The sequence below is a fragment of the Clarias gariepinus genome, chromosome 27 (genome assembly GCF_024256425.1).
Source record: "Clarias gariepinus isolate MV-2021 ecotype Netherlands chromosome 27, CGAR_prim_01v2, whole genome shotgun sequence".
Lineage (NCBI taxonomy): Eukaryota > Metazoa > Chordata > Actinopteri > Siluriformes > Clariidae > Clarias > Clarias gariepinus.
Genome location: NC_071126.1, coordinates 10879179 through 11167536, shown reverse-complemented (window position 1 = coordinate 11167536; position 288358 = coordinate 10879179). Strand labels below are relative to the sequence as shown.

Here is a 288358-nt window from a genome sequence, read left to right as displayed (position 1 = left end):
ACACACACACACACACACACACACACTCATTCACACACTACAGGCAATTTGGGAACTCAAGTTAGCTCAATCTGCATGTTTTTGGACTGTGGAAGGAAACCGGAGTACCTAAAAGAAACCGACGAAGCACGAGGGAACGTGCAAACTCTGAGGCGGGAATTCATTCTGGCCAGGCATCGAACCCGGACCCTGAAGGTGCAAGGCGTCAGTGCTAACCACTACAGGATGCCTCATATTTAAAACATTTTACTGCTAATTTAATTATATTGTACAGTCCTTTATTCTATCATTTAGCATATTTTAATACAGTATTAGTCTCAACTTTTGTTGTTGTTTGTTTAAAGATGTGGCCAAGAAATGAATAATTTTAAGCCTGAGACACAAACATTGCTTGATCTCCTACTGTACACTGCATAAAGTTATACACCCTGACTTTTAATCAAGCTGGTACATCGACCTACAAGAGTAGCTGCGTAACATATTACATGCTCCTTGTATACAAAAGCATATGAGGCAGAAATCAGGATCTAGAAGTTATGGAACAACTGTTCTTTTTGTTTGTTTGTTTTTTTACTAAAAGACAAAAACAAGGAAGACATTCTCAAGTGATGCAACACACCCTCAACACAGACTTCACAAATTCCACACTGTAAAATTCTATTTGATTTTATGGCTTTATTAATGACAAAAAAAATGAAACAAGTTATTCATGTCATAAATATAACGGTTTGATTATTCTCTGAGTGGAACAGATTACCTGTGATTTTTTTTTTTTTTTTTTTTTTGTAATGTCAGTTTTGGTTTTAACACAATTCTCTTGTTAAAGTTAGACATTTCCTTAAATATTTCTGCTGTAAATTAATTCCGTAACTTCCCAAATGGTTTGCCTTTGCTGTGGGGATAGATCTGCCTCAGGCTTATTCTGTAATGGCAGTGTGTGCTAGTGGTGTGTATATTATGCCTCGGTGTGAAAATGAAAACTACACCACAGAGCAATGCTATTGCTTTTCCACTGCAGTTCGGATTTGGAGTGTCTCATATCCTCTCATTCCGCTCATGTTTATACTATCCAAGTCTAACACCACAGTGTGCTGCGAAAAAAATATGAGGTTTCACTACACTTCGAATGCAGAAAGAATGAAGTGGCATAAGAAACTGAAAGGCACTGAAAGTTCCAGGTACATTGTCCATACACTGGAGGCTGACATAGTTCTGTAAAGGGAAGAGGAGGAAAAAAACAATCTTAATTTGGTTACTAATTTATTCTGAGATGCCTCTTTTTACTTCAATTGAACTTTAACAAATAAAAAAGTCTATCTGGTAAGCAAAAATAGCTAGCTGATGTAGTATTTAGAGAAAATGGCTTGCTCTCTAAGCTATCAAGCAAACTTAGCTAATGATCATTTGGTAACTTTGGTACATTGAGCTGCTAATTTACGTTAGATATTATTGGAAACAAGTGCCTGTGGTGTTTAAAGAGAGAGGTTGGGAGGGATGGAGGGAGGGAGGAGAGGGGTACACTTGGATCTGCGAAAAAGGAGGAAATTGAGAAAAATCAAGCTGGAGGAAAAAGGCTGGGGTCTGATTCGTCATGGTAAGAGCATGCGGTGCCACAAGCTGGCAGGCAAGCGAATAATGAGATTTTGATTTAAGAACTGCTCTCAGATCAGCCGTGCTTACCGCAGGTCCAGGCTTTGGTGTGGTTGCTCTAGCAGACATGTTAATGATGCCTGCAGATGATTCTGCCATACACTTTCAGTAATGCTGCAGTGTGCACACTGCTTGGCCCACTAATAACCTCAGAATGGCTCTGAATTGAGCTTGTGCCCCTGCAGATGACTGCGAATGCCACGTAAATCAGTCTTTGAGCGTTACATGGGAATAAATATAATTCATCACAGCATCATCACGCGAAGCATTCAGTCTAGATGGAGCTATGCAGCTTAGTAGAGCGAATCTTATTTTGCAGGTCTGGTCAGTTCTTCTTCTGCATTTGACTTCGGCACAGGTCAGGAGCGAGAGTTAAACAGTGGCGCTGAATGTTTCACTAGTGATATTAGAGTTCCACGGACTTCCTCTCACGCTCTTCATAGAGAGAACACAGGTCATCTAGCACTTCATCAGAGTGAGAGAAATCTTCAGAAGAGAAAAACACACAGAGAGGGGAAAATGAGCCGAGGTTAGACAGGGCCAAACGCCTGCTTCCTGCGTCCCCCAACGTTCTCGGGCTGCAGGATCGGCTTGCTGAAGCCTGACCTCCCGAGAGAGATGCTGGGGTCAACAGGGTTATCCTGGCCATCACAGCCAGGCCTTCACAAACGGTCCAGTGTGAGCACTGTGACCCAGGGGAACTGATTTTCTAAACATACCCTGCAATAGCACAAACAGCTCTGTGTGACACAACCGCTGAAATTATTTCCAGCCATTCCATGCGGACCTCGTTCACCAATTAATGTGATTAATGTGGTGGGCTGAGGTTTGTTGTGATCCAGCTAAGCATAGCACTGGCAGTCAGGACTGCTGCTGATGAACACATTCACACATTCCGACTGTACTGTATGAGAAAGCACTCGGCTCTCGCAGTACATTTGCTCATAATATCATCAACGCACCGTGCAAACCATTTCCTCTGAATGTATTAGTATGGAGGGGTTTAAGACCTACAGACTGTTTGGATGTTTTTATGAGAGTTTTATAGTCTCTGATTTATAACTATGCATGGCTGTTAACTTGATTATTTATCGTATACTTTGAGTCTTGCTTGCTGATGTAACACTCCCTGGGTTCTGCTGTCAAATTTAGCTCAGTGTTTTATATTTTAATGCTCCTGGCAACATTCTTGGCTCAGTTTAAATCTCACAGCGTTTTTACATAACTGACTTTTGAGTGTTGTTAATGAAGTATTCCAAACATGAGCATGGCAGCTTGGTAAATCTTCACAGGCATTTATTTTTTTATTTATTTTAAATATCCAAGCATGTCGTTTTCAACCAATATAACCCTTCGACGCAGAATAATAAATTGTTCAGTAAGTTTTTATAACAACCAGGGAACTACTTAAAATGGCCCAGAAATGGCTAAACAGCCTTCTCCACCATCTATGAATATTAATGGTTTGTAAATTAGAAAACTTCATACATTATGATGCACCATAAATACAAGTACATGCTGTGCATAAAAGTGCAGAGCTAGTTGGATCTGATATGAGCTCATGCAAACGTATAAATGAGTAGGATTCCAGGATCTCGATTTGCATTTTCATGATATTCTCAGTAATTTATTTAACAGTTGCCAAAATGTTCGAAATATATTACAACCATGAGGATCTTCATCATTAGGCTTAGTTACATAGCCAGCTAGTTGAAAATTCTATATCGCAATGTTGCAGTGCAATGAAAGTGAAAGTGCAGTGTAATAAAAGCAGCACAGGATAACATTTTTACTCATAACATATATAAAATTTAAAAAATCCCATCTTACATGATGTCACAATAGGGGAAAAGCTAAATGGCTTGTTTATGTTTTTAATTAAACACAAACAGGAGGGGTTTATGTCTTTTGTTTGTTTGTTTGTTTGTTTGTTTGTTTGTTTGTTTGTTTGTTTGTTTGTTTTTACAGGCACACTGGCGACCCATCTTTCTCGTGTCTAAAAATGGCTAAAAAGTAAATTTTGCATAAAATGTCACCTTTAAAGTTAACTTCAATATTTTTCTTGTTGCAGCACTGGTGACACATATCAATGTTGAAAAATGTCTAAAAACCAAGTAAATAAAAAAGGTCACAATAAGTTATGCTGTTTTAGAAAATCAAGAACAAAGTGGTGTAATGTGCTTTACCACCCGGATCCACATGTCACAAAGTATTTTACTCCGCTTACACCACATCATACATTTTAATCATTTATAGTTACAGTTAACGTTATGGAATGTCCTGTTTCGGTTGTAGTTTTAGTTATGTGTAGCCTGGGATGTGATTTTAGTGAAAACGCCAGACACAGGATAAATAATTTAGATGGGATCTTTTATTCCAGACTGCACTTTAAATAGAGCAGCGTTAATTGTGCAAATTCGGGGAATCAGAAAGAAACTTAAAACTCATGTACAGTTGTTGACATTAGTAAAGTTTGTCCCTCAAAACAAAATGATAATTTATCTCTAAATAAATGCATTACATAGACAACGGTAGCAGCCTCTCATTCTATAAGCAAACACAAAAATAAATATAACCTTGTCAGCACAAACATGACATATAACATCATCCATAGACATACTGTCTCATTTCAAATAAAACAAAATAACTGATTCAAACTTACTGCTTATCACCACTCTAGTACATCACAAATTAACACTGCATATGAGGAGCTTGTGTTTCTTCTCTGCATATAATAGAGGTTCACATTAACATTGGGAACACACAACATAAAGAAATCCTCTATCTTCCTGTACTCTATAACAAAACACACGTGTATCACGATAACTCACTTTTGGAACAGTAACACGAAATAACACTCACTCTGATGCTTCACACTCACACCGGAAGCACACGGATGGCCTATGGAGCAGTTTTCTCCCCTCTTGAATAAATAAAATAACTATATTTTAATCATGCTGTTTCACATAGAGATACACACAACATACTCAGTATATAAAGTGGATTATGTCCAAGCACTTACGCTTTACGCGACGGCGTTGATTTGGTTCACCCACACTAATGTGTCCCGGTTAAATCCCCTGAAATCAACGCGACACACGGCCACACTGACCAGCAAAACACTAAGGAGCTCTTATTTACCTTTATCATGCATGCACAGCTCATGCTAGTTTACTTTTCACTAAACTTTGGCGTAAATTTTGCTCCAATGCACCAACGAACACCGTGGTATGAGATCGCACTGCTTGCAGGTAATTGCAACGACACTTTCAGGTAATTGCACGCTTGTGTTTCTTAAAGGGCCAGCGTTACATTTTCTTACTAAATGAAAACCCCACTAATAGACACAATATGTGCAATGCAAACAGACAGGGGCACAACTAACCACTCCTGTGATTAACAGGTCAGCTTTTTTAACCTGGTTACACTCTCCCCTGCTGATAGTCATCGTCCTCGGTGACTACAACCTCTAATCAGCTTGTCCTCTTTGAAGCTGCCCTGTGGTATAGAGGACCATACCAGCTAGCACTTGGGAAAGGATATCAGGACTGAAGGACACTGCATTGCACGCAGACTGGGGTAATCGGTGAGGGTTAGTATGTACACCTGCAGTAGTCCTCTGCGTTCTACGCACTGAGGGACAGGGCACCTCTAGCTTAGCACACTCTTCCCTTTTCTTTCTAGGAGTCGGCATGGGTCTCATGACTAGATGCTCGGCAGGTAAGTGGACACTTCCTATTTCTTGCTCAACCGATACTGGAGTCTCTTCCAGGGTATTCTCAGGTAGTTCACAGCTCTCTGGTTCTGACCGGTTACCAGTCGTTTCAGATTGTTCTGCTTGATAATAGGAACAGTCTCCAAGCTCAGGAACTTGTGGTTCTGAATCTTTAGAGGCTGAAGCTACTCCCATTTCCTCCCTAGGACATAGCACTTCCTCCACCAGAACACACTCTGCCCCTTGTGAGGGCATTACTGCCTCCAGAGCTGATGTAGGTATATCTTTTGCAGGGGGTTTCTGACGTCTTGGCATGGGCACTGGAACTGAGCTATTGCAGGGCCTAAGGTTGGATCTGTGTACTCTTTTTACCGCTCCTCCCCCGACAGGATCCACAGTGTATGTGGTCCCCTGAACATCTACTACTTTGTACACGGTGGAAGACCATGCGTCTTGAATTTTGTTTCGGCCAGGTGGTCTGTGTCGCAGGTACACATGTTGTCCAATCTCTACAGCTGGGCAATATACCTCCTCTGCATGCTGCCTTGCTCTTTCCGCAGCCTTCCTTTCTGCATATTCCTTTGCTCGAATATGAGCATCTCTGAGACGCTCCTGGTGTACTTTTAGCCAGTCAGGTTTGTCATCTGTTTCGGGCTCCTGGCCCAGCAATGCATCAACGGGCAGATGTGGCTGGACCCCAAACAACATATAGTATGGCGAGTACCCTGTGGATGAGTGTGGTGTCACATTGTAAGCATAGACTAGCTCAGACAAATATTCCGGCCACCTACGTTTTTTTTCAGGCGGGAGGGACTTCAAGAGGTCGTGAAGGGTTCTATTAAACCTCTCACATTGAGGATTGCCCTGGGGGTGATGCGGTGTTGTGCGCGTTTTCTTGACCCCGTACAACTTACAGAGCTCTGCAATCAAAACGCTTTCAAAATTTCTGCCCTGATCAGAGTGCAAGCGTTGTGGCACTCCATATTTCAAGAACCATTCTTTGAGAAGAATCTTCGCAGTGGTCTCAGCCTTCTGGTCACGGGTGGGAAATGCTTGACTGAACTTAGTAAACACATCTGTGACTACTAGTACATTCTCATGCCCACTCGTGGCTGGTTCAAGAGTCGTGAAGTCAACTGCTACAACCTCCAGTGGCCGCGAGGCTAGAAATGAGGTCCAAGGTGCCTTAATCTTGGGCTGAGGCATCTTTGCTAACACACAGCGCTGACATTGCTTCACCCACCGTTCTACATCCTCATACATTCCTCCCCAGAAACATCTCTGTTTCAACAGGGCTAAGGTCCTCTCAATACCCTGATGACCCATCTGGTCATGAACAGTCTTCAGGACTGGCTCTGTTAGGCAGGAGGGCAATAACAACTGGTGACATTCTCCAATGTGGGCATCATTGATTAGACGATATAAGAGACCATCTTTTTCTCTGATCTTCGACCACTGCTTCAACAGGGAGCACACGGATCTGGACAAACTCGACCTCTCCTGCTTTGTAGGTTTTCTTTTCTGGCTCCAGAACTTCTTAAACACACCAATGGTTGGGTCAGACTCCTGAAACTGATGGAGTTCCACTTTTGAATACCCTGGCAACGTGGGAGTATTATTTTGCTCATCATCATCTTCTGCCAGGGATGCTTGTAACTGCCTGACCCGGCTGTACTCAACTCCTGCTGCCAACAGGTCTGGTTCCAAGGCGGTTCCTCTCCTGAGCAAGTTACAGATCGCTATACAGCCATCATACTCTATGTCCTCACTTTCAAGATCTGATTTATCGGAGCCTGGTCTCCTGGAAAGGGCATCAGCAGCAGTGTTGCATCGTCCAGGGCGGTACTTAACTTCAAAATCAAAGATTGCGAGCTGAGCAGCCCAACGCTGTTCGATGGCCCCTAATTTAGCAGTTGTGAGATGACAGAGGGGGTTATTGTCCGTTATTATTGTGAATTTGGACCCCAGCAGATAACTTCTGAACTTTTCAGTGACCGCCCACTTAAGTGCTAACAGTTCCAGCTTCATGCTGCTGTAGTTTTGATCATTTCTTTCAGCCCCTCTCAACCTCCTACTGGCATAAGCGATCACCATCTTCTTACCCTCTTGATGCTGGTATAAGACTGCCCCCAAACCAAGGTTGCTCGCATCAGTCTCAAGCACAAAGGGGAGTGTGAAATCAGCATATCCCAGCGTTGGGGCACTGGTAAGTCTGTCTTTGAGACATTCGAAGGCTGTTTGACATTGAGAAGTCCAAGAGCTCTTATACAGCTGAGCTGCCTTAATAGAACTTGTCGCTCTAATGCACATATTCACTACATCATGTAACGGCCCGGCTATCTGGGAGAAGCGTTCTATGAATCTCCTGTAATAGCTGCAGAACCCTAGGAATGATCTAAGTTCCTTGAGAGTGCTGGGAACTGGCCACTGCTGTACAGCACTTATCTTGTCAGGGTCTGTACTCACGCCTTGGGATGAGACTTGATGGCCAAGGAATCTCACTTCTGGCTTCAGAAAATGACACTTTTCTATTTTAATCTTTAGCCCAGTTTCCCTCAGCCTTTTAAACACTGTTTCAAGTCTCACCAGATGTTCGTGGAAGGTGGCTGAGTACACCAACACGTCATCCAAATAGATGAGCACAATTTGGAACACTAAGTCACACATGATGGCTTGCATGAGCCGCTGAAACGTTGCAGGTGCATTGCACAATCCGAACGGCATCCTTCGGTATTCATAGAGGCCAAATGGGGTGGTGAAGGCAGTCTTATGTCTGTCCTTTTCATGGACTGCAACTTGATGGTAACCGCTCGCCAGGTCGATTACTGAGAAGACTTGCGCTCCACCTAATGCATCCAAGCTTTCATCGATGCGAGGCAAGGGGAATGCATCACGTTTAGTCTTTGCGTTCAACCTCCTATAATCCACACACAGCCTTAGACTTGAATCAGCCTTGCGCACCAAAACGATGGGTGAAGCGTAGGAACTCGAGCTGTTCTGTATGACACCCTTCCGGAGTAACCCTGAGATATGCTCTTTGACCTCTTCAAACTGAGTCGGTGGTATCCTGCGATATGGTTGAGAAACGGGAGTATCATCTGTCAAGTTGATCTCATGTTTCACCCGCTCTGTGTATCCCAAGTCTTCATCACAGACTGCAAATACATCTGCATACTTTGTGAGTAGTACACAGAGCCTTGCTTGTTCTTCTGGGGTACCTCCTATCTGCAATCTACTTAACAGACTACTTAGGTCATTATCCGGCTCAGGTTTATCCCTCTGATTCACGCTCACTTCTTCGTGGTCAGCCGAGATGCGCTGGAATCTGACTTCACAAGCAGCACCCTCAATGCACTGGCAGGGGGTAAGTATCCCAAGGCGAACTTTAGGGGGTAGCCAAACATCACTTTGGGAAAGGTTGACCACTTGGACAGGAAACAGTTGACTTCGGGGTGACACTAAGGTGGGCATGGGGATCAATCCACCTGGCAATGGTATGCTCCCGGGTTCTAGCAGTAGCCAACCACTGGTGTCAGGGACCCTCTTGCTTACTCTGGCATAAACTGTAGCTACAGAGGATGCTGGTACATGGGTTTTGCCCTTGCCACTAACTCTGGCCGCCGACATCATTTTCACTAGTTCAACTTCCTGCACACGAGTGAAAGCTTCCCGCCACCCAGAGTCCAGCTTCCCTCCCAAAGTGGTGTGGAACTCAGTCAATGCAAACTGTCTGCATCTCTGGATAATATTCATGCCTATAATACCCGGGGGAGCTGAATCTGAATCTGCAGAATCCCCGTCTCGAACTATCAGAAACCCACACTCGGGTATAGTTAGCTTCATCACTTGAATGTCCAATTCAACATACCCCAAGTATGGCAGGGGTAGCTTGTTGGCTGCGGTGATTCTTAGCCATTTGGAGGTGCAGTGAAGGTCCTTATCTTCTCCGTGGAGGTTTTCTTTAAAGAAACTTTCGGTTAGGGTACTCACATTACTTCCTGTGTCTAGCAGACATCTAACTGGGACCCCACCAATGTGAACATAAACTTCAGGGCACTGGCCAACTGCGCGCTCCAAGAAACGCTCTTTTGTTAGTGTACTACATCCGGAGCCTTCTGGTGTTCCTCGCATTGCTCGGCTCACAGCAATGGAGGGACTCCGTTTCCCTGCACCACAGAACTTGTAGTGGCAGTGGACTGGCTTTTGGAACTACGTGATAAGGGACACTGTCTAGCTATATGTCCCACCCCTTCACACTTTAGGCAGATGGGCTGGCCGTCATCAGTATATTTGGGCTTAACTCTGGGTTTTCCACCCTGATTACCACTTGACGCACCTTTTTGTACAGTCAGTTCACGGACTGCACTAGTGAGTTCCCCAATAGCTTTACCCTGCTGAGTGATTATTTTTACTACCTCCTGCAAGGCCACAGCTATGTCACTTTGTGCTTCACTGACTGAAGATGAACGTTCTGACATCTCCCCAGAACATGCACTCACAATAGGTCTACTCCTGGCCACATTAGTACTACGGGGTCTGTCCTCCACAACCCACATCATGGCTTCTTCGCGAACCTCGAAGAGGGTAGACTGAGGCTTTTCCCTGACCAGTCTGCGCAGCTCTCTACGGAGGGATGGTTCTCTTACCCCTTCAATGAATTGATCTCTTAAAGTGAGCTGGGGATCAGAGACAGCGTTAGGGGACTGTTGGAGGGCAGAATTAAGTAGCTGAGAGAGAGCATGGGAAAAGTCACGAAAGTCTTCTCCCTCTAACTGTCTGCGCGCATAAAAAGCATGCAATAACTGCGGCGTAGTACGTTTCTCTCTAAAGGCCCCCCGCAGATACGAAAACAAATCACTTGGTTGCCTAGCCTCATTCCCCATACGCAGCTTGACTTCATCTAAGGCTGAGCCTCTTAAATGGGACAATATGAAGTCAACTTGGTCATCAGCGTTTAAACCCCTGACCCGAATTATACGCTCAACCTCATCAATGAACTCATCTACAGACTGACCATCTTTAACATAATCACCACTAAAGGGCACAATTTGACGCTCTCTTGGAATATAAACATATGATCTGGTGCTAACGTTACTCATATTAGCGAGAGCTGACATTACTTGATCATGTCTTCGACCCAGCTCCAGAATTTGTGACTGCAGCTGTGCCACTGGATTACCTTCCTCAGCATGACCAGCTGTCCCAGCATCATCCACATTCTGGGTGGGCCCAGCCTGAGGAGCCATCACATTGCCATCCTGGTCCATGTTTCTATGTACTATACCTCGAATGGCAAACCGTCACAGAACAGTCACAGTCACTGCAGTCCAATCTGAAGGGTGACTCCGTGCAGTCTCCTTTGCCAAGGGTCTCAGTGCTGAAGTAAATACCCTCCTGCGTTGTCCCAAGCTTGTCCCTTGCTTCTCAGCGAGCTCTCCAGAACTGTCACACCTGCCGTAGTTAACCTCCTTGGCACTGGTACCGCAGTCCTTCTCACCACTACCGTTGTCTATGTTTCTCCTACTCTACCACTGTCACCCCGATATTAAGCACTGGAAGCCCCACTCCTGGTACCAAGAATCTCTGTAGCCTGGGATGTGATTTTAGTGAAAACGCCAGACACAGGATAAATAATTTAGATGGGATCTTTTATTCCAGACTGCACTTTAAATAGAGCAGCGTTAATTGTGCAAATTCGGGGAATCAGAAAGAAACTTAAAACTCATGTACAGTTGTTGACATTAGTAAAGTTTGTCCCTCAAAACAAAATGATAATTTATCTCTAAATAAATGCATTACATAGACAACGGTAGCAGCCTCTCATTCTATAAGCAAACACAAAAATAAATATAACCTTGTCAGCACAAACATGACATATAACATCATCCATAGACATACTGTCTCATTTCAAATAAAACAAAATAACTGATTCAAACTTACTGCTTATCACCACTCTAGTACATCACAAATTAACACTGCATATGAGGAGCTTGTGTTTCTTCTCTGCATATAATAGAGGTTCACATTAACATTGGGAACACACAACATAAAGAAATCCTCTATCTTCCTGTACTCTATAACAAAACACACGTGTATCACGATAACTCACTTTTGGAACAGTAACACGAAATAACACTCACTCTGATGCTTCACACTCACACCGGAAGCACACGGATGGCCTATGGAGCAGTTTTCTCCCCTCTTGAATAAATAAAATAACTATATTTTAATCATGCTGTTTCACATAGAGATACACACAACATACTCAGTATATAAAGTGGATTATGTCCAAGCACTTACGCTTTACGCGACGGCGTTGATTTGGTTCACCCACACTAATGTGTCCCGGTTAAATCCCCTGAAATCAACGCGACACACGGCCACACTGACCAGCAAAACACTAAGGAGCTCTTATTTACCTTTATCATGCATGCACAGCTCATGCTAGTTTACTTTTCACTAAACTTTGGCGTAAATTTTGCTCCAATGCACCAACGAACACCGTGGTATGAGATCGCACTGCTTGCAGGTAATTGCAACGACACTTTCAGGTAATTGCACGCTTGTGTTTCTTAAAGGGCCAGCGTTACATTTTCTTACTAAATGAAAACCCCACTAATAGACACAATATGTGCAATGCAAACAGACAGGGGCACAACTAACCACTCCTGTGATTAACAGGTCAGCTTTTTTAACCTGGTTACATATGTGTATTGAATGAAATCTATAGTTTCTTAATTTGGAGCTTTGTCCTTTCGTGCTTACTGTGGTCATCATGTAAACAAAAATCTATTAGAAGATCTATAGAAGTATATTTATAAAATCTATAGAAGTAATGTGAACTAAAATCTTTTTACAGAAGGAGGGTCCTGCCTAGTGAATGCAAATAACTATTCAGAATCTTTTTGAGTCCATTTGTTTTTTGAAACTGGACCGCATCTGTTAAGCAGTGGTCTTTGTGCAAATGCTTTCGGTGGGTGGAACTGCCCACCAAGAGAGTTAAAACCCTCCTGTTTGTGACTAAGAGGGCAGTCATTTGCACCTCCAGCCATAGCTTCCACTGCTGACTAATGTTTTTATCCCCTGCTAGAGAAGTCACTACTCTGCTGTATGAGCAGGGCAACGTGGAGTACCTCAAAGCAAATGTTACACATAACTTTGCCTGGCAGAGCCTGGGCTTAGAGAATGCTACAGCCAGCGCTCCACCCCGTTCTTACTTCATCCAAGAGCGGCTAATGAAAGGGTATGAAAGAGCTCTGTCAGCCTTACTCTGCCCACACAGGCTGTAGGCTACCAGCTGACAAATGCTTGTGTTTACTGTCTCTGAGATTCTGTCGCTCATTTCCTGAGCTACAGAACGTCTTGTAATTGTCAGTGGTTAAAGACAGCCTTCTATTGCCTAGAAGCTCTGCTGCTTTCAGAAAATGACTTGACGTCAACACGGCCAATGTTGATGATTGTTGCAAGGTTTTCGCAATGCGATTTCACTGTAATTAGATTCACATCATTACCAGCGAGGACTGTAGGTTACATTATAGCATACGTGCAGCACAGCATGCTTTGAAGTATTAAAAAAAGTACAGTTAAGGGGAAAACATAGGAGGGGTGTTCAAATCAAACCGGGACTTTTGGTTGTGGAGAATAACAGAACACAGTTATGAGAGTAAAGGACTCTTAGATAGATAGATAGATAGATAGATAGATAGATAGATAGATAGATAGATAGATCCATAGTATCGATAGATAGTATAGTATAGTATCGATGATAGTAATATAGAGTTTAACAAAGTGATGGTTGTGGGAAAGAAGCTGGACCTGATTCTGCTATATACTTTCTTGGATAGAAGGAAGGCAAAAAGTTTGTGACTCGGGCCGGGGGTTGGGGGCGGATTCTCTGATGATGCTGTGTGCTCTGCGAATACATCAGCAGTGGTGAAGGTATTTAATGGCTGGTAGTTTGGTGCCAATAATGTGCTGGACGGTTTTCACCTGTAGAGTTGACATACCAGATGGTGAGAGAGTTGGTCAGGATGCTTTCAGTTGTGAAACAATAAAAGCTTTCTAGTATCTGGGGAGATAGATGAACCTTCAGCAGTAAAGTAAAGATGCTGTTGTGCTTTTCTAACTAGAAACTTTTATGGTGCCTAGACAGATCCTCAGAGATGGGAAGCCAGGGGGCATGGGCCACTCCAGTTTTACTGATGTTGATCAAAGACTGTCTATTGATTTTTGATTTTCAGGAAGCCACAAAGGCTGTTTGGTTCTCTTAGCATCAAGGTTGAAGTTGGAGGAACACTATGCTGAAATGCTGCAAATCATCTTCCTACATGCTGACTCATCATTGTTGGTGATGTAACCTACCACCATGGTATCATCTGCATACTTGATGATAATGTTGGAGTTATGCAGAGGTAAACAGTCATGCGTAAACGGGGAAATAAAGCAACACACAGACCTGTGGAATGCCCGTGTTCAGTATAAGTGTAGAGGGCCTGTGATTGCCCAAACTTAAGAGACTGATGTCTGTCAGTTAGAACATCCAGAATCCAGCTGTAAATGAAAGGGCTGACACACATGCCACAGAGCTTGGAATTTAAGCTATTTCATTCCCTATGTAATCCCCTGCTACACTAATGCACTTATTCCAGCATTTACCTAGTGATTGGGTACCATCAAGATAGAAGGTTTTCTCAGTATGCCGGAGCCATGATCAGACTTCCTGCTTCATTTTTTAAATGCTGGCCTACGAGAAACTCCCTTAATGACTCCAACATGTGGAAATTGCTTGAAGATAGGTCAGGACTGTATGGGTGATGCTATGAGTCTTATCACCATACTGAGCTTGAAGTCTACGGGAAATAGCAATCGGTTTTATGACTTCATGCACAACAATTTTCATCACAAGTCTCGGTCTGTCTTCATATTAAATGAAATTTAAAGTAATGCTACACATAGCACTCCAATTAACTGAGAATCACTGCTGCTGCTGGATAAATTATGCTTATTTATTCTGCTCATTTTGCCACTTAGTATACCTTTTTGTCAATAAAACAGATGATTAAAAAGCACTGTTATATTTTTAAGCTGTAAATAATGGTTGCAATAAATGTGCTGTATTCATGTGAGAGGCACAAGTGAAATGTAAAAGCATTTATTTGTACAATCAACTAGGAGAGCCAGAATAGCTCATGTATTTTCAACTGCAGGGCTGATTACATTATACAGTGGCTTTTATTTTTGTTGGCTTTTCTTACCGCCTCTGCCTCTCCGAGATGTCTTTCTGTCCCAAGAGGTGCAAAATGAAGATATGAAATGAAAATGGATATTACAAATATATCCCAGGTTCTGCTCCTTCTACTCCCAAAGGTCCACACTACATGATTTCCCAAGCTGACCTATACCTTCTATATGTGATGTACATAACTACACTACCCTGATGTGAATTTTACAGATGGTACTTTTACAAATGCTGTACTTGCTATTTGAATGCATCTTCAAATAGCAGGAGAGTTTTTAAAACAAAAGGCAATGCTATTTGCAACTAAAATAGGTGCCAAATAGGTGCTCTTGCCATATAGGATGATATCTTTAAATCTAGCAAAAAATTTATAAGTCTGTTTTGCTACAAAAACTTTAAAAAAGCCACACAATCTCAAGAAAAAGTAATTGACATGTATCAGTCATAGATCATCATATGAAGAGTTAAACATGGTGGTGGTAGTGTGATGGTCTGGGGCTGCTTTACAACTTGGTCGACTTGCCATAATTGATGGAACCATGAATTCTGCACTCTACCAGAAAAATCTGAAGGAGATTTCAGCTCAGTTTGTGACCTTACGCACCTTACGCATTTGAGTTATGCAGCAGGACAATGATTCAAAACACACCAGCAAGTCCATCTCTGAATGGTTTAAAAAAGAAATTTAAGGTTTTGGAGTTATGCTGTGGCATAACCTTAAACACACAGTTCATGCTTAAAAATCCTCAAATGTGGCTAAATTAAAACAGTTTCTCTGCAAAGAAGAGTAGGTCAAAATTCCATAGCGATGTGAAAGACTTGTACATAAAGCGTGGCACAACCAGTTATTAGGTTTAGGGGCAATTACTTTTTCACACAGGGCCAGGCAGGTTTTGGCAGTTTTTTTCCTTAAATAAAGGAAATAATCAACTGGCCACCCAGCCACTGCATGCAGTGCCTGTCCCAGGTCCGATTAAAATGGTAGGGTTGCGTCAGGCAGGGCATCCGTGCCAAGTTTTACGCTGATCGGATGGTCCGCTCTGGTAAACCCTTTACGTTACTGCATTTTGTATTTACCCAGGTTATATTTGTCTAATATAAAAATTTCTTTGATGATCTGAATCATTTAGATGTGACAAATATGCTAAAAAATAAATAAATAAAAAACAGGAAGGGCAAATACATTTAATGGCTTCTTGACGTACAGTATGTCTTTGTATTAAAACATATTACCTGTCTACCGTTATGGTTTATGTCCAGCAATGCAGCTTGTGCAGTTTGATACTTCCTAGATATCATAGAAAAATATGTGTACATTAAATAAATGATTCCTTTTGCCTAAAAGGGGCCACCATTAAAAAGCCTTTTATTCAAAGTTGATTTCATTCTGAGTAGGAAAAATCAATTCTTAATCCATCTTCCCTTAGTTTAAATGCTATAGCTGCAGCCATAGTGCAAACTAAAACATGAGATTTTTTTATTATCTTTTAGCATTTTAAGCAGACTTTTAAATTGATATCATTGTATCACATGCCATAGTATAAGAAGATGACTGGATAATGTAAAGATTTTAAAACAAACAAGTCCCTTGGGTGTTTTATAAAAGCTATTTCAAAGACATTGCTTTTATCAATACAAAAGTAAGACAAACATTAGCTTGCTGGGCATGTGCAGTTTTTCCAACTTTAAAGGTCACGTGAGTGCTCAAGAAATGTGGGAAAAGTGCCTGTTGTCATTAAGACAGCATTACTCACTTTGTTGCGCATCCCAAAATTCCATCCTGCCATCATGTCATGTGTTACCAATGCCAAACCACACCGATTAAAGCTAAATCATCACCGGAGTGCAGACTGGCAGGAGAAGAGAGTATCTAGTACTTCATCAAGCCTTTCTGGCATAAAACGTCATACCTCCATCAACACCAACCCCCCACCCCCCAAACCAACTCAAATTCTGGCCCCCCAGGAACTCCTTTAATGGGACAAATTTGGAAATCATTTGGAGTAAGGTCAGGGCTGTACGGGGATTGTGCAGTAACTCCCAGCAGAATTCCTGAAATGAGTTGGTGACAAGTTATACATCGATTTCCAAGGGCGTTCCATTCATACACTCTATTCATGCGTTCCATTCGCCGAACGTACACAGGAATTACTGCAGCGGGCTAGAAGCCACGTTGGACAGGATTCTCATTCACAAGCATTCATTTAAGATGCTCATATATATATATACAGTATATACAATAGATAGATAGATAGATAGATAGATAGATAGATAGATAGATAGATAGATAGATAGATAGATAGATATGCGCATCTTAAATGAATGCTTGTGAATGAAGATCCTGACAAATGTAACACTCCTCATGACTTAAAATATATGTGGTGGACAAAAACCAAAATAAAAAAAAATTAAATAAAAAAAGTCTCGCATGAGTATGTAAATGAAAATTAGAACCACTGCAGGCAAAAATATTAAATTACTCAAATGAATGCCACTAAATAATCACAACTATCTTGGAAAAAATAATCTACAGTACTCATTGTTAGGTCTAGTTGACCTATATTTGAGCAAATCTAAATCTAAAGCTTTGTTCCGCATGTCCCATGCAAAGACTGTTCGTGTACTTTATCTTTGATTATATCCTTAGTGTGACACAGTCTTAACACAGATCTAGCCAATTATTTTTTTCCTGAATGTATTTTATTCCTTACTACCGCTGAGCAGATAGATAGTGCAATTTGTTGGTGGACTTGCTGTGGACATGAATAATGTATTTGCTTGGCTGGATCAGACCATGTTTCAGCTCCATTCTGTGTGATAATGAAAGAGACCCTTTGGGATCACCAGCCTCTGCCAGTCAGTGACTCATACAACAGCCGGCGGAAAGATAACCCGCTGAGCAGAGGTAGCTTTTTGATTTTTTTTTTTTTTACAGTTTTATATTTTCTGGGCTCCATTAAATATTAATCAGAAGCAGTAACATTGTTGGTTGTGGTCTTTGTTTAGGCGCTGTTTCTGTGAGGTCAGGAAAAAGGTTGCATTTGTGACTTGTCGTGGCATTAATTTATATTTTTCTCAACATTTGGCCACAAGGTACACATTCAGCTTTTATTTTATTTTTTTTTTCTCCATTTTTATCCAGTGCTGCCTGTAGCCAGTAAGGTGTCTCATGTCGGTGCACCCGCTAATTCCCCTTCTCATGCCCTGGAGCACTTCAATCACCAACACAGTAAAGCTGTACTCAGGAGATATGCTTCTGACAGCTTCTTTCTCTCACTCTGTCTCTCTCTGTAGCTCTCTACCACAGGCTGTAAAGTGCATGGACATCCAGAGAAACTCCACATCTCATCATTCCAGAAGATTTTCCCTTCCAGGCTGACCTGCACCACTGAATTTCTGCCAGTCGCACACACAGAAATGGATTGCCAAAGGACTTTATTTCACAAGTGAGCAGTTTATATTTGTTTCCTAATTCAAAACTACTTCAGTACCCTAGTTCTGCAGACAGGATGTTTTAGCCTGTCATCCCACAGAGAATATATTAGTTCCTCCAAGGGCTTTATTTATTGTACTTCTGGTACAGTCTTATCATAGAGCTGATGCTCAGAGATTAAAGGCAGAGTATTGTTTTTAAATGCCTCCAGGTATGTGTGTCTCTTTGTGGTTTACCAGGTCCCTCCACTGTTCCTATATGACACCTTTACAGTAGACTACTCTTTGGTAATTAAACCGTCGGGGCAGCAAGATCTGGGCTAAGGCTCAAATCTGTAGGTTGTCTACACCAGTGACCTATTCCAACCCAAGCCTGTGTACTCCTGAAATGAAAAGGTGGTGAAAGGACTCAGACAAATGACCATAGAGGGCACATTTTCTGTTTCTTGCATTTAAAAAAAAAAAATAAATAAATCACCAGTGTTGTTAACATATTTAGTAATCTATATACGGTAAATAAAAGAAAGGTTTTGTCTGTACATTGGTCGGAGCTTGCTCTTTCAAAAATATCTTTACGTTTTATACATTAGAGGACCCAAAACCAGTCAAAGAAAATTTTCTGTTTAACCTTTTCAGAATTTACTGAAGTTTAACCTGCACCATAAGTGAAATTAAAATAAGCTACTAATAAGATATAGCTTAATGTAAACAAACACCTGTACCTATAGATATTGATTTAAAAAAGCTAACATTTTGTCTTGGATTAGTTAATATTTTTATCGCAGAAATAATAGCGCTGACATTGTATAAATGAATTTATTGGTGTAAGTACAGTTTTAAGACAAATCTTAATCTTTAGCTAATTTACTTTTTTCGATTACTTATCTATGATTTCCTTTTCGATCACCGAACAGAGAGTGTGTTTGGCTGACGACAAATGAAGAACAACTTGGCGTGAGCAAAGTATAAGGTACTCAACCTTACAAAAAATTTTTTCTTTGTATTAATAGTGCAGGTAGAGAGTTCTACTGTACAGAAATAGAGTCAGACATGTACGTGGGCTTCAATCTAAAACAATTGTATCATTGATTAAATCAAAGCTGATCAGCTTAATTTTAGCTTTAACCTTGGAACTATTTCGGGTACTAACACTAGTGCCAAATATTTTTAATTGATAGAATACTTTCGCTCAATACTTTGAGCACAAAATCATTCAAACTACGAAACATGCACAAAAATATGAACCAAAATATTAATCACAGAAATGGTGTACAATAGTACATGGGAAGCATCTGAAGGATGTGTGACGCAGCAATTATTGTTAAGCAAAATTAACATCTTTAACAACACTTTATCAATAGTAAGTGTTAGCCAGTTAGCTCGCTCTGTTCATGCATAGCTGTCCCGATCAAAGACACTGCAGTGTAGCTGTTCTCATCCTGAGAGATCAGAGCACAGCAGTCAGACTGAGCTAGACAGCTATTGTCTGTTGTATGGGACAGAGTTTCTCTGCTTACAGCCACAGGGTGAATAATCTTCACTGAATATAACTGCTCTCCGTAATTCCCCTGTAAGGCACTAAGACTGTTGGTAGCAAGGTAGCCTACCAGCTAATCTTAGCTAGCTAGCATTTATCTACATATTCTTGAAGTAAGATTGCAACTAACCAAATGTGCAATTATGATACTTATTACTAATCAAAATCTATTTCGATTTCAAACAAAAATGTCTTGTTCTATTGACATAATTTTAGTAGTTTTAGAAATTTATTCCTTTAAAAGAAGCAAATTTCTCTGCAAATAGAACAAGGAATTTTCACTTATGCTTTTAATTACATTTGACTAGAAATAAGTTTAATAAACTTAGTTTTGTTTGTTGTAAACTTATTTTAACAAATTGGGTAGATTCAGGAATATTTCACTCGCTACGATATCTTTTTTTTTTTCAGTGATATTAGGTCTGTTGTCTTCTTGTATTTTCTCTGCAAAGCTTGATTCAGTTTGCATTCTCCAGCCTGGGTTACTAGCTAATTGTGTGAAGCTGGACTTTCAAAGTTTAGAGCATGATTATCTGGAAAAAAAATTTGACATATGCACAGAAAAATCTAATTGGCTTAGACAGATCTAACTGTAAGGTTTCGCTAAAGGCCTTCAGGAGTGATTCACAGCAGCTTTTGTTTCCTCCCCTTAACTCAATAATCATTTTCTATTTAATTTCATTCACTTTTCATTATTTTATTTTTAACAAAGTGTTAAAAGTGTCCACAGTGCTGCTTCAGGCCAATAATAGACTGTTGACAAAACTTAAAATATGCCGTACCATGCTTGCTATTTGTGATGACTGAACAGGGCTAGAGGAAATGTATTGTTCACTCCTCAGGAACACTGAAGTAACCACAGTTTAATAAGAACAATGTATGTATTTAGATTCGTTTCCCTTCACTGTTAAACAGAAAGGCAGCCTCAGAGGAAATGGAAGAGGCATAAATCCCACTAATACACCATCATTTCACTTAAGGGTTCAGGATTGTGTGAGGTACAGTAATGGAGATCAGATGTTTCCACTCTTCCACCCAATCATCTAAATTTAATATTCACCTTGAACAGACTATTTTCACCCTTTGGCTATTTCTGGGTCACTTTTTAAGATGAAGACAGATGGTTTTGGCCATTAAAGTCAAATTTAATATGGAGAGGAAAATGAGGGAAAAGAAGTTCCAATGGGAGTGTGTCTTTTGAAGGTTTCCCTGTAAGCCCCCCAACTAACTTTGAAAGGATCGTAATGGCCAATCTGTAAATGTTAACCCCCGCTATATTAGAGGGCAGAAGATTCAAGCAATTGAGATCCCATTGCAAACTTTATGTTTTGCGTACCTTTAAAATGGTCGCAAAACATCTCGTTTCAAGCATTGCTGCTCCTATTTCCTGTCCGGCTGTGGTTGTAATAGGAACATTATTTGTGATGTGACTGCACAGGATCTAGAATGTAATTTACAAAACTGAAAAACGATGTGCTGAATAATAACCGACTAACGAACTAGAGGCAAATTATCTCCTTTTAGGAATGAATCATGTGACAGTGTTATCAGATGCAGGTTCATCAAATCACTCTTGATATTTTAAGATTTGTTTCTTGTGAATCTGACCCTCCTGTACTCTTTGCTACCTTCCAGGTGCTTCAAACCATTCTTCCTCTGGCCTAAACAGTTTGAACAGTTATTTTTATTTTTATTTTTAAATCAGGCCTTGCCACCAGCTTGAACTCTTCACAGCATTTCATTGAGTTGGCTTGAAGCCCAAGTACATCTCATGCCAACACCACTTCCTATTGCCGAATTTGCCTCACAGCTCCCCTTTCCACAAGGATAAGGAAATCGCACAGAAGTGATGAAAGATGCAATTTGATCCCTAACCAAATTAAAATTTTAAACGAAACACCCTTCTAACCCTGTATATTTTATTCAGGATTTAGAGTAGCTCTCACGAATAAAAATATTCATATGGGTCTTGAAGGGTCTCATCAGATCCATTTTCACTTGATAATATCCACTAGCTTTTGGATATTCTAAAGTTATTGCAATATTGATAGTGAAATGTTTCCATTTCTTACCTGTTGTCTTGTTACTTATTATAAGCAAATGTGTCACATTACTTTCCTATACTATAGAATATATTCAATTTGTTTATCATTTCAATTTTATTTTCTAATAAAATTTTAATAAAATAGGTATCGTTACCAAAAAAAAAAGGAGCCAATTCTCCCAGTCTTATTCTGTCATGGTCCCTCCAGCACTATAAATAAAATAGTGGCTTAATATTGTATTTTTATATAATCTTTTGTCAGATATGTAAAATTACATGTCTATATGCATACCACCTTAGGCCAAGTGGTTTAAGATCATTGACTTGCTAATGAGGGCAGCAGGCAGGGCAACTTGGAGGCCCAGGCTCAGTGCAGCAGATGGGAGGCAGCAGCAGGAGGAGCCCTGCTGAGTTTCAGAGATTTAGGCTTTTTTATGTAGAAGGAGGAGAGTCTCATGCTTGAGAATGACCCCAGGGCCAGGGGCCCTGCAGGGCAGGTGCTGCTCAGAAGTCTAAAGGTTAAGGCTTTGAGGAGACACAGCCTCAAACAGGAGATGAATGTAATATTGAGTTTTTTGGATCAATAGGGGCCATGTTGAGGAAAGAAAGTCTACTTCATGGCTTGTGCCATCGCCTCCAGGCTGTGGGATTTAAAAGTGTTGGAGGTTTATTGTGTAGTTAAAGATACAAGGATTGTGGACCTTATCACAGTATAACTGTCAAAGGAATGAGAATTAAAAATCCAGGGTTTGTTTTTTTTTCCACTAAATTGGGAAAAATATTTTGAATGGTTTATAGTGCAGTATATTTAAATATACATTAAACTGAAAGAAGAATTTGTTTAATTATCTAAAGTGGACTGGTTTGCACATGCTGAAACCTGAAATGCTGCATAATTTAAGTTAGCCAACAAGCCACTTGGTTCTCCAAAGTCATGCCAACATCTCCCACATGTTCAGTTTACGCCTCAATTTGAAAAAAGGTTATTGCTTCCAATAAATGTGCTTTTACAGCATTTTGTTTTGCACATGTTCACTCACCTCTGCATTTTGTTCCCCCATTTGAAATTATTGCATTTTTATTGCACTTTCACGCCCTTGTAGATAACAATTATTGAACTCTGCCAAACAGAAAAAAGCCGTTAAAATAAACATAAGCAATTACATTGTCCAAAAGCAGCAGTTCAGATTGATCGGCATAATCTAAGTACATCTAAGTAGGCATTCTTTTTAAGTGACCTATTGCAGTCATCGTGTTTCAATGAGCGGACCGAAGGAAACAAATATCACTGTAAATTCCGTACACAGCCAATTACTGACAGGACAGCAAAACATAAAAGTCAATTCTGGATCACATGCATAGATGAACTGCTGGCATTGCCCAGAGCGCCACAACTTCAGGGGTTTTCAGACAGTCAAATTATGCATGGAGAAGCAGGGGTGAGAGGTTAGACTAGAGATGAATGTTCAAGCTTTTTGTGGGGAGGATTCAAGACCTTCATCATCATCCTGTACATCCTCACCGGCTTTAGTACTCCCTTCTGGATCCAATGGAGACCCTCCTCACCCTCCTCTGATCCCTTGATCCCAGATGTAAGCTGACCCCATGCTACCTATCTGGGGTCTGACATATACAGAGTGATACATAGAGCGATGGTAAATAAATACATTCATGAGCTACGTATGTAACCCTGTAGGCTGTTTCTCACCCTGCTTGGCCACTTCAGCCCTAATGCTTTTAAAGAATACCAAAAAACAAGTATCTCATTCTTTTCTTCTTTGTTGTTTGTTAAAAAAAAATCTGTAGTATTCCTTATTTTTCAATTTTCCATCCAATAAGACTAGAGTGATGGAAGAAGAAAAAAATACATTTTGTTTAATTGGCTGAGCCATCCTTTATTAGGTTAGAGCAAAGTAAGTGCTTTCCTGATATATTGGAAAGGGGCTTTGAGCAGGGTTGCCACTGCATGTGGCCTCATAAGTCACATGAGAATCACTGCTGCCATTAAAAGAACAGAGGACACAGGAGGAGTGAAATCTTGCAAAATGAGTGTCATTTTTCTCCAAACAACTCCTGTTTTCGGGTGCTGCTTTGTCAATAACCTTGTGACAGCTATTAAAATTTGTTGACCCTATGAATCAGCATGTCAGCTGTAATTTATTTGCACTACACCGCTGTCAACCACCACGACTGTGCTCATGTTTGATCTGTCTGCTTCACTGTAAAGGATGAGCCACTCGCAAACAAGGTTGTCCTCATTCCAGTGGGCCATGAGCAGAAAAAAAAAATGAAGAGGAACCAAGGCCTCAGAAATTGAGCAAAGAGCTATAAATTTTCAACAGGACAGGGCTTTGTTTGAATGAGCTCGGCATTGATTAATTGAACCCTCCTGAGGCTGCTCCATAACTCAGGCAAGCAGTTGTTGCTGAGAGAGGATCATGTAGGAAGATGGACCATACAGCCCTGTGACCCACTCTAGCTCTCGGCCCTAAATTAATTCCTGACAACTACTGCAGGATTTGATCCTGGATTTGTATTTATCTTCAAACAGGATTTGTATTTGTCTTTCAACACAATGACAGCTAGCTCTGAGGAATAAAGCTCCCAACCAGCCTCAAAGTTCCCAATTGGAATATAAATGTAATCTCAAAAATAAAAAAAAAACATGGAGTGATTTGTGATTCTCATTAGAAGACGTAAATAGAATAGAGGCTCACAGGGACAACAGTGACCTTTCTGTGTTCGCATTTATTTAAATAATCTACACAACTCAAAAGCTATAGAATGATAGAAGAAAGATTTTAGACACTTTAGACATAGATTTCATTAAAAAACAAACAAGCCTTTAATTAATTCTTTACAGCATAAGGCTAGCTATCACATCAAGACAAAGTTGCACTCCTAGGCAAAATTATTTCTCAAATGATCTTTGTATAGTTAAAGGATTTTGGCATGCTGAAATGGTTCTACTTATAACTCTCTCTGAACCGAACTCTTTAACAAATTGAAGTGTCCCTTAAGGCTTTATATGGATATTTAAATAAAATCACACTAACATTGATTGGTTCTTGTGTGTCTCAGCACTTCTTTGGTTGATCTCATGATGGTACAATACTGGGAGATGAAATGATGTCATTTTGTTGAAGCTGCTTCCACTCAGGCACATATAGGCAGGGATGACCTAATGTCATCTCCCAATATTATACCTTCATGGTTGAGCTAATTAAATTTCACTAACTGAATTTCATTGGTGTCACTGCCCTTGGATTCTCTTGCCAGTGAAAATGGAATAGCAGTATAGTAAGACTGAATTCAAGACCTTCCCTGTCAAGTTCAAAACAGGTCCAAGACCACACAGCAAAGATCAAGTCCAGAACAAGTATTAAGAGGGTCAAGGCTAAATAAAAAAACAAGACCAAATGACCAAGTGCCACAATACTTTTTTGGCCAAGACTTTGCTTTAAAGGGATAATTTTTTTTTTTTAACTTGTCTTAAATCAAAATTATGGTGCATATAAGCGCATAACCATGGGTTTTGGTCATTATAAATTTTCCTGCAATTATGAAGTTTGTCACCCAGAATGCAAGTACCGTGTAAGCAATCAGGGCCAAATTTCACAACCCTCATTCCATGCAAAAATACATTCCAAAGTTCAGCTGAGACTCTGAACTAAAGTGAGTTGGCTTCTTTCAAAGTTACAGTGTATTTTGTATGAATGTGACTCTCCTCTTTTCCTGGAACCAGCCATATGGCTAACTGGAATTAACTACCAGAAACTATTTTATGACAATTTATGATGACCAAGACCTATGATTACTTATATGCACCTCAATTTTGATTTATGACAGACTTTAAAAAAAACCAAACTATCCCTTTCACTAATCCTTGACCAGACAATGTTTTCCGTAAGATGAAAATAACTTACTAGTGGTGCACAAATTGAGAGCAGACTCAAACTCAAGGTTTAGGCAAAATGTAAGTTGATCAGCATTAAAACATTAAACTGTGAGGGAAAAAATATACAAAGCTGAAGCACAAGCTACAACAGATAATTAATTATTAGGTACATAACAAAAGGCATAAATAGGGCAAAAATCACCTAAGGTTTAAGCTGTTTTATTTTTGTTTAAAAGAAGAACCAAAAGAAAGATTTAACTGAAAAATATACTTGTAAGCAACAATGATCGGGCGCAAGCACCTGTGCCATCGGCACCTGGGCACACCAGAAAGACAGTGGGAACTGTGGACACATGCATTTAAAGAGGACATGCCAATAGTATTATAACATCATTTAAGCATAGGGGGGATTTTATGTTAAGAGCTCCAAAAAGCCCCGGATGCTGGAAAAAAGCATCATACAATGATGTCACTCAACATGATGTCACGCAGGAAGTTATTAGCCACTTTTCGGCATAAGTCCAAGACATAGTCATGCTGAACCACTTGAGTTATGAAAAATCCCTATGCTTCCTCAATGTCTTGAGACTACATTGGCCTGGTTTGTAAAAAATAATAATAATAATCCGTAGAAAACCATAGTGCTTGGGCTTTAACAAGTTACCTCTGTCAGGAATATTTTGTAGAGTCAGCAGGTAGTATTTAGATTTCTAGACTTCTAGGGTGTCTAGGGTTCCTTGTATAGATGTCAGATTTTTGACACGTATATTGCATTAATAAATATAAGTTAATGACTGAGATAGGCATGATTATTTTAGACTGATTGTACTGTGTGGCATTATTTAGGACATGATGGAGGCTCTCTTTTTGTCGCTTTAAAAAACAATATATGTTTGCTAATTTACCCTTTTTTAATTTCTGCAAAAGCTGAGTAATTCATGATGCAGATATAAATGTTCTCTCTAGGAGTAGTTCCTGATTACCGTCAGACCTATTAATGTGTATGCTATAACAATCTTACCAACACATCTTTAAGCCAGCACATGATCTAATGCAAGTCTGATGCAATCTCCAGCTAGTTTCACAACAAGTTGATAAAACGTGGCAGTTGAAGAGAAACATCCATTTTCATTGGTCTGATGTCCGTTTGGCTGCTGAAGAAGGCGTCCTGTGTTCAATTAGATGGTCATCCCATCCCAGTCCCCTTCTGTCTGTCTGTCGGTTAGGGCAGAGGTCAGTACCTATAATTATGCTCCAGACGTCAAAGGTCAAAGTGGAGCAAGGTCAAGACTAAATTCACCGCTACCCCCCTCAACCCCCCCCACAAGTGCTTAACATTAAGCTGACACACTGAATGTCTTTCCAAATGGAACCATGTGTGAGTGACTGTCTGTTGGTTTAAGTCTCACCAGGATGCCAAGTGAAAATCAAGATGAATTGTCTCATCGTTTGGGATTACTTTTCACCGGCTTCTAAAGGCCAAAGCATAAATGAAATTAACTACACAAATAGGCACGGGGGTTTAGTATACAACTTCAGTCAGTTCGAAATTAAAGCATATTTCTGAGACTGGGTTAATCAAATTAAACTGACAGCCGTTTTCATGATATTTCAGAACAACATGATGGAATCATGGTTAAAAGGTAAGCAGATTGTACTGATTTGCTCCATGTGTCTTGTATCAGCTCTAGCACAACGCAAATCGGGACCGTGAAGAAGATATCCTGTTGCTGTTCCAGCAAACAGCTTTCTCAGGTTGTTCTTTGTTTGCTCAGCTGTGTCTTAACTGCAAGCTCACAATGATTATCATCATTAGCATCACTTACCTTCAGGTTTCTTTCCTGACCCGAAACCATGTGCCTCTCTAGAACACTGTGTTCTCCTTCGCTTCGCCTCGACCAGGCGATGTTGACTCAAGCGGCCTTTGGATCATCCTTTGCTCACTGCTTTATTTTCTCTGATATGCATGCAATCGTCAAGATCATGGTGTTATTGCCAATTTTTGTGGCTCAATCAACTTTCTCCATCTGCTTTGGAGTTGAAGCATGACACAGAAACAAGGTTCATGCAGGTCTGTTGGTCTTACTGATATTCTCCTCACATCACTTAGAGAATATATTAGATTTACCAAGACATGCAACATTTATAGAGTGTAAAGGTTCAGCCCAGGGAGCTCCACTATCTGCACTTCAGTCAGCATGTGCATTTTAATGCATTAATATGTTAGCATGTCCACATTCGTGTAGTCGCTCTTTATGTCAGAGTGTCTAGGGTGCTAGAGGAATACGAATCCATCCGACCCTCTCCTTTGACTCCCTTCCATCGGTTTCTCTACAGCATCATTTTTATTACCTTGTCAATCCAAAGTTAATCTGGGTCTTCATTTCTTGTGGAAGGAACATGTCCAATTGCTACCTTACTGCCTTAAATGAAAGCTGACACAGCTGATTACAGTGCTCCTGTTTTCCTCTGAGTACCACTGTCAGGATGAGAGATGTGAAGGAGCCACAATGACAGCACAGTAGGTGACTGTATGCCATCACCCCTTTCAAAAGAAAGAGTGAGCAGCCATTATGTCTGATACATCCCATGTTTTCAAAGTAATCAAGGAAATAGAGCATTTATCCTCCACCATCCCCCCCCCACCCTCAATCAGACCACGTAGTTCTCCCATCAAGCATTCAATTTTGCCTTCTCAAGTGAAAACTTTTTTTTTCTCCAGAGTGCTGCTTTTCAATCACCATTTAACACCATGAAGGACTGCATCTAAGGTATAGGCCTTAGTTGTATTCTATACCTGCTGCCTGTTTACAGAGCTGCCTTCCGGGTGGAATGAATTGACATGTCATACATGCAAACTTAAGCAATGTAGATTGAAGAAAGAACTTCACGCAGAATGACTTGCATATAATTTTTTATAATTAAAAAATAAAATTGTTATTTTATTCTGTAATTAAATTCACAGTTATGGCTGTAGGTCGAGATGTTGGACTGTTTTCACCTTGGTTAACACTTACCCAATGCCATCTTACCTGCTAATAGGGTAGCTATAGTGCTAGAGTTATTCCTTATTCCTATACACAGAACAAACCCCAGCCTCCAACACAGAACAATGCAACATCCAAATTGCCCACTTCTCTGACATAAACACACCTGACATCAGAACAATATGGTGACACACACACACACAATGGTAAAAGATTTCCCTTTGTATCATCAATATACTCTAAATGACCCCTCCTCTGTGAGGTCAGATGAGTAGACGTTTGCTAGCATATAAAAGGGAGGAGAGACAGTCATCTTGACCCAGTATCACAAAACAATATCACACCTAAATTCCAATATAAATGTATGTATTTTGAATTATATTGTGTAGGTTTGTATACAGAAGCAGAGAGCGAGATGATTGAGACATCACTGAGAATGGTTAGAGTAGGCTTTGCTGGCCCGAGAGCTTGCCAGTGGTAATTATCCTCATTATTATGCTCGTTAAGTAAAAAGAAGCAGTCGAGGGTGATAACCCGGCTAATAATATATTATTTTTTTTAATGCTACAGTTCAAGAAACTTTAGTCGCTGTGAACATTCAATCTTGGGTTTTCTGGGTGTTTTAAAAATGTTTGACATTTCTAAATGTTTCAACTGTATTTCTGCAACAATTTAATAATTGTTTCCTTAATGGTGTTTTCTTTCTCTCTAATTGGGCCACTTTGTGAGCACTTTCTCTAAGCCATAATTGAAACATAAATAACCTCCTTGAGTTTGCTCATTAGGAATAAATTGATAAAGTGATAAATTACCATTTTTTTTATTTCTATATAAATTCATGAATTTATTTATTATTTCTGTAAAGTTGCCTTGTGACAATGTTTAAAAGCGTATATTAAAGTGTATATTTAAAATCGTTATACAAGTGACATTGTATTAGCACCGTCAGGGATGAGGGTTCGAGCCTTGGGTCTGTGTGCTTGGAGTTTGTATGTTCTCCCTATGTTTGGTGGATTTTTTTGTTTCTAGTTTTTCTCCCACAATCCGAATTAAGCTAACTAGTGTTTCCAAATTGCCTTTAGTTTGTGAGTGAGTGTGTGTGTAGATGTGTGCCTTCAATGGATTGGCACCACATCCAGGTTGTACCCCGCCACATACAGTCCCCAAAAAAAGGATCCAGGCCTCCCATGACCCTGTACAGGATAAGCGATTTAAACAATGTGTGAGTGAATTGTCACATATAGTGCACTATACGATCAAAAGGATGCAGACACCTGACATCACACCCATATGTGGGTTGTCCAGCATATCCAATTGTCTAATATGTTTTTTCTATGCTATAGCATCAACATTTACCCTACACACAATTATTGTGTTGATGTTAATTCCAGAGGCAGGTTGTAACTTTGCACTCAGTGATGCAACAGATAATATGATTTTTATTACAGTACATTTCAGCACTCGGTGGTCTTGTTCTGTGAATTTACATAGTGTACTACTGAGCTGTTCCAATACACAATAATAACATAGCTGTGGTGGCCAAAAGTATTAAGACAACATATGGCATGTATTATAGTTCTCTCTGTGCACTGAACAGAGATTTCACTAATTACTTTGAGATTTGTTTAAAGAGTTGTTTAAACCTTGTGAAAAACTGGCTATGTGACAATGCTATTCAGCATCTGCATCATGGCCCAGGTCGTGACCCAAACCCAATAGAAAAATGTTGGACAAGGGTAAAAAAGAAATCAAGAAATTGTCTTCTGTACATGATATTCAAGACTCAATCAAGCAGGTATGGATTGAGCAAGTGACACCACAGGACTGTAGACATCTTTCTGACTCTATCTCGACTAAGATCCAGGAGGTTTGGTGACTGTTGTATTGCAATTTTATTGCAAAACATAACAAAATATTCTTATTCTCTTGATTGTCATTATTAAAAAATTTGAATGTCATTCAAACATTGAATTTACATTTGTCTCAATACTTTTGGCCGCTGTATATCTGATCGAGGAAAGCAGAAATTTCACAAACCCATTGAAAACTGATTCAATCTGCGTCATGGTAATTTGTTGGTCAAGACTTAAAAGTTATTGCTTTCATTCCTTGCATGACCCTTTTTGCCTTCTATACCACTCCCATACACACACAGTACCTCCTAAGTGTCATTCTCTAAATGCTTAATATCTTCATAAATATTAATCACTCATCTTTCGGGATTGTTTTGGCTATAGCAGAGGACGAAGATGTATTCATTTTCAGTCACAGCAAAGTCATTTTAACTTAACTTAATGTTAGTATGGTTTAACATGATGCTTACTTTCATAGCTTTAATCAGGGAGTCGCCTGAGTCTTGCACTCTCTCAGAATACACTGGAATATGTTCATGTGGTCATTGTTGGGAACATGAGTAATATGTATGAGTTTTCAATTTACCGCATGGTCTTCTCACTGATCTTTAAATGACGTATATGTACAATGATGTTTCATATTAAACATGTGCAATCCTTCATACAGTAACTCTTTTACATGTGCTTTTAGTGTCTAAACATTGTTCTGTGGCCTTAAATGGACAAAATGTATTTGTAGTTAAATTTACACTATGTTTAATTATTGTGCAGTTAACATAATCTTTAAACATAATAAAAATTACTACACAAAAAAAAAGTACAACACTAATTACAGTTTTATATACAATACTTTGTAAAACTTTAGGTAGGCAAGTTAGTCTTTATATGTTTTTCCTTTTAGGTTTACTTTGCCCTTGCTTTAAGTGTATTTTCCAGTAAAATAATTGTATTAGGGGGGAAATTATGCAATTTTTTTAATGGTTCAGCAGCTTCTTTTGTGGGAACCCTTAAATGCACATGGATGGATGGATGGATGGATGGATGAATTGATGGATGGATGGATGGATGGATGGATGGATGGATGGATGAATTGATGGATGGATGGATGTATTTTGGGGCAGTGGTGGCCCAGAGGCCTAAGGCACTGAATTACCGATCGGAAGATCAGCGGTTCGATCCCCAGCTCCACCAGGTTGCCACTGTTGGGCCTTTGAGCAAGGCCCTTATCCCTATCTGCTCCAGGGGCGCTGTATCATGGCTGACCCCAGCTACGGATATGGGATATGTGAAGAAGGAATTTCACTGTGCTGTGATGTATATGTGACAAATAAAGACTTAACTTTAACTTTACAGCAGTCAGTTCATGGATTATACAACCAGATACAAGAAACCAAGCTGCAGAAGAATATTAATAAAAATAAACATCACTCTGAGTAAAGAGAGTAAAATCTAAGAAAAAAAATACAAATAACTAAATAAAACCTATGATACAACAGGGTAGGACTGGACTTTCTCTCTTTCTCTCTCTCTTATTCTAACTGACATGATTCAATATAGCACTCCTTTAGAAAGCTAAAACCTTTTTCAACTAAAGGACAACATTTTAGGTGACAGTGTTTCAGATAAAAACATAAGGGAAGGCTGTCTGGGACTTATAGAGACAAAAGCAAGTGAGACAGAAAGTCCGGTCCTTCCATCTCATTTCCTCATAGAGCTGCATCACAGGACACCTAAGAGCAGTGCTGCAGTTTGAAATGCAAATTGACGAAACTGAATTAGTTTGATGCTATTTACTGCTCCCTCTGTTGTTATTTTTAGAAGAATTTTCACTTTAAAGACTTTCTTTACAGGTACCTTAGACATTCTGACTGTAATGATTTTACTAAAAAACTGAGTAGAATGAAAAAAAAAGAGTGCTTAAATAAAATATATTTAGCGTGACGTGGGTGTAAGTGAACCCATTTAAAAACAGTCACATACTCATTCTGAATGAAATTGGTTTTCTGCGCAGGGCTGTGATAAAACCATGACATTTCCACCGTAATTATCTCCATATTGCTACCGAATGTTTGCTAAAAGGATTATTTTCCTCCCTTAAGCCTCTCTGAGCTGCAGCTCCGACTCTCTCCTTTTCTTGGCATGTCATTTCCAGTGTGTCGATGCTAAATTTGACATTGTTATGTGCGGTGTGCTTGCTTTGCATGCAAATGCATCCTGCTGCCCATCTTCCAATCACTACAAAGACCTTTGAACCCCATGCAGGTCATTTAAAATGTTAATGCTTCATTTCCTGCCAGTGAAGATCAGTCTTTGCTCTGCATGTAATTGAGGACCAAGGGATTGCTCTATTTAGATGCCTGACTCCAACCTTTAGCTTCCTCTTCCAAGCCTTAATTAGAATAGAAGTTATGGGGTCTTAGAATCCACTGAACATCTTTGTCAGTAATTCATTACAATGTATAATAGCAATAAGACTTTGTAAATGGTTTGTTCTGCTGCTAGACAAAAACAAGATTATTTTTTCCTGATCCTGCATAACCTCTCCGAGCGCTGTTGTTTCCACTTACTCAGTAGGTAGAACACCTGCACGCTTATTATCACTCATTAGCGCCGGAGCGCCTCCTGTGAGCACAATCCTCAAAGCTAAATACACACCTGCACTGCTTACTTCCTACAGTCTAAATAGCATGCTACGAGTCGTTGAGCTAATGGTAATAACGCACAAATAGCAAGATAGCAAGTCGATGGGCCAATTCAGTTTGTGCGATTCTTGTAATATGGGATCCATAGAGTAGACAGAGGCCAAGAGATCATTTCTTCTGCCAGTGCACTTACGTATTGCTTTCCATTTCCATAAGCTATGTGAGGACATGAGAGAGCAGAGGAGAAAAGAAAAGTCTTGCAGCGCAGCTGTACTGACATGTTTCTCATTTGTCTCTTTGAGGTCATTTGAGATGCTCAGATCAGAGAAGGATTTTGCACTGACATGAGTTTTACCAAGCAGGGGCTTTCCTCTGCAGCTGTGATTAAGAACAGATATAGAGTCTGCTCTGAGCATGCTGCGGGCCTCAGGAATCCAGCTCGAAAGGGCCTCTGCCAACATCAACAGGCAGATCTAGTGCGTTAGCTGCAAGTAAGTAAGTAGCTGTGCGAGTAAGACTCCACTTATCCCCCATGATCCCAAATGAAGCTGAGCAGGTTCTTGATTAGCCCACCGCCTCTCATCCAGCCGACCTGATTGCAACCTTCATTCGAGAGCATACGGCTTGAAGTTTAAGCTCACTCATCTAAGCTGCTGGAACGATACAACTTTCAATCAGAGCAGCAAATGCCATTTTAGTGGTCACCCAGCAAATTGTGAAGCGTTGCACATGCAGCAGTTGGAATGGAGAGAAGCAAAAGCAGGAAGCAGGGTAATGCATATCACATGTTCTTTAGATTTAGATTGTACAACTAGGAATGTTCCAATAATTATGGGAATTATCTATGTTTATTGCATTTACCTGTTTCATTTTTGTATTAAACAACGAAATGTACAATAATTCCAGAGAATTTAGTTTGTGTGTGAAAATTGGCATTACAGATGTTTTGCCACATTCATTATGGAACATTGAATGGAACATTTGGATCAGAATTAAAAATTGATAAAGTCACTGTGTCATAAAAGATTAAACCCAATTTCGTTCTAATATACACATTTATGTAATCCGTATGAACCTGTTTTGAATTTATTGATGACACTAAATGCTCTGAGCATGTGTGTTTAATATGAGGTCATCATGGGGAAAAATCTAATTTCCTTGTTTGCCCTGGAAAAAAAGACAAAAAGCGGCAATGACTACCCCCCCAACCCCATTTATTTTTGATTATACACGCACACTATAGACCCATCTGGATGTCTAAAATGAATTCTGTCCAAAAAGTGAATTTTGCATACTAGGTCCCGTTTAAAGTTCTGGGATCCTGATTGGAAGGTTAAGCATTCAAATGGCACGTCCCTACTGCTTCTGTTGAGCCCTAAATCCTTATTTGCTCAATTTGATTGTAAGTCATATAAATGCATTCACCGAATGAAAAAAAATAACGTCATTGGAAGAAATTATGCTAGGTTTTATGCTCGGTAAATATATGATAATAACATTTCTGTTGGAAATTTGAATCCCTTGGATTGAGGTATGCATGATAATGTATATGGGCTTTAGACCTTCTCAAACCTATCACAAGCTATTCAAACACAAGCAGAGGAAGTACTGTATAATCCATTGTGGAACTCACATCTGTACATAATCCTTCCTTTTTTATTGCTTCTTATAATAGCACGGCATGGCTGGGCTGTTTCAGAACTTGGCTTGATCGCTGTCTCTCCTACTGGTTTGTGGTAGAAAAATAGCATCTTGGGCTTTCTTGCTTTCAGCGGTGTGATGTGATATTTCTCTCATCATGTCTTTCTTCCTTTAAGGTCTCTTGCCTTGCCAAGATGTGGCAACAATAGGCCAAGCTTCCTTATTTCTGCTAATGGTGTAGGATTTGGAGAGAGTACAGAGAGAGTTTGCTTTAGATGCAGCAGCAGTTTAGTGGTTAAAGGAAAAAAGCAATCTTTATAATTAACATCTTTAATGGCCAAACATCTAAGGTTTAGTTTGTAATGAAATTCCGAATTGACTGTTTTTTTTTTTTGTTTTTTTTTTAACTCCTTTTATGGACATGTTGGACTATATTTGCTTTGGATAATGGTTTCCTATATCATACTGCTTATGGTGATATCAGTGCTATTTAGCGCTTGCTTCATCTCTGCCTAAAGAGACACATCTGTACAGTCTATCTTAAACAGATTAGGTTCCAAAGCTTCAGCTTAAGGTAATACAGTCATGAGAGCAACTGAGTTTGTATTCTTGTAGACCAACAAGGAGCAAAGGAGTTTCTTTGCTGTAGCATAGCACAACCACTGTATACCTGCATTCCGTTTGCAAATTTTGGGTCCAACGTTTAGAGTAATCATTTACATATACTATACATTCCTCAGTTTATATGATTTCATGTCAACAGAGCCACTACAAATTAAGTCATTTAAGTAAGTCTACTAAATGCTTGCCCCAGGCCTAGGAAAAAGGAAAAATAAATATCTTATCAATAGACAGTTAAGGCAGATGAGCTGTGTACTAAGCGATGCATCAACATCATCATCTGAGTCAGTATGAATAATCATCTATAATTTTTTTTCTTTTATAAACCAGACTAAGCAATTTGGTTGACTAAAGCGTCAGATCACCCCATAGTGGGCTGAGATAACATCACCACTCTGGGTGGTCACTGTGTTCCACCTAAAAGGGTTGATTTCAGCCCTGACGTGTGTCTGTGTGTCATGATGACACATGTATGTTCCTGCATGCTTTTACAGCACCCAATGTGGCTCATTGTCACAATGACATCATGATGACAGGTTCCCATCTCTTCATCAGATCTCTCACATTGTACCGCACATGTTCCTTCTGTCCAGGTTGCTTTACATTCCTAAACAAATCAAGCTACTGAATGTAGTCTTTATGAAAGGATATACTTACAAGATGAATTTAGTCAGTCAAACAGGAGATTTTATGTTCTTCAGGACAGATGGCACAGTTTGAGTCTTTTCAACCCACATCTCTGTTAAGACACATTCACGTTGCACACAATGTTTTCTTTTCCTATGCGTGTTTATACAGTAGACTCCATTTAGAACAGTACAGAGGAAGAATCATCAAGTGTTGCTTCCAGTAATGCTGCATAATCTTTAATAACATAACAATTTAAAAGTGCAATTTATATATTTGCTCCCTGGACTGATCTCTCTTTCCCCACCCACTAACCAACTGTCCCCTATCACACAACAGATCCAAACAGGAACAGTGAAGGCTAATACGTGTTTCCTTCTGAAGCCAGCCAACAGCTGCTCATGCTGTGTCACAGAGCAGAGTTAAACACTTGGAGGAAGGTTCCATCGGCCCTCTTCTACATAAATAAGCTCAAAGAGGACAAAGATTGGATAGCGTCACTGTGCTAGACACAGGCAAAAGGGTTTAAATGACTATTATTAGAATATCTCGTAGAACTTTGAAAAATTGCCTTGAAATGGATGTTTTTATTGTTTCAGGCTTCTATTGTTATTTTTTCTGTAAATTTGCTGAGAATGTCCATGGAGGAAGCAGAGCCTCTCAACCTTGAGCCTTCTTTTAGTAATGCTTATAGTTTAAACTAGCAGTGTAACACAATGCCTATATCTGTGTCCCAATAAGTCTCCAAATATTCTATCTGTTTGTATCTGCATTTGGATCTAAATCCAAGTGTGCATGACATAAACTGAACGTTTTTTTTTTATTCTTTTTTAATTCTTTGTTCAGCTGTTAATTAAATTGGACACTATGGTTATGCCACAGAAACAATGGGAAAACTGGGGAAACCCCAAAGATAAAAATACCAGTACTGTCACCATGCTCTAGCTTTGAAAGATTCTTATCCTCATACTGCATTCTCATATGCACCAGACTATCATTCTGCTCAAGCATTATAAAAAAATGCTACTTGGTTTTATTTCCCAAGATATAAAAAAACTATAAAAGTCTAATTTAAATAATTAAATAACCTGGCACTTTGTGCACTACTAGTCTTAACCGGATTTCCATGTATTTGTATTTGTATCCATTTTGAATAGTGTATTCATCGTTTGTGTCACTGCTGCTTTGCATTGACCACAGTAGTCATTTGATTGTTGACAAAAGATTGATTCACAATTAAGTACATTGTATGCCTTGTTTATTATTAATTAGTTAATAGTGCTATTTATTTATTTATCTCTCACTCATCGTCTATATGAATGGAGCCTATCTCAGGAGACTTAGGGTTCGACACAGGGGACACCCTGGATGGCATGCAAATCCACTGCATCACACACATATATACACACACACACACACTCATGCTTGATCACACACACACTACGGGCAATTTGAAAACACCAATTAGCCTAATCTGTCTGTCTTTGGACTTTGGGAGGAAACCCGAGTACCCAGAGGAAACCGACCAAGCGCAGGGAGGACATGCAAACTCTATGCACACAGGCCTAAGGCAGGAATTGAACCCAGAACCTGGAGGTGCAGGACAACAGTGCTAACCACCAAGCCACCTTATTTATTTATTAATGTATGTATTTTAAGTTTGTCCACTAATAGTTATTTTAGCGAAACTCTCTTGCCAAGCGAATATCTTACTGAACGAACATAGAGCAGTTCACCTAAAACAAACCCACATGAGTTTTAGTTCATTTAGCCTTTAGACTCTGTAATTATGTCATGTAGAAGCTGCGCTTAGGGGGATGGTGAACACAGTGTGCACTGACTCTTTAAACACAGCGTTTAGAGTTTCTGTGTATTAGTGAGCCTAAGAACAATGTCAGTCTGATAAGTGAGTGTAAGTGTAACAGAGATTGGGCTGGACAAGACCTCAGTGAAGGTGCAGCTGATTCATGGCCTGCAGTCTCAGAGTAACAGATGTGATTTTCTGCCCAGGTGCACTAGATTTGTCTCAGCCAAAGGACCTCACTTTGCCCGCTCATTTATTATTCAGGCTTACAACAGTGATACATTGCTTGTTAACATTAGTTAGCACTCTGATTAATTAATTATAATGGGGAGTATATGATGGAGATGGGGATGGAGATATCTGTACTTTCCTAGGTATGTATCTACTTCCTGTCTCTATCTATCTGTCTGTCTGTCTATCTATCTATCTATCTATCTACCTATCTATCTATCTATCTATCTATCTATCTATCTATCTATTTTTATTTTGCATTCCCTGATGATTCAAGATGAAGTAGTTACATGACACTTGGCCACAGTGGGTCAGACGCTGTAATGATGACCAGACCACACTGTGCTTTCCTAAGATGTAATGACCATCTGTTCACATAGAAAGCATCATTACAATTTGTAGCCGAACACCCAGTTTTTTTTATTGATTTGCACTAAAATGCATATCTTGGATAGTTCTCTATTTCCGACTAAAAATAATTTTGCATCACTGGTGTCCGTTGGCTCTTGTGGGCTCTCATCGGAGCTGATTGAGCATGTTGATTCAGTGACCTCCTGATCACAGCAGGGGAAGAGAAACAGAAGTGTCCGAGGCATGTTAGAAACGCTTTAAAAATGCACACGCAGACAAAAAAAGAACTAAAATTGAATCTAAAACACTGGAGTTTGTCACTCCAGGGAAACATTTCCAGGGTTCTAACAGGGTTTTTACAAGATTAACGAGTAGAATCATTTCTCATCCTCACAGATCAGCTGTACTTCTTTATATCTTTGCCAAGCAGAATAAATCTTGTTCGACTGAGTCAAAGTGATGAGAAAATCGTAAACATGATAGGCTGTTTGGCAATGTCCCACGCCGTATCCTGCTGAAATAAACAGGATACTGCAAAATACTACATCACAGATGATACTGATAATGGTAGCTGACACACTATTTGTTACCAATATACAGAACACTGCCACCTTCTGACATGGAGAATTATTTCATTTTACAGTACATGGCATCAAAACTACAACTTGGTTTGTTACAATAATACAAACCCTCCCTTTACAGAAACAAGGAAAATGTGTGGTGGCCTAGAAGAACACTTCATATGTTCTACTATGTATTGTCACATCTTCTACTATTTATAATCTCAAAGCATTTCCACTGCAACATTTTGAGTGTCAGGATCTGATTTGAAACCGAATTGATTAAGCTTATGTCTGTTTTTCTATGGAAGGTAGCTATACAATAACTTAATCAAAAGCTGACATTTGAGGATGCGAGGAAATCACATTTTGCGAGGTTTTAGATAGCTTTATGCATCGTATTTATTAATATGTTTTTTTTCCTAACATGATTTTTGCAGGAAACAAGCATAGACAAGGCTATAAAGTAAATTAACCACAAATGCCACAAATGCATTAGACACCAAATATCTCTCCCCGTACATGATACAGGATCATATACAGCTGCAGCAGCCCAAAACACAGAACATGTTTTTTATCAGCATTAGTAATAAGTAAGTGGTAAATGCCTGGGGCTTCTGATCAGAGGTTGTATGTTCAAGCCATGGTACTACCAAGGTGAGGAGTGGCATCCTGGCTACACTCTTTTTTTGTTGTTGTTGTTGTTGTTGTTGTTTTAATTGTGTTTATGGCACTGAAAAGCTGTCTTTCGTACATATTCAGAACAGTTAAACAGAACCTAAGGGGGTAATGTAAATAAAAAAAGCTACATCAGCATAAAATAAATGTGTATACCATCCAACTATACAGGAAATAAGCTCAGATGAGGTTTTTAACAGCCTAGAACAGAGAGATCCTAGCCGCTGGCAGTTAGTCCACTGCTTTAATATGCTTCTGTCAGTCTTACCTCTTATCTGAGGAAGATAGCCCTTTCCTAAACATGGCCCTATGGGTGAATGCACCCATATCTGCCTGCCTCAAGGAGCCTGGGTAGGGATGATACACACACACACACAACATATGCAAACGCACATGTGGCTACAAGCACACATGCACATGTACACAATCCTTCCAGCCTACTAGCCTGAAGTAGTGATCGCTAGCTGAGAAATTAAGTCTTTGATCTCAATGTGTAAATTTGTGGTAGGGAAATAGGCTTGGCCATAACCAACATAAAATGTGTCTCATGGAGTTCTCCCTCTACCTCTCCCTCTTTATATATATTTCTCTCTGTGTGTTTTCATCCAGCCTTAATGTGAAATAGCCTTCAGACATTATTAAATGCACCAAAGACCCTTTATAGGTTTCTGAAGGTTTTGATTTCACACAGGCCTATCATCTCCCCCCCATATCCCATACTATACTTATAGGAACCATAAGAGCTATGTTATCAGGTAGCATTTATATCCTCCCCAGTAGGCATTGTCAAAATTATATGGTGGTGTACTGTGTTTTTTTTTTCCATCTATCTTCACAATACTGCAGAATATAGTTGTCTCTCTACAGTTGGACACCTGTTGTCAGCTGGCTGTTTAACCGTCTCCTAATGTCTCTTGGCTCTCATGGGCAGGTTTACAATGCCATCCCAGTGGAATAAAGCATGGATAACAGACTTCACCTGACTCTCAACAGTAAAGAGTCAGAGTCTCTGAAACCGAGTCTGTTCTATTAACATACTGCTAAAGCCTGAGCAGAGGGTGAACATGGCATCAGGTTACAGAGCCATCTGTGAGTGTGGCAGGATTACATCAGCTGTGGGCACAGAGCTATCGCAAAAAGGACAGGCAGTTCATCGTTGAGCTTGGCATTTGCCTTGTGCTTGTGGTTGAAATGTGACTGTTGGAGAGTGTACTGGGTTTTCACCCAGCAGTACTTTTCCAAGATTCTGCAAGCAAGTATTCAGCCAACTTGGAGGAGGAAGAAACTTGCTTGAGGCCAAAGGAAATTTCTGATTTGTTCTTATTGATTTGGTTATTTTTTGCTGAAAATAGAACAAAACGGTCGTTGTAGAAAAAGGACACTACAGAAAAAAAAACCTCCTTGCTGTGTATTACAATCAGTGGACTGGGCAACTAAGATCTGATAAGAGAAACTGGTTGCTCTTGGATTGTAAGTGTCCCTCTCATCAAGCTCTCTTTTAGAGTTCAGAGAGTGGGGTTCCCTCCTGAGACTGCAGGGGAACAGATTGTGGAATTACTATTCGGCTACAGGAGTACCGGACCTCCAGGCTTCTGGCAAGCGAAGAGTCGCTTGAGCATATGTCACCAGCATGATTCATTCATTTAAATTTATGGTGTGGAAATGGGCCAGGTAGCATGCCGTGGTAGCTGTCAACAACACCTCCTCCCTCACATACATCACACACACTCCCAGCAGTACCATGCCAAAACAGAACAGCAACTGATGGGCATGAAGAAGTGAGTTGGTTCTGTCATCTAAGGCACACATACAGTACACACAGATGGGAATCTGGGTGTGGAAATTAATTAGGCGAGTGTGAACACCTACTAGCTTTCACACACTGCTGAAGCCACATGCTGACATGGGTCAGCTTAAATGAACTCCATCATTCAATGAGCCCAAGATTCATGAACAGTGCATATAAAAACTTCTAAACAGGTCATTGGAGCATATAGTTTCAGTCATGGAAATATCAATTATTCACTTCAATTGTCTTTTTGACTCGAGTCAGTATGGTGTAAAGAACTAATAATGAGTCTCAGTGAACAAGAACAAAAAGAAAAAGGATTTAAAGTGTTCCGTATGCAGACCGAAACAATGCATTATAAAATAGGTAAACGACAAGACAAACAAATGACCTTGTAGTCTTAAATCAAGTCAGGCCTGATCAAGGCTTCTGCTGCAGCGCTTTTGATCAGTATGCCAGTGCTCTTTTCCTCTGCCAAGCTGATGCATGATGGTGTTTATAGAATGAATGTGTGGGATTAGTGGGAGAGTGTTATTGGTCCCCTGCAGCTCCCTATGTGAAGAGTTCACAGACCATTCTCATGTGAATCACCTCCCACCTCCAAGCTCCTTCAAAGTCGCCCCAGGCAAATCATTGGACTCGGAGTCAGACGAGCAAGGCTAAAAGCAGTCTTTAATTACAATGCATTGCCATTTACATGAGAGCACTTTATATGACCACTCACAGTTTTAACTTTACATAGCATGCTTTTATAGAAAAGGATGGTTCAAAAGTTTAAGAGTTTTATTGCACCGAGATCAGATTATACTGTAGGTTAATGTTAGTCAGAGGTATAGAAATGTGCAGTCTAGGTCATAAATGCTTACAGACATCAGAAAGAATGTCTGTGTTTGATTACTACCCAGCAAATAGAAAACATTTTTAGAACAATCAGTAAAATAGTTGGAAAGTGCTAAAAAGTGAACTGAAATATTCTAAAACATTATAGCAATTTGCTACTTAAAATGTTTATACATCAAAAAACTAACATTAAGGAAAAAATTGTGTTTTTATTAAAGTATAAAGTATATATATATAATGTGGAAAATGTGACAGATTGATTATACAAGGAACTAACTTTATTAGAACGATGACATTTAAGAAAGGTTCATCCCCCCCCCCCTCTCTCTCTCTCTTTCTATTCTCAGTCCACTTATAATTTAATGTCACTTTTAGTACAAACATAACATAACAGGTTTTTTTTGTCATGGCTTGAACTGAAGTTGCTTGATACAGTTTTAGGAATAAAGTTGCCAGGAACTGTTTTGTACGCGAGCCTCCATCAGTGAAAGTGGACTTTATATTATCTAAAATTCTTCTCCTGTTATATAACCAAACCTTCAACCTAATGGCACACAGATATAGCAGGGATTTATTTATGGTCGTACTAACCATTATCACCCACATGAGGTTGGGTTTCCTTCTGAGTCTGTTTCTTCTCAAGGTTTCTTCCTCTTGTCATCCCAGGGAGTTTTTCCTTGCTACCATCACCTCTGGCTTGCTCATTAGGGACAAACTGATAGTTATAATTTAGACTTTTTCATTACAATTTCCTAATTTATATTAATAATTTTGATTTCTTTTAATCTCCTTTTGCGACAATATCTCTTGTTAAAAGCACTATACCGATAAAACTGAATCAAATTGAACCAGACTATGGTTAGCAGTTAGCCGGCTAACTGTAAGTTACCTGTAAGGACTTATATGTTGAGCAAACATACTGCACACCGTTTAACCTTAACATTAAATTCCAAAAGATTGAGCCCAATATTTTGTAGGTTCTCCTCCTTGTGGCACTGGGGTAGCTCTGTCCCCTTGGGACATGACTCCACAAGACCTCTGGGTGTGTCCTGTGGTGTCTGGCACCAGGACGTTAGCAGTGGATCCTTTGAATACTGTTGATTGCGGGGTAGGGCCTCCATGGAACAGAGGCGCATTCCATGAGTGCTCAATCGGGCTGGAATTTGAAAGCTTGATCAACCACGCTAAACTCTTTATCTTTTATAAGGTTATATCCAATGTTCATTTATTCATTTTTTATACCACTTATCCTGTAGAGGGTCATGTTAGCCTGAGTTCTGGAGCCCAGACACTTTGGCCACGAGGTGGGGTACACCCTGGACAGGGTGAAAATCTATTGCATGGCACACACACTCTACGGGAAAGTTGGAAATGCCAGTTAACCTAATCTGCATGTTTTTGGACTGTGGGAGGAAACAAAAGAACCCAGAGGAAACCTACCAAGCACAGGAAGAACATGCAAACTCTATGCAGACCAGTGTTGGGGACATTACTTATTAAAGTAACTAATTACATTGCAAAATTACTGTCTTCAAAAAGTAATCAGTTACATTACAGCATTACTTTCTGATAAAAGTAACTAGTTCGAGTACTTTTCCATTGCAGAAAATGAAAACTCCTTTGTGATTCCTCATGCATGTTGTTTTAGTCAAGACCTTTATAATTATTCTACCATCATGACTCCACAAAGTTCGGGCCATAATCTGTTAAGTACTAACACTTACGCTGTTTTGCGCGGTGTTTGAAGTACGGTTCATCATGATTTGTCTGTGATTACGTTTCCATTTTTCCGTGTGGGGGTCCTCGCGGAAGTTCATAGACCTTGCAGAACTTTGCGGAACGTTAGATGGTCACTTGCGATGGCTCACAGTGCCTACCACCGCTTCTCACCACGGGTCAAACCACATAGGAGAGATAGGGGTATAACAGCAAGAATAATTGGGGGGCCGGTATCTGGGACGGGGCTTAAAGGCCGCTTTCACACACACACTAACGGAATCACTGCCATCTGGCTCATGGATTACATACTCTAAATTGTCGAACTAAATAAGTAAATAACTGAGTACTTAAATGGCGGACCTAACACGTTAGATTACTCGTTACATCAAAAAGTACTCTTACGCGTTACTTTGTAACACATTACACCCAACACTGATGGAGACAGACTCAAGGCAGGAATCAAACCCTCGATGCTGGAGATGCGAGGCCATCCTTATATAACAGTTATATATAAGAAAGGCCTGCAGGCAGCAAGGACAGTGTTGGGACAGTTTTAACATCTACAATAATAATCGATGATAACATTAACATTAACAGTAACTACATTACTATTTAAATAACAAAACTTTTGCAGCAAATTTAGAAGCTTTTAGAAAATCTGACAGATTGTATATATAGTATTTCATATTCAGTTCATTAACCTTATGAGAACCCTACTGTATGTCCTCATACGAGGACACATCCTTGTAAGATGCTCTTATGAGGACTAACACCTCAATCTGTAAGGGTTACACATTATTTAGATAAAGCCCTAGCTAGCTGCTCATATGAAAAATAATTGAGATTTGGATTGTGACATGTTTTTGTTTTTGTTTTTTTGTCATGTTGAAATATCTCTTAGCTCTCGCAACAATACAGGGTTTTATTTGGCTAACACAGGGAATGTGCTAGAATTTGATTTCATCAAGTTGTGACTCAGATACGTTCTGGTCCACTTGTGTTTTCTTGGGCATGTTTCCAAATATAAGTCATGTGAGAGCACTGTTTTATACTGCAATCCCTCGACTAGAACTTACACCTGGGAGCAGGCATTCAGAACAAGCCCGGTCTTCCTTTGAGGACTTAATGGAGCTAAACGTGACTATGCTGCAATGCAATACTGCACATTAACTTTAGTGGCTGTTGTGATGGGTTTAATTCATTTATTTTTTAATAGTATATTCATTTTGAGTAAACTGGACAGCATGTATTTTGCAGAGTGCTGCTTTCATCGTGACAACTTCAAGTCAGAAGCTACAGTATTTATATCCCGACAAAACAATATTTCAATACAATTTAGCCTCTGCAAGGGACAGGCCTTTTTCCCCTGGTGTTCTGTCATGTCATTATCCACCATTACACTCCAACATCATGTTGAGAAACACTGCTGCTATACAGTTCAGTGAGCAGGCTGAGACAGGAGGACTCCCACTGATCTCTAATCAGTCTCAGTGAGTCAGGTCTGCCAGGCGCCCTCTGAGGATTACATCACCCCCAGTACAGCCTGACCCAGCAACAGTTCTCTTGCCCAGCAGGGCTATATCGCATATGCTGAGAGTGAAAGAGGAATGTTTCGCTTAGCATTATGAGTGCATGTGTGTGCAAGGGGAGAGTTTGTTACATACATCTATTTTATTGTACTGTATATTGGCCAAACATGAAAACAAGAACACATATGAAAAAATAAGAAGTAAATTCTTTTCCCCCAGGTATTAATAATAACAAGGCATACACTTTAACACATTAACCATTTTCAGTGTTAAAAAATTTATTATTATCTTTATTACTTGGAAAAAATAAACAGCAATGATGTAGTAAATATTTGCATTAACCAAAATGTATTCGTTTCATAAGTAAAATAGATCTAAGACAGACAACTTGTAATTTATTAATTTACAGTCACTGACCACATTACTTGTAATACCTTACTTATACTGGTTATGAGATGTTTTTGCCTATAGCATAGATTTCACAAATGAATTGAAACCGTCCTTGGAGATACTGGTCTATGCTGACATCATGATTGCTTAATGCATAGCTAATGTAGCTTTGACAGCTGCAGTCATGCTGTGTACCTCATGTTGTATCACATCCTAAAAGTGCTATTTTTAATATTGTATTATATATATAATTAATATTGAATGCCTTTGAAGTACAGTACACTCAACTCATTGCCATGTTTATGAAACTATTTTGAGATGATTTGCACTTGATAGTGGCACGGTGGTTAGCACTATCATCTTGCGCCTCGAGGGTCCGGGTTCGATTCCCGGCCTGCTTTGATTCCAGCCTCTGGGTGCGTGGAGTTTGCATGTTCTCCCTGTACTTGGTGGGTTTTCTCCGGGTACTCCAGTTTCCTCCCACAGTCCAAAGACATGTGGATAAGACTAATTTGCATTCCCAACATAGTTGCCCATAGTTGCTTGTAGTGTGTCAATGAGCGTGTCAATGTGTAAGTATGTGTGTGTGCCCTGCGATGGATTGGCACCTTGTCCACTGTGTACCCCACCTCGTGCCATAAGACTCCTGGATTAGGCTCCAGGTCCCTGCGACACTGAATACAGAATAAAGCGGTATAGATGATGACTGACAATTGCACTTTTATGACATCATGGGTTAATCATAGCTAAACAGCAATGTACATAGTCAGAAAAAAATGAGATGGCTACCCTATTCAAATGGTGCTCGGTTGGTGGTAACCAACAAGCATTCTCCATTAAATAAAAAACATTCTCCACAATACTACCAGCAGCAGCTGTGTGAACTGCTGACATAAAGCAGGTTGGCTTCATGGATTCATGCTGTACTTGCAATTCTTTTGAAAATCTTTGGCACATGTTTATAAGTGATGCAAATTTCTTGCCTCCACAGGAAATATTTTCAATCAGTTGCACAAATTGGGTGTGAATCTCTGTGGAAACTTATGCTTAAGTATAAAAGACCGTTACACATTGTTTCAACATGGATGCTTCACTGATTTCATGACATCATGGTTTGACCTAGATGCAGATGGCAGCATTTACTGGATCCATTAAAGGAACATTTCTCTTTTTTTTCAGCATTGCTTAGCAGCACTTTTGCTATTCCAGACACATATACTTAAGTAAAAACAGCCCACTTTTGACAACAACTTGACATCATGGTAATCATTTGCTCAAGGTGATGTACAGCTGATAAATCTGACTGAAACCACAATCATCACCAGTTACTTGGTGTTGACACTCTGGTTTCACCGTGTCCAAGATATGCAGGTCTTTCTATGAAGGCATCAGCTGAGCTCATTAGGAGCAGTCGGAGTGAAGACGGGAGGGAGCGAGGGTGATCTGTCCTCAGCCATGCTGCACAGACAGTTCTGAAGCGATGAATTATCATAAAATGAACTCCAATCAGCCTGCGCTGAAGTCTAATCTCTTACTCTGTGAGACAGTGTGATAGCAGTCAGGGTCAGCTGAACACATCATACCGGCTCATACCGCTCACTTCCACAGTCACCAAAGTGCAAGTGCTGACATAAGGTCTGTAAGTGGAGCACTAGTCATGAGCCAGGCCACAGTCATCCTGCAAGGACGTGATTTATATTCCACTGAAGAGAAAAAAAAGCTGCACATAACATTGCCCTCAACCCTCTGACTTTTTCCTGGTTCAGTTTAAAAGCAGCGCTGCAGAACAGCTCTTGGTTTTGCTCCATGAAATGCTTTATAATCAGCTGACGACTTGAAACAGAGAAAAAGAAGGCACAAAGAGATCTTCAGTTCACAAAAGTCCAACAAGGACGCAGTCATGTCATTGCAAATCTGGGATAGATTTAGTGAAACTGGTTAAATTCGCATGTCAGATATGTGCCCATAAATCAATTCGGTTTCTCCACCATATGCTGCAGTGTGCCATATGCCAAATGACTTTAGCAGGCAGCTCCACCACAGGCATTAGTTGGCTGATGATGATGATGATTGTGACAGCTAAATCTCTCTGCCAGTGCTCTGTCCATTGGTTATTAGTCACTAGGCATGCACCAATAATCAGGTTTAATGATCATGTTATTAGATTATGTACCTCGATATTCAAAAAGCATCATATTTTTAGCAGTCACACTCCAACATATTATCACGATACATGTGCAATCATTTGTACATTGCAGAGATAAAAGCAGGTTTTCATTTAAAATTTAAAGAAACCCAATGGATCTTTCTTGGCAAAAGCCATCCACAAGGTCTGTTCACCAAATGGGAATCCCACAAAAGCTTAAGAATTGTAGGTTATATTTAGACAGGCATCTTAAATAGATATTTCTCCTCTAGTTTCAAGCTGAGTAGCAAAATATGTCATAGAAATCTTATTCTAAATACTTTTTCATGTCACTTTCACAACCACATTTCATGTGGTTTCAAATGCAAATCGGTCTGACAGAGGAACATGTGATTCTATTTAATCATTATTTAGTGAAGCCTGCTTTTGAGAAGAAAAAGAAAAAAGAAAACAAACCAGGAAAGTTCAGAACCAAGACCGAAAAGTGATTTAAAAAAAATCTTTCTGCTTGTGTTTTTTAACACTTTATTTAATATGTATTTATTAATATTTCCACCCCGTGTTTCAATTTCCCATGCGTTCATCTGTTCTCTGTTTAACATTCATGTTAACCAGCCACACACACACATTTATGACACATTATGAATATGATAACCTTTAAAAAGGTGCATAATTAAAATTGACAGTCTTCATGATAACTGAGTATTTTTCCATTGGTAACCATGTGAATCAGGTATATAATAAAGACAAATGAACTACTGTTGTCTAAGTCTGCGTTTATAAAATGGTAGCAGCTCCTGACATCAAATGATATTTTATAATATTCACTTTTAAATAGCTACTTAAATAGCTTGAAATCCTCTATACATTGAAAAATAATGTAGATACCATCCTGAAATTATGCAAAGTATTCATTGGGAGTGGACTTTCCAGAAACCCCAAACAGATATCATGTGGACAGCAAACTAGAAATTATGGTGCACACAATGACAATAACGGGTGTTTGGAATATGAGGTTCCTTTAAGTATTTAAGTAAATATATATAGTGTAAAGTATATCCAATACAGTGACAGTTAGTCACTAACACCCCGCCAGGTGACTTGAATAACATTGCTTATCAATTATTTACCAGTAAACTGCCAACAGGATCATGAGCACCCAAGACTCACTTATGCCTGTGGGGACCAGAGGACATCCAGCCTGTCTGTTCCTACAAAAAAAAGCAAATGAAGCACAAATAGAAAAGAATGAGTCCGGTGCCAAAAAGGGAACTCAATGTATTTTCGTAGTGATTTGCAGATGATGACATGTTTAATGTGTTCAGCTTTCTAGTATCTAAAAATTGAGAGGCTGTGAGAGGCTTTTGTTTATTGTTTAAGTTTGTTGGTGCTGTGTGTATCAAAACACAAAGTGCCCCATAGCCCAGAGTTCAAGTTTGCAGATCTGGGCCTGCAAAATCCCCAGATCTCAATATGACCAAGCATCCATAAAATGCGCAGGACAAAAAAATTCTGATCCATGGAGGTGCTACCCCACCACCACAGCACCCAAAAGATTCACCGCTAAGGTCCCTGTTCCAGACACCACAGCACACCCCCAGAGGTCTTGTGGAGTCATGCACGAGAGCCCAGAATGAGTCCGGTGCCAAAAAGGGAACTCAATGTATTTTCGTAGTGATTTGCAGATGATGACATGTTTAATGTGTTCAGCTTTCTAGTATCTAAAAATTGAGAGGCTGTGAGAGGCTTTTGTTTATTGTTTAAGTTTGTTGGTGCTGTGTGTATGAACATCCTATAGCTTGAAAGTTGCGGAGTCTGTAAAACTGTGACCCTTCAGGCATTTAGTGTATGTATGATTTATTCAAGTCCTACTAATGAGGATTTCTCTATTACTTCCCCTGCTTGTGTGTACGTGCATGCCTTCAAACCACCACTGAAAAGTGATCAAACCAAGGCCGACTTGAAAACCCCAGAATTACATAATTGTGAACAAATGTGGTTTGAGCCAGTGAGTATGAGATTGGAGAATGATTAAATATTTAAGCTTCATCAGTGCAGTTCAGAGCATCTATCAGAGCCCACAGGGCAAGAATCGTTCTCTAGTGCTGCAACGTTTAGGTTTTTTGTTTTTTGAAGCTCTTTCTTCAGTAATTCTTGTGTAGATGTGGATCGCTTTGTTATTTATTTATTTATTTATTTATTTATTTATTTATTTATTCATGTGCTAACATGTTATCTGCGTTAAAGGGGAATTCATTGAAATGGAAAAGGAAAATAAAATGTGTTTTTTGCATCTTCTCTTAAAATGCTTCTGGCCTGGTTACTGCTGTCAGCTGTGGGGAAATGGGGAAAGGACTGATTTCACATTTTTCCTGAAGTCATTGGGTTTAAAAAAAAAAAAAAATACCCTAATATACATGTAGAAATGATTGCCTGTTTTGAACTTTCTGTCTGTGATGTTCATATCTGCTATGATATCACTGCACAAGTTGTTCAGTTATTTAATTCCTACATAGTCACTGAATGAGTCTAGTATCAGGATCTAGATACAGTACAAATATATTACAGTGGAACATTTATGTAATATGCAAAATAGAATTGCAAATGGCCAAACCGTGTCTCAAATTAGAACAATTAACTCTATAAAGGTATCTCCAGTGGAAATGGTGGGAGTAGGCTAAAGCTGACTGTTTTAAAAGTGAAAAGTTGACTGTTTTAAAGCTAAAATAAAGCCTTGGATTTATAATAGAATTTCCAGAAATGATAGTCTGGACTGTGGGCTAATGTTTTATTGTCCTGCGTTGGAATCTAAAGGAAATTTTACAAATATAACAAAAATATATGTAAATATGATTGACCCTGCATTTAAAAATACCAACTATCGTTCCCTATCGTCCCTAACTATCGTTTTTTTCACTGAAATATCAGTGAAAGGAGCCATTAAGCAACTTGTCCTGCACCATCTGTTCCCTGACCTTCGCTATGTCACTAAACCGTCATTGAATGATTAGATTAAATAATCAAGTCGAGTCATGATCATTTATTGGCAGATGTACATGTATTTATAGCATCTCAGTAAAGAAGGGGAAGAAATCGAGCCCAAAATAACTAATTTTATTTGTTGTGACTAAATTTCAGGTGGTGATGTGATAGCGACAGTGGCTCAGCATGCCCATCCAGCTGTAAAATCAGAAGCACACATCCTCTAGGGTGCCAGATGTGACTACTAACCTGCTCATTCCCTAGACAAGGCTAAGTAATGTACATGTTAGGGAGTATACACAGACAGCAGAACCCCAATCACTTAGGGCACACAAAGGCAATGTGGGACATCATGGTTATGGAGTTTATTGCATAAGGCATGGCCACAGGTTGGTTATCATCCTCTGGGGGAAGTGGAGCAAATGCAAATGGGAAATGGTGCTGTTCCTGTTGTGGGAATAAAAGTGTTTCTAATGCACATACAGTATTATTATGACTGTCCTGTCGTAACCGGTTGCTACTGAAATAGTATATCGATGCTTGTGGTTATGACATTTTGTTGATTTGCTGTAGGATGTTGTCGAGGCTAGATCAGGTCAGCTGTATGTGGTCCTTTCTATTGCCACCTCATTTACACTGTATATTAAATAATCTACTTTAAACCTGACTATGGTCCCTCTGTCCTTGTATGACAGGGCTGTGTCCATCTGGGTAATTTGATAAGAGCCATTTAGTCCTCACACACAGCCTGTAATGGAACACCTAGGAGACTTGCTGAGGATCCATAGTTATAAGTGGGTCAGACAGAATGAGAGAGAGGGAGACAAGAAGAGTCTGCCTGCCCCTGTCTGAAGCAGTTCCTGCCCTTTTCCTCCTAGTTTTCCCAAACAGGATGCCCATATTTATTATTCCCACTCACTGCAAAAAAAAGCATGTTGGCGTGGGTAAGCGTCAAGGGAGCATCGTGGATATGTGTTTCCCTTCATTCCCTAGAGTCGGTAAAGTGTGGATTTTTTAAAAACTACACACTATTTTCTCTTTTTTTCTCTTGTTGCTTTTTAAATGCCTTTACAGATAAACCTTCCCTTTCATGGACATGCCTTAGTGTTTGATCACAGCATGCGGGGCTAACCCAGCTAACCTCCACTCTCAGATCATCAGACTGCAGTGCAGCATATACGTACTCATCAAAGACCTGGATTGATCCTAGTTTACCTCAGGAGAGTGTGACTAGTTCATTTATGCTGACCCATGTCTGGAAAAATGAAAGAGTTCCAGCACTCTAAGTGATTAGCAATGACTAATCAAGTCAAGCTTAATGACAGAATGTTAATTACAATGCGGTGGAAGTATCTCTCTGCTCCTATCTGTAATCACAGGCAGTTTGCATATTTGCAGTGTACCTGAAACAACCCAGCAGCAGCTCTCCTTATCTCAGACTACGCGGGATATGAAAGCACCACCAAGTAGGAGATATATGTATCTGCGCATGTGTGTATCGAAAGGCATAAGACTTTTAACTCATGCATACATACATATATTATGTATTATATATGTATTCTGACATCTTTATCTGATATAGGTTTTTAATTTTGTGTAGCATTACTGTACACTTTTTATTATTATATATATATATATATATATATATATATATATATATATATTACTTAAAAACAAAACCAAGTTTGGTTTACGGATAACATGCCTGAGGGCTCTGCATCTTCAGCTAAGCAATACTAGCTAAACAGGACTAACTATGATTAACATAAAAATGATGTGAGTATGGAAATAATTACATGGCTTTCGTGTTCTTTGATCAGTGATCTAATCAGATCATTTTCCAACAGAGAACTATAAGAACCATATTATGTGGAAAAATGATGTGATAACATCAGAGAATTCCTCAGGCTTTGCTGATTGTGGGCATATTTTTAGCTATGCAAAGAACCCAACAGAACATTCATCTGCTCCACAAGATACTCCGTAAAGTGGCATTTTTTACTTTTGCAGTTCGGTTGTTGATTTATTAACTATGCCTTGTACCTGGCTACACTACATCTTCTCCACAGTAGATGTCTATGTAATGCATGCAACTTCAGCAAGCACTCCTCCCATTTCTGTCACAAACTGTTCCACCTTCCACAAGAATATACTGAAACATTCCCAACAGAACCAAGCCCAGGCTCTGGGCCACCTACTTCCCCACAACCATTACCCTTTTGAAATCTGCACTATGCCATTACGCCACTGATGTTTTTTACTGATGCCAGTAATCATCCAGCAGTTCTATTCTATACCGTATATTCTGTATTATTTCTATATAACTGCACAGCCAGAGCAAATACCCATTTGGATTTCAATAAGCAAATGCTTAAGAGCCTTTGATTGGATAATTACTGTTGTGATTAATGTGTTTTAGCTGGCAAGAATTCTTTTAACCCTAATACAGTGATAATAGCTTCTCATCTCTAACACAACCATGATGGAAGATGCATTCTCTTATCAGGGTAAAGATGTTACTGTGTTTCAAAGGGGTCAAATTATTGGCCTGCATCAAGCACAGAAAACAATTAAGTAGACTGCATTATTAAAATCTGTTAAGATAATGGCGAGCAGTGAACTTTGAGGAAGAAGTTTCCCCACTCAGAAAAAAATCATCAATGCCTGTGGTGGGAGATCACTTAGACACTGCATTGTAAAAATTCAACAGTGGAAATCACAGCTATGTTTATTAGTGAGCATTTTCACAGACACAAAATGCAATGAGGACTCATGGGACAGAGACAGCTGGGCACTGTGTAAGGAAACCACTTGTCAGGCAAATCAGGAAAAAGGCTTCAGTTTGCTATGGACCATGAAGAATGAACTGTGGAGCAATGGAAAAAGGTCATATGGTCTGATGAGTACAGACTCATCCTATTCCAGCGCAATGGGCGAATCAGGGTAAGAAGGTGCATGAAGCGATGAACCCATCATGCATAGTGGCCACTGTACAAGCCTCTGGAAGAAGTGTTATGATCTGGGGTTGCTTTAGTCCGGTCAGGTCTAGGTTCAGCAACATTATGTGACAAGTCAGCTGATGACCTGAATGTATTGAATGGCCAGGTTATCACGTCAATGGATGGGCTTACCCGATGGCACAGGTCTATTTCAGGACAACAATGCCAAGATTGATCAGGCTTAAATTGTAAAAGAGTGGCTCTGAGACCATAAGTAATCATTTACAAATTGGTGGCCAGTGAGTATTGACCATAACCCCATTCCATTAAAAGTCTTTGAATTGTGCTTTAGATTGTTTTGAGAAGACTTATCTCTCTTTTAAGTAGGCTTACAGAGTGGTTTATAAGAATAAGGCTACTTTGGGAAGAGATAAATGTTGTGACTTTGCATAAGCTTAATGGAACAATACCAAGACAAAAGCATACCAGAATCATAGCTTAAAGCATCATTTTTTTTACTGCCCTATACATTGGATTTTTTTTTCTATGGTTGATCTGGGTACCACTGTACTGTTTATACCTTATATACATGACTTAAATATATTTATGACTAATACTTAAATCTATTTTTATACATATTAAAGTTTTATATTATAACACAGTTTAATTTACTATTCCTATTGGAATTATTTACACAATAGCTACTGCATAGTCTCATTGCCTGTAGCCTCGCTATTTTTATATGCTGTTTAAATACTCTGCACTTAATTGGCACAATGCTACCATTTGCACTTAGATGTTAAACAGCATTTTATGGCTGAGTACCTGTGGTGTGCACTGACAGTAAAGTTGTTCCTATGTTTCTGTCTATATATCTACAGACTTGTTTAAAAGTGTTTTTGTGTTAAAACAGAATAAAAATCATCTGATCATAGTGGGTCTTAGTCAAATACATCCTCAGTTGAACAACAACATATAACTTTTTTTCAGTGTTCCATTATTTATTTAACAAAGATGAAACCAAAAAGGAAAAAATATACAGGCAATACTATTGTCTTCCCTTACTGCTTCCACAGGATTTAAGTGGGTATGTTGCAGGCAGATGCTGCTAATCATCACCCCTGATCATTTAATGATCATCTGCAGATCTCATAAAGCAGAAGTTTTGGCAGTTTGCTGGTCTGGAGCATTCAGGTGTGTGTTAACACAATTCCAAGAGGAAAAGACATGAGCTATGGTTATTAAAAAGCAATTGTTGCTGCACAGCAATGTGGAAAGGGTTATAAAACTATTTCCAAACAATTTTAAGTTTATTGTTTTACAGTGAGAAAGATTATTCAAACTTTAAAGCATTGAAGACAGTTGCTAATCTTCACAGGGGTGGATGTCCCAGCACATTTGTCCTAAGGTCAGACTGTGCAATGCTCATAAAAATACAAAAAAAAAAAATCTAAGAGCTACATCTCATACCCTGAAGGCCTCACTGAACATGTTAAATGTTAAAGTCCAGACAGTACAATTAGAAGTAGACTGAACAAGTACAGTTTGTTTGAAAGGGTCCCAGGACAAAGCCTGTTCTGTCTAAAAAAAACATGCATTTGAGTAAAGCACAAGGATTCTGAAAAAATATCCTACGAACGGTTGAGACCAAAGTGGAGTTGTTTGGCCTCCATACCCAGTGCCATGTTTGGGGAAAACCTACTGTAACAGCATTTCAGTAGAAACACCTCATACCCAAGCACTGTGGTGGAGGGGTGATTTGGACTTGTTTTGCAGCCACAGGACCTGAGTACCTTGTAGTCATTGAGTTGACCAGGAACTCCTTTTCATACCAGAGTATTCTAGAGGCAAATGTGAGGCAATCTGTCCGAAAGCGAAAGCTTGGGTGAAATTGTCATGCAGCAAGAAAATGATCTAAAGTACACCAGTCCATCTACCTCAGAAAGGCTGAAAAATAAAAGAATCACGGTCATGAATAGTCCAGACCTCAACCCAACTAAAATGATGTGGTGGGACCTCAAGAGAGCTGTGTACAGTATATGCAAATTCCGTCAATGAACTGAAGCAATGTTGTAAAGAAGAATGGGCCAAAATTCACAACAATTACACAAAATTCCTCCACAATGATGAGAGAGACTGGTAAAGTCATACTGAAAATGATTACTTCACGTTATTCCTGCTAAAGGTGGATCTACCATCTATTGAATCATGGGAATACTTAGTATTGACACATGTTTTGTTTTGTTTTTTTGGAGGGGGGTTTTTTTATGGTATTAAATGTTAAATAAATATTGGCACCATGTTACTGTTCATCTTAGGTTGTATTTGCCTAATACTAAGAAGATTTTAATTAAAAAGAGGATAATTAAAATAATTAAAAGAGGAGGTACTAACTTTTACACATGATCCTATCTATCTATCTATCTATCTATCTATCTATCTATCTATCTATCTATCTATCTATCTATCTATCAACACCAGAGGATAACTTTTAACCAGCTATTATCTGTGTAGTGTACCAGTATGACCACAATGGATAAAGGATGTGTGCTTAACTAACTGACATCCCAGTGTCGACAACAGTAGATAATTTTGTAAATGACGTGTTTTTATATCATAGGTTTAAATTTTCAGTGTATGCACCATAGAATGTTATAAACTCAAAAGTGCAGTAACTGTACAGTTTATAACTTTTAAATCTGAGTGATCCAGTCTAGTTTTAACTGTCTCATCCTTTTTTTATTCTTGCAAATCTTTAGAAAGAAGGAGGGCTGGGAAAAAGAGAAGGGCAGGTTATATATGCATGTATGTCTGCATTCACAGCATGATCAAAGCTGAGGTTAGACTTACCACTGAGGAGCAGTTTCAATAAGATTAGCAGATTAACGAGAAAACTAAGGGGTCATGATCCAGAATGAGCTGATCAGCAGCATTGATCCTGTCCTAATCAATGGTGCTTAACTGAATGCGTCCAACAGGCAAAGCTCAAACTGGACTGTTGTTCATGTTGTCCTCATCTGGTCTGAGAGGGTACATCATGTTTCCTCCTCAAGAGAGTTGTCTACCAGCATGTGGGTGAGACATGCAGAGTATGGAGGGTTAATCATTAATCACTGCAAGAACCTAAGGAGCAAACTTGTTTTAGTGAATTGTTGTATCACTGTTCTTTTGTGTAGCAATTAATGTATCACCACATTAATGTTTTTTTTAAAGAATAATAATTTATATGTTTGCATGGTGGTAAAATGTTGCTGTTCCTCTGTAATCCTACAGGTGGTGTGCTCTACACTGTTTACACACCAGCAGGCAGCACAGGAGAGAATAACTTGCTAAGTTTGTTCAGAATTGCAACAAAATCTGAAAAAAAATAAATAATGATATTTATAAAATTGTAATTTTACAGAATCATAAATACAAACTGAATCTGCCCCTACGTATCGGGATGGTCTCTGATGATTCCAAAAAAAACTTAGGGCCTCAGAAAAAAATAAGAGCAACTGTTATGCAAGGCGTGTACGAGAGGATCTCAAATTAGTAATTTTTCAGTTCCTTGTATAACAGCAAGCCTGAACTGACCCAAAAAAAAAAAAAAACAAGAATTCTTAACCTCTTTGCAGTTAGGGATCCCTGTAGAACATAAAAATGCCTGACACTCTGCAAAAGATTTGATTTTATGAACTACTCATTATTCAAATGTGACCAGTGCTTCTTTCTTCCACAGATAGAACGCCTTAGGTCCATGTTGACACTATTTTTCTCAGGTTTGTATTAAACCCATTTTAAAGTAAGCAGTCAAACAGGCTATTAACGATAAGAATTTAATTATACAGTACAACTTCAGGTATGATTGTGTTTTCCACCCCTGAGGGTCCCCGGACTTCACATTAAGGACCAATTCAAGGAACATCTATCTAATAATATTTCCCTGGTAGGTTTATCAGTATTATGACTGGTGCTTGATGTATTTCATGACTCTGATAATGCTATGATGTAAAAGCTAGTTCTGACTTGCCAGACAGCTTTTGAGAATCGTGATTCACCTGTTCTTGAGTACAGACGCAGTGATAGTGTGTAAGATTGTTATTATTTTTTTAGAACTGACAGACTGATAGGGCATGAATCATTGGCCGTCTGCTAGCGAACGAGCCGATTATATCAGTGTGTTCATGCAAAGTGCCCCGCGAGCACATAGCACTTTCACACCATCCGTCATGTCCCCGTGGCAACACGATAACTGCATAACGTTACATAAACAATGTTGGAGCCAGGCGCTGGTGTGGGAGGCCAGCAGCTATAAAAAGCTTCAGCGAGTGATCCACCTTTTAGCGCTTGTGTTTCTGGAGACTGGTTATTAGGCGTGGGAATATGTGGGAATTGTGAAATCATGTAATGCCTACCTTCCTGTTTTATGGTTATCGCTTTGATCATAAAAATAGCTCTTGTTATAGTCACTGATAGTTATTCTTATAGTCTAGTTGTTGCTCACTAGTGATAGATACACCTGTGCTTAAGAGACTGAGGTGTCTGAGTTGTGTGGTGTTGAAAATTGAGAGATTTGAGAACTGAAAAGGGTCTAGTTGCCTAGGTCTCCTGACAGAACGATGATGCTGGTTCATGTTCTAAATGCTGAAACATAAACCTCTTGGCTCACGGTATCCTGAAGAGCATCATACCTATATGCTGAAGAACTGGATTTCATTACTGCCCCCTGCTGGCTGTAGGAGCCCACTATACAATGATGTAATTACGTCTTCAAACCATGATTTCTGGTTCATAATCTTAGGCAGACCAATAAAGCTCACAGAAAAGAAAATGAAAGGTTTGTTTTAAAAAAAAGTGTCGGAAAACTGTATGTGTATATTTAATCAATATGCAAAACAAGAGCTTTAGATGAAAGTAGCACGACCTGATACTGCAGGATATTTCTTGCTTGCTTTATCATAATGTGACAGAAGTTATAACCCCAGGATGTGAGGATACACTAATCCTACAGCTGCCTGTCTCATTCTATCATCATACAGACATGCTTATTTTCTTTTCAAAATAAATTCTATGACCATGCCTACATGCCACCCTTTTATACCTCCTACCCTCATTCCATTATAAAATCATCCTAAGGGTTGGCATCCCACATTCGGATGTGCATAGAAAAAGCTATTTCTAACCACACACACACACACACACTGTACTAAGTACACGCTCAGTGTTCTTCCTGCATGTATGAGGTGCCACTTTCTATCTCAACTTAACTCTAAGGGTGTATGCATATAGAATGAGGGTAGGAAAAATATGATTATCTCCTTCTTGCAGAGCCCCATCATGCAGCACTCATTTTGTCTAAGCCTCTGGAGGTTCCCTCAATTGTCACACCCCTAATCCAAACAGCACCTCCTGTTATCTGGGGCCCATGTGTTGCCTGGCACCAGAGGACCCTGGAGGGCACCACACCTTCTTCATCCAGCTCCCCAGCGTACAGGCATCCTCACTGGCCTTATCTCTTCATTATTGAGGTCTATGGCTTTCCACCACACCCCAATATACGAATATTATTGTATACAGTATATAGGCTCCTATAAGCATGTAATATGTTTGATGGATGCGATTTGAAAAAGAATCTAAAGCTAGTTTTTTAAGCAAAAGCATTGCTCTCTATCCCAGAACTGTTCAGAAGTTTCATCCCGTGCTGAAAGGGTTAATAAAGCCTGCAGCCAGAAATAGGTTCAGGCGAGTTGATAAGGAAATGACCTCATCCAAGCTGTGCAGAAGCGCTTCCTGGGCTTCTCCCGCATCACCGCTATGCCAAAATGACTGCATGTCACTCCCTACCTAAATAGGTGGTATTTTTATTCATTCTTGCCATCACTGAGGCCTCATGGAACAGATGTTATTCCAGATATAAAAAAATTGCTGGATTTGTTTTTCCACTTACCATTCTGGGATGATTAAAAAGCACTTGATCCTCATCTGTGCAGCTTGCACACAAACCATGCATCAGCATTATGAGAGTTCAAATAGCAGCATGCTAATGGTTTGGTCCCAGCTGCAGACACCTATAAAATGCTCTTGCATAATGGATATGAGCCCATAATCGAGCTGTCATTAGTCCAGTGCTCCTTAAGAAACACACTCCACACACATGCACAAAGAGAGAGAGAGAGCGAAGCAGACATTAATGCAGCCAGAAAGGGAGAGACCATGAACCTTTACCCTTTCACATTTGACTAGACAGATGTCCCGAAACATTAGGGCACAATCCTATGACATTCTAGCCGCTGTTTTTGTACGGCCTTACTGTGTAAAAATCATTTAATCTGGCTCATGCTCTTTTTTTTATATTGAATACATTTATATTGAAAGGTCAGGCCAAAATGAATTGAAAAATGAAATCCATGATAGAGTGAATGAGGAAGAAAGAAATTGTTCCCTTCATGTCTTATTTGTATATGCAGGCCATAGTAATGTACAGGCATGTGTAAAAGTCAGTACTCTTTTAATTGTGTTTTTGTATGTGTGTGTGTAAAAATCATCCCATCATTATTATTTAGTTTCATCTGGTCTCAGTATTCGACAAACACAACCTCAGACAAACAACAACATATAACTTTTTTCATTATGCCATTATTTACTTTACAAAAAAACAAAGCCAAAAAAAAAACATGTTGGTAATACTAAGTACACCCAATGCTTCAATAGCTTGTAGATCCATCTTTAGCAGAAATAACTTAAAGTAATTGTTTGCTGTATAACTTTATTAACTTTATTAGTCTATCATATTGATGTGGAGGAATTTCGGTTCATTCTCTGAGGTTTTGGGGCATGCACAAAACTTTTATTTGTTTATTTTTCTGCCCTTCTGGTGTAAATATGCTGGTGTGCTTCTGATCATTGTCCTGTTCCATGACTCAACTTTGACCAACTCAAAAGTAGCTGTCGGACAGATGACTTCACATTTGCCTCTAGAATACTCTGACATAAAAAGGAATTCATGGTTGACTCAATGACTGCAAGGTGCCCAAGTCCTGTGGATGCAAAATAAGCCCAAATCACCCTCTCTCCACACCACTGTGCTCAATAGTGGATATGAGATGTTTTTTGCTGAAATGCTGGTTGGTTTTCCCCAAACATTAAAATCAAACAGCTTCACATTGGTCTCGTCTGTCCATAGGATATTGGTCCAGAAGCCTTGTGCTTTGTTCAAATGCATGTTTGTGAATCCCATTCGTGCTTTCATGTTCTTTATATAAAGAATAGGTTTTGTAATATTGTCCAAAAGTAATACTATATGTAGTAGAGAAGGGGGAAAATCAAGTCAATTATTGTACAGTATATATCTCAATTCTTTTGTGTTGAAATTCATGTTTTGCATGTATTGTATTTTTAAAACAATTATTTTAGTTTGCATTTGAGGTGGTAAAAATGTTGCAAAGTTTGTAAACAATTCTAAACAATTATATTGTATACAATATACTGCCTGGACAAAAAAAGTCATAACTTCAGAATTCTCAAATTACTGGGCTGCATCAAGCTATAAAAACAACTGGGGAAATTAGAAATTACTTGAACTGGGTTAAGAACCCTTGAACACATTATCAAAAACCTAAAGGATAGTCCTGAACCATCGACTTTGTGATTTGTGAATGTGATTGGAAAAAAGTGGACATCACTTAAACATTGGTGAAGTTACATGTACTCAATGTATTGAAAAACCAGGGAATCACATGTGGAGTTTTTCTTCCCTCATGGCACAGACTTATTCCACGACTGAAATTGGAAAAGTGTGGTTCTAGGAGCATAAGAGATCATTTTCATATATGAACTGTGTAATCAATCAGGTGACTGAATGAAATTTTTGACTAAGTGACCTTCTTTTTGGTCAGCCAGTGTATCTTCAGTCTAGCCTTGAAATGTCAATTGAACTGAACACTTGAACTGTTCCAGCATTTTCTGGTTGGATATGTAAGAAATCTCAGCATCTACTCTAATTAATTGTTGAATATGCAAAATGTGTAAAATAATATGTTGAATAAAACATATTTTCTGGGGGGAAAAAATGCTACAAATTATAAATCGAAGCATCTCTCAACCTTTACTTTTATTTTTAAAAAATTGCAATAGCTAGCACACATACTTACACACTGACATTTGTCACAGTTAGACACAAGTAAAAGTACAAGTACAAAACTAAATTTATATTGGAAATTTGTAATATTTTAAATTTTCAGTAAATTATTCTACAGTGCAAATGATGTTGTTTGTATTTAATGGTAGCATTAGGATTGGTGGTTCAGTGGTAGAACACTCATCCGCTTTGTAGTAGGCTCTGGCTCGGTGCCCATCAGCCCATATAGCCCCGACCCCACCCCCCACCCCCCTAAAGCTGTAGGCTATAGATGTCAATTAAAAAAATATTCTGAAAAAGCCTTGAGTGTTAAGTTAACCATATAGAAACATCAGAGAAAAAAATTTAATTGGCTAAATTTCACCTCGCTCACCTGGGTACTGAGGGCACAGACTTTGCATGGGAACATTTTTTCATCAATAAGAATGTATAAGAATGTTTATAAGCCATAAAATTAAATAGTAATAAGAATATTTATCATTGGCGACAAAGAAAGCCTTCCGGTGTCACCACTGCCTAATAATTTACATATTAGACATAGTAGATTCAAATCTACTGAAACTATTTTAATGTGCTCATAAATTATGCTTTCTAATTATGCATTTTTATAGAAGTGATGGGAAGGTCTTTATTTTAAATCTAGGAATGTGATCCCGATATGTATAATGTGTATCATCCAAAGAGAACTTTAACTCATTAAACATCACTAAAAATAGATCTTAATATATCACACATACAGATTGTAGAGTTTTGCATATTGAATATACTGTACACAAAATATTTCAGGTACATTGCATCATTATGTAGACTAAATTTACTCTGTGAAAGCTGCTGCTACTGCAACATCGGTGACCTGTGTAATGGTAAACTAATTATTTGAGTGTTTGTGCATGTGTGGCTCTTACCTGAAAGGGAATATTCCCAGTCGTATGTAACATGTATGTCAGCATGTTATTTGGCCTCTCCTCATTAAGGCTGTGCTGAAGAAATAAGCAGCACTAAGATTAATGTGACTACTCTCATTACCGCCTTTAAGCACCACACTCCCCAGCTAGCCGCGTACCTCAGATTTCTGAGGCAAATTGTTTCAAATTGTCTCCATGCCATTAAGCATGCCAGTCCTGAAAAAAAATGGACGCTTGCTTCCTGGAGGGTGAAAAGGCCGTAGAAAAGCACTAAGATGCCCATCAGCTGCAGCCCTCCCACTGTGAGATTATTAAAGTGAGGCTGGAGCTATTTATCTCCCACATTCAAGACCTGCAGGTAAGAAAGCAGACCAGAACATGCATCAAATCTGTACAGTTCAAGAGAGGGACCTATTGAAATATGCCAGGAGTCAACAGACAAACTTATTGCTCAAATATCTTTACACAGTATATGTCCTGCATTATGCATAAGGGAGAATGCTTCCCTAAGATTTCAGAGCCATCAGCAGTATTTTACCATGTTTTTGCTATTCTACAGTGGATCCTTGATTATTTTAGTAAAATAGAGAAAAGTCACAAAGCCAAAATATGTAAGAAAATGAATATATTCCTCAAAAGTATTTGCAAAATAAATGTTTTCATGTTTTAAGTTACTACAGCACAAGCAACTCATTCTGCATTCCACTGCCTGGGTATCTGTACTATGTGGTAGATTAATTAACATGAACAGACATCAGGCTATCTTTTTAGGAACATGTAAGTGAATAAATAAAATAAAATAACGCAAACAGCCTCGTCCAATGACTTTCCTAATTAGCTAACTTTCCATACATTGGATAATGATGCATTAGCTACCACCTTTTAACCTAGTTAATTATGTTTATGCAACCAAAACAAGGGCCATCAAATAAAAGGATGTACTTTGCCCAGGAGGTTACCTAATGAACATTTGTCCACCATTACACTGGTAAATCATAAATAAGCTTGTGGCATTTAATAAAGTCACAGTGAAACCTTCTGTAGAAAGTTGCTGTATGGCATTTCTAATAATAGTGTTAGAACTCATCTCAGTGTGTCTACCACTTTATTCTGTATAAAGGGTCACAAAGGACCTGGAGCCCAACCCAGGAGACTTGGGGCACAAGGCGGGGTACACGCTGGAAGGGGCTCATTCAGTCTTTGGACTGTTGGAGGAAACCCACCAAGCACAGGGAGAACATGCAGACCCGAGGCTTGAATCGAACCTGGACCCTGAAGGCGCAAGGCTAAATATTAAACCACCATGCCGCCATAATGATGAAACATACTGTATAACATATTTGACAAATTGTCCCAAATGCCCATTCTAGCATAGATTTATTCCTATTGTAAGTATACCCTCATAACCTAAACCCTTTGGCCCTTAGGAAAAAGTGACAATCCTTTTTTTAATTAATAGCATCAAATTATTATGCAAAGTTTCTTTTTATTGTCTTACATTACAAAATTACTGTCTTTAAAAAGTAATCAGTTACATTTCAGTGTTACTTTCTGATAGAAGTAACTAGTTTGAGTACTTTTCTATTGCAGAAAATGAAAACATGCATGTTGTTTAAATCAAGATCTTTATAATTATTCTACCATCATCACTCAGCGAAGTTTGGCCCATAATCTGTTAACTACTAATACCTCTATCTCACCTACGTAGTTTCGCGCGGTGACCGACAGTACGGTTCATCATGATTCACAGCGAGTTTTTTGGCTCAGTGATTAGGTTTCCATCTTCTGCGTGTCAGTCCTCGTATGGTCAAACCGCATAGGTAAGATAGGGGTATAACAGCAGGAATAACAGAGAGGGGGCGGATTATCGGGTGCAGGGCTTGTAGAACGACTTTCACACACACACACACACACTAACGGATTGGGAATGCCTGCTGTCTGGCTCATGGATTACATAAATTGTTACATTGTTGTCACAATTTATAATTACATTTTTGAAAAAAAAAAAACTAATTAACTGAAAACTTAAATGGTGGACCTAACGTGTTAGATTACTCGTTACATCAAAAAAGTAATCCAAGTACTCTAACACCTTACTTTGTAATGCATGTAATGTTAGGTTCACAATGCACAATAATTTGCAATTATCTAAGCCTGAAGATGTATTTATGGGACGTAATCTTCAATCCAATCTCAAAAGTATGGCAAAGTCTGGCCCTTTAGTTTGACCCTAACAGTAAACTCACGTGACTCTGTGGCAAAGCGCCCCCCGCCACTTGATGATACCTCATGTGCTCAAAGTGCCTTTCAGCCTGTAACTGTATTCTATTGCGCAGAAACTTTTCATGTTTTGGTCAGCATTGCCGTCTGGGATAAAGCTGTCAGCGTTCTCTTATTTCCCTGATCAATAGGTAAGCAGTCAGTTCCCCGAAGCGAGGCCACAACTTCCCAACTAGCAACCAAACAGAAGCAGCTACAGACAGATGCACTTCTATTTCTGGAGAGATGATGTTGTCCTGTCTAAGTTTCCATTTATGTCTGGCTCATTAAGGCCCAGGGAAAATTCATTTCTCCCAATTCTTCATTTTGAGCACAATCAAGCTTTAAATATGGAAACAGTAACAAAATCTTGCTAATGGAACATGTGGACACAGCATTAAAGACTTGAATTGGGTTGTGTGATGTCAATTTGGTCAATCCCTATTAGCATAGTGTCTCCACTGCACTAATCAGACTTTTGCTCCTTCCAGTCTACAGTTATTGCATGTAAAAGGGAAAACAGGTGACCCTGGCTAGATATGTGACCCTGCCAGTCTAAACCCTAGGTTTCAGCCTATGGCAAAACAAACACCACAGTGTACTGAGCATTATATTTTTGTCAAACACCCTGAGATAAGCCAGGCTTCAAACTCACAACACACACCATCCTATTTTATGACAGCAGCCTTTCAGGCCAATGACTTCACCATGTCGAGCAGAATTACTGAGTTAGACATGGTGTGTCTGCAGTCCCAGCAGGGAGCTGAGGCATGGAGTGCAGTAGTCCTCAATGCCAGCCAGAACAGCACTTCAGGAATCTGGGAAAATACAAGCAGAAAGGAAATAAATATGTATATATATATTTTTTTTTTTTTCAAGTGCCATGACTATGCATCCATCTCTGTAATCAAATACGCAGCAGAAAAAGTATGAATGTAAAGCTGCTTACAATTGCAAGGCATTATTTCATACACAGTGTGGATAATTCATACTGTGTTAGGATTTCAAATTTCAGTCTCTCTCTCTCCTCTGGTGTTAGGGTGCTAAGTGTACATATACACGGATAAACACCACTTTCCCTATGCTGCCTCACAAATGTCTAATTATCATTTAAATATATGTAATTCAGCTAATAATCATCTGATAAACTTTATTATTACTGACTCATTTATCGTCTAGACTGCCTAATCCTGTATTCAGGGCCGCAGGGGGCCTGAAGCCTATTACAGGAAATCCAGTGCATGAGGCAGGGTACACCCTGGACAGGGGGCCAATCCATTGCAGGGCACATACACATACACACTCATGCACTCATTTACACACCACAGGGAAATTTGAGGACACCAATTAGTCTAAGTTGCATGTCTTTGGACTGTGGGATGAAACCAGAGTACCCTGAGGAAACCCACCAAGCACGGGGAGAAGATGCAAACACCATACACACACAAAGGTGGGAATCAAACCTGGCCGGTAATCGAACCCAGACCCTGGAGGTGCAAGGCAACAGTGCTAACCACTAAGCCTGCCTAAACAGTCATTATTATTATTATCATTATTATTATTATTATTATTATTATTATTATGTACCTGCATCCCATTCAGGCTGCTTTGTATCTACTGTTCCTGGGATAAGATCCAGGTCCACTGCAATCCTGACCATGATCAGTTCCTGGTTATTTTTACTGAAGGCTTAGTCATCTGTTTATTCATTCATTTCCATTTTTTTTTTTTCCAAATTGCACAAGACACAATTAGATACCATGTCAAGTAAAAAATTAATCAAAATCAATCTGAGGGCATCTTAACTGACGACTAAGACACATAGACTAAGCTAAATGGCAGACCTCTTCTTCTTCTTCTTGATTTCTGCCACACTCTTGGATCATGTTGCTGTCTTTAATGGACTGACCTCCAGAGTGACTAGACATTGCATGGAAATAGAGACAGAAAGAGGAAGACAGGGAGAGTAGGGTTGAGATGAACGGTGTGTCTCTCTTTTCCTTTGAACACTGGCCCTGCAATCTCGGAAACAGTATCCATTGCGACCCTGCCCAGGCTTTGAAGAGACGCCCCTGCTAGTTCTGGCCAGGGGCGCTGCATTAATAATTGAATAGAAAAGTACTTTGACAATGCCACACTTCCGCTTCTCGGGAACATGCCGGGACTTCTCAGTTACTGTTTATGAGTGGTGAAAATGGAGATGCATAGCTGCCTGAAGTTGAGGTAACAAAGACATGGAGTTAGCCTGGGGTTCAGCTCATACAGATATTAGCAGGGTTGTGGTCTGGGCCATGGCTCATGCCTGCAGCAGGCCAGTGGCTATGGTATTGTCTAGTGCTGCTGTCATCGATCAGGAGTCTGAGTTTCAGAATTCCACACTATCCTTGTCATTACCTGACTCATCCATTTTGTTTGACTTTTGACCATGAGCCAAATCAGAGACCGCCCCCTCCAACACACAGACACACACATGGAGTAATAGCCTATTATGTGTCTAGTGACCTTGAAAAAGCATGACAATGGTAGAGTCTCAAGGCTCTGAATAATGAAAATGGTTTCCATGGCCTCCAATAGGTCATTTTATCAGGGAAAACGCTTTCATTTTTCATTTCATCATATTTTATGTTTTTATATTCAACCTTAAATGTCAAAGCTGCTGTGATAAGCTGTGCAAATGCACACACTAAACTGATTGAATTGTCATAATCTTCCTTGACATAAGACATGAGTGACATAAGAGACGTCAGACATGGTGAGAAGTAACTGCAAGACAGTTTTTGAATTAAATGTGATAGCTCTTAGCTCAACACGGCTGGGTCTAGCCCTGAGGTCTTGTGCTTGGTTTGGCTCTGATTTGATGTTGAACTACATGCAAAGTGATGAATGTGTGCGATGACTGACAGCCTCTTTTCAAGTCTCTGTATTCTCATGCCACTGCTATTGTACAGGAAACAAAAGGGGCATTAACTAACTTAATGTTAAAGTGATTGAAATGAATAAGAGAATAATAAATTGGATTAGATATAATTAAAGCCAATAATCCTATATGGGTGTATATGGGCTGTATTTGGACAAATATGAGGTAGAGTGCTTGGAAAGGTAGCATGCAAAAGGAAATTTTGTGAAACGACCAGTGAAACGATCTATGAAAGTTTTTAGGAATCCTCACAGCTAGCAGTGAGAGGTGATGGCTGTAAGGTGTAAAGGCCTTTTGTATGTTAATGACTAGCAAAAAGTGGTGCTGTCCTTATTATCATAGACGGGTGGGGGATTAGCCATGGTGTGCCTTTGTCTCTTCAGATTGAGGGTTTAAAGGAGAAGCAAGCTGCACACACTGCTCTTCTCTAAGAGGCTATCCAGCGTCTTGATGCACTTGAGCACAAGTTTAATGAGCGAAGACTGCAGGAAGAGTCAAGCCATGTGCAAAAAACAGCTAAGAGGGCGCATAACGTGGGCATTGCGGAAAGTTGACCTTTATGTTAGCTGACAATATAGTAGTAAATTATACCTTGCCAAGGTAACCTAAGCACTTGGCTACACAACTACCTTTTGTTACTTGCATTGTTGTAGGTGTCCAGCTAAATTAATAGTTGGTCACATCTGAATTATACAATGTTTAAAAATTTATGTATTAAAGCGTTTTTAATTTAACCTTACAGGAAGCTGGAAGGGACCTCCATAATTCAGAAAACAACCCACATAAATACGATCCACAAACTGGGTAGGAATGTTGTTTCTTTCCATTTTATGTATGGCCTTTTACATAATTATTTTAAATGTAATAATGGCACTACTCTTTTTCAAAACAAAATAAGTTTACTTTATAATGATGACATATCTGCTGGAGGAATTAAATATGACTTTTGCGGATGCAGATCCTGAGTGTATAAAGGGTATCAGAAATTTCTACTGTATTTATTTTCATGTCCCTTTATTTTTGTCCCCCTAATAATTTAAATTTAAAGGTGTAGGGTTGTTTTAACAGACGCAGAGAGAGAACTGTGGCAGACTGCGAAGCTGGAGCTGATGTCAGATGTGGGTGATGTATAGTACTGTGGGGGTGGGGAATAGGTTTTATCTACATACCTGCCCAATAACCAATCAAGTCACGTCACCAATCAAGTTATAAGGGCTTGGGTTGGGCTAAATAAAAAGTAATGGCTGGGTAATGTACCAAAAGATGTCAGTGTTTTGCAAGTTTTGCAACCAATCAATGTTAAGATTAAAAAAAAAAAACAATGGGGAAGAACAGAGTTGTGCAAAGGTGTCAACTGCAAATGGAGCTTCAGGTGTGAATGTCTCCTGACAAAATCCTTGAGTGGATTATTTGCCATGGCAACAAATAGCTGTACCATAGAAGGATTCCTCAGCAAGATACATCCGAATTGGTCTCAATCCGGAAGTATCCTAGCTTGGTGGAATTTAATGTATACGCTCAGTGGTACTTGTAGACACTTTCAAAAATCAGTTGTGTACATGGGAGTTTCCTAGTACAGATACACCTCTTTTCATGCAGTGTTGGGAGTTGTATTGGATTGAGTAACAATGACTATTAAAAGAGGAGATCTTAAGATGACCCAAGCAGTCCTTCTCATTCCATCTCTAAAGTGGGCAGCCAGGCTGCGGTGCGAAGCCAAAGTCATGCTGCTATCAGTCCACATTTGCATTAGGAGTCTATAGTGCATGACAGGAGTTTGCCTGCAGTTTCAGTTTCACAAATCTCTACAGTGAAAAAGAGTCGTCTGTGCTGCTCAGCGTCACGCTGCTGCCTCTCTGTCAAAGCCTTGTTAACAGGGAACCCTGCCAGTCTCTTTCAGCTTTCTGTCTCTCAGCCATTAAGTGCACACATACACACACAGTTCACATACACTGAGAGAAAGAGAGAGTACATTTAAATAAAGCACAAGAAATGCTACATTTTGATGATCAGGACCACCGGTGTATGTTCAGGATGAGGACTTCTTAGGAGTGTTTCACAGGTGCTACAAATGGTTGAGCAACAATTATTTAATGAGGCAGGAGAACACACTAAATAGGATGTCAGTCCATCACAGGACAAAGTGAATTTCAGTAATAATGTACAATCCATTTAATCAGATGTTTGCTTATTTTTTTTCATTTTTATCTGTAGTAAATAATGAACGAGTTCTGTTGGACATACAGTGCACTACTTAGGGTGTACAACATCATTATGAAAAATAAAGTGTAATACAGAAAATCATATAGAAAATAGATGTTCATTTTAGAATAAAAATGGCAGTTAAACTTCATAGTTACATCTTTTTTTCTTTTTCTTTTTTTTAAATCCAAGCCTTAAAGGAAGTCAGGGTCAGAGCAGACCCCAAAGACACTGGTGGGATCTGAGCTTTCAACATTCTAATCAGTGAAAAGCCACCACTAAAAAAGCATACAGATATTATAGCTTCTCATAGAAGAGGTTGTGGGGCTCAACCTTTGTCCAGCCATTGTCTAATAACCAATAAACATGTCTCCTGCTGTCCCACTTCTTAAATTACAGTGTTGCTCTGCTCTTATGACCCAGTCCCTTCATTGTGTTTGCCTTACACAGTCAGGTCCTGCCTCTCCATTGTAAACTGAGCCACAATATAGCTGGCCTTAATAAGGACATGAGCCTTTAGGCGCCCACATATGTCCCTGAAACAGTTCCACGGCTTCCACTTTTCCAGCTGCTAATAAAGCCATTTCCAGCTCTGGTGATGGACACAGTCTGACCTCTGTCCTGAGCGTGGGGTTCAGCAGCAGCTGGCTTGGGAAAAGTGAGGTTCTTTCAGCAAAGAACAAATCCTCACACACAGCCTCTCATTCCCTCCCCAGGAGTCTGTCACTGGCCATGAAACAGTCCACTTCATCAGGCAAATAACTACACTGAAAAACACAGGGTGCCTCTGCTGCTGCCATTGCTGCTGCTGAAGTCATTAATTACCCCAGGCCAGAGTTGGATGTTCAGAGTACAGACTGTGTGCCACTGAAAGACCCTTTAAGCTAAATGAGGTCATGGCAAGGAGCCGGTCAATATCCAATGACACTCATGATGAGGTAATGGCACTCCCAACCTAATCAAGGTGTGCAAGAGCTAGGAACTGGGAACTCCAACATGAACACAACACTATGCATGGATGAGTAGATGGAGGCTCCAGGTGACGGGTGATGTAGAAAGGGCGATGGAAGGGTCCTCTGGACATTGTCTGGCTGTCAGTCATGGCCTCATTGTAACTTTTGACCTCAAGGGTTCATTAGTCTGTGCTAAGAGAAACATCTAGGGGGTGGGGACTCATGGTGGTCCACTGTCAGGTTCTCTGTAATGGATAGCAGTGCAAAGCGGTCTGGTGCTCTATTGCTGAGGGTCTGTAATCAGACTTCCTCAGAAAAGAGAGGAGGTTCAGGCCCTATTGGTCTGGTGTCAAAGCTCAGTACACCCTCAGGCTTAAAATAATTGAAAAAGTAGTCCATAGTTTACCACTATGGACAAGTCAAGCATTGTAAGAGATTGTAGTTAGCTGCCAGCATTTCTTTCTCCATGCCACAGTGAGGTCATAAAGCCCTTCTGTCTTTCATATAATTCAATTAAGGGACTTAGTGGGCATAGTGTCAAACCAACTTGAGTGTTTTTCAGGCCTTTACCATCCAGGTCCAGAGGTTAAAAAAGAGGCACAGAGGACACCTGGGTGGATAGGCATCTCCTGTCAACTCAACCATGAAAATTCAATCTGGATTTAAAAAGATGTATTGATTGAAAGTAATGAAATTGGAATGGGAATGACGCGGGTGCAGTCGGTGCAAAGTCTTAGCAGGTATGACATGTGGACAGCCTGCTGGGACCCTGAATTTTAGCACCTCTTGCATTTCTGGATGAGCCTCTGAACAGACAAGCTTGACAGACCTTCTTGGTGCCAGTAGACATAAACAGATCTTTTAAACATCTGTGAACTGTATACCATGCGGACTGAAGTAGGCTTGAATTTGCTTTAAAAAGTTGATGACCTTCAGGTTGCATGCCATGATATATAGATGTGTTGACAGATTAAATATTGCTTTAAGGACTTTGGTCTACCATCAATAAAAGTTTTTTTTTTTTTTTATTCTTAAAGGCTGACTTTTTTTTTCTCATTAACCAAAATTTTAGTGGGTTGGTTTTATTGCCCCTGTGAATATAAACTTGACCTATAAAACTGTCAGGTATTGGTGAAGATGGCAGTTGCCAGTGCAACTTTATTTAAGTGTAGCAGAAAGAAACAGTACTAGATGTGAAAACAAAAGCTTTTAATATATACTATGAACATGCAGGCTGTGAGCTAAAATGTGAAGCATATAGTACACACACCATGGGCTTTATAGACAGAAGCTAAATAAAGCATCATTGAAAACTGGAATAAGTTTTTTTCATTTACATGAGTAAGTGAAAAAGCTCATGCAAATTGTAATCCAGCACATCTTTGGTGATGGTCAAATCTCCATACAGCATGAATGTATATTTTTAGGTGATACTCTGTTAATTGTTTTATCTAATATTGTTTTGCTGTTATTTACTATTCATTTTAATAATTTATTGCTTATTGAGTTTTGGTCGGTGACCTTGGGTGACAAGATGTGTGTAGTGTATATAAATAAAATGTATCATCATCATCATCATTATAATTATTATGACAAAAAATATTTTGGGGGGAAAAACTAAACAATGAATAGAACATTGCCTAGGTTTGACCAACAATACTATTGAGCAATGGAAATCAATTTGACAACTAGGCAATTTAAAAATGCTCCATCTCTCTCTCTCTCTCTCTCTCTCTCTCTCTCTCTTATAAAAATAGCCCCTACCACCTTATTGCCAAGAGTTCTGAGAACATGGAGAACATGGACATATGCCTTTTATTATAATATATTGAAATTATATTCACCACTAATATCCCTCATTCTGGAGGGCTTTAATTACATTACCTCCTCTTTAATGAGACGTTAGTTTTAGCAGATGGACTCCTTGCTACTGTAGGGATTGTGTTAGAACTAGAGCTGGCATTTATTATTTTTTGTAATGCACATGGTGTAAGCAGGATGTAAAACCAAGTGCAATTCCCAGTCAAGTAGGAAATACATATGGCTTAAACTGATCCACTTAAAATGATGGATGTAATGTGATGGTCTCTTACTTATTAGATCTTGATGTATAAATTTCTTTTATGTCACTTTCAGTACTGTACCCTGTATGCAACACAGCTGATATGCAGATGTTTAAATCAAATTTATATGATTTATTGGTTCATTTAGAGCAGATTTGTTTTGTGGCTCTTTTGTATGTCATGTTGCACCTTGATTATTTCTATGGTGCTAATTAGGAGGAGTCATACTGTAGATCTCTTCCCCCAGGGCCACTAGTGACACATAAATGACAAGTCCAAACTGTAAGACAATATCTTACTTTCTACCCTTTTCTGAATTTATAACCTATCCAAAATCTTCAGTCTGTCCAGCTTCCACAAACCTCGCCCAAGCGGGATTGTTCCTGAGCAGCAGCACTCATGGGGCCTCCCAGAAAGCCTGTTTGTGCAGGGGGGGTTGGGCAATAGACAGGGGGTAATGTGATATTGGACATGCAGGGATTTATGAAGGAGGAGGAAAAGAGCAAAAGAGGACGAAGTTAAGAGCTGATGTGTAAGATTAGTCTGGCAGATGTGTGTACATTTCAAAATAGATTAATATTTACTTTCTTGTTTTCCAATCCCAATATAATTTTCCTAAACCAGTTATAACAAAATGAAAATGTGGTTAGGCATGTAGGTTTAATATACATACTAATACAATCAGTAAGTATGGAAAGCTATTAGTCACAGCAACCTGTTCACACACAAGATTTCACATTTTTATTTTTTGTGCCCCAACAAATGTGTACAATAAATCCAATAATTGATTATTATTATTATTATTATTATTATTATTATTATTATTATTATTATTATTATTATTAATGACATGAGTGAAACCAAATGATCTTTTTTCCTGTCATGTTCCTCAGTTATTAGATGTGGTGCCTATTATATCTGAAGAGCAAACCAAGGCAACATATATACATATATGTATTTATTTAATGTCTTTATTTATTTAATGAAGTTTAATGATCTAATGATTTCATTAGTCCACAGATCAGTCCAACCCACTGTGCTATAATGCAATGCTCATACTACACATTTACTGGTCATTTCTATGACAGAAATGCTATAAATGAACATGTCATAACATGCCTCAACATGTCCAGTAGCATGTCTGTTCCTGGCTAAATAAAGAAGGGCAAGATCTTGTTTTTAAGAGAAGCATGAATAGGGCATTTCATGAATCCTGGCCATGGCAAGCACAAAACGCACATTACATGGGTTATACTGACATCTGGTGGAGATCACATCTCAATTAATGTAAGGTGTTGTTTTTCCCCTTTTTTTTTAAATAAGTTGGACTCTGAATGTCTGGCCCCTTATCATACCTATTTTATTTATTTAAAGCTTTATATTTATATTTATATAGCCTCTTACCCTTAAAATGGTCAATCTGAAATTAAGCATGAATACCACAAGATTTAGACTGATCATTTTGGCCTTTTTTGAGAGGGGCTTTCATGAAATCTGTAATTTTTATTTATTTCTTTTTTTAAATAGTGAGAAAATCATTTACTTAATAATAATATAAATTATAATTATTATAGGGTTTAAATAGTCATTAGCCTGATTGAGTACATTCCAAGCTAAAGTGGTTCCAGTCTACACATTTCTTTAGAAACCTCTTATGGGTTCTCTTTTGAGTTGGGTACCTTCTCAGTTTTCTTCTCTACGTCATTCTGAGGTATTTTCTTGCCTTTGACACCTTCAGCACTCAAATATCTACAAATATCTACATCTACAAAGCTGCTTTGTGACGAAGTCTGGTGCTTAAAGTACGATTTAGGTCAAATTCAATTAAATTGTTTATCAGGTATGTTTTTGAACTTTGGCTAATAAATACTAATAAATTCATTTTACACGCAAATGAGGATAAGATACGCGTGAAAAGGCCACGGCGTATTTGCAATTGTTGTCCAGTAGATGTCGCTAAAACGCATCATCTTTAAGTACGTATTTTGTGAAGGCTGGTGTGTGCTGAGGTTTATTCTGATGACGCTGCTCTTTAGAGTCACACCACTCAGTATTACAGTAATTTCCGTCACTCGGAGAGCTTAAGCAAACTAATTGTTCTCCGATTATAATCACTACTTCTTTAGCGTCTTCTTATAATCAGAACTGTAATGTGACAGGATATTGAGGAGACACGCGAAGAGGAGATCATACTGATCCTGACGGCATCTTCAGCTGGAGGTAAGCAGGACGAACCGCACGTCACTCTTTTCCCTGGGAACCGTGAGATAAAAGCGGAGTTGCTGAAACTTGTTCCATGTTTGTTTTAAGTCATTTAACACCCAGGTTAATGTATTTAAAGTAACATTTTTATATATTTAATGGGTAAATGAATACAGTATATTAGATACATGCCACAAGACTGATCATTAAAACTAGGATTCATTTCACATCTGTCTGTTGCACATTTTGTGTGTTAAATATTTTTCCCAAAGATTTACATTTCATTGTAGGCAATTATGATTTTGCATACGTATTCTAATAACATTCTAAATAAATTCTATTTAAATAAATTATAATAAAAAATGTTTTGCTTTTACTCATGAGAAACAATGTTACAAAAAAGTGAGTGTTCAAAAACCATTTCAGTGTTGTTTACTAAGCCACCAATCACATTATTTGGTTATTTTTCAATGTACAATAATGTTACATTACATTAAATATAGTATCAGCAGTAGCATCTAGATATTTTCTCAAACTAAAAAAATAAAATAATTGATTTTAAGGGGGAACTGGTGTAAATACATAATTTTTTTGCCTGTTTACACTCAAGTTTGTGTGGTAGAAAAAGTAGAGAGTAGAAGGAAATGTTAAAATGCTTACATGGGGAGTCACTGATCAGGGAAATAAGCATTCAATGTTTTTTTGAGGAAGGCTGAACTGAAAAGTCACCTTTAAAGGACCAGGAAGTTAAGAGACTGTGAGATCTATAGGTGACGATGATGCAAACTACAAAATTTTAGCCAAGGCACCGAACAGTGGTAGGAGGGAACATGTAAAAAAAAATAAAGTATGTGAAAATACCAGATAAAAGCAGACGAAAGGTTTTGAGACACAAATTAAGACAAGACAAGATCAGGAAAGGTAACATTTTATGTTTTTAAGGATGGCTGGACTGGAAAATAGGTTTTAAGAGGCTGGGAAAATGAGGGAGAATGAGACTTACAGTTGTCGGTAATGCAACCTAATGAAAATTATGCAGCAAGTCTTTAAGTAAGTTTTTTTAAAAAAAGATTGTGTAGCACAAATTGCTGAAGAACGGTGTCAACATTGCAGCTTGCTATGTATGGAGTCGCATAGGAACAGGCCCAGCAGACTGCCCATGCCGATCCATGTCCACCCCCGAAAGCTATAAGGGGTATATGAGTATCAGAACTGAACCATGGAGCGCTGGGAGAAGGTGGCCTGGACTGAAGACTCATGCTTTCATTTATATCATTTAGATGGCCAGGATCACTTAGGCAACTATGGGAAGAAAGCAATCTAGAAGAGGCAGTGTTCTGTTTTCTCTTGTAATCCAAATTCATTCAGATTGAGCATCTGTGGGATGTGCTGGGTAAATAAGTTCAATCCATAGAGGTCCCACCTCACGACTTATAGGACTTACAGGATCTGCTGCTAACATCTTGGTGCAAGATACCACGGCACAGCTTTAGAGTTCTGGTGGAGCTATGCCTCTATGGATAAGAGAGAAAACCTACACAATAGTAGCTGGTTTAAATGCTATTACTTATTAATGTACCTCTTAACACACAACAACCCTAAATATGTATTATATTTTGTTGATAAATGGTGCCAGTCTCCTCAAGACTGTGTTAAATGTTCTTATTTACATGCAAATACAAAAGTTTTACATTAGTCCCCTCTTATTGCCTAATCAGGGTCCGCAGTTATTATAGACATTGATTATTGATGGTATTGGTTTCTATTTACCATACTTGCTTCAGGTTTGTTGACATTGAACAGGTGTAGAACAAAAAACAATGCATCAGCAATGAATCAGTTGGCCATAAGACATTGAGGCAGTTTTTGGCAGTTGTATAATGTAATTTCAAGTTGTGTGCTACATTTTGCATAACTGTCCGTCTGGGTTATACTCATTATGTTATATACACTGCCTGCCCAAAAAAGTCACATACTCTTTTATTTTCACATTGTGGCCAATCCATGAGTGAAATTGATTCATCATCCTCTTTCACAGTTTAAGTTCTAAAATATGCCCGTGCAATCAGGTAAGGAAAATCTATAGATGTGATAATCTGGTCAATTAGTACATTCAGGTTGTCATCTGACTTATTTATTTATTATTTATATTTATTATTTATTGCCACATAATATTGCTGATTCTAGACCTGACCAACTGAAGCAATGCCATTCTCATGCTTTTCTTCTTACTCTGATGTGCCCATAGTTCTGGAATAGGGTTAGTCTAAACTCATCAAACCAATCTTTATGTTCAAGTCCAACCCTTATGTTCCCCAGCAAATTAAGGCCTGTAATCCAGTACTAAGTGTTAAGTTAAGTATTGCAGTTTAAGTAACAATCACAATATGTGTCAAAATAATTGCAATGTGATTTTTCCAACTCATATAGCCATAATATTAATCATAGCTGTGATTTTTCCTGTCGTTTTTTTTTTTAACAATGACAAAAACTTCACCAAACCCTTAAGTAATCTCTGATGCTGATTATCATCACCTTTCTTCCACAAAGTTGACAGTTGAATAGTATCCTTTCCAGGTTTTAATTTTTCAGGCTTAACTTTTTGATAACATCCAGTCTGTGAGTCAGTAATCCTTTAAGCCACACAGCATTAGAGTTTAAGAATGCTTTTAATGTTAGAGTTGGATCCTCTTCAATGTGTCTTTTATTACAGGTACTGGGACTGCTTGCATCCAGACCCTGTGTTCTCGCTAACAATAAAGTTTTTTTTAGATTTTTAGAATGAATAAATAAAATCATGATGTTGAGTTAAAACATCTTTATTTAGGATAGATTGCAGTTGGTCATTAAAAGGAGACTGACTCGTGTCCACTGACAAGTCAATAACACATTTTAACCATTTTAATCTGTAAAAATTTGACTATAGAAATTCAAGAAATGCGTGTTGAAATGTGTTTTGCATGTGACCATTCATTTTAACAAATATGAATTGGGCAAAGTGTTTCATCAGTGAAACAAACAACCTAACTTAATTTCCCTTTTGCGATTTAGTACCCTCTTTGCTTTATTTCATTTGCTTGTGAATAATAACTGCAAATCATCGAATAATGGCCATTTTTATCATTTTAAGCCATGGCCAAATTATCATTTAAAGTATTTAAGTTCATAATCACTCACTATCTATAATGCTATTTGTTAAATAGTGTGTATTAAGTAATAATTCAGGATTTATGGCTTGATCACCATAGAAAACAGTGCATTAGCTGTAATGGCCTATCTTGTGCCTCCACTGTGGAGTCAGCGTAGCTCTCAATGTGGTACACAGGAAAAATGCTACACAATGTCTGGTCCTCACCAGGAAGTCAATCTATTTCCTTAGGCAGAGCTTACTTCCTGTGTAGGCAGACATGCTGCTATTAGGCTGAAAATGTGGAAACCTGTTAATAATGGATTATTTTTGTCGTTGCTGGTTTATTATTAAAACAAGTATGTGTGTGAATGTATTATTCCTTTTAAAAGGTTTAACAGTTATGTTCCTGACATGCTGTGACAACATAGGAATAACAGGTCACAGTCAGTGCTGTGTCAGAAGTGTCTGGAATTGGCAGGAAATTTTGACACAAACATTACACACCAGCTGAGGAACTCCATGACAAAAGTCCGGTTATATACTATAGTGGCAGACACAAGCTGAGGCCAGTCAGAGTAGAGCGAGAGAGCAAGAAATCAAATGAAAGTAAAATGGATTCAAGAATGACGGCATTCTGAGTGAACAGGATAAAGAGGTATGATGTTTATTTAAGGGTTTATTAAGGGAAAGCTAGTGAATATAAGTTATATGATTTATCTTTGTTGAGAAATTTGTATGTTAAAGTTGTTTTAGAACAGAAAGGAGTAGAAGACTAGTTGCATTCTGTGTATTTCAAACTGATTTGAAATAGTATTGATTGATGTATTTCATTAACTTCTGATACAAGATCTGATTTTTTTTTTACGCTAGCTTAGTAACTTCATGCTATACCACAACTAAGGTCCCTATGCTCCAAAGCCATTTGTAAATTACAGCAGAGCAACTTTAAACGACTATTACAGTATGTTAGTTACTGCAGAACGAGCAGTTTTTAAAAAATCTAACACACAGTAACTGTGACAGTCTCATTGATTTTCATTCATCTTCAGTATCAGCTTTATTCTGAGCCACAGTGGATTTGGAGCCAGTCCCAGTAACACTAAGTGCAGCGTTAGAGTTCACCTTGATGGAACATCAGTACATCACAGAGCAACATTTACACCTAAGGGAAATTCAGTGCAGCCAGTCTGCCGATTTGCATGTTTTTAAACACTGGAAGGGTCCCAAAGGAAACCCACAAGAACATAGCGAATGTGTTCATGGGAAATCCACTCAGACAGTAACACAAGCTCAGGATTGAACCAAGGACCCTGGAGTTTTGGAAGTGGCACAAGGCTACGTACCAGCTGTACCAGTGTGTCACCCCGAGGTTAATGTGCACAGTCAAATCTCATAAAACTTCTAGGTCTATTTATTTTCTGTATTCTTAGAGTACTTGGATTTTGTCAAACTCCGTGTACTACTGTATTAAAATTAATTTTACCGTAATAATGTTGATATTATTATATCTTTGGATTATATGTTTTTGCTGCTTTCTAAAATTATTGTCTTAATATGTATCGATGAGGCACAAGCAGTCATGAGATTATAATCTCTCTCTCTCTCTCTCTCTCTCGCTCTCTCTCTCTCTCTCTCTCTCGCTCTCTCGCTCTCTCTCTCTCTCCCTCACTGGCACACAGTTTTTTATGTTGTTTATCCTGATCCAAGCTTATAGGCCAGATGGACTTGCTGGCACCTAGTGAAGGGCAGGTGATGTAATGGATGCATGATGTGCTGCCAGAAAAACACTTATGTGAAACAAGAAAGTTTGGTTAAATGCCATATGGTATAATAAGTATAGTAAGTATTTTTAGGATTAGGACAATTACAAATCAAAACACCAATTGACATGTGATTTTATATCTGATTCTATTTGGGGAATTATGAATCATAATTATCAAATAATAATGTTTTCATATAATCATTTGAATTAAATTAAGCTGATTATATTAAACACCACATTTCTAGGGGTAAAGACTCCTGCAAATGATTTACAAACAAATTTATTCATTTATCTGATGATTTACTTTTAATTTATTTAACGTCTAAAATCAACAGGAAAGTGATGGGCTGAACATTGGGATCTAAGACACTGGATCTGTGGTTTTAATCATATGAAATAAACCTAAACATAAATAGACTCTTTTTTTTTTTTTTTTTTTTTGCGTTTGGCCCAGTGTGCCCAGTCATCCTCAATCTTTCATTACATGATTACTTAATGTAATAGAATTAATCATTATGAATGAATTATTGTGTAAGTATTGAATTCAATATGTTATTCACTCATCTGTTATATTTAGTTTTCAATGTCATCATCAGCTAAGACCCTCACTACTTTAGGCCAGTCTCTTTAATCAGCATGGATATAAATGAGTTTGTATACATGCATAGCTTTATTTAAACATAATTCAATTATCCAATATACTTCCAGTTAATGCACCAATTGTGAAATCCTGGTCCGATATCAATGTTTAAAATAATATTTTGGCCTACAGCCAATGCCAACACCGATATTGTTTGTTTTTGTTGTTATTTTCTACTCCATTTGTGCCAAGGAAACAAAGATATCTTCATAATAATTAACAACGTAAGTCGTTTAAAGTTTTAAAGCCATTCATCACACAATCTTTGTTACACAAATGTAATCCTTCGAAGTTGTGAAAAAAACCTTAAAATATATTCTTTCACAAGACAGGTTGTGTGCCCACTGTTTCAAAATTCTTTTCAGCCTCATGTACTGTACAGCTATCAACTCAATAAGAAATATTTTCCAGAACCTACATACCAAAAAAAAAGATTAGATTTATTTATTTTTTTGCAGAGTTTGTATTTCCTCTTGAGATGTCACTGGAACATGTCTTACAAACTGCTGTACAAATCAACTGATCTTTTTCTGAGACACTGAAATACTTGCACAGCCAACATTTTCCGAAATGTGCAGACATTGTCTCTGTTAGGGTAGAAATTATGGCACTGCCATTTTGATCTTTTCTGAAACAACAGTGGGATAGACGGTTGCTGTCCAAGTCAGACTGTAGTTAACTACCTAACATCGGCCACTGGCATCGGTGACTGTTATCTTATTTGCCGATAGGATACTGCCTGTCATCAAGGCGAATCAGTGCATCACTACGTCCACTTTACATTCACATACATAATGTATTTTGACTTTGTAGATAATCATGTAAGTATGTATATTACCAAGGAAATGTTTTTTTTATATCATGTCATGTTACCTGATGTGGAATTTCAGCCTCATTAAAAAACGCACATGTTCTTCTCTGTCACTCAGTCTATAAAACTTTGTGTAATGCAAGACATCAGCAGTATTATTTTTTCAAAATGCTAAATATTGCACCACTTTGGTTTGCATCACACTTCCCACAGTATCTCTGTATAAACCATTAGACAGACAGTAAGTGATTTGTAGGTGATTGAAGAACACAGTCTCACTGCTTGCATAATGTGAGTGTTCAGTCTGTGTACTCTGCTCCCTCTGCGCCATCTGTGTCCATCTCCACTCGACCCTGTGGATCAGCCAGACCAACAGGACACCATTTTTTTAGTTTGATGAACAAATATGGAGAGACATAAGTACTTTTGACCGCATTTGACTTTCTGAAATGTGAGTGTGTAAAGATTAATAGCCCAACTGACTACATTTTTATTATTTATTTGCTGATTTTCAGATGCTGAAAGTTTGTGGCTCAGAGCTCTCAGTGATAGAGACATGGATAGAGTGCTATTTTATAACATTTCATGCATTCATAAGGATTTTAACTTTTTGTGAGTCAGCTCAGAGATATGATGATGCAAGTTTTACAGGCTTCTTCCTTTTTGTTGTAGCAATAACCGCTTGCCTTGACATGGATACTTTAGAAAATCTATAATTCAATACAATGCTGTAGCCTGTTAGTTTTCTTGTTTCAGGCAGTTTTTCATTTTTCTGTCTCTGAAAGTACCTCTGCCACCAGCTAAAGCAAAGATGCTTATGGCTTCCACTTAAAATTGTGTTTCTTTTGCACCAATCAGAAGCTTCTGTTTTAGACACAGAATCATTTATATATATATATATATGGGTAATTGGCCAATCACCAGTCATGGCCAATCAAACATCTGGTATCAAATCAAATTCTGGGCACTGGTCAATCAACCGGTTTTTCTCTTTTACAAATGTAAAAAATCGATTTTGGAGTCAGTGTGGTGTTACAACCTCTACTTAGGAGTGTAATGGGCATAACATAATAAGGCCTCTCACCACCTTCCCACTCCCAAGTAAAGGTAGCCACCAGGTTTAACAAAGTAAATGTAGCCTTTATTTAGACTCATAGTTGAGCAATGCCCAAAACAACAGACAAAAATACTGTACCGCACCCTAGGCTTGCCTAGTCAAAAATCAAATACAAAATAAAATACAAACTTGAATAACCTAACTTCCTAGACAAGAAAAAGGAGAAAAATACAAAGGTAAAAATAAAAAGGGGCTTCTCACTCCTACAGAGGCTACAAAGTGCTCAATATATATAGTGATTCATTTTCCACTAGTTAACCACACAACTAAAGTTTCCAAAATTGTTACTCAATTCTGGTCACTGCTCAGACTGCACTTTTTAACTTCACGTCACACTAATCAAAGTTTACATGCAAATGGTTTAGTAGGGAGTGACAGGGTAGAGAGAGAGATGTCAAGTGGTGGGTTTTTAACAGCTTGTCCAATCCACTTGCTTCAATCTATTTGAATGGGCCAGTCACAGGAGGTGTTCTATCCACACACACACACACACACAAACACACACACACACACACACTCACACAACACTCTCAAAACAAAGAACAAATCCAAAGTAGGAAAAAAAAACAAGTTATTATGCAATACATTTATTTTTATACCTATATGACTCTGGGTCATAGTGGCGATATGTGAATCGCCACACAAAAGAATCGCGATTCATAGGTGAATCGATTCTTCACCCATCTCTACTTGTCAATATGATCCTTGCCATTGCGATTCTTCATACATGCAATTGACACCTCCTTCAGTGTATGACTTTCTTTTACATCTGATAGCCGGGAGAACAATTTGTTGTTGTTTTTTCCAGGCTCATGTAGGAATTAAGTATTATGTGAATAGAACATTCATAGGAACAGAGATTTCCCTGTCTCAGTTCCCCAGATGCAGGCACCATGAGCAGCCCTCAAGCCAGTGCCAGTAAGGATAAGGATACAGCAACCCTTCTGGCCTGTAAGCTTTGCCTTGAAGATGTCCTCCTGGAACATATGACCACCATCTCGCAGTGCCAGTGCAGCTTCTGCACCCAGGTAAGAAGCTCCATTACACATGCTGCAGGTTCACCTGAACTGAAGCTCCAGCTTAACCTTTAACCTACAGAGCATGCAAAAACAACCTCATCATCCATGTTAATTCTCCAGGTTTCCCCTACATAATCTTCTAATTAAAACACAATAGCTTCAATAGATACAGTAATAGATAGATATTCAACAGATGGCTTTAAACATCATTTCAGTTCAGCTTGTAATAAAAATTGTCTTGCAGTGTTTGAAGCAGTATGTAGAGCTACTCATCAAAGAAGGTTTGCGAACAGGAATCAGCTGTCCGGATTCCGCTTGCCCCAAACAGGGACAATTACTTGAGAATGAGGTAAGGCAAGGCTGATGTGTGTTTTGTAAGGTATTAATAATGGTACATACTCTGATTGTGTTTAATTTGTAAAAATAAATGTAAAAAAAATCTTTTGCATGTTTAATAAATCTTACTTAACTAAAGAGGTTAACTATCAAGAAGGTTCATCATTAAAATAAATATCTCTTTCTTTCTTACCTTCTAAAGATTGAATCTTTGGTTGCTGTAGATGCCATACAGAAGTACAAAAGACTACAGTTTGAGCAAGGTAAATTCTTCTGCATATCACAATTTACATGAGTACAGATTACTCGGCATGATGTAAAAAGAAGGTAGTTTTTCCTTTATCCTGTATGTATTTCCCTAGTCCCCTGTTTGCCGTAATAATAACCACCACTGTTCTAGGAAGGCTTTCCACTAGATATTGGAGCATGCCTGTGGGGATTTGTGCTTATTTAGCCACAAGAGCATTAGTGATGTTAGGTACTAATGGTGAGAAGGTCTGGGATGCAGTCAGTGTTCCAGTTTATCCCAAAATGTTCTGTGGATCTCTGTCCAGGACAGATATCTAAAATATTGCACTCCAACCTTGTGAGCTATTTTCATGGACCTTGCTTTCTACAGAGGGTCATTGTCATGGTTTGAGGCTCTTAGTTCCAGTGAAGGAAAATTGTAATTCTACAGCATACAAAGACATTCTGCATGCTGGCAACACGGTTGGGGGTAGAACCAAAAACCTTTCACCATATATTGACTTTTCTTCAGCTGTCTACCAGTATAATAACTAAGCTGATCCATGGCCAGCTGTATGTCATTCCCTTATTATTTCTCTCCGGAAGAGCTGGCATTGTTTGCAAAGTGGAGAAACTGCTCATGATCCAAAGCATACCACCTCACCTTATAGTGTAGACATGTACTGTACAGCCGCCAGTGAACTCGGTTTTCTTGTACTACGTTATCTGCTCAGATTCAGGCAAATGCTCTAAAACCCCACTGAATTGCACTTCACAGTCCAGATGGACCACCCGCAGCATACTTCAAAAGCAACCCAAGATTGTTTAAGGCAGGGAAGTAGAATGTTCTGCAATGGCCAAGTCTGAATCCAGTTGAGCATTAATTTCATTTGCTGAAGGCAAAACAGCACGGGAACAAAAAGGAATAAGGACAGCTGCAGTAAAGGATTTGCAGAGCATCACTGGGGAAGAAACGCAGCTTCTCCTTATGTTGGTTGGTTCCAGACTTTAGGCAATCACTTAATACATAGGATAAGCAACCAGGTTTTGAAAATGAAAATTTAATTCAAGATTATGTTAAAGTTTATGTTTTAATTCAATTTTAGCTCCAAATTGTTCAAAACATGTGTAATAGACTAGCACTTTAGTCATTTGATAGCGTGACAGAAACTGTGTGCACACTCACAAATAAAAATGCCACCATGTTATAGCAGTAATTAAATGTCGTACATTTAAAACTGTTTCCCCTCACAGTCTAAAGTTATGCATGTTGGCTGATTGACATTTATTTAAAACTACCTGTAGGGTCAGAGTGGATGTGTGTGTTTGGAGTTGCAAGAGGTTGAGTTCTTACTGTAACTGCCCCTTATAGCAGTGACCCTGTGCAAGAAGTCGTAGATCATTCCTTCCAACCATCAAGACTGATGGATGATGGTTCATAATAAAGAAGAATCTTCCTTGATTGCTTTTAATTAAACACAGAGCTGATTATACCATAAAAGATAACAATGTTCCTCACTGTTTGTCCTGCAGAGGTGTTTCTGGACCCCTGCCGGACCTGGTGCCCATCCTCTTCCTGCCAGGCAGTGTGCCAACTGCAGGAAGCAGAGTTACCCAAGCCCCAGCTGGTGCAGTGCCCTATCTGCAGTCTGCGTTTCTGCTCAGCCTGCCATGCTGACTGGCACACAGGGCAGGCATGCCAGGGGTCCCTCCCCATCATCACCTCACTTTCCATAGAGAACAGGTAAATTCTTCAGCCTGAAAAATCCATACTAGTATAGGGACAGCAGCATACTTTGGCCTTTTTTTTCTTGCTGCTACAGTAACAAGATGATGGCTTGAATGGCATGTTATCTTTAACTGAAAAAATGTCCAGCTGCGAGCTTACATAATAGTCTTTTATTGTTTGTTTTTGGTTGTTAATTGTATGGGGTGGGTGAAAATTAACTAGGCAATATTTAATGCCTATAGAACTGAAGTCATAATGAAAAACAGTTTCTAAATAAACGATAGTAAATAATATTTCATATTTCCGGTGTTGATAGTGCAGGCATCGACCACTAGAGGCAGCATGTGCAACATAAACAAAGATGTCCAACCGTCCAAAGACCTGCAGGTTAGGCTAAATGGCGTTCCCAAATTACCCATAGTGTGTGAATGAGTGTGTGTATGTGTGTGTGCCCTGCGATGGATTGGCACCCTGTCCAGGGTGTACCCCGCCCCGTGCCCTAAGCCTCCTGGAATAGACTCCAGGGCCCGGCGACCCTTAATACAGGATAAAACGGTATAGAAAAAGAGTGAGTGAGTAAGTGACGGAGGAATGCAACAGTGTGTCTGGGCTCCCTAGAAGGAAAAAGATGCAAGTTCATGCATAGCTGGTACATCTGTAGCATGAAGGCATGCAATTGTCATGCAAAGCTGATGACCACAGCCTTGGTGAACAATGCAAGAAGAAGTGGCCGGAGCCTACGTTGAAATTTAATTTTTAATGTGTAGTTACTTTTCATCCACCCTGTATATAATACAATGCTCTTGGTAAAGGTTATATGACATCACATTAACTATGCGGAGAAGATGCGGTGGATAATAGTGATGTTTCCTGTTACACTGGAACTGTAGAGATTACTGACTTTGTGTAAATGAAACAGTGTTATGTGACATGTTGCAATTATGTTATTATCTGGGTGTTGCAGAGGCACAGTGAGTGGCGTTGCCCCGATGCCCCGATTGATTTTGAGCTCAGGTTGCTGTCAGCGCGTGTGAGAGTTGCTAATGGATTTGCTCTGGGGTTTTTCAGGTTTCCTGCCAATTAACAAAAACATGCTAGTGGGAGTGACTAATTGGAGACTAAATTTACTTGAAGGTGTGAATGAGTGTGTAAATGTGTGTACAGTGTGCCCTGCTGTTCCCTCCAGTGTATCATCCTCAGCCTTAGCAGGTAACTGTTGTCATTATGCAGAATTTTAAATCTGGTTTGCGTTTTCTGACTCTCCCACTCTCTAGTATCAGTGGTAGAACCAAAGAAGATGCGGCACCAATCAAGCTCTGTCCGAGGTGTAGCATATTTATCGAGAGAGACGAGGGCTGCGCACAGATGTTGTGCAAGAACTGCAAGCATGCCTTCTGCTGGTACTGCCTGGAGTCTCTGGATGTGAGTCACATAGGCCAATAATCACATTGTGAAAGGTTCTGCATTAAATACAATAAAATTCGAAGTTGCCAATTTATTAGGCACAGCTATCTACTGGGATATATTTTGGCCTTCACCCTAGCATGAATTTACCTAAACCTGTATTCTATAATATTCTGAATACATTAAATTGGATGCCCATTCCAATCCATCTCTAAAAGATTAAGGCCACAATTTATTATTATTATTATTATTATTATTTAGATATGTTTCTAAAACTGTTAAGTAATACTGGAAATGGATGGTTTTTTTTTTTATATATTATTCTGATGGAACTGTCTAACTAAACATTTCAGTAAAATTTCACCATAAAAAGATAAACTTATCAACACTGATGTTCAAATATTCTTTAATATTCAGATGTTTGGAGGTTTGTGAGGGTTATGGATGATTTCAGGACATCAGAAATGTGTGTGTTGAGAATAAGAAAGAAGTGTCTCCCTTTTCCAGTAACATTTTATGAGCTAGTTTCAGGTCTTAGTTTAGGTCTAGTTTCGGGTTTGGTTTTTGAGAAGTAGTACTGTATTTTGAAATTTTGCTTAACCTTGGCGACCCAAGTCAATTGTGAAGACTATGGATTTATTAATATTGTGCTACTTTACCAAACTCAATGTTGTCAGTCCTCTCCTTTACAGTACAACCCTGCACATATACTGAAGAGTTAGTTTTCTGTATAATTTTCCAGGATGACTTCTTATTGATTCACTATGACAAAGGGCCATGTCGGAATAAACTGGGTCATTCCAGAGCTTCTGTCATCTGGCATCGCACACAGGTACAGTATGTGCAGTAACTTGGGTACTTAGGAAACACAGCTATATAAATTGATCTTTTTCATGTTTTTTTGTTTTGTTTTGTTTTAATTGGGGCTGATGCTTTACCTGTGGATAGTACAGAATAACATCATCCACTTTTGTTATTATGCCTTGTAATGAGGCAAGGCTTCGAGGAATAGTAAAGAAAGATTTGGTTTTCACACTGGTTTATTCTACCTTATTTAATTCACTTTTTGTCAACTAGCTGTCTAAAATATTAACAACTACTCAGACTCAGAATCAGAATCGGTTTTATTCGCCAAGTGTGTCGATACATACAAGGAATTTAATTCCAGCTGTTTGTACTGTAGCTCTCAGAGTACCGACTAACATATAACACTGTACACAAACACTTTACACAGTAATTACTACAATATTAAGTAACTTTACAGATCTACTACTACTAATACTACTAAGGATTTAGATCAATTTAATTTCAGTTAGTAGACATGCAGTAAGCACATGAGCTAAACCCAAATTTAGACACACCTTGTGAAAACTCTGCCAAGAAAAATCAAGCCATTGGTTGGCAAGAGACAAGAATATGTAAGCCACAGACCCATGATTAGTGATTAGAGCCCCCTTGTGGTGTGTAATGTTCTGGTCCAGTAGTAACAGGACAGTTTCCCTTTCCCTCTAATTTTCTATCTATCTATCTATCTATCTATCTATCTATCTATCTATCTATCTATCTGTCTGTCTGTCTGTCTGTTCCCAAATAAACATTAACCAAATTTCCCAGAATGCTGGAAAGAGTACAATGTAAGTGGATTTGTGATTTTATGAACTACTTTACCTATTTACTTTACTTATGTGATTAATATGATTTAATAGCGATATATAATGCTATATTATTATTGGGACTTTTGATTGTATAACAGAACAGCTATTTCAATTGCACTAATACACTTATCACAGTGTTTCACTAGTACTTGGATACCATCGAGATATCATCGAAGTTTTCTCAGTACACAGGGGCCTGCTTTACGTCTGAAATGCTGGCCTCCCATGAACTTTTTAAAGGCCCATTTTTTGTGAATACAATACAATACAATGCCTGTACAGTTCCCACAGATGCATCTCCTCTGCAAGTTGGCGTCAGGTTATTTGTCGATTTCCAAAGATCAGGCGTTCCACTCACTGAATGTTGGAAGGAACGCATTCGAGCCACCTCGGCCCCGGATCGTCATTCACGCAAATTTGCACAATTCAAAAGCATAACTAAAAGAATTCCTCAGTGATCTGTGCTTGAAGTCTTCTGTATATATGTCATCAGTTTTACACCTTCATTTATGATCAATTTTATCACAAGTCCCAGTTTGACTTGAACATCCCCATATACATCATAATAATGTAATAATATGACAATGGAAACTACGAGCATATGACACCTGTGCTCATAGGTTAACTATCTAAGCACAATCTCATAGACTGTTACTATACAGTAGGTGACACACTACACACAGTAATATGGGATTTTGAATGTAAACATAGACAGACCATGACAACACCAACTTTGCTTTATTTTTATCATTTAAACATTTCACCCCACGAAAATTGTGATAAGGTTGGTCATTTTATGTCACACACTTCTGCTATATAAATCTCTACATTATTAATGATTTAAATATAAAAATCCCAACCGGAACCTCGGGTAGTTTGCTGTGTGGCGTATTTGTGCACATGGATTTCCTACAGGTGTTCAGTTATTGTTTATGTCGCCATTCTTAATGTTTTGGCATAATTGTGTAGATCACTGGAGCTGATTTGTACATATATTGTATACAGTTTTGTTTTAAATCTTTCGGTCCAGGTAGTGGGAATCTTTGCTGGTTTTGGCCTGCTTCTGCTGGTGGCCTCTCCATTTCTCCTCCTGGCTACACCTTTCGTCCTTTGCTACAAATGCAGATGTGATCATGAAGATGATGACCCCTTACCCTCCTAGTTCTGCTCTCAGCCGTGATTATAGAGCTTCGGCAATGCTCAGGAAAATGATTCATCCACTTTTGCTGTCCGTGTACTCACTCTGATCAGGAACATGAGGCCATACTCTTACGGAGGAGTCAGGAGACTTCAACTATTACCAGGCAGAATGAAACGGTGATGGTGAATACCTTTCCTAGGACAGCTACAGCTTCTGTTGACTTACATCTTGCTTTATTACTTAATGTTATTTACCTTTAATTAAAAGCTGTAAGAACAGCACATAAGCTAGGAAGCCAAGTGGCCTGGATCCTTCTTTCAGCTGACAATGTGTTTTTATCTGGTCCTTATGTTCTCTTTTACATGCACTTCAGTTTTCTGTACTTGTACAGTTCTTCCATGGTGCATTATAGTTCTTGTCTTGTCTAAATGTACTTATGTAAAAGTAAATACATTGCTGCTTTAAATTGTACTCAAGTAATTAAAGGCTAAATAATGTGCTAACACCAGGGTTTTGTGTAAAATTTAGCCAAAAATAAGAACAGTAGTTTTGCTTAAAAGCTCATTTTGCCTAAAAAATTAATCTGTAAATCTTGCAATGTAGCTAGAATTTAACTTGCTCTTCTCATCAATATTAGCTACAGCAATCCATGCTAGTCTAAAAAGGCTTAGTTAAATATAGTCAGCTATTGCTAGCAAATTAGTTACACAACCTTCTTTTGGACAATTGGACTTCTCATATGTTTAATAGCTTGTGACCCTCTGTGTTCAGCTATTCTACATCATGCTATTCTATTCACTTCAATCTGTTTTTTTTTTTGTTAGTAATGCTTCAATACTTACAGTATCATGTGATCACATATTCTGTCTGTTTCTTTGTGTGATAATCATATTTTTTTCATAGTATTTCCTGTTTCATGATCATGTTTTATACAGAAAACTCCCAAAGTTGGAAATCTAGGTCATTTGTAGTACTGTAGTTTCACTACTAACAAACTGGGTATATCTGAGGTAGTCAGTCAGTTAAAATATATGTTTTTCTACTGCAAATGTTTGGCTTCAGTACCGGATTTGGTAGAAATAACAGTTTTATATAGATAGTTCAGTCAGTTTGATTTCCTTTACATATTGTCATAGTGGCCTACATGTTACAGCTAATTATGTCTTTTGTTTAGACTATTTTGGCATCTGGGCTACATTTAAATACCAGTTTGCTTTAATTTGTCGTTTTTAAGCATGATAATGTGTGAGGGAGAAAGTTTAAATAATTAACATAAACACCGTGGATTGTTCCTAATTCAGACGAAGCTCATTGGATGTGTAAACTTGGTTTACCTTTTACTTACCAGACAAACATACCATATAGATTTTTTTTTTTTTAGTTAAACAGATATGTGTAGAGATAATCTTAAAAGTTGCTTTGTTTAATTCTGGCAGCTCTTTAGAGCTGAATTAGGAGGTTTGGGAGCTGCATCATGGGGAGCATGTGGCTGATATGTGTTACAGCAGCAGCTGGCTGTACCATGAGGGCCCGTGGCTGCCCGCGTAAACGGCTTCTCGTGGGGCCAGTGGGCATCTGCCTCGACCCGCACCACTTCACCCTCCAGCATTAGAAATTCATACGCTGCTACACCCACACCATCTGCATCTGCACTCACCAGGAGCTTAGTAAACCCCAGCGGTCACTCACAGGAGAGGCTGGGGCCTCTCAGGTCAGGTTACACCGACACTGAGTGTGTATTCATTCCGGAGCAAAAGTGAATCTCTGGCTCTACATCTTTCAGTGTTAACCAACCAGGTCAGGGTTAGGAAGCAGAAGTGATAAGGTTAACCACAGTGATAGAGGAAATGTTACTGCCCCTGAAGCTATGTAAAAAGAACAGATGAATGTCAACCTCAAGAACAGATGCACCAGTCTATTATAACAAAGATTGCCAAGTTAGAGTACATAGAACACTAGAGATCATATTCTAAAGAGATCATATGATATGGACATTTATCTAATGAACATTTTTTAAGTAAGCTAGTCATCACTAAAACCGACTTACAGGATAGCGGAACAACGTGGTACACCAGATTTCAGCTACCAGATACAGCGATTTGAAGTTAACCTCAACCCCTCATCATTCAGCACGCCATGCAAATCCTTTCGACCCTCGTGAACACTGGTGTTAAGAAACTTTAATTATCCATAGCATACATCGATAGTTTGCCAAAAACTTTTCATGAGAGAGGCAGTTTATTCAAGAGGCTGATTCAAGTAAACTTTGATATCAAACTCCAGCATGAAGCTGTTTGTTCTCCCTTGTGCAGGGCTTGCTCCGTTTTATATCTAGATCACTTTACAATCAGCTTACTGTTAATAGCTAGAGCAACGGTTCAAAGGTTTTTTTTTCCTTTTTTGACTCCAATATGTTGCACCACTATCAATTGGATTGTCATTATTTTAACTGGTATATTTCTCCAGTAGTGTCATTTCTCAAGATAGACTATTGTGAACCACCTCTCGCGATAGGTGTGCACCATCAAACCCTTGCAGCTGGTCTAGAATATTGCTGCATGATTTGATTTCCCCAAATTCTCCCGTACTGTATAACCGCACTGGTTTAGTGGTTAAGGCTGTGGGTTACTGGACAGAGGATTATTGTTTCAACCCCCATCACAGCCAACTACCAGTGCTCCCCAGAAACATGGTATTATGGCTGATCCTACAGGCTGACAAACTAAGATGCACTGCCTTCCTCATGATTTAAAAACTGACCAACAAACCCTTTACATGTTCACTCTGACGATAAAAGCAACTTTTATCACTGCAAAAGGACTGCAAAAAGTGCGTGGATCCCAAGCTCATTCCTTACATTTTGTGAAAAAATAAATTTGTTGATATTCTCAAAGTCTCTGCGTGAGTCTTTTCTATGTATGCTAGTTTTCTTTAACCTTTCATAAATGCTGGCAGGGAGGTTTTCTACCAATTTTTCCTATACAATATATGCATATTGTATCGGCATTATGTGCGGTAAAAAAAGACTGATGATTTTCATCCAAAGACCATTATCCCAACTGTAAAGACAGCATGTGTTTGGTGTTTTGCTGCAAATAGGACTTTATGGTGGGACATTTGGAGTATTATCGACACACCTCAAGACCTTAACCATGTTAGGGTCACTCACTCACCATCTATACCGCTTAATCCTGTATACAGGGTCAGGATACCAATCACACACATACAGACACTTACTCATTCACACACTACAGGGAATTTGGGAATGTCACTTAGACTAATCTGCATGTCTTTGGACTGTGAGAGGAAACCGGAGTCCCTAGAGGAAACCCACCAATCAATGGGAGAACATGCGAACTCCATGCATACTGAGACAGGAATCAAACCCAGGCCCTGAAGGTGCAAGGCGACACTGCCAACCATACGTAAGCATGCCATCTAGGGTCTCCCAGAAGGTTAATAATAATAAACATAATTCAAAGTAACAACATCTAAATATAAAGACATCAAAGCAAGGATGCGCACAAACCTGGCCGCATTATACCAGTTCTGTCAAGAAGAAAAGGTCAAAATCACAGCAATCTATTGTAAGAAACTTGTGGACATCTAGCCCAAGTGTTATAAGTACTAAGTACAAATACTAGCAATGTGTAAGTAAACTTTTAATCAAATGTAAATCTGATATAAATAGTACATTTTTAAAAACATGAAATAAATGACTTTTTTTTCCCCTATGAAAAAAGAAGATTCAAACTATATCTCTAATTGACTTAACACAGTGTTAAAAAGAGTTTTAAGAGATTAATCATATTTTTATTCTGGAACAGGCAGGATGTAAAAAAAATCTCTCTTAGACCTTTACTATAAAGAACTTGCATAAATCGCTTAAAATAAATATACATTCATTCTGAATTCATTTGTGTAAATCATTTTGGCAAAGGATGCAAAAGTAGAGAAGTGTTTCTGTGACTGACAAGAACAAGTGGATTGGTTCGATATCATTAACACTTGAGGTTTCTCAGTATTAAGTCCTGGGCTCAAAATGTACCATTGTTTTGAGGTTTGTACAATACACTTGTATATAAGTAAGATTTCCTTGCAGTACCATTATGCAGACACTAGAGGGAACAACTGCAGCATGATTCTGTGACTGTTTTTCTTAAAATCAGAGAGTATTTCTGGAGATTTGATAAACATGTGATACCAGACTAAAGACGGGAAGCTCATAATTTTAAAAGCTAAAGTATATTTGTCCAAACTACATCAGGTCACCTGTTCAAACTGTAACAGTATGAGAGAGCTTGTATTCGCTCCCTCTTTCTCTCTCCCATTCTCTCGCTCTCTCTCTCTCTCTTTCATGCAGTGTGGGACGGCTGTGGCCCAGCGGCTCACTGGCAGGTGTTGATGGCGCTGTTGGCCGAGGCCAAGGGAGCTGTGCTGGCTCTCGGCTCTCGCTGCAGTCTGCCTCTGCCTGCCCGGGCAGTCCCACTGGCAGCTGGCATCATGCTGCGGGCATCTCTCCCAACTATAATTACCATCTCCAGCTGCAGATGGAGACAAGCAGGCGCACCAGTCCCTGCATCCTCCACAGCCTTCAGCCACCTCCACATTCCACCCCACAAAACAGCTTACACATACTTGACGCAAGGACAAGCTCCTCACATCTAACCAGCTAGGAACAAAAGCATTAACCATTAAGTAGACTACGCACTCTTATGAGTGTCAGCTTGTGACAGTTACGTCTCTATTATGTAAAGGTGTCGGAATAATTTTCTCACCACTCCTACATGATGATCTGTCAAAGTGTGCATTTGTCAAATCAAGAGAAAAAAAAATCTGTTCTCTCACGTCTTTCACACATCCCCTCACTCAGCCCATAGATATGTGTATCAGCTCACAGAGCTGTGGAAATTTAAAACACCACCAAGCTCCTGCTGTCAAAAAATTATTTTTAAAGGAAGATTTCAGAAAAGTTCAACCTAATTTCTGTTCACTGCATCTGTCGTGTAGTCATTTAAAAATGAATTTCAGCAGGCAACACCTTTACAACCTTTACATTCCAACAAGAGTCTTAGAATAAAATGTTCTAGTAAAGCCGTTCTTAAGTAGTTTTATGCGACTTTACAGCACTGAGAATAACAAGGTCTAATAATTCCCTCACAACTGTGAGGCATAATGTACAGGATAAATTACACACATTTAAACACACACAGCCTAAAGAAAATAATTGTCTTGTCAACCAAAATGGCTGTTTTGAAGGTTGCATACGTCACCATTTATTTAACAAGCTAACACACGTCTCAGAGCTCCCCCAAAGTGTGTATTGATGTTCCAGCTAAAATCCCCCTCAGACAATGTATTTTTTATTGCTCAAACTCCCTTTATTTCACTCCTCCTCAAAATGTGCTGTTTTAGTGTCTATGTAAATTAAAATGATCCTCTGCTGAGCCACACCCCCAAAGACATGCAGAACTGAGCAATACGCTCGAGGAGGGGATCGTCTTATATGATGCCATTAATATAAAAAACGGGGGGAGGGTTCTTTCTAATTTGTTTGTATACACAGACTGAAAACCCATCTATATGGCTAAAACTTGAAGTTTAATTATAAGTCTAATGAAGTTTGAGTGAACAGGTCTTCAGGTTGATTTAATGAATAAGGTATCATTTGTGTCCCACTGATATTGTGCTTATAAATCTATATAATTAAAGGAAAGGTTTTCTCTGTGCATTGGTCATAACTTGCTTTTTTCAATGATATGTTTATGTTTCATACATTTCATATATTACACAATGAAATATAGTGTCCTGTGGCATTACCCAACCCTGTTACCCTTGTGAAACATTTACTGTAGAATATTCAACAGGATGATGCATCATCTCAATTTCTCTTCACAGTGGTCATGGGAAGAAGAAAATTAAATACCTTTATACTGTGTCTTTATTTTTACCAAATTTGTCAGACAAAGTTCCTAAAAGTGCAACATTGTTGGAGTTACAATTATATTGTTACTAATAGTATGGAGGTTAGTTAAGTACTTTTTGTACATTCCCTGTTTTTAAACTCAACCCTGTTACTTTTAACCCTACTAAGTCCTTAAAGGGGATCTATACTGTAATAAAAGGAATACTTTATGGTCATTTTAGACATTCAGATAGGTTACTACACAAAAAAAATAAAAATATTGCGCTTTTTCTAATTTTTTATTGTTTTATTGGCCTGGACAAGTTAGTGAGCATTTTGTGGAAAAGTGAAATAGAAGGAGTTTATGATACAGTAAAAACGCATTATCTGAGGGTTATTTTTAACTGGAGCAATAACAGACACCTTGGGACCTCTGATGCCTGGGTTACATTGTTAATGGGTTACATTGTTAAATAGTAAAATTTATTTTTTGCCAAGATGGTCAGAAATAGATCTGGTTAAAATGACTATATATCTCGATCAATAAATTACAATATAATTTGAAAAAGGACTGCAGACCTTTTTGCAATGTCTTCTGCATATACAATGGGTACAGAAATTATTCAGACCCCCTTCAATTTTTCATTTTTTGTTTTATTGCAGCCATTTGCTAAAATCATCAAAGTTAATTTTTTTACTTTATAATGTACACACAGCACGCCACATTGACAGAAAAACACAGAATTGTTGACATTTTTGTAGATTTATTAAAGAAAAACAAAAATATAACATGGGCCTAAGCATTCAGACCCTTTGCTCAGTATTTAGTAGAAGCACCCTTTTCATCTAATACAGCCATGAGTCTTTTTGGGAAAGATGCAACAAGTTTTTCACACCTGAATTTAGGGATCCTCTGCCATTCCTCCTTGTACATCTCTCCAGTTCTGTCATGTTGGATGGTAAACGTTGGTGGACAGCCATTTTTAAATCTCTCCAGAGATGCTCAATTGGGTTTTAGTCAGGGCTCTGGCTGGGCCATTCAAGAACAGTCACAGAGTTGTTGTAAAGCCACTCCTTCGTTATTTTAGCTGTGTGCTTAGGGTCACTGTCTTGTTGTAAGGTTCGGCCGAAAACCTTCGGCCCATTCTGAGGTCATGAGCACTCTGGAGAAGGTTTTTATCCAGGATATCCCTGTACTTGGCCGCATTCATCTTTCCCTTGATTGCAACCAGTCGTCCTGTCTCTGCAGCTGAAAAACACCCCCACAGCATGATGCTCCCACCACCATGCTTCACTGTTGGGACTGTATTGGACAGGTGATGAGCTGTGCCTGGTTTTCTCCACACATACCGCTTAGAATTAAGGCCAAAAAGTTCTATTTTGGTCTCATCAGACCAGAGAATCTTATTTCTCACCATCATGAAGTCCTTCAGGTGTTTTTTAATGTGTCTTGCACTGAGGAGAGGCTTCTGTCGGGCCATTTTGCCATAAAGCTGCAGCTGGTGGAGGGCTGCAGTGATGGTTGACTTACTACAAGTTTTTCTCAACTCTCAACTGCATCTCTGGAGCTCAGCCACAGTGATCTTTGGGTCCTCTTTACCTTGTGCACCAAGGCTCTTCTCCCCCGATAGCTCTGTTTGGCCGGACGGCCAGTTCTAGAAAGGGTTCTAGTCATCCCAAACGTCTTCCATTTAAGGATTATGGAGGCCACTGTGCTTTTAGGAACCTTAAGGGTAGCAGAAATTTTTTTGTAACCTTGGCTAGATTGTGGCCCTTGCCACAATTCTGTCTCTAGGCTCTTCAGGCAGTTCCTTTGACCTCATGATTCGCATTTGCTCTGACATGCATTGTGAGCTGTAAGGTCTTATATAGACAGGTGTGTATCTTTCCTAATCAAGTCCAATCAGTATAATCAAACACAGCTGGACTCAAATTAAGGTGTAGAACCATCTCAAGGATGATCATAAGAAATGGACAGCACCTAAGTTAAATATAGGAGTGTCACAGCAAAGCTATGAAAGCATATTGCAGTTTTTCTTGTTTAATAAATCTGCAAAAATGTCAACAATTCTGTGTTTTTCTGTCCATATGGGGTGCTGTGTGTACATTAATGAGAAAAAATTAACTTAAATGATTTTAGCAAATGGTTGCAATATAACAAAGAGTAAAAAATAATATATTATATATATTTTGTATATATATAAAAGCAAGGTCGCCTTGCACCTCGAGGTCCCAGGTTCGATTCCCTCCTGTGTGCATGGAGTTTGCATCTTCCCCCAGAAGTTGGTGGGTTTTCTCTGGGTACTTGGTTTTCCTTCCAAAGGCATGCCGATTAGGCTGACTGGTGTTCCCAAATTGGCCATAGTGTGTGTGTGTGTGTGTGTGTGTGTGTGTGTGTGTGTGTGTGTGTGTGTGTGTGTGTGTGTGTGTGTGTGTGTGTGTGTTTGCCCTGCGATGGATTGGCACTTCATCCAGGATCTTGCCCTAAGTCTCCTGGGATAGGCTTCAGGCCCCCCAAAACCCTGTACTGTATACAGGATAAAGCTGTATAGCTGATGAGTGAGTGAGATTGGTTATGAACTTAGAGCATTTACTTACAGAACATTACAATACATTTATGTATAATTAAGTGATTAGTGACGTAAATATTGAGGATAATTATTAAAATAATAAGAAAAAACTATTTCAAAACTGTTAGCAAGCTTCTTTGAATTTAAGAAATATTTGATTTTATGTTATGATTGTTTACAAGAATTCAGTCTCGCCTGTTATTGGTTAGAAATTCTGAGGTTGAAAGTGGAATTTAGATCCTGAGTCCCTCAGGGTTTTGTAAGATTTTACAAATTGATTATTTTTTCTTTCGCATTTTTCTATGTATGTTTTTTTTCTTTTCGTTTATGGAGTTAGCTTGCAATACTTTTCTCAGGGGTAGTCATGTATAGACCACAGGATATAGTATGTAGATTGACAAAGTTGGTATTTTTCTTTTAGTGGTTAATACAGAACAAAAAAAAATCAGTCTCAGGCCTAAAACCTTTTCTGAATCTGTTTATATGTCACATTCTTATGGCATTTTGCCATTATGTTACTTCATCTGGTTAAACAAAAGCATGCATTGAATATAAGAATCCTTACATTTCTATATATCTATTTACTGTATCCAGATGTTTCATGTTCACACTGCAGACTCGAGATGTACAGTATACTCTCTTATACAGGTCACCAAAGTTTGCTCCCGTTGTGCTTCGCCACCAAAACATTAGCTGAAAAATCAGTTTTATCTTTTTATCTCCAATATAATTATATTAGTATGTGTATGTGTTGTCGTCTGTGTACATGCCTGTTCGATGGTGTGTGCTCAAACTGGGTTTGTTCCTAGACCCAGGCATCTTCTGAATCAGACACAGTGTTGCAGTGACAGATGGGAACTCCAGGGAGAACGAAGGAAAAAAAAAAAGAACCTCATATATCAGCCAATGTTTTCTCCACATCTACAAAGAAACACTCTCCTAACACCACTATAACCACTATTCAACACGATTTACGCTAATATTGCTTAAACTAATCCCCAGACATCGTGTCTTTTGCATGGAGGTGATTAACACAGACAAAAGCATAGCTACACATTTCTCTGCACTGAGAAATCAATAGGTTCATCCGTGACAGTTGTTGAATTTTTGCTAAAAAATATTGTCTATTGTCTGATGATCCTTTTTTTTTTTGTGCTGTCACCCTAAAACACACTCTGACAAGAAAAATAATTACTGTGCCCCACACAACTATTTTGCCTCATAAGTATAGTAAATGCTGCCAATTATATTTAATTTGTGAAACATATGTTTTTACCTTGTGAATTTTGCAGATAATTTTTTTATATAAATATTAGACACTACTCTGTAAATCATGAACTGTCAAGGAATTAACTGACAACCAATTAACTGACAACTAAACTAAACTAAGTAGGAGCCACATGCCAACAAAACTAACATTTAAGAGTTACAGCGTTGTGCAAAAAGTCTTGAAGCCCCCTCATTTCTTCATATTAAATTATGTTGATGAATTAAAAAAATACGAACAAATGTTTTACTGTGACAAGCTGCAAAGTGCCTAAAGATACGATTTAAAAATATGTTGTTTATCTAACAACCTCTGCAGCGACCTCATTTCCCCTCTCATCTGTTCCAACCACTCAACATTCAGCATCACAGCTGTTTATCACTTCTTCAAACTTTACGATATATGTATTATGTTTAAATGATTCATAGGTCAATGTCTGGCTTTACAAACAAAAGACAGTCCTTTAAAACTACTTAGGTACCAGGACTGAACCAAAAACGAGATACGAATTGATAATATGTGTCACCTTGAACATAATCATATAATACATATAATGTGATGTATGTAAGGGCATTCCACTACAGTTTAGAAAGTCCCAGGTGCAAATCCCATGACCACCAAGTTGCCCCTGTTGGGCCCTTGCGCAAGGCCCATAACTGCTCAGATGTATAATGAGATAAAAATGTAAGTCGCTCTGAATTAGGGCGTCCACCATGCTTAAATGTAATAACTTTGTCATCTGCAACGGCTTTTACTTTTCAATTGGTTTAAATTTACAGCATCTCTGGCTGTAGTTGTCTCTGACTTGTTCGGTAACATCTGGATTTATGTAAAGCAGCTTAGTGTTGGTATACAAATAAAATTAGACTAAACTAAATAACACGAGGGTCTGTTGTTCAAACCTGCTTTAAGGTTATCATCTATGTGAAGTTTCTGTGTGTCTTCCGTTCATGTCCGCATGGATTTCCTCCAGGTTATCTGATTTCCTGCCGCCACCCAAAAACTGGTAGATGTGCTGGCTGTTTAAAATAAGCCCTAGGTGTGAATGAATGTGCATGTGTGTGTGTGTGTGTGTGTGTGAGAAGAGAGGTGACCTTGTTACTGTACCACTAGAAGCTGGTCAGGCTGGTGCAGTAGGAGGCATGTGTCCATGGGGAAAGTCAGACAGATGCTGTTTCTCTCTCGTTCTTGCTGTCTCTCTCCCTGTGGGTGAGATGGTGCAGTGTCGTCGGTGCAGCTGCCACCCTCACCATCAGGCAGCACAGGAGTGTGCACTTGCTAGCTCTCTTCTGTGACCTCCACTTACATCTCAAACTTTATCCAGACATCTGCACAGCGCACACACCAAGCCACGACTGGCCTGTGTGTGGAGACATGCTCAACTGTCTACACGTTCAGTGTGACGCTGTGTCAGTGTGTGTTTGCAGGCTCATGTGTATGTACATTTCTGTACCATGTTAAGAGTGTGTGTGTGTGTGTGTGTGTGTGTGTGTGTGTGTGTGTGTGTGTGTGTGTGTGTGTGTGTGTGGAGAGAGAGGAGTGAGGGGACAAAAAAAGCGGAGGCTTCACACCAGCTGCCGAACATGACATTTTCTGGCTGGGCCAGCACACCCCAGCAGGAGCAACATCTGTGTTCCTGCCTTTCATCCCCCCTCCTCTGCTCCCCAGGCGTTATGGCTCAGATATCTGCAGCCTAAAAACCAGAGACAAACAGCCATTTTTCACCAACAAGATCCTGGTGCTGCTGCATAATTTCCAACCATTTCACACCTTAAACTGCAAGAGACAAAGAGATGTTTCTCAGCTGGCAAAATGGGTTTATATTCAGCACCAAAATCATCCTCATCCAGAACCAAAACCTGGGGGGGTCAAGAGCTTGATGTCATTATTATGTTTTATTTCTATGACAGCAACAGGAGCATCATCATTTATTTATTTATTCATTCTCGGTAACATTTCATCCTGGTGAAGGTCACAAAGCCAATCTTGGTAACACTCCCTAAAGGTGGGGAAATTCACCCTGGATCAGAGGGCACCATGCAGAACACACACATTCACACACTCCTTCACCCCATGGGCAGTTTAACATTAACTGTCTAACTGCTTATTGCCTTCTGCTGTGTTTAGACAGTGTGAGGAAAGCCATGCACCCAAACTCTGCACAGACAAAGTTCAATCTTGATGTCGGGACTGAACATGGGACAGTGGAATTGTGCAGTAACACAACAGGAACATTCATTCATTCATTCATCTACTGTATCTTCAGCTACCACATAATCCTAGCATGAGCTGAAAACAGGGTAGCTCAGTTTTTCAATTAAGGCATTGGACTACAGCTCAGAAGGTCCCATGTTCAAATCCCACGAGCATCAAGTTGTCCCTGTTGAGCCTTTAATCCTCATCTGCTCAGATGTATAATGAGATAAAAATGGAAGTCGCTCTGGATGTGCCTAAATGTAAAACACACATTGGGTTGGGATATCCTGCCATTACAAGGCACTATTAACACACAGATAATCCACCTATGCTAGCATGAGTTTGGAAGATGTGGGAGGAAACTAGAGAACCAAGGAAACATACACAAGAAATCCAGACAGTGACACAACCTCAGTATTGAGAAGTTAGGAGGGAAATCAAACCTGATGCTGGGAGGTGAAAGTGCGTCTGTGCCACTATTTTATTGCTTTAGTTCTTTAATATTTAAATGAATAAGGTTTTTTTCCCATACTCAGAAAAGAAAGAAAAACCTGGTGACTTCTTCTGTTTATAAAACATTCATGGACAAAAGAAAAGTTGCATATATACATTTTTTACAAAATATATTTCTGTCAAATAAATAAGAAAGTTTCATTTTATACAAATATCTGTGTTCAGACAACAGACAACACTGACAGGAACGTAGAGTCAACATTGCCTACAATATGACCTTCTTGTAGGTCCAGCAAGTCCAGCAGCAGCCAAACATCGCTGAATAGCCTTATGACTTATCATGTGTAACCCTAGAATACCGGCAGCAGTAGTGGCAGCATTTTCTGTGCAATTTCTCAAATGATGCCATCAAACCTAGGGAGATCAGCAATGGAACCAATCTGCTCTGTAGCCTGGGAGTGGGATTCCTGGCAACTCCAAATGGTCTGGTGATGTCTGCTTGTTTTGCATCAAGTTGAAGATTACTGATGGCCCTCTATCTTCTAACCTTGCCTTAATAGGGCCTGATAGAGTGGAGACAACATGCACAATCTGAATTTTTTTCCTTACTTTGGAAACCAAGACCTGTCAGCTGGACATAATCACAGGACAAGGTTTATGCACATGTACATAAGAAGATTTAGTTCACAAGATGAGTTGATTTATCCATGATAAAGAGCATGGCGGTACTTTTACCATACCTGTCTGTGTACTTAATGCAACAAAGCAAACAAAATAATGAATTGGATTCAGTTTTTTTCCTAACAGTGCATTTTTTTTAAATAGTGCAGTACTTCTTTTGTCCATGATAATGTTTGTCTAATGCACATCTTTGATTTAAGTTTAATTACTTTTTACTACAAGCTTCATTAAAAAAAATACACAAGATGCCCGAATCATTTTTTTTTACCCTTTTTTCTTTTTTGAGTAAACAAGAAGATTAGGTTAAACCACTGGAGAACAGCTTATACGTCTAATAATGCTTGAGACATACAACATGCAATAGGCTGAATCATGATTGCATGTTAGAAATATCTGAGAGAATAATTTCAGTATAACTAAATTTTCCACTGTAATAGATATGTCTCTTTATTCTTTAGTGTGTCTGAAAACAATTGCACTGGTTCAGCTGGTCTCCTATTTTATACAAGATGACAAAAAAAACTTAAATTTGATTAGTACAGGATCATGTTTAACCAAATCAGATTGACTTGATTTGATGATTTATACAGATGCACCGCTCTGTAAACATCACCACATTCGACACTGCATTGACATCATTTATGTCTGACATACCAATAAAAACATTAACTGTGCATTAGGATAATGTGATCTTAGAAAATACAAACAAAGAAATAAATAAGAGGCACACTATTAGGGTTTTAATTTGAGGCCAAACCACGAAAAAAAAAAAAAAAAAAAAGGTTGTGCAAGGAGGAGGCTTTTTTTCTTATATTTATGCCTGTTTGAAGTGGACGTTCAATGATATCTAGCTCAAATATAGACTATTGTCATTATCATGAATGTGTAACAGTCCTTAGTAGTGACCTGGTCAGATGGTTTAAAATAATGTTTGATTGTTTATGCAGTAGATGGGCAAATATTCACTTATTAATTAATTCATTTATCCATCTTCTATACCGATTATGCTGTACAGGGTCATGAAGGCCTGGAGCCTATTCCAGGAGACAGGCAGGGGACAACCTGTCCAGAAACCAGAGAAAGCACAGGGAGAACATGCAAACTCCTCACATACAGGCCGGGAATAAAACCCTCGACCCTGGAGGTGCGAGGCCACAGTGCCAACCACTACACCACCATGACTGGCCAAATAAAGCCACTGAAATTGGCTCAAAAATCTTGCCGGATGGTCCGAACAAAAATAATACCTGCATACATAATGTCTAAGTGATATGAGGTTATTAAGCTGTCATAAGCAAATTCACACACGGGCACTATTGATATTTCTAGCTGTTGTTTTTTATTGTTTTTCAGTGTTCTGTGATAATTACTTTTAAAACAATTCATTACAATTACCAAAAATGTCTTGAGCAGTTGCTTATATGCAATTAGGATTTAATTGAAATTACTGCAATCATGAATATGTTTCGATCAGCAATGGTCATGGGAAAGATATGACTGTTTTTCATAAGGGTCAAATTATTGAACTGCATCAAGCTAAGAAAACAACTAAGGAGATTACTTAAACACTTGGCGAAGTTGCTTTTTAAAAATTGACAGCAGAAATCGCAGCTATGTTTAATAGTGGAAAAAAAGAGACGGTGTGATGGGTGTGAACTCACTGGATTGGGACTAAACAATTGTATGGCCATGCGAAAACCACTTGTCAGTGAGGCTAATCAGAAAAAAAGGCTTTAATTTGCTAGGAAACATAAATATTACACTTTGGAGCAATAGTACATTGTCTATTGTACAGTAGTCTGATGCATCCAGACTGAGCCTATTCCAGAGTGGAGGTCTACAGTAGGCTGAGCAGTAAAATGAAGTCAGTTGATAAACTAAATGTACTGAATGATCAGATGATACTATCAATGGATATTTTCTTCCCTGATGTCACAGGCATATTCCAGGACTCAAATTGTAAAAGAGTGGTTTTGGGAGCAGGAGGAATCATTTTCACATATGAATTAGACACAATGAAGTCCTACCATAAACCCTACTGAAAGTCTTAGGCAGACGGATGTGTGACCTTCTGCCAGGACGACGCAGCACGTTGCCAAAAAAACTCTAAAGGTGGTGATGTTTCTGTGATGTTTTCTATAGCCTGTTCACAGATTACATCAATATCATGTCTGTATGTAGATCAGTCAAACCTTGTTGGAATCTGTGTCCAGATTCTAGTTGTGAGCCCGGCAGTTTCTTTAATGGCAACGTCTCACACACAGAATCATGAGACGGGGAGGTGGACATCAACTCAGGTGTCCCCACTGGATGCCTGAGAGATGTTTCTTTCTCTAATATTGTTAATAATATTTAACACAATTTCACAAATGACCCTTTGTCTAGCCTGCAGCAATACAATTACAACCACTTGGTCAACTTTTATTTTATAGGTGACTAGATAGATTTTCTGTGATTGCTTTGACTAGGTCGTGAGCCCAGTCAGGGATATTTCTAATACTGTAGGCCATAACCTAATATTAAAAATAATGCTGATTTTGAATTATGCCTAGAATTAGTCAAGGAGGTTATATGGTTAATTTGTTTCCTGTTCTGAAAATGCAGATACATTTTATTTTATAAAATGTATATTTATATGTATGTTGTCATATTATTGTTTGTTAGTCTACTTTGCTAGGGCACTAGGGCTAGAACCACTTGAGATTTTTGGGATGTACTATATAAAACTTTACGGAGTGGCGGACCAGCAAAATATTACATTGTGTGACTTTGGCTAGACAGTGCATTTGTAAGAGAGACACCATTAAGGGCACTCCTAAAAGCGTCTGTGAGAGTGTCCTTGTTTAATCACCCTGTCCTGATAATGGAGGACATTTGCAAAAGAAAAAGTATAAAAAGTAACCTTATTACCAAAAATACAGATTTGTGTTACTGACACTTTCTCATAGAGAGACAATATTTGTTGTGTTGTATACAAACAGCATTTCTTGAATATTTACTTCACATTCCCAGTGGTCTCTTGCATATTAAAGCCACATGCTAAGTTCTGGATGGGGTTTTCCACAGAAGCTGCCAATACAAAGCCATTACCAGAGAAGAACATTCAGCTACTGGTCTATGTGCACCAATTCAGGTTGCTGCCGGCATATTACTCTACAAGTCTCTCATTTTAATAGCCATGCAAGCACTTTGATTACATCAGCCAAGATCAGGCTTCTCTCCGTGACTTTGTGGAGCGAGCCAATAGCCCGTATTTAATGGAGGAGTTTATGTGTCTCTGTCCTCCTTTGAGCTATGATTCCATCCTCATTAACCCTGCAGTTTATTCATCTTCTGAATGGAATTCTGTCCTAACCGTCACTATAAGGCATTTACAGGGCTATAAAATTGATGTTGCAGCTTGGTGAAGAACAGATTTCCACGTGTCACACGTCAAAGAATAAAGCGAACTTGGCAAGAAGCGGCAGAATAGAATGGTGCAGCGATGTCAGCCGAATCTGCGGCCTGTGAAGAGCAGGCACTCAGCCAGGCCCTTTTATGAACCACAGGGACATATTTATGCTCTACTTCCACTAATGGAAGCAGATTGAGAGGGAGGACACTTATCAGACTAGGGCCGTGTTCCCGTTTTCCTTCAAGACTGTAGTCAAAGTTTTGATTGGAATGAACTTTTTTACATGCTAGGTGAAATCAATCAGAAAGTTTTATTGACAAGGTTAATATTTCACGTGCTGGGAAACACTGAGGAACCTGTGCCAAGAAAAAAAGTTGCCTAATGTACATTCACAGGAAATGTAAATGAAAAATCCATCCTGAATTACATGCATACTGTTTTTTTAAATAATGTGACTAAGTATGTGATGTTTAGGTGTGTGCTAGAATAATTTTACAATGAAGTTCATTTTTTAGATTCTATGATTAATTATTTTATCAACATGGCAGTTTGAACCACAATGCTGTTAACTTCATCTTTCCTTAAAGAGACTGATGTTGCAGTCCTTCAGTCTGTCCAGTTTACTCATGACCAGTTCATACAGTATGTTTCTTTAACTTTCATGCTAATACCATCAACACCAGCAATGCATATACATTTTGTATAACACCACTATCTCACCTAGTGCACGAAAGAAGGTTGTGGACTTCAGCTCCAATTGCTTAAAATATAATCATGTTCCAGATAAAAAACTCCTGCAATTTTCAGTTAAGACAGACTAAAAAAAAACAGAACTATAGCTTTAAGGCCTAAAGCGATGTGGTGCTTAAAACTAGTCTTGGTCTTGTGAACCCAAATCAGTGCTCTCAGTCTTGTCATAAACTCAAGTTAAATTTGATTCCTTTTTGTCTTAGCCTCTGGTTATAAAAACTCTAATTTATTTTAACACCATCCGAGCCCATGATATCATTTCCATGAACAAGTACTTCATAAAATTTTCTTTACAGTACAGTTCAAGTAAGTGTTTTTGTAATATAAGTCATAAATCTCAGCACACCTTCATGACCTTCATTTTCCAACTTTTTCAATTAATACTGTACAGCAACATGAGTGTGTTAATAACCTGTACACTTGGATCCATCCCAAGTTCTCTGATGCTCATTCCCTGTTTATGTTAAGCTACCAACACCTGCTTTTGCAGTTCTATGCAAAGGAGTTCAAACATTTACCTAATAAGCGAGTCGCACCTGTCAGACAATGAAGCTATTTCATATCATTTATGGGCTCCCTGGTTTGCATGTTATCCCATGTATCTGCCCTTCCAGCTACACACTTAACCTGCTCTATGGCCTACTGGCACGCACACATGCAAAACATTGCTTACTGTCGGTAGAGACTCAGCTGCAGCTTTTGCTCAGGGTGTTCCCAAAAACACACGCGCTGGCAGGGGAATATTCAAATGTGCAGATTATCGATATGGTGTGCACAACAATATAGTACAGTTAGAAGTTGTAAAAAAGTACATGTTGTGCATATTTAACATGAGAAGTTCAAATTCAGCAACAGACTTCAGTATTGTTGTTGGTTAAGCAAATTATGAAACCCTAGCTATAACACTGAACAGTGTATATAAACAACAAAGCTTTATGTGGGGGGAAAAACAGGAAATTGACCAGGTGTTTTTTTTTTTCCAATCTTCAACTGTTCAGTCTCCGTGTCCACTATTGCCTCCGATTCCTATTTTTGGCTGCCAGGAATAGAACCCGAGGTGCTTGTCTGCTGTATTATCCCATGTGCCTTGACGTTTGTGCATTCTGAGGTCCTTTTCCATTCACCAAGGTTGTAAAGAGTGGCTTTCTTTTGCATGACTGTTTAAATCAGTCCTAATCTGATCTCTCCTTTTAAAACAAAAATTACCCACAGTATTGTCACTCATTGGATTCCCCCCACACATATACTATTCGGTGTAAACTCCAGTGACAGACATGACTCTATACATTGCAGAAGTCAGCGGGGTTACAGGTATTCCTAATAAAGTGTCTAAAGAGGGCATATAATTATTATATTATTATTTAATTGTATTGTTTATTTATTATTTCCTGACAAGGTCTAAGGATTATTAAATACAGTTAACCTGGTTATAAACTTTTATAGGTTTAAGTCTGACTTAACATCAAATCTGGCTGATAATAAACATGTCAAATTTACATGTGATTTAAAAAAATATATTATTATAGAAATAAATATATAATTATGAGCTTGGTATAAAAGCAAATTGCAATCTTTGCTTGTGAAATTGCACAGATTGTTTTGGTTCTCATTTGTATGTTTTTTTTTATGACACAGGAGAACAAGATGTTTTGTGGATCTGTGGATCTGTTTCTGATTACTTATAGGAATATTCCACAAAAAATATTGTTTACTCTGGAGGAACTGCACTTACTCATGAGAGCCAAGATTCATTACACCTTTTAAACAAAACAAGCTTTGGTAGTTAGTAGTTGGTTTTGGTTTAAGTAATTGAACCCCTGCCATTTAAAAAGCTCTCAGTATACCAAAACTAATATGAATTTTATATTTTGTTTGTTTTATATATTTTATCATTTTATTTTTCGCTACACTCACTTTTTTGCCTATTTAATAAGGAAACTATCCTTCTTTTTATCTTTTATCCCAAAAGCCACAGGATGTGAGAAGATTGGTAGGAATTCCTCCTAGCACACATAAAAGTGATGAGGCTTTGCAACTACTGTAAGATGACAGGTTTTGCATGTGGTGCGTACTACAGTGATTTTCAAATGTACACCCATATCTGTTTGTCTTCTCAAAACCATAATCATTGTTTGCATTGGGCTATGGTCATACTGTATATCCAGACCCAAGACACAAACTTTTTTATCTATTGGAGGAAAAACGTTCCCTGTTTTAGGTTTAAACCACCAGCAGTGTTTGTCTGAAAATAAACACCAACCGACTGCAAATGGTGCAGTGCTCTGGGACCTTTACAGGCAAACAAACATTGATCTTTCTTCAGTCCTGGCTTATCTTGTCTCTGTTTGCTGCTGATGGCAAGGAGAGGATGGTTCCAGCGGCCCACTACAACAGCTATAATTAACCAGAAACAGATGATATCTAATGTCTCTGGAGGACAGTGGAACACTTTCCCCGCACAAACCTCCCCAAAGACAATGTGTTGCCATTTAGCAAGGCACCGAGCCCAATTGCTTTTGTGTATTTTTTTGCCATTAATTGTTTCTGGCATGCTTGCTGTGGGAGTGCATTCTGTAATTAAACATAATTGCATAAGTGAGCTTGAAACATTAACTCCCATTTGCTGGAGCTGGATCAGTTTTGCCAAAGCAAGGATAAAAGCACAAACAAGTTCACTAGAGTGGTGATTTTATCATTCATATATTAAAGAGGCCTTTTATAACACATGAAAACATTCAGGTGATTCTATTTAGGTTGTTGCAACTGCTTTTATATGATGGAAAGCTCTGATGCCAGCTGTGGTCACAAGTACTGGAATACAAACAGACCAAAGAATTAAAGCATAAATAAATAAAAAGTGGTACAAACAAGACTGAATCTGGAGTACAAAAGTTTGATGATGAATGTTTTTTAATATAAATTGAAGGACAAACGTTAAATTATAAGTAAATAGTTCTAATAAGAATAAAAGGTATATTACTTTTCAATAAAAAAAATACATTAACAATAAACAAACAAATACAATAAACATTTAAAAAAAAACATTTGACTACACAGAGCATTGCAAAACTGTCACTTGATACATTCCCTAAATTGTAGCCATGCTTCTCATTGAGAGCAATGGTTATTGAAGAAAAAATATGTAGTTTGTTTAATAACCCCAAGTAAATCGCACACTTTATGACCCTGACATTTCTGCAATATTCCCAAAATTCCTTACTCCTAACAATAAAAATCAAACCGTTGCTTCTTGTCAGACATCTGTGAGAGAGCTGTTACTAAAAGTGTTTTCCAGAACAACAGTTTGCGGTTGTGCCATTCCATAATCATACCTGCTGATCCAGTGAGGTTGTTTTTATCGTGTTCACAAATTTTTTGGTTTTTGACAAAATTAAAATCACCACACCTCTAAGCCCAAGCAGTCATTTTTAATGCAGGAATTAATGCATTCTGAGTTGAGTTTAGTGGTTAATATTTTCACTTTAATTTATTTTATTTTTGGAATCTTTGAAAGGTTTAATATGTCTTTTGATTGAACATGTAGTCGGTTTATACATTGTTGTGTCTAAGTAGTACACTTTGTTTGTTTGCTCATCTTTTTAGCATGATGCTAGCTTGAGGGATCTCCGTTAGCCAACATTGTGATTGTCATTTTTGATAATTCCTGCTAGGTGTTAACATAATTCTTTGACTGTACAATTTGTTGATTAAAATACGTTTGTAGTAGATTTACAGCTAATGTATCCCTCATCTTGAAGATGAGGTATTCAACACATTTTTTTTTTTTTTAAAAAAAGGAACAACCTAGAGGAACTAGCTTGGCTAACATTAACTAGCTACCTCCAACAACTTCAACTAAGGTTTTAGCTAAGCTGCTAGCACTCACCATTATTGATTGTCAGCTCTTAAGACCTTTCCATTAACAGTTGGTTTTAGTCCATGTCTAAGAGTTGTCATATTACTGTTGACAACAGTTCTTTTGTCGCACAGATTGTGACATGATGAAATATTCATGATGACAAATGTTGTTTGAGTCCAAACAAAATAAAACAGCTCTGACTTCAAAAGTGCTTTAATTAAGATTTGTTCAAATTTGACAAGAAGGGGCATCTAATGGGTAAAAATATGGGGGTTTTAGGTTTCAGTTATTTTCTCCTTGAGAAGACCCTCATTCACACTGGTGTACACAAAGCTCTGCCCAGAGAACATTGGGTTGACTTCAGTTAGTTAAGACTGCAGGATATAATTTTTAAGTGCCCTCACAATTCAAGTCATAATACGCTAAATACACAGCATTCTACTGTTAATTATTGGCTACTCCCGTACTTGATTTGATTCATTATGTATAATAATTCAGCTCAAACAATAACTATACTAAATCAGTGAAACCCAATAATCAAACAATTTGCTTGGTTTTTAGGTGAGGCCTAACCAAATACTGCATGTACATTTCTTCTTCCATCATACCGTATTCATTTCAAAAGTTATTTCCCATTAGTATTGCTCCCATTGATCCCATAAATATCACTTCATTTCATGTAATTTGGGGCCTTGTAATAAAAGTGGTTTTCTCCTTATGGGTGCTAACCTCCACTCACCTGACACGTGTGCTTCATAACCTCCCTCACAAGTCACATCTGGATCTTTGCAGCATGGCCCTGCAATGACATTGGTAAATCCAGGTATAATCCTGTATAATTTTAAACCATACCTTGTTGGCATTTGCCAACATAAAGGTACCACGAGGGCCGATAGGGAACAGCTGATCTCTGTTTCCGTAGCCGTCAGACAGAAATGGGCTTACACCACACGGCTTTGGATACGAGGCTAGTGTATCGCACAATAGGGCCTGTTTACCTCCCAGCCTTGCAGCTGGTCCCAAATTATACTGGTTGGTGACAGAGGCAACTGTGTGTAAACAACTTGCCCAAGGTTGTTACCCAGCGCCTCGGCAGAGGCTCGAACTCACAACCTTACAAACACAAGCTGAACGCTCTAGGTCATCTAGCTGCACAACCATCTGGTAAAGCTGCCAATTAATTAGGCACACTAGAATCTCTAGAGATCCAAACTCTCCACTGTCTCCCGCTCCTGCCCCATCCATCCCTTCCACCCCCTCTACCCACAATCTTCAAGTTGCATGTCATGAGTTTGTGGTATGCAGTATGAATAAGCAGACAAGCTTTGGTTAATATAAAGGGCTGTAATCAACAAACCAGTGGAATTGTTGCATTTCAATCAGTTTTTTGGCCCCTCTTTTTCTGACATCTTGAGCTTTTTGAATAAAATTTTAAGGGTATACATTAAACGAACCTATATATATATATATATATATATATATATATATATATATATATACATATATACATTACCGTTCAAAAATTTTGGGTCACTTTCTAACTTCATGATTGTTCCTGATTTTTATTTCTTTCTACATTGTAAAGGATTGCTGAAGGCGTACAAAAAATGCATTAATCTCCTTTAAACAGTTAATGGTGAGATGTGTCTGTTACTTATGTCCTGTAAAGTCTTCATAACGCCTCTCAAAAAAAAGAAATTTGCAAATGACCCCAAACTTTTGAATGTTAGTGTATACATAATATATATATATATATATATATATATATATATATATATATATATATATATATATATATATATATATATTTTTTTTTTTTTTTTTAATTATTATTTTTTTTTATTCATTTATTATTATTATTATTTTTTTATCCTATTGATTGGTAGGCTTATGGAATATCCACAAACAACCAGAATTTTGTAGATTAGCACCTTTTGCCTTGTCTGGTTAAATTACTTAGTTTTTCATGTTGATAGAAGCGTCAAAATTTACCATATCAATCATGAGCAACATACAAACTTTATTTGTGTGCTCAAAAGTAAAAACCAGTGGTGGCAATTGCATAATTTGTGGAATGTTTTCTGGCTCATGTTGCAAACTGCATCTGAACAACACTGCTAATCAAGTTCATTTCATCAAGGCTACAGTTTATTCACACGCAGCATGATATTGTTTAATGATAATTGAATACTCGCATTGAGTTTTTATTGTTTCAGTAGAGGTGGAAACTGTCTTGTAGAAATCCTGTCCAGAAGAAGTTTCAACAGATGAGAGATTATAAATACAGTCAAAACCCAACTCACAATAGAAATAAAAACAGCCTCTTCTATGATGGCACAAGAAAAAAAAACAGGCTTGGCAGACAGATTACTTTATCATGTCTGGTCACCTTCTCTTGTCATCCATTTCCCCTCAGGCAAAGTAAAGAGGTGCATGTGGCTGTCTGATGGGAAGCTGCTGAGATATGTAGTCCCTGCAAATCCCACCAACGCATAGAGGCGTGAAAGTGGGAACGTGCTGGTGCTGACCAACGGAAGAGCTGAGATTAGACAGTCTGGGAGAGGAAAAAGCCAGAGTTTGCATTGCAGAGGCTCTGTTTACAGAGAGAAAGGGATTATCTGTTTTCAGTTTCTATTTCCACTTCAGTTGTAATTGTAGCCCCTATACCACAGACTGACAGAGAAAATAGAGGTTGCTGCAGCACAACATAAACAGAGAGAGCACTGACAAACATGAAAGGCATTTCAGACTGTAAAGAAACACCCTTAGATGGAGACCTCCCCTCCTTCACAGATTAGATTATCAGTAACTGGGTCTGCTGCACACACATGCGGATGTCCTTGCCCAGGGAAATGAACACACCATTCCAGGGTGGAGGTCCACTTGCCGTGGAAATAAAAATAAATTTGAGTGTTCTGGCTATCTGTAGTGTGAGCTGACACTGTCTTAAAGGCACTAGATTTGCAATATGGTATATTTGGATATATATACTAAATTTGTTAATAACTTGGGATATATATATATATATATATATATATATATATATATATATATATATATATATATATATACATCTTGGGGTATATACAGTATATATTCAGTGCTGTGAAAAAGTACCTTACCTCCTGTTTTTTTTTTGTTTGTTTGTTTTTTTGTCTTGATTGCTTTCCACTCGTGAATAATCTCTGTAGAACTGTAGAATGTTGACCAACAAAATTATTAAAAAATGTTATTATAACTCTTTCCAGATTTATGTGCAGGAACAATTGCTTCTCTCTTAGACTATTGCTTTTATCTTTCCCACTTGGCATTGTGGTGAAAAATGTTATATATCGTTGTTCATCAGTTGAGGTTGTAATACTAAGTCTCTCTCTTTCTCTTTCTCTCTAAAGTTTGCACAGTCAGTGGTGGTTTGGGGAGCCATCTCGTCTCCTGGTGTTGGTCCACTGTGTTATATTATGTCCAAGGTAAGCGCAGCCATCTTCCAGGAAGATGTAAGGCACTTCATGGTTCCCTCTGCTGACCAGCTTTATGGATATACTGATTTTATTTCCCAGCAGGACTTGCCACATGCCCACACTGCCAAAAGTACTAATACCTGTTTTAACGACCATGGTATCCCTGTGCTTGATTGGCCAGCAAACCCGCCTAACCTAAACCCCATAGATTCTCTGTGTGAAGAGGAAGATACAAGACATCAGACCCAACAATGCAGAAGAGCTGAAGGCCACTATCAGAGCAACCTGGGCTTCCATAACACCTTAGCAGTGCCCCAGATTGATCGCCTCCATGCCACATTGCATTGCTGCAGTAATTCAAAAGTATTGAGTATTTGCCCAAGTATTGAGTGCTGTACATGTTTATACTTTTTAGTAGTACAGCATTTCTTTGTTTTCTTTTACTTTAATATTAAGTAATATTAAAATTTTCTGATATACTGAATTTTGGATTTTTATTAGCTGTAAGCCATAATTATCCAAACTAAAAGAAATAAACACTTGAAATATCAAACTGTGTGAAATGTATCTATACTGTAGCTATAATATGAATTTCACTTATTGATGATATTCTAATTTATTGAGATGCACCTGTATATTTTCAACAGCTCATGTATGAAATCGGAACCTGAGTAAGCACTATCAGCATTTAATCAATGACATCATCACCACACCTTTTAATGACATGTAGCTGTGGGCAGTACACAGCTGCATTTCAAAATATGCTTTGCCTATCTTTGCACTGCGTAATCAGTGATTACTGGTGATTTTCATCAAGGTTCAAGTGGCTCTTGAGAACCCCAGCGCTCAGCGAAATGACCACCTCCACCTCAGGGGTTGTTGATTACTGCATTCTCCAGCTGTGTCAGTGAGCGTCCATCCCTGAATCGCTCCTATTGTCTGCCTTCCACACAAAATTCACCCCACATTAACATAAAGTTCAAACCTGAATAGTGTCTCTCATTTCATTTAATGCAATCTCTGTTACTGCCATTTATTTTAATGTTATGCTTATTTGGCATTTCATCTTTTGTCCTTGGGGGGAAAAAAGTCACCATGGTGTCTATTTTATCCTGTGATTATACTGTTGCAGACTCTAAATTGATAACAGCATGGCATGAACTGAGCGACACTGTTGTCTGCATGATAACACGGGAGACAGACTTGTTTCTTGACAATGAGATTCTAAACACTTGGTGAGACAAATGGCTTTGGTGATTAAAAATATCATGTCTTGAGACATGAATAAAAAAAAATCAGGGATGCGGACTTCGATAAAGTCAAATATGTTACTTTGTTAAAGTCAATGATGAATGCGATGGAAAGATATCACAGTGCTGTGTGGAGAATCCACTAAAGGACAGACACATTCTTTTTGCATGACATGATAATATCTCGGACACTAAAATGCTTATTTATTTAGAAATAATAACACTTTATTTTAGGTGCTAATTGTCCATGAGAAATATAGCAAGCATAAAGTGCCACACAGCATAATTCATGTTTTGTGCACATTTACACATTTTAAAACGGTATTGCATGGGCTCGCTGGCTACCGCAATTGCTTTTAGGGAGCGGATGATGCATATGAGAGAGGTACTAAAACATGGCCTTGATTTGTGAGAGCTGGAAAAGGAGGTCTGCTGCTCGGCTGTGAGAGGACAGATGGCTCGTGATGGCTCTTTTAGCTCAGTGCGAGAGGCCGTCGCTCCATCATCATCATCTCCACGAGCATTAACAGATGATTGGTCTGGATAAAGCATTACAGCCCCTTACCAGGGTGAAGTGCTGAGATTTTGTTTTTCTCTATAAAACAAGCGAATATGGACAACAGGTCATGAGTAAGATTTGGTTAAAAACTTGAAAATGGAAAAGTACTTTATAGTACCCTGAAAAAATTTAGTAGACATAAGGGGGTGAGAATTATACTGCTATCTTATTATTTACTATAGTAACATATTCAGGAGGATCATCTATATTGTTGTTTAATGCCTGAAACCGTGCTATAAGTTGGAAGAGATACTGCCTTTGATCCAAGAGTGGAAGAGAAAATGTCATGGCAACGGTAATGAGAGTATTTACTGTGTGTATATATCATGACTAGCTGCAGGTGTTTCAGAACTCAACAGCCAATCCGGTGCAAAAGGGCTTCCTGGCGTGCCATAACACAGCCACTGAATGGATTTCCTATAAAAAATTACACCGTTGTCATGCTCCTTAAAGCCTTGTTTTGTTTTTTACCAGCAGAACCGAAACTTACAAGCTAGGGATGGTTTAATGGGTTATTGCCTTCCCAAAACACACTCAAGGGGACAAGTCTGAAGCTGAGCCCTTTGTAATATCAGTTTTATTGTTTCCAGCTGCTGGAGTGATGAGTGAATGTCAGAGAGATGCCACATATCCCCCAGAGTTTGACGTTAATGGCGTCTCGGCAATCATTTCTGTTTATGAACTTGGAGCTGCAGACTGCGAGACATCGCTATTCCTCCAGTCTGTCTCTCCTACCTGGTTATTTAATGAATGGATTGGGGAAATATCAAGTTTATCAAGTCAAGTTAGTATATCAAGTCAGCTCAGACAAAAATGCGTTAATTTGGCCTATAGAATTTTTACTTTTTAAACGTTGCTTGTTAGCTATGTTTGTCTCATGGCTAAAGAAGCAAGATTGGACAGAAAACAAGCAGCAAATGATTTTGAGATTTCCAGAAATCCCATTCGTCTCAAAGAGAAATGATACAGCTGCTCAAAGTAAACTCTCCTGCTTTGTTCTCTGCCAGCTGCAAATTTTAGCCCTTTTTTTCAGAAACATCTTTTGCTCTGGCTTCATTTGAAGTCTTTCGAAAAGGTGATGAGCTGCACCGTAAATGGCAGCGGTTAACTGAGGTGTGCGTGGCAGGGCATTGGTGAATGCTTAAGAGACTGGCTTCAAATGCGCAGGTTCAACATTTCAAGGTGGATGCCCATCTGTTCAGTGACCTCTGCCGCAAGTGCTGAAGGTGAACAAAGCCGTTGTGCTTGTGTGTGTGTGTGTGAGAGAGAGAGAGAGAGAGAGAGAGAGAGAGAGGGGAAGAGAGAGAGAGGAAGAGAGAGATGTGCAGATGCTGCTATTCCTGATGACTGTGTGAAAGTGAATTACACTCCTTGAGTGAAACAAGAAAAAACTACTACGTAAACAAACATTAGACGGGCCCACGCTGTCTTGCCTCAACAGGATGGTCTTTAATTACACATGTTTAGCCTTCCGCTGACCCTGTGAGACTGCATTATTCCCCAGCGTGTGGACGGTGGCCAGACTGAGGTGACCCCTATCTGCCAGCACTCCACCGCAGCAAACATTGCTTCTATCAAAGCCACCATTGTATCTACCATTTGGAGGGATCAGATGATGCTCCTTTCTCTCCCTCTCTCTCCCTCTCTCTCTTTCTCTCTCATATGCACACACAAACACACATATTTCCTGCTGGCAATCAGAACATTAAAGCTTCTTTTCTTGCCATATTTCCTGCAGGTAAGCAAATACCAAAGAAAATTACTATTTACTCCCTCCCCTGCAACATATGGCTATGTTTCAAAAAGAAAAAAAAATGGTACAAAATTATGCACAAGAACTCTACAAGTTTCCCTTAGCAGCCTCAAAGCTTACTAATCCTGTAAGTGTCCAAAGTGTTGAAATGATTGTCCATTGTATTCACACACGTGCTACAGATTTGTTAGATTAAAGCTACTGTAGGTTGAAGCTCATTGGAGTATTCCTTTAAGTGAGTATGATGAGTAGCAGTGGTGGTGGTGTGCACCTGCATTTCCTTTCAAGCACTGGTGCAAAATCAGTTACATACAACGAGCTCCATGGCCTTGTTTACGTAGACGATGCATACTTTACATCCGAGGGTAATTTAAAGGGCCAGTCTGATATTCCAATTTGCAAAAACGCCAAAGCAAGTCGTAGTAGTACATTTTAAAAACTGCATGAGAACATGAAAAGCACATGAAATGCCAGGTTGATAATAGACGGACCGCAGTGTTAGAGACAGGCCGCATAAATGAGGTCAGAGCTGTGCAGTGAGCGGCCTGAAGCCGTGACAGCTCCATTACCCAGAGGTGGGCAGATGCCTGGCAGCCTGCAGCCAAGGCAGGTGGAAGGGGAGTTGGGCAAGGGTGAGCAGGTGTTCTCCCTGTGGGCACCACACACCCCATCCAACACCCCAGCCATGCACACTCCCCCTGACACACACATACACTCTCCCCACCTGGCCACTCACACAGCAGCCCTTAGCTAAGCACAGCTCCATATAACAGGCCCTGTATGTGACAGGATGCATGAAGGACAGAAGGCACTACCCTTCATTTTTAAAGGAGCTGACCTGATCTCACTGTGTGAAAAGGATAATTTGGAGTGTCTCTCTGCGAGTGGGCTAGGGAAGTTTGACATGCAAGGCGCTCACAATTTGTTTTGTGGTTGGTGCTGACATGGGTGGGGAAGCCTAAAGCACTCCAGGTGAAATCTAGCATTATGTTCCAGAAGGCACCTGTGTGTGTGTGTGTGTGTGTGTGTATGTGTGTGTGTGTGTGTGTGTGTGTGTGTGTGTGTGTGTGTGTGTGCGTGTGCATGCATGCGCTACTGCTACAAAACTATCCCGCATCACATATCTCCATTCTTTACTAACGGACTGGTGTGACCTCTTCTATTTTCACACAAAGTTCTCTGAGCAAACTGTCCACCTCACACATCCTCGGTGTGTTTTAAACACCTAGGAGCCAGAAGCAGGACTGAAGCCAGATCAGACACACTGTCCAAATCTCACTGCTTCCAGCCTTTGATGTTTCAGCACTGTTATGAGGCCGTGCAGCTAACAGCACCTGTCCTGTGAAGTCATGCCTCAGGCATCTCTCACACTGCAAGCGAGCGAGTATGCGAGCCGCGCGCCAGCAATGTCAGTGGGATTCAATATGTTGCCGTTACAGATGTGTTACTGCCTGACACGCCCGCCAGCTGCCCTGCTTGAGTCGATATGACTCTCTAACAACACATGCACGAATTTTACCTCAAATCAACAGACTGTATGGATAGATTTGTGAGCTCTTCCAGTGTAAATGCAGCACCAGTAATGTATTTAAGTACTTAAACTGAATAATGACACCTTTCTTTTATCTTTCAGATTTTGAACCCTTTACAACTTTCTTTTCTGCCTACATTTTATCTAAAATGTAAACAGATCTTCCAAGTCAGAAAATTAGATAAAGAGAACCTGAAAGTTTAACAAATATTTACTGCAACGAAATGTCCAAATATCTTTGACAAAAAAAGTTTGTGAACCCCTACGACTTTACGAACAAATTTAAGGTGGTAATTGAAGTCACATGTTTCAATAAAGGGCATGGCAATCAGCCAGCCTTAGGTGTTTATGGAACATCAACTTGAGTCTTCACTATCAAAGTCATGTCTTCAGGTTCAAATTGTGGTTCATTTTCACACACAACTTGACCTCAACCCCCCTAATGCAACTCTGGATGGAAATAAATGTTGTGCCATTGTATAAGATTATTAAAACATTGTCTTGGCGTGCATTGATGCGTATCCAGAGCGACTTAGATTTTTATCTTATTAGACATCTGAGGGTTAAGGGCCTTGCTCTAGGGCTAAACAGTGGCAACTTGGTGGTTGTGGGGTTTGAACCTGGGATCTTCCGAACCGTAGTCCAATGCCTTAACCACTGAGCTACCCCTGGCCCGCATATTAGACTGTATAATGTTATTTTGGCCAGGCAGTGCACTGCAATATGGAAAATATCATCTTCTAGTGCCCACATGTTTTCTATGTGGAGGATTCTAGGAGTGTGGAATTAGACAGAGGATCTGGCAACCTGTACTGAATGGCACATCGGATGCTTCATGAACCCTGGCTGCAGTAAAAGGTGTTCTCCTTCTCACACCTTTCAGAAAAAGCTGAGAAAAAAAAAAGTCTATTATCCTGAAACTCTACGCCATTTGGTCCAAGTTCCATTCAATGTGAAACACCTGAGAGACTCGAGTTTCATATGATGGTTCAAGGGATGCTATTGAATTGTGTTAGGTTACACAATGTCCTCTTGTTTTTCAACATTTCAAGAAGAAAAAGGTCAGAAAGCACTCAATAACGTGTAACAAGGAAAAACCTTCGTTTGTATGGTATAGTCAACAAACGCTTTATGCTAGTACTGTATATGGTCTCATAGCGCATCACAGTTTCATACACGTCTCTTCCGTGAAGAATTACTGAACTGAGGTGCAGTGAATTACTAACCGGGGTGTAAGCTGGAACAAACTTTTAACCAACGTATCCTAAAAGTATAGTAAAACATTGCCAAAGCTGTATTTATCCTGAACTTCACTACTGTGCTACACTCAACCCCCTGTGCTGCATATTTCAGTGTTTCTTTTAGCTCCCAGTACACGTGATTTAACTGATCATCTATTTAACAGCCTTTTCTAAATTGATGTGGATATTATAAAGCAGGGAAAATGCTAAAATGTGCAAGACAAGGGGACCAGGGAGGAGTACCACTGTATTAAACAGTAGGCTATGTCAGGTTAGTAGGCTATGCTAGTGTGTTGTTTGGGATGCAACCCACAGTCATGTGCGACACTAGACAACCTATGAATGGATGATGTAACAAGGCCGGCGCCAGAGGGACTGCAGAAGAAGTGGTATGTGACCCATAGTCAGTGTGTGAGTGGGTGTGTATGAGAGAGAGAGAGAAAGAGAGAGTATGTTTTTTTTTTCTATCTTGGTGGAGATCCCAGGTCCCCACAACGATAGGAATATTCTTGAATTTTCGCAAGCAGGTAATAATACTTTAGCACCATTGCCTTTGTAAGAAATATTCCAGCATGTTCCAGTCAAATCCCTTTTTGCTACATCTGTCAGACGTGTGCGATAAGTACAGACATGTTTACCTGTTCTAAGAAAAGAACTGGAAAACCTGTTGACTTAAACCCATGTATAATAAAAGTATGTTTAATTTGACTACTCTGCATAAAAATTTGCCATATAATGCAAAGTCAAAATAATAGAAATTACCATTTAATAATTAATCTAAAGCAGATGGACATGAGAAAAATCTTATCTGGGCTGTTAAGGATTACACATTGTGAAATGTGGAGAAATTATTGCTTGTAATAAAATCTGGAGATTATGTGGGGGATAAAAAGTCCTGCATTCAGGCTTGGTGGTCCAAGTACTCCACTTTCCTCCTAGAGTCCCAAGGTTCCTCCTTTTAGGTCCTAGAGCCTGGAGCCTATCCTGGAGGACTTATGGCATTAGGCTGAAGTAATGGAGGTGGGAATCGAACCTGTAGGTGCAGGGCAACAATACTGATTAGTGGTTCCAAATTGCCCATAGTGTATGATTGGGTGTGGGACTGTGTAGCTGGCGAGGACTGGCATCAGTGGTAGCTCAGTGGTTAAGGCATTGGACTACTGTTTAGAAGCTCCCAGATTCAAATCCTATCGCCAAAGCCCTTAACCATGATGTTTTTAGATGTACAGTATAATGAGAAAAAAATTAAGTCGCTCTTAATAAGGGTGTATGCCAAATGCTTTAAAAAGGGCTGGTTGTGTTTGTACCATGCAATAAGTTGGCCCCCCATCCAGGCGGTTTCCTGATTTGTGTTTTGAGAACCATGGGATACGCTCCAGGTCTCATGCAAGCCTACAAAAATTAAGTGGTGTGAGAAATTAATGTTTTTTTTTCCTTAGCCTTTAGCTAAGGGCAACACGATAGCTTGTGGTTAGCACTGTGGCCTTGCACTTTCTGCTTCATGTCTGTGCTTGGTGGGTTTTGTCTGTGTAAAACATATGCAGATTAGGCTAATCAGTGTTCCCAAACTGCCCATAGTGTGTAAATGAGCATGTTAGTGTGTGTATTTGTGTGCCCTATGATGGATTAGCACCCCATCCAGGGTTAGGTTTGCCAACCATCCTGTAAAATATGGAATCGTCCCATAATTTAAAACTAAAACTCTCTCTTCCATATTGAACCGATATGGGACGCCATTTGTTCCGTATTTTTGAGAATCAAAGTGAAATCTTTGGGAGATAAATATGAAATATTAGAAGTAATAATAAATAGTACAGAGCTCTCTGACAGAAGTCTGCCACTGAACATTCTTTTTCTGCTGGGCAGAGGGTGATTGGTATTGGACATGATGGAGCAATTTGTCCGAGGTCCTCCTTTCCAGCACCAGCTCCAGCAAGTCCAGCTAAAAGCCTACCATCGATTCTGCACTCCTTGTTCAGTCAAGTGAGTGGGTGTGTATGAGAGAGAGAGAGAAAGAGAGAGTATGTTTTTTTTTTTATCTTGGTGGAGATCCCAGGTCCCCACAACGATAGGAATATTCTTGAATTTTCGCAAGCAGGTAATAATACTCAAGTCCAGCTAAAAGCCTACCATCGATTCTGCACTCCTTGTTCAGTCAAGTGGCATCTCCGCATTTATAAGGTTCCCTCCCCAACACACTACAGCATAGAAAAAAATACTGGCCATCACTGATGGGTAAAAATATGGTAGAATTACTGTATATACTTGGTAAAATTAGTGAGTATAACACGATTGTTAACCTTCATATCCAGTATTTCATGTCATAATGCAAAATTAGGTCAAATATTTGTTTTCTCTTTTTTTTTGCTGGACACTGAACAAGAGCTCTTCCGGCTCACACCACACTCGAGCCCTTGCCCGAGGTGTAATATCAGGTGGCTCAACAACAAAGCAAAAATTACAGAAAAAGTCAAATCACAGAACAGGACTTAAAGCTGTGCAATCAGGCAGATCAGTCTGCATTAAGCATTCCCTTTTTTTCTGTTTACCAGGGTTGGCAATCCTGTCCAGGGTGTATCCTCCTGGGATAGGCTCCAGGCCATGTGCAACCCTGTACACAGGATAAAGCGGTATAGACGACGAGGGAGACAGTGAGCCTTTAGATATGTATGGGTTCCACTAGGTGCAAAGGTACAGTGGCAAAGTCGTTAGTACTGTCGCCTTGCACCTTCAGGGTCGGGGTTCGATTCCCATCTTTGGTGGGTTTCCTCCCAAAGACATACAAATTGTCCATAGTGTGTGAGAGAGACTGTGGATTGATAGACATTGAGTCTTTCTTACACTTGGTGCTTTTTCAGTGAAGCCAGTTCGTCAGCACGAGGAAGGCACGCAGGCGAGTGTGGGCGGGTTTTCAGGTACTTCAGGTGCAGCCAATAAGGTCGCGCCGACCCCATGATTGACGTGGCCGTGCCGACCAATCCGCTTGATTCTTCATTCCCGTATCACAAGCCCGGCCCGTTTACTATATAAACCAAAAGACAGCGCGCTCTGGAGTAGATCTGCGAGACAGAACCGCGAGACTTGTAAGCGCGCAGGAAACCCGCTGACCATGAAGGCGATCAGTCCCGTGCTGCCGATGCGAAGGACTCACGTCAGCTCTCACGCGCAGGATCTCGGGATCTGGAGGAGTAAGAGCGCGTGGGACGAGCCGCTCGGTGTGCTGTGCGACATGAACGACTGCTACAGCCGCCTGAAGGAGCTGGTGCCCAGCCTGCCGCAGGACCGGAGCGTCAGTAAGATGGAGATCCTGCAGCATGTCATCGATTACATCCTGGACCTTCAGATCGCGCTGGACTCCAGCACAGCTAACGCGGGTCCCGGACAGCCAGGTGTTTCCTCCAGTACTGCTGCTGATCTCAGCTCCTTTCAGGTAAACACACATGAAACGCAACATGGGCTCTGATTGATTACGAGTGTGCATGTATAGAAGTTCAAGAAATAATACTAGGATTTTGCTCTGTGTGTGTGTGTGTGTGTGTGTGGCAGTCCTGCACACTGTTACAGATCCCAATAAACAATTGTTGAATTTATGGACTTGTGCATGCAGGTATTTTTTGGAGACTCTTATCCAGAGCAAAAAAATAATAAAAATAGCACTTGTACTGTATATGATTCAAAACGTACACAAAGTGCAACAAAAAGGAACACTATTTAACCATTAGGTGTATAATCTATTACTACTTAGAGTCAGCATAAAGCCTTTTCCCTCATTTCAAAACCTGTGTCTGGTATAAACATATCAAATTATTGCATTATATATATTTTTTTAAATAATAATTGCTCTACATAGTGCCCAAACAGTTGTTTCTTTCTAGCATGATTGTAGGCACTGAGGGAATCACTTTGTATGGTCACTTCGTATGTGCTTTATTCTGGTTAGTTAATAGAGACCTCAGATCAACTGACACTCTGTACAGCCTCTTCCTGAAGTTAGGTACTCTTATTAAAGTCTGACATTACTATCATTTACAATATGAATGTCCTACTGTTACAGCTACAATTGTTTAAATAAACAACTTTTTCATAACAGATTCCAAATATTGCAGTAGTCCAAATATCCCAGAAGAAATTAGAAAATGAAATTTGCACTTGGATGAGGTGTAAAATTCACACAAATTTGGACAATAAAGTGTGATGGTTTGTTAAAGCATCCAGAAAATCAACATGAATGAATATCATGATGTAGTTGGTTATCTGAATGTACTTGTTTTACAAAGAAATGTATACTAGCTTACAAATCTATGGACCAATGAATGTAAAGGATGTGTGCATGTGCTCGTGTATGCCAGAGTGTATTACAGTTTGTCATAGTAGCTAAAACTATAGAGAAAGCACGTGACAATATCTAAGGACAGTTTTTTTTTCTTTCATGTTTTATGTTTTAATTAAATTTTTTATTTCCCAGATAAGCCACTTTGCAAGAGAAACGATCACAGACGACCAGATAACGATCTGAAACGGTAAGACACATGTTCTTACACAGTGGTTCTTCTATGACTGCAATTTTTAATTATATAATAACACAATAGTAATTGTAGGTGTAGAAGGCATATTGCATAAGTCTGGGCTACTTTATAGTGATCTAGTGATAGCACCTGAATGAAAAAGGACCCTGTGTGTTTATGTACGAGTTATACATGGACAGATTTCAAATTTTAAAATGGCAGAATGTCCCAAAATTTTACGAGATTGCTCGGGGGTTAAACCTCAGGGGGAAAAAAAAGAGAAAATTATCTTCATCTGCAGCGCCAGTGGGTCCGGATCTTTACCTCCTCCTTCTCTAAACACTCTTCTCTCTCTCTCTCTCTGAATATTTTGCAGGTGTTTCTCTGGAGCAAAAACAGGACCCTCTTTTTTTTTTTGTTGTTGGTATCCTTCCGTGTACTTTCGCCTGGACTTTGTCTTGACTGACACGGATTTCCCTCAAATGGAGATAAACCATTCTGTATGTCTGATTTATATTTATCTGCAGGCCATACATGACCTTTCTTCCAAAGGAAGACCTCTTTACAGGACTGAGGGAACCAGTTGTTTGAAAGGAAAATGAACAGAAGGGGGAAACGCCTTTTGTGAAGGTGTCAGACTGCAGGCACAGTGTGATCATAGAGCTCAGATGATCAGCAGAGCTGAGGGACTAACAGATCATATATATTTGGCTGTTCCACTTCATATAACATGCAAAGTATTAGCTTCATTTTAGTTTTTAAATTGTTCTCTTAAGAGAGCACACCATTCTCAATTGTTTTCTTTTTTTAAAAAGCAAATCCTAAGCCAGTAGAGGGCGCTGCAGTTCAACTACTGCTCTCCTCTTAGGCCTACTTTATTTTTCAAGTATAATACACCCTATTGTGATTTTTAAAAAATCAGGTTGAGACTTTTTTTGTTTTATCAAGACATAAAATATTATTCTATTAATACAGACTTTCCATACCATTATTATTGTACATTTTGCCATTTAACCCCTTCTGGGTGAGGGTTATAAGAACCTGTTACATGAAACAGGAATAAATAATAGAACCTTCAGAATCCTCCCTCGGCAACAATCATCCATCGCTACATGGGCATGAGATGAACTTTGTGTGTTTGTTAGAGAAGGAGGGTGGACGGTAAAGATTTTGCGGCGTGCCATTCCTGTAAAGTGCATCGATGTTTTTCTTTAGTTCTGCTGGAATGTGATGTTAGTGATGCCAAATGATTTTCTATAAATAATGTAAATTGCATTTTTATATAAAATAAATTATGATGTAGACTACTAAATGTGACATTCGTGTTTATATTGACTTTGTATCTTTGTACCCCTTTGTTACTATGTAGTTAATTCCAGGTTTCACTGTGAAATTGTCCCTATATCACTATGCTAATGAAATGATTATTACGTATATACAATCCATGTGGACCCTTTGGTCACAACCATAACATGGATTGGGGGCAGTTTCTGAATAGATTTTTGCTGTAAATAATAATAAAAAAAAAAACATTGTTAATGTTTTTTTTCCTCAAGAGAACACAAGGGAGGAAAAAAAACTACACTCTACAGGTCATGCCAGTTTATTGTCGGGCACCATTTACACCTAGGGACAGCTTATCTATCCAATCGACCTAATGGTATGATTTGAGACACAAGATAACCATGTGATACCTCACAAATAACAACCCTAGGTCAGTATCAAATTAGAGACCTGCTGTGATGGTGCAATGTTACCTGCTGCTTAAAATATCCTATAGATGCACACTTCATACAGCCATTTCAAAACCAGTTCTGTTGTTTTTGACCTACATAACAAGATTTCACTGAACATGAATAAAAGATCAAGAAAGCAGAAAAGCTACCATCACATACACATTTTATTTTTCCCTATGTGGTCGATAGTTCGCACATCCGCTTTCTTTCTTTTTTGCTTCATCCAGTTAATACAATTAAACAGACAAAGTTACAGCTTGGTGCATGCAGCTTTTTAAGTTGCTTCACTTTTGACATTAACTACAATGAGACACACACATGACACTTCTTATGCTTTTCAAGCCTTAAACTTTACATACTCTAGGTCAGGAACCAAAAACGTACCGAAACTATTAATACCTTTTAACCATAAAGGTTGGCTTTAGAGAAAGAACATTTTTTTTTCTTTTAGTCTAGAGCTTAAAGTTTCAAGCAAATCCTCTCATATTTTAACAGTAAGCATGCAAAGTGACAATGTAATGTAATACAACACAACACAAAACAACACAGTCGTGTTTCATAACCAATAAATATTATTTCTAATAAAGTAACTGACACTTAGCTGATGTGTTTAATTATAGCCTACAATTACCAGTGTTTTTTTCATAGATGTCTTGAGGGCTCATGTTTTTGCCTTGTCCAATTTAACATATTTGAAACCCAAATCAAGCAATAATACTGGTAACTGTATATTTCATAAGGGACTATTAAATAAATTTAACATTGATTCTAGAAAAGTAACTGATAAAACAAGGATGTAGGCAGCATTTATTTAGGTAAACTACAGTGGACCGACTACCACTATTTAATACTGAAATACAGAGCCATCACTGAATCATCAGGATTACACATTTCACTGAGCATGCATCACAACAACAAACACTGAAATCTGGAGAGCAACACCACATGTCTAAAACAAAACTTTCTAGAACTAGGGTGCAGGGTCTCACAGGATGCTCTCACGCTCCTCGCTGAAGACCACTGTGTCAGAGGTCACGGTGCAGATCTCAGGTGGGTCTCCAGGATTCAGGCCTCTCTTCAAATGCACTACACGTACATTCTCATTATGGGTGCTGGATGTGGAGGTGGTGGTAGTTGTGCTGGACCCAGGGGTCACGATGACCTCGCTGCCGTTGGTTTTGGAACTTTCATTTGACTGGCGTGGACGGTTCCCCTGCTGAGCGTTGGTGTTGTTGTTAAGTGTGTTGTTGCTGGGAGTGCGGTTCAGGTTGTAGCTTCTAGAAGATGGCCAGCTTTCCTCAGGGCTACTGGCAAGGAGGCTGCACTGGTCTTCGGAACAGATCGACATGCGTGCAACTGCCGGATCCTGGAGACCACTCAAACTATTAGGCAGGCCTCTCTTGCGGGCTAGACTCTCTTCATCTAGCTCGATAAGGTTGGTCCTCTCTGACTGAGACAGGTCAGCCTCCTCATCTTGCAGAGAATGGTTGGGTGAACTTTCGTTGGACCGGACTCCTGAATCAGAAGAGTCCTTCTTGTCCAGCATGCCGTCAGAAAGGTACTCTTTCCCCTTTGCCAAAGATGAATCCTCATTCTCGCAGTGCTTGGGTTCTACTTTCTTGCCATCCTTGATCAGGGGGGTGTTATCAGACTCCTCTGACTCTTCATCATCACTGGTCAGTTTCTGGTAACGCAGCCCTCCTGTGGCTTTCAGCTTCAGGTCAGCACTCTGGAAGAGGCCCAGCTTCTCTGCTGAGCTCTTGCGGCCAAGCAAGGACTTGGACGAGCCATGGTCAAGCTTTTCATCCTCCTCGCTGATGGGGTCTAGAGTTGCAGCTTCACTGGAAGCGTAGTCAGTTGCATCTGCTGGTTTTCCAGCAGTTCGCTTAGAGGCAGACTTGCGTCCATCTTGATCACATCCATCTTTATTCTTATCATCAGAGTTGGAGTGCATAAATTGGCCTGGATGGGGCTGCACAGGCTTCTCCATCCCACTGCCTGTTGCCTCAAGCTGTGACATTGAGGCAATGTACTCTTGGTAGGCATTGCGGTACTCAGCCTGTTGCTTGTCAGTTAGTTTGCAGATCTCATTGGAGGACTCCTGAGAGTTCAGACTGGACATGCTGGGGGTACGGTGTGTAGTGTTCTGCAGATAATATGCAATATGGTGAGTCAAATTTAACAAGTATGACAACAGAAACAGGATTTTCAAAGGTCACAAAACTAGACTCACCATCCATGGGGGATTGGGATTCTTCTGAATCTCATCAAGGCCCACATTAGAGAGTTCCTCAAAGCTAAGGTTAAAGTTGTACATGGGGGAGTTATCATTGTTAGCAGGTCCGCCATGGCCTGGAATACTTCGAGTCCTAGTAGTCTCTCCGTGACCCACCATGCTGCTGCCCTGCTCACTGGGGGCTTCTTCATGCAGGACTTGGCTCTCCAATTGACGTAAATCCATCACCTGCACACATCAGGGTGCCATAAGATTGTGTGCATTCCAATGGAATTCAAGGCCATTAAAGAAAAAAGCATCTCCTGTTCAAAAAGTGCTGTTCAAAAAGTATTAGCCCTATAATAAGCTTATCTAAATAATACAAACTATACAATGCATAATGTGCCATGAGAGGGCACAGGGCAATGGGAGCATTACATTACTAAATGTAATGAGGGCTAAACATGCATAGTTTGCATGTAGGAAAGATGGGCATTGATTAGAGCTTTGCCTCCATTACACCTGCAGCTGGCAAAAGGTTTTGGCATCAATGGTCACCTTCTGGGATCATTAACGAAAACATAATTTTACAGAATTTGGATCAGTTTACTTCTGTCCCACATGCTGTTTTTATATTTCTTTAAACAATAAATCAAAAAAATAGTTTAATGTTCAAAGAGAACTTTAAATGAACTCACAATTCCTCTAAAGAGCTGCCAGTCTCCAAAGTTCATGTTCATTTCTTTCTTCAGCTCATCCAAGTTACATTGGGATAAGACCCGTCCATTGACATTGGCCTGTAACAAATATCAATTAGAAGCAACATAATTCTCACTCTGGATAGGGGAAGTGCACACCACAATTCGTTTCCACTCTCTCTCTCTCTCTCGCTCTCTCTCACACACACACAAAGAACAAACCTTCTTAATAGTGGCAGTGTACTGGGCCAGCATGACTTGGTCGATGCCTTCCATCACTCTGAGACGTTCACACACCATGTCTGTATTCATGGAGCTGAGCAACACAGATGGGGTGCCTGACACCACAGAAGCAGTGCCCTGATGCACACAACATACAGGAACAGAAAAAAAAAAATCAGTTCCTGCACATTAGTACCACCTGCACATTTATGACACAATTTACACATTTTATTTTATAAGGTTTCTGAGAGCCTTAGAACGAGGTAGCCAAAGCACATTGGGCAAAAATCCAAATATCATGCTTGTTGTTAGTATGCAATCCAAGCTATCCAGGGAATCAGAGAAGAGCTTGAATTTTAAGCAGAAATGGTCACACTTTTTTTTTGTTCTAGTAAGTTAAAAATAGTTAACTAATCACTCCACCATAAGGTAAATTGTGTAACTTTTAGAAAGACATTCTTCAAAGTTTTTAGCACTGAGACAGTACATGAAGTATTCTTAAATGAATTACGTGTAGTTCACATTTAACCACAAAAGGTGTTATAGTTAAAGTCACATCCATTTTTGCTCTACAATATGTGACATTTTCCCAAAGAGAACTGCAGCACAGTGCTAATTCTGCATTATACATTTTTAATTAATGTAGTAGTAGGATTTGTGTGAAATTTGTGTTTATGTGAAATCTGTGACAAAGGATCAAGGTAACAGTTTCATAAAATTTTAAGGCACTTTAAGGTCAGTGTAAGAGGTGAAATTCAAAGACATCTTGGATATAAATATATATTTTTGGCAAACTATAAAAAAAAAACGCTGCTTTGGGGGAAGGAGTGATACTGCCTTCTTAAAATTATTAGGCATTTATGACATGTAAATTATGAAAAGGAATTGGACACCTGAGTAAAACATGCTGCTTCATTGCTTCTCAAGCTTTATATTTACACCTTTTAAACAATATTTAGAGATATAAATTTCCTCCTTCCCGCTTTGACTACTGTAGCTCAGTTCCCAAAGGGCATGCTGGGAGGGCTTGGTGCAAGAAGTGCGCATAAGGGAAGGAAAGAGAGTGCATTTCTTAAGGACAAGCAGAATAAACAGGGCAGCACAGCAGCAGTGTTTAAGCCAAGTCTAGAGGAATTCAGTACCTGCTTCGTTTTCAAAGGTGCTACCTTAAACTGCTGCTTAAAAGGAGAGAAGGAGAGGAGGGAAGAGACAGAGGAGGTGGAGAATGTGAGGGAACCACATATAGGCCATTTGCTATGAAACAGGGGGAAGAAGTGTATCAAGGGAGCAGGTATGTTTTTCGCAAAGCAGGTGGAGTTTCTATTCCACTATGGGCTCCAGTGAGCATTAGACAGCTGGTGGTTGACGTCAGTGACACTGTGTGCATGTGTGTGAACAGACGGCAGGAACTTAACTGTTCTCTCTCTCACTCACACACACACACACTCACTCACGCACACACAGTGCAAAGTAATCTGCATAAATGTTACAACTATTAAGAGTTAGAAATAAAAAAAAACAGAAAAGGACAAAAAAATAATTGTGAACTATCATTAATTTTTCACACAACCAAGAATTACGAAAAAAGAAAAGCTCTGATTCTCTGACTACGTAAGACCTTAATGAACAGAAATTTGTCCTGTTGGATGCAGAATAATTGTTAGCGCTGAAGAAAAAGCACATCTATGAGTAAAAGAGCTGAAAATGAGACATGATACACAGGAAGACAGTAACATTAGAGGCGGTCTAGGTACAAGGCACTGCCACTAGGGTCCAGTACTTACGATTGCAGAGCTAGGCTCCCTGGGATGGTTCGCTTTAATGAGTGGGCGTGGAGGTGCAGGGATGTAAATGTGATGGGAGCTGCCAGTGTACTGCCGGGGCAGCACATAAACATGGTGGGGGAAATAAGGCTGGGAGAGGGAATTTTGGAAAAGGAAACAAAAATTTACAACTGAAAATGTAACACAAATGCTCACTCTTTCTCTCACACACACACTCACAAATAAATACATTCTATGAAAAACATTGAGATTGTAACATACAGAACATACAACTTAAAACAATTTAAATTAAAAAAAATGATAAAATTAAATATGATAATGATCTATCATCAGGGAGAATATAAATAAAAAATATATAAGTTTCCAAACCAGAGGGAAAAAATACAGATTGGAGTTGAATTCTAAGCAGGGTACTCATTTACAAAATCTTCCACATTCGTTAAATAAATAGACAGGCTATTAGTAAAGTTGTGTCAATCTTATTATTATTCATTTAAAATCAAGGACTGGAACAAAAACAGGAAACAATTACTGAGAAATAAAAAAAATAAAAAAAGATTGCAAAATTAATTAATTAAATGTGTTCTTTTTCCTTATTGTCCATTTGGTTTACCAGTGTATATTGGTTGTAACTAGAAAATCTTTACTTGTTCTGGCATGCTTTTTAACAGACTATTGCACATACCTAATGCTTGTCTCAATCAGCAATAAATAGTGTTTAGTCATCTAGCCCTGTCCACAAGCACCATTCAGTCCTGGTGGTACCATTTCACTGGAAACGTATTGGATACCAACGATTCCAGCTTTCTGGTGCTAAAGTATCTAAAATGTACAGCGTCTTTTATTTAGGGATAAGAAGATCCCCTCAAAACAGTCAAACAAAATGTAGAGATAAAATAAGATAGTCTTCTGTCCTAAAGAACCAGAGTGTCCCTAATGTCATACAGAACTTTAAACATGTTTAAGAGAAAGCTTGTATAACCATGCAAATATTTATTGTATCAATCACTGTAGAATGAAACCAGAGCCCAGACTGCTGTTCCAACTCAGCTGCAGCACTGTCTCAAGGCTGAAGGGAGCCTTTGTAGAGAGACTTACCCTGTTGTAATATGGGTGCTGAGGGCCAGCTACGGTGCTGTAGAAGGCACTATGGGGCTGTGGGGACACACCGGTCACATTGTATGGCCCGTTGTATGAGGCGGTGGGTGAGCAGGCTGAGGAATGCTGGCTGTAGATGGATGTGGGGCGGACGCCAGGGTCCTGCAGGGGCAGCGTAGGATAAGTAATCCCACCCATGTTCATCTGCTCCCGAGCAGCACGGACATCTGAGGAGGCAGGAAGCAGAGCAGCTGCAGTCTACTACAGTACAAGGCATCCAGTGATAGAGAAACACAAAATCTAACATCTACTACTTCAGTCTATTATCCTTCATGGTCCGAACACCTACTTGGCAGTAGGTATACGCTCATCATCCAATTTAATATGAACACCTGTTCATTTATGCAGTTATCCAAACAGCCAATCAAGTGCCAGTGATACACAGACCAGTAGGTGAAATGGCTTTGATAAGAAAAGGCAGAAGAAAATAAATGGCAAGACAGGTTTGAGAAAAGAAGTTTACTGTAACTTAAGTAAGCACTCTTTACAACCATGTTAAGCAGGGGAAAAAACATCTCTAAATATGAGGGAATAATGGGCCAAAACTAGATAGTTAAAAAGACAGAAAAAGGACCAGGTGATTTTTTTTTTCTAATCTTCAACTGTGCAGTTTTAGTTGAGATGTTTTTCTGCTCAACATGGTTGTAACAACCACTTACTTAAGTTACAGTAAACTTCTTTTTAGTTAAAGTCATAATTTTTTTCCTCATTCAGATGTTGGATATGAATAATTAGCTTTTGACGTGTATCTGCATTATTTTTTATGCATTGTGCTGCTGCTACATGCCTGAGTAATGAAATAAATGCATAGATGAGCAGGTGTACAGACATTTCTATCAAAGTGGACGGGATTGTTTTCCAGAAAACCAAGTATTTATCACAGAAAAGTATTGCATTAACACGTTTTGCTGTACACGTTTATTCTCTTTGTGTGTATTGGAACCAAACAAAAAAGGGAGAAAAAAAACTAATTAGACATAATGTCACACAAAAGTCAAAAAATGGGCTGGACAACACCTGAACACTCTCACCCGGAATTTTGGACCACTCCTTTGCAAACTGCTCCAGGTCTCTCATATTGGAAGGGCGCCTTTTTCCAATAGCAATTTTAAGATCTTTCCACAGGTCTTCAATGAGATTTAGAACTGGACTCATTGCTAGCCACTTCAGAACTCTACAGCGCTTTGTTGCCATCCATCTCTGGGTGCTTGGAGTGTTTGGGGTCATTGTCCTGCTGGAAGACCCAAGATCTCGGACACAAACCCAGCTTTCTGACACTGGTGCGACCCAAAATCCTTTGGGAATCCTCAGATTTCATGGTGCCTTGCACACAGTCAAGGCATCCAGTGCCAGAGGCAGCAAAACAACCCCAAAACATCTTTGAACCTCCACCATATTTGACTGTAGGTACTGTGTTCTTTTCTTTGTAGGCCTCATTCCATTTTCGCTAAACAGTAGAATGATGTGCTTTACCAAAAAGCTCTATCTTGGTCTCATCTGTCCACGAGACATTTTCCCAGAAGGATCCTGGCTTACTCAAGTCCATTTTTTTTGCAAACTGTAGTCTTGTTTTTTTATGTCTCTGTGTCAGCAGTGGGGTCCTCCTGGGTCTCCTGCCATAGCGTTTCATTTTATTTAAAATGACACTGATGCTCCCTGAGTCTGCAGGACAGCTTAAATTTATTTGGAACCTGTTTGGGGCTGCTTATCCACCATCCAGGCTTTCCTGTGTTGCAACCTTTCATCAAATTTTCTCTTCCGTCCACGCCCAGGAAGATTAGCTACAGTGCCATGGGTTGCAAACTTCTTGATAATGATCTTGAGAGATGGACTTGTACCCTTGAGATTGTTGATATTTTTCCACAATGTTGGTTCTCTTTTCCTCTTTCTGTTGTCCATGCTTAGTGTGGCACACACAGACACACAATGCAAAGACTAAGTAAACAACTCTCCTTTTTATCTACGTTCAGGTGGGATTTTTATATTGCCCAAGCTTGTTACTTGCCCCAGGTAAGTTTAAAGTAGGATCACATGCTTAAAACAATCTTATTTAACTGCAATTTTGAAAGTGCGCAATTATTTTGTGACAATATTTAAAATTAGCTTTTTTTCCTCCCCTTTTTGTTTTGTTCCAATACAGGGAATAAACATGTGTTAATGCAATACTTTCTGTGAGAAATATAAGATTTTCTGGAAAAAACTTAGGGGTGCCAACAATTTTGGCCATAACTGCATAAATGCAGAAAAACCTGTTCGCACAACTCTTCCTTTAAGCTGCTGCATGTGTTTACCACAACATTAGGGTTCAACTTTATTCCTGATCTACAATACTTATCAATCAGGAGGCCAGCTGTAAGTTTCTAACCTGCTATAATCTCTCTGAGCTTAGGGTCCAGGTTGACCGTGCAGGGTAGAAAGGTGCGGATATCTCGAGCAGCCAGCACTGGAGTGCGAGAGGAGAGGAATACTTCAAAACTCCGAACGTCTCCATCTATCTCCAGCAATGGCTCTACATCTTTAGTGGTGGGAATGTTCTTGGAAATTCTGTTACACAGAAAGACAGAAACATTACATCTACATTGACTAAAATAAAACCTTTGAGTATATTCTAAGACCATGTTGAACTGCTGAAATAGAGAGATTAGACAGTTGATTGGCTGATGGGGTAACTGTATGAATAAGCAGGTGTACAGGTGTTACTGTAATTAATGAATTAAAAAGGGATTATTTTACCTTTTCGGCCATTAATCTAATAACCTATCTATTAACCTAATACATTAATAACCCAAAATGTCAAAGCAAAAAAAATATATCTACAAAACACAATAAATATCTTAAATTTAGTCAGATTAATCTACAATATTCTAATTTTAAACCAAATATTGGCCTATTCCAAGACAAACTCATTGTTAAGCATAAATTTTTTGTTGTGTTTGAAGATTATTCTTGAAAGAAACTACATTTTAAACCATCAAGGAACAGGCTTAATAATCTCTATTTGCTATGTTTTAATCTTACATAGAAATTAGATATATTGACTTAATTAGATATATAGACTTAAGATACTTCCGCTTACTAATCACCTTTTACAGTGTAAAAGCCAGGTACTGCAAATCAAAACCCTACCTATAATGAAGTATTGTGATGTTAATATCATGTTATGCTGTGCTTTAAGTGGCAGGAAAAGGGAAACTAGCCAAAATTAAGGGAAGGAGAAACAAAGAGAAATACAAAGCGATACTTAAAAAAAAAACCTGCTCATGGGGGCACACAACCTCAAACAGGGACAAAAGGTTTCACCTTCAACATGACAACAACCGAATGCATATAGCCAAGACAATGCTGGAGTGGCTTCATACTCTGAATGTCCTTGAGTGACCCAGCCAAAGCCCAGACCCCACACAACATCTGTTAAGAGACTTAAAGCTGGAAGGTCAAAGATACTCATCCAATTTGATCAAGCTTGAGAGGATTTGCTAGGAACAATAGATGAGACCGGCCAAATTCAGGTGTGAAATGAGTGTAGATGATTGTTAAAGATGGTCTGAACACTTGTCGAAATGAGAACTTTCAGTTTTTGATTTAAAAAAAAAAGTTGCTGCACCATTATTTTGTAAAACGTCTGTTTAATCCATCAATTAAATACGAAACGCTAATAAATGCCAAGACCTATGAATACTTTCTGGACTATATATAAAATTCCCGAAGCACATCACTAAATCTAAATCAAAATGGATGAAAAAAAAAAAAAGAATCAGGGATCTGGAATGGCCAAGTCAAAGTCTAAACCTCAAATCAACTGAAATGCTGTGGCAGGACCTGAAGAGAGGTGAGCATAAGAGAATACCGTTAAAACCTCAATGAACTGAAATAATGTTGTAAAGAAAAATGGAATCATGGGGGTACTTGTAAGGCCCTTTTTCAAATTCAATTAGATTTTATTTACTGCACTTTTACCAATAGTCATTGTAGCAAAGCAGCTTTACTGAATCAAAAAATTTGGGGAAATTAGTATGAAATCTAAGAAAATATGTTATATCCCTGATATAATTTTTTTCACTTTTGATCATCAGGGATATTTTCACATGTTGTTGTTTATATGAGGTTGCATTTGCCTAATACTAAGACCCACAATAATCAGATGATTTTATTGTTTTTACACAAAAAACTATTTGAATTAAAAGAGGGGGCACTAAATTATGAACATGACTGTATATGCCGCTTGCTTATGTGGACTATTAAACGGACACCTTAATATCTCTAGATATTAATTGGAGATCTGTTAACATAATACTAAGTGTTAATCTGACAGCTAAATATTTTTTTATTATATATTTATACATCTAAGAAAAAAAATGTTTTGGGCATCTGATGCTACATTAATCAGGGATTAACCTTTCATAGATGCTTTTGAGTGTGGCCTGTTCGGGAATTCCTTCTGTCTCCTCCAGGTACAGGATAAGCCACGATGTTCGGTAGGGCCACTGCTCAGTCAGGTTGATCCAGGACGCCAGCCGGTCCCAGTTAAAAGTGATCTGATTGGCCCGCAGTAATCGACCTGGGCAAAAGATTCACATTTTGGTGTCCCAGCAAGGGGTTTGTATGATAGAAAACACACAAGTAACCTGGTAGTAGGTCTCACCTGTGACAGACACAATGTTGAGAAGTCTTCTCATAGTCTGAGGGCTGATGTCACTGAACCAGTCCTCAGTGACCAGCAACTTAGAGAAGTCAAAGGACATTTGGCGCGTGACGGATCTCTGCATCTGACGACGCCGGTATGTGTCCTAAACAGAGAAAGACACATGGTTATCATACTGTAAGTGATTTTTGTAGGGCTAACGTGTTAGTAATTTATTAACTTACTCAAAATATATTGCTTCCACACAACTGTTCAGCATTTTAAACTCTAAAACTACTTTTTTTTTTTTTTTTCATTTGGCTTCCATATTAAACAATGTAACAGTGCTGTCTGGAGTGTCTCCATACTGTCTCCACCTTGTCCTTATCCAAAAGATACCCACAACTGAATTGATACGGACACTTATATAAATGCTGAAAATAAGCTCTGGGTGAAAGTCACCCCAATACTGCTTTTTTCTTAGTGTTATAGTGGAGGATTTTTCAATCAAACCCATTTCAGTCAAGATACTCTGACCATATGATTTTTGTGTTTTTGTCTACAGTCAAAAATACAAAAATCTACAATTTAGCTTAAGAAAGGCCAAACCATGAAGTTGACATGATGCAGGAGGGCAGGCTTACCCTGCGATTCAAAGTGCTCTTACTACCCAGCTTAGCCATTTCACCAATACTATTTTGGGATAGCTTTCTGTCCAGTTCCTCATGCCAACCTGTATAAAAAGAAGCACATACAGGCAAGAAGTTCAGGTACTCAACACTAAAAATGTCAAAAAGATATGCATTTAAAAAGTAAGCTATTGCAGAGCTGTATATTTCACAAGTTTCAAATGTTTTAAAAGTGCAAGAAATGTTATTAACACTTTAAACATGTAATATGCTACAACGCTTTGCACTGGTATCATTTTGACAATGATTTTTCTTTTCACAATTACTGAGAACAGTAGGCAAGTAGCTGTAGACTCTATATCAGGTAATCTGACTCACCCTCTGAATTTCCTGTTTCTCCGTTGGCTGCAGGTGGTGCACACATCTTCTTAGCACTGCTGAGGCCTCGGCTATTGAGAAAGACGGGCAGGTGTACGATGTTGCGCATGTAATCGTGGCCGTTGATGTTGGAGTCACGCAGTACACTGTTCAGGTTCTGGTTAATCGCTTTAATTATGATGTGAGGGTCACTGGCAAAGATAGAGATGAACGGACCTTTGGAGAAAAGCACCCTCACCTGGATATGAAAAGAATGACAAGAAGGCAGCATACGATAAACACAGTACAGTGACATCTGGATTCAACATGCGATGAAGCACAATATGTTGAAATAAATGTTACTGTACAACATTAACTAATAAATAACTATAAAATGTCTCTGCAACACGTGTAGCTAAGCATGTTTCATTTCTTCTTCAGTGTGGTACAAGTGAGCATGAGTAATAAAGAAGAAAAATAATTTGGGGTTTTGAAAGTATTGTTGACAATAAAACCATTCATGCAGAAATGCTAATAAGGGACATAAATTGTTGCTCCAGTTTCATTTTATTGGGAAAGAAATACCAAGTCGTCTTTTTAAAAAAAAAAGTGAAACAGCAGAGACCTCTGCTGGCTGACAAGTATTGTAGGCTACTTTTCCTCACCGTATCCAGCATTTGCAAAACTTTGTCTTGCTCACAAGAATCCAGACCATCGATGATGACAACTAGACGTGTTTGATTCTGGGTGAAGCTGTCGATAGTCTTTGCCATTTTTGCCATGAGTTCCACCTCACTTTTTAACACCTGTTAAGTAAGGTAAAGTAAAGGAAACAGTGTGAGGCTACACAATGTGCAATATGTATGCATGTAACAGACATGCCTTGTATTATAAAGAAACCACTAATTCATCCAAATCAAGCATATTTAATGTTATGGATGTTAGACTGAATCTTTAGGGCTGATGTCAAAGTAGCAGATTTGTAAACACAAAACAGATTTGTAAAGTGTATATGCTTACTTATAACTTATCCAACCAACGACTTAAAATTAACACATCAGTTTCTATTAGATGTTTAAAAGTGTACAAAAGGATATTAATTTCATATGAAAAATTTCGCCTGCTTAGAACAAGACTGACTTTGTAATTAGCACCTAGAAAATGTATACTTCATGTTAGTCATGACAGTGTTAGGTCAAAGCTGTGCATTTCTGCAAGTTATTTACTAACAATTTGTTATGTTTTCCCAACTTGACAAGGCAACAAACAAAGAACTTAATAAAAAAATTAGGCAGACCAACATATTTCTTTCTTAAACAACATTAGCTCAAGCAAGAATCTGTACTATGTATTTCATTACGGGGGTTTCCAAAAAAAAAAAAAAGTCACAGATTCAAATACCTTTTTCAAATAACATGCACATACGAAGCCAGCCTTTTTTTACAGCTAATGATTTACAAGATCAAATTACAAGACACTGTTGAAAAGAACTACCCACGCCTAAACATGAATATGTAGCCTATATTCACCTTCATGAAGCCTTCACTCTTGAGTTTTTGCATCTTGTTAGCAGCACTGTGCAGCCTCTTCCTCTGTGAGTTCAGCACTGAGTCAGTCACCTGCCACCATGTTTTGCAGTTCAACAGAAGAGCCAGGCCCACCACGCTTGCCATGGCAACCAACACAGCATTTACCGTCTGGTTGCGGCTGTCTACCTTGAAGACAGCCAGCAAAGCCATGCCCGTGATCAGGCAAGTCAGGATGAAAAGGAAGATCACAAAGGATGGGATGCAGCATGTCTTCTTCCATTTCTTTTTGCCTGGTGTTTATTAGAAAAGACCGCGTGAATGTCTGGTGATATTTTAAATTGTATTTGAAAGAAAAGGCACTTTCATGTTAGTGATGGGAAACAGAACGACCTTTACCTTGAGTGTCCTCTGTCTTAAAGACGCGGAATAATCTGGAGGCCATAAAGCCAAACTCTCTTTCACAGGCATCAGAGAGAGTGGCAATCATTTCTGCCATGGATGTCTCTCCACCTACACTGGACAGCCTGTTATAATCTGTAAACAAGAACCTGAAAACAAACAGTCACATAAAAAAAAAGCCATTTTCAAAATGGCAAAAATGCATCTATTTTGTTTCACTGTGATAAGTTATTGTAAGGATGCAAATTTATAAAATGTAAATTTTAAAATACTATGTTTACTTTCCATTTATCATATTAGGTATTAAAAATACTTAATTCCTTAATTGATTTTTTTTTTTAATAAACCCCAAACAGTCACTATTTCATACATAGTTTCTTATTTATAGTTAAAAAATAATAATAACAATATGGGCAGCAAAATGTTAAGTCCAAGAAATTAAGATAGAGTTAAGGCACAGGGAAGTTTTACTACCTGACAGGCAGTGCCCGTGTGGTCTGCTCAGGCAGCTCTGGAGGATTAACAAACATGAGTTTCAGCAGTAGCTCCAAGTAGCCAATGTGTCGAGCGAGCCGAGTGCTGAGAACCCAAGCCCAGTTCCAGCTTTCGCCTTCACGCCTACTCCCAAAGTATACAACCACTTAGGAGAGATGAAAAAGAAAGACAAGAAATGAATTCATGCTAGATCTCCATATAAACAACTAAAAATAAAATAAAATAAAATAAAATAAATAAAAAAGATTAGGACTGCCTACACTGCCCTCTTGTGTTTAAAAATATGCAAATCTTTCTCAGAAACAATAACAAAAGCAAAACGTTTTAATTTGTTTTTATTTACTTACCAAAGAACAAGTAGAGCAGAGCCAGAAGGCTGAGGGAAACAGCAATGGCTAGGTTGGGGTCCACAGTAAAGCCAAGGAGTAGAGCCACAGAGCCACACAGCAAGAGTGACAGGAACACCACTAGCCAAGAAAACTGGAACAGTGGCTCAATCTGCTGCCCTGCAAATGTCTTCATCTCATCTGTTAAAGGGAGAAAATTCCAAAGCATTTCTTATATCAATCATGTTTTAGATGCAGTAATATGAACAAAAATCAGTGGTCCTAGGTACAGTTACTGTAGTCACAGAAGTCATGTTTATTCACTTTTATTGTAATTGTGTACCTGTTGGTCACCCTAGCACTCACCCTCTAATTTCTTGAGCAAGAAGGACTTGCCGCTGCCCCACTGAGCGTACAGGCCAACACAGATAGGAGGCTGCATGGTGGGTTCACTCAGGATGTCAGCCAGTGCACTGCTGTACAAGTCATAGCCCAGCATGTCACCATCTGTCTCAGTGGGGGACAGGTGTCCTGAGGGGAAAATACACGTTTAGTCCATGTTAGCAAAATCATAATCACAACAGCATACAATAAATAATATCAGAAAAATCAAGTCAACATTAGGTCACAACATTAGTCAACAATAGGTTGTTTATGTGTTTGGTTTAAAACAGATTTAGCTTAAAGAAAGACACTGTTAGGTACTCACTGGCTCCAAAAATTTGAGTAAGAATGCTTTTTTGGTGGCTGCAGTCGATGTTGTATGGTGTCTCTCCTGCCTTATTGGGCTTGTAGAGCAGGCGGCCATCTTTAGGGTTGCGCAGAAGTAGCTCAGCCAGTCTGCGGCTCCTCCCACGAATAGCAATATGAAGAGGTGTATCCCCTTTCTATCAGAAGGAAGAAAACCCAGAATGCCATGTCAAAAATGTGCCTACATTTTTGTTATAAACTGTACACGACAACGTACAATGGCTCAGTCTTACCTTATCCACAGCGGACACTTTCGCCCCCTTGTCCAGGAGTAGCTCCACAATTTCAATGTTTCTCATCTTGGTAGCTTTGATTAAGGGAGTCTCAGAATCCTGAAACACACTGGTACTTTAGGATAGCTGCTTTTTTGTTTGTTTTTAAATAATAGTCCACTTATTAAAGACAAAACTGATTTTTATCCCCCTGTACCTTGGTAGTGGTCTCTGTGTCAGGGTTACACTGCAGGATGTCTCTGACCATGGTGGCATTGCCCTTCTCTACAGCCCAGTACAAAGCTGTCTTATTGTCCTGGTGCAGACAAAAACAAATTTATAACAAAGGATTGATGAACTATGTGATCTGATTTTATACACGAGTCCTATTGATCAGTATAACAAGGATGTTACCTGTCCCCTGATGTCGATGTCAGCATACTTATGCAGCAGGGCTCGCACAATTTCTACATGGCCCCCCCGAACAGCTCCAATCAGCACTGTGTCACCACTCTAAACATTTATTACAAAAACAACCACATACTACAATTAATCTCTTTGTGTAAAAGAAATTTTAAGAAGTTAACCTAAAAAAATTTCTAAACCAAATTTCTCCTTTAACACCAAAATAGATAAGTATTAACATTAGGCGTTTGAAAATATTTAAAAGAAAAAAAATGCTTTTATTATTATGATTTAACTAGAGGCAGTAGGAGGAAAGCATACGCATATACTGCATAATATTAACTGGCAGTTAGGTAAGCTTTGCTTATACTTTAATAAAATTAACTTTGTATTCCCGGAGCAAAACAACAAAAGCAAACTTTGGAAACGACTTGTCTGAGCTTTAAACACATGCACACAGTTCATAGCTCATGTTAGACTCACCCTGTCAGGGATGTTGACGTAGGTCCCTGCATCCAGCAAATCCTGGACAATCTCGGTGTAGCCCTCCTTGGCTGCGATCATCAGGGCTGTGTTGCCATCTTTATCAGTCATGTTAACATTGGGGTTCCTCTTCAACAGCTCCTTTACAACCTCTGTGTAGCCACCTTTTACAGCCACGATCAGTGCTGTCATTGAATTCTAAGCACAACAGACCGGTGTTACAACCTTGCCTAATAAATTTCAAGTCAAACTAAATAAATATTGCAACTTGACAGTAAATTCTAAAGCGATGCTGTGCACTTACTGCCCCCTCCTGGTCAACATCAGCGCCGTTCTCTAGCAGGTGCATCACACAGTCATAGTGGCCCTTCCTGGCAGCCCAGATCAATGGAGTGGTGCCATACTGAGAGCAGAAAATATACATCCAAAAATCAGCCACACATGTTAACAATATAAAAATATTTAAAGAGAGCTAGTTGTTCTAGTTCAACCTGGGTTAATTCACCTTGTCAGAACAGTTGACTTTTGCTCCTTCCTTTAACAAGAGCTTGACGATTTCAGCATGACCTCTGCCAGCAGCCCAAATGATGGGGTATACACTATACTGCTAAACAAAAGTGCAAACTGATGGACATTCAATTAAGACTCAACAGAAAATTATCAGCATGGGATCTTGCTTTATTCAGTGGGGTTTTAGAAAATCAAAATAGCATCTTATATTCAAAAACGATCGATTTTTTATTATTTTACCTGTCCTGTCGTGTTGGGATTGGCCCCGTTCTCCAGGAGAACCGTTGCAACCTCCACACGACCTTTATATGCAGCCCACATGAGAGCAGTCCAGCCTCCCTGAACAGTATAAACAGGTTCCATTATCATGCACCCATATAAATGTCTATTTAATATCAAAACAACTAAAAGAGGCAGAATGTTCTTTCAATATTTAACTTGTTAATACCGTGGCACTAGGCATGTCAAATAATTATTTATATTGGGTGTTTAACTGTGCTTAATCTGTATAAAAACACTGTAATCTGTATAATTTTAATTTAATTAGCCTACTTGGTTTCATATTATAGAAAATCAAGTCATCTCAAAAATAGGTCCCAGCATTTATAGCAAAGCTGACCTTGATTTTAAAAGCATAGAGGTATTGTCAAAAACCTGTCTAGGTAATGGAATCAATTGTATATCATGAATTATAATTAAAATCTTGAATTGAATTTCAGTACTTAAATCCTGCTCGTTATCAGATTACAGTCCATTTGCCAAGAAAATATGTAGCATTTTACTATTTAAGGCAAAAAGCAAACAGCATTTTTATCATATTAATTACTTGCACATTTTATGCATGGTTTATGCGCATATGCTGCAATTTAAATGTACAAATTGATGATTCGATGATTATGGTTACTGGAATATAAAATCATATCTGATTCTTGTAATTCATGCAGTAATTAAATTTTTTATGTGTGTGCTAAATGTTAAAATTCGACTTTAATGTTTGCATTAGTACGGATCGATATTGCTGCATGAATAAGCTGTTCATCTTTTCATGACGGCATGAAAACTGTGTACATACTGGATTCACTGCATAGCTTAGTGAACTAAAGTATAACCGTGTATTCTTTGTCAATACACAACATGAAATTTTTGCTACAATTAGATTAACTATAAAATGAAATGCTTGCAGCATTCCATCCTCATATTTATGTTCCGGGGTGTGTCTCACCATGTCTCTGTGCTCAATATAAGCGCTGTTATCCAGAAGCTCTTTTACCACCTCCACATGCCCCTCCTTAGCTGCAGAGATCAAGGCAGACCAGCAGTCCTATGGGATAAAAGCAGAGCAGCCGGTCACCATGGAAACTGCAAAGTTGGCCACTGTTGCCACAGTAACAGTGGGGAATGCAGGCAGTAAAGTAAATGCTTAAACGGTGAATACATGCGTGTGTTTCTACTTGCTGCATACCGTTTACCGAGAGACGACCTTGTCCTACATGTGATGCAGGACTAATGTTTCTAGCACTAGGATGTCTGAAGTTTTGCTTACCACATCATCCAGATTGACATTGGCACCTCGTCTGATGAGTTCTTGGACAATCTCCAAACTGCCCTGCTCTGCAGCCAGCATTAGAGGGGTCTGGCCATTCTACGAGAGAAAACCAGACAGTCAGAATGCAAGAACAAAAATTGCATTACTCCGTTAAATTATGTGTGTATAAATATTTACATTAGCTGTGAGAGTGAAGACGAGAATTATAGACGAGACTATGGAATTATATATTTTTTAAAAACTTTATCTGAACGTGCAAAGGTAAAAGTCGCTTAGTTTGATCTTTTTAATTAAAGCTAAAAAAAGAGATGTTTATTCACTTACGTCACTGCGGCCATCCACTTCTTTAAACTTTTCCAGGTGGGCTTTAAGGGCAGCCAGATTCTCCTCTTCCACATAGCTGAAGAGGTTCTGGATGGCTATAGTGGTCATCTTTATAGACGTAGTGGTGTCCATGATTGCTGCTTAGCACTGTGGCACCCTGGCACAGAGAAATGTCAGTCTTAGAAATACTATGTGTTAATTAAAATGTAATATTCTAGCAAATTTTGAAAGTGGCATTTGTCAAAAATTAAAATTTTTTTAAAAAGGAAAGAAAATAATCCACTGATTAGAGCACATGACAGCTGGCATTAGACTATTTCATTCCCAGCACAATGCATGACCTACATTTGAAATGTCAGGAGTATATAGTCTGGCCTGATGGCAGGCAGATACAACAGTTATAACAAGCAGGTCTGTTCTGGCAGAGCCTGGATAAGATAACAACGTCTGTTTCCATCTGCATCTCATCAGTCGTCTGCTCTAACACGTTATATCCCACATCTCTTGTGCCAAAACACACAGCTCATCCAGGACAGTGACTTACGTAGGACTGAGGAAAGTGATAATAACAGCAACAAAAACAAACCAAATGAGTCTTAATAACAACCTTTGATTTCCAACAGGCAGACATTAGCCCTGTTTATCATGCATATCGTATCATTGCACAATATTATCATGCAAAGCGGAACAGGAGATGTTTGCATTTTAAATATAATTATTTACAGGAGAACAAAATTCAGTAAGTCTCATATATTTTACATACTACCAAATAGGTCCGACACTGAGCACTGATTAAATAGCATATATTAAAATATGCACATGACGTGCAGTAACAGAATAACAAGGTTACACCCTTCATCGCTCAACACAGGAAATTTTTTGCAGCTGCAAAACAATACGTTATCCATAAAATATAAAATATATTGGGTTTTTTTATTACATATGACTTAACTTCACATTTAAGCTTACATCCTGACCATTGTCACAATATACAAAATCTCACAGATAACAGTAGAGGATAAAATAACAAAGACACAATGACAGCTGATGATCACGGGAAGATAACAATACTCTCTTATTCCTGATAATGAGACCACGTTTAACCATATGAGAAAATCTGACACCTTACCCACAGTGCAAGCCTCTGTCCTTCGCTTATATTTAGGACACTGTCGCTTTTCTCTCTGCACCTATACGGTTTGGTGTGTGTGTGTGTGTGTGTGTGTGATCTTATGGAATGGCATCATGTGTTATTCATGACCACTAAGCTTGGCGTGCGCCTACCCTCTCTTACACATGCTCAGTTGACGGAGATGCTGTCAGGATATTGTGAAGCCATTGTTCCTTGTCGAATTAATCTGGTTTTTAGTGCGTTTTTTAATCCGTTCTCCAGGAAGAGTGCAAGGAATGCCATATGGATGAACATAAAAGTGGCATAAACGTGCAACACGCAATAGTGACCCATGCCATCACACAGCATATAAACAGATCAGAAATAATGTTAATGCTATGATTATGAAGAAACTGACGAAGGGATGGTAAAGGAAATGTTATAAAAGGATCATTTATCTGTAAAAGAGACATGAATAACTCTAAAATAATAATAATAATAATAATAATAAAGCAATTTAGATTATTTAATTACATCAGGTAATGTAACTTAAATAATTAACATTCAGCTAGGATCCAAGTCTTTTTAATATGATTCAGAAATACAATATAAACCTTATTATTTGGTCGTTTCTGTTACATAACACATTCTAACAATTAATACAGCCAACAATCTGCTCCTTAAAATAAACGAGACAGAAACAGAAGGTCTCTGTCAACATGATTTACAGGGAAGATGCTAGCTGGCTAACAGCCCGCACCGGCTACCTTATACTGAACCAGAATCTCTTTCTTTTACCCAAATGATTATAAATTTCTTTAACATGTCGAAACAATATGATAACATGTATAATAGTAACGGTTTATAACCGACTCGGTTTGCTGTCTGAACCGATGCGATGTCAGTGTAGCGCAGTCGCCTGGACAACATCGAAACACCGAGGAAACGCCTGTATTAGACGGGTTTTTAACGAATCTTTAACCCTACCTTATAAGAGAGAAATAATACCACGACCAACGTCGAGGTTGTCCTTGTCCTGGTGTCACTTTATCTCTTCTTATATTGTATTTAATTGTTTTCTACTCTCCATCTTCAGCACCAGCCATTTTACAGCGCGAGCGGAGCAGCTCTGAGGTCGTTAGCGTTAGCTTCCTCGCGCTGAGCTTGTTGTTGAGTCAATGGCGACGGTGACGTCAGCGCTGCCGTGAGAAACAATGCAGAGTGAGGGAAGGCCTGGAGGCTGTGTCATCAATACAACACTTTATTAATTACACTTACCATTGTGTGTGTAAATAGTGTTATGTTTGCTCGGTGTACTGAATATATATATATATATATATATATATATATATATATATTGGAAATGTGTATTATTACAAATGGAAGAAAGTTTGAGCCCCTTTAAGCATTTCCATCTGAAAAAAGGGGCTCAAACTTTCTTTCATTTGTTTCATAGCTCTTAAAACCCAGAGCATTTAGCCATTTTTTTGGTCTTTTTTTAAATAAACATATACATAGATCCGTCATACCATCGTGACCACCTGCCTAATATTGAGTAAGTCTCCCCTTTTGCCACCATAACAGTGGTGCACTGTGTTCCGACAATTGTCTACAACGTCTAGCATCAACCTTTTGATCAATTTGATCGACACTAGTGCATCTATTAAACCAGACTACACGGGCCAGGCTTCACTCCCATGTGCATCATTGAGCCTTGGCCACCCATGACGGCCAAGGCCGGATCACCGGTTTTCCTTCCTTGAATCACTTTTGGCATTTCCTCTTCACTGCAGCTCAGGAACATCCCACAAAACCTGCAGTTTTGGAATTGCTATGACCCAGCCTTTTTGGACCTTTGGATTTGGACCTTCTCACAGTAGCTATATTTTCAGTATCGATTTACAATGGCAGCTGAAAGGGGTGAGGTATATCAGGAAACAAATGAACCTTTTTCCTAACATTGATCATTTTGGAAGCAGAAAAAATTGGAACGTGCAAGGAATTGCATGACTTGGACAAGGGCCGACCTTTGATGGCAAATATGTGCTTCGAAAGATTGTATTTGTTATTTGTATACATACCAACAGTATGGGTAATTTAGATTTTTTTTTTAATATGTGTGCAGACGCTGTTAGGGGAAAAAAAAAAAAGAAAAGAAGCCTAACCATTTAATATAGGACATAAATAGGTGAAGGAAGCTGTCAGACTATAATAAATATTATCTTGTACTATGGTTTATTATATATGGATTTATTGCACTTCTATGATGCAATAAATGGTTTATTATATATGGATTTATTGTACTTCTTCAAATTTTTGGATAAAAAAGCATTCCCAGCTGCTTCAAACAAATGTCAATGCTTGCTAAAATAATTAACTTCCCAAATCAGAGCAATAGCAAGAACTGTACTAGACCAGTCAAGTAAATGTGTGTAGTAAATGTGGTGCTGGACTCCCTACTAATAAAATCCATATAACCCTCAGCAGCTGCCAGATGCCAGATATAGGGCAGACTCGTCAAGTTAGTAAACCATCTATGCCAAAAAGTAAGTCAGCTTCCTTAATGCTTGAAAAAGCTGACCTGCCAGAAACTAAGAGTGCAAAGATGATCTTGAGCTTTTCTGGTAGTCCTTGATCACTACTGGGTTAATAAGTCCTGTGACCAAGAATGTCTGGCCACTGTGTCAGCGTTGTGGTTAGAAATGAAATAGGAAATGAAGAACTTTAGATTCATTGACATACATTTTGCTGAGAGGGCATGAAAGGCCATGTCAAAAGACTATGCCATAGTAGGTTACTACCATAGGTTACTTTTGTTTTTTTATAGGAAGCAATATGGTAGGAAAAAAACAGTATTTTATCCTTAACTTCCTGAAAGATGTCCGCTCATGAGCTTCAGTAATGCCAGCAGAAGCCCGTTCACTGGTGCGTTCTGAGGCTGTGTGCTGTCCACTCTGCTGAGTCATGACTGCTAAGCCCAAGTCTAACCACATCATAAAGTTCACCTGTTACAAATCAGCAAACAGAGAGGACACAGAGCAGCTTACAGACCAGAGAAGAAACCATAATCGGTCTCTTAATGTGAACAAAACAAGAGATGGTTGTTGATTTAGGGAGGACCCATTATGATTATACTTTCTTACACAACAACTTTCAGTCCATATCTGTCATTCACGTTAAATTCTTTGTAGACCATTGGAACCCTCTAAGAATTTTTAGGACTTTAATACAAATAAGAAGACCTCTGAAAAACATTCTGTGCATTAATATCAGAGAAGACAAGCCTGATTTCTATTACTGGGTTAAAGTTCTAGAAGTTACATTGCATTCTAAGAAATGCTTAACCAAAAAAAAAAAAAAAGCTTATTCCAGGAACTGTGCAGCACATGATGATCAAAATGATCATAAGAAAGACATTAGAAACAGGTCTAAAGTACACATGAACAAAGGCTTTTACCATATGTGTTACCCCAATATGAATATAAAAAAAAAGTTTCATAATCACTTTCTAGCTGTTCTATCGGCTGCTCCTGGCAAGCTGTCGCCACACTGCAAGCTGTCGCCAAACTGCATGGGATAGGGTTTGGGCATTGGCTGGGAATCGAACCCGGGCCTTTCGCATAGCAAGTGAGAAACCTTCCACTGAGCCACCAATACTCCAATTACTTTTTAAGATGGTTATGAATCTTAGATTCATTAAGCACCAAACCATTAGTAGTAAAACTGTCCTAATACCTTGTTCCTAATGTAAAAACATGCTTATGACGAATACTTTGAGCAGCTGCATCATTGTCTGGTATAGGAATTGTATCAATAAAGAACTCAAGACTCTATAACAACCAGTTAAAACAAAGAGAGGCATCCTTAACCAGTGACCACCAATTCCAGTCACACAGGGTCCCACACAGGGTTTGCGACCCACTGTATTCCTTGTGCTCAGCATTTTTCTCAACATTCTTTTGCCCTCTACTGTGGGTGTGCAGATATTACATTATGTTTACTCGTTTATCAATGATTCTGTACTTATAGCCTGTTATTTATAGTTTGCAGCATCTCCAGTAACCTCCTTTCTCTTGAACAGGGTCACAGTGATTCCAGAGCACCAGGTGCAAATAAAGGAGTACATCCTGAATGGAATAACTGTTCATACAAGGACTGTGCATGCACAAACATGTCATTCACATTCGGGACAATTTTAAGTTGCCAATCCATCTACAAGCATGTTTTCTTTGGAGGTGAAAGGAAACCATACATTTGAAAAAGGTATTCAATAAATACTTTTTTAAACACTTTAGTCTTGAGATTGCATTGTAGTTTTATGTGCTGTAGTCCTCTACTGTGTAGTGTGTGTTGTGTCTTAGTCTTGTGGTATACTTGTTCCAGTTTAAATGACAATAACATATCATACTTAACAATGGTTTTACTTTCTATAGCTGATGAAGTACTTGTGTCAGCAAAATCCAATTTCTCATGAAGTTCTTTAAACTTTAGGTTATAAAAGGTTAAAGCATTACTATGCTTAAATGAAGGTGTACATTTCTATAATTATTTTGGTTAAAAAAAAAAAAAGAACAGCATCTGAGCTTTCAGTGTTTATCAGTCACTGTTCTGCTATTACTCAGTTAATGGTTGCTTGTCAGGTTAATTAGTTGCCCACCAGCAGAATGTGTACTGGATTCTATAATGGATTCTTTAATGGCACACAGTTTATAGAGAGTAAAGGGCAGATACTGAACCATATCACTTGAACAATATTGTTCCTTAAAGGTGTAACTGGATTTTGTTTCCTGTACAGTGTATCATACTGTAATAATGAATGATAACAGGTTTGTCTATATGTGATAAGAACATGAGATAAGAGTCTCACCTTAAGTCATTACTCAGCATTGAATATTTGGCACACATTACACTTGTACTCCAGCTGTACTTCAGCTGTAAAGAATCAAATAAACTTAATATTAAAAGTTCCACTGTATTTAGACTCTCATTCAAAATGCTGATCATACCCAAGACCAGAAATGCTCAGTCTTCCTTCAGGTCAATAGTTTCGTTTTCTTCACTCTTTCTCATTTCCCCCATTTTGGATAGCATTCGTGAGTGTTACACTGGAGTGCAAATAATTTTATTACTATTATTATTATTATTAGTATTATGAAAGTATCTAACACATTATTATGTTTGAGAGCAAGATGCAATACAACACACACACCATGAGTATAGTTACAAAAAGGTTCTTATTTAATCACCACATTTACAAAGTTGGGCTTTGCATCACTGGGCAAACACTTCTTATGTTTTCACTGCAGACTAACTCTGATATATTAATGATTTTCTTTAGAAACTGTCTTCCTAGCACACATCTAAAATGGAATGTGTCGAAGATGTCTTAAAGCCTTATGAAAAATAATGAGGCTGCAGTGATTTTTGTTTACTTTTTTTTTTTTTTTCGCAACAAGGAAAATCTTTAGATATGCAACCTCATGCATCAAATGATTGTATGGCATACTAAACTAAAGAGAACATGCCATGGACTGAAGAATCTCATTAGGTGATGGGTTCAGATCTCCGATTCAACTTTTACTGCATCCTTGGTAAGAACAAAGGCTTGACTTCTAGGGAGAGTCTAACTCGGGTAAAAGAGTAAAAGATGAATTGGAAAAGAATGAGTATTTGCAAACTGACATTGGTGCAGTGTCAACATCTTTTCTGAACTGGTTATGCTTTTCTCCTTTCTAATCACTTGGAGTTTTATCATCATCATACAACTCGGCAAGTGTTCTGTGGCTTTCTTCTAGTAACAGTGTCACGGTCTTTTACAAAGTGATGCAACTGCATGACACAACATCAACTCCTACAGCAGTGATGGAGAGTTTAAAAAAAAAGTATGAAGAAATTAATACATCAGAGTTTGCTTAGCGTCCCATCCTAACACCACCAGTCACATTCCAACCCATCCCCTGCAGCCAATGAGCTCTGGTACCAGTGTTGTAAGCCCAGATTAGATTGACGACCCACTGGAGAAGTCCAGACAGGGGCTAGTTTGTATGTTTGTTGGTTTACAAGTTTCATTTGCTGACTCTCCTGACGTATGGTCGTACAGTAGGAGTGTCAGCCATTGAGTGTGCTGAAGTAGGGTGTGGCTTCTTGGCTCATGTGGTTTTGGGTTTCTGGCTGTCTGAAGAGGAGGCGCTGGTCAAAACAGAGCTTTGCTGCTCTTTCAGTCGCAGATGTCGAGGTTTCACTGGCAGAGCAATGGCCAATAACACACAGCCTATATGACCAGAAAAGTACCAAGACCTGAAAGCAGGGGGTGAAAGGAAGAAAGAGAAGAGGACAAGAGAAAGAAATAAACCCAGTTACTTAGAAAAAGATGTTTGTTTTTCCTCCATCATAATTTTTAGATGTAAATGTTAAAGGTAGTGTCCATTTTTTAGATAGAAAACCAATTATTTTAAATGATTTAAAGTATAAAAATTAATGTGTATTTATTTGAAATGCTATTTTAAACCCATAAAATCCACAACAATTATTAGAAACAATGCAAGTGGTGAAATTACACATATCGTGTTAATACAGAAGTTATAAGGCTCTAAAGAGAAATTATGTGAAAAAAAAAAACTAGATATGACCACCATAAAATTATAATTCATGGCAAAATGTGCAGACAAGGGTAGAAATTAAAACTGTATGAACTCCTTTTAATATAGCTGTATCTATTGTATATCATCTGACTTTGTGCTTCTTCAAGTACGACTGAAACCCTATTCCTAAGAGCTTTATACATGTTTAGATTCACACCCATGTAATTCTCTTTAGATTTAAAATTAAGAAATCTTAATGTGAATAAAGTGAGGATTTTCAGCTTGGGATGCTTTTACACCTTTGTTCATTTGATCTGTACCAAATCTTTTGAAGAAAAAAAAAAAAAAGAAATTAAAGGAAGATCAACATGTGCTATAAACATGTGAGGGAGAATTTCACAATGGAGGTTAACTTGCTTGAGTTGGTCATCACCCTGGTGACTGTTTATTATATTGCTTGCATTACTCACCTTAGACAAATTATACAGTTTAAAAAATTAATAACTACCGAAAAACAATGTGTTGATGCACAGGAGTCACCAAAAGTGCATATCAGAATAATACAGGAGGTGGCATGCATTAGATCTACTGAGCAGTGACATGCTCATCAGCCGAAGATCTATCAGGCATGTACAGTACAGTACATTGCTCCTGTTTTGGTTCGGTATGCTTTCTCTCCAGGAGGACCACACCACCTCTTTGTTGGGGTTTCAGTGTGGTTGTTTTGGTCCAGATATGAATATGAAACAAACAGCACCAAGAAGGAAAATGAACTAGAGTTCGATGAAATGGATTAAAGCCTGCAGGTGTAAAAGCACCATTAAATTCAAGAGGAACCTTGTAAAAGTGGCTGTAATTCCTAAACAGTTAATGCAGGATTTTCATTAAACCTATTGAGTTCAAGCTGAAAATCTACCTTAAATTACATCTTAAAAACCACTGTGGTTGTGTACAAAGGAGAAAAATGGGTCACTGTCCAAATACTCATGAACTAGGTGATACGTATATAGGGTTATGTAATATGTATATAATGGATCTCTTAATCTTAAAACATTTTGAGAGCAAAACTGACCAAGAACGCCACTCGTATCCTAACAATGTAGATCCGGCTGACTAAAGGGAGTGCTGCTATTTTTAATGGATTTCTTTGGATATTACACTTCTCTTATGCATGCTTGAAAACACAGCAAGATGAACAGTTGTGTGTCATTATGCATCATCTCGCAGTTGGTATAAATTTAAGTGGAAGGTAAAATAAAAAATAATGTGTGAATAAACCACTTTAATAAAGTTTTTAGTATGAATTTGCCTTTTGTTTAAGTGACGTGTAATTTAATCAACATATTATTATTTAAAAATCACACTGCAACAATATGTTTAGTCTCAGTGGCGCAGTGTTCTGCGTTGAAGTCATACCTGTAGAATTTGAGTGATGGACCCACTGACAGCAGCACAAAGGGCACCACAGTGTAACAAATGGCTATTTGTGTGCTTGCCCACGTGATGACATCATACACCTGCTTGTGTGTTGGTGAACCCAAAAAGTATGGCCTCACATTGTGCCTCACCTAAACAGGAACGGATGAGAAGCATAAAGACAAAAAAAAAAAAGGGGTAAGAACGGAATAGTGATTAAATTTAATTACATAGCATTTAAACAACAGACATTTAAACAACAGAAAGCAGTTATGCTTAAATGATTGCGGACTGTATATCAGTTTTACTCTTATAAATTAATCTTTAAAAATGATTTAATCTAGCCTAAGAATTAGATTAATAACCGTGTAATATATAAAATTAAAAAAAGAATGACCGGACCTCTTTAGAAATTATTCAATTAGGTTGAAGTTTGTAGCATATACTGTAAGTGTATTCTTAAATATATTTTAATCATATCATTTTCCCAGGAAGAACTTTGACCTGGAATATTCTTCCAGGCTTTAGGGCCCTGAATTCAAGCCTTGGTAGAAACAGGCTTTTCAAGCAAGATGATAATTCACATTTATGTAGGTATAAGTTAAAATATTTTATACCATCATGTGCATAAGTAGTTATTTTTGTTAAGCCAGACAAGGAAAAGCAAGTTAACCTCTATAAATTAATATATACTACTTAACAACACAGAATCTACTGTTTTAGCCCTTAAAGTTATATACTACTGTATATACAGTGAAACCTCGGATTGCGAGTAACGCGGTTTACGAGTGTTCCGCAAGACGCACAAAGATTTTTAATACATTTTATTATTATTTTTTTTTCATTTAGTCCTGTCCAATTCTTTTTCCCCCGATTTTTCTCCCCAATCTAGTCGTGGCCAATTCCTCCCCATCACTAGGAGGCTCCCACATTAAGGCTACTACCACCACTCAGTCGGGAGGACGAAAGCTATCCCGTGTTTCCTCCGAACCACGTGACGCGAGCCGACCGCATCTTTTTGAACTGCTCGCTCACGCACCGTTAGGGGCGGAGTAACACACTCGAAAGAAAGCGCTAGCCGCCCCTTCCGCGTGCGCGAGCTCACAGACGCCCCTGATTGGCTGTAGAGCAGTGATTAATGTGCCCCTTCACACACACACACACACACACACACACCCACCCCTCCTTTCACCTTCACACACACACACACACACACACACACTCTGTTCTGCACAAAAACACTGCTTTGTTGCGATTCTTTTCAAAGGTAAAGTGCAAGTTAATTAGTTTGGTTAAATTTTACTTTACAGCAGTGACTCCGTTAGCGTGCGCTCACACAACACTTATTAGCGATGTTCCTTGCATACATACAGTAGAACCTTGGATTGCGATCTTAATTTGTACGTTAACCGTGCTTGTATATCAAAACACTCGTATATCAAAGTGAATTTCTCCCTGTGAAACACACACACCCACAGGAGCATACTTGCCCCGCACAAGCACACACACAAAATAAAAGATGCTTTAGAGAAAAACCATTGGCTCAGTTGTGATCACATTACTCCCAGCATCAAGATGAATGTAAGCCTTTACCTTACCAAATCAAAAGTCAAAGTAAATGTAAATGGATGCAAATAGAACTGGGGTGTGGTTATACAACACCTGAATATAAATACCATGGTTGGCTACGAACACACGGGTACATACCTTCACATGGGCTATTCTACTAAAGGTGAAAATTAACACTGTTGCCTACATGGACACCTGGATGCAAATAGCATCTGATTTTTTGTTTTGTATGCAACAACTGCCTTAAGATGTGCAAAACATCTCCTAGCAGAGTGAGTTTTAAATCAAGATAGACAATGGCTCATTGTGCTTTACCAAGCCTTCTATCCATCTTACTTAATTGTTAACCGCCTGACAGGCACCAAAGTAACTGACTACTTAAGTGGATCAATCTCCTTCCTGTGCTGTGTCTAACCCGCCGAAGTCCGATTTCTTCCATGTACAGGAAGAGCAACGGACTATAGCGTGTTATTCAATTAGTACAAAGTTTAAAGAGATTAGCTGGCATCCCTCTGGTTTTCAGAGGACAAACATTTTCATACCATTAATACGAATACAGGAGATGTAACACACATGCATATTCACGCACATTTATCTTGTGATCCTCTTAGAAGCGATTCTTTCAAGGTGCCAAAATGTGTAATTGATGGATGTGCTTAAAGTCCAATACACTTAAACAAATGTCTTATTTTAACATGTCAGTGAATCTGACGGGAAAATGTTAAATCTGATCAGGATCCTGTTCTGGAGTTTCAGGGGCTGCCCTGGTACTGATATTTTGTTTCAGATACTGTATGTGGATCAGTACTGAATAATCTTAGATATCAGCAGTCAGGATTGTGGTTCGTTATGAAGAGGCTTCTTACCGCCCTGGCTGCCAGTGTGATGACGATGCCAGTGAGAAAGGTGAGGTAGTATCCTGGATAAGCTCCATGCCACATTGCAGAGAGCAGGAAGGTGGCAGCTGTAGGGTTGTAAGGACAGCGCTCGTAACACACCCTGCACAGGCAATACAAGAATTACACGCCATACACTTTAGATATACAATAACAAGAAATCATGAAAAAAAATTATAAATCAGGACAAAGATATAACAATTCATCAAAGACTACAATAATAATAATTACTGTATATGTCCCTATACAGGGTGATTCACTTGAAGGAGGCCCCAAATATTCTGTAATAATCCTCGCTTGAACAAAGAAACGGACGTACAATGTTCTCCTCTGGAGATATGGAGCTTTGAGCACAACTAGCTATTTAATGCCAAACTCCTTCTTAATGTTTAATGCCGTACTTCTTCACTGAGTCACTTCAGGAACATGGAGTGCCATGTTGAGAATTTTTGAGGCCTCATTCAAGTAAATCACCCTGCATCATGGCTTAGCACTGTAAGCGATGTATATATTTTTTATCCTCAATAAAAATTGTTAACTGTGATTATTGTACTGTATATGGTGGCATACATTTTACTGGGTGCATCACTTTATGTTACAAAAGTTATGCTGCAACAGCAACAGCAATGCCATGTTTCACCAGTAGATGGCATTCTCCATAACAGATTACACAATGCCTTCAAATAATAGATAAAGTCTGGGTTTACATAATATAAGTTACAAATTATGTTAAATATGCACAACATACAGTATATGCAGAAAATCGGGATAATGTCGACTTTTTTTTACTACACACAGAGGGGTTTAAACGTCTGAAGGATTCTTTATTTAATATTAGAACCAACCGCAGTGTTTAAGTTCTGCATGTTTGGGCTGCTATTTTAATTTGGGCAAATTTATGTCCGTTCTACACACAATGAAAAAAATTTCTTGAGTCTTATTCCATTGATTTCATGTTCTGATGACACTTCTATGGACTTGTGATATAATCAGGTTTTATACAAATTGCACAACACTGCCAGCTTGAGTGCAGAGTCATTATGGCAAAAGTAGGAAACACCCAATAGGATTAAAGTAAGATAAAATTCCAATTTAAAAGTTATATATCGATATATATGATAATAATATTATAATATTATTCATATTATACAGTATTAATATATTAACATAATATACATCATACTATTTTTCTTTTCCTGAAGTATGCGAATGTTTTGGCTGAATGTTATTATATATATATATATATATATATATATATATATATATATATATATATATATATAGTACTTAGATAAATGCTGTATGAACTTTAAATACAAAATTGATACATTTTCATCAATAGTCCCACATTCTTCTGAACTGAATCTTGTACATGCATCTCAATTATAAGTGAAATTTAAGCAATTTTATTATTTGGTTACCTCCAAAAGTAAAAAAGAACAAAACATCATTTAACAATTTCATTCCAGTTGCAGCTAATTTTGACAGCCAGTATCTTATCATAAACTGAATTGATTCTGCTTAGGTCCATTTTACCATGGTACTTATCTATCCAACAACCTTAAAGTCAGGCATTGACTGTGTGAGAACATCACTCTCAGCTAGCAGGGTTTAAGTTATCTTTATACAGCTTTAGACAGGTTAAATACAAAGCTTAAATAAAACAATTACTTAGTGAAATATATTTCTCTCAACTTTTCTGGCATGAATTTAGCCGAAATCTGATTCCCAAGCTACCCCAACACAAATGTACCTACTGAAACGTCACACTGTATGGAATGAAGTGAGCTTTCGAACCTAAACCTGACCTTTTGAGCCAGTGGGCAGTCTGAATATTCCAGTTATCAAGGAACATCTTAAAACTGGTCGCCAACTGAAATGAGAACATACAAGAATTGGGAACTTTTTATTCATAATTCATTTACAAATAAAGCCACATGGGTAATAGGAACAGACTGACCTCTATGTTTATTATCCTCAGGTTGGAGATGAGGTCCCATCGCGGCACTCCGTCACTGTCGTAGCCATTAAAGCCAAAGCCAGCTGCGTTGTTAATCGCGTCAGCTGTTCGGATCACACACAGGAAATGATAGATTGTTAAGATTTTCAGGTCATTCTATACAAAACGTCAGTGTTTTACAGTGTTGTGCTAATGAAGTGACATACAAGACAGAAAGATCAGCCGTTATTGACAGTGAAAGAGTTTTTCAGCCTGTCTGACTCTAGCCGAGTAGGAGTCATAGGGTCTTAGCATTGACTTATATGGTTATCCAACGTATTTTACTGACAGGAGGAGGTGATGCAATGCAACTGGACACAGAGAAATGCTGCAAATATGTGCTGAATAATGAAACAGTCAGCAACACGCACCTAGAGTCCACACAAAGTAGTATTTCGGCCGGGTGGTCAGCATGGATAGATACAGGTAGACCACCTGGGCATAGAAGGGTGTGGTGGCAATGAAGTCATCATCGACATTTCGCTCCACAGGAAAAACTTTACAGACGGAGAGGAAGACCAGCAGCGAAAGGAAGCAGGTGGAAAGCTTACGAATAACCTCCATCTGCGAATAATACAAGAATAAGGTTGATTCCTGATATCACACACAACACTAATCTAAAGCTACTACAGGACCTTTACAGCAGCTGATCAGCCTTATATATATATATATATATAAAGGCGACAGTGCTAACCACTACACTACCGTGCTACCGTCATGAGGTTTATAAATATAAATGATATGCTTCTCTAGTCTGTGTGAGCTGCCGAGATATTTATAGCATCTGTGTGTTTTAAATACTGATTAACCAAAGATTGTCTTGAATATTCAATGAAGGTGCAATAATAATAAATTGTAATAAGTTAGTATCATTGCCACAACGTCATTACTACTAAATGCTCGACATAAATCCAGGCCTTACATTAGGCGAAGGGTCATTTAGCCTGGTCTTGCCCTGCAGTCTGGCGTTCTTCTCCTGCTCTCTGTGGCGGAAGGGCTTGCCCTCGATGAAGGCGATGTAGTCGTTGTAGGAGCACGTAGGACCTGCCAGGATGCCCATGAAGTTACAGTTATAGCTGAAGTACTCTAGAAGGCTGGGCATCCGCCTAAAGACACAACCAGGGAGCAAAAAAAAAAAAAAAAAAAGATTTCGTTTTCTGTAACTACACCACAAACACGGAGGAGCTAAGAACCTGGAGGAAGGTCATATTGCCCTCAAAGTTTTAACCATCATAATGATTAACCATTGATGCTTCAGTGGCAGAGGAAAATACTTCGATCCCTATTTGATTTGATTTTTAGCCCTTTCAGAAAGAAAACTTCTACTTAGAAGCTGAATATATTAATCTGAATATCAGTCTATTCATCCACCGTCTGTACTGCGCATCCTGTGTAGGGTCATAGGGAGCTACAACACAAGCACACACACACTCACAGACCCAATCATATCATACACACACACAATCGGACATTCTAGGCAGTTCGGACCTTCCAATCAGCTAACACTGCATGTCTTTGGACTATAGGAGGAATCACCTGGAGTACCTGGAGGAAACCAAGCAAGTATGAGGAGAACATGCACACAGAAAGGAAACAAGATTCCCATGCTCTGGAGGTGCGAGTTACTAAGCCGCTAACCACTAAGCCGCTGTGCCCGTGCATATAACTGATGTAGTCAAGCATGCGCAAAAACGCAAATGTCTGGGCCACACTACAAGATTTATTCATTCCTAAACCAAGTTGAAAATGTGATCAGGTATACACATTTTTTGCTTTCTATCCTGGATAGATCTTCATTACGTTCATGATCAATATGTCCAATTCTCGTGACGACAGAGTTTCTCATTCACAAACATGCTTTCAGTTTAAAACCAACAAGTTCAGCTCAGCAGTTGTTCGGGCACAAGGTCAAGATTATGTTTTCACATGAGACTGTTGACGTTCCACCACGTTGCAGGAGGTCGAGAATTGTTTAAACTAAGCTGATTACACTATATTCTGCCCAGATGCCACAACTCCTGAACTGAAAACACCAATTGGTCATAAATAAAATAAAAAAAAATACCAGGCTCTATTCTTCTTGGCTTTTATTTCACATACCTGATGGCCAACATCTTCTGACTCTGATTAAGCTGATCTTCTTTCCGTGCCATTCCTGTCAACAAGAACATACATACATCCCATAAACCATTTTTTTAAACAAAAAATTGCTCAAAACAGTCCATACTTAAAGAGCAACTCTAATAGCCAGAAATAGCAAGTTGTACCCTGAAATTTGTTTTATCTGGCGTTAATGATAGCCAAATTCAACAAGTACACATAGATAACATAATGTACTGTGACAATTAAGGCATCCATAAAAAGGAATGAAGATCAATAAAAGAAGTCAGATGTGATGGCTGGTAATAGGCATGTTAATTAAAAAAAAGTGTGTACTGCTTTCACGTTTTCTTAGACAAAGAAACATTTGAATGATGGCATTCAGCCCAACGCAACAAAGTAAAGTTCAATTACTTACATGTTTTGAAGAATAAAGGGGATCATAATAAATATTGCTTGTTGTATAACAATTTCACTGCATAAAACAAATTATTCTTTTTAAAATTTTTGTATATATATTTTCTCTCTAATTTAGTCGTATCCAATCCCTCCCTGCACTAGGGGGCTCCACATTATGGCTACTATCACTTAGTCAGGAGCGCCGAAGACTATCATGTGTTTTCCCCGCACCACGCGACGCCAGCCGACCGCATCTTTTCGAACTGCTTGCTCACGCACCATTGGGAGGCGGCGTAACACACTCGGAGGACAGCGCTATCCGCGCCTTCCACTTGCCTGAGCTCACAGACGCCCCTGATTGGCTGCAGAGCCGTGATTAATGTGGGAGCACCAAGTACCTCTCATCCCGCCCCTCCAAGAGAGCTCGGCCAATCAGCTCTCTTTAGACCTCCGGCTGCGAGAGGTTACAGCATCACTCGGGAATTGAACTCGCAATCTCTGGATGATAGGGCAAGCACTTGGAGGTCGAAACTAATTATACTTATTATCCTTGACGATGTTAAAAATAAATAAATAGATTTTAGAAAAAGCACTTTTGTCTCTATACTTTGGGCCACTTCTATATATGCCTGTGCTTCCGTTGCCCAATATCAGTCCCTCAGCTCACTGAAGCTGCTGGGGCTCTCCACATCCACGCTCTATAATCTAGTCAAAATCTTTCTTAAAAAACTAGAGGTAAAAGCAATAGGGGCTAAATTTTGACTCGGATGTTCAAAGCCCAAATGAGTACAGTTGGCCATATAGTATACCTGGACACGTTGGATAACCAGATTTAGGTCCCAATGTATGATGCGGTCACTCAGCATAAAGAAATTCAGTACTAAACAAAAGCTTAAAAACGTAAATGGTAATCCCATGTTAATGATACATTGGTTCATGTTAATGATGCATTATGTATTATTAATTTTGTAAAATCCAATGCCCGTCTTGTGGACAACTCTTTTGAAATTCATACGTGATAAGATTAGTGTGCAGTGAAACAGGCAGTAAGAATAGGCTCTATGTTAAACATCCAGCACAGAGCCTGATGAATGAACCTAATTAAGGAAGCAGGCAGTAAGCTGTAAATTCACCCGCTTCTAGTTTACGGTCTAGCGTCAAGTGAAGAGTGCAGATGACCCAGAGAAAGTGGTTCGAACAAAATCTTGTGTTATTGCTACCATTATGTTCTTTATAAGATTAGCCCCTTAATCAGCTCACATTGTAGATAAAGTGTGGCTCAAGATAAAAGACGGGAAGGAGCCAAAATTTAAAAGTTCCTGGTTATAATTGCTCAGTTCGAAGCCCTTTAAAAAAAGCTGACGGTTTTGGAATTGTTTGTGCTTACATTATTTATTTTCATAAGTGAATTCATAAATGCGTGCCAGCTTAGGGAAACCGTTCACAAAAATATCTAACATAGATGCCATGGCAAGATTAGAAAACAACCTAAATATAGGTCTTAAAATATGTTTATAGTTTTTAAAGGTAAAGATGTACAGTATCATATTTGCAAAAAAAAATAAAAAATTGACGATCTGTCTAAAAAGAACACATCAAGACTAAAATCATTTCAGAAGCAGGCTTGTTGAATCTGTAATAAAATGTAAATAAATAAAAAAATTATATAAATAATAATATAAAATATACAATAATTTCTTTAGCATGTAAATGCTCATAAAATCAAAAAAGTTTTGTCTGCCATACGGAAGGCCTGGGTTCGATTCCCAGCCAGTGCCCAAACCCCCCAGCCACTGGATGCAGTGCCGGTCCCAAGCTCAGATAAAATGGGAGGGTTGCGTCAGGAAGGCCATCCGGCGTAAAACCTGTGCCAAGTTGTTGTGCGGACTGGGTATTCCGCTGTGGCGACCCCTTGCCGGGAGCAGCCGAAAGACTAACAACACAATATTATCATGATACCTAGATTTTGGTCCAATTTGTATTGCAATCTTGTAGTATCATGATTTTATAAATATCCTAATTCAATATTACAACTTTTAAACGATTTTGTTTCTAATTTAAAACCTTGAACAATGCATAGAAATTATGTCATACCCCTAAACCATTACACCTTGAAACTTAATTTAAATGAAAGCTTTATTTATTTGAACTTCTGCTCAAACTTGTGGCCAGTTTTCTTTATTGGCTGCTAGCAAAAAGTTTTTGCTTTCTCCACCGTCTTGTCGAACACATAATGGTGTTGAGCAACATGGTCCCATGTTACTACAGTACCATACTACTGCAGGACCTACTGTAACTTCAGCATGACACTGCATACAGAGTGGCTCATGTCCAACTTAAATATGTGTGTCAGCCATCGTAATTGTTAATCCTACTCTGAATCGATTCCCCCTCGAGCTCTACTAATCATACACAGTTCAACTAAGTGGTGGTTTCCTGTCCAACAGGGATCTAGTGCAATGGTGCTCTTAGGCCCTGATCCGAGTGTATTTTTCATGGCCATAAAGCACCATTTCAGGTCACTCTGGATAAAGGCGTCTGCCAAATGCTGATAATTTAAGTTAAAAAACTATTTTAACTCTTTTTTTTTTTAGAGAGCTCAAAAATACAAATTTGTTATTTTTTACTTAAAGTTACCCACCACAGTTAATCTACCAGAGGCAGGGAGGAATGTGAAGGATGGAAGTCACTGTAAATTATTAATATAAGTCAGATAAAGATGTATAGTATGGGACGCAGGTCATTGCTCATTCTGTGCAGAAGAGAAGAGGACAGAAGGTCCTGCTGCGGTAATTTCAGTCCTCCTCCATCATTCATCTCCCTGTGCTTTAATTAGCTTTTGGCAGAGGATGCTGGGTGAACACCTGCATTTTTTTTTTTTAATAAAGCACAGCACCTAAATTTTTTTTTCTGCTGTGTGTGCTAAAGCGAAAATGCATGCAAGTAAGGAGAACAAATGAAACTACTGTATATAGGCAATGCATTCAGATTAATAAAAGAAATGGAAACAAAATTAACAGGATGTTAGAATTTAATCACATGGTATGAATGTATAGATGGAAACTTGTATGAATCTCACCATCATGAATCTCAAAGGCCATACTGGTGATTTTCTGTGTGATGACCATCATCGGCCTGTGACCATAGCAAGAGGGGGGAAAAGCATGGTAAAAAATTAATACACATTACTACACATAATACATGTGATTATGGAACATATTTAAAAGAAAAAAAAAGTTAAAATAATCAATTATATACAGTATTATCACACACAAAGGCCTTACCCTGTGAAGTCAGCTGAGTACATGCCATAGTCGAAGACATACACTCGTGTGATCTGACAGAAGCTGAGATACGCCAAGGCAAACACCAAACAGTATCTAAAACAAAGCAGTCACATTAATGTACATTTTATTAAAGCTGTGGGTCATCACAGAAACCAAGCATGGAACCAACAGATGTGAATATAAACTATATTTAACAGTCAATACACTCGAATATGAGGCAACCCAACTTTAATGGCCTTCCAGTTGTATGTCCTCACATACGAATTTGGGAACATACAGCTGAGATGCCATTAAATCCCCAGCTGGTGTAACCCTTTGCAGAAAATTATTACTGACTTCAACGTTAGAAATGTACCTGAAGTAAAAGTTTGTATGGCATTTTAGAACCGAGTGACAAAAACAGCATTTAACCATAAAGCTTGGCCAAGTATGTTTTTAAACGATTTTTAAATTCTAAACGAGTCACACATTATTTCTATAGAGATCACAAATAAATAATAGATATTAGGATAAATGGAGATAAATATGGCATATTCAAATTCTGCAAGAAAACTGCAAATCTGGCAACCACATTCTTTTATACGAGTTTTGGGAGATAAAAAAAAAAAATGACTTTTTTTGTGGCCCCCACACAAAATTTTGCTCCATAGCTCATACACACTTGCACGAATACACACAAAACTCTGTACACATTTAGTAATCATTGAGCCGAACAACTTTCGCACTGCATGTACTGGGCTCAACTCAACAGGAAGTCAGTTATTTTGGGTCGTTTGCCAAAACGCACCCGATGGACTTTGATATACTCCTCCTAGGTAATTTATACGATCACCGCCAAACCGGGCCAATGTGATCCAAAGACATTGAGGATGCAAAATTGCAGAGTGACGATGCCTTAGACTTAAGCTGAAAAGTGGTTAATGATTTTCTGTGTGGAGTTATATTGAGTCAAATATGTCACAGGTTGTGCGGTGCCTCCGGGGTGGCGATGGCACAGGGTGCTTGGGCCCGTCATCGTTGCTGGCAACTATATTATTACAATTATAAGAGCCCAAGCACTATGACATCACCATGATGACATCAGACTGTAGCTATATCACATTGCTATGATAGTGCTGCTGTCTGAAAGTGCTGATGTCATTGTTTGTGAAGGGCCCTCTTGTTCTTCTAAGGATTTCTTTTTTCACCATCCGGGGCTTTTTGGCAGACAGGTTGGGGCATTTTGGAGGTCTAAACATAATATTCCCTTTTATTGAGATATCCCCTTTGAATACATGTTCCACCTTGGGCTTATATTGCTGCCACAGGCCATGGGCATCTTGCAGCCATTGAGTCAACCATGAACTCCTCTTTATGCTAGAGTATTCTAGAGGCAAACCTGAAGCCATCTGTCCAACAGCTAAAGCTTGGTCAAAATTGGGTTATACAACAGGACACTGACACGAAGCACACCAGCACATTTACATCAGAATGGCTGAAAAAGAAAAGAATCAAGGTTTTTGAATGGCCCAGTTCAAGTCAACCCAATTGAAATTCTGCGCTGTTACCTTACGATAGCTGCACATAAGCGAATGCCCAAAGACCTCAATCAACTAAAGCAATGTTGTAAAGAAGAATGGGCCAAACTTCCTCCACAACAATGCGAGAAACTGAAACTAAAGTCATACAGGAAACGATTACTACAAGTTACTGCTGCTAAAGGTGGCTCTACAAGCTATTGCATCATGGGGGTACTTACTATTGGCAACATGTTTTCTTTGTTGTTCTTTTTTGGCTTCAGTTTTGTTGAATAAATAATGGCACAATGAAAAGTAAAAAGTTCTATGTTGTTTATCTGAGATTGTATTTGCCTATAGATCCACTATGATCAGATGATTTTAGGTATGATTAAAAAATACAGAATTAAAAGACTTAAAAGTTAAAAGATTAACTTTTGAACACGACTGTATTATTAGGGATACATATGGAAATCATACTCATGCTACCGAGTGAACTGACTATTCCTATAAAAAACATTGCATGATTACTACACTGACATGAAGCACAGATGAAACACTAAAAGTCTCATATAATATTAATCCACGGGACATCAAATTATGCAATAATACTGCCTTGACATGACAGGGGTTGGCAATAATCTGCAATGTTGTCTGCCTCTACATGTACTACTCCATTTTACCAAGCAGTTTAATAACATTATAGTAAAAAAAAAAAAAAAAGAAAAAGAATTTAATCATGGATTAACGCGGTGTGTGAGGTGAAATCACCCTGTAGCGTAACAAAGAACACTGGTGTCTGCTGTAATACACCCGATGTATAAATGTAGAGTGCGTCTTGTGATGACAGGTCCTTGTTTTCAATAAAGATAAATTGCATAATCTCTTCTCTACACACCTTTGAAATTTAAACCCATCCCCATCCCCACTCACACACACACACACACACACACACAGCTTAGGGCACTGTATAGGTGTTTCATTATCACTAAATCTCAGTGGGATGACAGTGTGTGGCTGCAGGTTGCCTATTTTTAAAAGACTGACACTGTGGTGTTGCCAACAGATACCAGCGTTCCGTCATCACGGGGAGCAGCTGGGTACAACCTCCTCGCACCTTCCTGTACATTACACCCCTTAATGCATTTTGGCCCGATTCAAGCTTAATATGGAATTACCCAAACAGAGCAGCAGCTGTCTAACACCAAGCACAGTGTTTCCTCAGGCACTTATTACATAATACTGGAAATATTGCAGGGTTTAGTATTCTTACCAATCCTTTAAGTACTACGACGATCATCTTTACACATAAAGTATGCTGATTTTGTTATGCATCCATTTACTTTCACTTACTTTAGGTAGAAAAAATGGTAAAAAAAGTCATTTCTAAAATTGACTTCTATTCCTTACAGCTTATTTTTGCTCACTTGGAAGGTAAAACACTGCAGGTGACACATGCAGCACAGGTCCCGCAGGACTGCAGCTGAGAACAACAAGCATATCTGTGTGGTCAGCATTTTCCATTCAGAGGTTTCAGTGTGTGAAAACGTTTGTACCCTTGGATGCCTCAACTCTTTTCAATATTGATACCTCATAGTGCCAAACCACACCACACTCACATATTTTAGGTTTTATTTATAGACTGCCTGAAAAGCCAAAAAAAAAAAAAAAAGAAAAGCTAATTTATCCATACTGTGTATATCTTTCCTTATGCTAATACTTCGCATTACGGGTGCCTTAAGTAACATCTTATCTGGGGCCCCAGTCACACCGCGATGAACACCATTAATTTTCCACTGCGTCCTAAAAATAATCGAAGAACACAGTGGGAACAAGGTCGAAATAGAAAAATGTATCGAGTTCATCCTACTTCACAGTGTCAGATTCTCAATGCGTCTATGATGTCAGATTTTTCGTCTCTCACACACTCACACACACAATCATGCGCTCACCAGGTCTAATGAGCTTAAACAGAGTTCTTACTATGTCCGATTATATCGCAGCACGCTTCTACCAGGCGCATATCAAATGCTTACAATCTTGGCGTTGCATCCGGCCGGTTGGTATAAACACGGTGACCCATGTGCATGTAGTTTGTGGGTTTACTCCGGTTTTCTCCCACAGTCCAAACAAATGCAGATTAGGCTAATTGGTGTTTTCTGAATTGCCCGTAGTGTGTGAATGTTAACCAGAGGTCCTACTACGGCCATACAAATGGGAACTGGATGAGTGGATGGATGGATGGATGGATGGATCAAGAGGTCCTACCATGGCCGTACAAATAGGGGATGGATAGATGCATGGATCCAGAGGTCCTACTACGGCCGTACAAATGGGGGATGGATGGATGAATCCAGAGGTCCTACTACAGCCGTACAAATGGGGGATGGATGGATGGATGGATCAAGTGGTCCTACTACGGCCGTACAAATGGGGGATGGATGGATGGATGGATCCAGAGGTCCTACTACGGCTGTACAAATGGGGGATGGATGAATGGATGGATCCAGAGGTCCTACTACGGCTGTACAAATGGGGGATGGATGGATGGATGGATGGATGGATGGATGGATGGATCCAGAGGTCCTACTACGGCCGTACAAATGGGGGATGGATGGATGGATAGATGGATGGATCCAGAGGTCCTACTACGGCCGTACAAATGGGGGATGAATGTATGAATGGATCCAGAGGTTCTACTAGGCCGTACAAATTGGGGATGGATGAATGAATGGATGGGTAGATGGGTGGATGGATGGATCCAAAGGTCCTACTACGACCGTACAAATGGGAGATGGATGGATCCAGAGGTCCTACTACGACTGTACGATGGATGGATGGATGGATTGATCCAGAGGTCAATGGATAAATGGATGCAGAGGTCCTACTATGGCTGTACAAATGGGAGATGGATGGATGGATGGATGGATGGATTGATCCAGAGGTCAATGGATGGATGGATGCAGAGGTCCTACTACAGCTGTACAAATGGGAGATGGATGGATGGAAGGAAGGATGGATGAAAGCTCATATCACAGAGAAGCCAGAGAACACAAACTCCTCTGCCCTGAAGAATTTCCAGTGTAGCAGAAAACTCGCTGATGGACTACTTCAGTCAGAAAGCTTCACTACAGAAACATTTTAATTAAGGTGATGATCCATATTGTTCTTTAAGGACCTAATTTCACTCATGGGTGATATGACCTTCGGTTAATTCAAGTGGTAATTATTGGTGTAATATAATTAAAAATATATTGGAAGCATTAATTGCTTTGTAGCTGTTACTCATGGTGCATTAATGCTTCAATTAGCTGTTCAGGTTAACTTAAACCTTAAGGGAACCTTGCGGTAAAGCGCTTCTTAGCATGTCTATAACATACCTGAAAAAAATAATAAAAATCCAAGTTCAGTAACAAAAAAATAATAATTTAGGAGTGCGGACTCGTGTCAAAACAAGCAAATGTGTGCATTAACATAACTGACATGCCATTAAATCCTTAATTGCTTTAACCCTGGAGGAATCTGTGTACAGAATAGGCGCAGAGTAAATGTCTAGTCTATAAAAAGTTTTTGATGCTTGAGTGCAGCTCTTAAACATTTTTAATTTTAGAAAGTCATTTAATTCACATGCTGTGTGCTATGATGAGTCACAGCGGAGTGATAAAAGCAGCCCTATGGATAAGCAGTAATGTTTTCAACGAAATTTTAAATCTGAATCACATTAATAAAAAGAAATAACATCTGTGAAATGAATCATTGGATTATACATTTATTAATTACCCACACTATGCTATATGGGCAAAAGTTTGTGGACACCCAAGTGCTTTTGCTGTTATAATGCCCTCCTCTCTTATGGAAAGGTTTTCCACTAGATTTTGCAGAGTGTCTGTTAGGATTTGAGCATCAGTCAGGTTGTGTGCTGATGGGATTGAGGTCAGGGCTCTGAGTAGGCCACTTTTTTTCCCCACTCCAGCTTATGCCTTTATGGAGCTCACTTTGTGCACAGGGGCGCTGTCATGCAGAAACAGGTTTGTCCAGGTTTTTAGCTCCAGTGGAGAAAATGCCAGACCATACTGTATAAACAGTGTATAACTGTGTATTTCCAACATTGTGACAACAGTTTGTGAAAGACATGTTTATAGAAAGCTTAGACTCTCCCATCATCAATACAAGATCTTGGCCAACAAACAAAAAAAAAAAAAAAATGCAACTCTGGACAGAAATAAATGTCGTGACATTGGATAAGATTTTCAGAACAACACAACCAATGTGCACCATAAGCGAAGATAAAGGCAATCCAATGTAATATTATACTGCGTGAGTGTTTTTGGGCCAGGCACTATACAGTTGTGGCGAAAAGTTTTGAGAATGACACAAATATTAATTTTTATTAAAAAGTCTGCTGCTTTATAGTTATTAGATCTTTTTGTCAGATTTCATAGGTGCATTTTATAGGTGTCAAAGGATTTTATTGCCAATTACATTAACTTTATGGAAAGTGATAGTAATTGCAGTGGTGACCCTTCTTTTTCAAGACTTCTGCATTTCGCCCTGGCATGCTGTCAATTACCTTCTGGGCCACATCCTGATGGACTGATGGCAGCCCATTCCTGCATAATCAATGCTTGAAGTTTTTAGAATTTGTGAGTTTTTGTTTGTCCACCCCCGTCTTAAGGATAGACCGACCACAAGTTGTGAATGGGATTAGGGTCTGGGGAGTTTACTGGCCATGGATCCAACTTTTGTTATTTTGTTCCCCGAGTCACTTAGCGGGCATTGTTTGTCACCAAACTGTGCATGATGGTTGGGAGAAGTTGCTCTTGGGGGATGTTTTTGTACCATTCTTTATTCATGGCTGTGTTCTTGGGCAAAATTGTGAGTGAGCCTTGGCTGAGAATCAACCGTACACATGAATGGTCAAAGGATGCTTTACTGTTGGTAAGACTGATGGTAGCGTTCATCTTCATAGAATAAAAAAAAAAACATCATGGACAGACTGATATTCCGCGAAAGTTACAGGAACTGGACTGCTAAGTACTGACAGTTTGAAGCATTTACTCTGATGAATCCCCTTTTTGATTGTTCAGGACATCCAGAAAAAAGCTGAGCGCTTCCATCAGTGCTGTGTCATGCCGGCACTAAAGCATCCTGAGACCATTCATGTGTGGGGTTGCAAAAAAAATAAGTACAATTTTTTTGACTTGCTTGACTGCCTTGAAGTAAAGCTAATAAAGAAGGCTAGGAATCCAGAAACCAGAGCAATTATTATGGCACCTCAGCTGTGATACTGCAGGGCACAGATTAACTCACTGACTCACTTGTGCATGTGTTCGACTCCTGCCAAGATCATGATGCCATAGGTGATGCCACTCTGTACCAGGAAATGGAGGGCATACCTGCCACAAAAAGAAAAAAAGATACAATATATTACACACACACACACAGATGGGAAAATATATACACCAAACTACACATAGCTGAAAAACACCTCAACGGCAATTAGTCTCTCTCTCTCTCTTCCTCACACACAATTGGCATGGCATGGTTCAACAATGGTGGTTTACAAACTGGTGTAGACTGCAAATGTGCTCTTTTCACTCCAAGACAGACATGCTGTCAATAGTTCAGGGTTCACTCCAGTTCCTTCTCTCTCCTCTTCCAGCTATTCTTTCATTCACCCCCTCTCCCTCAGTCTCGTTCTTTTTTTTTTACTTTGGAATAAATAGAAAAAACAGGCCTTCCTAAAGTCCATCAGTACTTTAAATATCTAACACGTCAAATCAATGTCATGTGTTTGGTGTGTAATGTAGATCCTGGATTGTGTTACAGTTTCGTAGATGCTATGATCACAGCCGGTGGAAACTGAATTTGTGGAAATCGCAATCTCTGTTGGTTAAAGTAGGACCCCACTCTACCTGCTAACTGTTTTATCATCAGCAGCTGCATGCAAAACTAGTCAAAAGAGCCTGCATTGCTGTTATTGCATTGGGTTGCAATGTAGCAACGCTTTCCTGCTCAAGAATTACCAGTTATTTAGATCACTTTATTGTGAGGCACTTAACATAATCACGGTAAGTACGGATTTATTTAAAACACACACAATAAAAGATTTCGCTGCTGCAAGCAAACATTAGATTAACCATTACAGCTGAGCATTTGAAAATGAAAATCTCATTTTTCTGTTCTGTTTACAACTTAAGAAAAAAATCTTTCCAATAAGGTCATAGGTGTTGAAGTGGCGAGTTAGAGTCCGGACCTGCTGTCATTTCTCCAGATGCTCAATATTTCAGGATGTGCGCTGATCTTGCATTAGTCTTGTCCTGTGCTCACTAAGTAGATACAGCTAATACTTTGAAATGATGGTGACTGGGGTGCTTCCTGCACTTCTTTTTCCACCCATAATTAAGAGGAAACAACAGGTGTTGCAGAATGTTGTGGAGTAGAAAGTATGATATTTACCATGCTGTGAATCCGTATTATTATGATTTTTGTTTTTGTACATTTCTCACACTTAATCTCACCCTCATGGTCTATAAGCATTATCCTGTGTCCTAGAGCCTATCCCAGGAGACTTAGGGCACGAGGTGGGGTACACCTCGGACAGGGTGCCAATCTATCGAAGGGTACGCAAGGAACTGGGAACGCCAATTAGCCTGGTCTTCATGTATTTGGACTGTGGGAATAAACCAGAATTCCGGGGAGAAACCCACCAAGCACATGGAGAACATAGAAACTCAATGCCTAAACCTGGCTGACCCCAGGTGAAAAAGTAATTGCCCCCTAAACATACTGTAATAAGCGGCTGTGCCAACCTTGGCGACAACAACTGCAATCATGCGTTTGCGATAATTGGCAATGAGTCATATCCTTGTGGAGGAATTCTCGCCCACTCTACTTTGCACAATGCTTTTTTTTTTTTATCAATTCAGGCACATCGGAGGGTTTGGACTGCCTGTTTAAGGTCACGCCACAGCACCTCAATCTGATTAAGCTCCGGACTGAATTTTTTATTTATCGGGGTTATCTTTGTGTAATGTTAAAATTTCTTTAATAAAAAACTAAAAAAAATTATAAATAAACAAAACAAAACAAAAAAAACTAAAAGCGCAAATACTTCTTTCACAACACTCTAACTCTATAACGCAGTGAGGCAAAAGTAAAAAGGCCTTCCAAAATTAAAATACTTACAAATGGTACAGATATTTTTAAAATGTACAGTATGAAATTACATTTACTTTGTTGTTGTCCACCACAGCTTATTCTCCTAAACTGCACTGAGCAATGCACTCGATAAGATTAAATATGACCAATCAAATGGTATATTTTCAAAATTTTGATAGAAATCATCAATTTTATGTTTTATTTCTCTTTGCCAGTGGCTTTTATTTTAAATATCACAGAAAGATATACTCAAATACATACAGACATAAACATCCTGAAAATTGGGTTAGCCAATTTAATGGGTGCTTATAAACATGTCGCTGACAATTATAGACTGCTACACATCTGAGAGTTCACCCACTCCTTATTAGCTATTGATTAGTTCATGCTATTAAAACTAATGCATTAACAAGACAAATATCTGACGCTCCAACCTCGATACTGTCCTGCTCCATATTTATTGAACGCTACATGGTTTGCTCTTTAAATAACACTTGGCTTCCGCAGTAGAACTTTAAACCACAACTCTTAGTTATTCAGTCATCAGTAAAACCGATCTACACTTTAATCCAGAAGGGATGACAGGAATTTGATTCTCTTTTCTATTACGTTATTAGAGAACCTCAGGCTCATGTGGCCTCGCACCTTCAGGTTCTGGGTTCGATTCCCACTTCAGGTCTGTGCCATCATGATGGATTTGGAGTTTATACTAGGAAACACTGGATGTGATGCCAGTCAATCACAGGGATACTTTAGTATATTTTAACAGAGGTGTGGTCACTCCTGCAAACCCCGAAACAAGCTTCCCCACCACAAATCTAATGTCTCACATCTATGTTGAATTCTATGTACTGTAGACCTCCTGCAGACCTCTACCTCATTACTATTTAAATCACTGTACTGGTGTTTTAATCCAAGTATCGAGAACTACAAAGCAACTCTACAGTCAATAAATTACTTATTATTTGGAACAAGTAATTGCCCCCTAAACATACTGTAATAACCGGCTGTGCCACCCTTGGCAGCAACAACTGCAATCATGCGTTTGCGATAACTGGCAATGAGTCATATCGCTGTGGAGGAATTCTGGCCCACTCTACTTTGCACAATGTTTTTTTTTGGGGGGGAATAAGATATTGTACAAATGCAACTACTTTATTATATAACTAAAAAGTACAGTTACTCCTTAGAGTTTGCGAATCATGTATCAGTTTTACGGGGAAAAGAAACAGAGAAGAGAAATCCCCACGTCCCCACTGGCTCACCAGCCGAAGCAGAAGAGGGCGAAGTAGAAGCCGAGCAGGGTGGCCACCACGTGCCTCACAAACGGACTCGTCTTACTGGGGTGCAGGTAGAGACGGAAACAGAAGGCGGAGAGGAGCGCACACAGCTGACATGCCACAAAATTCACCTGAAACAGAGAAAGAACCCATATCACTCCACCAGTACAAGACAACATGGTGTGTTTTAGCATAACCTCCCCCCTTATTTTCCACAATGTGTGCAAGTGGGCTTTCATTTGACCTCTTAAAGTGAAAGCTGAAAAATTGCACGGTTTGAAAATCCAGTTAAAACTAACTTTATGAACTTGTCATCATTAACTGCATCCCTATACTTATTGTATTTAAACTAATGCAACACTTAATTTATTTATTATACTAATCATTCACAGGCCTTAATGGGAATAAAAGTATAAAAAGTATACTGTGAACCCTTGGATTTAATTACTGGTAGAACATCATTTAGCAACAACAACCTGATACTGGCCAGACTTACACAAGTAAGGGGAAATCTGAAACCATTCCTAGCTACAGAACTGCTTTATCTCATCAATGCTTCTCATATTTTCTGTGTAAAAATTGGTATGCGTGTGTGTATATATATTATATCTATATTTATCATAGCGGCACGGTGGTGTAGTTTTTAGCACTGTTGCCTTGTATCTTCAGGGTCTGTGATCAATTCCCATCTCTGGTTCATGGAGTTTGCATGTGCTTGGTGGGTACCTCCGGGTACTCCAGGGTACTCCCACAGTCCAGAGACAATGCAGACAAGCCTAATTGGCATTCCCTAATTACCTGAAGTGGGTGAATGTACATGCGAATGGTCCTACAATAGTTGTTTAATGGGAATAAATACAATGGTAATCACCACTGGACTCCACGGTCCCTAGTTAGACTACAGAGGCTCCTAAAGGTTCCACTTCAAATCAGGTCCGGATCCTGACTAAACCAATGTATCTTCTGTGGCTCTTTGCCTTTTATTGAGCTTTAGAATTTTTTACTTTATATGCAAAAGAAAAATATTAAGACATTTATTACATAAACTTCGATAAACAGTTAGCATCAAATTAGTTTTGTTATACACTACACACACACACACACACACACACACACTTCAGGTGTTTCCGGAGGGTTCACAATATTTATCTGATTTCCGATATCCTTCATCCACTATTATGCTTAATCACCAGTCCATTATCAGCTTTTATTGCAACAAAGTATAAAAGAAAAAAACAAGTTACGTAATCCTCAGGGCTGATGGTTCTGCCACAAACCAAGCACTAACTCAACAGCTACAGTATGTGTTTCTTGTGGTGTGTATTCTTAGTCTTAGAGGAAGCAGAGTTGCACTTCTCTTTCCAAAATGTGAGGAATGATTCAGCACATTGCAGTAGCACAATGTCTGATAGGAGGAGCAAGATTCCTTTAATACTCTGGTACCCAGAATGCCGCGTGCCCCAGATAAAGCAGAGTGCTTTCCTTTCCTTTCTTGTCCTGTTCTTAAATCCTGCAGCATACTGTGGCACTTGAGATGAGAGGACACCCTAGGCACAGATGATGCTTTCTGTCCGTCCTTCTATTATTTGCCACTCCTTAATATAATGCATGATCCATAATTAAGTGCTAATTGTAAAGAATATATCAAACATATAAATGCAAACAGGCAAAAAAAATCTTAATGCTGCATTGATTTGATGATTGGACAACCAAAGTCAAACTTCTGAAGTTCATTAAATGCAATTAAACAGCAAGAAATGTGGGACACTGTATATATTTTTTAAGGACAGAGAAAAAATTAATTGTTTTGTATTGAATCTAAATTAAACGCCTCATTTTGACTGGGCAGAACAGTCACATAGTGGTTAGCACTGTGGCCTCACACCTCCAGGGTCGAGGGTTTAATTTCCTGATCTGAGTGGGTGAAGTTTGTATGTTCTCCCAGTGCTTTGTGGGTTTCCTTCGGTTTTTCCCTCAGCCAAATTCGTGTTTCCAAATTGCTCATAGCATGTGAGCGTGTGCTTGTGTGCCCTTTGATGCACTGGCACCACATCCAGGGCATACCCTGAGTCCCCTGGGATACGCTGCAGGCCTCCCGTGACCCTGTACATGATAAGTGGTATCGATAAGTGGATAAGAGTGAATTAATTATTTTGATTTTGCTGCTTAAAATATTTAATAGCACAATCAGATTTAATAAAGCAAAAATGTAAAAAAAAAAAAAAAAAAAGGAATGGAAATTTGAAATAATTGAAAACAAATATATAAATACTTTTATAAAAATGCATACATTATATGAACAAAAGTATTTGGCCAAATATTGGCTTCCACTGGGGATAAGCGCCCTGACTAGATCACCTAAATTCAGTAATTAACTGGTTGGGCCAAATACTATTATCCATATAGTGGATCTACAAAATGTACAGAAAATGTAGTGAACAACAGCAGAAAAAAAAAAAAAAACACACACTTATTTAAGTTCATTGTTTTTTTGGGGATTTTTCCTCCGACTTTCTCCCTAATTTATTTGTGTCCAATTCCTCCCTGTCACTAGGGGGCTCCCACATTAAGGCCACCACTCAGTCGGGTGGCCCGAAGACTATCACATGCTTCCTCTAAACCACTAGACGCCAGCCGACCGCATCTTTCCGAACTATTAGGGGCGGCGCTATTGCTCCTTCCGCTTGCGTGAGCTCACAGACGCCTCTGATTGGCTGCAGAGCCATGATTAATGTGGGAGCACTAAGTACCCCTCATCCCTCCCCTTTGAGAGAGCTCGGCCAATCAGCTCTCTCTAGACCTCCGGCTGCGAGAGGTTACAGCATCACCCGGGGATCGAACCAGCGATCTCCGGATGATAGACCGAGCACTTTACCACTGGGCCACTCAGAGGCTAAGTTTATTGTTAATGTATGCATTAACTGGAAAATTTTTTTTTTGTTTTTTGTGCTTTTTTTTTAAGTCATATTGACATAAAATCATTACAATCAAAGGAAGAACTCGACTATCTGTTCAGCTGCTTGTCTACAATCTGCTCCTTTCCAGCTGCACTCTCAAACCCACAACAAAACCACCGCTTGTTCTGCGACACCCAATACATCTGTCACAGAGCCACAGACCAGGCCAAGAGGATTATGGGAGATTCTTGGCAGCATGATGTACAGCCCCCTAAGTTGCCTAGTTAACCCCTTTATCCACATTTACTGTAGCATAAGGATTTTGACAACCCAGTTTAAAATATTTTTGAGCCCACGGATGTTAGACACTTCGCAAGTAACAAAATTAAAAAGCTGACATTAATTAGCACTGAAGCTATTGCACAATTAAATGTGCAGGCAGGAACAATGGTACTGTCTTCACAGTCAGGGGTGGCCATAACAACTGCTGATAACTGGTAGCTTACCGCTGCTACAACAAGCTCGTTTAGGAAGGTGATTAATTAGGAACATAGAAAGCAAGGGATATAGTAAAACCATAGTAATCACAGTAACATTTATCCTTTGATTTAACGTTTGAAAGAAGAACGTGCACAGGATGATCTGTAGTTAATGAAGGTAAAAAAGTTAGGCTGACTTTTAGTCAACTTTATACGGGTCTGAAAACCACAATCTAAAGCTGTTATAGAGAAATAGAGATGTGCCACCACAATCAAAATCTACAAAACGGATGTCAAATAAAAATGTTGGTTTTGTGGCCTAATTGTGTCAATCCTTTTTAAATCCAAATTTTAATTTTCCATGCAGTACACACAGAAGATGGGAGAAAGAAAAAAGGAAGGAGTTGTATAAAAAAAAAAAAAAAGACTTAAAGGGGAAAAGTTCAGCAGCATGGTAACGGTATACTGTAATGTTCTAGCTCATTATAGCCTGTTGTTCATGCTATTGTAACATTGGACACACTGGGGATGGGAATCACCGGTCACTATGGATAATGGACATGATATCACGAGACCTACTGAAAGTGTCGATTCGATTAAAATTGCGATTCTTCAAGTATCACAATTTTATAAATATTCTAATTTAATATCACGTTTTCCCCAGACGTTACATTTTAAACCATTAAAAAGTTTATTCATTAATTAAATGTAGCCCACTCCTTATAACATTAGTTTTCTCGCTTAAAAACCCAGCACAGCCTTAAACAATACAAACTAACTTCAAATATAAGAGACTCAACATGACAATGAGCTTGTGGGTTGAGTGGGTCCGAACACGCAGGCTGTGCAATTTCTAATGCAGACTTGAATAGCCACACAAACAGAACTGCAATTCATAACTGAATCGACCCCCCCCCCCCACATCTACTATCTACTGTACACACAGAGGTCACTTTGCACTATAAAACATGTAGAGCTTCTTGACTAAAATAGTGTCTTTTTGTTTTTCATATTTTAATTTTCAACAACAGTTTGGCATTCCATCTGCCAATTCCCAGCCACTCGCAAATTCTCCACTATCACACTACAATTACCAGTAAGGAAGGATGAAGCCTATCTAGTGTTTCAGACATGTAAAGCAAGCCAAACAGATCTTATCAAACAGATGTTCATGCTGTATGACAGACCACCATAACACTCTCAGAGGAAAAACCCGTCTCCCCTCTTCCATATACACAAGCTCATTAACTCCCACATGTGTTAAGTGATGCCCTGACTGACAGAGTGTGTATGTGATGCTTCTCATTGGCCAGTTGAGCTCATCTGACTTCTGACTGACTGAGGATTGCTGTAGAATTTGAGATTCAAACAAGCTAATTAAACTCCTTTTCTACTTCACTGCTCAGATACCTTTAAGTCTGTGCTCATAATTTGAATTAGAAGTACAGAATTTGAAATGGATTGTGTGACCAAAAACAGAATAAATATTTTCCATAGCTCTTTAATAAATTGCTTAAAACCTTGTGCACACAGCAGAACCCAATTTCAATTTCAACTTAATGTAGTTCAGCTATAAAACTGTTAAATACTACAAATATAACCCTAGGCATACAAATTCTAAATTGCAAATTTTTCCATTTAGATTGCAATGGCACATTTTTTTTTTTTTTTTTTTTTTGAATCTGTGCTTCTAAAACAATTAAATATACTGTATGTTTAAGCAAGAAGGTCTGAACTAAATCCAGGGCACACATAATGGACTATAGAGAAAATATTACAGAGTGCAGCATGGCTTCATTCATTAAACTAAAAGCATTTAGTGTTTAGCCCTGTATACTCCTGGATCCATTAAAGCATTAACCAAATGTCTCTCTCTCACTCTCGCTCTATTTTTTTTAATTCTTTCATAAGAAATGAAACTGACTGTATATGGTAGAAAATATTTTTTGGGGGGGAGTTACCTTTAAGAAAAGTTCACACCCATGTGTATTATTCCAAACTTTAAAGTGCTGGATGCCCTCAAGATAAGTTGAAAAAAATAATAAATTGAGACAATTAAAACAAATTTTTCCCCTAATTTTTGCTCTTCAAAAAACAACTAAAGAACGTTAGAGTCAATAAAAATTATAATAACCAGTCAAACTAATTTTAATATTTTAGGACAAAATTTTTTATTAATTAAATACATAATTTGTTGGGTAATATGCAGCGAACATCTGATAAAAGGGTAAAAAAAATAAAAATAAATTAATAAAATGCCCTGCATATTGAATTAGCAATGCGGTGCTTAATTGAATATTGAAAATCCCAGAGAGAAAACCCTGGGGGATAAACACATCAAGACGTTTACCTTAGAGAGCCCCAAGGTAGACACTAATTACTGCTGTGTATTGAGTCTATTAGGAGATCTTCTGCTTTCCATTTAACATATACTGTATGATTCTTGTATGGAGACTAAAACAGCCAACAGGTCATACTGTAAAATCTAAATGACAAAGACAGTGAAAAATTAAGCTTTCTAACTACTTTTTGTGTAATTTCACAATTTTTTTTTTTAAAGCATTATTTAAAAGGCGGTTAAGTAGTAATGCTTATGACATTGGCAGTAGTGCTACACTAGGCATGTGTCAGATAAACCATACACGCTGAAACATGAATGTTTGATGTTGCTACTGTACATTTATATTTAGATTATAAGTGTGTTTTCTTGTTGCACATTTCTTTATGCTAAAAATTGATGCCTTTAATTTACATTTAAAATATTTTTGTTCAATTTAAATCCATACTTAATATATGCTCACTTCATTGAATTTAACCTACACAGGGAGCATACAGTACAAGTTTCTTAATGCTTTGTCGTATCTAGTCACAGTGACTGAGTCATTAAGATTACATTTTTTGTCAATCATGTTCAATGCGAACATGAACCGAAGCTACTGACCTACAGTATACAGTATCTGCATGGTTTACTGCGAGCACATGATTGACATAAATGGATAATGGTGTACAGTGGCCAGTGAGCTATTTGACTACTGTTTTACAGTACAGTACTATTCTATTAGTAACAGCCTTGAAACATCTCTCTCTCTCTCAGTAAACTGAAGTACTGTGCTCAGGAGCCTGGAAAAAAAAAAGACAAAGGATTCTTTTTCGTAGAACAATAGCCTGCCCTTGTTTGTTGCAAAAAATATTAATAATAATTCTGGCATACATAAAGGTCAAGAGAAAGCTGGCAGGAAAACTAAGTAGCCTGTGGTCAAAATAATAAATGAATCAATTGAATAAAGTGTTGAGTTCAGGAGTTCAGGGGACATACCACCATATTTCTAATCTGCCCGTCTTTTAAATCTGACCAGGCCATGAGGACAGGAAGTCTAATGCAGAGCTCTGTACGGCATCTTGTGCCAGCTTTAAGTTTCAAGTTTAAATAGCTTTAAATGTGTCAATATTTTGGGAAAAAGCAACCACATGTTTGTCAGAAAATATATGGGTGGGGCAGACCAAAATAATACCTGTGGGACGAAGAACTCGGAGTAGACACAGGATTGATCTTGGGAAGGAGGCTGAAGTGGGCTTGAAAACATTCCTGTGCAGACCTTTACTCTTTAATGTGTCATCTGACCCACAGACAAACCTTTATCTCTTTTCTGTATGGGCAACTTGCCATGTGTACCGCTCAGGAAGGACAAACCCAACACGACTCAGAGATAAAGGCCAAGATCTAACTGGCTTCAGCATACTAAAGCAATTCAAGCACTACCACTATGGCATGCAGATTCACTAATGGCTTGTAAAGTGTCTCGGCGCTTGCACAAGCTTACCATTAGTGAGATTTTTAAAGTAAATGTCCACAACAAATGCAGACAAATACTGTAAAGCCAGATAAAATTATAATGTACATTATGGATATATAGCAGCTGATAAATGTAATCAATGTCTTTAAACCAGGAAGAAGTTCGGCCAAAAAAAGGTACCTAACGGTACAAGGATATATACAGACATTAAAGTTGGAAGAAAGTGTCATGTCCTCATATGAGGACATTCGTGTCTCAAGAGGATATCTAATGTTAATATTTGTTAATTACAGAAAAATTATAAATAAACAATAAAATGCAAAAGTTTATACAGCCTTTGGGAAGGAAAAATAAGTCATTCGCGTTCATATAGCATCAGTTTAAAGTTTGGAAGAAAATGGTAAATCTTTAACAGTAGCATGGTTATTGTGTTATTTAAAAACGTATCATTTAAAACAAAAACTGCTGATCTACTGGAATTTTTCTGCTCGACAGCCGCTAAAAATAATTCAAAAATCCAGTTAGTGACAGTTGTGTAGGTTGAAAAGCCTTGTAAATGAGAAAGGTCAGAGCAGATATGTCTGACTAGTTCGGGCTGATAGGAAGGCAGTAACACAAACACTCTTTGCAGCCATGGTGAACAGAAAAGCATCTCAGAACAAGTGTTTATGCACCATGCCTAATCTCCTGCCAGGTGTGCGACTACAGCAGAACAACAAGTGTCTGAGGCTGAACGGACTCACAGAAACCGAGTCATTTTAAACTGATAAAACTTTACTTGGTCTATTTTTCTAAATCTTTGAATGTCCAATTTCAGTCAAGTACTAAAAACATAAGAAATAACAAACACTGTGAATGTCACTGAGATCAGCCTTTTCCACATTGTGATGATCTAAGGAAGACAAGGAAAACAAGATATAACATGACAATTGCTAGTACAGAGAGAGAATAAAAGAGGTTTGAGTCAGGTATAAAGCAAATAAGGGTACATTAGAGTTATTAATGGGTTCATAATCTGAGATGCTGTTAATTAGGACTTTTTGAGGCTGAATGAACTTCATCCACGCAGCAGAGGTAAGTTTTGGTTTTGCTTTCCTAGGATGGTTTTGCATGATGGGTTTTGCAAATGCATTTGTCAAAACTGTTCTTGTAAGGACTTTTCCGGAACAACTGACCTTCATATCTTAAAAAAAAAAAAAATAATAATAATAATAATACAATTGACATAATTACCTAATGCCATATGTACTGTTCTGGAAAATAGAAAATAAATCCAAATTGAATCCAAACTTTAAACTGATGCTATACGAACGCAAATTACTTTTGCATTTTATTGTGTCTATTCATAATACAACAAAACCGTCTTTAAAGTTAAGTATAATGCAGCTTCCTGGTGATGTATAGCCTTGAAATGTGTTATTAATTTGTCATGACGGCTCAGCGAGAAGAGCTAGAGTATCGCCACACCTGTTACCAGCTCGCTCACCTTCACCTGCAGTAACAGTGCTCTGTAATTCATGGCTCTCGATGCCTCTTGTTACAGTCTGGGTCGTGCCATGCTCTAGTGATTCTCATCTCTAGAACTGGAGAAGTGCAACCTGAGAAACGCTCTTTACTGCAGACTGGAGAAGACGTACAGCATGTGCATGTGGAGGTGCTGACTGGTCAGGCCGCTGGTAAATCACATTTTCTGCCTGAACGACTCAAAGCAGTACCAGACTAATGGGGCAAAGGATGTGGGGCAGCCAAGCTGAATCCAAGCGAGTGCTAATAACTTTAAGAAACCTTTAATGTAACAAATGACTTTAACAAGCTAATTAAGGGGCGGGGGTTTGGGGGGGGCTTTTCCTAGAAAGCATTTTTCCAGATTATCCACAGAGAGCCCTAAATTCAAATATAAGCGCAAAAATCAAAGACAGAGCAAATAAATAAATTTTAGGTGGTGACATAAACAGTAGAGACATTCTGCAGATTAAAACGAAATAAATATCAAATCATTTTATCCTGCAGCTCCTCATCAACAAGGAAGCCTCTCTGAAGACAAACAGAGGAAATCCTGGAGAGCCTTGTTGCTAGGACACTGTACTGCTCAGATGCAGGATGAAATCCTGTGCATGTGTATGTGTGTTTGTGCATGTGTGTGTGTCTGTGTGTGTGTCTTGTCAGACATCAGAAGCAACACACACACCTGAGTGATCGTCTGTTCTATGGCACAGACAGCTGGCTTTTACAATACTGTTTAAAATGAAATGCAACCCCACTGTTGCCAAAATTCACCAAAAGGAAGATTATTTTTAAAACAGCTGCAACACTATTAGCCTAATATAAAACCTCAAATGAACATCTGGATAGATTAAACTGCCAGACACCATTTTCTGATTAACTTATTTGGCATTCAGGTAAAGCAACAAAAGCTTTAAACGTGTTAATGACAGACTGTGCAACAGCTATCGCTCACCTAAACACATTTCAGATGTGTTATTCATCAACCACACAAACAGCAATCAGCTCTTAACCAAAAAGAGCAAAAAAAAAAAAAAAAGTGACTTGCACAAACACAATTTTAGTTACTGTGCAAAAATAGCCTGGTGTCAGTGTTCTGCCATGTCTCTCAGGCATATACAGTCCAACTCTCATGCTCAGACTGTGCTAATAAACTCGATCACAATGTGCACGACTACAACATTACCATAACTGGGAGTGTTTAACCTTCTTAATGTTGTTTTGGATGAATCGGTGGAATAAATTCAGGGACATGGCTCATTTATCAGGAGAGAAGGGTTCACATTTCGTGCAGTCTGTCTATGGCTGGAGCCTTTCTAGTGCGCTCGATGGCCTTATTATATACTTTCTTTAGCCACACTATTATACAGTATAATTGCTTTTACTATGATTATTACTATGACAGCTGTGCAACATGAAAAACTATTACTGATTTTTTTTTTGACTATTACTTAATTGATTTTAAACCAGGGACATGAGATTTAAACTCTCGCCAAATAAATGATTGAATAAAATAAAGGATTCCTACAATGTCTGGGACAACTGGCTGACAAATTAGACGTTTTATAAATATACGGATTAAGTCATATCCTCAACCCCCATTGTCCTCCATCGAGAGTTTCACCATGAACCAATCATAAAGCGAAAGTCATGTATCAAAATTTTTACTGTAGTTAGGGTGGGGGGAGTGGGGGAGTCTGGAAAGTGATTTGTTGATCTGTTGTATTCATTCATTCATTCATTCATCTTCTACACCTCTTCTCCTGTACAGGGTCATGAGAAGCGTGGAGCCTATCCCAGGAGACTTTGGGCACAAGGCAGGGTATACCCACGACTGACAATTTGTGAACACCAATTAGCCTACTCTGCATATCTTTGGAGGTGGAAATCGTACCTTCGATCCTGGAGGTGGGAGGCCACAGTGCAAACCACTACACCACCGTGCCCTGTTGTATTTTAATAATGACTTCAAACAAACACATGTCAGATATAAAAGTGTAGCTGAGCTTTTTGAATGTAGCTTGATTGTGTGTAAACCCTGCACACTCCTGGTACACCCCTGACTAGGTACACCTTCAATACTCATTCCAACACTACAAATGCAATGTAGCCTCACTGCACCCCTGACACCTCTCAGAGCATATATCCACTTTTATACAGTGTACTTAACTTAAATGGGGAAGTTTCAACATAGTATAAGTTTAAAAGCCCCATTCTTGTGCATGACATCTGCCCCTGACCTCTGTACTGAAAATAAGTTAACAAATAATTACCTTGTGATTAAATACCTCTTGAACACTAAGTGCTTTCCCATATCAATATATACAATATACTCAATTATTTATAACTGCGGAAAAGTACCATACCCAACACTCACTTCACTCAACCTTCAGCTAAACAAGCATAGAGATGTACAAAGAAAGGAAAGCCAACAAGAAACACCCGTGAAGCAAAAAACTGAGTTACCGGCAAATGGGGAGTATGGTTATTGTAAATGGACACAAAGTATTTTTCTAACCAAGTCATATTTCTATTGATTAATTGGACAAGATGCTTTTATCCAAAGTGATTCAAATGCAAGGCTGATGCCAGTCCAAAAATACAGTAATAGAGAGTTAACAGACTGCAAAAGGATTGACAAAAGAGGAAATACATCAACGTAAACATATTAATTGTCAACTGGTTGCTTTTTATCAAAAAACCTGGTACACGTTCAAGGAGCATTACCAACAATTTAACTAGACTCAATCAAAGGAGGAGGCACAGTGGTTTAGTGGATAGCACTGTTGCCTTCCACCTCCAGGGTCCAGATTCAATTCCCAGTCAGATTTGATTACATAGAGTTTGCATGTTCTTTCCGTGCTTGGTGGGTTTCCTCCAGGTACTCCGGTTTCCTCCCACAGTCCAAAGATATGCAGATTAGGCTAATTGGTGTTCCCAAATTGCCCACAGTTTGTGAAGGAGGGTGTGAGTGTGTGTGTGCCCTGCATAGATTTGCACCCTGTCCTCGTGCCCTAGGCCTCCTGGGATAGGCTCCAGGTCCCCGCAACCCTGAATACAAGATAAAGTGGTATAGAAGATGAGTGAGTTAGTAAATCAAAGGGGCAATTTCTGTTTTTAAAAAATTTAATTAAACGCCAATGTCAAAACCTGCAGTTCCTTGAATGACCACTAGGCTCCAAAAGTGAGTCAATCCCCATAAGTCCCAGTGTTAAAATTTGCAATAGAAATAAACGTCTGCATGGTGCACGTCTGCAAAAAAAAAAAGTTTGCCTGAGATGACATGCAGGGTATAGATGAGAGAGTTCAATCAAATGAAAAGTAATGTTAGCATATAAATTAAAGTTTTTTAGATATGTTAAGCTAAGCTAGCTAGCTTTTTGGTAACTGAAGTGAGTAGGTGTGTTCCACCCAACAGCCAGGTTTGTTTGTTATGACCGTCTATGGATTATTCAGGGTTTAGGCGTCACCTCCTGCCATAACCACCAAAGCTCCCACAGTTCCCACTTAAACGTTTTTTGCCCACACTGTTACGGCCCAAGCTATAAAGTTCAGCTGAATGCAGCATTGGACACAGGATGGGGAAGTCATGATAGAAGTCAAGGAAATAAAGAGCTGAATGTGAGACAAATAATCAAGTAGTCTGCAGTAGTTCAACTGTTTTTCATATCTTGGCATAGTTGTAAGAAAGTGCTTACAATATAAACTTTTTCAAGGAACCCAATAAATGAAACCTAGTTTAGGGACAACAAACACTGAATCATGATTGATCTTTAGTGCCTTCTGTCCTGATTCCTACACATCTGCCATACCGTATATCTCTGTTGTCCCTGGGGTATTTAACAAAGGACACACAAGGTCGATTCCTTTCTTCTAGAGACATCTACAAGCAAGGTTCCACATCCTCCAACAACCACAAATTTAGTCTTTATAATTAACTGAGTCAGCCTCCAATTAGATGTGTTGCAAACCAACTGGGTATAGACCTGCACAGCAATAATCAAGGCCATATGTATGCTAATAAATTATAGACAATGATCAGCTTATTAGCATGTTCACCCAGTGGCCTGGCCTGAGGCAGGAACCATATGTGCAACCATATGCCTTATTGTGCAACTGGTCAATAAGGTCATCTCTCTTAGAACATGAACATGCTAGAAAGTGAATATTGACTGTAAAATCTGCGATTCTGTTGGATATGGATGAGAGATCCTAAGTTTATTCACTGTACTTGAGTCAATAGAACAAAGTAATTGACTCTATTGTATATACACATGATGTCACACAAGCTTCAGAGAATTAAAATATTAAACAGTCAAAAGTCTGGACACTGTAAAACAATCCTGAAGGCATCCAAAATATGCAATAATCTCCTTTGAACTGTTCAAGCTGTTCATTAATGATTTCTGGGGCTGGTAACTCTAATGAACTTTCCTGGGAAGGTCTTCATGAGAGCCAGTTTCATCATGTGGAAATGCACTTGACAATACTGTTCTTCTTGTTCAAGAACTATTCCAGAAAAGCTGACCTTCGAGACTTAACATAAAAACTGACTGGTGAGGTGGTTGTTGTCACTTACTTACCTAATGCCATACAGTACGTGTTATTGCATAGACTGATAAAAATTCATTATTGTTCCTGAATGTAGAAAATACATATGTTTTGTATCTGCTATTAAACTGACAAAATTATCAAGAAAAATTGCTAAACATGTAAAATTATATTTTATACTTAATAGTACGTATTTTAAAAGCAGTTCTTGAAAATCTGATTCATGCAAGCACAAGCACAACTAATAAAGTGAAACAACCTCAGTTTATTTGTTCAATCTTGTTATTGTGTTAAAATTATACCGTTTGCTTCACTTTTGTTATTTTACTTAACAGTTCCAGTTTCTGCAGCATGGTGGAACCTGTACAGAAATACTAGCCGAGTTTATTAAAATAAATGCAGCAACCTTCTGTTTAAATCATAAATAATGCACAATTCTCCATTTATGCGTTATACCCTCTTTAGAAATTTTTTAAAACTGCCTTCTCACCACTCACTGCAATTGTTATTCTAGTCACTAACCTATGGCTAAAGTGAACATATCCCCATTATACATACCTTAATGTCATTTACTTAGAATTTGAGCTCTACATTATACTTACTCCATATCTCATCGCTATACACACATACTGTACGCCTTCACTATACACAGCACGTAGCCTGATATTCTTTGCCTGTCTCCACTAAGACTACACTACAGGCAACTTGAACAGACAAAGCACATTAATCTCGTTGTCAGAAGCAGCCTCGAAAAAAAACATAAAATGGTTTAACTGCATAGAATTTTTCTATGTTTATGTCTCCTGATCATGCTTTTTAGACGGACATACTCATTGGAATACATTATAAAGGTGACGCTCTAAGTGAAATGTATGCCAAAAAATCTCTAAAAGAGATCGCTAAAAGTAACTGGCATCAGTTGTGAAGGTTTAAAGGGGTATAATTCCCTCCGCCCACACAGCAAATTTTAGTCACGGCTTGCAGAAGAGCTTTCAATAGACAGCCTGGTGGTTTTCACCAGTAAACATGGCCAAGAGCCACCCACTTTCACAGGAAAGTGTGGATGAATGACATCGGAAATGGCCAGGCACATTCGCTCACCACAAAGCATTTAAACTAAATACTCTAATAATGACATTTTCAAAAATTCATTGTAGGGTTGTTGTTTTTTCCATGTTTTGCTCAGATAACTAGTTATAACAACATTCGCAGTTTTTCTATCTAGAAAGTGGAGTACTGAAGCATGTATAAAAATAAACTCCAAATAACCAATCAAAAGTCCAAGTGTACAAAAGTAATCAAATGCTCCGGAAGCTGTAAGCTAAAACTATTTTGGAGGAAACAGAAACGAGAGACCCAGCAAAGCTGACCCAGACTTCAACAAGTGTGAGAAAGCAAAAAAGGCATCTCGGGGCACTTTCTCATCCAGGAGCAGATCAGAGTAAGAGTACTACAGTACATATCTACAAGACTGATAGCGAGCCAGAGATGAGTGTAAAATGAAGACCTGCTGATCACATTTCATTTTACCTGGTAACTTCAGCATGGCTATTCTGCAAGACGAGCAGATTTAGTGCCACCGCCACTGGATGATTTCTGGCATCATTACAAATACATAAAGCCAGCTTTCAAGAGGAATTTACGTTTGTCCTGTTACCCAAGGTATTCACATAAGCTCATGTACATGTACAATTCTATGCTTTACATTGCAAAGAAGACTGTGGTTGATGATCGTGCATGACTGGTCATGGCTGAACAGTAAATAATAAAAAAGGGTAATAACTTGACACCAGTTGTTAGTCACATATCCATCTGAGGACGTTCGCAGAGTATGGTGTTCCACAAACTAAAATAAAAATTAAAACAATACAAAATTTTTAAAAATACATAAGGCATGGCATGCTGTCTGCTTAAATCTCCAGAATTCCCGACAGTGCCCTCAGGTAACTCCCTGCTAATTGTCCAGGATAAATACTTCCTGATGATAAATGAATAAAGAACCCTGTGGCCCTGTGGCCCATGTATTGTAGAGTAGCTGTCCGCAGTGGGCCCAGTTTATCACGATCTCATGGCTACCTTACTCTTTTAAAATTCCGGTTGAAAAAGCACTTCCAGTTATTAAAGACCATGTTATTTTATTCATTTGATTTTATCAAAGGTGGCATAGTGGTTAGCTGGCCTCAAGTCTGTGTGCTGGAGTTTGCATGTTCTCGTTCTGCTTGGTGGGTTTCCTCTGGGAACTCCTGTTTCCTCCCACAATCCAAAGTTGGTGTTCGCAAATTTTTCAGTGCCACAAGGTTATAATGACTATAGCATCAATGATGAAAATGTAATACTCATATTTTATGGAAAATTCATGTTAGTTGTCTAAACTTATCCCGAAATATGTTAAGGTTATGATTACGGTCATGGCCCTGGCAACCTAAGGGTCAATTTAAGGATTATGTTTTGGATTAGGGTAAAGTTTTAAGGCTAGGGCTAATACTTACAGGTTATAAAAAAAAAGTTATGGTTAGGGTTAGGTGTTAGGTTTAACCTTAATAAATCTGTACCAGCAATACAGCACTGGTCAATAGCCATTTTAAAACATAATAAATGAAAAAAAAACTGCTGCTTATATGGAAGTCTTGCCAGTATGTCTCGATAGGGAAGGATTCAGACAACTAACTGGGTATTTTGGTTTTTGGATATGTTAAGTAGAACCAAAGTTATCATTACTTTTAAATATACGTAAATATGTGTATTCCAGGAATATATAAATGATGTCACAAAAATGTTGAATTCACCAAATGCTTGTATTATTATTATTATTATTATTATTCATTTTGGTCATAAAAACAAACAAAAACAAAATCTTGTCCTCAATCATTCTTGTAAAGGTGGTTAAAATTAAATTAAATTAAATTAAATTCAGCATATTGCCTGGGTTGTGCAAAAAACAAAAAACAAAAAACAAAAATCGATGTCACTCCTTATTGCACAATCATGATGCCTAAGCATGTATATTTATTAAAACATAGTAATGCAAAAAAAAATATTGGGTTTTAAGGGGTTAAGATTCCTGGAGGAAGGCTAAACCTAGGCTTAAGGTTAGGGTTAGTTGTTAGGATTAAGATTAAGGTTACATAAATAAGGTTAGGCCTAAGGCTTTAACTATGTAGGGTTAACTGATAGGATTTAAATTAAGACTCCAGGAGTAAGGTTAGGCCTTAGCCTTGAGATTAGGGTTAGAATTATGGTTAAGATTCCAGAAGTAAGGTTAGGCCTAAGCTTTATGTTCAGCATCAGACATGAGAAATAAGGTTAAGGTTCCAGGAGTAAGGTTAGGCCTAAGTCTTAAGGTTAGGGTTCTTTGTTAGGTTTGGAACTTTTACACAAACATCGCCTGTTTGTGTGTTTTAAAACCGGGGATTAATACAGCCTGTGATATGTTAGACTGGGTTATTATCCTAGGAGCATCTCTAACACCCCCTTGATGATCATAAGGTTAAGCCTTTTTTTTTCAGGGCAATTAAATGGAATTTAAAGGAATACGTCATGTTACAGTGAATATTAGGAATAGACAGTAATAGTGAAATCCTGATTGTTATTTAACATCTGCAGTATCCTCTGATGGTCAGAGACAAGCATCACTCCGGGGGAACTTCAGGGCCTGAAATGATGATGATGATGATGATGATGCGATGATCAAATGCAACAAGGCTGACATTTTGAGAAAATCAGCCTGGCACTAAATCTGCATTGTAAAGCCTGCGGGAGCCTCGACAGTAAAAGATGGCATGACTTGGGTACGATTTTTATTTTCCGTGCCCACTGTCTCTGCCTGTCTCTGTCCACTGCACCATGCACATTGGACAAATTGGACATGTCTCTTTTTTGAACCTCATCAACGCGCAAAACACACACACACACGTAAACAATACCAAATTCACCGCGCTGTACTGATTGAAAAGGGATCTCTGGTTTGGGATCATGACTGTCCCAGCGGAGGAGCTTTCATCTCCCAAACATCAGCACGGAATAAAAACACCTACCTGGTCTAACGGCAGGTTGATGATCTCGCTTATCGGCTGCAGCAGGTTGGATCCAGTGCACGCTGATATGGTGTCGGTGGCCATGATTCAGAGCAGATTCAGCTTGCTATGCTTCGGCTATGGACGGCAACAGCGCACACACAAACCCACTCCGTGTCGGAATCACTCTTCCTCCTCCTCCTCCTGCTGCTCCTCCTCCTCCTCCATCACCGCCGCCGTCGCTGCTGCTGTTCACAAATGCCACCTAGTGTCCACAAAGCGCACTGCAACCTGTAGTACCTAATACTTTGTTCGAGTGTATCCCGGATGTAAAACACGGAAGTCCGCCATCTTGTAGGTCGGACGGTTTAAGAATAAGAATTATTGCGATATTTTCTGCAGTTTTTACAGATACACGAGTGGTGTCATCATATTATTGTTGTCATGATAAATTAAAATGAAATTACAGAATATCTTAGGGATAGATAGTCAGTAGTAAAACTGACTAGTTTCTAGTTTTATTTTTAAGCTTCAAAATACCAAGCTGTAGCTAATAATTCTTTATACTGCAATTCTAGAGTAAACACTTGTACATGATAATCTGCTATTTGTGTAAAGATTGTGTGCATGCAGTTATTAGTCTTTTAACACAGGCTAATACTGTTTTTTACCTCAAATAATAAAAAAAAATTTATATTTATTTAATTTTTTTGCTCGTTTAGATTAGGATAAAAATGTTTGTTTATTAATAATCATTAGTATAACATAAATCAGTAGCATGCTGGCGTAGGAGTTAGCACTATGGCCTCGTTACCGCCAGGGTCGAGGGTTTGATTCCCGCCTCCCGTCTTTATCATCAAACCAGAATTCACATCAACAGCTTATTAAATAACTAATTCCTATGCACTTTGCATAAATTAATCAGGTTTCAATTAATTGCTACCAATCATGCACATTAAAAAATATTGTTATATGTCTGCATTATATTTATTTCATATATTTGTTGTTGTTGATACATTTACAATCCAAAAAAGTATTGTGTGTGTCTTGTTTTATGTAGGGTCAAAAATTTAATAAGATAAGCTAAATACATATTTGTTATTGTATATTTCAACTGTTAGAAACACAAGCAAGCATAAATAACCATAAAATGTCCATTTGAATAAAAATTAACACGTATTAATTGTACATTTCCAGGGACTCATATGCTGCTGCAGGGTGTAAGTATGTACTGTACACCATGCCCTAAATATTTCACAAGATCTGGATATGTTATTGGCAGGCAGAAGATCCTCTATACTCCAGCCTCATGTAGTCGATAGATCCTGCAGAAATGGATTTTATGGATCCTTCTTTATGATAACTTTTGCGCATTTCTCTCCCAAAAAGTCTGAATCCATGGTGCAAATATAATCAACTTTCTTTGTATCATAACTCAACTTGTTTGCCATATCCTATCTAAAGTCATCTAAATACAAAACAAACATATTGTCGTTGTTTTCATTTCTTTGTTTACTTTGGTAACCTACAATATGGCAAAGGCATCCTTGTGACATCACACATAAACAATTAATTATTTAATCAACCAATCATATGGCAGCAAGTAGCAGTTCTGCATGTGGAACATCACATTGATAAGAGACTTTGAAAGGCATTGACCAGACTGGTTGGGGTGACAGCCAAGAACAGGAAACTAAGCCTGCAGTGGGCAAGGGCTCACCAAAACTGGACAGATGAAGAAAGGAAGTGTCCGGTCTGATGGTGACGGCACAGTGGCTTAGTGGTTAGCACTGTCGCCTTGCACCTTAAGCATCTGGGTTCGATTCCCAGCCAGGTTTGATTTTCACTACAATGTGTTTGCATGTGCTCCCCGTGTTTGGTGGGTTTCCTTTAAATACTCTGGTTTACTCCCACAGTCCAAAGACAAGCAGATTGGGCTAATTGCCATTCCCAAATTGCCCATGGAGTCTGTGTGTGTGTGTCCTGCAATGGATTGGCACCCTGTCCCTGCCTCGTGACCTAAGTTTCCTGGGATAGGCTCCAGGCCCCCCACAACCCTGTATACAGGATTGCGTGGTATAGATGATGAGTGAGTGGTCTGATGGATCTTGGTTACTGCTGAGGCATAAATTATAAAAAAAATTTGGATGTAACAGCATGAATTCATGAAGCTAAGCTGCCTTGTGCAAACAGTCCATTTTGGTGTCATGTAGGTGGTATACAGAATGTTCAGGTCCAATATCACCAACTGAAATATCGCTTGAATGCCACAGATGATTTTTATCTTCATGTATATTCTATTGGCTACTTCCAGCATGATCATGCACCATGTCACAAAGCAAAAGTGGTTTCATGAACACAGGTTCAATGAGGTTAATTGTTCTTCAGCTGTCTTTCCAGCAAAAAGAGCTGAATCCATTAGCAGAACTTTGGGATGTTGTGGAATGGGAGATCCACAGCATGTTGAAATATCTGTAGGTGTTGCATGATGCAATCATGTTAACATGGACCAGAATCTTAAATATGTTCCTATATGTGCTCTGGGGTCACATAGCGTATAAGATGCATGTGAATGCTGTGACAGTACATTGTCCCTTCACTGGAATTAAGAGGTGGCTTCAAAGACTTTCCAGAATAATAAAATCGCAGTGACTGTAATGAACCTCTGGGATGAATTGGAACACTGACTGGAAAACAAAAGCATCGAGTGTGTGAGTTTTTTTTTTTTTTTTTGGTTTTGTTTTGTTTACAGACCATCCACACACACACACTTTAAAAAAAAAATATGTAAACACCATTTTATGTAAACTCTAGTGACTGGTGCCTCGGCTAAAGTCACAGGGATCACATGTGCCTCCCATTCTGATTTTTGATTTAAACATCTTGAGATGTCTGCTAAATGCTGTAATATAAAAATCATAAATGTAAATACATTGCTGCACTGTTGCCTCATGATTGGCTGATTATACAACTGCATGAATGTTTGCGCGTAAAGACATGCGCAATAAAGTGGACAGTGAATGAAGGCTAGATGCCTTGATGTCACGCCCTTCAGCTATTAGCAACATTGTTGCTTTGGCGTTCGCTCCACAGGTTGGCAGCATTTCTCTTATAGCACAGAGACGAGCACGCAGAAGAAGACGTAAATCGCCATTTGAGCTTCTCATTGGGCAAGCCTGAGTCACATGACTGAACAAACCCTTCCGCTCGTATCGAAGTGCGCGTTGCTCGAGCCCAGCGTGTGTAAACAAACAAGGCCGTTGACTGATGTAGACAGAAATAGCTGCGTTCGGTTTCCGACGTTAACATGGTGAAGTGTGTGGTGCGAGGATGCCAGAACCAGAGCGAGCTGAAACCGGGGGAAATGCGCAACAAGCCCCGGAAGCGCTTCTTTAGCTTCCCCGCGGATCAGGGCCGCGTTAGAGTGTGGCTGGCGGCGTTGCGGGAGTCGGGACGCTTCTCCTCTGAGCACAAGATCTGCGAGGATCACTTTCTGCCCGAACATATTACCACGAGCGGTATTAGCCCGGAGGCCGTCCCCATCATGCCGCCTCTGGAGGGAGCCATCCCGGGCTCGGACGACTGGACCTCACCGGTGGAGCCCGGCGAAGACCCGGTTGAAGTGGTGGTTAGAACTTTAGCTTTAATTTCTTTAATCTGTAGTGTAAGGGCATAAACACAGTGTTCTGTTCAGTGTTTAGGTTTTGTCTGCACAGAGTTATAGTTTCAGTAAAGAATCTGCCTGGACAGAATTGAATGGAACTTTGCATTGTTATGAGCAGTTACCTGCCAGATTTAATAGTCTACTTTAAAATAAGTTTCTAATAAGCTTCTTGCTCAGTGTAAACAAGCACTAATAGATATTAATTAGAAAAGCTAAACTGAATATTTTTCACTGGGGTTAGTTAATATTTTCACATTTAAAATAATACATTTTTTCCAAAAAGTTTAATCTTTATTGCAGGCAGACATGTAGGTGGGCTTCAACCTGAATTAATATCACCTGATTATTTTAAACCTGATCAGCCTATTTTTAGCTTTAATCATTTATCTATTTCTACTCTTTCTTTCTATTTTGAAGGCTGGGAGTATACCCTCTGTGCTGCACATGTTAGTCTGATACCTACTCCCAACACACCTGATTCAACTAATTACCTTCATAACTCTTTCTTTATTCGTCATATATATGCATTATCAGTCAAATTAAAAGGAAACACCACCTAATTCCGTGGTCTTCCCTGATTTTTATTTCTTTCTCCATTGTAGAACAAGGCTAAAGGCATTCAAATATGCATTAATCTGCTTTAAACAGTTAATATTTACATTTAGGCATTTGGCAGACGCTCTTATCCAGAGCGACTTACCAAAAGTGCTTTGAAGTTTACATCACTGAATAGATACTTAAAATTACATATTAACGCTTACTTACATATTGAGATGTCTTCTACTTATGCTCTAATTTCCAAAAAAAAAAAAAGACAATAATAATAATAATATCTCCCCAAAACTTAAAGGACAGGTATGGTTTCCTTATTGTTTTAATTTTAATTTTGTAATTATTATTTATTATTTTTGTAATTTCTGTGCAATTAAAGTTTTATTTCTTCCCAAGGTAAAGTGGGTGTGTTCGAATAGAGAAAACACATGTGCAGGACATGAGTTGTTATTAAATCTAGTGGTCAAAATAAGAACTGCATCAAGTGCAAATAGAGGCCCAGTGGTGCAGCTAACAGAGGAGCAATAAGCAGGACCGTTGATTAAGGCGCTGTCAGAATATGTCCATATGACCATCTTTTTTTTTTTTTTTTTTTTCCTTTTTTTATAACCATTAGAAATTAATTGAATAAGTTTCTGCAAACAAAGAGAATGTGTCTATGATGCACAGAAGCATTTTTAATGTTATTAATATTGCAGAGATTGGCAAAGGGAAAGGGGGATTGTAAGAGTGGGTAATGTCTGTGAATCAGATATCACAATGAGCTTGTTTTTCATTAGGGATGGGAATCATGAGGGACAACCTGATACAACATAATCACAATACCTCGATTTGTATTATGTTACTTTAAGTTTCGTGATTTTATAAAATTTCTGAATTCAACTTTTTTTCAGATTTTGTTACAGTTTTAAACAAATTTGGCAAACAATTTTCTCCTACCACACAGGATGCTGTGCTGCATACCAATGTGTGAATAGTTTAGAGCACACCACCTGTAGGATAATAGAGTAACTGCAACTTTTTACCACCTCATGGCAAGCGTATATAAAATTTAACTAAATGTAAAAAAAAAAAAATATATTGAAGTCAGATGTGATAATGCATGAAATACCACACAAACGAATTGATCTCTATTTTCTATTTATAATGTTTGCTGAATGATTCTCAACTACTGACTATGGGGTACTCTTAAAACAAGAAAAGCAAGAAAACTCCTCAGTATTCTTATGCCTAGGTCATGTTTAATAGCTTTTCAACTTCATTATGTTTAAAGCTGTGGTGTTGTTAATGTTCTCCTTTCCCAACAAAATTCATAATCATGTTTTTTTTTTTTTATTCACATTTTAAGCGCCTAATGGGAATATACCACTTGTACACACTTCCCGCCACAAAATGTAAAACTAGTTGCAAAAGAGAAAAATGTTATCACCTTAATATTTTGTGTTGATGATTGAAAAGTAGGTTCATGAATATAATAAATAATCTTTATATTTCAACCCCTTTTTTCTATAGACTGAAATTCCAGCAGATGAAGAAGAGGACGAAGATGAATATGATGATGATGATGATGATGAGGATGATGAAGACGAGGATGATGAAGATGAAGATGAGGAGGAATATGAAGACTCAGATTATACAGAAGAGGAGCAATCACACATGGAAGAAGAAGCTGAGAAAGAGTGGCTGGAAAGACTGTAAGTGATTAGGATTAGGGAAATAAGGATCTATATACTCTTGTGAACAAAATAATGTGTATCATACATACTGTATTTGTGTTAGTAATCTAACTTCCCATTTTTTCGCAGGCAAGAGAGTCTTAAAAATTCCATGGAAAAGAAATGTATTCCTGGAAAAAAGGGTAGGAGATTATCTGCTCTTTTTGACCGATAGTGACACTGTAGTCATAGATAGTGCGCTATAGTCATATGATTTAAAGAAGTGAATAAATTTACTTGGTTTAGATTTAAAAACATGTATGAGGCGATCTACGTGAATGTGTGTTTATTCTGTCTCTCAGTCCCCACTCCTCGCGCTGAGGTGACACTTGGACGGCTTACCAAACGCTTCATGGACCTGCTCCACACAGCTCCAGAAGGAATTCTTGACCTCAATGAGGCCACAGAGAAACTTGGCACTCGCAAGAGGCGGTTGTATGACATCACCAATGTGCTCAACGGTATCAAGCTCATCTCAAAGAAGTCAAAAAATCAGATTCAATGGGTGTAAGTACAGGCAGAGACGCCATGTAAAACACATTTACACATGCATTCTGGCTTGCGTTAGGGCTTAAATAATGATATTAATTTTTTTAGTTTTACATTACAGCTTTTTTCGTATTTGGATGCGAGAGTCCAATAGCCAAGAACAAAAGGTTCTTAATTTCTTTTATCTAATAAAAGTGATGTTTTTAGTTGAATATTTTTTTTCTTTCCTTTTTTTTGTCGCAGAGGTTCATCTCCTATAAGCTGTTTCAAAGGCCAATGGAAGAATAAGATGAAGACCGATCTGCTGAACCTAAAGACTATGGAGGAGTCTCTGGACTGGCTAATTAAAGACTGCGCACAGCAGCTCTTTGCCCTAACAGACCTCACGGAAAATGCTAAATATCCTCATATGCCTGCAGTGTTGATTTGTCCAAGAGTATTGTTCACCTTAGTTGAATTAATGACAAATTATCATATAATTAATCAGCCTGAACAGCTATTAGCTCCTGAATGATGAGCCATGCAGATAGCCAGCTACCTTAAAAAAAACATGGTATCATGTCTGCTTTTTTCATCTAAAGGCTTCATTAGCATTACTCTGATCAACCTGTCAGATAAAAGTGTTTTCTTGCTTTAATGCTACAGCCAGTCAGAGTTGTCCTTAATGTTGTGTAACATCTATGAAACAAATGAGTTATAACCACTATAAAGTCTTTTCTTTACTTACATAAGTTAATCAGCCAGGGAAAAACATGTAATGTTACACACTTCCACACTCATTCACACACTACGGACAATTTAAGACTGGAAGTAACCTAATTTGCACGTCTTTGGACTGTGGGGAAACCCACCAAGCAGGGGGACAACATTTAAATTCAATGCACACAAGACAGGAACTGAAACCGGACCCTAGAGGTGCAAGGCTACAATGCTAACCACTAAGCCTCTGTGTATTTTAATTCATTATGCAATTAATTAATTAAATTTGGTTAAATAACAAAAATGTATTTGTACATACTGATTACCATAGAAATAATTTAGAAATAAGATCAAGTGCATAATAATGATATAAAGATAAAGAAACTCCTTTGTCTCTGTTCTAGAAAGTTATGTAAAGAAATTAAGTAATGAAAGAAATGTTTGTAAAGGAACTACATCACTTATTCCAAAGGAACAGCAAAGCATTTTGTCCGATTTCCCACAACTGACCTTAACTATAGTTTCACCTCTGCGTACGTGACGTACGAAGACATCTGTCGGATCCCAGCCTTTCAGGATCAGACGGTGATCGCCATCAAAGCTCCTGAGGAGACCAAGCTAGAGGTTCCTACACCCACTGAGGTAAAATCTTAAGAGAAATTTAGAACTCCTTATCTCAACTTGCACTGACAATTTTTAAATGATGAAAACAGCAGGTCTACCCGAACTGAAAGATTTTTATGTTTGTGTGCAACCCAGTGACCAGTCACAGCATGTTAAAGTCTGATTACCTTCGAAAGTTAAAAACATAATGATTGCTCCCGCACTGCACTGCGAATGTGTTTACTGCCATTTTGTTGGAATTGTACAAAGCTAGTAAACATTTTTAGGCTGTGTTCCAGATCAAAGTTACCTCTTGTATGTTTTTTGAGATTGTCGCACGCCTTCATTGCTCTGGGACTCTGCCTTATATTTTACCCACAGATTTTATTTTGTGATTGAAGGTCGTCCCCCCCACACACACACGCAAAAGTCTGTCTTTAAACAGAATTGTAGTGCATATAAGTAAATTCTTTAGATTTTTCCCGCTCTGCACATCGACTGTGCAGAACTAGAGTACAATGCACGTAATTGGAGTCAGATTGCATAACGGTTGGTCTGTGAAAAATGCATTCCAAAGTTTAGACTCATTACGTTTCAGCAGCCCCACTGCAATAAAACGATTTGGTATCTCAGATACTATTTATTAAGTGCAAATTTAAACTCCTTTAACTTTTAGTTATAAGGAAGAACATTATGAGCAAATATCAGCTACAATATTGCTAAACATTATGCCTATTATTTGCTTTATGGCAGGGATGGCCAAACCTTTTCCCCATGGGTGCAAGATGAAGCAGTGATGTGACTGAATTGTAAACTTTCAGTTTTAATTGAATGGCTTTAACAAGAAAAAAAAAATGCATTGAAGTATTTAGAAATTATAGCCATTTTCACAGACTTAAAAGTAATTGTACTGGTAAGCATTTTGGTAGCCACTTGTGGCCTGGTTCTTGGTCATTTTGTGTCAAATTAAGTAGATAAAAGGTCTGTAGTTGGTTCCAGCTCTTGGAAACCCTTAATGTGCAGTTGCAGGTGAAGGACACCATTATCAGGCTAAAAAAATCTAAACAGACCTGTCACAGAGAATTTTTTAGAATACTCTGGAGGAGGTAGTTCTATCATAGTAGTTGTAAAGTCTACAGCACCGTAATCAAAAGGTGCTTTTAGGAATGTAAATACAGAGGGTTTACCTTAAGATGCAAACTACTGATAACATTCAAGAACAGAAAGGCCAGATTAGAGGGAAAGAAACCCAGCCCAGCTTAGAGGGGGGAAAACCTGGTGCTAGATTGTTTAGAGGAGAAGATCGAGATGATCCAAAGAATGGATCATAAAAATGGATCCATCATAAAAATAGAAAGACTTAGTTCTCGAACACAAGATTAAACTATTCACATGACACCTGAATGTCTACACTTCAATCACATCCTAATTGCTTTATCTCCAAATTCATTGTAGTGTGCAGGGGCAAAATAGATAATTGTGTTGTTGTCCAGACACTTTTGGACCTGATTAGACATTCATTTAGCAAGGCAATTTATGACAGCTGTTTGAAATGAGTTTGATAACAGTACTGACGTATCTTCACGTCACCCACAACAGGACTGTATTAAGATCCACTTGAAGGGGTCAAGGGGTCCCGTCCATGTGCTGACCTGTGAAACAAGTAGGACAGACGCAACCACGCAGTCTGAACAGCTTAAAAGCGGACATTTCCTAACGCTGGAGGAGAGCAGGATAGAGACGAAACCGCTTCTCACAGGTTTGACTCTGTGTGATTCAGTTCACTTGGATGTGCTGCAACAAAAGTGGGCAAATAAGTAATGATTTATGTCCTTTTGTTTTCCTGCAGATCTTCCTACCATTTCCTCTGCTGTCCGGAGCGCATGAAGTTCAGAAAGCAGTAAACAATCTATGGAACAGTCAAAATTGTGTCATGGACTACACCAAATTTTTGACACAGTCAAACTGCTGAAAATCTCCAGAATCATTTCTTTTAGGACCTGCTGCTGTACAAATGTGAAATATGTTGATAGGACCACAGATTTATAAGCTTTATTTTTATATAAATTACTCTGATCTTACTAAAGTGTTTTCAAACAGTTTTTTGTTCGTATTTGTACAATAGGAATGCAATTTCCTGAGATACAGTAGATACTCAGATACAGTACAGTTGAGATAAAGTAGTAAAAATATTTTTTTTAAAAATTAAGAGCAACAGGTGTACAGTGTGATGAACACACATTAAATAAAAAACTGTCATAAAAAGTAAAAAAGAATTGCAGTTATAAGCATTACAAGTTCATTTTTAAAAAAGTAATATGTTCATAGAAATAAGGTTTTAAGTACAGTATTTTCAAGGCAAACATGATCATGTTTTGTTGTCTTCCAAGTTTAAATTCAGAAAATAAAAAAATCAACAAAGTAAATCATTTTGTGCAATAACCATATCTTGTGAAATTATACAAGATGAGAGATCTGAACTGTGACATGCACATGTAGCTGTATTTAAAGCAAACGCCACCAAATTGCAATAGCATTTAAAGCAAACGGGCAATAACCCAAGGTCTAGCTAGCAGTTGACCTCTTAGAATGTAAAGCTAATGTAAACCCAACGTAAAATATGGTCTGTGAAAATATAATTTTCTTTACAAAATGAATGCAAAGACCAATCAATGATTTAAAAATGATAATGTTTGCATTTTTTAAAGAATATGATGTATAATTCTCTAAGGACACTCCTAATGCCCTCTATCATTTTGGATTTTATTAATTTACAGTCATGTACATAAGTGGTTTCACAGTTGTTTTTTTGTTTAAACATTTAATGTTTGTACATTAAAATTTAACATAGGTTTTTTTTTTTTTTTTGCCTTTTTTACATTACCACAATAGATTTGGGCTTAAAGCTTCGATTCAAGTGATTTAATGATACTTTGATTGAACCAAAGAATGTTGTTGTAAATATAACTGTAAAACTGACTGATTTTCATGGCCAGTTGTGACAGTTGTTTGTTATTTCATGTCACATTTAGGATAAAAGGTCTAGACTTGATTGCAAGTGAACTCTCCATATGCAGTTCCATGAGGTGTTGATTCAAGTAAAGGAGGCCATCATTAGGCTGAAAAAGACTATGTAGGAGATAGACTTTAAGAGTAACCTAATCAATTTGGTTGGTTTTGATTGGTAATAAATTGTTTTTGCTCTTACTTATTTTAAGTGATCGTTGATAAACTTAGCTGCTGCAGTTCGCATGACTTTTTGTTTTTCTTTGATTTTGCAGTTATCTATTGCTCATCACTCACTTACTCACTCATTCTCTATACTGCTTATCCTGCACAGGGTTGTAAGGAGCCAGGAGCCTATCCCAGGGAACTCAGGGCTCTAGGCACGGTATTCGTTGCACTGCACAAACATGCAGGACTCAAACCCTCAACCTTATAAAAGTCTAATTTTAAAAAGAAAAGTCCACCACCATGAACACAACGTAAAACATTTAATAACTTTGTGCAGTAACAGGGTTTAGGGGAAAAATTAAGAGTTACATGAGATGAGAGGTTGCTCTGCAACCAAACTCCAAAACATATAAAATATTCTTTAAACACTAAAATAGAAGTCCAGCAGATATCTGGCTTCACACAAATGTTCCCAACATACTAATTAATCTGTGCTCAAGGCATTAAATCACTGGAGTGAGATAGCTAAACAATTAAAGGAAGCTTATTGGAGTAATTCCTTATGTATTGTATTAAACCTCAACATGTGGCAGTAGGTGAGATACAATTCCAGTACAGTTCAGTGTAGATCTCAAATCTGAGCTTAAATCAGTCAGTTATAAAGTGCACAAATGAAACAGGGAAAGCTCCTTTTCTGCTAGAATCCCCTTCAATGTGCCCCACCTGAAAGATATAAGACACCATTAAAGATGAGTCTTAGGGGGGTAGGTGCCTTTCTTCTGATGGATCTAGTATTGCTCAAAAACCACAGTCTAATTCTTTTTAAAACTGTGTGTGCGTGTGTATATACAGTATACACTCACCCACCACTCCTTGTCTTCCTCTCCATCTACTATGATGACCTCTCCCTCAGTGAAAGTCAGTTCATCTGGGTTATCAGCCACACATTTGTAGATAGCTTTCACCCGCTTAGGTTTATTTTTCTACCACACAAACACATGCACACATTTAAATAACAGTGTCTTCTTATGATTAATGTTTTCAATTTAAGCTGGATACTTTTTGACACTTTATCAATTCTGGCTCATAAATAACTTAAAACAAACTTCAAAAACTAAATTCAGGTTTATCTTACATCTCCTTTTAAAGTCACACCATCCAAAAAAGAATAAATTAAGGCACAGTACACTAAGCTTCAGGCTTCAAAACAAGTCTAAAACTATAGAATTACAGTACTTGTTCTTTTGACTGTGTATAGATTCTGACATATATTGGACTTTACAGTAAATGACACCAGCTTCACTTGATTCTAGCATAACATAATAGCAATTTAAATGAAACAACAAATTTCACTTTCTCTACCCCTTATCCAGTACAGGGACTGCACGAGGTGCAAATCTATCTCAGGGCACAACCACATGCACACTGTGCAATTCGGATAGCCCATTACCCCATTCTGCATGCCTTTGAACTGTGGGAGAAAACCAGAGCACCCAGAGGAAGCCCAGAAAACATGCACACAGACCTGAGGAGTGAATCGAAACCTCGACCCTGAAGGTGCAAGGCCACAGTGCAAACCACTATGCCACTGAACATTTTCACACTTTTTTAAAAAGCCTTTAATTCACCATAATGTAAATACTATTAATAAAATTAAACTAATGGGGGAATGTATTCATTTTTTATACAGTCCATTAAGGAACGGGACAAAATATTACTACATTGGTGCAAAAACCTGAATACTGGTTACCACAGATGTCTCAACAGGTTTAGTACTAAAGCTGGTGGTACTTTTTTCCCTATCAGTTTAGTTCATTACATATATCTTTATGCTTGTGCATACAAACTTTTTTTCATATTTGTGCCAAATCCAAAATGTACATTTGAACTGGAAGTATATCATATAACACTGACTTACTGTCTGAGGCACTCTAGGTTTGGGGACAAGAGGTGGAGCAGGGGGTGATGCTGCTACAGAACTCTGTCCTGGTTGTGAAGCATCTTTTTCTATACAAAAATATTAATATATTATAAATATTAGATAATATAAAATTACACAAACATAATGTAATATGTCCCAATATCTGAGCATAAATATACATGTTTTCTCTAATATACTACATTTTCTCTAATTTACTTCAAGTTTAAAACCTACCCGTTGTTTCCACAGGCTTAAGCCTGCTAGATTGCAGTTTTCTCTCCATTCTGAAATCATACATGTGAGTTCTTACTAGTACTTAATTGAACAAAATATTGAGCAGCATATGATACTACATCCCTTTTGAGGTTTTATCAAGCATTCTATTACAGGCATGAGTGAAAGTTAGTACCCTCTCTTAATTCCATGTGTTTTTGTGTAACAATAAAACTCATCTGACCATAGCAGGTCTTGGTATTATGCAATAACAACCTCAGATGACCAAAACCTAACAACCTTTTTTTCACTGTCATTATTTATTTAAAAAATAAAGTTAAAAAGTAAAAAAAAAAAAAAATGTGGGAAATACTAAGCACCTCCATGATTCAACAGCTTGTATATCTAACATTACCAGCAATAACGTGAGGTAATAGTTTTCTATATGACTTCATGACTTTGTTTCACATTGTTGTGGAGGAATGTTGGCCCATTCTTCTTTACAACATTGCTTCAGTTCTTTGAGGTATTTGGGCATTCGCTTATGCACAGCTCTCTTAAGGTTCTGCCACAGCATTTCAGCATGGATGAGGTCTAGACTTTGACTAGCCCATTTCAAAACTTTAATTATTTTAATTTTCAACAATTCTGGTGTGGATTTAATGTGCTTCAGGTCATTGTACTATTACATGACCCAATTTTGACCAAGGTTTAACTGGCAGATAGACTCACATTTGCCTTTAGAATACTCTGTCATAACACACACCTGAATGCGGCTACACTCAGTATTGCCCACATGTTTTTTTTTTCTCTTTTTGGCTTCCTTTTTGTTGAATAAAAAATTAATCAGTGAAAAAACATATAAGTTGTTTTTTACTATTACTAAGACCTACTACGATGGGATGATTCCTATTATATTTTTACACACACACAATACATAGAAGTAAAAGGAGGCGGGGTACTAACTTTTAAACAAGACTGAGGATTTGTTTCAGAAATTAATTAAACTGTTACAGATTTTTATATAAATTCCTGTGTGTGAGTGTGAGTGATCTTACCCTGGGATGGGTTTGAGTATGGGCACTCTGGGCTGTATGGGTATCGTTGGTGGTGGTGTAGGTTTGTATGGGGGTGGAGGCATTGGGGGAGGAGGGGGCACTGGAATAAGTGGTGGGGTGGTGGGAATGGTGGGGGCTACAGGCACTGGAAGCTTTTGAATAATGTGAGGGACTGGTGGGGCAGTTGGCACTGGGGGCAGCGGGGTATTCTTTATTTGCATCTTAAGTTCCTGAACACTTGGCTTCTTGATAGGTGGAGGAGGAGGAGGGGGAGGAGGGGGAGGAGCAGGGGGAGCAAGAGGAAGAACTAAGAGAGAGGGAACACCAGTTAGAGATACATTCTGTGAAATGTGTAAGCAAACTGTAAGGTCAGTCATATACCATAGATGTTGGTCTCTGGACTGGTAGGATTGGGTGGATCTGAGGAGGATCGTTGCCTTCCTACTGTCTCCCCAGGTTTCCAGCTGCCAACTCCTAAAAAAATAAAACATAGATATGCAATATGCAGGAGATCAGTACATTCTTATTTATAATTCAACAAAGCATGTGTACTGTATGTTTTATAGCTTACCAATGCCTGGGTTGCGTGGAGGAAGCTGTGGTATGGGGACACTAAGCATGTTTGAGGGAGGCGGACTGAGATCCATCATGGTGCCGTAGGTCTCGTTACACATCATGCTTGGTACATAGCCTCTTTGCTTTTCCCGGACAGCGTTAACCACGTCCCGTGCCAGTGCAGCCATGCTGGGTTGCATTGAGGTGTTGCCTGGGAGGTAGCAGCTTACAGGTCGCTCCTCCCGCTTCTGCGGGATCGGCTGCACCGCAAGGAAATAGGAAATATTTAGATGCTGATGATTTACACTATACATACGAAATTGTATGTCTTAATTTATATTTGTAAAAATAAGAAACTGTGTGAGAAAAAAAGAACAGCATTATGGCACTGTGCACCTTGTCCTCCATTTCATCATCACTCTCATCCAGGTCTTCATTATGTAGACACCACTCATACTCCACATGCACATGGACATTAAACTTGCCAGTATGTGCCTGGGTCAGCTACAACACAGTGTTAGAGGGAAGAAAACAGCAATGATCTTGTCGTTCAGTCGCAGCAAGACCAATAAAATCAATTTTAAATGCTTGATAATAAAACTCTTAAACAACAGAAAAAAAACACAAAGAAATGAATTGAATGGATGTGAATGTGCAGCAGGTAGCACTGCCTTTTCATAACTCAGAATCGCAGAATCTTTCCTGAGCTTATGTTACTGTCCATATGGTGTTTGGTATGTTCTCCCTATGTCTGTGTGTTTCTGTCAAGTTCTCTTGTTTTCTCTTCCTTTCCAAAAGCCATGCATGTTGATTGACTAGCTATGCTACATTCCCCATGGATCGGAATAAATGTACCCATGTGTATACATGGACTGGCATCATTCATTTAATCATCCAATTAGATAAACATATTGTAGCAGTGCATACAGGTGAACAGGTAAAGATCAGGTAAAACATCACCTGTTCTAATGCAATGACCCAAACTGCCCTGTGTCAGGCTGATTGTGGTGGTGGTAAAATTGGGTGGGGAATGTGTTCTTGGCACACACTAGGTACACTTTAATAATAGTATTGCTTCATTTGTTTGTCAGAGGCTATCTATGTACTGTTCCTGAAAATGACCACTATTTCCCCACCGTATAATGGCTACATCCTGCATGTCAAAGTGCCATGTGGCGAAGAACAGGGGAACTCAAACTGGTGCCCTGAAAAACATAATGAACTCAGTGGCTTCCAGTCACCAGATCTGAATCAAACAGATCACCCCTAAGATCTTATAAAAAGGGAGATTCACATCATGAAAGTGTAGCTGCCAAATCTGGAGCAGTTATGTGATGCAATCAACACTGATATCTAATATGCCTAACATAGTGTTCCTAATAAAGTGACGAGTAAGAGTATATTGAGTCATACTGTTATTCAAATAATTTTTATTTATTATTCAGAAGTGTGTAATACTGTGTTCATGAAAAAAACACCCATTTTTTTGGCAGTTGAGGTAAAATAAGTTCTCCTTGAGGACAAACCATGGCTCAGGACTGAATTATGAAACACCTTACATGATTAATCAGGATGTGACCGCGTTTACTCCCAAATGTATGGTGTTTAAAAAAAACATGTGATCCTACCAGTTCCTCACACTGTGTGTTCTTCAGCCTCTTAGCAAGGTCCAGTGGTGTCTCTCCAGCTTCATTGGCTAGAGACATAAGGTACATTAGTTTATCATTGTCTATTACTGTTTCTTTGTGTAATGCTAACAAATTAGATACAGATGCAGGAAATGTCAGTGGCTTTTTTTTACAGGACTAATAAGTACGCCACACAGACCTTAAAAAACAATCACACCTGTGGTGACTAGTTTGTTATGAATCCAGTTATTAGATCTTACTTATGCTGACAGAGGCTTTGCTCCGCAGTAAAAGTTTTAGACACTCGCTGTTGTCTGCCACGCAGCAGTAATGAACTGCTGTGTTTCCTTTGACAGTTTGTTTGTCCAGATTCCCACTGCAAAACCACACACATACGCACACATTGTGTAAAATGAGAACCACAAAGCTTTCTCTTTTTTTCCCTTATAATGCTGCCATACCTGTTCTGTACCAGGAAGTCTACAATGTGGAGGGAGTTTCTGTCAGCTATTCGTACAGCCAGATGTAGAGCTGTCTCACCCTGCTCCTGTAAGAGTATCCACAGACAACAGGAAAAAAAAGCTAATAAGCTAAAATAGCTTTTTTTGGACACTTATATATTGACTCTACTGTACTGCACAGCAAAACAGATTAATGGTCAAAAATATTCACACCAGGGCTTTCTCCATTCCCATTTCATAGAGGTCAGTGATTGATGTATGTGCTTTGCTATTTTCATGCAGTTTTGCCAGTCACAGTTAGCTTCATGCTAGCTTGTTGGCCAGAAGCCAATTTTGCTGTTTGCTTTGTCACTTAGTTACCTTTTTGTGATTACAAACTAACACACACATATATATATATATATATATATATATATATATATATATATAGAGAGAGAGAGAGAGAGAGAGAGAGTATAATACAAATATTGTATTTGTAATTATTATTGTTTAAAGTGAGAAAGTAGAACACTGAAAAATAGGCAGATATATTTTGGAGCACATATCAAATCATCTCTCCAAAAATGGCTGGAGTTAAAACTTAAAATTTAAATGAAGCATGACTGGTCACTTAAATGTTGCAGAATTCTTCAGAAATAGCTACTTTGTCACACACATTTTCTGTATTACTGTATATATAAATTTTTAATAATTTATATATAATGCTTTACGCGTATTGATACTTAAACTAGTGTAAGCTTCTAGAAGCATTTAACCTGTAAAAATCGTTGCTTAAATTAAAGCATTCCGGTTTTTGGTAAAAGCATAAAATTTGCAGTGTCCATAACTATGTCAAATTCATGTAGCAATATCTTAACAATTTAGAATAGCATTTTAGAATAATACACTTTTTCAGGTTTATGTCTTTTCATGTAAAATCTAAATTGCCTATGTTTCATCTGAATGACAAATAACAGCGTTAAAAGACTTGGATTCAAAAACGTTACAGACACTACAAAAGGGCATGAAATTCTTTTATCTGATAAAAACATATAATGTATGTTTATGCATATTTATATTACAAGTTACAGCACCTTATTACTTTATTTATATGGTTACATGTGTAAAATTTTATTTGCTAATTGTCTTCCCTTCTTTTAAGAGCAACTTAGTTGTTATCTGCCGTGGTGTCACACTGTTGGGTGTAACTCGGAGCGAGAGCATGGAAGTACTGAGCAAGAGAGAGTGAGTGAATTGTTGTAAATATGAGAACGTGAAAACACTTGTTGTGTACTGTCTTGATGTTTGGCGTAATTCAAGAAGGTCGTTGCGAACTCAAACGCAGCCGCTTTACCCACAGCCCAGAAGTTACACAACGATCACAAAAGTGTAGACACAAAAACTTAAATATCAACATGAGACGTATTTGTAAAATCTAATTAGGGGTACATAATGTAATTATGAAAAATTCACACACACCACACATACTTGATTCTTAAAGGAAGTGATTTGAGCTGACTGTATTGTTGCAGATTTGTCACATCTTTTAATATTGTGTTTGTTTGACTGCTCTGTGTCACATTTTCACCAACAGTCATTAAAATACTGGTGTTGCCCCTAATTAACTCACATGTTCATTAGCCATAGTGAAGGTCTCGGTCAGGTCCACTCCATCAGCGTACACCTGTAGCAGGGAGAAAATGTCACGGCTCCTCACCGCATCATACAGGCCGCGAAGTTTGACAGTCGCATCGCTACGTCTCAGCTGAGCAAAGCGCTTCTCTGTGTACTTAGCTGTGATGAAATCTTTGCGCCTCTGCCTGAAGGATTAAGTAACGAATTTAGCAATCAACTGCTTATACAGCATTGCTCAATTTGTTCATAAGCAGTCTAATTAACTTCCTACAAATGTAGAAATAAATACTGACTGGGACTCACATGTCACTAGACGGGGTGGGTTTGGGGATTTCCTCTCCTGATAGATTCGCTTCCATGATGTCATTGAAGCCTGCATTTCCCACATTCCTTGCCAGCTGTGCGGTAATTCGATAGAGTCAGACAATGAGGCCTCAAAGAGGCCCTATAGCCAAATTTGGGAAGTTACAAGACTTACCAAGAGTTCTGATGTTCCCAGCACATCTAAAGTCAGCGACTGTATTCTGGAGTAATGCACCCCCATTTCTCGATGGATACCCGAGCATTCAATGCAGATCAGGATCCCCAGATTAGTGGAAAGCCATGTTGGATCTGCAAGGATAACATTTGGTTTACATACCTTTAGGACAAAGCAAAGATACCACAGAACTAAGATAACAAGATAAATATACACATTACACATACTGTCAATCTTTTTTTTTTTCTATCTCTGTTTAAACTCAGCCAGGTGTCATACACTCAATCAGGGTTGAAAAAGCTAGATTGTCCAGGCAAAACCTTTTCAAACTACTTTTCATTTCATTTTGTAAAATGAAATATGGCGATGCAAGCCCAGTCCACTTAAAAGTATAAATAATTTGCATAATATGCAAAACATGCATTTGCAAAATTGTTCTTAATATACTCAGTGTAAACTCGTTCTCATTAACTATCCAAAAATCTGTTGACATTTATAAACATGTTTGCTATCATGATCAGTCCTTGGTAGGTGGAGCTAGAGGTGGAGATGTAATTCCGCAATGGTTGAACAGATTTTGTTTATCTTTTGGAGATGTTTTACTCTTTGCCTCACAATCGAACACCATATCTTTCTGCATCATTTTACCCAGATCTTATCTTATTTGAATGAAAACCTGTTGCTCTTCCAATGCCTGACTACTGGCTAGCTAAAGTGACACAAGTGAAAAATCCTTGATTTTAGTCAAGTTTTGTAGCCCTTAAAGCTCAGGGCATTTTGGCCATTATTTGTTTTTCAGTTTTTTTAATTAACATACAGTATATAGGGCTTAGGATTGTGCAGTATAGAGTGACATATAATTTTTTTCAGCACAAAATATGCAATATAATGAACTGAATTTTAGTTACTTTTAACCAACTTCCCCAAACACGACTGAGCTAAAAATTTGAAACTGGGTCACAAAGGCAAAGAAATAGCACAAATACACAATCACATGTTTCTATGGTTGTTTTTAGTTATATGACCATAAAATAATAATAATTTGCTCATTTTGTGAGTTTCACTTTTTTGCAACAATTCTGGTTGTGGTAAAATGTACTCTTTAGAAAAAAAGGTAACTTTTGTTCTACCTGACATATCTAAAAACCCAAATACAGTACACAGTTTGAAGTCTGAAGCCTCCTCATTAACACACACCAGAAAGGCTTCTATATGAGCACAAGATAGGATTATCAAGCTTAAGTCACTTTAAATTGTAAAAAAAAAAATCAAAAAGATTTCTTGTCCTATTATCAGATAATTCCATAACTTATAAATATATATATATATATATATATATATATATATATATATATATATATATAATATATATATATATATATAGTCACTTATATATATATATATAATGTCACTTCATATGTCACTATATATTGCAATTTAATTTATAGAAAAAGTATTACTGTTAACCTATTATTTTAAGAAGTTGTTCATTGATTGAGACATATACAGCATGTGACCTGAATATAAGCAAGAAGTTGATGGTAGCAGAGGAGGAGGACATAAAGCACTTACTAGGAGCTCCACAGTCACAGCACACATCGTTGCCACTCATCCTCTTCACTTCACTTACAATGGCTTTGCTAAGCTCCTGCACAATATTGTTCTCACCCTCATCCTGACCCCCTTTAAAAGCATCGTTCAGGGCTTCTTCTTTACTGTTCTGCAGCACTGATACCCATCTGCATAAGGATTATATATAGTAAGAATGGCTTAGTATAGTAATCATCACAGAGAAGTTTAAATCTGTTTCCTCCCTCCCCACTTACAGTATACTGAAACTCACATTTGACATTCAGCTTCATCTTCTGCTTGAAAATGATATGTACGGTCATCTGTTTTAACAGAGAAGACATATAACGAGCAGTTACAGTAACTTTCTAACATTTATTTAATTAGTGGACAGTAAAAGTAAAACTTTAATTCTGTGGTTGTGACTCACGAGATATGAGATCAAAGCTCTTCTTTTCCTCTGGGTTGCATTTCACTTGGCAGGTTAACAGGTTGAGTTTGGCTGGTGGTGTGTTTGCCTAAAACGCAATAAGTGGTTTAGTGGTTACACTATCGCCTTGCACCTCCAGGGTCCAGGATCGATTCCTTCCCTAGTTCCGTGTGCATGTTTTGCCTGTACTTGGGTTTCCTCTGGGTACTCTGGATTCCTTCCACACTCCAAAGACATGCAAATTAGGCTATTTGGCCATAGTGTGTGAATGAGCATGTGGTTGTATGTATGTTTGGCTCTTACTTTTGTCGTTTGTTTATTAATAAGAGGCGCTCTCTTACCCATCATCCCCTATTGAAGATATCCCCTAAAGAATTCCAAACTGGCTACCATCAAATATTAATGCTCTCATATTGGTCTCTCATATTAATGCACACACACATATACAGTAGACTGACAAAGTAGACTGCGCAACTACATGATTTTGACCTGTATTTTAAAAGATCAACATGAGGGAACATTTAATAATATACCACGAGTAAAAAAGGGGATATGGTTGTGAGCCCAAGTAGCAGAAACTAGTTCCTTCGCAGGGACCTTAATAAAATGAGGAGCTCTACAATCTAGGAGAACAATCTCTGCACTGATCCTACAAGCCATGAGCATCCATATAATGGAGTTTTGGCTGTTTAGAAGGATCCCACATTTGTGTCGTGTCACAAAAGACTGTAATATGACATATTTCACTGGGGCAGACTCAGGACCTACTGGCGATATATCTCACACTTGCCTTAGGACTCACACTTGCCTTGGGGAATTCCACAAGAGGAGCCAGGAATACAAGCCTTATTCAGGGATACAGAAGTTTAATCTTGACCTTCTCTTGCCACTGTGACAACACCATGAAAAGTGGAAGTAGATGAATAAAACCTCAGTCAGTGAAACTTTTTATTTTAGCCAGAGGTGTTTCCCAGGCCATTTTACCACTCATGTCAAAACTAAGCACCACACAGCACATTTTCTTCCTGTTGACACTAATTTAGAGGTTAAAGCAGCCTGCTTTTCCACATGTCACTGCTCTTCCTGTCTGATTCACTGTCTGGGCTCAAAGCTACACATTAACCCAAGTGGTTTAACTCAAAGTAGCTTTGCTGAGAAAGTGTTTGTGTGTTTTAGTTGCAGTGAAAACAGTCGTGTTGCTGTTGGATCAGATTTTTCTCTTACCGTTCCATGGGAGATCGTCAAATATCCACTCTTCACTGAGCACTTCCTCTTTTGCCACACCTTCCTCAGCCTGAGAACATCCGGAAATCTTTTTCAAATGTAGGAACCTTTCAAATTCAATCTTAAATACCATTTTACAAGTACTAAAGAGTAAAAACATTATTTTAAGTTAGGAGTGATGTACCATACAGACTTTTAAAACAATGTTATTGTGTAGAGCAAGACATTTCCTTTACCCTTCACTGCGTTTGGAGAGCATCCCGGAGCGCTCTGTGCCATGTGCCTTGTTACCCTGCAGCTGATGGAGACTGTAGCCTGTGTTCTGTTTGGCCTGAGAGTCCTGATAAAGACACAGCATTGTTACTTGGATTTTTTTTTACCTTCTTTCCCTTTCTTTTACATTATCTTACCTTCTCATCTGATATGAATCAATAGTTAATGTGCATTCTGCAACAATGTGCATTGATGACATCGTAATGTAAGGTTTATGGTTTTTACAACTGTTATTGGACAGAAAATGACAAAAAATAAAGCCCCGATGCAATCCTCAGTGATGATTTAAAACTTTCATTTGAGACTGGCAGGACCTAAATAAACACGACACAAGTCTTGATTCTACACTTTGGGTGTTAATCTAACACTCAGGGTTTTTCGGTGTACTAATTAAAATATAATTACTAAAAGTGATGTAACTGGGTGGCATGGTGGTTTAGTGGTTAGCACTGTCGCCTTGCACCTCCAGAGTCGGGTTTCGAGTCCCGCCTCGAGTCTGTGTGCATGGAGTTTGCATGTTCTTTCTGTGCTTGGTGGGTTTCCTCGCACAGTCCAAGGGCATGGAGATTAGGTTAATTGGTATTCCCAGATTGCCAGTATTATGTGTGTGCCCTGCAATTATTTGCCATCCAGGGTGTACCCCGCCTTGTGCCCTAAGTCTCCTGGGATAGGTTCCAGGCCCCTGTGACCCTGAATACAGGATAAAGCGGTATAGACCATGAGAGATGTAATTTATATATATATATATATATATATATATATATATATATATATATATAAAAAAATTACAATATATAATACCTGTTCATGAGAACTTTTTTTTCCTGCTCTTTCTTATGTTAAGTTTTCTTTTTCCACAATTTATCCATGTTTTTGTGTCTATGTTCCCTGAGCATGAATTACCCTTTCATCATTTATCAAATTTTCATGACAAGTCTAAACATATCCAGGTATTTTGTGATAACTCTTTTTATCACGCCATTAACCCATTACTTGTCACTTGGGAATTTAAGCTTGTTATAACCTTTATGCCCAAAATAAGGCATTAAACATGTGCTGTTCTGTGCGCATTAGCAATGATGGTTATTACTAAGGTTGTAGTCATAACCACCACTGTCAAATACAACACCAGGAATAGCCAAAATCAAGTCAAGTCAGGCTGGAGTCCAAATAAAAGCAAAACTAATTTAAGCCTGAAGCCAAAAACCATAAAATTATTTTTTAGACGTCATGCCTTTACTTGAACTAGTTTACTTAATCTGTGCATTGCGCCAATAATAAGTTTGCATTTTCTAAAAGACGCAAATAATCCCCTCTCAATCTTTTTTCAAATGAAAAATAAATATTTTTGTACTCTCAGTTGAAACTTAGACCATATTTATGGAAAACCAATGCACAAGATAGGGACAAGCCTCTCACTACAAATGGCAAGAAGTCCATGACGAGTGCAAAAAAATGTCTCAAGACCAGCCTTGAGTCTTCCAGCAATAGATATTGGCACACGTTCAAATAACTGAAACAGTATTTTTGATGTGTCTTTAGGACAGGTATTTTTAATAGGAAAACTCCTAAAAAATTAATTACAAAGTAATTGTGTTTTATAGAAGAAACTGCAAAACAGACATACTGTACATTGTTCATCCGTCATGAAATGATGAACCTCACCTCTTTTTGTTCTGATTGTAAGGATGACTTTAAAATATCTCGAAGCTGGATCAGCTGTTTCTTTTCTCCTTCTTGTACTTGTTTAACCTTGTTTACGGAAAGAATGACTCAGATGAAACACTGTATAAGGCAAAACAAAGGTGTTATGATGTGACATCATGATCAGGAAAATCCCAAACTTACTCCTGCTAAGTCTGTGCAGAGTTTTTCCATGGTTGGCTTAAGATTCTCCACAACTTTTAACCCATCCTGAAAAAAACTGGACAGAGCGAGCATTTAAAAATTATGTCATATTTTCAGCATTCTCACATTCAGCGTTCAGACTATTTATTTTCACAAAAATAAAATGCAATTTTTCAGTTGCATTTTATTTTTGTAAAAATGTGAAACATAAAACTTACTTGCACTGGGCATGAAAATATTTGATGAGGTTCTGCACTAAGTCGACTCCTTTCCTGATTTTGATTTCATTCACTTTGATGAGATACTAAAATAAAGCACAGCTGTCAGTATAATGATCAAGGCATCTTTACGGCCTATCCGAAAGGTGAAGCACATCTCTTACCTCACACATGTGAAGCTGAAAGGCTCGTCTCTCTTTTTCCATCTCCTCTGCGATCTCTCCCCCGCTGATCTCTGTCCTGATCATCCCGTGCTGCTTGGCATGCTCCCGCTTCTCTTTCTCAATCTTATTACTAGAAAAAGTAGGGGAGGCAAAAGTACCCCATCATGCATTAAAAAATCTCTAAAGACAAGCTGCTTGGCAATAAAATATTTTCTAATCAACTTAATGTACATGTATTTATTTTTCTCATTTGTTAACCAGTTTGCATCCAGATTGGGCTCTATATGTCTTCCCATAGCATTATGTGTAAAATGTTATACATTAGGAAACGTGAAAGCACCCAAGTGTCACAGTGGTTAGCACTGTTGCCTCACATCTGCTGTACATGGTTGGGAACATAAAGACCACATGACTAGCGGTGTTTGTTTAAGGCACAGCTGCATGGCAAGATAAGCACTTCCATAAGTCCAACTCAAAGGTTTGAAGTGACACTGACAAACCAGTGCATATCTCAAGTCACCTTTTTAAGGTTGAACATATGATTGTGTTTTTGGACCAGGCTTCCTCTTTACACACACTACTAGGGCTAAAAGATTTGATAAAATGAAAAAATAATTTAAAAAACGCTATTATTTTGTGATTTAAACTGCAATATTTAACTATTACTGTACCTGTACTATTTTGTATTAAATCATTATTTAAGTCAAGAGCAAATAATGGTGCAAATGATCTTGACAAGAGTATATTTGATTATATTTATTTATCACAATAAAAGTTATTTATATATAGAACAAATACTTAAATTATTGACAAACACTACACAAATTCTATACAAATTATGCATTTATACCTATATGCTGCATGCTTCTGCAATTTCTATCTATTGTTTCACTGATATAATCCAATAAAAGCTTAGTACTCTAGTTTTAAAAAGCTGTTTATTTGTCTTAATGGTCAATATGCTGAAACAAGGCATGAATATGTTTTTTTTATGTTTAAGCTGATAACAATCTCACCTAAAAAAAGGCATTCCTAAAAATACAAGGCAAACACGTGCAGGTGTGAAAGTGTGGAGCTTACACTTTGGTTTCATAGTCCTTACAGGCTTTATCAAAAGGCTTCTTTAAATCCTGAGGACACAAATATATTACAAATGAAATAATAATAATAATAATAATAATAATAATAATAGTGCAGTTATTTAGAGTTCATACCCCTTTCACCCCTTTCAGATCTCCTTTAAGCAGACTGTCTAAAGGAAAGGTGATGATATTGTTCATATTCTGTAGCTGTGAACAAACCATTACAGAAGCAGATCAGTTGTTATTTAGGTTTAGCGCAATATCCTGCCCATATACAGTACGTTCCTGTATATGATTTTGTTAGTGCAACCCATCTGCAGTCTATTAGATGTAGGCCAGTAGTCTTATTAAACCTATACTGCTATGCTCTCATTAAAGCTGTGGTAAAAGCACTATTTTTGTCTTCTGGAGAATTTGACGCATTGTCTAGTCGCTATTGAGTACTGTAACCAAAAAAAAAACCTTCTTATTACCACTGGCCTTTTACAGCAAAGTGATACACACTGTTCTCACAGTACTGAGATGTGAACGAGTGGCTGCAAGAGGCTAAACAGAAACAGGAAGTGAGATAGAGTGTCTTACTAAGTTCTTAAAGAGTGCTGTAAGTTCTTTGGTGAAGACTGCAAACTTGAGGAATGCTGCTGCCACTTCTGGATTGTCTCTGTTCACACATGCCTCCCCGAACTTCTCCAGAGCCTGAATGTACTGCTCTTCATTCTCAACATGGGCTGAAGAAACACACACCCAGACACACAAACACACACAGATACACATCATAAACATTTTTACAAATGTTTCACCGAGCACAACAATAAAGGAACAGGACCTCCTTAAGTACATATAATTAAAAATACAGTATGTACATTAAGTACATATAAAAATAATGATTGATATATATATATATATATATATATATATATATATATATATATATATATATATATACTGTGAGCATTGCACTATTCCATATGGTTGCTGCCTCTTCCTGTGTTATTACATACCACTAACCCGGTCATCCATATAACAGTAAACCATTTCATGTGCCTGAAAAACGTGCACATGGTGTTACTTTAGGATTAAGCCTCTTGGCTATTCAAACTGCTAAAAAAAATCAAACTTCTCCAACAAACATTCAGATGCAGAGGTTTTTTTTTTTTTTTTTCAGCAGGAGTAAAACTCCTAGAGTTTAAAGAGTTAAACTGAATTTCAGACAAGTAAAGGTTTATTGCAAAAGCAAACTGTTGCATAGAAATTTTAAACAATGAGATCCTATAATTATTAAAAATTATCTTTGAGTGTATTCCACAAAACAACATTTTCTGCACAATGTTTTCCCTTCACCAGATCACCAGATTTCTTACAGCATAGGCCAAAATTTCATCATCGTGTGGCTATCAGCAGTATATATAAAAACATCTGGGTGGCTGGACTGTAACTAATTTAGAATGCAGGGTGGAATTAAAGAAAAACACCAACAACTGCTGAAAATGACAGAGAGAGAGAGAGGGGGAGAGAGAGAGAGAACGAGGGTGGGAGAGAAAGACGTGTTCAGACAGGTAGTAGTAGGGTAAATGTAGAATGAATGGTATGTGAAGAAATTTGCAACCCTTCCATTTCCCATTTCACTGCAGTAACTGAAATCTACTTGAATATTTTTTTCTTTTGGTTTAACGACTTACATTTAAATCCTGATTCAACATTGCCCTTAATGTGACCCCATTCGCAGGTTAGGAACATTTTCAACTAATGTATAAAGTCTTTCATTCTGTCATTTTTCATTTCGGTTTCTCTTGTTCGGAGTTATGTTGGGTCAGGAAGAACACTAAACATTCAACCTTAAGGCATCACTTTCATACGCTGATATACACACCTATGGGCAATTTAGAGTCAATCCATCTAGCAGAATGTTAAAAAGTAGGGAAGATACCCTTAGAACTCAGATCAAACTGTTAGGGACAGAGAGAGGATCTGAAATTAAACAGAACTGACATTAACCCACTATCGATATTATTTACAAATCTATGAAAAAGATTAAGTTCTGAGTTCCTGGTTTTCATATATATCATATCTACCACATAAGAGGAAGGATTATATTCTTAATAACTTGCAGGTGAAGTCTGTTTCATTTCTTTCATGTTAGAATGAATTGATTAAATGTGATTTAATCATGTATGGAACAGGCTTCAACCCTGGGATTTCAGTCGCACTGGTAAAGTTCATGAAGAAAAAGTATGAAACTAAATAACATTGTTAACATTATCGCCATTTCACTTATGGTTCACTGTTTTTTTCGGTCACCGTTCACGGTCATTTACCTCTGAGTTGTCAAATATATAATCGGATATATAGTAATGGTATGGTAACATAAATAATGATACTTGTACAATTATAAGACTATATAAGAATTATACTGGATGCCTTATATAAAGGATATATAAAGGAATCTATTTAGTTACACTTTTGTACAATTTACTTATCTTAAAGGCTCAGAAATTCCTTCAGAATAATGCAATAATAAAAAAAGTGAAAAGTGAAAAAAGTGTGGGCACACGAGGAAGACAGGAGGCACACCGGGCACATGTCTTTAAAGCGGACATACCAACAACATGATGACATAATTTTAGAAAAGAGGACATTTTATGTTTAGACCTCCAAAAAGCGTCACACCATGATACGTGTGTGTGACGAGTGCATGTGCTTATGCACGTTTGTTTGTGGTGTTTGAGTCCCTCCACAATTTTGCATTTGTAATGTCTTTCGATCAAATAGGCCCGGTTTGGTGGTGATCGTATAAATTCCCTAGGAGGAGTATATCAAATACCTTCAGATGCGTTTTGGCAAACGACACAAAATAACTGACTTCCTGTTGAGCTGTGTACCGGGTGTCGAATGCATACGTGCAAGTGTGTATGAGCTATGCAGCAAAATCTTTACGCCTAGGGCCCAGACTTTCAGGCATCCTAATGGATGGCAGCAGATTCCAACCTGTCCACCAATTTTCATGAGTTTTTGAGCATGTTAAGACCCCAAAAAAGCCCTAAATGGTGAAATGTTTTTTTTTTTAATCCTGCGCACACTATAGTGCTTGGGCCCTAATAACCAATAACAAAGGTTCAATCAGTACTACCTTAATTAATTTGATACACAGAAACCATTAATGAGATAAAGAAAATACGGTTTAAAAAATTAAATGTCAACGGTTCTTTGAAAGACGAGAAATCCTGCATTGAATCTGTTGACTGTAACAGTGGATGTAATACCGCAGTAATCTGCAAAGAATAGTAGCGATCAGAGGATCTCTGCTGAGGCCTACTGATTTATCTTCTCATACTCACTTTGGCCAGAACTGTTTATAGCTTTGACAGACTTCTTTATTTTGCTCAGAACACTCCGGTCTGCATCAAGAGCCTACAAAAGACAAAGCATCATTTTAAAACAGACACACACAAAAAGACGGCAATCATTTCTCAAGAGGTCTGCTACGTAATTATGATCCTGTTATTGAAATCGTGAGAGCTTAAATCATTCAGCTTTCAAAGGCCTTGTAGTAACGTTTAATACAGGCCCAAATCTGTATAATGATACCACATTGCCTCACAAGCATTCTGATTGGTTGAACAAAGCACAAGATACAAAGGGGCTTTTAAACTGCATGCCGACATGAGCAAAAAATGCCCTCACATGCATATTGTGTATAACCCTCAGGTGAGTCAGACTCAGAAAATTCAAAACTCAGCCAGGCTAAAGATGCCATGAGGGCCAGCCCAAGACCTCACAATCACTGTTTATATATATATATATATATATATATATATATATATATATATATATATATATATATATACACACAGCACAAGCCCAAGGGAAAAGCCGCTTGATAAGAACTACACAGATTTTAGCAAATACATTTACCAATACTGGCTGTACACTGTCCATGCCCTGCTCTGTTAGGTCACATTTGGTGTAAAAAGTAACTAAAACTGTATTTGCATACAGTACATATATGCATTATCAGTGCAACTGAACTTTTTTGGGGGGAAATTTGCTGTGTATGACAAGCTGGTTGGATAATTGCACGGGTTACATGTGTTCCTCTTAAAATGGCTGATGAAATAGTGCATGAACTCAGTATAGAATGGGAACGTGTAAAATGATGGTGTCTCTTCTCTGTGTGGGCAGACAAGCCTATATACAGTAGATGCTGAAATAGGAGTGAGTGCAAGCATACTGTAATATAAATTGAAAGAAAGCGCGCGCGCGCGAGAGAGAGAGAGAGAGAGAGAGAGAGAGAGAGAGGGGCAGGTAAAGACAGACCAACAGCCTTAGGGGGGGACACATTTTATAAGCGCAGTGCACACAACAAGGAGGCAGGTTTCAGCAAGACCCAACAAACTGGTGGAAAAACTGGAAAGGGGAGTGCTGCGTATTAGTAAGGGAAACTGTCTTTACTCTCAACGCATGTAAGTGGGAACTAAACAGACCACACTAACAGACCCACAGCTTTCAGTACACAGTGTATTTCCACAACAATCCCAAGTCCTTTGCTTCACATCTGTATATCAGCATCATTTTTTTATTTAGAGATAATAAATCCCTCCATCAACACATCAATCTAAGTATTATATATTAGTCTATCTGCCTATTAATCTATAACTAATCTTTTTATGGTGAAAAGCTAGAGGTAGACTTGTTAATTGGCCTTTTATAGACTTTTCTTAACCCACTTCTGCCACATGCCACATAGACAAAACGGAATGTGTGACAAAATGAAGTACACTGCTTGGAAAAAGACACTACCTGGATTTAAATAAGAAAATAAGTAAGAGCCTTCAATTGGATAATTACTGCAGTGATTAATATAGTTCAGCTGGCAACAAGTTATTTAATTCTAACCGACGCAGTAAGTATAGTAGCTTCACATTTCTTAAACAGCCATGTAAAAAGAAAACAAGAAAACAGCTAAAAATACTGAAACTACAAAAATTAGGTTAAGAACTAAAACATGCATTTATAAAACCAGGATGGATAATGGTGAACCTTCAGCTTCGAGGAAGAAATGTGGTGGGAAAAAGAAATCCTGAATGGACGTGATGGGAGATCACTTAAATGCTAAGTAAAATCAAATCATAAAAGCAAAAAAAAAAAAAAACTTCATGGCTATGTTTAATAGTGAAAGTAAGAGCATTTTCACATACAAAATACGATTATAACTTCTGGGATTGGGACTAAACAGCTGTGCAGTTTTAGGAGGACCACTTATCACTATAGAGTCTAATTGAAAAAAAATGCTTCAATCTGCTTGGAATCATAAAAAATGGACTGGGAAAAACTGGGAAACGGTCATGTGGTCTGATGAGTCCAGGTTTACCCTGTTCCAGAGTGGTGGGTACATAAAGGTAAGAAGAGGCAGATTAATTGATGCACCCATCATGCCTAGTGCCTACTCAGTTTTGCCCAATTTATGATCTGGCGTTGCTTCTCTTGGTCAGGTTAGGTGACAACCTGAATATACTGAATGACCAGGTTTTTACATCAATAGATTTTTTTCGTCCCTGATAGCATGGGGCATGTTCCAAAATTGCGAAAGAGTGGTTCAGGATGCATGAGACATCATTTTTACACATGAATTGTCCATCACAGAGTCCAGACCTTCCAGACCTTAACTCCATTGAGAACCTTGGGGATGCACTGGAGACCTAACACAAGTCTAACAACATCAACGCAAGATCGCCTGAGCTTATGGAAACAATGCTATAGTCATAATCAAAGCTAAATATGGTCAAATGAAACATTACAGTGTGGCACTCTTTTTTGGCCAGGCAATGTATATCATGCATTTTATGCACATGATCTAAACAGCACACAATGTGCAAGTACAGTATCAGCACACTTGCTGTTCATTAGTTAAAATACAATCTTCAGAAATCATTTAACTGACCCAGAAAGCAGTATCCAACATTTAATTGTATTAATGAACTTTATGTGATCTTGTTCTGCGGTTCATATTTCTGATACTGTAACAATGAAAAATACAGACATTTGCATGTTGCATTTTCTAAACCAAAAAACACAAAAATAAATGCTTCACTCTCTACATCCTTGGTTGCATGAATAGGCATAAATGCTGAATTAAAAAGCATAAAGGGTTTTGTAGTGTGCCACATTGCTTCTGCTTTAAGGTTTGTAGACTGAAGGGTCCATGTGAAGTACTTCATGAGCATTTCTTAACACTGACTACTTTCTCTACTGAAAATGGTTACACTCTAATTTCAGTGCACAGAGATGAAACTTATTTAAGTAGTTATTGTGTGTCACAGCCAACATCCTTTATTAACTGTCCTGCCCTTTCAGGATTACTGAATCTGCATTTTACACAGTGATCTGTGTAACACTAAATGACACTATTTGAGTAGGGCCTGAACTATTTTGTATATTATTTTGTATATTGCAACACTACCCTAATAGTATAATATTTAACATATTGTTTACATATTTTTTTTCAGGTTCAGTAGTGTAAACCTTCTTGTGCCACACATGATTTCTTTATATAAAATTAATTGATGTAAAGTAAATGAAAGAAATTTAAAGTAGTGTTTAACTGTGTAAAATTTTGTCGTTTATGTAACAATCTTCACAACAGCAACCTCATTTCCCCTCTCGTCTGTTCCAACCACATCAGCGTCTGTATCTGTCTCTGGTTCATGCCTTAAATTAGATGTGTTTTAAACTTGAATGATTCATAGGTTACTGTGTGGTTTAAGAAACAGAAAAAACATTCCTCGGAAACTACTCAGGTATAGGATTAAACTGAAAATGGACTGGACTGAAAATGAAAGCCAAAAATTCCCTGAGAAAGCCTGAAGAACTATTCCTCAAGACTACATTAAAATACATGAAAGTCTCTCTCTTTGGAAGCAAAATATGAAGAAATGGGAGGGTGTCTCATAACTTTTGCACAAAACTGTATATGAATGAAATGACAAAAAAAAAATCCTGCTGACTTCAGTAATTTGTAGCCCACTGAAACTTTCATTTATCCCTAATCACCAAATGTGAAAAGAAACCAGTGGTGCATCTAGCTTTTTAAACATGGGTTTGAGAAAGCAGAGAAAGGGTGTACAATTGCTAAATAAGTAATGCAATCTTAAATAAAAACAAAACAGTCACTCCATATTGGCTTCATATTTGTTCTATGGGGAAGTGTTCACAAAACTTTGTATCCAGGAACCCCTTCAACCATACAATAAATTTCATAGACCTCATTAGAGATTTATTTCATAAATATTATTACAATATGTAATATATGTTGTTTGTTTTTTGGATCTCTCTAAGCCTAAAGTTTCCAGTGATAATTGAATGCATAATGTCCAGTCAGACATTATTTATAGGTTGACTTGTTTTGGAGTTATTAAGGTTTGGATTACATTCCTTACATAAAGTGATGAATGTAATATCTTTGATAATTCCGGGTTGTGATTTCTACTATAAATATATATATTTTTTTAAATACAGATGTTTTCACTGTTTATATGGACCCCAGTTTGAAAATCAATGTAGTACAACACAATGACTGGTTGTAATAAATTATATATTTCATTAAAACATCTTCAGTATATTATGATAACTAGACCAGGCCATATTTAGATTTACAAGTTAGTAAATGTCAGTGCAGTTCACACTGAAACCCAGAGTTAAAGTGGAAGTTCAAAGACCTGCTGACTTTCTCAGTGAATAAGCCTGAGTGTGATGATCGAAACTGCCTCTGTGTTAATAACAAAGGCCTTTTTTTTTTTTCTGGAGACTGTTCATGTCCAAAATGCAGATTGAAATCTGATAGACAGCACAGTGCATCCGGAAGAAGCAAAACGGATATAATCATGGCTTTTCAAGCCTAATTGAGCATTACGCCTACAGAAAAAAATGTCGGTGGGTTCTTATAAATAGATTAATGCAAGGAAATACCTTATTTACACTTAGTCAGGGTTTTTACTACTGACTGTAGAAAGTCACTGCAATCCTGATTCAGTTTTCTAAAATTATTCCCTTTATTTCCACATAAAAAAAAGTTACTGTAGAGTGGACAGCTCTGTTTCTGAGTGTAGGTTAAAGAGAGAGTGGTGTTATGTGGGATATGGGCGAGGTTCACCTTCACAGCTGGCAAACCTGTGATTTCAAACGAGGAAGTCATTCTGCTCTGCTTTCAGAGTTCAAACAGAATCGGAACGAAACTTTTACAGAATTTACACAAATCCAATAGAGCAGATTTCCTACAATGATCTAATCCTTATTCTCTATAATAAACCTTATAAAACCAATAAGGACTGAGTGTCTCACCTCCTCGAGTCCGGTCACTGTGTTGCGGCAGTGGCCCATGCGGGTGGTGAAGATCGAGGTTGTAGGCGCTTTATAATCCTCAGTGGTGATGTCCATAAACTCCGACACGGTCAGCTGGTCCGGCATGATGACTGATTTATTTTAACAACGCCCAAATGAATGATAATAATAATAATGATTAAATAAAATAAAAAAGTCAAAAATGAAAAGTCAAAGTGCGATGCCGGTGGTAATAAGATAAGTTACTTTGTCGTTAAATCACTTCGCTATGAAACAAAATCAGGCTCTGATGAGAAGTTAGAGAACTCCATCACAGCTCAAGTTCACACTCTCGCTCTTTACTCCGGTTCATCTGTTGCTCTTTACTCCAGTGACAGTACACCGCTTTACCTGCGTCTAATCTCTCTCTCTCTCTCTCTCTTACACATTGATACACACGCATATTTTGACCTGCGAGTTGAGACACAAGTCCCGCCCACTGACAGAGAAACTGTCCAATAGTAACGCGCCGCTGTGCGACACGGATTCATCAGCTGTTACTGTAAAAGAAACGCGAGTATTGAGTTACACGCGCTCACTGTACACCACGTGTATACAAGTGTAGCATGCACTGTGACAAAGTGAGACAAAAAGAGTGCAGGAGATTTTATTTATTTATTTATTTTTTTTAACTACTTGAGAAAACTTAACACAGTGAGATATACAACTCACAATTATATTTAATGTGACCAAAGAAAAAAAATCTGTTACTATGTTGTAATAACAGTTGGGAACGGCAATTAACCCAATCTTTGTGTATCTGGACCATGGGAGGAAACCAGAGTACCCTGAGGAAACCCAGCAACCACCCCTACCACAAACACACCTTTATTTAATCTATAAAGTTCCTGACTATGTGTAATTACTGTGTAATGTGTTTTGTTTACAACAAATGTACAGTGTATTATGTTGGTCTGTACTTTGAGCACTACAAACAGCGGGAATCTAATTCCTTGTGTGTGTCAACATACTTGGCGAATAAACCCCTGATACTGATGCTGATTCTAATATGCAAACCTCAGCGCACACAGACCCGAGTAAGAGTGATTGAACCATTGAGAGACTAATTGAACCCTTAACTCTGAAGGTGTGAGGCCACAGTGCTAACCACTATGCTATCGTGCCACCACAGCCAATCATCTGGTCTGTTTATAGCCAGTGTGATCTCACATTTAGGTTACTGTCATGTGACAAAAAAAAAGTTATATTAATATAAGAAATCACCTGGCTGCTGATTACCCTCGATTAATTGAGAACTCTATTCTCCAGTCCCCCTGACCATACTCTGAATAAGGTGTATGGAAACTGAATGAACGAATGAATCTTACAAAGATAATCAGTTTTATAAAGATAATCTACATTTACATTTGGGCAGACATTATCATCCAGAGCGAATTTTATACAGTTAGTGCTTTGAAGTTTCCTTCTTTAGATGCATCTTTACCATGGTTCACTAGGTTACCATAAAGAAGTACCATCAGTTACATACTGTTGGGAATGTTTTTTTTTCTCTTTTGGACTTGAGTGTATAAGTTACCCCAAAGTTAACCTGTATAACCTTTACTTTTAGGTTGATCCTGGATTTTACTGACTGAATGTGGAATATATTGAACACACTGTACATGACTAAACACAACTTGCATAATTCTGTTAAAACCTCAGCAGTTGTGTAATTAAGTGTGATTATAGCTCCACAATTTCTTTTTCACGTTGTTTTTAATACGTGTATATTTTCACAAAGGATAGATTTTAAACAGTGTTTTTTTCTACTCTGTGCGATATGACTTTTAAATTCCAGACTGTACGTAGATATACTCCAGTTTTAATATGAAGCTTTTATTTTGAATTGTATGACACCGGAAGTAGTGACTTGTGGACTACACTCGCGTTCACACTAAAGCGCTAATACAGTTTGCCTTTATAAAATTGAGTTGGGGATGGATTAAATGTTAATCGTTTAAAACGTTTGTGTGTGTGGACATGGCTACTAAGCGTAAGTCAGACGTGGCCGTGCCGGCTGAGGAAAGTGACCAGCTTCTCATAAGACCTCTGTGAGTTTCATTCAAAGTACTGCCTGCAGGAGAGTCCGTTAGCTTGTTAGCAGGTTAGCTCAGTGTCTGTTAGCGTGATGCTAATTTGTAAAGACAGAATATAATTAAACCCGGCGTTTAAACGTTTTACCGTAGTATTTTTTAATATTAGTAAGTTTTTTTAATTTCTTGAAATTTCTAGAAACAGGTGACTATGGCAATAAATATATTAATAATTAACAATAATAATTATACAATATTATAAGTAAAAATTGTAACTTATTAAGGGTTGATTGTTTTAACCATTTGCATGTAAATGAAATATTGTAACAAAATATGTGTTGAGCACTGTAAGGTTACCAAGTAAATCCAGACATAATTCCCATTTGTATTTGTTTTCATTTTATGCTGTGAAAAAGTATTTTGTCCCCTTCCTGGATTCCCCTACATATTTGTCCCATTTAAATGATTCATATCATTAAACAAATTTTATTATTACACAAAGAATCCCTTGTAAATATGAATTTCAGTTTTAAATGATGGTTTCATTTATTAAGGCAAAAAAGCTGTCCAAACCAGTCCTATGTGAAAAAGTAATTGCCACATAAATCTAATAGCTGTTTGTGTCACTCTTGGCGGCAACAACTGCAATCAAACATTTGTGATAACTGGCTATAAGTCTTTTACATCACTGTAGGGGGACTTTTGGCCCACTTTTATTTGTAGAATTGTTTTAAGTCAGCCACATTAAAGGGTTGTCTAGCATGATCAGTTTGTTTAAGGTAATCTCAATCAGATTCAAGTGTAAAACCTCAATTTCGTACTTATTGAGCCATTCATAGATGGACTTAATGGAGTGTTTTACATCATTGTCCTGCTGCAATGACCCAAATGCACTTGAGCTATAGGTTAAAAACTGATGGCCAGAAAATCCTGAATGTCTGGCCATCAGTTTTTGACCTATAGCTCAAGTGCATTTGGGTTATGCAGCAGGACAATGATGTAAAACACTCCATTAAAAACACATTTAAAAACAGAATTTTGTATTTACTCTGGTTAGCTTTGTGTTATATTAAAATACGTTTGATGATCTCAGACATTTAAGCATGACAAATATGCAACAACAAAAAAAAAGATCAGGGCAAACTTTTTTACTGGACAGTATCTTTTCATATATGTTACTATTTCCTGGTATCTCTTTTTATGTTTTTCTTTAGTCCTCAAATGTTAAATAAGTCACATGACTTGTGATACCTTTCATAGATCCTGTGAAAAATTCATCATTTTTTCACATCCAGTTTAAAAAAAAAAAAAAAAAAAAAAAAATTATTAATAATAAATAATACAAAAAATAATAAATTTATTATTCACGCATTTATTTTGAGGAGAGCTTTTCAAGTTATAATTTTTTTTAATCCAAATAAGTATTTGAATCTTTATTAAAACATTCAACGCTTACAATTATAAATGTATAATGTATCGTGATTATTCTAAGTACATTATGTGACGAATGCATATTTAAGAGGAGAAAAAAGTTTGTTGGAAACTTATTTTGCCTATACTTTTAAACTGATTTCTTTTTTTGTACTATATGTAACATAAATCCACCAGTTTTAGTTGTCTGAAAGTATCTCAGTAATGATATTTTAATTATGATATGAATAGTGTAATGTGAAATGTAATAAATGCAGTCCATTAAGAAACATAGATTTGTAATGTAGAATTTTATGTGTAAGTTTTTATAATAATTTGTTTGTGTGTTATTTTAACATTTTAAAATGGCCTCATTTAAAAAATAAGGGCTAAATTAACATTAGTTCTTGCCTTACTAACTTGACAGTCTAGGATGTGAAGTGTATTTTCCAGACTGATTCTCTCTACACTGCTTGATGTTCCACAAATTAATTTAGTAATTTCTTGTTTTCTATCTGTTCCTTACCAATGATAGGGGCGCTGGTCAAGAAGTGGGCAGATCATGCATCATTTTGGAATTCAAAGGACGTAAAATTATGGTAGGCTGGTTAAGACATGATATCAGTAATAATATCTAATATAATATAATTTTGTCTTTGGCTCATCACTGATTTATTCCTCAGCTGGACTGTGGTATCCACCCCGGTTTAGAGGGAATGGATGCACTGCCTTACATTGATTTGATTGATCCTGCTGAAATCGATCTCCTCCTCATCAGCCAGTGAGCGTTTTTTTTTTCTACTTGTTTAAAGGTATATTTACACCATACTTGTATTAACTACTATTTCCTTTCTCACACAGCTTTCATCTCGATCACTGTGGAGCACTGCCCTGGTTTTTACAGAAAACTAGTTATAAAGGAAGGACTTTCATGACCCATGCAACCAAAGCCATTTACCGTTGGCTTCTTTCAGACTACGTCAAAGTCAGGTAGACACTTGCATCATCCCTTTTGTGTTGAAAAGGAAATAAGGTTAGAATTAGAAGGTTAAAAATGCCTGAGTGTACAGTAGTGTTGTATATAATTTGCTTCTCTCTCTCGCTCTCTGTCTGTTTCTGCAGTAATATCTCAGCAGATGACATGTTGTACACAGAGACAGACTTGGAAGAAAGCATGGACAAGATTGAGACGATCAACTTCCATGAGGTGAAAGAGGTGGCTGGCATTAAGTTCTGGTGCTACCATGCTGGCCATGTCTTGGGTGCAGCCATGTTTATGATCGAGATTGCTGGTGTAAAGGTGAGTTGAGGTGATTGGTAAGTTTATGACAAGATCACAAACAGATCAGAGCTCATGTCCTTGCATCTTTTTTTTTTAAAGATTCTTTATACAGGAGATTTCTCGCGTCAGGAAGACAGACATTTAATGGCAGCAGAGATCCCTAGTGTTAAGCCAGACATCCTAATTACAGTAAGTAAATCTTTACTGTAGTACTGTAGCAGCTGTATTGTCTGTCACAGAGAGTGTTTTGTTCACCCATTAACCTGCACCCTTTCTGTTCCTGTTTACAGGAGTCCACCTATGGAACCCACATCCATGAGAAGAGAGAGGAAAGAGAAGCTCGTTTTTGTAACACAGTCCACGATATTGTGAACAGAGAAGGCCGCTGTCTCATCCCCGTCTTCGCTCTGGGTCGAGCACAGGAGCTCTTGCTCATCCTTGGTGAGACCTCAGTAAATCCTTAAGATGTTATCTAACCTAATGTAACATGACCACATTTTTTAACCATTTTGCTGTTTTCTGTGAAGGCTAACTAAGGTGTTTCACTGTATCTGCATGAATTCGTGCCTTCATGTTCTAGGTGTCCATAATAAAGTGCACAGTGAATGGTAGCATTTCTGTGATTTCTGACTTTTGCTCTTTCAGATGAATATTGGCAGAATCATCCTGAACTTCATGACATTCCTATTTACTATGCATCATCCCTGGCCAAAAAGTGTATGGCCGTGTACCAGACTTATGTCAACGCCATGAACGACAAAATCCGCAAAGCCATCAACATCAACAACCCCTTCGTCTTTAAGCACATCAGCAACCTCAAGGTGCAATTCTTAATGGTTTCTTTGGAATAAAACAAAACATCAGTGGTGCTTATTTGGCTTCAACTGCATTTTTAACTTTAGTATTTATTCAAGCTGCATTAAAAAGCAAATGAAGAGAAAGTGTGAAAAAACAAAATAGAAGTAATATCCCTGTTGATTAAAAAGACTTCACACAAGTCTAGCGACAAACAGTAATAACAAAACCAGGTGGTTCCTTTATTGTGCAGCTTTTTTTTTTTAAACACGTTTCTCTCACAACTCATTCACTGCAGCATGCAGCTACATCTTTGTGCTTTCTCACTATTAATAATAATATACATGTTAGCACTTTATGCGATCAAAATGAAGTTGATTTTGACACTCTCATGTATTTACCTGCATTTAGTTCAGGCTACATTCGCATGTTTGCTTATTAACGTGACAACAATTCCAGATTGCTTTGTCAGTCACACTCATTGGTCACTTTCATACTGTGTAAAGCAAACATTAATAAGTCACCAATCAGGCCAGAGATTAGCGAATGATTCAGTCACAACTCAATTTACAGAGAATTATACTAGTATAATTAACTATGTACTTTAAGGTTGAGAGCAATAAAACCTTTGACAACAAATAGATTCTATGCTGTAAATTTTATATTACATTTTAAACTATTTAACGAACTTTGACGTTTACCTTATACTGATAAAAAAATAATAATGATATAAACTAACGCATGCGAAGATGAAGTACTGTAGTTGGCTGAGTGTCCAAAAAGCGCAGGTGATATTGATAAGTTAGATGTGCCCACGACTTAGTCCCTGTGAAATATAATTGTGCGCTCATAAGTGCATTTAAAAAAAAATTTACAATGCCATCTGTTGAAATTTGTAACAAACTATATTTTTTTATATGATACTGTAAATTGCGCGGAATGAATGTGTGAGATTGCGTTTATTAAGAAGATTTCGATTGCACACTCATAAGCATGTATTAAGAAATTTACAGCGCCATCTGTTGAATTAGAGAAGAACTAAGGATTTTTTTTTATTTTTTTTTTATGCTTTTCGTTGAAATTTTAAATTAGTATGTCTTCTCTTCCTGTGGGCCGACTGTGATGAAACAAAACCTATATGTTGCCTCAAGCTCAGCCAAATACACCTCTTAATTAAAATTTGTTCTGTGGTTTTTATGTAATGTGTGCACAAAAAAAATCTTGCATCCCCCTAATTTATTTTTTCCTGAAAATCTCTTCAATGTGCAGACATGCCAACTTTACAGTTTTATTATATGTATAAATTTTAATTTATTATTGTTAACATTCTGTTTATGTTCAACAGCTTGTATTCACTTTATAGGTTAAAAAATAAAGAGATTTTCTTTTGTTTCCCATCCAATTGTGGTAAAAGACATGTGATTTTACATTTTAGCACGAATCATGCAGCCCATTAAGAGGATGTTTGGGAATTTATATTCATCATTATATTTATATATTTTTGTTCCTTAATTGAATTTAAAATTATGAAAAAACTTTAATTCCAGAATATGCTTATATCACCTGCAGCCTTTTGATAATATGTCCATATTGCGATTTAGAATTTTACGCGACTAAATGTGCAGCACTAGTACCAGCTCTCTTCCTTTTCTACAGAGCATGGATCATTTCGATGACATCGGCCCCAGTGTGGTGATGGCGTCTCCTGGAATGATGCAGAGTGGCCTCTCCAGAGAGCTGTTTGAGAGTTGGTGTACTGACAAGAGGAACGGTGTGATCATCGCAGGCTACTGCGTGGAGGGAACACTTGCCAAGGTAGAGGAGCAATTCCAATAATGCTACAAATGTAGCAATAATGCTACAAATCCCAAACAAGTAGGATCCATGAAATCCCACCCCATAACCCACAGCGTTTAGAGAATCTGCCGCCAATGTCCTGGTACCGAACACCACAGCACACCCCAGGAGTCTTGAGTGGTCATGCCCCTTGCGTTGTAATATGATTGCTGATGTAGGTTACTTTAAGTAAAGAAAAATTTATCTTTTGAGATCAGAATAGCACATTTGAGCAAAAATATTTTGAAGTAGTATTATATTAGTATTTGAGTCTTGCTTGTTAGATAAAGAGGCTAACAGACCGTTTTCTTGTTTAGCACATCATGTCCGAGCCCGAGGAGATCACTACTATGTCGGGTCAGAAGCTGCAGCTGAAAATGTCTGTGGACTACATTTCCTTCTCAGCTCACACTGACTACCAGCAGACCAGCGAGTTTATCCGAGCGCTCAAACCGCCCCATGTGGTAAGATTCGGCACACTGCGAACTGTTCCTCTGCTTTACAATTTGGATTATTGTGCATGGTGAGATGTGTTCCTGATTTGTCCTGTGTTCAGATCCTGGTGCATGGAGAGCAGAATGAGATGGCCCGACTGAAGGCGGCTCTCATTTTAGAATATGAGGAAAATGATGAAGAGCGTATCGAGGTCCATAATCCCCGCAACACTGAGGCAGTCACACTCAACTTTAGAGGAGAGAAACTGGCCAAAGTAAGAACACTGCTCTCTTCTGTCGTGTTTTTCTTTAATTGGTATTTTACTGTATCTAACTACAGTGAAACCTCGGTTGCGAGTAACAGTGGTTTATGAGTGTTTCGCAAGAAGATTTTCAATAAATATTGACTTGGAAAACGAACATGTCTTGGTTTACGAGTACCGAGTATCATGCGCTTCTTGTTTTGATGCTGAGCGTCACGTGATCACAACTGAACCAATGGTTTTTCTCTCTCTTGCTCTGCGGAATTGTGAGTAATCGTCTCTCCTGCTGGGTCTTAGTTCGCGTCTGGTATAATCAACATGCATTTATTGAACTGCACGCGTCTACTGTTTACTATGACACTGTGACCACGTGTGTGCGCGTAAAGCATCTTTTATTTTGTGCGTGCGTGTAAAGCAAAAGTCTCATTACAGAGGTTAAAGATCCATTTTCTCTCTCTCTCTTTGGGTCAGCAGGCTGTTGTGTGTGCACGCACGTAATTTGACACCGTGCCCCTTCACACACGCACACCCTCCTCCTCTTGCCTTTACAGACTCCCTCCCTCCAATTCGCGCCTTCTCACACACACACGCGCTCACACACTGGTCTGTCACAATTCTTTTCAAAGGTAAAGTGCAAGTTCATTTGTTTTTTCCATTTTTGCTTTAAATCAGTGATTCTGTTAGTGTTGTTAGAGTTGTTATTGATGTTTCTTGCTAATTTTCCTGATAAAACAGTCTTAGTCCGTTAATGTGTGTGTGTGTGTATGTGTGAGAGAAAAACTCAAAAAAGGGAGGAGGAAGTGTTACTGAGTGAGATGAGAAGAGGGAAGGGGCTGAATCCTCCTCTCCTCTTACTTTAGCTTCACACACACAAATGCACACACACACAAATGCACACACACAGACACACACAGCATTATTTTTATAGCGCTTTTTATGGCACTACGGATTAATTTTTACGCTTTTTTAAAGGTAAAGTGCAGGTTAATTTGTTTTATTACTTTATATTTTGTATTAATTATTTGTATGTATTAATTTTTTTTGTTGATCTTTTTTGGCTGTGGAACGAATAATTTGATATTCCATTATTTCTTGTGGGGAAATTGATTTACGAGTGTTTTGAAATACAAGCCCGCTTTCGGAACGAATTGTGCTCGTAATCCAAGGTTCCACTGTATATATTTTTTTTATCTCATTTGCTTTCTGACTTTGTGTTTTGTTTAAGGGTAAACTGACAAACGCTCATTTTTGTTTGTGTGTGTTGTGATTGTTTAGGTTATGGGTTCTCTTGCTGATAAGAAGTCTGTTCAGGGTCAGAGGGTCTCTGGTATCTTGGTCAAACGCAACTTCAGTTATCATATCCTCACACCTTCAGACCTCTCCAGTGAGTTGGTGCACTTTTCCCAGGGTAAACGCGATGTATTTTTACAGCATGTTCTCATCATTCTCTTGTGCCTTTAAGATTACACAGATTTGTCTATGAGCACAGTGAAGCAGACTCAAGCCATTCCCTTCACTGGACCTTTCTCCCTTCTGCACAGCCAGCTACGCCACTTAGCAGGTGTGTAATCTGAATCGATTTGCGCAAATGATTCCGCGTTTTTGTCTTTGCAACAGTTTCTTCTGTGTTCATATGTGACGCATCGGGTTGAGACTATAAATGCCTTTTCAGACCTGACTTAATTTGAGTGGTGCTGTGCATAAGGAAGACATCCATATTTGTGTGTTTTAGGACATGTCGAAGAGGTGGAGACAGCAGAGAAAACCACACTAAGGATCTTTAACAGCATCACATTGATTCATGATTCCAATATGGTCATCCTGGAGGTGAAAGCAATCGTGCATCATGTTTTTTTTTTTATTACAGGGGGGCAAAAAAGTATTTAGTCAGCCACCAATTGTGCAAGTTCTCCCCCTTAAAAAGATGAAAGAGGCCTGTAATTTACATCATATTTATACCTCAACTATGAGAGACAAAATAAGAAAAAAAATCCAAAAAATCACATTGTAGGATTTTTTAAAGAATTTATTTGCAAATTATGGTGGAAAATAAGTATTTGGTCAATAACAAAATTTTATCTCAATACTTTATATACCCTTTGTTGGCAATGACAGAGGTCAAAAGTTTTCTGTAAGTCTTCACAAGGTTTTCACACATGGAGTCGGGATCTGGAGACTGGCTAGGCCACTCTAGGGCCTTGAAATGCTTCTTACAAAGCCACTCCTTCGTTGCCTGGACAGTGTGATTGTCATGCTGAAAGACCCAGCCACATTTCATCTTCAATGCCCTTGCTGATGGAAGGAGGTTTCCACATAAAATTTACGATACATGGCCCTATTCATTCTTTCCTTTAAACGGATCAGTCGTCCTGGTCCCTTTGCCAAAAAAAAGGCCCCAAAGCATGATGTTTCCATCCCCATGCTTCACAGTAGGTATGGTGTTCTTTGGATGTGACTCAGCATTCTTTCTCCTCCAAACACGAAGTTCTATTTTGGTTTTATCTGACCATATGACATTCTCTCAATTCTCTTTTGGATCATGCAAATCTTGAGATCTGCATTTGAGATCTTATGTGGAGCCCCAGATTGAGGGAGATTATCAGTGGTCTTGTATGTCTTCTATTTTCTAATAATTGCTACCACAGTTGATTTCTTCATACCATGCTGCTTACTTATTGCAGATTCCCAGCCTGCTGCTGGTCTACAATTTTGTTTCTGGTGTCCTTTGACAGCTCTTTGGTCTTGGCCATAATGGAGTTTGGAGTGTGACTGTCTGAGGTTGTGGACAGGTTTTAAATTTTTTTTTTTTTTTTTACTGATAACGAGTTTAAAAAAAATACCACGAGTGGAGGACAGAGGAGCCTCCTAAAGAAGTTGTTACAGGTCTGCGAAAGCCAGAAATCTTGCTTGTTTGTTATTGACCAAATACTTATTTTCTACCATAATTTTCAAATAAATCCTTTAAAAATCCTACAGTGTGATTTTCGGGATTTTTTAATTTATTTTGTCTCTCATAGTTGAGGTATACATATGATAAAAATTACAGGCCTCTCTCATCTTTTTAAGTGGGTAAGTACTTTTTTGCCCCACTGTAACATTTAAATCATTTCTTTGTTTCATAAGGTTATAGTTATTTAAATGTATGAAGCTATATGAGACTTTATCAGAAGTTATCAGTTCATGGTCTTGAATTTCTCTTTTGCAAAAAAGTACAAACCATGAATACATTAATAGCAATGCATTTGATGGCAGAATCATGATGGAAGACCAAATGCTTGTGTCTCTTTAACAGTGGATTGCCAACCCCCTGAATGATATGTATGCTGATGCGGTCACGACTGTAGTTCTGGAGGTTCAGTCAAATCCCAAAGCTCAGAAACGTAAGAACACTTTATAAATCTTGATACTTGAGTAAATTTTTAAAGAACATTATATAAATCACAATATTTAGGTTCATTACATCCTTAACATGCAGCACAATGGTGTAGCAATTAGCACTGTGCCCACACATTCAAGGGTTCAGGGTTCGATTCTTGCCTCAGGTCTTCTTTGTGGATAGAGTTAGCATGTTTTCTCTGTGCTTGGTGGGTTTCCTCCCACAGTCCAAAAACATGCGGATTAGGTTAACTGGCGTTCCCAAACTACTGTGCTGTGTGCATACGTCCTGTGATGGATTGCCACCCTGTTTAGGTTTTCCTCCGCCTTGTGCCGTAAGTCTTCTGGGATAGTAGGGTCAGAGGTAGTTTGGTGGTTAAATATGGAATAAGTTCACTGTCAAAAATATTATTATTATTATTATTTTTTTTAATCCTTTATTTTAGTGTTTTGCATTTTTACAAAACAAACAAGACAACAATAACAAAATAATAATAATAATAATAAAATATATATATAATAATAATAACAATAATAAAAATAAAAAATGTAATAACCTATGACAGAACAACAGAACACAGAGGGAAAAATGCATACAAAGGCTAATTATAATTTAACTAGTCAGATAATGCATAAGCAGGATACAAATTCCTAAATGTTATAGAGTCACTTAGTCCTGTGTATGTACACTGAAATGAAATGAAAACAATTATTTACAGTACAAAAATAGAAAATAAAATAAAAAATAATAAGCAATTATCCTGCATTATCTTGAATAGGCACCATCTTAAATACATTGTTAATGGGTTCTGTTCACACTCCATTATTAATAACTCGTCATCAACAAGGGTCATTGACTATACATGCATTACATCAATTACCTTCAGATATTCTAAAATCTGGCCCCATGTTTTGTCAAATACTTCAGATTTGTCATTATTATTATTATTATTGATGTACCTCAACCTCTCCAAAACAAGCATATTTACAAGATCTGTCCCCCACATTTCGAACTTGGGTGCAAATTCACTTTTCCACATTCTTAAAATCACCCTCTTGGCAATTGTCATACCGAATAATATAGCTCGTCTTTCATATTTATTAAGTATGTCTAAATTACTAAATATCCCTATTATAGCTAAAAGTGGACATGGTTCAATATTCTTTTTGAATGCTTTAGAGAAACAATCAAATATGTTTTCCCAATATTCCTGTAGTTTAGGGCACAACCATATTATGTGAGTTAGTGATCCCTCTGCTACTTTACACCTGTTACAAAATGGAGATACCTCTGGAAAAATGCTGTGCAACTTTACCTTAGATAAGTATAACCTATGCAAGGTTTGAAACTGAATTAAATTATGCCTTACGTTAATTGAACAAGTATGTATATTCTTAAGGCCTTCTTTCCAGCTGTCTGAATCAATCTCTACACCTAATTCTATCTCCCAGGCCTGCTTAATTTTGGCTTCATCTACTACTTCATGTTTTAACAGAATACTATAGAAATATGACACAGCCCCTCGATTTAAAGGATTAAACATATTAATTTGTTCAAGCACATTGTGTTCTGTCATCACATTAAAATTTGACATCTGTTTTTTTACAAAGTCTCTAACTTGTACGTATCTAAAAAAGTCAGAGATCTTAATGTTAAAGGTTTTTTTTAATTGCTCAAATGAGGCAAATGTCCCATCTATATACAGATCTTTTATTCTTTTAATGCCTTTCCTCTCCCATTGCGTAAAACCTGAGTCAAGAAAACCAGGGGTAAATGCATGATTCTGACATATAGGACTATCTAAGTACATGTCGGGAGCCTTCAAATAGGCTTTAATCTGTTTCCAGATTTTCAGCTCATTTTTTATAACAAAATGATTATCATATAAGGTTGGGTCAATCCTAATAGGACTATTAAGAAGAGCAGCAAGAGATGTCCTATTGCAAAATTCTTGCTGTCAAAAATATTTGTGCGTAAAAAAAAGATTTGTGTGTAATTCTGTCTTTTGTCTGAGTGTCTGATTCCAAAATCTACGGCCATGACAGCTTACAGATATGAGATTTTGTGTGTTTGTTACAATACAACTCTGAAATATACAACCCTGACCGTTTACAGACACAAAACTCGTTTTTACAACTCCTCTGTTTCACGGACGAATTGCGAAATTACGGCCATGAACGCTGTGCGTGAAACCACTGTCAAAAATACGTCATCAAGGCCACATGCACAGGCATTACTATCCGAGGGAAGAAGAATAGATTCGGCGCATGCGCCCCGTCTCCGTTTTAAACTCCTAAAATCTTACCTACTATAGTTAAAACATCTGTAATTTTACTTCTCTTAAACATGTTAGAATCTGTGAAAAAAAACTTACCTGAGACGATGAGAAAGCGCTCGACTGTTGGTTTAAAACAGTGGCAGGGAGCATGCGCCGAATCGATTCCTCTTCCCTCGGATAGTAAGGCCAGTGCATCTGGCCTTGATGACGTATTTTTGACAGTGGTTTAACACACAGCATTTGAATGCGTAATTTCAAATTCGTCCGTGAAACAGAGGAGTTGTAAAAACGAGTTTTGTATATTTCAGAGTTGTATTTTAACGAACACAGATCTTCTCATATCTGTAAGCTGTCGTGGCCGTAGATTTTTAAATCCAACTCAGACAAAAGACAGAATTACACAAAAAATATTTTTATGCACAAATATTTTTGACAGTGATCTTATTCCATAGTTAAAGCAATCCCGTGATCGCCAAGTTGTCCCTGTTGGGCCCTTGAGCAAGGCCCTTAACCCCTTAACTACTTAAATTTTATGGAATAAAAATGGCTCTCCTATGGTGTGTCGACACTAAGAGTGGATTTAGTCTTAGTACTGTTATTCTCAGAAAAGCTAGTAATATATGGCACCTTCATTTTTAATGAGCCATCCACTAGTTCACTTACACACAATAAAACCAAAAATTAGTGAAAGAGTATTTAATCTTGACATGAAGTCATCATGATCTTGGTGTTTTAATATGATCTCATATCAGGACACACTCTTTTCCTGCCTGTTATTCATATTCATAAGTCTTGGCCTTTCTTGGTTTAGTCCATTCTTCAAAGACATACCATACGTCACTTTAGTTCATACCGTACAATATATATTATTTATGGTGTCCCTCACGCCTCTGTGATAGGCTCTCTTTTCTTCATAAACTACATGTGCAATATTACTCATTAACCCAGTCTTAACTGTTTATGATGATGACAGATTTATGTTTGCATCAAGGCCATTCTAAACTCACTTCACATGTTCACGTACTAGTTAAGACTGCATTTGGACCACACCATTAAAATGTGGGTAAATCAGCAACTAAATCACATGTGCATACACACATTATTATCTTTTTAAATACTGTAGAAAACATTCTTCTTCTTCTTTCAGTCATACAGCCCAAAGAGGAGAAAGTGGACCTGGATGTTTTTCGGGAAAGGCTACAGATCATGTTCCAGTAAGCAGACCTTTTTCATACAAATTTTTTTTAATCTCTAGTCTCTCTTAATATATTTGTACTAATATGAATAAACATGCCTTTTCTTCTCCTCTGTACAGGGATATGTTTGGTGATGAATGTGTAGACTTTAAGGACAAAAACAAATTGTCTGTAACAGTGGATGGCAAGACTGCCTACATTAACCTGGAGACCAGGGTGAGTGTCATGCTTGTGTGCATCTCAAAATGCTCCTTATTTACAAAAGTCCTCAGTAATCTGATGCATTTCTAACAGGACCTTATCTAAAGTTCCCATCACTCTGCATGTTCATATTTAGTTTCAAAAACTGTGCTCAAGCTCCTAAACTTCGCCTAAAATCAGCTGTCATTTCCAAACTTTTTCCCTCTGGTCTTTTTTTTAGCCATCACGCTTATGATTAGATACATGAATGTATTTATAAGCATTTCAACACACTTTTCTGTTCTAAGAAAAGCACCAAATATATTTTTGCTCTGCACTTACAACAGAAGTTTGTGTGTCTGTGTGTGTTCCAAAACCTTTCTTATGTAGCTTCTATTAACTTTACAACACTGGAACATAAACAGTGAAAAGAAATTCTGGCCAGTTCAATTTTCCTGAAGGTTTTTTGCTTCTGTGGGCTACCAGGCCAAAACTCATGCACCTCCGATGCTAATTTTAAATTTGGTATAGAAATAGTGTACTGTTTACGAGTCGTCCACTCCTGTGTGCAGACGGTGGAGTATGAGGAAGGCATTGCGGATGAGGAGTCGCTCCGAGACATGGTGGAGCATGCTGTGCAGAGGCTTTATGATGCCATGAACCCTGTGATGTGAGCATCAGGCATTTCTCCTTCACATCATTCTTTACTTTCAGCCTGAATACATAAAATACGGACACTCATGCTGTTTAAATGGACATGTATTAATGTCCATGTGCTCTTTAATTTTTATATGTTCCAGATAAGAAAATAATTTGTATGGGTGGATATGATTTATCAGCCATTCATTAAAAATTGTCTCTAGAGCTCATTGTGTTTTTTAATATTTAACACACACACACACAAGTTAAGGGTAAATAAGTTTATTGTATGAAACAACACTGTTCACAGAAAGAGATGACAGACACTTGATGAACATTTAATACTTCTGTCAGCAATTCAGTACTGCAGTTGTTTACTTGATATTAAAAGCATTTCACTCACAGAAAGGTCACCCAAATAGTTTCCCTAAGTCAAGTAATCAGGATATACTAAAAGTGAAATCATATAGACATAAGAATGCACAAAAGCAGCAGTGTATTTTAACAGAACCACGAAGTGGCAAATATTTGTTTTGCTATATACATTAATGCATCAGATATTTCTGCTCTATTATTTTGCATAATACTTTTAGGACATACAAAATATCTAAATCACAAAACAAACAAAAACTGTTTAAAGGTGTTTTTGCATTAAACATTTTCCAGATATATAAGGAAAAAATACTTTAGTACTCTGTACTTTTTTTAAAAGATTCATTACAGTTCATGCTGATGATTGTGAAACTTTTACAGAAGCTTATTTAGCAGTGGTGTTTGTTTATATATATATATATATATATATATATATATATATATATATATATATATATAAAATTAGTACCAAATGTTTCTTTTTCATAAAATTTTAATATGAATACATTAAGCATGTTTTTTTTCTGACATGGATGAATGTGATTAAGTTTTAAAACCTGTGGTCAGACTGTAGGGTTTAAAAAAAAAAATCAGAATCGGAAAGATTCATCTGAAATCTGTTCCTAAGCACTTCCTCACACCATGAATCCATAAATTGTGAATTTTAACATTTTAACCCTTATGTATACTGTATTCCAGCAACATAAATACTGTTTTTCAGTATTACAAAAGTATGTTGTTTTTTAATCCAAACCCTTCACACAAATACAGCAATGATATAAACTATTAATAATTACGTAATCAAAATGGGGAGGGAAAAAAAAAAATTGTAGAAGTACAGTACTGGTAAAAATAGGTCACCAAATACCCGTTACATTACTGACAGTAAATTAACAAATAAAATTAACATTCTAGTTAACTGTAACACCTGCCACTTTTTAATGTTCAGAATAAAATCTAAAAGTGTTTTCCATGCCTCCAATCCTTCTTAGTAATCCACTGATAATGTGAACCTGATACACACACAATCCCAAAAGAACACTGGACACTCTTTGGCAGTATATGACTATGTGCTGTAAAGCTCAAACGTAACAGTATACACAAAGATGCACATTATTATAGTAGCAAACTTGCATACAAAAGGTATAAAAAGTTACCATGTGGTAGCAGTAGGTACAGTGACCAAGACCTGTGATATAATGTACAGTTCTTCAATTAGTAATCAATTCAGACATGATAAAATTTCTCAACAACACATTACAATTCAAAACATCCTGACCTACTTATTTTAATTGTTTAATAGCCTGCATGATTAAAACCCTTGATGGACATGGTGCACACTTTTCCAAAAGGTATCCGTCTGGAAACTCGCAGCTTAACAGGCATATAAATAAATTATAATTTTTCCTCATTCCCTTCTTAAACAATAAAGCCTTAATACTAAAGCAGATCAGATACGCATTGGTTTGGCTTAGACCAGTGTGATTATTGAGGAAGGCTGAAAAGACTTTGATACTTTGCAGTAAAAAAAAAAAATGCTATTTTTGTTTGGTTGAGCTTTTTTCCCTTTCTCAAGGTAGCCGTATGTGATCATTTGATCTGCAAAAAGCTTTTACACTATCCATTTCTCTAGGGGTAGGATCGGCACTGAGGAGACCCTGGCTAGGTATTATATATCGGCATATGGTTAAGGCTTTGCCCAAGAGCCTGATGGTGGCAGGGTTAGAGCCTGTGACCCTGTGACCACCGCCTCTAAAGGTTAGCAAATATGCCACCTTTAAATTTTTGGAAAAAAAAACAAAAAAAAAACAGTGAAAATAAGGAAGGCACATAACGATTTACAATATGATTGTCTGTACCATTTTTTATGTGTAAGTGTATTTTAAAAAATTCCCTTTTTAAATACTTATAAACTCACTATCCCACGTAATTAAAAACTCCAGTATTACTGAACCTTCATCAAACTAGGCAATCATGTGGCATTCACACAATGCATAAAATCATGTAAATATAGGTTACGAGGTCAGTTAATATTTACTGTGAACTCCAGAATGGGGAATTCTCAGTTACTTTAAACATGTCATGGCGGTTGTTGCCAGGTAGGCTGGTTTGAATATTTCTAGAAATTGATGATATCCTAAAACTGGTACATCCATTAAGTTCTGCCTTGTTGGTGAGATCAGAAGGGCTAAAGTAACACAAGTAACCACTCTTTACAACCATGGTGAGCAGAACAGCATCTCAGAATACAAAACAGGTCAAAACTCGTGGCAATTTCACAGAACACAACTAACAAATATTCCACTCCAACTACACTGGACACAGGCTTACTCCAACTGAGCAGCTAAAGGATAACTTTGCCTGGTCTGGTTAATTTCATTATCTGCTGTGAGATACAGATTGTAGAGCCTAGGATGTTGTAGATTCTAAGATGCTTTTTTGCTCGCCATGGTTGTAAAAAGTGGTTATCAGTGTTAATTTAGCTTGTTTGCCAGCTCCAACCAGTCTGGCCATTCTCCTTTGATCTTTTTGAACAAGTTCAACAAGTATTCCTGCCCATAGAACTACTTCTTAATCAATGTTCTTACCATTCTGTGTAAACTCTGGAGACCAGACCAGCACTTTATGGAATACTCAAACCGACCTGTCTGGTTGTAACCACAACATGATCACGGTCACAGCGAGCACATTTTTCTATGGTGATACGATAGATACTTGTACAAGTGAGCAGGTGTACAGCTTTTTACTAATATATTGGCCAATGAGCGTGTACTCGAAAGCTTGTCTTTTTTCCTTTACATAATATTTAGTTCTGCAGTAATAAGTTCACTCATCTCCATTAACTTTAATTTTCCTTTAAAAAAAAAAAGTTTCCAGACTGTTAAAACACAGATAAGAAAGTGACGAAGTGTACAGTTGAAATTCAAAAAGCAAAGTCACTATATTAGTCTTTAGCTAAATTTGCACCCTATACTCACCCCAGCTTCAGTGCTAAATTGAGCATTATGTAAACATAAGCAACACACTTTGTTCACCCTACAGGGAATTGAAGTGCTCCTAAACCAAACAGCCTTTCTGTATTTCTGAATTCAGAGTTACATAAGCTCCAGCCCACACTTCACTTATGCAAGCTTTGCTTATTCTGCTTCTCCTCTGGAGTTCATGCAGTCACTCTCAGTCCTTTTCACTCACTTTCTGTTCAGAAGACAGTTTACACGCACACACACACACACACATTCAGCACTCTGTCTCCTTCCTGATGCTGTGCCCATGTGTTTTCATTTTAAACGATCTCTCCAGTTCGTTTTCTGTGGCGTCTGTCAGGTCCGCAAAGGATCGAGCTGCGTTGTTGCGAGCAGAGAAGTCCTCCTCCAGGACTTGCTCCTCCAGGACCTGCTCCTCCAGGCGCGAGTCAGAACTGGGGTCTTCCTGGATGGTGTCCATGCGCAGAGGCTCTGTGTTAGTTAACATACCTGAATCTGGATATGTTAAGCTGCCTGCAGTCAGAGGAGCGGGAGGGGTGCTGCTCTGGAAGCGTGGGAGGGCCGAGAAAGCCGAGGAGGAGTGGGGCTTGTAGATGCGCACTGAGGCTGAATCGAGACTGCTCAGCAATTCTGCGTTCTGAAAATAAACACACACACCATAATCAGTCAGAGATGTGCTGCCAGCTACAAAGTCCATTAACCTGAAATTAATTCATGTGTTCCTTTGCGGATGCCGAAAGGGCTGTTTAACATGTACACTCTTAACTCGGTTATAAATTTAGCGTCAACATCAAGGAAGACATGTCCCCTGTCCCACTAAACTTCAAGAAATGAAATAGCTAGTACACGTCTATGCTTCCTAATAAAATGTGCTATGAAGGTTTAGTCAAATTTCCATAAATGATTTAGGAGGAGTTGCGGATAGAGGAAAAGTCTGGCAATGATGGACGACTATGTGCCGACTATGCTTTACGGGCAGATTGCACTATGAAATAGCTAGTGCACATCTATAAAATTAAACATCGACTACACAAGCCAGTTGTCCACGAAACGACATTTATTAGTTATACATGAACTGCAAAACTTCTTTCCTAAACACACATTCAGCTGTAATCTACCACAACAAAAAGGAAGTGCCTTGTGTCGTTATTTGGTTTTTAATTGTGTAGTCACATTACTTAATATTTGACTATTACAGTATATGTATTGAATGGTATTTTATTAATACAATAAAATGGATAAGAAAGTTAGACAACTCTTGCACATCTATGCCTTCTGAAATGGGTACTGTTGGTTTGGTTTGGTTATATTTCCGTAAATGGTTCAAGAGGGGCAGCAAATACTGTTACAAATTAACTTTCGGTTAACATTTAAACTGTAGAAAAACAATTGTCTAAAAATGAAATAGCTGGTGCATATTTATGCCTCCAAATTAAAAGTTTTTGAAGGTTTGGGTAAATTCCTATGAATGGTTGAGAAGAAGTTGCAGATGGAAGAAAAAGGTGATGACCACGATGACCATCCCTACGCTTTGTAGGCAGGTAACAAACAAAAAAAATGTGTAAATGATGTCAATGAGTTTAAGAAGAAGCAACTTGTTGATCAATAATTTTACTTGTGTTTTAAAATCTAAACATGCGGGACAAGTTAAAGGTTTGCACACAGCACACTTAATTGTAAAACAATGCTCAAGGCATTAAAGCATCAAAACAACACTGATGGAAATATTAAATTAGGTAAAAGTTAAGTGTTTTTTCAGGTGCTGTTGCAAAAATCATCAAATACTATAAACCTGGGCCTCATGGGAACCACCCCTGGTAAGCATGATCAAAAGTTTCCCACAGTCTTACTCCGTTTATTTAGAGTTACCAACCTTAGACATGGGTTGAATACCAAATTCATCTCTAACACCTGATCAAGGACATTACTTGGTATGTGGACTGTACCCCTTACTGTACATAGCGCACTAGCTTTCCATTTTATGCTCTTTGGCATTCATCCCTAAAACCCCGGAGATTAGCTGATGTTCTAAAGCAGAATAAGTAAAGATATAAAGTAAACCTCTTAAGTTTATCAAGACTGTCCACCACCTCCATGGTTTATTTCCCTCACCTTTTGGCTATTTCCCTCACCACATAGTACCAGTAAGAATTTTTTAACAATTTTCACCCCAAATTGTTAATCACAATAACTGATGGTTGGTAACTGTCAGTTACCAGATTAAAGCCAGCTGTGCCGGCTGCAGTTAACTACAAGTAATCAAGCAAACCAAAATATGTTTATAATAAATAAACTGTAGTTTTATCCACCACTTGCAATTAAATAGAAATTTTATCCAGTTTGATATATCGTAGTGCTATCACTTACACTGGGGTAAAAGAGTGATCTTGTGTTCAGTTCATACTGCTGGTCAAGCTTCTTGTCCTTTAGTTGATGGAGGTAAAATATAGCATTACATTATTGTTCAGTTCCCACAAGAGATACATTTTATTAAAGTGCTAAACATGTAACAAGGAAAACCTTTGCCACCTACCATACAGTGGACAAGAATACTGAGAGGGATCCAGAAGAGCAGGGAAAAGACCACCACAGAGCCCACAATGTTATCAGCCAAGAATTTCCCTGAGGAAAACAGAAAGTCCAACTTAGAACCTAGTGCATAAGCTAAAAAAAACAAAACTCAGATTTAAACTACTGTCCAAAAGTCTTGAGTTGCATCTTATTTTTTCATATTTTGCTTTTAAAGAGCCAGACTTTCTTGTATTTAATTGTAGTCTTAAGAAATAGCTTTCCAGTACTTCCTGAAGTTTCACTCTCATTCTTAGTCCAGTCCCTGTACCTCAGCAGTTTCGGAGGAATGTTTTTTGTTAAGCCACACAGTGATCTATAAATCATTTAAGCATAAAAATCATCAAACTTAATATGTCTGTAACTACAAGTACTGTATTATATTTTTTTTTTTCAATAAAAATATTTGCAAAAATCATCAAACTTAAGTCACGAACCAGTGAGAAACAGATGCAGATGTTGACAGATGATCAGGCCGGTTAAATCTACATCATTTACTCTCTCATCTCATGCATTCTCTTTACTACTTATCTTGTTCAGAGTTGCGGTGTGCCTGGAGCCTATCCCAGGGGACTTGGGACAGTGGTTGCCAGTCTATCGCAGGGCACACAAGTACACTACAGGCAATTTGGAAATACCAGATAGCCTAATCCGCATGTCTTTGGACTGGATGAGTAAGAAAACCCACCATGTACAAGGAGAGCATGCAAACTCCACATACACAGATATGAATCAAACCCCCGTCCCTGAGGTGCGAGATCACAATAGTAATCATTACTCCACCATGCTGCCCTTGATAGTTCAATATGAATAAATGAGGGGTGGCTCAAGACTTTTGTGCAGTACTGTACGCCACACAAGACTCACTGAATGTGTTGATGTTCAGCTTTTCAATGAAATCCCACAACCTCTCAATTACATCCTGCACCTGCTTCATGCATTTGCCCTGAAAAAAAAAAAAAAGGTTTAAAATTGTGGTTTTATTTCCTGCCGTGGACAATTAGGTTTCATTTCTTAAAAGCCATCCCAGCCGAAAAGACTATTTTAATAGTTTATGTCACTAACAATTTGTTGCTATTCCTACTACCGGATGCGCCTTCATACCTCATACTTAGTTACCAGGCGGCCTGAGCTGGAACATATGGATGGAGCTAAAAACCAGCAGAATGATCACAGCTTCACCTGATTAATGCTTCTGACTATTAAGACTACTGTAGTGGTCTTAGCTTACTCTTTTCATGGGTCAGGATTAAGTAGGTCACTCGGTGGGAGAGAAACATGATGGTAGTGTCATGCTTACAAAATGTGCTTGTTTTCAATGATTTTTCTCTACTCATGCATATCACCAGTTACCCGATGGTCACCAGTAAAACACCTTCTGTTGTTACAGGTAGAGTTTTGTAATTGGAAATAAAAAACCCACACTTGGATAAAATGAGGAATGTGCTTGGCATATATTTGTTGGCAAATGTACAATGTATGGCATTACCGCTAGAAATAGTTACATATACAGGAATGGAGCCGTGATCACTGTGCAGTCATGTGATTCTTAAAAGATAAAAATTATACACCCATAATTCTTAATGATTTTAAGAACTGTGGGTGCTTTTGTCAGACCAGAGTCACTCACCTTTCCATCACAGAAACCCACAGTGCAGGGTTTGCCCTTTCTCAGGTACAGAAAGTTTCCACTCTTATCCTGGTATGGGGAGCACACACCACTCTTACTGCGGCAACAAACCATACACGAGTGATCGGTCTCTGTAGAGGAGGACAATTAAGCCTAATTAAACTTAGAGCACTATGAACAGGACACCCTACAACAAATAATGTCACATAATGAGAAAAGCCAGGAAAACACATCAAAAATACGTTAAGTATTTCAATTGTCCTTAAAAAAAACTGGAATTCTCATTGGTAAGTACATGGTTTAACTTTAAAGTTAGCCACATACAGTGGAATCCAAAACATGAGATGTTTTAGATTTATGGATAATATATATTTAAAAAAGAAAAAGTGTTTGATATCGGACCACAGGCTGAAACTATGTATTTAATGCTACGAAATTCCAACAACGCAAATCCTTAATTTCTAAAAATCTATATATGGTTAGTGTTTACTGAAAGTACAGCACTGTTCAGAATGAAAATGTTTGTCTTAAATTAGAAGCATTTTTACTAGTGCTGTAAGACCTTTGGACTCCACTTCATATATCCATTGAGCTATCTCATGGTAAATGATTAAAATGAAATATAGTAAGCAGACCATTGCAGGCGCATGAAAGCAGGTTGAGAGCAGCCTCACAGAATGGTATACACTCTCCGTTCAGACACTGCCCGCTGTCCACACAAGTAGTGTTATCCACCAGGTTCTCTGGAGGAGGACATTCACTGCTGTTACCTATCGAGGCAGAAGAAAATCAAAAATGTTTATAAGCTCTTCATTAATTACTTTTGATCATTATTAGCTAACAAGCTTATTTCATACCCGGCTCCTGCTCCTGTGATTAGACTTAAGATCCGATTGGCTCACCTGTGCAGTAGGACATGCCCTTACAGGTAGCATTGATGGCCTCCTGGCATGGTTTTCCAGCCTTCTCATACGTACAGTTCTTGCAGCAGGCGCTGTTTCTATCACTGCAAACAAAACAAGAACATCGACAGACAATCAGATGCTTTATTATGTAAACCAGATGCTTTATTATGTAAAACATGTCTTTCATAACATGTACCAGAACCAGTCCATTCCAATTACATGCAAAGATTCAGCAGCCACATGAGGGTGCTCTACCTGCACTGCTTTTTAGGTCGTAGCATGCAGTCGGAGGTACAGCAGGGGTCAGTGTGGAGGTGGACCAGGCCTGGGTCACACTCTTCTCCCTCCTCCACCCGCGAGTTCCCACACACCTTACTGTTTCTCTCCTTAAAACATGACGGGCCTTTGTGCCTCAGGCTTTTTACAATGGACATCTTACTGCAGTTGGAAAACAGCTGTGAACAAATGTAATAATAACTCATAGGCCGGAAAATCATACGTCAAAGTAATGGAAATGAAATTGTTTTTTTTTTTTTATTTCAGTGTTTAAAAATTCAATGAGTGAAAAATAATTTCGGCTCCTTCATAATGGTCATAGTAGTAAAGTTGTTTCAAAATTCTTTCATTAAGTGGTCACCACAGCTGTCTGATCCACATATTCAAATTTGCACAGGTTTTACACCGGATGTCCTTCCTGACACAACCTGACCTTTTGCATCCAAGCTTGGGACCGGCACTGAGAATGCGAACTGCGTTCAGTGGTTTTTCAGGAGTTGGGCTCGTCCCTTTAGTTCCAGTGAAAGGAACTCTTAATGCTTCGGCATACCAAGACATTTTAGACACAGTCTGGGGATGGCCCCTCCCTGTTCCATCATGACTGCACCCCAGTGCAGAAAGCAAAATCCATAAAGACATGGATGGGCAAGTTTGGTGTGGAAGAATTGTGACTGGCCTGCACAATTCCTGACCTCAAGCAGGTAAAACACCTTTGGAATAACCAGGCCTTCTTGTCCAACATCAGTGTCTGACCTCACAAATGCACTTCTGGAAGAATGGTCAAAAAACACACTGCTAAACCTTGTAGGAACCCTTCCAAGAAGAGTTAATGCTGTTATAGCTGCAAAGGGTGGGCCAACATGATATTAAGAATTAAATGTTACTCAAGTTTGAATACTTTTGGCAATATAGTGTACATGTACATATAGCATGCTGTATTAAGCCACTTAATAGGATTTCCTAATTAACCCAGTAGGCACTTAGATTTATTAGTAAAAGCTTTGACTGGTGGAAGGCTCAAATGTCATAAATGCGCTGAACACAATTCATATAATAGGGAGCTAAGAGAGAAAAATTAAATATGAAGCAAACATGACTTGCATACACAATTTTAGTGCTCAACACTTCAGGCATTTCCATCAGCTTTAAGGAATTTATTGTAAATTGTATTGTTATTGTAAATTTATTTATAATCATCTATGTATTAGGTTAAAACTGCACTATGGTATTCTTGATTGTGAAGGCACTGATTCATTCTATATTAAACTGCAGTTTGGTCTGCAGTTTAATATAGATGGCTGTATAGATGGCTGTATGACAGGTTTACAGTCATGTCCAAAGTTAGTGTATGTATATATATATATAAGCTGCTGATGTGGGCAATAGTAAGTTTCCCCATGATTCAATAGCTTGTAAATCCACCTTAAGCAGCAATTAATTGAAGTAATCGTTTCCTGTATGACTTTATAAGTCTCTCACATCATCTGGGCCCATTCCTCTTTACAATATTGCTTCAGTTCATTGAGGTTTTTGGTCATTCGCTTATGCACAGCTCTCTTAAGGTTCCGCCACAGCATTTCAGTTTGGTTGAGGTCTGGACTTTAACTAGGCCATTCCAAAACCTTGATGCTTTTATTTTTCAGCCATTAAAGATTTCCTTGTGCGCTTTGGATCACTTTCCTGTTGCATGACTGAATTTCAGTTTTAGCTGTCAGACAGATGACTTCAACAGTCAACTCAACGACTGCAAGTTGTCCAGATCCTGTAACTGCAAAACATGCCCAAATCATCACCCCTCCACGACAGTGCATGACAGGGGGTATGTGGTGTTTCTACTGAAATGCTGTTCGGTTTTTGCCAAACATGGCGCTGGGAATTAAGGCCAAATAACTTTGGCCTTTGGTTTGTTCAGATGCAGTTTTGCCAACCCTAAGTAATGCTTCTGTGTTCTTATTAGACAAAAGAGGTTTATCTTGAAAACGATTCAAAGCAAACCATACTTGTTCAGTCTTCTTTTAATAGTACTGTCTGGATTTTAACATTTAACATGCTCAGAGAGGCCTGTATTGTCCGAGATATAGCTGTTGGGTTTTTTGTATTTCTGACCTCGGGGTGACGTCCACTCCTGGGAAGATTGGAAATGCCAAATAATCTTTTCTCTTGTAGAACATTGAACTCAATTGCTTCTCTAGGACCATCACTAATGTCTTTTCCTCTTAGCATTAGAGTAACACACAACTAAATTCTTCAAACTAACAAACTGCCAAAACTTCTGCAATGTAGACTTAAAATAGAGGGTGAAAACCTTTGAACATGACTGTATATTAAAAAGCTAACGTTTTATTCACATGGACTTGCAGCATGGATGCTTCACATCTAAAAGTTTGTCAGATTTTACTGCGTTTTTAACTTGGTATTTATCATGTTACTCCAGTGTTAAAAAGTAAAAGCTGTTCTCTGAATAATTCCAAGATTTTAATGTTTTAGCAGCTTAGCCTACAGCTTACATGCTCAAAAATTTAACAGATTTTGGTGCATACATTTTATCATAAGACATTTGGTATCTATTTACTTCTTGCATGTCTGAGTATGTGAGTCTTAGTACACACTTAGACTTTAGACACTCTATGGCATGTCATTTTGACAATCAAGTTGGAGACTTTAAATAATACATTTACATAGCACTAAGATCGATGTGAATCTTTTACATACAGAGCAAAAAGGGTCTGAAGTTTGAATACCAGCCCTAACAATGTTAAAGTGACTTTATAGTACAATAACAAACATAGTACCCTGTTATTGGAATGGTCTCCGCTCACAGCAATGGGGTACATGACGTATTTGCCCCCATGGTCCTCACTGGGGGCACAGTATGGCACATCATCTCTGTCATGAACAGCCCCGAAATTGTGTCCAAGCTCATGGGTCGTCACCAAATCGGCCTCCTGTTGATGTCAGGAAAAAGACAGTTATTATTGATTTTTTTTTTATTAATTATTATTATCTAAATCATGTGAGCTTGATGAGCAAAAAGACCTGAAGTTTTAACTCACCTTAGTTAAAATGGTCTTTCCATAGTTCTTAGTGCTGGTTAAGCCTGTGTTGAGGTATATGGTGCGGTGATCATTTCCTGACTGAGATGACTCTTTAAAAATAAAAATAAAATACAAATTACACCACAGAAAACATAGTACGGCAAAATAGCAGTTTTGCATTTTTTTTTAAACGCAGGCTTTGTGCAACTTTGTTAAAGGGAATCTGAAACTATTACTTAGCACTTCATTTGATGTACTCTTTTTTGATTTCCTGTGTAACATTTGCCCTTATTATCAAAGATTTAAAACAATGTTAATAACCTAAATAATACCAATGACAGCAATAAAACTATAAAATAAGATATTAATAATCATATTTGAGGCACAAGAGAACCTTGTACCAAGATATAAGTTACACTGTTTAGTGCCGTAGTTCTCAAAGTGTGGGGCGCGCCCCACTAGTGGGGAATACAGACATGACAGGTGGGGCGCAATGAACGGGAGGGAATTAGTGAAAAATAATAGGAAAGTACCTATTCTAATTCATGCTTTTCTTTATTAGCAATAAAGATCGTACACTCGAAACTAAACAATCACACACAAAGAAATGAATCATTAATATAAGTAAATTAAAATAACATCAGAGAAAAAGTGGAACCATAGTGCAACAACCATAGTTTCACATCGGCATGTTAATTGCAGAGGAACAATATATAAGGAAACATTCGGTATTATATGTAATTTCATTTATTTTAATGTGTATGCTGATGTTTTATGGTGTTAAATTCCTGCCACAATTCTGAGCGCGCGGTTTGACATTTTGAGAGCAGACAAAGCACTCCATGCGCGTGCAGTGTCTCCACTGCATGCTCAACAGCTCGATTCTGCGCGTGCAGTGTCTCCCCTGCTCGCTCTGTAATAAACGTGCAACATTTATTTTCTGTGCGCGCTCGACTCTGCCTGTACACTCGCTTAACTTTGTCCAGTGTTACAAAACTAGCTGTAAAGTTTTTCTAAAGTTACGTAGTACGAGAGGCGAGTTGCTCGGTCTGTCCGCTGTGCTTCGGTAAGCTTCTCTGGCGCCAGGAGAGACTCAGTCAAACACACACACACACACACACACACACGTTGTCTGTCAGAAAGGTCTCCGTTTATTAACAGCAAAAGATGGGGTTTATATATGTTTGACCAAACGCCTGTGCCATAGACATATGTTACTACAAAGAACATGAACCATTGTAAATGTCCTGGTAAGATCCTGAAGAATCAAAGGAGAGGAAGATAGAGAGGTGTCCGTCCAGAGACAGATCACAAGATGTTGGCTCGAGTTAGGGGGAGAGGGGGAAGGAGACAGAGAGGGGGAGAGAGACATGAAGAGAGAATGGGAAGGTGAGCGTGGGAGCGTTCACACCTTAAGGAGCAGATGCAAGAGGAGACAGTAAGATAGCAACAGGAAAGATTTAACACGTTAATATCAGATCTATGAGGAAGAGAGCAAGAGAGTAGAAATAACTTCTTTATATATAAAATAATTCTAACACTAGCCTATCACAGACCTCCACACGCTACTTCTGATTGGCTATTCCTTCTCTATCAACTGGCAATATCGACCGCATAACGCATACTATAGTGCTATTAAAATGCTCATTGTCTCAAAGCAGCTTTACAAAATCTAAAGAAAATAATTATATAAAGAAAACATTGTAAATAAAGTTGTATTTATTTATAAATATTATAAACAAATATATATTTTTTTTATTCAATGAAGTATTAGTATATACTAAGTAGTGTGTGGAAGTCTGTGATTGGCTAGTTTTGTGGCAGTTTTTGAACACTGGCCAAGGTTGAGCAAGCATACAGACAGTCGAGCGTGCACAGAAAATAAATGTTGCGCGTGCAGGCAGAGTCGAGCGCGCGCACAGAATCGAGAAGTCGCGCGTGCCCGGAGAACATGTTGAGCGAGCAGGGGAGACACTGCGCGCTCAGAATTGTGGCAGGAATATAACGCTATAAGCAGACAGCACGAGACCGAACAAAGTAGGAAGACACTTAGAGACAACACACCCCAGTCACGTTAATAAGCCACTAGACTTCTTTGAAAGAAAGCTCTAGATAAGTGACAAAGTAAGGGGCCAGGAGTAGCTCAGTGGTTAAGGCATTGGACTACGGTTCGGAAGATCCCAGGTTCAAACCCCACAACCACCAAGTTGCCACTGTTGGGCCCTTGAGCGCGGCCCTTAACCCTCAACTGCTCAGATGTATAATGAGATAAAAATGTAAGTCGCTCTGGATAAGAGCGTCTGCCAAGTGCCTAAATGTAAATGTAAGCCTGTTATAACAAATGCATGTGTATTTTATCTGTTTTGAACCCGGTTTTATTTGATCTTATTGGTTTAGAAATTGATATTTCAATAAATAGTAAACTCGGCCGATTTTGTTATCATTTTGTTGACAAGTGGGGCTTGAAAATTCGCTTACCCTCTTAAGTGGGGAATGACAGAAAATGTTTGAGAACCACTGGTTTAGTGTCAGTGCGTCTGAGGAACAGATGTAGATCTTTATTAGCTCATTCTTTTTTAGTTGAGTAATAAGTGCATTTGCATACAAGAAGCAGCATGAAGAACTACCCTAGATGTAGTGCTTTGGGCAGATGGGCTACAAGCACTTAAACATGGCAGACTGAAATTTATTCACTTAAGTAGTTTGATGAGGTAGCCTAATAAAGATATGTATTATTCGTTAAGGACGGACACTGGACTAAAGCCCTTTTCCACCCGATTATGTTGTTAAACTGCTTCATAAATAAATAATACATCCAGTATACAGTAATGTGCAAACATATTTGGCTTTCAAAGAACCAGACTTTTTAAATGATGTCCTGAGGAATAGTCCTGCGGGCTTCCTGGAGGACTTTTTAGCTCTAAATTTTAGTTCACACACTGTACCTGAGAAATGTTTTTGGTTATTAAATCCACGCAGTGACCTATGAATTATTCAAGCATAATAAAACCCATTTAGGGTAAAACAGGCGCAGATGATGACAGATGATCGCTGATTAGTATACTGGTGATGCTGAAAGGTTGGAACAGACAAGAGGGGAAATGAGGTTGTTACTGAAGTTGTTACATAAACCAATTATTAAACTGTATCTTTAGACACAGTACAACATTTCCTCCTCTTTCTATATAATCTACATAATTAATTTAATGAAAAGAAATTGGGAGGTCTTTAGGAATTTTGCAGTACTGTACCCTCCCATTTCATTTGCATACGATATGTAACAAAGACTAGTGAGAAGCTCAATCTGATTTATTTGCTGTCAGATGTTGTGTGACTGTTTCATAAATAATTCATAGGTTGTACTGTATGTCATTCATTCGAATGTGTGCTTGCTTTAACTTCGAATAAGGACCCTTGTGTAAGCTCTATCTGTGTGCATTCCTGTATAAATGTGTGTGAATTATTCTTAACAATTCAGATAACTTGACAGAATGATCAGTTTAGTCATGGAGCATGATAATGTTTGCTTGATAGAGAATAACTGCCACCAACAGCAAGATATGCCAGTAGGCTCAACTATGTACTTAAATTATGAAAAAAGTTTTAAAAGTTTGAACATACAAGTTTTAACTTGCTATGTATTAACATAAGTTATAACTTGAAACATAGAAATATCTCCTAGTAGGTTCAATATCTGCCTTGAACAAACCTACTTAATATTTCCGTTCTAGAAGTAAAGAGTGCATTTAAGGTGACTATAAAATCGTATATTTCGTGAGAATTATAATGATTTTTTGATGATGGGTTTATAATCAGCAAACATCACTACATTGTTAAATACACTGTTTAGAACAACACATTTACAAGAACATAAAAGACCTTTTTATATCAGACAGCATGAAAGGCACTTAAGTGCTAGCTAATTTTAACACTGACCTGTTATACTTCGTTATGTCATTTATTATATTCTAATGCAGTCATTAGTTTGCAGCCACTTTTTCTTTGGTATTATTCATTATTAAAAAGCTTTTGTTGCATTTAAGCCCAAGCAGAACAAGTGCATTAAGTATAGAACATAGGAGAGAAATAATTATAGTCACCACTTTTTTACAAACCTTTTGATAAAAATTACACGTTTTTTTTTTCCCCTGATGTCTTGTGATTTTATATTTGTTCATGACTATATTTTTGCACTTCAGGCCAGTAGGTTTTAATGTTAGCTAGCACATCTGTTCACAAAAAGCTTCAAGATTAAATAAATAAATTAAAGAATTAAAAAAGGGGCAATTTATGGCCAAGTTCTAATCATGGACAGCCATCTCCATCAAGAGTGCTTACATGACTCTGTAAGGTCATTAGAGACAAAATATTATAAACCTTTAAATGATTTTAAATTAAATATTACCAAATCCACTTACAATGGGAAAATTAAGCATTCTCAGATCGCTTAAAAATGTAAAAAAATAACTATAGTACCATACTGTATATCTAGCATGTGATTCATATCACTATGAAATTTAGCTTCACGACTGCAAATACACTGAGATTTAGTTAAGGAAATGTTTTTCTCACCCTTGGAACAAACTCCTCCAGGAGCCTCATCTTTAGCAGGTGCGACATAGGCAAGACCAAGTGTGCCCTCATCGAAATCTTGATAGGTGAACAAGTGAGCCAAACACACTTTCGAGGCATTCTCTGCAATGTCAATGCTAAATTGCTGCAGGAAAGAGAAGGTCGCAATTTTTTTTTCAATATAGCATTTTTTTCTGAAACTGGATACCCAAAGTCTACTGGAAAGCTTTTCCAGAAGAGCGAGTACTATTCCAACAGCAAAATGAACTAAATCTGAAATGGTATGTTAAAAAAAAAGACATATGGGTGTGATTATCAGGTGTCCACAAACATCTGGCCATACATGTAGTATATTTCATTATATACCCATAGCAAATGTGTTTAAATACTGTTTAGTTTTTTTAAAGCTGATCCATATACTAATACCAATACTAATAGAGAGTCAGTAGGAATGTTATATATCATATACCCCATGATGATGTAAATTACGAATGTATTGAGAGAAGCTAGCTCTCACCTCCAGAAGTCTTTTCACATCCCACACATCTTTGTTCTTTACTGGACTCCCTTTCATGTTGTAGTGAGTTTGTCCTGGTTCCACTTTAGTGGGTAATTTGTTGATCATAATCTGACAAACACCAAAAGTCAGTAATGATCATACTTACAGTATGGCATGAACATGATAATCTCCAGAAGCACAGACGGCACACATTAAAACAAACCTGCTGGATCTGAACACCGTAGCCTTTAAACTCTTCATCCCAAGATGTGTTTCTGTAGATGTCGTCCACCCGGTCTATCAGTTCGATCTGCAGGCACACAGAACATCAGCCAAAACACTGAATACTCCAAATAACCAGCATGTTTTTGTCAGTCCAAATAAATACCCGGTGGCTTTAGTTCAATAGAGAATCCTTATAGCTGCTTAAAATGAATATTCTTTATTATAACTCAGGACTGTATTGTTAAATAAATTAATTGATATAGTAAGTAGAAGAAGAATAGTGAATGGTAAATATGGCAGAGCACCTTGTGACTAACCATTTCTTCCACATTTACAGATTAAGTTGTTCGTTTAGCTTTTACTCCATACTGTAAGTCTATGGGGTGATTTGTTTTTTTTTATTTATACAGGTATATATATATTTTTGAAATTTTCCCAGATTTTAGTCATATCCAATTTCTCCACATCACTAGAGGGCTCCAACATTAATCTTCTACTACCACTCAGTAAGGTGGGCAGCAGACCATCACGTTTTTCCTCCGACCCACGTGACGTCACCGACCGCATCTTTTTGAATTGCTTGCTCACGCACCATTGGGGGCAGCGTAACACACTCGGAGGACAGCACTATCCGCTCCTTCTGCTTGCATGAGCTCACAGACGCCCCTGATTGGCTGTAGAGCCATCATTAATGTGGGAGCCCAAAGTACCTCCCATCCTTCCCCTGTGAGAGAGCTCGGCCAATCAGCTTTCTCTAGACCTCCGGCTGTGAAAGGTTACAGCATCACCCGGCGATCCCTGGTTGATAGGGCGAGCACTTTACCACTGTGCCACTTTCATAAAAAACAGCAGTTTAAATAAATAACAATGTTCCTCTATTAATAATAAATGTAATTGGTAGTAATTGTATCAAAAAATTTAAGTCATTTTCTACTCTGTGCATTATTTGTTTAATTTATATGTTTTATTTACACAAAAAAATATTTTTATTCTCTTAGTAGTGGGAGTGGTGGCTCAGGCGGCTCTAGGTGGTTAATTTGGGGTAATCTGAGTATGCCACAGGCCATACTACCCAACCACAGCATGCAGTACTGCTCCTGGTTAGAAAAATGGGAGGGCTGTGTCAGGATGAGCATCCGGCTAAAAACTTGTGTACTGTACATAAAAGTTGTGTACTGGGACTATTTACAAATTTTGTTTAATCTAGTATGTCAGTCATATTTTGCTTCTGATTCAACTTTTTACAGATATTTTTTTTTTAATCGCCTCAAGTTAAAACGCCTCAATCAACCCAAGCAATTGAGAATTTATCTTTTATTTTTTTCAAATAAACTTTAAAACAATTCTTAGCATTTTCTGCCTTATCTCCAACCACTGCATTTGTACCATATGTGTGATTACCACAGTCAAGTATATTACCTCATTGTCCAGCGCTAAGAACTAGACAAAAATGGGTTTATCCTGACCTGAACTGACAGTAAACTCAGAAGGCTCTGGCATGCACATAAAAAAATGATAATAAGTTATAACAAGTTATGTATTTAATAGTCTACAATTTAAACTAGCCCTGAAGGTTTAGGTGCTGGCATCAAACTAAATGAACAGGCTGCTCTCACCAGGTAGTTGATGGTGGTACTCTCCTCCTTTCGACCCATGTGTCTGTAGAAACGATAATCCGCCACCAGCAACAGAGGGCATGTGTTCTTCCTGTGATCGACTGCCTGCCTCCTGACTCTCAGGTGCTCTAGTAAAGGCGTGTAGGAAAGAAGGAATTTAGCAGGGGTCGTTCTTATTGGGAGAATAGTTTCTCTATTCAAAGAGCCACATTAATTTACTTTATAAACCAAATATATATATAAGTATTGAAAATATTGAACCTACAGTAGATGTTACATACATGATGCTAAAATCTCTCACACATATATTTTTAAAGTACTGATAATCAAAATAGGCTACCCTATTATTAAACATAATAAACATAATACAAGAAATAATATTTATTTATTTCTTAATTATTCAGATTTTCCAGAAGATGCTAGTTTTCTATAACATCTACAAGGTTTATGTTAATGCACCTGTTCTGAAATTTTGTTGCTTCTATAGTAACAACTTGTACATAAAGACACATAAATCTATTTTTTAAAGCATGGACTTACAGATTTAGATTTTCATGAGAAGATGCTTATTTAGCAATTACAACCTGTAACTTTAAACTTAATATTTAAAGTGGGAGTGCCCTTAGTGATAAGTAGGTCAATTTTTTTCTCTTATAAACCATTTATCTAGCAAAATTTAACAGTTTAAAAACTTTAAAGCCATATGGCAACAAATAACAGAAGAAGCCATTCACAGCTGCTCTAACACTAGGTAAAATTTAAATAATTTGTTATGTGGGTGTTAAACAACATAAATGCAACTATAATACGTATAATGTGCACTTTTTCAATCAATGTACAATTTTTCCCTTTGGCATACTTTGGTAAAAGAGGACAATACCCTGAGACATACTCTTATAGGAAAATGATTAACAGTAGTTCTGCTCTACGTCCCTCCACACACACACACCCTTAAAAATGCATACTTTTACAGCATTTGCCATCATTCATGTGAAATTATGTTTCATTCATAAAGCAACCAAATTTATTGAAATTCACATACTCCTACATTTGAATTAAACCTTATTTGAAAATGTGTCTTGAAAGTGCTTCCTTTTAGCTATTTTTATACATTTAACAGAAGATATCCCTTATACACAACAAAACAATTACAAAATGCTGTTTTTAGCTAATTATTTTTTATCTATATTTAATGAAAAATATTATATTTAATGAAAGATATAATTTATTATTATATATTTTTATTTATATTTTTCATTAATTTATTTATAACTATGTGTTTTATTTTGTTATATTGTTTTGTTTATTTTTATTTCTATTTTTTATTGCCATTTTATTGTCATTTTTAGTGTTTTGAAGCACTTTAGGTCAACTTAGGTTGCTGTAAAGTGCTATATAAATAAATGTTGATTGATTGATTGATTAGTCTCAAAAAAACTGACAGCCCTAATGTTAGCAGGTAATTAAACTAGCGTTTCAGATAGAACCACAATGTTCACAAAGTGGTTCTGAAGCCGTTTCCTTAGTGGTATGCTTTGGGTCGGTTTTTTTTGTTGAACTGTAAACGGTCACCCCAACCTGATAAATCTGGAGAAGGTTTCCAACGAGGATAGCTGTTTAATTTTCTGAATCTCTTTTTTGCTCTAGTCTCCAAGTCCCAGCCGCAGGAATACATCCCCACAGCATGACGCTGCCATCACCGTGTTTAACTATAGGAATGGTTTTAATAAGGTGGTGTGCAGTTCCTGATTTCCCGATTCCAATTAGTTCAATATTTGTGTCATCATACCATGTTTCCCAGCAGACTGTCATGTGGTCTTTTGTGAGGAATAGCTTCTGTCTGGCCACAGTACCATATAGACCTGATTGGTGATGTGCTTCTTTAAAGCTCTCTCATGTTCACAAGGGAACTCATGATCTCATTTATACTGACCCTTAGATGCTTGGTTACCTCTCTGACCAAGCCACATTTTCCCCAATTACTACGATTAAGTTTGGCTGGGCGGCCAGATCTGAGAAAACTGTTCTCTTGCCTAACCGTTCTATGGCTACATTCTCTTGCATTTAAAAATGCTGGAGGCTACCTTGCTCTTTCATTTTTAATGCTGCAATTTTTTTTGGCATCCTTTACCTTAAATACAGTATGTCTTGACACAATTTCGTCTCACAGGTCTACAGATAATTCTTTCGACTTCATGATTTCACTCTGTCAAACGGCTTGATACCTTATAAAGACAGGTGTGTGATTTTCCTAAAAATGTCCTAATTAATTCAATTAGACACTGGTGGACTCCAAGTTGCAGAACCAGGAACATGAATTAGAGCAGGATGGACTAGAGCTCATTTGCAAGTGGCATAACAAAGGGTCTGAAGGAATATGTAAATGGGATATTTTAGTCTTTTTTTATACATATATATAATTTAACAACATGCTCCAACCACCTGTTATTGTTATTGTTTTGTAATGTGTGTTAAATGATGAGGAAAAAGGGTTTGGATCAATTTTAGTGAAACCTAAAATGTAGAAAACTTAAAACGGTCTGAAAACTTTCACTCGGCAATGTACTATTGATGAAAAATCCAACCAAAAGGCAACATTGCTATTTTGAAGTACTGTAATGGTTATCTATTTGAATAGCTAAAAAAAATCTATTTAATCATTTAAAATGAGAATTAAAGTCACAGGTAATTTAATGTCCTGACAGCAATCTGCAGGACTCCAGCTCCCACTAATTCCAATCAGCCCTAAAAAAAAAATCAGTCAAATCACCTCATCCACATTGAAGAACAGTAAACCCTGTTCCTCTTCTAAATCCACACTCCCTCTGTGCAGCCATCCCCCAAAACCCCACGCACAGATCATTAGTTCTCTGTGCTGTTACTAGAAGCTCTAATTAAGCCTTCATTAATAATGAAGTACCACCATGTGGAGATTTTCCTGCTGAGAATTTACATACGCAGACCCTGGAGCTAATTACTCCATGTGAGGTCTAAACCATGATCCAGACCAGGATGTTATTTCAAAACTTAAATCTTTATATACGACACATAAAGTCAGATATTGTAAGGATTCAATAAAAACACCTACATATACAGTACAGTCACATGCCATCTGGAGTTCTCACAGTGAATTAAAAACACAAGTGGGTGTAAAGCATTTATTTCTCTTTCCTTGCACTGGTTCAGAAATAATAATAAGGAGAAATACTTTAGTTTGAAATGTAATTGAGAATAGAGTATGTGCTGATACTCGATAGCCCCAGGCTATAATATACGGTAGCTCCTGGGCTGCATACTATAGCAGGAATATTATATTTTGTAGAAACCACAGAAATAAAGCTAAAGAAAATTCACTTTTTCATCTCTTTTTTTTAAACAGTCTTGTGGGTCTCTAGCATCTTTATACATGCAAAGACATAAGAAAAGCATATCCTATCCTTCTTTACCTACTCATAATTGATAAATTGCATACATCTGGCAACTATACAAAATTGATAAATTGCATATACTGTATCTGGCATAAACCCAACTGCTTTTGTGAAAATACTAAAGCTCAGTTTAGGACCTATAAATGTTAGTATTGTAACATTATTGCTTCTTAAGCTCATATGTTAAATTTATGCACAATGTTGGGCTAAGGCTGCCAATAATAGCTTGTGCAGTATGCTGAAGCAAGATAAATCTTTGGACTAGTAATCCTGAGAAGGGGTCAGTTGTACAGGAGAACTAGTATTAACCACATTGTGTGTGGATATAAGTGTGTCATTTCACAATTATATCTTTAAGCTTCTTTCATGCCATGAATAAGATCGGTTAAATATATACTAGTTTTGTGTTTCGTAAAGTATATAAACTAATTGATTTGTGTTTCAAAAATCTGGGTTCGACAACTTCAAATGGGCCAAAAATCCCTTTTAATGGTTTAATGTAAGTGGGTTAAAAAAAGGTTATTTTTTTCCCAGCAGTTTCTGGCCTCAACATTCTGATTGGTCAGGAAAATGTACTTTCACCAAGGGTTTATCAGAAGCAAATCATTTAAAGCTTTAGACAATAAAATGGAATGTTTGAAAAATTACTGAAAAAGAGGAAAATTCAGGTTGTATTTCATCTGTAAAATGAACAGACCATTATGCCAAGAGATCGCTAAGACGTGTGTGTTATTAAACAGTTTAAAAAGAAGTAGAATATGCAAGCTTTAAGAGATTCTCCAAATCTTCAAAATTCTTCAAATGAGAAATCATGCAGGCCAAACAAATGCAACTATGTTTAAGAGATGAGCAGATTTCTTTAATACTTAAAATAGTTTAACTACATAGATCTCTGTAAAGCCCAGGAGTGGCTTTTAAGAAATTTCCTTATGTTTGTTTTTTGTCTATAATATTTTTCACATTCTGTGATTTCCTGACTTGTCTGTGGCAGTATACTGTAGGCATATTTGATATTTAAATTCATTTCAATCAAATAATAAATAATTAGGTGAATGAATTCAAATGCAGTTAATGAGGAATTTAAGAGCACTAAATGCACACTTAAACTGTTAACTCGCTTACCTTCCTCTTCTCCTATTTCCTCTGCTGTCGGGGCTGTGTGCAGATTCTCAGGCAGAAGCTGACTGGCCTCAGCCGTTACGTAGCCACACACTTTGGGAGCGGCGAGACGGCTCACGTTCCGGATGTCTTCTGATCGATACACCAACAATCGGCCATCCGGCTGGCCCTGAGTGAGCCTCCACAGAGGCTACACATACCAGGCAAAACATACATAAGAGAATCAATCATTATACAGCATAATGGACATCAGCACCTGCATCAACAGGGTGATTCCACACTCAGTTATAATCATTTTTTTTTTTTTTTTTGTAAATTTAGTCCTGTCCAATTCTTTTTTCCCCGATTTTCTCCCCAATCTAGTCGTGGCCAATTCCTCCCCGCCACTAGGGGGCTCCAACATTAAGGCTACTACCACCACTCAGTCGGGAGGGCGAAAGCTATCCCGTGTTTCCTTCGAACCACGTGACGCGAGCCGACCGCATCTTTTCGAACTGCTCGCTCACGCACCGTTAGGGGCGGAGCAACACACTCGGAGGAAAGCGCTAGCCGCCCCTTCCGCGTGCGCAAGCTCACAGACGCCCCTGATTGGCTGTAGAGCAGTGATTAATGTGGAAGCGCAAGTACCTCTCATCCCCCCCTCCCTGAGAGAGTTTGGCCAATCAGCTCTCTCTGTGCCTCCGGCTGTGAGAGGAAAACAGCATCACCTGGGGTTCGAACCAGCGATCTCCGGATGATAGGGCGAGCGCTTTAACACTGCGCCACTCGGAGGCTCAGTTATAATCATTTTGATATTTGAATAAAGCACAATGTACTTTGGGGCCATGCATAAAACAGATGTGAAAAAAAGCAATGGCAAGATGAGTAGGTGACTTGTGAAACTTACCTCTATGTTGTACTCGGCCTCATCAGTCAGAATGTGAGCAGTGAAGTCGTTGTCATCGACATGTGCCTGTACACGTGAGTTCTCCTCCCCTGCAAGCGGAGGCTGTAAAGTTAACACCGGAACCTAGAAGGTCTGAAGCAACAAACCCACTACCCACAACATACAACACCTAGATACTTTAAATAACCAGCCTACTATGCTATGTTACTAAAACTATGAATTATTTAGTAGCTACTTTAAGAAGAGGTAAATTTTTTACAGCATGTACTGTATTCGCATGTAACATTAATTTAAGTTGTAAAAATTATGCAAATTCTAGTGAAAAAATGTATAATAATATAAATAGGAACAGAAACTGAATCTAAGCTTAAAAATGGCTTTAAAAAAAGAACATCTCTCTTTGATACAAATCCTTTAATCATATGTCAAATTACACACTACACAAGCACATCACACTGGCATGTATGAACATCAGAGAACAACTTTTTATTTATGCTTCATGACTGACCTATGACATGGCCTGTAAAGAAATTCTCTCTATGAATTTCATAGTTTCTCTGTGTGCCGTCTTTCTCCAAAACCACCGCACTGAAGTCTTCAGTGAACAGGTCAGTGTTGGATGTCAAGTAAAGCCTGAAATGCCTGAAAAAAACAAGCACAGAGACAGCAAAAGTAGCAAAAAGAAAAAAATACACGGTATACACCGAATAAAATATCATGACAATTTGATAACACAAAATTCTGCATGGCTCTCCTCATTACAAGCCTAAATCCAGGGTATGGACTGAACAATTCAGGCCATATCGCTCAGCATGTGTACTCAGGAAGCATTGTGTCATTACTTATTAAGTTACACCACATTGATATTACTGTTAAACTGTTCCATCCACTAACAGAACCTTCTTACTGGAAAATGTCACTAGGTTGCACACCTAGCAAATGAGAATGAGCAGAAAACCAGATAGAATCTGTGGTTACCCAAGCAGAACATAGCATTTACACCACCACTTTCCAGAACAACCAGCATAAGGTGCATAATAAAAAAGACAAAAACTGTTCACTCAGCACAAAGGTCCACCAAAAGAACCTAGAGCAATAGGTAGCAACACAATTGGCTCCACCTTGAGCCAATCCATGGAGACTTTGGGAAAAAGGTGGGATATACCCTAGACTGGGTGCCAATCAATCACAGGACACACACACATGGGGCAATTTGGGAACACCAATTAGCTTAATCTGCATGTCTTTGGAGTGTGGGAGAAAACCGGACTCAGTTGGGCGGGTCTCAGGAATAATTATGAAGGAATTTTAACATCAGCACCAATCTGCAATGGACAATACACGCCCAAGATAAGTTCAAGGCTGACCTGTGTAAGGCTGTGAAAGTGAGCAGTCTCTCGGCATGCGTGTGGCTCTGGACATCTCGCTTACGCACCGAGTGCTGCTGCACACCGGACACATTCAGAACATCAAAATCTGACAGTAAGGATTTCAAATGATCTGCGGTAGAAATATAAAACACAGTGAAATATCCGACATAAGAAGTGCAGAAAAAATTGTCAGATTGTCAGCATTTGTGCAATGTAATGTAATGAAATGAGAGTGTTAGTTTAGACGAGTACACTATATGAACAATATGGAAGTATTTGGCCAAACCTGTTAATTATTGAATTGAGGTGTTTCAATCAGGCCAAGTATCCCAAGAGATATTGGACAGAATGTTAACGTTTCAGCATACAAAGACATTATGGACAACACTACACTTTACGACAGTTTGGGAAAGGCACTTTTCTATTCCAACATGACTGTGCTCCAGTTTACAAAGCAAATGCTATAAAGACATGATTAGATGGGTTCGGTGTGGAAGAACTTGACCTCAACCCCATCGGGCACCTTTGGGACGGACTGGAACAAAGATTGCGATCCAGGCCTTCTCATCCAGTGCCTGACCTCGTAAATGCTTTATAGAATGAATGGGCACGGATTCCAACAGAAACACCAGCCTTATGGGAAGACTGGATGCTGTACAGTTATATCTATAAAAGGGGGGCGGTGGGGTTGCAACTCCATATTGAAGTCTATGTATTTGGATACAATATCACTTCAGGTTTGGACAAATATTTTTGTCTATAGAATGTGAAACAAGAGGCCTGTTAGCCTTTACTGGTTCCAAAAATAAAGAGACTTGTTAACGGGATATTATTAATTAATGAATGGATTACTTCATTCTTTTTAGGTGAATTGTTTCTTTAAGGTACAGTTTGAAATATACTTGTGATTTGAAGAAACAGATTCATTACTTATTTAGTAGCTTCAATGGAGACCTTATAAAACGACTGAAATTTAAATATAAAAAAAGTAAAACTAGATACACTGTATAAATTATGTAACCAAGATATATACTGTAGCCTAGTGTTTGTTTGTTTGTTTGTTTGTTTTTAAACGAAACAACCAGCACGGCTTTCCAGAAAGTCATACGAAATGAATGGTTTGAAATCCACCAACATGAAGTTTGTTTCTTACAAAAGTTTCCCCAAACTCACCATATTCGCCAGGCTCTTTTGAACACTCTGTCAAAAGTAAAGATGTCAGAAGGAAAGCGATGTGTTTCATGGCGCACTGAGAGCAAACACAACTCCTTTATTCAACAAGCAGCATGATTTACCCGACGGATTACTGATGGGCTCCTGGATTAACATCTGGCTGGACACGGAACAGAGTCGGCTCTCGGCGTGGACCGCTCACATACACACAAAAGTTGAAAACAAGTTCATCTTTCAATCAAACGAAGTCTTGAAGTATGTTAAGACGCCAAAAAGTCAACTGCGAAAAGTCCCAAAACACAGAGCAGACACCCGGAAGTACTTGCTCGAGAGAGCGCGCGCACAAGAGAGAGAGAGTAGATCAGCTCCATGTGCAGTGAGTATATACAGTATATAGTACAGACTTGTTTCTTTCTTCTTGGTCTTTAATTTCCCTCACAACTGTGTTAACATAAAATATAGCCATTCATGATACATATACACATATCGTTCTCACTCTAAAGATTAACTCTGTAGGTTCTAAGAGGATAAATCCGGGTCAGGATTATTTTTAGTTCATATCTCCACCGAGGTTTAAGTTTTAACTTTGGAAAAGTCAGAGCAAGAGCACACCGAGTGATGGCAGCACATATGAACAAAGTTTCTTTTTTTATTTTAGGATCTTATTTTTTATAGCCATATAACAGCATAAATGTATTTATATTATACTATAAATATGATGAATACCCATGTTATAATGTACACAGCTAGGACAGCAAATGTTACTTAAAAAGACACCACATCTCATTACCCATAAGTTTGTTTTGTTTTTTTACATACAAAATATTACCTCGAATGTTAAATTATTAGACATGCCTAAGAATTAACATCTCATCAGCAAATTAAAGACACCAGTGTTGATAAAAGCAGAGAAACTACTTAAATAAATAGCTGAAAATAAACTTAACAATAATAATGTACTGTACATGAATTAAATCATGACTGGAATTGAAACCCAGAAACACACATACACACATGATACATATGGTTTATAAAACTGTCACTTTTAATTCAGGTTACATAGCTGTTACATAGGGCATCTGAACATTTTCACAAGGCTCTTGGCAGACTACAATCAACGCTTAGCAAAAACACAATAGTGGTATGTATATCTATCGACATCACTGGACAAACCAAAAGATCCTCAATATGTGCACAACCCTGCAATAAAAGTATTTAACCAAACCCAAGAGCAATGGGTATGCAGTATTGGTATCATTTCCCATACCAGTAAATACTGAAAAATGGGCATGCATGACCTAATCCTTAATTATTCTTATTTTAATCTTTTTTAAATTAAGTGGCACCTTTTTGACTTAGGCATGCTTTAAAATAACACAAAGCAAAGGTCTTGACTAGAAAGGAGTGTTTTGTCATGATTCTTAAGAGACCAGTTGGTTTAAAGAGCCAGTAAGCAGAACTGCCAGGCTGAGTAGTGATAGCTGATTAGCTACTTAAGAGCAGCTGTTCATCTTGACAGTACTAACGTGAAGGAGTGTTCAAGCCATCACCAAAATTCTTCACAAGTTTTCAGCAAACATGTATTGCATAAGTGGCTGAAAAATACAGTTCGCTATTGAAGAAAGCCTGTCGGCCTTACCCAAGGCTGTCAGCGCTCGTTAGACATGTCTACGTCAGCCAATCTGCAGAGAACATACACCAAGTTGTCTGATAATTAATGGACCGCTGACATTATGTGAGGCTAATACTTTTCTACAGCAGACACTGCACATAAAGGCAAAATGGACAAAACCACAAAACCAAGGAATGGAGGAGTTATTTAAACTTAATATCATAACCTCAAGCCAGGTGATTAAAATAACAGGACAACTGGAATTTTCATAAACACGGCTCATTGGAAATGATCATGGGTTTACATGACTAATAATTGTAAGTGAAACGATAAGGAATGAAGATGTGTAAAAAGTTTTTTTTGTACTTATTATTATTTTTTCTTTTTTTCCCCATTTTTTAAATTTTTATCTGTGGCGACAACATGCTGGAGTCTTAGTTTTCTCCATCTCCTCCTTCGCCCTCATCTGCTGCATTGTCAGAGGTCCATAACTGAAAGAAAGATTTGCAAATTACTAGCATTACTCACATGTACCCCTGTTGCTCTTTATTGCAAACTATCTATACATAAATGATAGAGAAAGCATTGTGATTATAGGTAAATTTTTAGCAACAATGTGTTAAGATGCAGCCATTTATTATTTTCCAAAAAAAGCTCACCCACTGGTATTATTCCCCTTGCATCTCAGCAACTGGCTAATTACTACAATAAAATTATTTATTACAAAACATCTTTCTGTATCTGTATACAGTTAGATTGTATCTTGTGCAAGGTTTAACAAATTTGGCTCCTGTTAAAGAAACATCTAAAATGCTGACATTTCTGCAGCAACTGAATAAATGTTTAAAATCCAAATACTTAAACATTCTTTTCCTTGTTTATTTGTATCATCAGACATACAAAACCCTGTCAAAGCTTTCACACTAATATGACCAATAAGAATCAAGAAATGAATAAGGCTGTGTGTAACCATCAATGTTTTTTTGGATCACACTGGTTATAAAAATGTAGCACTTTCCTTCAGCTGTGTCTGTAACTTACTGTGAGGTTGTCTCTAAGTAGCTGCATGATGAGTGTGCTGTCTTTGTAAGAGTCTTCATTAAGTGTGTCAAGCTCAGCAATGGCTTCATCAAAGGCCTATGAACAGAGTCAAAAGTCAGGTAAATTCAGTTAAAGTGTCTACGTCACAAAACAGTATGTCTGAACATAATGTGTTCCTGTGTAATAAGCCACCACCCACCTGCTTGGCCAGGGTACAAGCCTGCTCAGGAGAGTTGAGGATCTCATAAAAGAAGACGGAGAAGTTGAGGGCCAAACCCAGGCGGATAGGGTGTGTGGGCTGCATCTCCTTCTTACTTATGTCGAATGCATCCTGATAGGCACTCTGCGAGTTGGTTATTGTTTCTAAGAGGATGGAAAAGATCATCATGCATGATTTAATCATAAACAGGGTTGGGTCTTGGAGAAGATACTAGTTTGCAACTTTAAAAATGAGGAGTAATCATATCTAATGTGCATTACTAAGGCAAAAGGAAGTCTTAGCTAAAAAAAAAAAAAAAAAAACAACAAAAGAAAAACCAGCATCTAACTTAAGTGCAATGTGGTTTTCTGGCCTAAAACCAACCAGAAACCAGAAGACTGCATGTGGTGTATTTTCTCATAGCCTGGCTAAATATATTGGTTTTTTTTTGTGTTTTTTTTGTTCCCCAATTCCATTTTTTGTTAATATTAAAAATTCAGAAATGAGTACTCCTTCGCAAGAGTGCTGGAGCATTAAAGTTGTAATTATTAACTTGTGATCTACTAACACTTAACTTTATGTCAGGGTAGAAAGAATTCAGTAATGTGGTTTACAACAGCTGCAGCTGATAGACCTTGTGAAGAGAGGTGCAATTATGGTTGCTGCTGCCAGACAAATTCAGAAACTGATGATCTGATGAACAGTCTACAGATTTTTACAATGAATGGTGTGAAAAAAAATCTTTTTGGCAACAGTGTAGTGAGCAGGAGCATGTTGTCAAACAGAGGGGGTCCGGGGAGGGGGGGGGGGTTCTGAATGGTTTGAACACACCAAAGCATCATCATTATTTTTTTTATCCAATCCTCAACTATCCAGTTTTTGTGAGCCTCTTCTTACTGTAGCCATTAGTTTTCTGTTTGTGGACGACAAAAAAAAAAAAAAAAAAAAAAAAAAGACTCCAATGTAATCTTTTGCTGTTGAACAGTATCTCATTTGCCTCAGGGTTTGCCATGTTTTGCCATGTTTGCGTTTTCCGATGTGCTTTTCTGCTTATCACAGATATAGCGACTGATGATTAGAATTATTGTAGCCCTACCCTAAACAGCTATTCTCCTTTGATCCCTTATATCAAGGCATTTTTACCCTCAGGTCCGCCACTCACTGGATGTTTTACTTGTTCTTTATACCACTCAGTGTAACCTGTAGTGAGTGCTGTGTGCAAAAATCCCAGCAAATGGGAAATTCATGTATAGTGCTGCCATATAATTTTCTTACTGGATTAATTGTATGAATATGCTGGGGTATGTGTGTAAGCCAATCCTTTTATGTTTTATTATAAATTATTTCTCTATACTTCTAATTGGTCATTCATTATTTCAAAAAATATTATTATTTTTGCAGTTATTCTTGATTGAAGAGTGATCCTTCCTTACAAAAAAGTATCAAAGAAAGGCCAAACACACTTACCCTTCTTATCTTCCCCAGAGGCAACCTCAGCCAGATATCTATGGTAATCACCCTTCATCTTTAAATAGAAGACTTTGCTCTCAGCATTAGATGAATTTTCAATCAAATACTTGCTCAGGAGCCCCTATAGAGAAAGCAAGATAAAATATGAATACTTTCAATATATATACACAAAAAAAATTTTAACCACAAAAAAAGTTTAATGCCAGTGGGCTGCCCCTCTTAAATAAGCATCCAATACCTATTATATAATGACTAAAAGGCGTAGTATCTATGGGGCAAGAACTCTACATCCATTTCATGTGAAAGAAAAACAAAGTGCAAACTTGACCATACGTCTTGTTCTGGGAGCTGGTGTTGCACAGTTATGTGCAAGGGCATCACATTGGTTAGAAACAACACATGTGATCTTACACACATGGAAGCACAAATGTGCTAGTGTGTGTATTTGTGTGCAGCCTGCAGACATCCTGTGTGAACCAAGCCTTTTCCTTTAGCTTCTGAGGTCAGTGATGATGGCCCAAAAATACTCTTTCACCCAGGATGCTGTTGAGCCAACACAATGTGAGGCCAACATGGTTACACACAGTCACTTATGAAAGTGAAAAATGTGCAGCAGGTATAAAGTAAGGCTGCATGAACATATTGCAACTGGGATTTAAACTTCAATTTTTAACCATTACATGGACTATTTAGTATTCAAAAATTAGCATTGGCTAGCAAATAATTTGACAAATGATCACATTAAGAGCATGTTGCCAATATTTATTCAGGAACTTCAATTTGCAAAAAATAATACACTGTAGCTGGAGTAAATTGCAGCCTTTTAAATAAAAGCCTAAATAATTGCAATGGCCCATATTGCGATTTTGATTATGGAATTCATTAATAGTGCAATAACTATAAAGCCAGCACCATCATTATCATAATCACACTGTTTTTTAACTACCAATTAAGCACTTTTAAAAATCTTTTAACCAACTAATGTATTAAGTAAGCTCTCCAGAGTTACTGTCATAATTTGTTAGTGGAAATTAAGAAAGGCCATTTTAACAAAAAGCTTGAGTTATGCAAGCCAGTGAGTAAAGAGTAACCAAGGAAAACCATAGGCATCTTTCCAAAGAAACCTGGATAATCTATAGACAGCATCATCAACCACCACTACTACTACTACTAATAATAATAATAAAATAATGAAATTACTTTAAAACTCTGTGGTCCAGATATTCTGCATGACAGTTTTACCAACATGTAAATAATCTCTACACACAATGCTCTTGACCCAAGAACCTGAGTGCATGCAACAATGGACAGTTCTTTTAATAGACAATTTTTTTTAATTGTTTAATTGTACACTCCTGTTAGCTTTAGTCAGCAAGACAAGTGATAAGCACCACCTATCAGGGCTGGGTGAGTGATATTACACCAAGACAGTGATGTAATCAATCACGGTACAAACATCTGTGATAATACAGGCAGTGTCATTGCTTTCGTAACACCAGTCAATTTTTACTCACAGCAGTCTATTAGTACTTTAATATAAATGTATAGTACAAGTGTTTGGTTCACCATGTTTTTCGTGTAGGTCCCTATCCTTCTGTACATGTATCATATCTCTCACATTCTCAACACATTTGGTCAGTTTAGAAAAACGAGAACACTAAAGATTTCTAGCAAAATAATAAGTTAGATGTCAAGTCAGGCTTATATGGAAGAAACAGGATTTATTTGTCCCCAATTACTGAATGCATGTAAAAAGTTTGTGCTTGTGGCATGAACCAACACTAGGGGGCTGAAGCAGGTAATCTGAGAGGAAGCTACTGCTGTGTCCACACACTTTTTTTTTCTCTAGTAGATGCTGGGGGAAGTACTCTGCTGCAATAAGCTTTGCATGCAGGTCTCAGAAGAAAGCCATAGCCAATGTTAATCTAATATCCGTTCCTTTCAGGAATGGTTTGGCTAGCCTATGATGTAAAACTTATTTTAGTTTCTCTGAGTCAAACTAGTTGATTAGCTAAATCTAGAGCCTTTTTTTGGGGTGGGGTGGGGTGGGGTAAAACTATTCCTTCAGGAACTGATGAGAATGCAAAACATTCAGGTGTCAAAACTAAAGATATTCCAGAGTGTGACACACCTTAAACATCAGGATTTTTGGTTAAAAGCAAAAATCATACTCAGTGCTTTGAAGTAATCTTTTCATGACAAAACCTAGGCCCAAGAACAACGGTGTCTCTCTAGCAACTCCAATGATGCACATCTGACTGGATGTGGGAGGAGAGGGACGCAGAATTCCTGCCTGCAGCAAATATTGATTGTGAGCAGCTAGGTCATTTGCCTCTGCACCAGTGTTACAGGAATCAATCGCCGCACTCCTCTGGAGAAGCTTCAGATGTTAGCACAGCAAAGCTTTCTCTTGGCAGCGTCTACACAGTGGACAGCTTGTGCCATATTCTTAATTCGAAGTTAAACACTACTCTCTTGGCAAAAATGCTCTATGTCAAAGTACTTTAGTGGCTGTACTACTGTCTGGGATTTACTGAAAAGGTATACTTTTATCAGATTGTAATTTGATCCTGATTGTCCAATGAATGCCTCAGTAGACAACCGTTTTCATGCACATGTGCATTAATCGTCCGCTTCAACGCAGTCCCTTTAATCTTAATACTAAAGCATCTTACACCTATTTTCCAGCTGGCATTTCATCATATCGAAAACGATATAGCTTAGCTAAGTCGTTTTTAACAAGAGCATTGCCCTTCCTTACCAGCACGTCGTGACAGATCTCACGCAGCTCGGCCTCCACTTTCTCTCTGTACTCCTTCACCATCTGAAGCTTCTTGTCGCCGCCGTCCGTCTTCTGTTCGATGCTTGAGATGACTCTCCATGCTGATCTCCGGGCCCCCACCACGTTTTTGTAGGCGACAGAGAGCAGGTTCCTCTCCTCGTTGGTAAGCTCGGCTCCTTGCTCAGTCACTGCCTTCATGGACGACGCCATGTCGTCGTAGCGCTCGGCCTGCTCCGCCAGCTTAGCCTTCTGGATCATCTCTGTTTTATCCATGTTATGTCTGCGATGTGTGAAGTCTACGGCAGTCCAATAAAATGGGAGTGAAAACGAGCGAAGAAACGGTCGAAAGGTCGGATCGGGGGAGTGTAAAGCGAGCTGCTGATGTGGTTATCCCAGGCGCACCTGCAAAAGCAGATCAGAAGGCGTGGACGTTAAACGCCAACGTTAACAGAACGAGCTAAAACAGCGTAAAAAGCGTAAAAGGTGCAAAATAGTCAATAATCTCATAGCTGGATTATATGTGCTGCATGAGACGCAAAATGAACTACAATGCGAGTGGTCTCTCAGAGAATCGAGGGTGTGTGAAATGTGAAGCGGGAGACACCTGTATGTGTGCGTGCAAGACTATCCAGCTATATTTATTACCTCGAGCCAGTTAGATTACTGGTTTTAGTTCTCTTTAGGATCTCCAGTTGTTTAATGCTATTTCCACCAATAACGGTAATTACAAGTCATTAAACAGTGCATCTGCGGCTGGTACTTGCACTACTTGCTAACATTCGCTAGCTATACTATATTACTAGGCTACTACACGCTAGCTAGTTTACACACACCGGAACACGACAAGCAATGCTTTACCCAAGATATTGTCACCAAAAACACAATAAACCACAAGATGCAATAAACTAATGTTAATACAAATGATGCTAATGTTCATCAGCTTGACTTATAATTTAAACGTTTCGTCCAACATTTGGATTTTCTTTCAACAGTCACAATACGAGCTCATGCGAAACGACTGCTGATTTTTCGCACACTAACCTACGTTAGCTATCCGGCTAACATTAGTGAATCTATTTCTAACAGGTCATTTTCCTTCTTCGCGGTGATTATTATAAAAGAATATATATTAACAATGGGTCTTCTCCAAACAACCGTCGTGACAATGATGAACAAGAAAAAGCAACGAAAGGAGGGGGAAATGCCCACCTTTACACAACTCAGAATCCACCGCTCCGCAAAGCCAGCAGCGCGAGACCCTCTTTTGGTCGGTTTGGAGGGAGAACAGATTCCGTCTAACGTCAACCTAACCTGAAAAATTAGGCGTGGCCACCTCCTCGGAAATCCAATGAGATTGTATTTTTCCGTCTCGAAAGCGGTAAAAAAGGACCAATCCAGGCTAAGGAAGCAGAATAAAGGCGGGCTTCGACTGAGGCCACGGACTTTATACCAATTAGATCAAGGGAAAATACGTCACCATCGCCATGGATACAGGGTCCTCCTCCGTATTGTACACTCAGCGGGCGTGGCCCGACTCGGGAGAGATGGTGGTGTAACCCAGAAAATGACTAATGTCGCTTTCATGCATGTGAATCGTCCGATAGTGCTTGTAACTGTATTAGTTATACAAAAGAATCTTTATTGTTCTATTGTTATAAATAAGCTTTTAAAATAACTGACAAATAACAGGGCAGATGAATAACTTAGTAAATATAGATGCATAAAAACCATTAGAGGTTTCTGTTAGTTCCTGATGATTCTATAATGGTTTGTAGTAGTTTTGTGGTCTCCTTCATATCTTTGAATATCACCTCAAGGTAATACATGTGACACAAGACTATGTGGTGTAAGAATGCACTGCTTGGTATATAGCAGCTACAGTTTCCTCTACAATATGTTACTGAAAAATATAGGGATTAGAAAACTGTGAAAATAATTCTTTTACTGATCAGGAATGGGTGAATCATTAAAATCTATTAAAGCCCCAAATTCCCGAAATAATCTTGCCTTCAGTGAGTGTTATTGAGAGGTTAAGATCCTAACCCCTGTGTGCTACCATTACCTGCAAAGTCTGCGGTCAAATCGATGCCGCTCCTCACGCTGCTCTAATGTTTCTGCAGCCCTTATTCAGGCTGTTGCATGTGCTTTAGACGATCCGCAGTTTAATCCGGGGTTTCAATAGCTATGAGCTAGGCCTGACGTACCCATTTTGCCATATATGAAGCGACCTATTGTTACAGTCTGTAAGCAACACCTGTGACACACTCACATTATGACATAAAAGTTGATGATGTTGATGCCCACCAAACAAACAGAATTTCGAATAATGTTTAGTGTCTGTATCTTAGCTTTGGAATAGATTACTACATAGTATGTAACAGTAAATCATGAATGCCAGAACAAAAAGTCATTGCTGGTGCTAGCCAAAATTCCACCATGTCACATGTTCGGCTAGTTTGGCTTTTGCATTAAAGATGGACAATGATTTGGTGTTTAAGCTTTCATTAAATATCTGTATTTCCACCTGTGATTCAAGGTGTTGAGTTTGTGCTTCTGTGCCGCATAATGCATTTAATTTAAATAGGTTTATCTGGACCTTACAATGCATTCTCGAATTAATTGCAATTTTGGTTTACAGTTTGGATCCAGTATCAACTGTCAAATTAGTTTATTGAGCCACTCTCACTCACTTATTCTCCATACCATTTATCCTTTACAGGGTCGCGTCCTGAAGTCTATCACAAGGGACTCAGAGTACTAGGTGGGGATATACCTTGGATGGTGTGCCAATCTAGCAAAGGGCACAAGCACATTTTCTTACCCTCCTACCATGGGGAGAACATGCAAACACCACACATATGAACGGCAGGACTCAGCCTTGGAAGTGCCAAAAGCACTAACCATTTCTCCACCATACCATCACAATTCAGCCAGCATGTTCTATATAGAAATGAGCTTCCAGTGGATGATAGAATCACTGTATTGACATCTGTTAATTAAATGTTGAGAGGTTGTTTGATTTAAATTATTATCATTAAGAGAAGCTTCATTTATTCTCTATAACGATTTATGATTTTTACATGTTATTCCAAAGCCAGTGAATTGCCCTCTACTTTATATAATGAATAATTAGCCAGCAAATGGCATTTGTAATGGAATATTGTAAATGAAGAAAGATCAAGCTATATATAAAAGGGAAACTAAAGCATTGTAAATGCACTGGACATTGAAAATGCTTATCTAAGCAGAAAGCAGTAAGGAGATAGAAGTATTGATTGGATTTGATGCACCAATTCAGTGCCCATTTTCCATTTCCCAGGTACAGTACTTTCTAACACTGATGGTGTTACTCACATAATCTGTTTTCCCATTACATATTGTTTTGTTCCTTCTATTGTATGTAAGCTGTAATAAAAACAACATTTTAACCTAAAGATCTTTTTTGTTGTTGTTGTTTTACTTTTTTTTTCTTTTGTAAGTGTGGTAAATGCACATCCTCTGTTAGGGAAGTAGGCATACGTTAATTACTATTACTAAGAAAACATTCCATAGCTCAAGATCATATTTAACATATTGTTGTCTGGATGCTGGCCTTTATTGCACTTCGAGTACTTATTGAGAACAAAAGCAAAAAAGCTTAAGAGGAGACGTAAGTGTGTAAGTATTAAGATGGTAGCACTGGTTATGGCTTATCCATTTCTTACTACTGACAGGACCGTGTCCATAATAATGGGTAAATCCTGATTTATCAAACAAGTATACTTTAGTGGTGCAACAACATGTAAAAATGACAAGTTTCATACTCTTGATAATTTTAACTCAGGCCCTAGTATCGTGGCTTGACAGTAAATGGCACACTTTCACTGCAGATCTCAGCTGGTGTCCATTTTGTTTAAGGACAAAAGGTCATCTGATATACTCTGTATGAAGAAAACTGCAGATCTATTACAAGCTTTGGAATGTTTCCTTGTGCCATAACCCACTACTATTCTAAGTAGTAATGCTAGAAGTTTCAACCGTTCTGTTTGTTGATAAATGCCCTGTAGATCTCAAGCATGGATTCCATCAATGATGCATTTCACATCTTACATCATGCTTCATCTTTACCAGGATGTTGGCTAAAGTGGCAGTGAAGAGCAGTATAACACACTTAAGCTGCCACCCCGGAAATTGTCCCATCTACTTGGCTTCAGCCACTTTATTATCTCTAAAGCTTGCACTGAAGCTACGGTGGATGTGTCCACGTTCGCAAGGAGCTAAATGCTCTAGGGGGAAATTTATCTGGAGTTTTCCACTGCTGCATCAGCTGAGTTCTTATATATATATATTTATATATATCTATGGACTTATAATTGCCATTGTAATAATTTTATTTTTTGTTATAAAAAATTGCCATCATTATCATATATGTTACATAAATAGTAGAAGAAGGTCTTAAAATGTCATTATTTTCTACAGCTTTTAAGTCCCTCACCAATTCATAACTAGATTAAGTAGGATTCATAAGGAAGGGGAACCACCAGTTTATTGGATTCTGGAATCTTCTCGGGTCAAATCTATTACTCATTTAGCTAAGTTCTCGCAAGTAAGAGTGAGAAGACATCATTAGTGGCACGATTGCTATTGTCGTTTTTAGCATTCTGTGTCCATTTCTCACCTCCCCCACCCAGTCTGCTCCTGTTCTCGCTTGTGAACTAGATCAGTCAGGCTGTCAGCTAACACTTTCTGCATGGTCGATTGGTATTACGTAATGTGTGTTCTTTCACTGTAAAGGAGGGGGGGAAAAGAAGCACAGGGCGTTGTCTGGCCTGCTGAAAACCTGCCTGGAAACAGAGCTTATCCAGGTCTGCTTACTCATTCACTTTCTCACTCTCTCTTTCTCTCTCTCGCACACACACACACACACTCACAATTTCAATCATACACACATACACATATTGCTATTTTTGCTGAATATTTTTTATTGGGTTATAGATTGTATGATATTGATTTATGTACTATGGCATAATAATGCTATTTCTACTTTTAATCATTGTCACCAAAAGCCACTGGCTTTTTAAATAAAAGCTATACTACAGGAGGACCAGCAGAACATCTCTGTGAGATCTAATATTTTAGGGCATTTGGACATTTTATTCCTAAAAGGATATACCTACAAATCCACCCATGCACACCTTTTTCAATACGTCCTGTAAACAAACAGACTTTTTAATTAAGTTAACTTAGGAAGTAAATGGACAATTAGTTATACATGCTATTTGTATGAAATAATTAATTTATTTTTTATTATATAATTTATTTGTAAACACACACACACACACACACACACACACATATATATATATATATATATATATATATATCTCCAAGAACATCATTAACATCAGACAAATAATTTATCAGTTTATAATTATAATATGCTTGATTATACAGCCTGATAAGACATTATGCTGTAACAAGGGTTCTGCTGAGTATTGCAGCTGTAAATTGTCAGAGCAGGCAGCATCATGCTGGCACACATCAGTCATCCATAGTTCTGGTTTCATCATGCCCTCCTGAACTGGGGTACCACTTGAAATTTCCATTTGAAACTTTGCTGGAGTAGGGAATTCTCCACTGGTGAATCTTTACCTCTTATTCCAATCAACTTCTATCAAGCAGAGGTGATGTGGAGTGTTAATCCTCTTAAACATTGTACAACCTTCCAGTTTTGTACAATATATGAATTTTATCTGTTTACAGAACAATTAATGGGATGGAGTCGATAGATTGTGAGTGATTTCTTTAGTAGATAACTCCAGTGTAGAATAATTTCCCACTGAAAATTTGATCAATTTCCATTCATTTTCAACAACATGGAGCCATAATTACAGTAAACCATTAAGCTTCTAACCATCACATTTTTTATGTAAGCTGGATGTGCGGCTATTCAACTCTGAAGAAGACAGCAGGAAATAAAAAGATGAAATCAAATCATGACTCAATTTGACTCAGTCATAAAGCTGTATCCGCATTGATTGTCTAATATCACGGCAATCAGAATGTGACAGCAGCAGAATGATGGAGGATGGCAGGAATGATATTTGGAGCACTAAGTGGTGATAAAAGGGGAAGGATGCTAGGAGAGGAGGGGTGTTAAGGAGGCTCCTGTGAGATGAGGATAGATATTAGTCTGATTGCAAGCTCCTGTGAGAGGCCTGCCGATTGTGTCCATGCCTGTTACCATGTAGAACCTATTCGATCCTTTGCCAGGATAATCATTTGCATCATGTACCACAGGATTAGGAAAAGATATCTGGGAAAGTAGTTTCGCTGCACTTACCTGTCTTTTGTTCTCTGCCTTGTCCGAAAGCCCAAAGGGCGTGACTGCTAGCGCAGTGTCTTTTTACTCTCATTATCTGTCTCACTTCTGTGTAACTAAGAGCTTTCAGTACCACACCCAAGTGATTGTTGTAAGACTCAAGCACAGGCATTAATATTACACGCAGCACTTGATTCATGGAGCTTAATGACTCAGTCCTAGGTTTGGGATTTTAGTCCTCACCAGTTAGGCAAAACTTGGAAAGGAAGCGGCGAGTTTAGACAACATTAGTAGATTCTGTGTTTTTATAGTTACCTAAAAATATAGTTGTCTGTGCATAGTCAAAAGGGTAGTCAGATATTGTGGTGTAAATGAGCTGAAGCTAGCTGTTTTAGGACTTCAAATAAGTTAATAGTTTAAGGTATAGTTAGTTCTATTTATCGTTAGTTAACTGAAGCTAGCTAATTTAAAACTCCAAATTTAAACAAATACAACACTCTTTCAAATAAGGCCACACTGTATGTCTTAATGCTAGTGGAAGAAGGGTCGCTGCACAAAATAAATGAGTGACAGGCAAGTAGACAAGCCTTCTTCTCATGATTGTTTTCTAGATTTCTTCTGTTTACAGAGCCCAAGGCAGCCACATAGACCTGAGCCTCTGCTCTGAATAGATACTTCAATGACGGCTGACTCAGCATTAAGATCAAATACTTACACCTGGCAGCAATTTAGCATTCTCCCCATTGTATAACAGCATCTACATGGAATCCTTTGCATATGAATTATACAAGTCTTATAAATTGAATATATTAGGAAATATCAGAAAAACTATTTTTTTACAGGGAACCTTGAATAGATTTATTAGTGGAATCTGGATCTGAATCAGTGTAGAAGAGTATCTGATAGGTACTACATTTATAGGAAAAAACAATTCCTGTAAGGGTCTTTACATTTTTATTAGCTACCTGAAGGAATTCTGTATGGAATCCATTCTGAAAAGATAACCCTCTGTCACAGTGTTTCACAAAAATATTTTAATTCTTACCTAGAAGAAAAAATAAATAACTTTTTCAGTGTATGAATAAGAATTAGAATTAGCCATGTACTGTATAGCTTTTAAAGACAACTATTATAAAATGAAGCAAATATTATACTAATGATTGTAAAATTAGTTGTTTAATTTATAGTTGTGTGAAAGCTAGCTCTGTTTAACAGATTAGCTAGAAAGTATTACAATTTGGCCAACCAATCGCAGGCTTTGTCAAGTAAGTTAGCATTTCGCTAGCAAATTTTGGTGGTGATAAAAAGAAAAGTATTCCATTTAATGTAGGGTTATGATGTTTGAATTATATTAATGCAATTGTTCTGTGGAAAGCAGCATTAATTTGTTGAGTTTCAGGGGGGAAATGGCAGCTACAATTTTTAACAAAATTTTAAATTTTTACCAAGTGATCTAACCAAATAATAATAACTATAGCACCGTATCTAACATGATTAGAAATGTTATGTTGTTAATGTGTGCTTATTGTTTTTGTGTATTTGGTTATTTAAAGATTTCTGCTTTCGCATTCAACTAAGGATGACAAAGAAATCTATGGTTTATTTCAAAGTATGACTGACATCATTCTGAGACTACTGAAGAAATCACAGAGCTATCCATCCTCTGAAAGCCTTTCAAAAGCCTAGCATATGTGGACCCCCCATAGGCCTTAAGTGTCAGAATCTCTCTGAGGTGTTTTGATGTATTATATTGAGGCTCACCATTGCATTCATTTTGAAGCTGTGCGGGCCCCAGGCAGGGCCAGAGCTCATTTGTCACACTGGAAAGGCCCTGTAGTTATTCACAGCCTAATTCCATGCTAGTTCATTAGTAAAGCATAAGGGCTGTGGCATAGGTGTTTGTAAAAGCTTTATCTGTCATGTCAATTGTTATTACAAATTTGCTAAAGAATACTATAGCCTACACACTTCAGCACAACCCTGAAGCGCTTATTGGCAAATTTAGATATATGATGACCAGTTTGCCAATTGTGAATGTTAAATATACTCAAGATTTGTTTTCCAATATGTATGATTTGCATGTATATTTGTTTGCATTACCTTAGGTAACATTAGACATGCATACAAAACCTTCTCAATTTCACTCCCAAACAAGCAAACATACAGTATGTGACACTAACAAATCCATACAGTACATATACCATTTCATTACACTACTAATTTCCTCAGGAGCGTTTGAGCACTTTGCACAAATCTATTTTGGCTACGTTATTCCAGTTTGTCAGTTCAGAGTAGTGTCATAACCATACGGAGTCTAGCAACCACTCACACTTAGTGCAGGTCTCAGCTCTCATAGTAATGAAATATTCATCGATTCCTCTCAAAGCACAGCTCACAGTCCTGACTTCTGAACATTATGGCTTGGAACAGAGAGGGAACATAGTGGTCATGTAATGATATTTGACACAAACAATAGAGCGTAGGGGTAAACTAGTTTGGTGTATAAACAACAGACCTTCCCAGGTGGGAATTTCAAGATTTCTCTTGCATTTAAAGACTGCAAGTCAGCCTTTCTGTTAAGATCTGCTTACAATCACATTTTCTCCTATGTCCTTTTGATTGACTGATTCCTGATGGTCTCATGGTCATCAACATTATTAATGGGGAAAGGATTTTTTTAAGCAAAACAGGTTTGTGCATTTTACACAGGTTTAAGATGTACTGTAGCAGTGTGAATACCACATACTGTATTTGGAATGCTTTGGTTTTGATAATGATGATGATGATGATATTCTTTTTCTTCTTCTTCTTCTTCTTCTTCTTATTATTATTATTATTGATACTACTACTACTACTACTACTAATAATAATAATAATATAAATCTCTCAAGGACTGCATGTATGACTGAGCTTGCACCCAAAATCTCCACCCCCAAAAAATCTTAAATAACTCATTTGGAAATATTGATAAATAATTTCGGGTGGTTTAGACGATCATCAGCTGTTTGTATTCATGTTGAAATACAGTGTGTGAATCACAGGCAAGAAAATGTGCAGACTAAAGAGGCAGAGCCTTCAGTTCTTCCAGATAAGCAAATGTCCAGTCTGGATGATTTCTCTGGAGATCTCACATTCTTCAGGGAATATTTTTGTCTACAAATCAGTTTTTTTGTGTTGATGAAAAAATATATTTTTTTTAGAGCTGGATCACATGTGAAATTCTACCTACCCCCCTAAGAGCCTATACATTTCTATTGCGGCTTTTGGGTTCCAGTGGCAAAGATCTTGCATTCTTTGTATACTCCATATTCTTTAACAACTCCCAAAGCTTTGGCTCTGCAACGTGATGCCTGGCTGCCTCCTGCATAGTTCTTTAACTTTAAAACTCCAAATCCCATACCACATTCACCAATAACTATGTGAGGAATACTGAAAAAAGTTTGTTTTTTTAAAGCAAAAAGGCAGGAGAAAATCTGGAATACATTCTGGAAACCATAATAGTTTCTCTTTGATTTCTCTCTGGTCCCTTAAATAAGGTATTCCAGACACTCCTGAGCCTGAGAGACAGTCAGACCTAAAAACATAAAACTTACTTTAGCATGGCTTAAAATAGAACTGTTCTCACTGAAGGAACTTTGTAGAGACACAACAAAAAGGAAATGACTTCACTGTTGAGAGGGAGATTGTCCAGTTGGCACTGGCTACAACAAGGGAAATCCCAGACTGAGGTCACTACAACTGATCTTTTGAATCAAACCTGTTCCAGGATGTTTCAACAACTGGGGAAAATATCCTTATTAAATCCTTCAACTAGCTAATGGCACCTGAATGATCTCACAGAAGTCAAAAAAAAAAAAAAAAAAAAAAAATATATATATATACTGTATATATATATATATATATATATATATAAATATATATATATTTATAAAAGATGAGTTTACATTGTGCAAATACGTAGCTTACATTTGCCATATGCTGGGACAGTGGAATTGGGATTATATATGTTTTGTACAGAAAGTATGCCTACATGTTTTTAAGTACAGTAGGCTTTATACGCCATTGCAGTATATGGATATATATCACTTGTGTAATTAGTATCACCTCTGTATAATATTTTTTAATTAATTAAAGGACCTGCATCTGACCACTGTGCTTCCCTGAATGATTACACAAATGATTACTCAAAAAACAATGGTCAATTCATTTTCTGGTCAATGTGAGCAGCTGGCTAGTGACAGATAAGACTGTGCACAACATACTATACACATATTATTTTGCACACGTGATGTCAAAATACAATCTTTGTAAAAATGAATTGACTTGAATAAAATCCCATCTTTTGTCCTATTTGAAATTTATATGGCAAAATAGCAATCAAAATATTTAAGGGTCGTTGACAAAGCCCATTGGAAGACATGTGTCTTCTAAATGCAAGCTTTTTATGGTAACAGAGATTTCCAGATTTCCAGATTTCCGTTTTATATAATGTATGGAACATATTGATGCCTAGTTATGAACTGGTTACAGCTCCACATCTATTATTAGTGAATTGGTAGAAAAAGTTTGTGTCATCAATATAAATGCATCAATATAAAAATTAACCATATAAATGCCAGCATAAATGAAAACATTCTAAATAAATTATTGTCCAAAAAAGGCATACAGCTGGTGTGTATCTCTTGAAGATAGAATGAATGTTTTTCTGTTCCATCGGGAGCCTAAAAATCTCTCATTTCTTAAGAAACTTTGTGTGCTTTGTGAAAGTGTAATGTATGTATGTATGTATGTATGTATGTATGTACGTATGTATGTACAGTATGTATATATGTACTGTATGTATGTATGTATGTATGTTTGTATGTATGTATGTATGGATGGATCAATAATGCAGCAGGCAGTTTGGCCACTTCACAGTTCTAGGGTCCTTGGTCCAATCCTTAGCTCAGGGTATTGTCTGTGTAGGGTTTTACACTTTCTTCCAACACCCTCATGGGTAACCTTCTTCCTTCCAAAAACATGCTGTTAAATGTATTAGCTCCCTAACAGCTCCACTGTGCCTTTGTATCCATGTGTCTTATGCCCTGTGAGGTATTTCTGTCCTGTTCATGGTTCACTGCTACCTTGCACACAATGCTCCAAGGATAAAATCTGGATCTTCCATGACCATGAAGATGAACAAATATGCTTGGAGTCTACATGATTTAAAAGGCCTTCATTGCTATTTATCTCTGTTGCACCAGAATTCTCACAGGGTGTTCAGTTAAACATAAAACAACATAACTGCACACAGCACATGTACAGACATAAAAAAATTATAATAATAATTCAACCATGCATGAAAAGTCAAGCGTTTCTATCAGTCAGTCAGCTCTATCCTTATGTTTTGATTTCTCTCTTTTTCTTGTCTTCGCTTCCTTTCTCTATCTTACAACTTTCCCTTGAGTGGATGTCTGTGTGATGGAATAAGCGAGTGTATATTGACATAGTGCTCAGAAAGGATGAATGTGAAAATCTTTTGTGTTTTTCATCGCTGTCTTTTAAGGAAATTAATTCAAACACTAATGGCTATTTCACTAAAATAAAGGTATAAAAGTGACATGCTTATAGCACTTCTCTATTAAAAATGTACAGAAATTTTCTGACTCGGTAACAAAAGATTTTGTTCTGCTTTGGAATCCTTTTTGCCTTTGACACTGGTGTAGTGACAAGTGTATTCCATCTGCTATTGACATTGGCAATGATCATATTCGATAGAACTAAAAAAAAGAAAATAAATTTGTATAAATAAACATTTACATGACAACACCTCCTTAATTACTTTGTTTGT

At 38.2% G+C, this 288358-nt stretch overlaps 9 protein-coding genes and 1 long non-coding RNA gene across 18 annotated transcripts; 4 read left to right on the top strand and 6 right to left on the bottom strand.

Moving 5' to 3' along the window:
- Positions 1 to 10996: 10996 nt before the first annotated feature.
- On the bottom strand, positions 10997 to 12059 carry LOC128515300 (uncharacterized). Its single transcript, XR_008356606.1, has 2 exons — positions 11666 to 12059; positions 10997 to 11566 (listed from the first exon to the last, which is right to left on the bottom strand). It is a non-coding gene; the product is annotated as an uncharacterized LOC128515300 (long non-coding RNA).
- Positions 12060 to 75287: 63228 nt separating this feature from the next.
- Positions 75288 to 91621, top strand: rnf144ab (ring finger protein 144ab). 2 transcript variants are annotated; one of them, XM_053489473.1, is made up of 8 exons: positions 75288 to 75481; positions 83798 to 83951; positions 84187 to 84291; positions 84481 to 84541; positions 86040 to 86250; positions 87510 to 87657; positions 88382 to 88471; positions 90325 to 91621. In XM_053489473.1, exons 2-8 carry the CDS (start codon positions 83817 to 83819, stop codon positions 90454 to 90456), a joined length of 882 nt encoding a protein of 293 aa, XP_053345448.1. In that variant the 5' UTR covers positions 75288 to 75481; positions 83798 to 83816; the 3' UTR covers positions 90457 to 91621. The 2 variants fall into 2 exon arrangements, with proteins under 2 accessions (XP_053345448.1, XP_053345449.1); XM_053489474.1 differs by lacking the exon at positions 75288 to 75481 and adding an exon at positions 76762 to 76856.
- Positions 91622 to 124373: 32752 nt separating this feature from the next.
- On the top strand, positions 124374 to 127284 carry id2b (inhibitor of DNA binding 2b). Its single transcript, XM_053489326.1, has 3 exons — positions 124374 to 124732; positions 125768 to 125822; positions 126184 to 127284. The coding sequence occupies exons 1-2, from the start codon at positions 124412 to 124414 to the stop codon at positions 125816 to 125818; spliced, it is 372 nt and encodes a 123-aa protein (XP_053345301.1). The 5' UTR covers positions 124374 to 124411; the 3' UTR covers positions 125819 to 125822; positions 126184 to 127284.
- Positions 127285 to 127689: 405 nt separating this feature from the next.
- Positions 127690 to 148478, bottom strand: kidins220b (kinase D-interacting substrate 220b). 6 transcript variants are annotated; one of them, XM_053488870.1, is made up of 30 exons: positions 148305 to 148478; positions 146207 to 146363; positions 145880 to 145978; positions 145559 to 145657; positions 144577 to 144675; positions 144332 to 144433; positions 144131 to 144229; positions 143827 to 144024; positions 143353 to 143451; positions 143156 to 143254; positions 142960 to 143058; positions 142686 to 142863; positions 142343 to 142507; positions 141998 to 142177; positions 141630 to 141795; positions 141153 to 141304; positions 140757 to 141046; positions 139893 to 140033; positions 139249 to 139486; positions 138886 to 138974; positions 138263 to 138407; positions 138016 to 138178; positions 135986 to 136164; positions 133561 to 133787; positions 132463 to 132591; positions 131821 to 131853; positions 130679 to 130816; positions 130457 to 130555; positions 129777 to 130007; positions 127690 to 129689 (listed from the first exon to the last, which is right to left on the bottom strand). In XM_053488870.1, exons 2-30 carry the CDS (start codon positions 146336 to 146338, stop codon positions 128529 to 128531), a joined length of 5229 nt encoding a protein of 1742 aa, XP_053344845.1. In that variant the 5' UTR covers positions 146339 to 146363; positions 148305 to 148478; the 3' UTR covers positions 127690 to 128528. The 6 variants fall into 6 exon arrangements, with proteins under 6 accessions (XP_053344845.1, XP_053344841.1, XP_053344843.1 ...); XM_053488866.1 differs by lacking the exon at positions 131821 to 131853; XM_053488868.1 differs by lacking the exon at positions 131821 to 131853 and having other exon boundaries at positions 144332 to 144430.
- Positions 148479 to 152543: 4065 nt separating this feature from the next.
- mboat2b (membrane bound O-acyltransferase domain containing 2b) lies at positions 152544 to 192940 on the bottom strand. Its single transcript, XM_053489515.1, has 13 exons — positions 192760 to 192940; positions 175487 to 175632; positions 172379 to 172456; positions 165562 to 165657; positions 165357 to 165412; positions 161879 to 161933; positions 160701 to 160884; positions 160150 to 160342; positions 159740 to 159843; positions 159588 to 159652; positions 157750 to 157882; positions 155315 to 155466; positions 152544 to 153614 (listed from the first exon to the last, which is right to left on the bottom strand). Exons 1-13 carry the CDS (start codon positions 192841 to 192843, stop codon positions 153467 to 153469), a joined length of 1494 nt encoding a protein of 497 aa, XP_053345490.1. The 5' UTR covers positions 192844 to 192940; the 3' UTR covers positions 152544 to 153466.
- A 2998-nt stretch (positions 192941 to 195938) lies between these two features.
- On the top strand, positions 195939 to 202653 carry e2f6 (E2F transcription factor 6). Of its 2 annotated transcripts, none has more exons than XM_053488712.1 (8): positions 195939 to 196363; positions 198467 to 198648; positions 198760 to 198812; positions 198972 to 199176; positions 199402 to 199557; positions 200385 to 200499; positions 202060 to 202219; positions 202310 to 202653. In XM_053488712.1, the coding sequence occupies exons 1-8, from the start codon at positions 196046 to 196048 to the stop codon at positions 202345 to 202347; spliced, it is 1227 nt and encodes a 408-aa protein (XP_053344687.1). In that variant the 5' UTR covers positions 195939 to 196045; the 3' UTR covers positions 202348 to 202653. The 2 variants fall into 2 exon arrangements, with proteins under 2 accessions (XP_053344687.1, XP_053344686.1); XM_053488711.1 differs by having other exon boundaries at positions 195939 to 196366.
- A 1282-nt stretch (positions 202654 to 203935) lies between these two features.
- Positions 203936 to 227111, bottom strand: asap2b (ArfGAP with SH3 domain, ankyrin repeat and PH domain 2b). Of its 2 annotated transcripts, none has more exons than XM_053488708.1 (28): positions 226705 to 227111; positions 221706 to 221778; positions 218953 to 219098; positions 218503 to 218577; positions 218369 to 218418; positions 217289 to 217418; positions 217125 to 217210; positions 216907 to 216982; positions 216724 to 216810; positions 215022 to 215125; positions 214786 to 214855; positions 213562 to 213649; positions 213406 to 213454; positions 213135 to 213301; positions 211563 to 211696; positions 211388 to 211482; positions 211080 to 211269; positions 209471 to 209556; positions 209270 to 209385; positions 209010 to 209077; positions 207778 to 207885; positions 207398 to 207641; positions 207208 to 207300; positions 206827 to 207133; positions 205790 to 205839; positions 205553 to 205641; positions 204498 to 204617; positions 203936 to 204357 (listed from the first exon to the last, which is right to left on the bottom strand). In XM_053488708.1, the coding sequence occupies exons 1-28, from the start codon at positions 226828 to 226830 to the stop codon at positions 204283 to 204285; spliced, it is 3102 nt and encodes a 1033-aa protein (XP_053344683.1). In that variant the 5' UTR covers positions 226831 to 227111; the 3' UTR covers positions 203936 to 204282. The 2 variants fall into 2 exon arrangements, with proteins under 2 accessions (XP_053344683.1, XP_053344684.1); XM_053488709.1 differs by having other exon boundaries at positions 204502 to 204617.
- A 1507-nt stretch (positions 227112 to 228618) lies between these two features.
- cpsf3 (cleavage and polyadenylation specific factor 3) lies at positions 228619 to 242690 on the top strand. The gene is made up of 18 exons (XM_053488799.1): positions 228619 to 228794; positions 230722 to 230785; positions 230870 to 230967; positions 231048 to 231176; positions 231309 to 231486; positions 231568 to 231657; positions 231759 to 231909; positions 232114 to 232289; positions 233920 to 234078; positions 234417 to 234563; positions 234656 to 234808; positions 236072 to 236180; positions 236259 to 236357; positions 236529 to 236623; positions 238089 to 238176; positions 241598 to 241664; positions 241766 to 241862; positions 242399 to 242690. Exons 1-18 carry the CDS (start codon positions 228724 to 228726, stop codon positions 242498 to 242500), a joined length of 2073 nt encoding a protein of 690 aa, XP_053344774.1. The 5' UTR covers positions 228619 to 228723; the 3' UTR covers positions 242501 to 242690.
- Positions 242691 to 243280: 590 nt separating this feature from the next.
- Positions 243281 to 269420, bottom strand: adam17b (ADAM metallopeptidase domain 17b). Its single transcript, XM_053488797.1, has 19 exons — positions 269124 to 269420; positions 267948 to 268080; positions 267089 to 267222; positions 266581 to 266669; positions 265698 to 265884; positions 261148 to 261275; positions 259530 to 259616; positions 259325 to 259435; positions 258808 to 258952; positions 254254 to 254345; positions 253993 to 254145; positions 251180 to 251379; positions 250922 to 251025; positions 250655 to 250789; positions 250020 to 250150; positions 249257 to 249335; positions 248355 to 248443; positions 248189 to 248245; positions 243281 to 246458 (listed from the first exon to the last, which is right to left on the bottom strand). Exons 1-19 carry the CDS (start codon positions 269191 to 269193, stop codon positions 246075 to 246077), a joined length of 2508 nt encoding a protein of 835 aa, XP_053344772.1. The 5' UTR covers positions 269194 to 269420; the 3' UTR covers positions 243281 to 246074.
- Positions 269421 to 270145: 725 nt separating this feature from the next.
- On the bottom strand, positions 270146 to 277569 carry ywhaqa (tyrosine 3-monooxygenase/tryptophan 5-monooxygenase activation protein, theta polypeptide a). Its single transcript, XM_053488996.1, has 6 exons — positions 277437 to 277569; positions 276207 to 276629; positions 273443 to 273566; positions 271976 to 272139; positions 271777 to 271872; positions 270146 to 271226 (listed from the first exon to the last, which is right to left on the bottom strand). The coding sequence occupies exons 2-6, from the start codon at positions 276498 to 276500 to the stop codon at positions 271170 to 271172; spliced, it is 735 nt and encodes a 244-aa protein (XP_053344971.1). The 5' UTR covers positions 276501 to 276629; positions 277437 to 277569; the 3' UTR covers positions 270146 to 271169.
- Between the last annotated feature and the right edge of the window lie 10789 nt (positions 277570 to 288358).

Coding starts and splice junctions, on each gene's coding strand:
- kidins220b (XM_053488870.1), bottom strand. CDS start 146,338: ATGGACACCACTACGTCTATAAAGATGACCACTATAGCCATCCAGAAC. Junction 138,975..139,248: donor AGAAACAGGAAATTCAGAGG/GTGAGTCAGATT, acceptor CTTTTTATACAG/GTTGGCATGAGGAACTGGAC. Junction 132,592..133,560: donor AGCACCCATATTACAACAGG/GTAAGTCTCTCT, acceptor TCCCTCTCCCAG/CCTTATTTCCCCCACCATGT.
- asap2b (XM_053488708.1), bottom strand. CDS start 226,830: ATGCCGGACCAGCTGACCGTGTCGGAGTTTATGGACATCACCACTGAG. Junction 218,419..218,502: donor ATCTGAAAGGGGTGAAAGGG/GTATGAACTCTA, acceptor TTGTGTCCTCAG/GATTTAAAGAAGCCTTTTGA. Junction 216,811..216,906: donor TCTGCACAGACTTAGCAGGA/GTAAGTTTGGGA, acceptor TCCGTAAACAAG/GTTAAACAAGTACAAGAAGG.
- e2f6 (XM_053488711.1), top strand. CDS start 196,046: ATGGTGAAGTGTGTGGTGCGAGGATGCCAGAACCAGAGCGAGCTGAAA. Junction 198,813..198,971: donor ATGTATTCCTGGAAAAAAGG/GTAGGAGATTAT, acceptor TCTGTCTCTCAG/TCCCCACTCCTCGCGCTGAG. Junction 202,220..202,309: donor GACGAAACCGCTTCTCACAG/GTTTGACTCTGT, acceptor GTTTTCCTGCAG/ATCTTCCTACCATTTCCTCT.
- ywhaqa (XM_053488996.1), bottom strand. CDS start 276,500: ATGGATAAAACAGAGATGATCCAGAAGGCTAAGCTGGCGGAGCAGGCC. Junction 272,140..273,442: donor CTCTGGGGAAGATAAGAAGG/GTAAGTGTGTTT, acceptor CCATCCTCTTAG/AAACAATAACCAACTCGCAG. Junction 271,227..271,776: donor TACTTAGAGACAACCTCACA/GTAAGTTACAGA, acceptor TCTTTCTTTCAG/TTATGGACCTCTGACAATGC.
- id2b (XM_053489326.1), top strand. CDS start 124,412: ATGAAGGCGATCAGTCCCGTGCTGCCGATGCGAAGGACTCACGTCAGC. Junction 124,733..125,767: donor CTGATCTCAGCTCCTTTCAG/GTAAACACACAT, acceptor TTTATTTCCCAG/ATAAGCCACTTTGCAAGAGA.
- cpsf3 (XM_053488799.1), top strand. CDS start 228,724: ATGGCTACTAAGCGTAAGTCAGACGTGGCCGTGCCGGCTGAGGAAAGT. Junction 228,795..230,721: donor CAGCTTCTCATAAGACCTCT/GTGAGTTTCATT, acceptor TACCAATGATAG/GGGCGCTGGTCAAGAAGTGG. Junction 236,358..236,528: donor CCAGCTACGCCACTTAGCAG/GTGTGTAATCTG, acceptor TGTGTGTTTTAG/GACATGTCGAAGAGGTGGAG.
- rnf144ab (XM_053489473.1), top strand. CDS start 83,817: ATGAGCAGCCCTCAAGCCAGTGCCAGTAAGGATAAGGATACAGCAACC. Junction 83,952..84,186: donor AGTGCAGCTTCTGCACCCAG/GTAAGAAGCTCC, acceptor ATTGTCTTGCAG/TGTTTGAAGCAGTATGTAGA. Junction 87,658..88,381: donor ACTGCCTGGAGTCTCTGGAT/GTGAGTCACATA, acceptor ATAATTTTCCAG/GATGACTTCTTATTGATTCA.
- mboat2b (XM_053489515.1), bottom strand. CDS start 192,843: ATGGCCACCGACACCATATCAGCGTGCACTGGATCCAACCTGCTGCAG. Junction 172,457..175,486: donor GCCCTCTTCTGCTTCGGCTG/GTGAGCCAGTGG, acceptor TTTTTGTGGCAG/GTATGCCCTCCATTTCCTGG. Junction 165,413..165,561: donor TACTCAGCTGACTTCACAGG/GTAAGGCCTTTG, acceptor CTATGGTCACAG/GCCGATGATGGTCATCACAC.
- adam17b (XM_053488797.1), bottom strand. CDS start 269,193: ATGAAACACATCGCTTTCCTTCTGACATCTTTACTTTTGACAGAGTGT. Junction 267,223..267,947: donor ACTTTCACAGCCTTACACAG/GTCAGCCTTGAA, acceptor TGTTTTTTTCAG/GCATTTCAGGCTTTACTTGA. Junction 254,346..258,807: donor TGGAGGAGTTTGTTCCAAGG/GTGAGAAAAACA, acceptor TTATTTTTAAAG/AGTCATCTCAGTCAGGAAAT.